At 44.2% G+C, this 288,358-nt stretch overlaps 5 protein-coding genes, 3 long non-coding RNA genes and 1 other non-coding gene across 85 annotated transcripts in view; 3 read left to right on the top strand and 6 right to left on the bottom strand.

The window, feature by feature from the left end:
• slka (STE20-like kinase a) overlaps window positions 1-9,383 on the bottom strand; it is a 22,395-nt gene extending 13,012 nt beyond the window's left edge. For 2 of the 4 annotated variants that reach the window (XM_052079861.1, XM_052079862.1), the window contains exons 1-5: window positions 8,781-9,382; window positions 5,539-5,703; window positions 2,295-2,343; window positions 1,718-1,867; window positions 329-401 (exon numbers count right to left, since the gene is read on the bottom strand). In XM_052079861.1, the coding sequence (XP_051935821.1) occupies window positions 329-401; window positions 1,718-1,867; window positions 2,295-2,343; window positions 5,539-5,703; window positions 8,781-8,930 (587 nt within the window). In that variant the 5' untranslated portion in view covers window positions 8,931-9,382. Of the gene's footprint in view, window positions 1-328; window positions 402-1,717; window positions 1,868-2,294; window positions 2,344-5,538; window positions 5,704-8,780 lie in introns of all 4 variants that reach the window. The other 2 variants (XM_052079860.1, XM_052079863.1) reach the window with 2 other exon arrangements.
• On the top strand, window positions 1,803-53,713 carry LOC127610112 (SH3 and PX domain-containing protein 2A-like). 5 transcript variants are annotated; one of them, XM_052079868.1, is made up of 14 exons: window positions 1,803-1,893; window positions 13,160-13,240; window positions 18,899-18,974; window positions 19,846-19,922; window positions 21,330-21,421; window positions 26,545-26,576; window positions 35,927-36,055; window positions 44,470-44,583; window positions 46,698-46,781; window positions 48,679-48,796; window positions 48,935-49,263; window positions 49,784-49,833; window positions 50,237-50,356; window positions 50,433-53,713. In XM_052079868.1, the coding sequence occupies exons 3-14, from the start codon at window positions 18,899-18,901 to the stop codon at window positions 52,350-52,352; spliced, it is 3,141 nt and encodes a 1,046-aa protein (XP_051935828.1). In that variant the 5' UTR covers window positions 1,803-1,893; window positions 13,160-13,240; the 3' UTR covers window positions 52,353-53,713. The 5 variants fall into 5 exon arrangements, with proteins under 5 accessions (XP_051935828.1, XP_051935825.1, XP_051935824.1 ...); XM_052079865.1 differs by lacking the exon at window positions 1,803-1,893 and adding an exon at window positions 9,879-10,021; XM_052079864.1 differs by lacking the exon at window positions 1,803-1,893 and adding an exon at window positions 10,211-10,541.
• Window positions 38,129-38,201, bottom strand: trnar-ccu (transfer RNA arginine (anticodon CCU)). The gene has a single exon. It is a non-coding gene; the product is annotated as a tRNA-Arg (tRNA).
• A 2,424-nt stretch (window positions 53,714-56,137) lies between the features above and the next one.
• LOC127610121 (E3 ubiquitin-protein ligase NEURL1-like) lies at window positions 56,138-80,274 on the bottom strand. Its single transcript, XM_052079881.1, has 7 exons — window positions 80,021-80,274; window positions 77,586-77,941; window positions 75,799-76,120; window positions 62,250-62,930; window positions 60,525-60,653; window positions 58,900-59,025; window positions 56,138-58,829 (listed from the first exon to the last, which is right to left on the bottom strand). The coding sequence occupies exons 1-7, from the start codon at window positions 80,046-80,048 to the stop codon at window positions 58,594-58,596; spliced, it is 1,878 nt and encodes a 625-aa protein (XP_051935841.1). The 5' UTR covers window positions 80,049-80,274; the 3' UTR covers window positions 56,138-58,593.
• A 42,507-nt stretch (window positions 80,275-122,781) lies between these two features.
• Window positions 122,782-186,357, top strand: sorcs3b (sortilin related VPS10 domain containing receptor 3b). Of its 2 annotated transcripts, XM_052079395.1 has the most exons (28): window positions 122,782-122,872; window positions 123,715-123,776; window positions 148,926-148,993; window positions 153,503-153,602; window positions 154,172-154,330; window positions 154,454-154,527; window positions 155,987-156,051; window positions 157,353-157,471; window positions 161,291-161,380; window positions 162,832-163,011; window positions 164,234-164,380; window positions 167,432-167,534; window positions 169,352-169,428; window positions 169,519-169,610; window positions 170,740-170,847; window positions 171,826-171,943; window positions 172,424-172,557; window positions 173,010-173,123; window positions 173,361-173,532; window positions 177,304-177,490; window positions 178,252-178,385; window positions 178,706-178,829; window positions 179,019-179,131; window positions 179,970-180,104; window positions 180,301-180,400; window positions 181,483-181,588; window positions 181,661-181,821; window positions 184,603-186,357. In XM_052079395.1, exons 2-28 carry the CDS (start codon window positions 123,741-123,743, stop codon window positions 184,665-184,667), a joined length of 3,081 nt encoding a protein of 1,026 aa, XP_051935355.1. In that variant the 5' UTR covers window positions 122,782-122,872; window positions 123,715-123,740; the 3' UTR covers window positions 184,668-186,357. The 2 variants fall into 2 exon arrangements, with proteins under 2 accessions (XP_051935355.1, XP_051935354.1); XM_052079394.1 differs by lacking the exons at window positions 122,782-122,872; window positions 123,715-123,776 and adding an exon at window positions 127,630-128,199.
• A 1,972-nt stretch (window positions 186,358-188,329) lies between these two features.
• On the bottom strand, window positions 188,330-190,476 carry LOC127610607 (uncharacterized). The gene is made up of 2 exons (XR_007964973.1): window positions 189,884-190,476; window positions 188,330-189,367 (listed from the first exon to the last, which is right to left on the bottom strand). It is a non-coding gene; the product is annotated as an uncharacterized LOC127610607 (long non-coding RNA).
• A 1,410-nt stretch (window positions 190,477-191,886) lies between these two features.
• On the bottom strand, window positions 191,887-194,508 carry LOC127610593 (uncharacterized). 41 transcript variants are annotated; one of them, XR_007964915.1, is made up of 6 exons: window positions 194,375-194,508; window positions 193,668-193,717; window positions 193,421-193,495; window positions 193,048-193,293; window positions 192,616-192,747; window positions 192,367-192,494 (listed from the first exon to the last, which is right to left on the bottom strand). It is a non-coding gene; the product is annotated as an uncharacterized LOC127610593 (long non-coding RNA). The 41 variants fall into 41 exon arrangements; XR_007964899.1 differs by lacking the exon at window positions 193,421-193,495 and having other exon boundaries at window positions 193,554-193,717; XR_007964906.1 differs by lacking the exon at window positions 193,421-193,495 and having other exon boundaries at window positions 193,611-193,717.
• On the top strand, window positions 192,439-194,276 carry LOC127610596 (uncharacterized). Of its 29 annotated transcripts, none has more exons than XR_007964945.1 (5): window positions 192,439-192,485; window positions 192,943-193,036; window positions 193,392-193,485; window positions 193,740-193,791; window positions 194,127-194,259. It is a non-coding gene; the product is annotated as an uncharacterized LOC127610596 (long non-coding RNA). The 29 variants fall into 29 exon arrangements; XR_007964946.1 differs by lacking the exons at window positions 192,439-192,485; window positions 193,740-193,791 and adding exons at window positions 192,529-192,604; window positions 193,955-193,968 and having other exon boundaries at window positions 194,127-194,267; XR_007964935.1 differs by lacking the exons at window positions 192,439-192,485; window positions 193,740-193,791 and adding exons at window positions 192,529-192,604; window positions 193,936-193,968 and having other exon boundaries at window positions 194,127-194,267.
• An 8-nt stretch (window positions 194,509-194,516) lies between the features above and the next one.
• Window positions 194,517-242,606, bottom strand: LOC127610556 (VPS10 domain-containing receptor SorCS1-like). The gene is made up of 27 exons (XM_052080814.1): window positions 241,856-242,606; window positions 226,102-226,169; window positions 224,842-224,941; window positions 224,424-224,582; window positions 221,459-221,532; window positions 216,375-216,439; window positions 215,836-215,954; window positions 215,423-215,512; window positions 214,143-214,322; window positions 212,193-212,339; window positions 211,959-212,061; window positions 211,141-211,217; window positions 209,766-209,857; window positions 209,554-209,661; window positions 209,154-209,271; window positions 208,866-208,999; window positions 207,283-207,396; window positions 205,941-206,112; window positions 205,657-205,843; window positions 204,903-205,036; window positions 204,710-204,833; window positions 203,704-203,816; window positions 202,377-202,511; window positions 199,110-199,209; window positions 198,870-198,978; window positions 196,046-196,200; window positions 194,517-195,276 (listed from the first exon to the last, which is right to left on the bottom strand). Exons 1-27 carry the CDS (start codon window positions 242,393-242,395, stop codon window positions 195,218-195,220), a joined length of 3,576 nt encoding a protein of 1,191 aa, XP_051936774.1. The 5' UTR covers window positions 242,396-242,606; the 3' UTR covers window positions 194,517-195,217.
• Between the last annotated feature and the right edge of the window lie 45,752 nt (window positions 242,607-288,358).

Genomic DNA, 288,358 nt, shown 5'->3' with positions numbered 1-288,358 from the left:
TTACGCTAATCAATAATATGAAACCGGATTATTGCTCTATTAATGGGCAAAACTGTAGTTCTAACCAAATAAAAAAGATTCAGGAGCATGGTATGATGATACGGAAATTCTTTTTATAGGGAAAATGACTTGGCACGTGTCTGGGAATTTAACACCAGCCTGTATTTAAAAGCAATGTCATCCAACACTGACGTTTACTCACGGTATTCCTTCAGCCTTTATTTTCCAACAACTTTAGCGATAGCAAGTTGATGCCGTCAAGCCGCTTCAACAATGATCAGACAGAAAGGGGCGAATACCCTTTTTGTATTTGGGCTGAGTGACTCACCAGTACGGCGTTCCGATGAAAGAATCTCTTCTCTGTAACGTCTTTGTATTTTTAGCAGAAACTCCAAAATCCGCTGAAAAGGAGGAAATGAATTCATGAATCTTTTCTCCATTCACTCAGCCACACCGCAATGTCGAAGCTTTTGAGTTCATCGGTGACTCAAGTGACATGTTTTGGAAATCCCTAACACAGCGGCCGTTAATCATCGAGAAGGGATGCTCAAAGCTTCATTCGTCACTTGATACTACAGTTTTCCTCGCCTCGCGTGCATTGCGAAGAAGCAAACGTATATCATTAAACCCCTTGAGACTGCTTGATAATTATTGCTTGCCAGACTCCATTTGCCACCGCGTGACTCATGCAGGAAGGGTGCAATAGGAAAAACATGAAAACATTCGGAATATTATGCAAACAATCTGATGCGCTGTAGGAATTGCACAGAACAGAATGGTCGACTAGTCGACGTTACTACTCCAATGTTGAGAGCGTGAGGTCAACTATTCTCGAATCACGTTTTTGACCTGCTAGAGGCATATAATAACAAAGCCTCCACTCCTCCTGTTATTGTTTAAAATTATAATGCTGAGCTGACAAAATATCTGACAACAGGCGACTAGTCAATGCCGACTCCACGCTCATTCACATGAGTGTCTGCTTGGAAATATCTAAGTCTTACATCCCTAATTATTGCCACCTTTTTGAATGTAAATATCAGTGGCTGCGACTTATTCTTTTTGAGGAAAGATAAAGCGGCGCATGAATGAGTCAATCCGCTTGTGTAAACACAAGCGCTTTGCAGCGTGCGTCTGTCAAAATCGCAAGGCTCAGCTGGGTGCAGCGGCGTTGACGGGGAGTCCCAAAATTGACTTAACTAATTATCCCCTCAAACCTTTAAGTGGCTCGGTAGGAGGCTACTAAGTGGCCACCCGGGACGCGAGGCGGGAAAGACAACAATTAATCTGCTTTTGTTCTCCGCTGCGGCATCTTAAGACTCGAGCTTTGTGGGAAGAGGAGCCGTCCTTTCCAGGATGAATAATCCTTCCCGTTTGGTGACACATGCACACCCACCACGAGGAACATTTACGGTGGAGTAGAGGCACACTGTGGAAAGGGTGTCGCAGGTCTGCCTCGCGGTCAAGAGATCTGAGTTCGAATCCGTGTGGAGCTTGCACGTTCTCCAGTGCTTGCGTGGGTTTTCTTATTGAACTCCGACTTCCTCCCACATCCCTCAAAACATGCATTTTAGGTTCACAGAAGCCTCTAAACTGTCCATAGGTTTGAGTAAGAGTATGAATAGTTGTCTATGGTTCATCCTTTGCCACCTTGCTGTGTCAATTCCACCTGCACGATAGCAGATTTATGATTTGAATTTAAGAAATTTCAGATTACCAAGTTTTACTTCTCCCTCCAGGGAAAGGAGAATGTTGCCAGCCTTCAGGTCTCTGTGGATGATCTTGTTCTCGTGCAGGTAGACCAAAGCCTCCAGGGTCTGCTTGCACACCACACGGATCTGAGGCTCAGTCAGCGGCCTCTCCAGCTCTGCCAAAGAACGCGCATGGCCATCGGTGAGTCATTTTCTTCCACATTACTTTGTGGTTATGTCACGGCGTGCAGTTTGGCAAATGCGTAAGTCAACATCAGCTGAGATGGTAACCCACGGCAACGGGAGGGAACAAAACTCGCTTGTATGGGAGGAAAAGTTTAGTGCAGTCTTGAGTGGCGACACAATCGACGGCAGAGGAGCATTCATGGTTGTTTTCCATTCGGAAAAAAACTCATTCCCACAGAGCAGAGATGCTTTTATTCAAGCGTGAAAATGAGAGGGTGAAACTATTGGCATTAGCGCCACTCCTTGAAACCGGAGCTACGTTAATTAGGCGGTGGCATGAAATGGCCTCTTTAACCAGAGGGAGGTAGGGTGCATTCTGGATGGACTAAAAAGAGTGGAACAGAACTTCAGACTTACCTAGCATGATGGCGTCCACCGCGCCCCCCGCACAGAACTCAATCAGGATCTGCACAGAGGAGAACAATCAAACGTCTTGTGGGACACGCTGAAAACGATGCCTTTTGAAATGAGGTCTTTATTACGCAATGGACAGAATGACCTTTGAAAGGAAAGACATCATCCATTAGACTTTGTCCCGAGGAGCCAATCAATTGGAAAGAATTATCAACGGACGTTTTAGAAGAATCGTTATATCATCTCTAACACGGGGAGTTATTTGAATGCAACCGTTCCTCAGAGCGTAGCGAGGAAGTGTGCTGCGAATGAAATGCCTCGCATCTGACTTTGTTAAATCCCTCATCGAATTCCAAGAGCACTTTTTGTCAAGGGTGAGCCGGAGCCCCGGTTAACTTTGGGCAAGAGGCTCCAGTACAAATGGCCGACTTCCTCTTTCTTGCAATTCAAAATGTCAGAGGCAACCGTTTCATGATGAAACGATAAGATGAAACGATAAGAGCAACCCTGCTTTCTCTGAACATTCTTATTTCTATCAGGGTAAAGAAAACACCTACTAGCAATGCTACTAAAATTTCGTACCGTACACATGATGAAATGCACCCAACAGCCAGTGTGACTTTTGTGCTCTTGCCTGTCCGTTATTGAAGTGTGTGTGTGGTATCGGGTGATGGATAAAAATCAATACAACCTACTACGAAACACTGCTCTCCATTCAGGGATGGACACAAAGCGAGACAGGCAGGTGTTTGTTCTCATTCGACACGATAAAGAGACTTCTGCTTGTAATCTACTTCCCGTCGAGCCTAACAGGCGTAAACATCAGCTAAACGGTTAAATCCCGCATGAACGTCAACTCACCATTGCGTCCCCGACATATTGCGTAAGAATAACGCGTACAACAGCGCACGCAAACGCGGCTACACATTCATCGAGCTGGTTAAAGACCGAGCCCATCGGGACAACCTGCAGTGTAGCTTTGAATTATTTACGGGCACTTTCTCCGAGGTCCGAAAAGCGCTCCATTATCTCAGCGGTGGGATGTGGCCCGTGCTCCAGAGACGGGTCACATGACAACAAGCGCCACGACGTACTTACCCAGGGGCCTCTCGGCCTGTGCCGCACAGCGTGAGATTCGCTGAGTGTGTACAAAAACACACTTTTTTTTTTTTTTTTTTCCAAGATGGCGCCCGAGTAGGCAGCCTTCGGCAAGTGCTCTTCAAGAGCCTTGCTTTTTTGTTCTTTTTTGCTGTTTTTGTCTTTTGTTTTGTCACATGTTGTTTGTTGTTTGATCGTGTGGACCTGATATGGACTGTTTTCAGCGCTTTTTGGCCACGACATTCGTCAAAGGAGCAGTATCTGTGCTTGGTGGTTGCGCCTTCTCGGCAGCACGCCTGTACCAGCACAGATTTTGATTGGGACGAATGTCGGCGCCATTGACTGTCGGTGCTGGACAGACCTGGGGCGCTTGTGTTTTTTGCGCCAGTAATGGGCAGCATTTTTCACAACCCCGATTTGTTCAGTGGCTATGTCAGCGCTGTTGGACAGTTGGCGTCGGTGCGGCTGGATGGATGGCCGCTGAAGTTGCGGATGAGGACAGAGGAGCGTTGGCGAAGAGCACCGATGCGTATTTGGAACCGTGAGTCGCCGCTTGGAATTGAAGTGGATTTCCATGGGACAGGAGAAGTGAACCAATCTCTTTTTTCGTCAATGGATGCTACAGCTTCTTGTTGACTTTGAAACTTAGCTTGTAGCCGACGTGTGCTCATTTTGAGCATGACGTCTCTGATCCACTGGTTAAAGGACACTTTGATTCTCTCCTCTTTCATCTCAAACCGCTTCAAACAACAAAGCGTGTGACGGAAAAGTGGTTAGGACTGCACGACTGTTTGTGTTTTATGTTGTGTGTTGTGTTTATTATTTTACTTTATGTTAACTGTTTTGTAAAGCGCTTTGTTACAGCTGCCGCTGTTGTGAAAGCGCTATATAAATCAGAATGTATTGTATTGTATTGTATTGTAAAAACGGCACAGGGACACTACTCAGCACTCGATGCAACAAATATTAGTTAAGTTTGCACGTCTAACACGATTAGTTGAATTTAAAATAGGAGCTCCTGGAAGGTCGTTCTGTCAAACATTAACAGTCTGTACTCACAATGATTTCAGCAATATTTTTACAATCTTAATTAGGGCTGAGTGCATGATGAATTATAGATTTATTTGAGTTTATCGTGACCATTTTATTTTTTTTTTGCAGCAGCAGCATTTGTAGTTAAAACTGCATTCCCGGTGACACCCACTGCTTTCAGTAACAACATGGTCGCGAACCGACAGCACTTACTTCACAAAAGCATGTTGCCAACTTAGCAGTCAGAGAAGCTATACTGAGCAACTTTTTGATTCCGCTACTAACTATATTAAAGAGGAAAAAAAGCAACTAGCTGGTTTAGCTGCAACTAAAAAAAAACAAAAGCGCAACAATTTTTCAAAAAAGGAGCCTGCCTATTTTGCTGCTGGGAAAAAAATCCATTACTTTCAAGAAATCATAAGATGTCGTTTTAGGTATATGCTTAAGATTGCAATATTCAACACCCAGCATGCATGTTTTTCCCGTATGATGTACTCCTTTTTAAAATAATATAACTGTTGGATAATTAAGTTAGCACAAAATTGACACTTGAACACGCACCTAAATAATCGACATGGCGGTGAACGCGTGATGATAAACTACTTGCCCTTCGCCATTCAAACAGAAACTCTTCAAGTTGTCATAATGATCACGAGGTACAAGAAGGCTTTTCCAAACTGAGTAGCGCTGCCATTAAAAGGATTTCAAAGATCAGAAACAGAACCTCCCACCCATTTTGCCCGGCCAGACTTATCTGTGCAGGAAAAGAAAGGCGGGGACTATTTTTTTTTTTTTTGGGATACTCTCTGTGACTTCTGCTCACACTCTTGGTGGCTCCAGATTTCCTTTTCCTCCTCTTCGGGCGCTTGTTGTTAACTATAGCAGTACGGTACTACAAGGCAGACGCAAAGCATAATGGTGTCACATGTTTTTCACCACTAAATGTAGAGTCAAAGTGGAGAGGTGAAAAAAAAAGTGTTTTAAAGGAGAAATATTCAACTACAATGCAAAAGAGAGGAAAATAGTGGTTTGTGCTAAATTGGCATGTGACTGCTTCCTCCGTCTCCTCGGCTTTGGGTCAACGACAAACAAACACACAAACAAACGCGTTACCTACCCAAAGTTTCCCCTCGTAGTAGAAGGCGTCCAATAGCTTGACAATGTGATGGTGGTCGCAGGAGGCCAGGATGTCAATTTCAACCATGTAGTCCTCCAGTTCGTCCTCCGTCTTTGTGTCGATGACTTTGGCGGCGGCGAGGGTCCCGTTCTGCTTGTTCTGAGCCTGAGGGCAACGATGCGGTTTTGTTATGGGTGTGACACGAAAAGTCCCACAAAACGACGCCCGTGCAGTTATTTCTAGCGAGGCTACTACGCGGTGGTTATCGTGGCGAGACATCCTCAACAAAGAAGCCACATGAAAATAGTGCAATGGTTTGCATTAGTGCTTGAGCGAGGCTGCAAGCGAACTCCATCAGGAGATGTCCTAAAGACTTCTTAATTACACGGGATGGATTTATACTGCAAGCCCAAGTGCCCAATTACGATTTAATGCCTATATCTGATCTGGGCCATTTCCCAGCACGTTTCGAGAGACACATATTCGATATGGATGTGTATACGGTGATGAAATGTCCAATACGTAAATGAAATGAGTTAGCTTGGGCTGACTCTCCCACTCCATTGATTCAAATGAGGGTAACCTCCATTTTTGCTCCACATTTATTGTGTTTAATTGAACAATGGACATGCCTCTCACGTAGCAAGCATATTGTGCTGTCACCCGAACAGCATAAAGTACTATCGAGTCTTTTTTTTTTTTAATACTTGTTTTCGGAAACCAAGAGAAAAAAAACAGGGCGCGTTCAAGAAACAAGATGATTATTTGCATGACTGACAGTAATTTGACGGGCTCTGTGTTTGCTGAAGTTTAGATTAAAATGATGTCAATCTCGTATTTTTCTATCGAATTTTCATCCACATTTGGAAAAAGCCTGATTCTGATCGTCAAAGGTTATCTCGTTCCACAAGTTTGGATCCCTTTATGCTGCTTTGACCCCTGAAGCGAATTGTGCCGCTCGAGTGCAACAAAAAAAAAAAATCTGAATTGCGACACTTGGGCCACACAGTGTGAATCCAGCCATGGGTGTGGCAATTGCTGCAGCAGAAATGACCCGCGGAGTCAACGCGTCAAAACTGTTGTCAGCAAAGCTTATCTGACCTACTCTCAACGAACTTGGCTCACTTCCTCACGCTGCTTTTTTCCTCCCATCAGGCGTGACATTTGGGATTTGGGCTGGGATTTTTGTACATGTCTAGGGAAAATGTCCAATTGCAACTCATTGAGTAGAAAACCAGTAGCAAGGGAGTTGTTTTAAGGCTGGCTTTGAGTCCTGATGCACTCATACCCAACATCGAAGAGTAAAAGGAAAAAACGAGGAGGGAGGGAGTGTTCGAATTGGAACAACTGATCCTATGTTTACAGAGTGCCAACCTGACACACGCCCCATCCCGTTCCCTTTCCGTCAGCACGGCCTGACGTCAGTGTCAATTTTTGTCTCTCATATTTCATACAAAGTGAATCGCACCAATGTGAACGACATGTGCTGTCCGTGACGTGGGCTGCATGTCAAATTCAAAGCCCTTCATGCGTGATGCATGAGAATTGAGGTCTTGGGGAAAACTTTGGCATTCGGTTCGGGGTTTATTAGATTCTTTAATGAAGTTGCCAATATGAAAGAATAACGTCAACAATTCATTACAAAACGGCAAACGATGAAAATGCCTGTTGTTTAACGCAGAAAATAAGTTCCTGAGATATTATAGATTGAAAGTTTTTCAGTGTATCATTTAGTATTGCATTGTTATATTGCCATTATTGTTCCTATTATTCCTATCCCGACAATACTTCACTGCATCTATATTTGGTCCCGAGTGTCTCCAGGTACAAATAGATCAACTTCAGTTTGGATAGAGCCCCATGACAGACTCCTGGCTTTCATCGCAGCCATTTACTCAGCTAATAAGGAACTGCAAACTGGCAAATAGACATCCATGGACAATTAGCTGTATTATTTAATCACGACAGTTGCAGGAAGGAACTCCTGCGTTGACGCCGAAAGGGCCGCAAGGGAGAAAGCCCTCGACATCAGACTACAATAACGCAATAAATAATAAGAGACGAATGATAAATTGCCTTTTCACTGATGCTACAGTGGTTAACTCGCTAACTTCCATGTGGGGAACACGGTTTCATTGTAGCTCTGAAACTATTAATTGGAATAACTAGATTCATTCGATTACACGAAAAAGTTAAAATCCCGACAATAATACTTTTCTTTTTTTCCAAAAAGGATTATACACAGTTGCAAGTTCACAGCATTTTACGGTCATTCATGTAACACAACAGCACACTCGCCAGTGCACTTCAATCACTTTATTGAACAAACTGGAATCATAATAACATGTGCATGACCACAACTGATGGCCAGGGACTTGCCCGACACACTAACCCGATTTGACAAGTCACTCTCAACTCTCATTTGCCGACTCCCACGTCACTCACCGGGCCACCACCTTTTTCAGGCACACGCATTCAACGTCACAAATATTACAGTGTGCAACTTGAGCACACTGACCAGAGTGAACAATGATTGCACTCCACGCTTTGTTGCTTAGTAATAAATTAGTATCACTCAATGATTCGATAATAATAACAATCATTTGAACAATCTGTTTTAAAATATTTGATCACGACAGCCCCATTGAGAAACACTGAACATGAGTGTGAATGACTTTCTGTTTGTGTTTTGCAACACACTGGCGTGGTGGGTCACCAACCCTGGTCCTCAAGGGCCCCTATTCTTGCATATTTTGTATGTTCCCTCCTCCCAACACATCTGCTTCAAATGATTAGCTCATCAGCAAGCTCTGGACAAGCCTCATAATAATCGTGATCTTTTGAATCGGTGTGTTGAAGACGGAAACATAAAGGATGGAGGATAGGGGCCCCCGAGGACCAGAGTTGGTGACCCCTGGTCTAAATGAAGCTCCTGAGTCACTTCTAGATTGTTTCCTTGGCACAAAAATGCCACCAAATGCTTATTTTCCACTGTGTATTTAAGGAATAATTTGGAGGACTACGTTTTAATGTTGATACTCGAGTATTACAATTCTTAAGTCACGTTACTCTTACTCGAGGACAATTTTTTTGACTACTCAGTGGGGGACGTCATCATGGCTGCTGTCATTTTCACGTGTTCTCACTTGACAAGCGTGCGACAGAACAGACCCACAATGGGGTCGCCATGGAGGACGGTTACCTAATAACGTGTCGTAAAGGTGTACGAACAAAAAAAATACCTTGTAGACTTTTCCGAAGGCTCCATCGCCGAGCTCCCCGATTATGTCCCAAATCTCCTCGGGGTTGACGTCTCGGTGGACGTGCTCGTACTGCTTCTTCTTCCTGTCGGGCCCTAGCTTGAAGATCTTTCGAAAATTGAAAAAGGACATTTTTTTTCTGTGTAGGAGGAGAGCGGGTGTTACTACGGTGTTATTGATGCCGCGGTGAAGCTACAAAGCGGGCGAATGTCATTTAAACTGCGGCGGTGCTGTCAATTCCAACTTCCATTCCCGGGCATCTTGGGTCGTCTCGGTCATGGGGAGAGGGAGAAGCCCGAGGCGAGGGGAGCGGAGGCGGCGGAGGTGGAGGAGTTGACCGTTGCGCGAAGGTTCTCCTCCGCTTTGGTGCTGTTTGTCTGAAACGGCTTGAAGGAGAGCAGCACGCCGGTGACGAGCATAGTCATGAAAGTGTCGTCGCGCCTTCATTGAACGTCACCGCGGAAATGGCACACCAAGGCACGGCCCCGCGCCTTCCTCTTTTTCTTCCTCTTCTTCTCCTTCTTCTTCAGCTAGCTGACCGCACACTCAACTTGGAGAGCTAGCGTCAAGTCGGTTTACGTTGGAATTTGCATTTCCGTTTCGCGCATTCACAATAAAGGTATAACTGTTGCATTCGTACGGTTTGTCCTTGTTGTTGAATGTTGATGAATAGGCGGATGTGTTTCCTGCCTAACCCACTCATCTCCAACACGCTTTTTGACCAAGAGGAAGAAAGTTATGATCCTTATTACTTTTGTAGCAACAGTCGTAGCCAATGGAAGCTATAACTAAAGCGACGTTGTAGTGTCTTAAACCTTTTTAACTGACATTGTCAATTGCAGTAGGACCTGGCAAATGCGCTCACATCAAACAGAACCTTAAAAAAACACCAATCTTCTCTCATAATGTTTCATAAGAAGGGAGAATACAGCAAGAGGGATATTCCACCATCCCACCTCAAAATCATCCAGCGAACTGGCTCGTCTCCTCTTTTTAGCTCACTGTACGGGTTTCTGCTTATGGGAAAATATTCAAAACAAATGTCAGTGTGAAGCAGTTCATTGTCAAAAGTTTTCTGGGGTTGCTTCCAAAAATATATACAGTATATCCACGTATACAGTATACTGTACATATTTTTATACCCCACTAAAATGTGCTTTATTGTGTTTTGGCTCCCCCATGCGACAAACCACCGAACTCCCCACCATTTCGTAGCACGTGCGGTGAGTTTGATTTTCTCTTTATCTTTGAAAACTACGTCCACATAGTTTTTGTACCTCTATAAAGTCATTACATCGAGTGTGTTTCGTGTATCTTTTGATCTAGATTCAACATTCGTTGTTCTAGGGCCAGCTGAAGCAAATTGTTGGTGCGTGGGACCGCCCTGCGCACTCACCCTTCCTCCTCTGACTCTTTTTTTTCCCTCGGTGGTCCATCCCCCTCCTTTCGGGGGAGGAGGCCTGTTAATGAAACACCACTTTTATTGCGCTGTCAAGTATCAGAAGCTCCAAGAAGCGGCCGAGAAGCACCATCTTCTCATGGTTGCGAAGACTTTCCCCCTCTACTTAACTTATAAAAGACAACAGTTGACGGTCGTTGTGAAAACTTCTTCGGTCTTTCATGGGCAGACGTTGTGTTTTGAATTCGCGGTGAAACTAAAATTCTGTCGAGATGCAACTCAGGACAGTGCTTGACGTCAATGTTGTGGATGTGCAGAAGAGGAGGAATCCCTCCAAACACTATGTAAGTTGTATGAATACTCCCAATATTAGAGATGTGCTTAGTTTGCCTGTAGCCCGTAAACAAGCTTGGGAATCACAAGAAAAACAAGATGGGAATCATGGGATGCACTTTGTTTGGGGTCATTACAGATTGCATCAAAATTTGTAAAAAACAACTTGCCAAGTACTTCCACAGCATGTGCTACGGTCAGAAAATATTGACTCAACATAATGTATATTTTCGCAAGGAGTTATTTTAATTTTTTGTTATTATATTTTTACTTCAGACATTTGAAGGAGTAATGTTGAATTTTGGATAACATTTGAACTTGTCTCAAGGCAATACATCTGAATGTTATAAGCCATTCACTCTGTATAAGCTAATCAAAACTCTACAAACCCTAAACAAAGAGAAACACCACCCTCCTGTACAGAGTTACTGAACCAATTATTCGACTAGTCGACTTTACTACTCCGCATCGACGTTCAACTTTTTGAGTCGACTAAACGCTAATCCTGTGTTTTTTGTCATCTCATTTTCCAATTGGCCAATTTCGTTGGACAATGGGTATTGTGGAGCAGCGAAATATCCGGCTAATTCAAATATCTGTGCAGATGGTTGTGCATGAGAATGGCGGTTAGCCTCACTAGTTTTAATTCTAAACGCTGCTAGTCTTTAAATTTTTATACTGGCAGGACCACAAGATGGCGGCGGCTCAAAGTAGACCTACATCTTTGTTGCCAAAATGTTCAATCTAATAACGCGGACAACAACTGCTGCCCTAACAAAAACTTTGTCAAAGACGTTTTTTGCTACGCCACACACCAATATCATGACACTCGTGCTGCTTTATGACACTGACATCATTGCATATGGCCGTTTCGATGCTACAAGCGAATGAAAATATTGACCAAACTGGTAACAGGACTATGCCCAAATACAATTAAGACATACATGAAACACAGAAAAGCCCATTTTTTACGAGCTTGACTACAATTTCTCAAATCTTGCAGCACGCTTCTATATATCATATGGAACACAAAATGAGACCAGCTGATTTGTTAAATAGAAACATGCGTACCACTACCTCTAGTTAAACCAACTATAATTAGTACAAAAGGCCATTGGCAGTGTTGTGGGGCACAGAGCGGACTTCAATTCCCACTCAGTGTCTCCTTTACATTTGACTGGCGATTCGTCCATGGCGTTGTGTGCCTTCACGTTAGCATGTTAGCCACCCATGGAAAATACTAAAGGAACAACCCACATCACAGAGCCTCAGCTATGACAGTGTTGGACCGCATGTCACGGCCTTGATATCATTTCACCGACTTAAGTAACAACACATGTCTCAGTGGGACCCCAATAGTCAATTAGTCCAAAGGATGAAATTGGATTAATTAACCTGAGAGTTGGGATCAATTGCCTCATCCATCTCCTGCTGAGTGGGGATCTCCCCAAGGCCACTAAAAGCTGAAGGCACAGACTGACGGTCCCTAGGGAAGGAAGATAGAGGTTTGGGAAGTCCCCTTTGGGGAAGTAGAGGAAGAAAAAAAAATCTCATTATCAATGAGGTAAGCAACTGAAAATGCTTATCCGGTTGGAGGGAGGAAAGAAGCAACCCTTTGTCTTTTGTCCTTCCTCACTGTTCGAATGTAACTTCCTTCCAGGGCCTGACAGGACCATGGCAACTCATCCTTGTTTATGATTCTGCTTGAGCATGATGGAAAAAAAAATTGTAACAGCTGAATTTGTTTTGGGTCATACGGTTAACATCATGAAACCTTATGAATGTATCTTTGCTGCCTATGTACAAAAGTGTCCCTAGCAATGAATACTTGATTGCACATACGGGGGAAAAAAAGTCAATTTTGGCCTCCTTTTATATGAATGAAATATTACGACATTGAACACGCAAAATCTACACACGTCACATATATAACTAGTGAACCCCTGGAAAGCCAGTTCCTCTTCACCGCACACCCTGCGCAATAAACGGAATCGAAGACAGACTTTCTAACTGGTTCTTGCAGATTGTCACCATATGCGTGAATGCTACGTGCCTAAACTCTCGGCGGGCTACCACACGCTCGGGTTGAAACACATTAGGTGAAGCCGTCTGTTTCTGAAAACCTCAAGGAGCTCAGAAATGTCTTTTAGCCCTTTATTGTTCATGCAAATAGAAAAATTAGAATGGGAGAATGTGACTGTGTGACTGATGTCTGCTACACAAATGCTATTCCCAGTGTAGCTTCTGGATGTGTAAACACTTCACTGCTGTCAGTGCTTTGGAGCAATTTCCCCCCCCCCCCACCCCTTTTAGAATTTGAGTTTTGGATCCACAGGAGTCATGCTCGTGCATCTTTATCGTAACAAAATGATTTACAGGCATGCCGCGTTACCTGAAATCCATTGAACCAGGCATTAACCCTGGCAGCTTTCCAATCTGTCAGTGAAGCGCGCCGTCTTTAATGAGTTGAATTGACCTTTGTCGAACTCTTCAAGTTAAGACTGTAGGGAATGCGCTTTTTAAATTTTTTATTTTTGGTCACTCGAGTAAACGCAACTCAAGCGGTGCCGCTGTGGTGTCACTGACAAAAGGGATTTAATGCCAGTCTTGTTTGCGCTTCTCTCACTAGGTGTACCTTATCAACGTGACCTACTCGGACTCCGCGTCTCATGTGATCTACAGGAGATACAGCAAATTCTTTGACCTACAGGTATGTCATAGAAGCAACTCACCAATAAGTCTTTTTTTTTTAATCTTGAGGATTATTTATGTTGTTTTCAGTCCGACCTTTAGATCAATACTTTGTATTCAGATGATGGATGATGTGCAAAGACTGATGGAGCCCCCCCCCCTCCCCTTTGGAAATAAGCCTCTAGATGAAATGCAGTCAACAGCTGTATCATATTCATTCGCGTAAAGGGAGATGAGGGAGGAACAAAACACGTCAAATGGAATGTAGGGTGCAAGGTGGGTGGGGGCTCTTGGGTTGATGGGGACGAAACGGCCAGAAGAAAACAAATGAGATCTCCGAAGCCTCCGAATTTCAGTTCAGTTCGCCACGTTGCAGTTCAAATCAAGTAAATCCTAATCGGGCTCGATATTTACAAAGCTGGTTTAGCACACTTGTAAACAAGAAACGCTTTTGCATCTCGCTTCTGTTCTAATCCACACACAGTTTTTTTTTCCCCATTCACTTCCTTTCTTCCAACCATCCATCCATTTTCCGAATCGCTTGATCCTCACTAGGGTCGCGGGGCGTGCTGGAGGCTATCCCAGCCGTCTTCGGGCAGTAGGCGGGGGACACCCTGAATCAGTTGCCAGCCAATCGCAGGGCACACAGAGACGAACAACCATCCACGCCCACACTCACACCGAGGGACAATTTAGAGCGTCCAATCAGCCTGCCATGCATGTTTTTGGAACGTGGGAGGACACCGGAGCACCCGGAGAAAACCCACGCAGGCCCGGGGAGAACATGCAAACTCCACACAGGAAGGCCGGAGCTGGAATCGAACCCGGTACCTCTGCACTGTGAAGCCGACGTGCTAACCACTGGACTACTGGGCCGCCCTCACTTCCTTTCTTGTATCACGAAAAAAAGTCAGCAGTAGGTCTAGCTTCACCCTTTCTAAATGTACCGAGGCACACCAATGGTGATACTGGCATCCAAACAGCAGATAATTGATCAAATGGATGGGTTAATTTGGCTTTACAATGGAAACCAAATAAAAGGCATACCGTACCTGTCTGAACTGAAGTTTACTGCTTAGAGGATTAAGGAAGGATTAAGCAGCCTAAACAAAGAGTCAAGTTTCCAGTGAAGAATTGGGTTCAGCGGAGTTGGTTTCCACTGTAAAAAAAAAAAACAAACAGCCCATAGACAAACCACAATTTTCCACTATGTGGCACTTTTCTGGCGGGGTACAAATTTACGTTGATCGGGTCAAGTAGTTGTAGCATGAATCTAGATTAGACGCACAAAGGTGACAGAGAGGTCGGTCTTACAATGATAATGGCATGTGAAAACGGTAAAACCTTTAAAAAATTGAGTTGTTTCTGTTTTTGGGCTATGTCAGCACAATTTAGCCCATCTAGAGGTCAGAACTCTCAAGCTAAAACTGAACTGTGAATAGGAACTAAGGTGGAAAACCGTATCTTGATGAGGGTTTTGCAAATGGATCCAAGTAAATGTTTAAAAAGTAAATGTATTTGGATCGAGATGATGTTTTGTGCAACGACCTGACAAAATTAAATTCAGTAAATTCAACCAAAACCCCTTTTCGCGGTACTTGGGCTTTGTGAGTCTATAGTCAAGTCTCGCTTATAGTGGCAACACTTAGGTGTGTCAGAAGAGTTCCAGGACTGGTGCCACAAGATGTATTTCAAAACGACAAGTTTTACCCTTCTATGTGGGCCAGATGATCAACTAGCATCACACGCAACTAATAAATATATTTTTGGAACATGAAAACTTGAACCTTGCTAGCATTAGCACGTTAGCCACTCTGTGTGGCTTTCCTGTGCTAACTAGGAAATTCACAATTGTATACTACTTTACATGTCTTAAACTACTGAATCAAAGCCCCCACCTGTGTTGAATATGTACCTCAAGGTGGACCAACCTTTTTGATAGCCTTTGTGTGTACAGCGGAGGAAAACCCCTTTTGTTCTGTGGTCCCATGCTAATATCCAGGAAACGTGTGTCTGTATTGATGGAAACAAGATTTTCTCCCACGTTTCTGTCAACATTTGTCTACTGTTAAGGTGTTTTTATTTAAAAAATTGTTTATCTGTCAGGATCAGCACTCCACAGCTGTACACGCAAAGTGTGTGGGTAAAGTGCATTTTAATAAAGCGTGTGAAACACACGGGGTAGGGTCGGGGGCTGGGGGAGTGATGACAATATTTTGACCGGCATTGAGCAGGTGCACTTTAGGAAACGGGAAAGCAAATTGGGTGAGGATTAGTAAACTAAAACCAAGAGAAGGGGGATGTAGTTAGGAATAACATGGACTAATTCTTCCGAAAACTGATGTCCTGACGGAAAGAGGCCGTCCCAGTGTTTTGAACCGATCATGTTGCATTCCATCCACTGATGTATCAGAACATTTCTCTTCCCTCAAAACAGAACGTGCGCTTTTGTTAACTAACACCTACCATGCAACTCCAGATGCCGGCTCGGTTTTTGGAGCACAATTGCTTGTTTTATGCTCTCCCGAAGCCGACAGATGCGACATAAAGAGCCAGTTGAGACATGGGCCCGACAAATTTGTAAATGATCTCATCAAAGAACACTCATTTCAGTGGAAAACAAAGAAAGGTCACAGAGTGGACAATTATGAGCAGGCAGTGTTGTCGACGCAATCTTTAAAATCTGTCAAAACAGCCTGGAAAACTAAAAATTAATTTGTGTGGTGAATGTTTTAAATCTCTCCGCTGGTGCACTTAGCATAACTCATACAGTCCCTTTGGGTAACAATCATCATATATTATCCGCCTCTTTCCTTGTTTTCTTTCTTGCTGTTTAGCTTCAATGTGGTTTGCCTTCGCTAATACATGTGCAGACTTACGCACATTAACCTATTTTCATGTCAGAATAGTGCTGAGTACAGATCCTTAACTTTATTTTTTTTTTTACTGTTTTCTTGGAGCGGTCAGTGTGTCAAGCAGAGTTTACCCTCTGAAAGAAGCAGAAGGGAGTTTTCAGACTCCACACCCTGCAGCCTCAGTGGATTGAGCACAAGGGTTTTTGCCGCATTCCACACAAGGATTTGGGAGTGTGCGACCTGGCCCGCTTTTGCCTTTTGGACCGAAACCTCCCCGAAAAGTCTGTTGTTATCGGATTGCGCAATTGAATCCCGATCGGCTGTACCCTGCTCAAATTCTGTCGGATTTAACAAAAAACAGACTGCACGATTAGTGTGGAAAAAAAACAAAACAACCCAGACCTGCTTAGCGTTTGACAAGGCAATTCTTCACAAAGCTTCTGATTGTGAGATTATATCGCTAGATTTATGCAAAAGAAGACGAATCATGTCCGAGAAAGAAGAGGTCACTACACTCTAATCTCTCTGTAGTAAACAAGTGTCTAGGAGACGTCAAAACACGACTCAGAGTTGGAGTCCCTGCCCACATCAACATTCCTCCAAATTCCTCCTGCCTAAGATTCCTCCAAAAAGTTCCATTGTCTCCAGTCCCATGCGGTGTTGTTGCGCCACTGATCCCCAAACACTCGTCCATCTTGGTACTGGGCTGGAGAAATAGAGAAGGAGGAAAAAAAACAACCCAACAATGATTTTCTCAAAATCTGGGGGTTCACTGTGGATCTCGTGTGGATCTTGCTTCCGGTTGGCCTGCTGTTACCACCCAAGCACCTTTCACGCCCGTTATGCGGTGAGACTGAGTGTATCCAGTCATGTCCCATGGGATGATGTCATCACGTCCTATGGATCTCCCCGTAAGGTGTTGAGAGAGCACTCCCTTCGCAGAGGGAGTCGAAGGCTTCGCTTGTCCGACGAAGAAACAGACTTTTTTGGGGGGGGGGGGGAGCTCCACCAAAGTTTTTGCCTTCAAAATCAATGAGGGCTGCAATTTATGAGCGTCGTAACCAAAAGCACGTCAGCATCGTTCTTGTTTCAAATAAAAGCACAAGCTCATCTGATCAACTCTGCCTTGTGTTAAGAATTTCACAGAGTCAAATTAAATTTTCAGCCAAATGCAATATGGTTCCGATTAAACTGAACGCTCCTCAAAGTGACAGGCTCCAAATCAAACACTTACCCCCCTTCACTGGATGAACAACAGGGATTGCCGTGTCCAAAGTAAATGTAATGGCGTAGTTGTTGTTTAACACAGAGATTGAAACAGGAGTTCAGAACATCCAAAGATTCGCTCATCCTTTTCAAAATTGAGAATAAGCTATTGTGTATTGAAATGTCTGCTAGCTTAATGCTAACACATAATGGTAAATCAAATGCTAATGAATAGCATGTGGCAGCTATAATGCTCTCAACAATTGATATTTTGAACAAAAACGGTGCGGTACTCACTGGCAATCCATTCTTTATCCTCTGCGGAAGAATGATTAATATAAACGCAACTTACTGAGTCACTTAAAGTACATTGAAACTGTTTATTTGTCATCATGACTGTATTATACTGCCCCCGGTGGCCAAGTCATGCACAACAGAAGGAGCCACAATAAATTAATAATGATACACAAACGGAAGAGTGCTCATTTGCTTACTAAAATATGCTTTACATTTTTTTGGGGGGGGCTTACATGGGTTCAACGGATTAAACGAAGTGTATTTCCCATTCACTCCAGTGGGTGAAGATGATTTGGGTATTTATGGAACTAAACATAAACATTTTTTAAAAATCTGTTCATGTGGTGACAAACAAAGCACAATTAAAAACAGAACCTCCTTGGTAGCGGTCATTATTTTACAGACGTAGAATCCCCCCCAAAAAAACTGTGCGGTCAAAGAACCTGCTGTTTTGGGTTTACTCGTAAGGACTTTTGAATGGATTTTTGCCCATTCAAACAAGGATGTTTTTTCTGACGCAGCATTTCACTCTGCACTTTTGAACACAAGGACAATAGTCACCGTCTACAAAGGAAACCACATCTCCTACCCACCCGCGTTTGAGCCGAGGATAAAAACTCATTCGGGTTTTGTAAAGGGAGCAGACGAGGGCGCAGGAACCCAAACCACATCAGACCGCGGAAATCTTACCAACAACTCTAAGTCCATAGTGCATACTTTTTTTTTCTGTTTGTCCACCTGGTACTTTTTGACTCTTTCTCCCCTACCTACACTCCTTGTTATTGAATTAGCTTGACGCTCACGGGCCTTTTCTGCTTATCAAAGCACATCTGGAACAAGGCAAAGCAGAATGCACAGATGTGGAAATGTGTCTCTATGGATATTGTATCACTCGGATTTATTTAAAAGAGGAAACTGAAAATTTGTGTTCATTATACAAACTCACGCAAATATGTTGATGCGCCGTCTGGAATGCTCAATTTGGTATGCTGGCCTCTCTGGTCTTTATCTGATGGCTTTTTAAGATACTTAAGTGGTGCATGGTGAAGAGGGGTGTTTTTTTTTTTTTTTGCTAGTTAAAAGTGTGCGTGATGTAACCTTGTCCGCTGCCCCAGAGATCAAAGTGGTTCTTGTGTGTGATGGATGACACAGTAGCTGGGATTCATGTACCATGACAGAGCTCATCTGTAGTAAATTACTGCCAATGACTGACTCCACTTTTGGCTCTTTTTGCCTTGCTGTTGATGTCTTTCATTCTCCCATTGAAGTGTGACAGATTTTGAGGCACTTGTGTGATTGTCTTTCCCTCTTGTTTGCAGATGCGGATTCTTGACCAATTTCCCATTGAAGCAGGACAGAAGGACCCCAAAAAGAGGATCATTCCGTTTTTGCCAGGTGATGAATCAACACAAATTTGACACATTTAGAGATTACATCATAATATGACGCTGTTATGAGATTATTTTGACCAATCTTCCTTACATGGCGCTCTCCGCTCTCCCCCATCAAACGGCGTCATCTTTTCTTCGGATTGCGACACACACGTTCTACTAACTACCGTGACACATACTCTGTTTAGGGTTGGAATCCCGATGACAAATATGAACATCAACATTGATGTTTCAGCCAATGCAATGTTTATTCAGAACAGCTTTGTGAAAGGAGCAAATGGGCGTGTGTGTGAAGTAGTCAGAGGACAGAAGTCCAATGAAGAAAGTTAAAATTTTGTCCCTCCTTGTGAACGGCATGAATTGGACCTATTTAACATGGACGTCATTTTCTATTAATAGAAGAAGGATGTACAGCCTTTTTTTTTTTTAACGACTGCAGCTTATTGTACACTAGAGTGGGCAGTCATTCTGCATTGTTTTGCCCATTACGATCATTCACTCCACCAAACCCCGAGCGTCGCGTTGTCGGCCATGAAGGCAGGAAGCTGGCAAGGCGAAATTGGTCTAATCCGATCACCGTATTTTGAGTCAAAGCAGAAGGGAGCAATGAAGAGATCCTTTGTAAGGCAAGCTCGACTGCTCTATTGTAGGCTTCTATTGAAAACGCCTTCGCTAAAATGTTCGAAAATCAAGAAGCAAACAAGCACCACAAAAACTCGCACTTGGTCAGCAGTTAAGGATTCAGGGGGTTTTATTTTCATCCCAGCACATTTTTTCATAAGCCTCTTTGCAATATGAAAAAAAACCCTAATCACTAAAAAAACTTTCATCTATCACCAAACACCAAAACTGACTGTGTTGTGTTTGTCTTGCAGGTAAGGTCCTGTTTCGCCGAAGCCACATCCGAGATGTAGCCGTCAAAAGGCTGAAGCACTTGGACAACTACTGCAAAGTAAGACAAAGATTGAACGTCTCCTCCTCCGAGCTGTAATTGCCATGTAACACATGTCCTTAGATGTAATTTTATGGCCTGTAAATGCCATCAAATTTTATATTCCAGGTCAGACGGTGACCGTCTCTTCAGTGTCAGTGATGGTCAGGGTGACAGGGGACAAGTTATCTCTTTGAGTGCTTTATTCGTTGTGCGTAAGTGCCGCAAGTCTTTCGGGGGCAGCCTTTCGGCATTTATCTTCCTGTCCCAGGCCTGGACAGGAAAGCGAGCGCTCTATCTGCACCGCTCATTTCCTGTGGCCAGTGTAAATAGGCAGCCTTGAAAGGAAGCCAAGGAAGTGGGGGCATACTCACTCGGAGCAGAATACATTGAAGGAAAGCACAAATGAATCAGCCGAGTCAACACAGCACGCAGTTACCTGACCGTCTCTTCATTCTTAAATCAGAGGGGGTTGGGGGGGGGGGTGCTGGGCAGGTATGTCATTGCTTTTCATTCAAAAAACTACAGTGGCCAAAAAGGCACAATCTTAATGATATCCAGCAAAATATGCTCGTGATTTTCCTTGACACAGACACCACTGCTGTCGCTCTCCATAGAGGGAACTAAACCGTTAAGTACTGTCCCACTCCAGTCCTATAGGTGGCAGTAATGCGCCTTCCCAAATGGGTCTAATATTGGTGGACAGTGTCCAGTAAAGGGGTAATTTAGCATACAATAATATCTGGAATACATAAAAATGTTCAGATTTGTGCACTACATCATACTGACTCCATTCATGGGCTGACGTCTCTGTGGTTTGGACACAGAAATGACATTTTTGGCATTGTAAGTATATAATTAAAGGGACCAAAACAAGATCCCACTGTGAAAATAAAATGTCGTTTAAAAAAAGCCTCACCTATCATAAAATGTGGTTTTCAGTTTCACTCTTCGGATTTCCCCTTCAAGACAACCTTATACAATGACACTGCATCTCATATTTTCCCAGTCAGCTTTTTTCCAGTTTCAACGTCCTGATTTTCCCCATTCAATTTTCTTTCTTTCTTTTTTTTTGTTGTTTTTGACCTAATGGCAGTGTTCTGGCTCCCTAAGTGTCCTGCCCTAATGAAGTTAAGTCAATATTACAGACGGCGTGCCCTTCTCAAATTGCCCTTTCAAATATGGTTTCGATAAGGTTTTGTTTATGGCTCCAGAGCAGCTGGCTGAGACAGCCGATTGTTATTCAATATCATCCCTGCGGGCTTGACTCTGGGCTAAGAACCCCTCTTCCTTCCCCTCCACACCCTCCACCTGGTCTTCTCATCTGACTGACTCTTACTCACTGCCTGTCAAACCTACTTTGGAATACGTGCGACCTTTGATTGTTCAATATGTGCCAAACAGAAGCTTTCTCTCTCCCTCCCGCAGGCTCTGATGAAGCTCCCCACCCACATTTCCCAAAGCGAGGAGGTTCTGAAGTTCTTTGAGACCAAGTCAGAGGACCTCAACCCTCCCACTGAGTGAGTAACTATCACCGTGCGCGATCCATACACTGACTCATGAGCTCTCGTTGTAATGTGTGTGTTGGATCCAGATGAGTGAGACGGCCTTTAATGAAATGTAGCGTCTGGCAGGGGGACATTCGATCCCAGAACAAACGCACTCTGGATCAGCAGTGTCATGGAAACGTGGCAAAGTTCACATCTTGGCACGGTGTCATCATTTGTCATGCTCACTTTGAAGTCGCGCTGGTGACTTGGTGCTAGATCCCAATTGTCAAGTTTGAGGTGTCTAAAGTATGACCTGGGGGCCTTTTGTGGACTGCGGTCCAAATCATACCGGCCCACAGTGAACCCTAAAAATCTGCAAATCATTAATTCCTCTTAAAATGGGTTTGTAATTTAAAGATTGTCAGGTTACTACAGATTGTTCTTCTAAGAGCCACTTCAAAATCCCCAAAACTTGTTGCTGTCTTAACTATCTTAAAAAAACAAAAATTAGCTATAATATATTTTTAAAAACAATATACAATTGCTTGGCGGATTGGTTTTAGCATGCTGAAAAGGTAAAATTGGCCCCCCAAAACCTTTTATTATTCTTTTTATAGGCAAAAGTTTGGACAACCTTATTTGACGTTGTATTCTTATCCTTATATTTATGCATACAGTATTTAAGCTTTGTTTTAGGTAGTCCACAGGCGTGAATTTAAACTCCCCAGACCATGAATGTTGATGCCACAGCGGCTCGGCCGACTCCAGGCGAAAAACCTCTTGAGTCATCGTTCCGTGTCCAGCGGGACCGAAGTCTCATTCGTGTTAATCCCACTTCAAAGTAAGAGCCGGGAAACAGTCCAGCACAGTTTAAACATGGAGGCGGGGGTCTCAAAAGTCATACCACCCAAATGCTGAGGACTGAGGAGAAAAGTTTTATGAGGCCTTTACTTACCATATGCTTTAAAACAGCGATTATGATATCTACACTGCATCTGATCCATACAGTATTATTGGATCCAATGAAATAGTAGTATCAAACTTTTTTCATGAGAAATTTAATATTGTTAGTTTTGAATGACATTGTTGGCTTGAGTTAACTAGATGTACCGTGTCATTGAAGCGGGTTTAGGAAAAAGTCATCATCTCCTGCCATCTAGCGGCAAACACTGGGCCCAAAAATTATGAAATGCTGTGTGGTCAAGATGTCAATAGGGGGAGCCAAATAGCAAGCCTGAGCTCTGTGTGGTTGCTTCTCTACATGAGCACAGAAATCCTACCACCACCTTTGCTCCTGCTGTGTTCTAACAACACCACTGCAACTACTACTACTACTACTACCAACATCACTACTACTCCAAATGACAATGATAGTTACAATGATACACAGTCATTTTGAAATGATCAGCTACATACTGTAAGAATACATTTCCTCAAAATGGCAGTGTTATTTATGCGCCCTAAAAATTTTGTTGTTGTGTAATTTGCCATTTTAGCCTATAATATCGTAATCACTCTATTGTTATGCTTCTCAACGACAATCATACTTCCTTGACTAGCAGTAGTCGTGACTGCTATGCGCTACATTTAATGACTGCTAGTAAATTACACTCCCTCAGTCCCCATGGAGATGATTCTTTCCCCTCTGCATTTTAGCTTTCCGACTAATTTTAGGAACCATGCGCACATCCATCCAGACACTCCGGGACTCGCTCCAGCGCTGATGGAAGTATGCATAATTCCACTAAACGCATGCATATTGTATCTCCATTTCAAACACCGTTTGCCTACTCGGTGGCACTAATAATCTTCTCATCGCAGCTGGAGTTTGCAATGACTTTCAGCTCGTATGTGTGAGGGCTACACTTTACATCTGGACCCTCCGATTTGAGCATATGAGACCCCAGCGTGGATTCTTGGTACTCAGCATGCAAAAAATGAGAAGACCACTGCCCAATGAGTATTTAAAAAATTAGCAGTTCATGTTTTTGCCACAATTTAAGTCAAGCTGATTGACTTTGTTCATTAAACCTGTGGAGTGCCTTTCCTGTATTTTGCAGTGATCCTAATCAAGTCTGATTTCATTTCCTGAATGTGTGAGAGAAAGAGGGTGTTCGCCAGCCACCTGTTCGTTGATGTTTCATACTGGGTCATGGGATTTTAATCCGATCCCAAATGATTTAAAGCTCGAGGCGAGGTATTGGCAAATTTGTGTTTCTATTTGAGTTTAGGATGGAAACAACAGAACTGAGGAATATTGTGGCTTACAAAGGAGTAACCATCTTCATGTGTATCTTTATGTCCCCAGTTGGCCAAGTCACACATTTTATTCAATTATGTCATTGGTATCTGTCTTGACACGTACAATATTATTGGGTGATATTTTTATTTTTATAAGACGCGTTCAAAAAAGACTTTAGCTTTGCTACAGATGAGTCTGTTTAGCCTAATGCACACAATACAAAACTGATTAAATAACATAACAAACAGCATCTGTGTCAGTATTATAACCTTTGAAGCAAGGGATATATTCATACAGTATATAATATATGGTATAATATTCGGTTATTATAATTGCCCACATGGTTTGCTGTACATTCTTTATCCTCTGGGAAGAATAATATGCTTGCAATGCAACAGGTTGCACTGCAGATGTCTTTGTGACCTCAAGCCCACTGAGACGTGCTGTAGACTTCACCGCAGAACACTACACAAATCCCACCACTAACCTTTCTCTGCATTTCTTGTACAGTTTTTGATTGGAGTTCACCAAAGTATCTCCTTTTTAAAGACTCATGTTTCCCTTTACACTCAACTTGCCCCACATGGGAGGTTATTAGTGGTTGCTGTTTGGTCAAACAGACATCATTCCCCCCACGAGTTCGCATTGCCGCTGTCTTTGTTTGTGCATTTGTCTGGGACTTTTAAACAATCAACTTGTCCTATTATAATGACTTCCTGCTCTGTGATGTTGAGCGGTCGAGGGCCGAGCTGCCAGTCCCTCAAGTTGAGGTTAATCCCGGGTCAACCTCGATGTCTGTGCAATGTATACATGCCGCACAGCAGTGATATTCCACGCATTCCATTTCTAGTAGGCCCACCAAACATGACGCACGGGCTCGAATAGTTTTCCGAATACAAGTGCCGGATGAATGATTTAATAATGGATGTGGGTACTGAGCGGTGCGCCTTTTCAGCCACTTACGTGGTAGGCCAAATCTTGAAAGCTTCCTTCTGTGCAATGTGTTCTTAGCTGCAACCGCAATCATGAAGACAAGTCAGTCAGATACCTCCTGTTGGACACCTACCTTTCTATCAACTACAACCAACAGACCTACCTACTTACCTACCTACCGTCCCATCTACCTTGCTTGCCTGCTAGCTAGCAAACTACCTAGCTAACTACCTACCGACCATTAGACCTACCTACGTAGCTACCTAGTTAGCTAGCTAGCTAGCCAGCTACCTCCCTACCTGACTAAACAAACAGCAAGTTTCAGAGAGTTTAATTGCTTTCTGCTGTAAAATCACATGCCAGCAAAAACGGAGATAACCCGTCGGGCAGTTTAATCCTGTTACAGTCCTCCCGCCATAAAGATGATAGCTTGACAGACTTGTTGATTTGCACTACAAGTTGAAACAACAGTTGATTGACTGATACTCCAAACAACCTCAACCTGAGACTAATCAACGTTGCTTTGAGCTAAAACTTTTTTTCATGTGTAATCTCCACATGGCTAATGATTTGGCACGCTTATGAAATCCAAGTGTTGATTGCAACGACGTGCGGCGAGCCAGAGTTTGTATTGTTTTTGTCCTCCTCTTGGGAAGAATATCCTACCCCTCTGTGGTAGAGATCACTAGCTCGCTTCAGAGGTCATCTACTCTACGTCCATCATTTCATGTTTTCACCTCTCATGCGTCATTTCCAATTCTCATCTATGCAGCGAGCCAATGGAAACATTTCTATCCCACAAGCCAATTCAATATTTTGCTGCGGTCCTGTCCTAATATTCAAGAATTCTTTTTAATGAAGCCGGACTGGGCCATTATCTAATGCTCGTCATTTGAAATATCCGGGGATTAGTCCACATGGCCAGAACCAGAGCGGGAGTCGGCCAAAAGTGACTTTATCTTAACTAACACGTGAATCCAGTTCGTATTTGGATGTAACTCAAACAATAAGTGTTGCTTATATCGAACCATGACAATTTCCACCACCCCCTCTCGGTCTTAAAATCTGTTCATTATGTTTTGTATTGAAAGCTAACCGCTTCCGTACCATTTGGTTCAAATATAACATGTTTTGACATTTCACAACAAAATTAAATACCCTACATGTCATGAAAATATAGTTGTCCCGCGCTTTATCGTGGTTCACTTTTTGCGGCTTCAGTGCATCATCGATTTTCGATGGGATTACAATAGAGCCTCCCACAGCTAGTTCGAACAAATTTGAATCCCTGAGTCGACACACCCACTAGTGTAATTTCAATGGCTTTACTGAACTAATTGTGACGGAATACAGTCAACACAAGCACATACTTAAACGGCCTTTCGATGGCCTCAAGTGATAACATTACTGAACACCAGAGTGGCTAACATTTCGCCACACTCATATTCAACGTTACATGATCTCATGGTGTAGATTGTGAGGGTAGCGGCCCCAGGTGGACAGAAATAATACTACCTGCATCTCACACGCATATATTTTGATGTTACTGTACTGTATATGAATGTGGCTTTAAAATAAATATAAAGGTAAAACATATTTTGGTTGCTACTTTGCAGGTTGACAAAAGTCATACAGTGGTCAGACGGTGCATTGACACAGACTTTTGAAATCATAAAATATATTCCACTGACCTGTTAGGATTAGAGAATAGGATTATTGACACCTTGTTGACTGTTGAGACTCTCTACGCACTGTGTGGTCGCCCCCCCGGGCCCCTTTGATATCGCAACAAGTTCTACATGCATTCCCAGTGGGGGTTTGGTCCACTGTGCTTGTGCCAACCACGTTGGGAGCGTCCCACAAATAGATCGAACCGTATTCCCATACTGGATTAATCAAGCTGTGTCAATGCTTGGTGTTACTTTGAGAGCTCCAGCCTGAAAATGACCTTGCCTCTCTTGTGTTGCTTTTTTCCCAGGGATTGCGGGGGCTCTGGCAGACGCAAATCGGGTAAGGATCTGTTTTTAGAAATTCAACCAGTGTCGTCAATCGTCTCATATTTCACACTTTACGTCTCTTTTAAATTTTATGATAACATTTATTCACCGTGGTATTTTTTTTGGGGGGGGGGGCACAGTTGAGCTCTTCTCTGGATACTAGACATGTGAAATTGATGATTAAAAAGTTTATAGCCTTCAATATAAATCATTCAAACCGTAAATTTACCAAAAACGACAATCCTAAAACAATATTCCCTGAGATTGTGGTTCATTATTTGCACTTTTCAGCGGTTTAGTTTTTCCCTCAGAGAACAGCAAAACACAAAAAATAAAAAACGTACACAATTCAATTCTGCGAACATCACAGTCTGAACTTGACTCCAACCCCACATACAAAGATCTTGGTCCCTTCGTAGAGATGTATCACTTCAACATACTTTATCGACACCAGTCACTACTTATCTTTTTTTGCAAAAAAAACAAACAAACTGCGTAACTTCATTTATTGGAAGTTATTTACGGGTACCAGCACAGCTGCACTAAAAGAAAATTTCCACCGTTATATTTTTCCACAGTTTGACATTTCTAATTATACTTTGCAGAAGAAATGCAAGGAAATAAAGCAACACTAATAAAATAAAAACAAAAAAAAGAAGAAAAACACCCTGAGGTTTATTTACTACTTTCCTACCAGCCCTAGACCATCTATTCCAAGAAGAGCACAAAAATCTTTTACAGTATTGGTGAGGATAGGTTTTCACAGGAACAAAAGAATGTGGGAATTTGTGAATCGTGATCTGTGACTAGTTTAGGCTTCACTGTCTTTTGCCTAAGTGATTCATATTTTAACCGACTGACTTGCTATAAGCTAACGATGGGTGGGCGCTGAACAGACCACCTGTTTGTGCCTCGATATTTTTTATGCCCAGGCTGGCAGTGGGAGAGGTGTGTGTGTGTGTGTGTGTGCGTGTGTGTGTGTGCGTGTGAGAAAGAGAAAGGAGAGTGCAAGGGAAGAACGTGTGAGTGACTCAACTGACCATAAGGATACAGGCGTAGGAGGCAGCAATGAAAGTATGCAAAAGCCTTTGGCTAGCAGCTGCGCGAGTGTATTTGTGTCCGTTTGTTGTAACGAGTGTGTCGCCAAGCAATACCGACACACTCTTTGCTAAATGACGTCTCTTTTTGCAATCGTGCACATTTGCGCCGCTTGACCAGATTTGCCAACAAAAAGGAAAAAAAAACCCAACTCTCCTAACCTAAATTTATCATATGTTCCATTGCATTATGCTTTGCGCAACAAGGAATTCCAGCGCCATTGCAAAATGGAAACATCAATGCACTGTGTGTGTGTGTGTGTGTGTTTGTAAAATAACCTACATTCACTCTAAGCAAAGCGGCAGCCCCTGGAAAGTTCATCATCTCGTCCTAATTAGCGTATAGTGAGCTTTGCCGCTTCTAAGATCTCCACGTGTTTATGCGTTTACTGATCTGTAAATCTCCGCTGGACATTGGCGGTTAGCGCAGATGAAACGGTTGACCTCGCTCCTCTACCAGACTGTGGTGAAATTTTGTGCTGGAGCTAGCATCTTTTACGGTTTCCATAATTACATGGTGCCAGTATCCCACTAGACTTTGCAAAGAATGCGAGTGGTTGGGAGGTTGCGGACGAGCGCATCTGAGCGTGTGTGTGTGTGTACATGTGTGCATACCTGGCAAGCGTGAGAATTGTAAACCTCTGCGGTTAATGCACAATCGATCCCTCTGAGATGAGAGAGAAAAGGTGCTGCAAAATGGCACCATGGTACTTTTGTCGCGTAATCGCACAACCGCCATAGCATAGAAATACAATGGGACTTCTGAATTCACAATTCCTTAATTGCAATACTATTAGTTGTTAGCCTGTCTATGGCGTCTAGCAGAGGGAGCTAGCGAACATGTTCATGTTGTTCCAAATTCCTTTGCAACACAGTGATCTCAAATCAAAAAAACACCCTCATGCTACCATCTGCAGGCCATAGTTGTTGTTTTTGTTTTATTTTTTATTTTTTTTAACTTCCTCCAGTTTGACAATGACAGCAGATGTGGCCAAAGCAATCCTCCGCCTACTCCCATTACAACAAAAAAAAGAAAAGATTACAATTCCCCATCTCGATTTCAGTTGATGACGTTTTATGTCAGCCATGCTCAAAGTAAATTCACGCAATGATCATATAATCCGCCAGGAATTAATTATTTAGATTTTTCTTATTGTGTTATTTCAAAACGGGGACCATTGTATCAACCTTTGAGGTTTTATTCTGTGCATGCATTTATTTGCATTTAATCCAATTTATAGTCCATTTTAGATCCACTATAATGAAAAGGGACGGCCCGGTGGTCGAGTGGTTAGCGCGTCGACCTCACAGTGCAGAGATCGTGGGGTTCGATCGCGGCTCTGGCCTTCCTGTGTGCAGTTTGCATGTTTTACCCAGGCTTGCGTGGGTTTTCTCTGGGTACTCCGGTTTCCTCCCACATTCCAAAAAAAAAAAGCTTTCCTTGCCACCTTTGTGAGCATTATCCCGCATCAGCGGTTTCTGATATTTTCGGAGCATTTGACACATTTGGTGCACATGAAGAAAGTGAGAAGTTAGAAGACAGCACAAAATGAGTACGAGAAGAAAAAGCGGCGCAGGGCTCGGGGGGTGTAGTGCATGTGAAAAGCAGATGGAGGGGCGGTTTACGTGGCAAGTGGAAACCATTTCACTGTTGCGCCTGAACCTAAGGGAGTGTGTTTATGTGTGCAGCCTTGCTGTCTTTATTTGAGCTGCAGGCCCCCGGAGGGCTATGTGGCCTGTTTGTGTGTGTGTGTGTGTGCGTGCGCGCGTGTAGTTGCGCTTCTGTCAGTGTTTATGTGTGTACACGTGTGTGTTTGTGCCAAATTTCAGCCGGGGTCAAAAGGGTTAACCGATGCACGGGTGCTCTGTTGGGCCGGTCAGGAGGTGTTTTGTGTTTGCAGATGGATATGACTCGAAATTGGCGCAGGAAATCGTTAAGGGCAAATCTGGTCGGACAACAGTGCAGTGTTTCGCCAGTTTCTTTCTCAATGAAAAGCCATTGAGCAGTGTGCATTTAAACAGACCCCCCCTCGACCCCCTTTTTAAAAACTTTTTCACACACAATGATGAGATTCACAGAACAAGACCGACCCACTGTAGGGGTCAAAGCAGGTTCAAGTTCAGTGCGCATGCAACTAAACGATGCCTCCTATTTAAATTTACTGTACTCTGTTGCATCAAAAAGGAAGCCTAAATGTTTAATTTATAATTCCGCTAAGTGAGATGGCCGTTCTACACCCTCTGAATCAGTGGTGGGCAGCGTATCAAACAAATGCTAACAAACCATGCAAAACACCATAGGCAGGCTAACAAATGGTCATCGGTGTTACGGTGTTATAAGTCTTGAGGCAACATATATTTGACCACAAAACGTGGAGCAACACATGTCGACTGTCAAACTGCTAATACATTGCACTCCCACTATTCATTGTAGATAGGTCCTGGGCCAGTACACGAATAGCAAATACCTGTGTATAATTGATGCCCACTGAAGTACATTAAAAAAAAAAAATTAACAACCCACCAAATCTTCCAAAACATCACATATGCATTTTCCATGAAAAACACTTGTTGGCTCCCCCACAAAAAACACAACAAATATTACTGCAGCTTATTGAGGAGTTCCGACTGCTGGGGATTACCGTAAAAGCGGAAATAGCAGGCCGGCTTCATCCTTTCATTGCTTGTTAGGCCTTCATACAAACAACAATACTTGGAAAAGGGCAGGAAACAGTCTGGCTTTTACAAAAGGGGCTATTGACAAAGTGGTGTTAATGTATTGTTCCTCCACCCCGCCGCCCCCGTCCATTGCCGCTAACTGGCGCTAAGTGACATAAGTAGCTCCATAGAGACTTCTAGTACAACTGGTTATATTGAGAAACAGTAAATGTTTTCTTCCTATTGAGTTTTTTTTTAAATCAAAGGTTACATGACCGAATTACAGATTAATCGAACGAAACAAATCTCTCGATTTACAATCTTGTGAAGGTTTTCTTAACTAAAGAATTGTTCTTGGAAAATGTCAGTGCTCGGCGGGTCTGACCTTTTCCCCCCCACCGAGGGCCACATAGTGATGCCGTGACATGAGTACATCTGCGCTACACCGAACAGCAGCGCGCCGACCTTTGCTAATCTGAGCCAAACAAAGACCTTGCCAAATTTGGCTCCTCGCAAAGAAAAGTTGCTCCGTTGGTGAAGTGCTGCGAGTAATTATTGCAGTTTTTAGCGGTCTTTTTGCGGCGTTGATCGTAGGGTGAGCACGCACGGGTTGGATTGCGTTTGGTCGTCTGGGAGTGCGAGGGTGGAGCGCAGGAAGCATGCGGAACGAGTGAGGCATAAACACAGCGAGAAGTTTATCGAGCCATCTGATGCAAGCCAAGAAGTAAATACTTTTCTTTTCGAGTCGTATTAAAAGAATACTCACAGGGCATGCATATTTAACACACGATTGTTGTCGGGTGATTTTTTTTTAGCTCATTTTAGCAATAAGTATTCATTCATTCATCTTCCGAGCCGCTTGATCCTCACTAGGGTCGCGGGGGGTGCTGGAGCCTATCCCAGCTGTCTTCGGGCAGTAGGCGGGGGACACCCTGAATCGGTTGCCAGCCAATCGCAGGGCACACAGAAACGAACAACCATTCGCACTCACACTCACAACTAGGGACAATTTAGAGTGTTCAATCAGCCTGCCACGCATGTTTTTGGAATGTGGGAGGAAAGCGGAGCACCCGGAGAAAACCCACGCAGGCCCGGGGAGAACATGCAAACTCCACACAGGGAGGCCGGAGCTGGAATCGAACCCGGTACCTCTGCACTGTGAAGCCGACGTGCTAACCACTGGACTACCGGGCCGCCCTAGCAATAAGTAATGGTACTTAAATAATGACTTCCCTCAAATGTATTTCACCTAATGCGCGCTAGCAAGATCTCAATGTAGCCTCATTTCTTTACAACCAAGCATCCTGCCCCAACATTTCTGGCCAAAGAAACGGCCCCATCTCACTAACGCACACATGATGGGAGTCTTGCCAAAAACGAAATGTTACCGGTTCGTCTTATTTATTTATTTTTTGCACCGTACAATCAATTAAAACACAAGAGAAGTGATCAAGTTGCCTAATGACCCTGTGGGGACAGCCACGTCGTAGCCCGGGATTACAGCCATGCCCAGCTGTCCATATGCAGTCGTCCTCACCCCGAATGCCACTTTAATATCGCTTGTCATGAAATAGAGAGCTCAATTTCCAAACTTTTGTTGCCAACCCGAGTTAATTAACCAAGAAATAATTTCCCGTGCGAGAGCCCGTGGGTGTCTCTCCATTAGCCTTTGTCGGCACCGGTGAGCATGAGCAAATACTTGACATTTCCCGCGGTCAAGGCTGTCTCGACAGTGTCTGATTGGCTAGTATTGGTCTCACCGTGAAAGGTTGAGAAGTAATAAAAACACAACAACTTTTTACTTTCATTTACTGACGCCCACATCACTCACCAGGCCAGGCCCCGCCGCACCTTTTAAAGCCATACACATTCATTCATTCATTCATTCATTCATCTTCCTAACCGCTTGATCCTCACTAGGGTCGCGGGGGGCGCTGGAGCCTATCCCAGCTGTCTTCGGGCAGTAGGCGGGGGACACCCTGAATCGGTTGCCAGCCAATCGCAGGGCACACAGAAACGAACAACCATTCGCACTCACACTCACACCTAGGGACAATTTAGAGTGTCCAATTAGCCTGCCATGCATATTTTTGGAATGTGGGAGGAAACCGGAGCACCCGGAGAAAACCCACGCAGGCCCGGGGAGAACATGCAAACTCCACACAGGGAGGGCGGAGCTGGAATCGAACCCGGTACCTCTGCACCGTGAAGCCGACGTGCTAACCACTGGACTACCGGGCCGCCCGCAGCCATACACACTCAGTCACAATTAATACCGTGTGGAACATGAGAATGGTGAACTCATGTAGACGATAATAATACCTCTACCTCATTTGCACTTTTTACTGCTTAATACCGCGAAACCCACTTTTATCGGATTACCCGATGAGTCGAGAAAATTGTCACAAATATGAGTCAAATGGTACAATAATCGATTCTAAAAATATTCAACAGCTCTCGTTTTATTTTGCACAAATGCACGCAACTATATATGTAAACCGACTGCATTTTAAGTGAGTCGTTCCACAGGAAAGCCAACAATGCGTTCCATTTTACGAGCCGTGAAAAGCATTGCGACGTCGGCGTCCTCATTGAGCCGCCGTAATAAGTCATCGGTGAATTGTAAAAACACTTCTGGACTGCTAGCAAAATGGATGCTTTTACTCGCGTCCACTGAATGATAACCACTGCCGTATTATACTTGGAGGAGTTGGAGACAATATACCTCAAATGGAAGTCGTGTTTCTGTCTCCAGTAGTGTGGTTTTCGGCCGAAGTCCGACACAATACAGCATGACGTTTGTGATACCGCAGCAATCCTTCGTCAGACTCTCCGCTAGGATTTGAAAGACGGATAGTGTTGCCCTGACCTTCAGAAATGTTTAGGTTATATGTCAATTTGTAATCTGGGGAAGAAAAAACAACCAGAGTGAAGTATTACTCTCCGGTGTGTTTCAGCACTCTTGTTGCCGGATGATTTCTTTGGTAAAAATGGCAGTTAAATCCAACCTGTCTTCTACTGCCTCATTTGGATTGATATGTTTCTATTTTTCATCCTCATGCTGAAACAGGCTTCCTCCTTCCAGGAACACTTTGTCACGCTTGAAAAAGAAATGCTTCATTTGCTCCCAAGTTCCCCTGCAAATTTATCGGGAAACTGACTTGGAAAAACGTTTGGTGCCGAGGCCAAAACAATCGGAAGTATTGGCAGGTTTGGCATCATTGTGTGGCATCTGGGTGCCATAGAAGTCTGTTGGACTGAGTTGAGGAGTTTGATTCATACAAAAAAAATAATAATTGTGCTTTACCACCATCTTGTGGCATTGTGGTATCAAGGAACTATTCATTCATTCATTCATCTTCCGAGCCGCTTGATCCTCACTAGGGTCGCGGGGGTGTCACGTTGAGCCCGAGGCGATGAGGAATCGCCTCGTGCACAACAGAAAAAAAGAGGTGGATCCCCGGAGAAGCAGACAACGAAAAGATCTTGTGAGAACAAAGGGGTTTTTAATAAAGAACAAAAGGAGCCCGAACAGGGAAAACGGTAACAGAGAACGCTGGTCAAATAAGGACCAGGAAAAAAATAAGGAAGACAACTGAAAACGCTCGCGAAACGATAAAGGGCGAGGAACAACCGAGATAACAATCTGATCACTATAAGAAGTACGCGAATGATTGAGGCCGTAAGGCAATAGGGCAGCGAGAAATAGTCGAACGACGAGAATAGCAAATCGAGAGCAATGGCACGGTAAGGAATTCTCCGGCAGTGAGATGACTGCCGGAGTCGCCTAATAAAGGCACGTAATCAGCCCGAAATAACGGGCAGGTGTGCCGAACAGGTGGCGGGAGAACCCGCCACCTGCTGGCGAGCACGCGACGTGACAGGGGGGTGCTGGAGCCTATCCCAGCTGTCTTCGGGCAGTAGGCAGAGGACACCCTGAATCGATTGCCAGCCAATCGCAGGGCACACAGAAACGAACAACCATTCGCACTCACACTCACACCTAGGGACAATTGTAGAGTGTTCAATCAGCCTGCCACGCATGTTTTTGGAATGTGGGAGGAAACCGGAGCACCCGGAGAAAACCCACGCAGGCAACATGCAAACTGCACACAGGGAGGCCGGAGCTGGAATCGAACCCGGTACCTCTGCACTGTGAAGCCGACGTGCTAACCACTGGGCTACTGGGCCGCCTCAAGGAACTATGTTCAGGTTAGTTGCAGAGCTTAATTTCAAACAAAGTAGAGGCTTTTTCAAAAACCTATGGAGGAGTTTTTTTTTTAATTCGTTTCAAAAGGACTTGGGCCCTGTCCTGCGCGGATCGCAGGAGAACACTGTATTGATATGCAGCAGTTTAGCAGACGGTAAAGAATTCTTCAAAAACAGTCTTTGAGTTGTTTGATACGACTCGCAGTTGAACTTTACTGGTCCCAATCAGTTAACGCGCCTTGCAGTATTTCTCCCCCTTTTATGAAAAGACCTACTTCTTTTGTTGCTGTGTAAATGGATTTTTAAAAGCCCATTCAAGTCAACGCAACCTGGCATCCTTGTAAGGTGACCTCATTAAAATGCGCTCAGCAGAAGCATTTGTTTTTGGATTGGAGTGATTGCGGCATTTGACTCTCGTTCACCTCTGCATCATTTCGTTCCACTAGAACCTATTTGCAAGACTTTTCACGATCAAGCCTTCGTTTCCTAGCGCATGCGCAGCCCTTCATGGGCAGCGGTCGCGGCTCACATTTCCGCCGCATCCTCGCAAATAAGACCCATCTGCGGTCTGCCTCGCAAGTGGGCATTCCGATACTCAGAGTGAACCTGGTGCCGGCGAAGAGATGAATGTGCTCAAGTTATGAAAACAAGCCCGAACTGAGTCACTGCCGGTGTTGACATGGTTAACTCGGCGAGGTAGAGAAAGGAACATTTCCATTGGCTGCGTTGCACGCCGTAGGCCGAGGTCTAGTGTTTCATGGAGACAGAGGGCCATCCCTCCGAGGGCTGTTCCAGCCCCTTCATCTGGTTCTATTTAAGGCTTCTGGTGCCGACTCTTATGATTGGCGTACACAACCCCCCCCTCGCACCCCCCTCAACTCTTCCTCCAAGTTCCAACCCCGACTGAGGAGAAGGAGGCTTTTTAGCAGATGGTTTATTTTTCGAGGGAAGCCATTTCTTTCTCCTTCTCTCAACTGTCCCGCCGCTCCTTAAACACTTCAATGACTCTCGCGGCATCCGATCGGGGCTCCCCTTCCAACTATGTTCATGTTTGTACCTGCGTCTCCTGACCCGGTTTCAGCATTGTTGGACACTGTGGATGAGGCGGTTTCTGCGACACACAATGGATTCTCAACTTTTTTCCGCCTGAGCGTTCCCGTTTTCGGGATGATGATCTCCGTCTAGAGTTTCAGCATCTCCGCTGCCCCTCATGTTGGGCTGGAGGGGGATGCACCTCTATGGCTAGACTCTCAGGAAGATGCACTGAGCCCTGTGAATATTGTGATTGGCTGAGCTCAAGTGACAAAGTGGCCTATGGCACAACGGGTGCCAAGCGGTCGCTCCAGGGGACCTATGGCTGGCAGCTGGCTGACAGCCTGTTTCTTCCCGTCAACTCCAGGTCTGGACGCCTCGGACCCTATGGTCCTGGAACAGTATGTGGTGGTGGCCAGTTATGAGAAGCAGGAGCCTGCGGAAATCAGCCTCCAAGCGGGTGAGGTGGTGGACGTCATCGAGAAGAGCGAGAGCGGTGAGTGATCCGGACAAACGCGCAACATATTAGCTGTGCTCAGCAAGACTCGAGACAACTTTTGCGATGCACTCTTTCCACTGCTTCCTCAAACATTTCCACTCTTCCACAATCCTCGAGCTTCCTGGCTCCTTTTGTCCCACGTCCACCCAGTTTTAGCTCCATCTGGAGGCTCATTCTGGCCTGCAGTCAGCTCTGTTTTTGTCCCACTGTTGGTTCAGGCGTCAGGCCAGCATTCCGCCTCTGGCAAGAGGAATCTCTACCAGGCTTGTATTAATTATTCCGCCGCACTTTAATGGAAATCCAGCAAGACATGCCTGATGTACAAATGCCAGCTGCAACGAGTCCTTAGTCAGCAGTTTAAGCCTTGGAAAATGTTAGTGGACAGGGCCAAGAGTTTGTTTTTTTATTTTTAATTTTTTCGATAGAATCACAAACATTGTCCAGGATGATCTTACAGCAAATTAAATTCAATCACAGACCTTCGAGACAGCAGAATAGCAAAAATGATGATTATTTGTAATGAACACCAGGAGTACCCAACCATATGTTTTTGGTCAAAGCTCTCAATTACAACTAAAGCGGTTTTAAAGCGTGAATGGCAAGATGAGCCCGGGAGGTTTAGGCCCGCAAGGGTTTGACGCTGAGCTTTAATGGTGTGCTGAGACAGTAAAACATTAATGGGACTCATGTGTTCTTCAGAGGCATGCCACAGAAAGAGAGATGGAGGAGGAAAACAGTGACCGGGAAGGGAACGGGACTTGGGTTTCACCACGGGTGTGATTGAAACACCGCGCCGCGCTGGCCTTAAGCGAGGAGAACGTGGCCTGGGATGGCTTTGAAGTGTCACGTGTGGGAGCTTCAGGTTCACATATTTGTTTTCACTCGCTGCTCCGGTAGGATCTGAGCCCGATGGGGGAGCCGCAGCGAGACGTATGCGTTAACATCTACAAGCCCTTTCATCCGGGGCCTCGGAGGAAGTCAAATTCCGTGCCTTTCAGTTGACCGCCGTGTGCCAATGAGCCATGTCGAATGCGACGGACGGCTGACTGCACTTAACTCTCGTTATGATTTGCCAACTTTTGAGATTTGTTCATCCAGTCTGCGGCACTTACCCTGTTCAGGTTCACGATGGAGCAGGAGGCTCGTTACAGCTGAGGCGGGGTACTTCCTGGAATGGTCGTCGTTCCATAGCAGGGGCCCATAAAGAACCATTCACACCTGAAGGCAACTTAGAATCTATAATTAACCTTTCGTTTATCGGAATGCGGTAGGAAAACAAAATACCTCGAGAAAACCAATCCAAACAAAACCCAGAACCTTTGATGGTGTGGACCAGATGCTCCAAAAATACCCCAGCGTACGTTTCCATCTTATTTCACTGATTGGACATGTTCACCAAGCTCCCAGGTTCATGCCTCGCCTCTAGATTTGATTTCCAGATCGTGAAATATCAACAGCTCCTGCGATGGAAGAAGGCTGACGCTGCTTCATTGGGCTACGTGACATCACTCCATATGGCTTTGCCAAAACTAACACAAGCACGTGGCGGAGAGGAATTTCGAGCTCATTTAATTTAGTGTTGATTCCCCCGAGCGGGATAAGTCAAAAAAAAATTTATAATAATAATTTAACGTCTTCTGACATATTGATCTCTTAATTCCAGATGCAAGCCAAGAATCTGCCGATCGGCAGATATTTGCGGTGTTTTCCGATGCGTCCGGGCCAATTTTTTGTCTTGCTGTTGAGTTCACCCAGCTATTTATTATTCTGTCGCTGACTGGGTGTTCACACGTCACTCGCCTTGGATTAAATAATATATGTCATTGGAGAGGCAGGGAATCTAGGTCAGAGCTGTAAGGGAGCCCAGTTTTCTCCACTTTTCGCCGGCCAAGGCGGTATTTTCCGCTGGAAAGGCTGGATGCTGCAGTTTGCTGCAGTTTGCTCCGTAGCCCTTGTTTCAGTGCTGACAGTGTTGAAGATGGAGACAAATCCAATTTTGAAATGATGCCTTTGGAGTCGGTGGTACTGTTGGGAGGCTGTCTCATTAAAAAAACAAAAAAAGCAATTTTCCACCCCAGATGGGACTCGAACCCACAATCCCTGGCTTAGGAGGCCAGTGCCTTATCCATTAGGCCACTGGGGCGCTTTGTAATCCTTTTTTGATAAATTGTCGTACCAAAATCCAAACCCCGTAAATCAGGGCTGATAACCCCTTATAAAAACACAGTGCCTGTTTGCAAAGAAAGGAACAGGCTTTATCGCAGCGGCATTATGGGCCGTGCGAGGAAACTGTGTTTGATAATAATTTTGTCCTCACTCCCTTCGCATGATTACGCATACTTTGTTTTATTTGTCTCGTTGGTGGGAGTTTGGTGGAGGTGGGGATGGGGCTGGGGTCTGCTAGGGGGTTGCTTGTTGAGAGTAGCGCAGGAGAAACGCGTCGAGAAATGGAAAAAGTCGTTTCCTGCCAAAGTTAGTGGTTCAGAGAGGTCGGTTCATTATGGTGGCTTAATGGATCCTCCAGGATGCCTCCCCTCGGTTTACACTCCGTGAGAGATGTTCAACAAAACCAAGCTACCAACCTCGTCGGCGAGTTAAAAAAAGCTCACCATGGAGTGCTTTATTGAAAACTTCCTGGAAATGTTGTACTTACTACAGCCAGTTTGACAATGCCCTCAAGGGTACCCCGAGGCGTGCTGTGCCCGATCCGGTGGAGCAAATCTCTCTCTGGACAAGCCGGTGTTTAATTTGTCTCCATTCCAAGTCTAGATCAGCCCTCATAAATTACAAATCAACTCAAGGAATGCCCCAAGACCCACTGGAACCGCCCTTGTTTTGTATGCATTGTGCCCTCCCCACCCGCTTTAATAAAGAGGGTGGAGTAGCGTAAGTAAAAACATATGAGGAACCAAAAGGTCATTCAGGACAGAAGTCCTTGACTTTACGTTCCTCTGCATCTCACTCAAAGGTTTTGGCAGATCGTAACTGCAGAAAACCTGGAAGGTAAAAAGGCTTTCTTCACCTGCTTTTTGATGTTGAACTGGCTGGCTCACTGCCGAGTGAACCTGCTGGAAATTCTGCAAGATTAAGCCGCGACGGCCCTTGAAACGACATGATGGATGTGCTGGATGTCTGTTCTACTCTCACAGGGTAAAAATATATCCCTACTGCAGTCTCCCGGCGTCTGTCTGCGGGCAGAGGGCAAGATGAGGCTCAACAAGCGCATGTTTGGAAAGTCTTTTGATTTATCCTCTGCGATCCCACACCATTTGCACGTACAGATGGGGTGTCCAGTGAAAGGAAAAGGCGCATGCGAATGGAGTGCGTTTGGAAGGTTTTTGGGCCGCGCCTCAAGCTTATACAACGAAGCCCGGCCTAAATTCTCCGGAACTCGACTTGGGAGAGTTAATGTTGATTGTATTCCCTTATTTGGTATCGCGACAATGGTTGGTGGTGTTGAGCAAGCACATCCCTTCGAAGACCAGGCAAGAAAAGTTTGATGACTCCCTTGCAGCATCGGTTTCTCAACCTGTCCCTGAAAATTAGCCTGCACTTAGCTTCACCAGCAGCGGATGGTCAGTCAGGTTTTCTGGCGCAACCATGGAGTCCAGGTTTTAGGTTACCTGACCGTTACAACAGGAACTGGAAATGGAAGAAAATATTTCAGTTCTCTCTTCTGGGATGAATTTCTGCCGTATTTTGAAGTGTCTGTACATGGGAATCTCTGTTTGTTCTTCCAGGAGAGCATCCCTAAGGGTCACTGGCTAAAGGAGGCTTGGCTTGCAAGCCATTCGAGTTCAGATCCAAGTGTGTCTAAAGAGGTTTAGGGTGTGTAAGGGTTTTCACCGCCCACCCCCCTCCCTGCCGCCAAACTCATCCAGGGCCTCGTTTAAATTGTTCCCATAAGGACGGAAGCATTGAACTGTCCACGATGGCTTAGGGGTAACAAGTCCAATGCATCCGCTGACATAAAGAAGAACAGGTACACAATGGACAATTTGCCGGTCAGGATCGGGGGTTAATTCATTCAAAGATGTGTTCCAGGACTCCCCCTCCCCTGCAACCCATTTATCACCGCTCTGATGGATCGCCATCGATATGTGCCCGAATAGCCATCGTCCTGGGAGGAATTGTCTCTCTTCTGTCCGCTCTTTTTGTTTCAGGCAGAACTGAGACACGGAAGAACCGTCCCACTTTTCAGTTATCTGGAGCAAATTCCAACCTTGTCAGAAAGACGGTGGACTCTGGTCGAGCACATGCACTGCAGAATTTGTCAGTGATAATCAAGACACTGGCAAATGTCACCAAAAGCTGCTTCTGTCTTTCATACGCATGCTTTCAGTCTTGGTCTTTGGAGCTTCACTTTCTTTTTTTTTTGTTCCAGCGGGATTAAAATCTATCTGTGAACCTCCATGACAGACAATCAACATTTTCATGTTTTTTTTTTCAAAGCTGCAGTTCCAGATGGAAGATGCATCAGTCTCCCATTGTCGTTCCTTTCCTGCGCATTCCTTGAGATTTCCATCGGAAGTCTTCGGGGACCAATTGCGAGGCATTAACCTTATCCCGTGTTTTCGAAAGCTCCTGTCGTATTGCTTTTAAGATCCATTTTGCTCAAGAGGTTGTCAGAGTGGTGCGCAAGTAGTCTTAATTATCACAGATTAGGGAGCAAGACGGCGAGTCTGCGCCCGGCCGGTCAGTTAAACCAACATTTCTTTCACACCTTGAAGGGCTGCTGTGTCTTGACATCGGCGGGGCCCCCCCCCTGGTACAAGCGACGCTTCGTTTTCGGACCATGAAGCGAACCTTTCACGGCTCTTGAGGGAGAGAACGCAGCTTCTTAGGTCAACATTCGTTCTTGAAAGTCTTGTTGTGCCATTTTACAGCAACCCCCGACCCCCCCCCCCCCCCGCCCCCCCCCGACCCTGCCAACCTTTCGGTAGACCAGAGGCGCCCAGGTCATTGAAACCCAGTGTTTGATGAAAACTGAAAGTGTGTGTGTTGATACCTCCCTCTCTTGTGTGCGGATACTGGATCTACTGTTAATAAATACAGAAGCTGGAACTGAATGAGGTTCTCTGCTGCTCTACTTGACAATGGTGTCAGATATCTTGCAGGACTGCTGCGCCGATGCATTCCTCATCATTCCACGTCCAGAAAAACTTTGGTTTGTTGCTGAATCAGTGAGAAGTGTTGAGCTTTGTTTTATAGTTATTTGCTCGTGAAAGTTTTCAAGGGGCTCATCATGTCCAATTTCTACACTGTTAGCACACTTGATTAGTTGTGTTTGGGAACACCGTCTCCTTTTTACATATCATCCAGTCCTTTATGGTGAAAAAAAACCAACAATTTGTGTGTATTTGTTTTCCCCGTTGCGTCAATCTGGTGTGGATTACAGTGAAAATGAAGCTCGCGTGGAATTTCCAGATTTCAAGAATCGTATGGAACACAAATAGAGTTGAGTTCTTTGTCAATATCCTTTTTCCGACCTCTTTCTCATAGCTACAATGCATTTAATAGAAATAACTCTAGTGAATGCAGAAAATGCTGTGACAGGCTCCTCCTTCAAAGACATTCTGGGACTATAAAAGTGCAGATGAAGGGCGCATGCTCTACCAAAACAATAAAAAGTATTTTGATGCATTCACCATGCTGACTTGAGCGCTATCGTGCTGCACAGAAATGATTGGTGCAGGTCAGCAATTGGCTGCATTCAGATTATTTATTATTTCTCCCCCAACTTGTTAGCAACACAAGGAGTGGCTGGTAGTGGAAAACACCCATCGAAAAATATAGGAGGGCCCACTAGTGATTGACTTGTGTTGTGATCTTTTGCAAAACAGTCCATGTGCGTTTGCCAAAGATGACATGTGCGTCATCCCACATGTGTAGTGCAATTTTATTTAATTTTTTTTGTCATATGCTTCTTTGCTACTGCACCCCTCAACAGCTTGCTGCGATTCATTTGTATGTACGTTGAGTAGGCTGTGCCTTGAAGTTGAATATTAAGACAATTAGAACAAAAAATATTTTTTTGTCTTAAGATATAACCAGGGGACAACAAATGCTGACCTCAGGTTACAGAAAGAAACAACAGGGGGCCCAAAAAAGAACCCTGTGGACCACCGTAAGACAGAGGGGAAGAGTGGTACTCAAAGCTACCGAGTTTAACAAATTCTGTCTGCCAAATAGGTAACCGAATAACGTGGAGTTGTCAAGAGTATGCCAGTTATCCTACTCGCGTGCAGAAAAAACATCATTAGTAAGACACAATTGTTCGACTAGTGAACACTTGCCATTTTACTAGTGCTCTGAATTGTCTTAGGACCAAGTACGTACTAGCGCATGGACCCTTACGATGGATAGCAATGACACAGAATAAATGCTCAAATGACTTTCCTGCTAGCGTAGCGTTCATGTCCGTTGATCACATCCACATGCATAAGAGAGATGGCAACAACCCGTTACATTGGGGTTTTTCCCAATTCTTCCCATGGTAGAAATAAAGGCCCTCGAAACACAACATTTTGTCAGGAACACGTGCGCTAGAGGTTTGGGCCAGCTGTGATGGCGCACTTCTTATTCTCTTTATGGTTCTCCGAGCAGCTGTCAGGTGCATTGTGTCTTCGTTACCACAACAAACAAGAGACTGGGGTGGCCTACCGCATACGTATAGGATGCTTTTGGTGCCAGCTGCGGGAGCTCATGCAGAGGGCGGTCACGCATGTGGCAAAGGGTGTCGCAAAGTTTTGGGGTTCAGCGAAATTCTTTCCGTCAACCCTTCCCTACACCAAACATCAATTAAGCATACAGTAATTGCTATTCGCTGTGCAATGGAAAGAATCTTAACCAAATTGATTTGCATATTTATTAATCGTCCCTGGCAGATGTGCACTTCTTACACTGACAAGATTGCTGTGAACAGAGAGGAGAGTCAATATTGTCATAAGGTGCTTTTAAGACTTCCTCATTTCACCCGAGAAAAAGTTTAAATTTTCCATTGAGCTTCATTGATTTAAATAGATGTTTTGCTGTTCAAATTAAAAGTTATGAGCTTGCCAACGGGGTGGACATTTTCGGCTAATTTGGTCATTTAATGAGCACACGGTTGACTCAGCAAGAGGAATCAGTTAGCAACTGAGCAATTTTAGGGGCATGTGCAAAATGTTCAGTATGATTAAGAAAATAAAAAAATCATTTGTGGGATAAGACCATGTTAAAAAAATGGTTAACTATCCTTTAGCCACTTTTTACACACACTACCGGTATATAGTACAGAATCCCATACATACTGTTTAATGAAGAGACTCTATTATTGAGGTTTGGTCAGTAATAAGATTTTCATGACGCTGTTACATTTGCATGGCTGAGTGCGATTTTGAGGACACGAAAGACACTTTACAGTAATACTGACCCAGCCGTTTGTTTACACAAGCAGCCAGTGTTGCCAACTTGGTTGCTATATTCAGCGACTTTTCCGACTGCTCCCGTGACGACTGGAAAAGAAAAAAAAGTGACAGCTAAGTTTCATTCCTGTTAAGAAACAGACAACATGAGTGGAATCATTTTCCCATTGCCAAAGACATTGGAACCATTTGTACATTGCAAAAGCGGTCATTTATCAACTTGTTAAAAATCTTTTGACCCGAGGTCAAAATATTTTGCTGTAGTCGCCTTGCTTCACCTATATAACTCTAGACGAGAAAAGAATGTTAGAGCTAGGAATGTTGCATGTGGGGATTTTAGAGACAAGCGCTGTGTGGTATCCGTGAACTCACTTCGCAATAAGCGGCTGTTTGGCAAATATTGAGCAATTAATCAAAACTAAATAAATAAAATAAAGGCCTACGTCTTGTTATTGCCACTCCCACTTCAAGTTTACTGTCAGACTAAAAATTAAACAAAGACGAATTGTACATTCAAAACATCCACACAGGAAAGTCCGATTAGCTTTAAAAAAAGAAATATGGCAATGAACCGCTCACAGTTCACATCCATAGTTGGTGTTTTAGCGGCAACTGATTTTTGAAAATTGCACAGTAAACAGATCATTTTGACAGTACTCGTAGGCATATATTCTTAATGTTATATATATTAAACATTGTAATGTTATACTATCATACTGAGTCACTTACAGTAGTACGGTACTCTTCTTCTGCGTGACTCTGACTGTGTTATACTACCTCCCGGTGGCCAAGGCGAGCTCACAAAAAAAGCCAATGTTTTTATAAAGTGCAGTACTATACAGTGCTGCTCTTATTTTGAGGAAATCCACAAAAACAGCAATAATTTATTGAAATGTATTTTCCAGATCTCCAGATCGTACGCAAAGGTACCCGGAGGTGGGAAAAAAAAAACATTGTAAATGTCTGTCCACGTCCTTCATCTGCTGCATTGATTTATTTTCACAGGCTGGTGGTTTGTCAGCACCTCAGAGGAGCAAGGGTGGGTTCCCGCTACCTATCTCAACTCTCACAGCGGCACACGAGATGACTTGGAGCTCGCCGCCTCAAAAAGCGGGGAAGGTAAGTCATCGCCACCGCACGCACGCCCACCTGAACACGCGAACACTCGGCGCTTTATAGCCACAAACCTCTCCACCTTTGATTGGTGACGAGAAAACCGGGCCTCTGACACTGGCGTCTCTTAACGGCTGCTTTCCATGCCCGCTTGCCATCGTAAGCACGCTTGAACAGAGCGCAGATTCAAGTCTGCGTCAGTGGCGAGGGGGGGGTTCCAGGAGAGAGCAGACCACAGCCCGCTGATGAGCTGTACAGTCGTGCATTGTACACACCAGGATGTTACTCACTCTTTACATGATAGGGAGTGTTTCCATTTTCAGGTAACACTGAATCACGACTGGAGTCATCTCGAATTCCTGTACGTTTACATATCATGTAGCATGCCCTAGCGAACGAGGACGAAACTTTGCCTATGATTTATGCCATTTATTTTGATCATATATATCCATAACCGTGACCTAATCACCGTAAGAGCTGAAACATATTTCACAACACATACAGATAATGAGCAAACGTAGTTCACCTTCGACACTAAATATTTACAAACACAAATGCTCATTGACATAAAATGATTACATAAAACACACATATTGCCTTTTCGGAGGGGCTGGCGGTGTAAAAATTAGCGTTTGGTGTGACTCCGTAACAAACTCTGGCCATATTTAAAATGTCAAATTACCTTTTTTTTTGTCAACCGCGCTAAACATGAAACATTAAACTGGAAATGACAGTGACCACCTGTCAAGAGAAATTTGAATCAAGCAACACTTTCTATCACTAAAATTCACATATTCTAAGCTTGCAACAGTTAGTGACTTAAGCCATTGGCCAAGAATCCATTAATAACAGTTAGAATTATTTTTATTGTTGGAATTTTAAAACCGCTAGCAAGATTTGAATGTAGCCTCACTTCAAAAATCCCTTCCCCCTTCCAATTATGAAAGTGCGTAGTCATGATGCATAGTTACACGGAATGCGATCCAGTTTCTACAAAATACCAGCGCTAGCGCTACGAAGCTAGCATAAGCCTAGCACTACAAACAAGGCAATGTTGCTGTTTTAAAACTAAATGCAGGATTGGAATGTATCCTCACTTCAATAATCCCCCTCCCCCACCCATAATGAAAGTTGACAGTGTTATACTGTCAAGCTTCTAAAAAATGTCAGTGCTAACAATAATCTAGCGTTGGGCTAGCATTCCAAACAAGGCAATGTAAGCCACTTCTGCGATTGGTCACAATAGAGTGTTTCTATATTGCTAACTGCAAGGAAAACCGCGAGTAAGGCCTCACTCAGGCCCAACAATAAGGCACGAAATTCCCATAGACACGCTTCAGGTGCTGTAATACTTTTGCCCATGTAGCAGTCTTGCCCAAGAACACTTTTGGATGGCCTCGCTCAAGAATGCCGCTCGTGTGGCCTTCCATCCACATAATAAGTGGAAAATTCTGCCTTTTCGACTTCTTTTGAAATGAAAGTGAAGCAATTGCAGCAGATTTGCAAAAAAAAGTCTTACGCAGCGTTTTGTTGGAACCAACAACAAACGGGAGTATGGAAATGATTATTAGTCTTCCAAACACATACGGAGATTTTGTAAGAGTGTGGCCAAAAGATGTTTTTGCCACACAATTGCCTTACTGTGCAAAAATGTGACACTGGATTGGACTTTGGTTCACATTTGCTCTATACACAAGAAGGACTTTTATGAACTATAAACCAGCGGGCCACTTCATTGGGTACACCTGTACTTTTAATACACAATGAGCTCTACAAGTGGAATCTACGGGCTCTTTGAGGCTTATGAGGCGTAGTCAGCTGTTCCAGTAATCTGATGCATTTCCCGGGGGCAGCAATGTGTGGCCCAGATGCTGCAACATGACAGGATGAAGAAACCATGCTAACAACTTCCTAATTAAAAGCTGCAGAGAAGATGTCTTTTTTTTTTTTTTTCAACGCGTCCCCCGTAACCCTCCCATCATTTCACCCTTAACCGTCCACCCACCGTCTTCCATGTGCAGCTCATAGCGTGTTGTGTGTTTTTAACACGTGCCGCTTCGCACTCGCTTTCCATGTATGTGCGTGTTCACCGCTGTCTGGTCGACATTTGTGTCCGTCAGTCACTAAGCGCCACAAGGCCCACCTGAAGAGGCTGGACCGGAGATGGACGCTGGGGGGTGTCATCAGCCGGCAGCAGAGCCGAGGTGAAGTGAGACAGATGCTGCAACTTCAATGCCTTTGTTTGTGTGCCGTGTGTGTGCTCCCCGACGTCGCTGTTTGTCTCATGCTGCATCCTGTGTTGACGTCAATCCACCATGACTAACCACTAACTGACCTTCAAATCAGCACTTTATAAGCCCCCCGTTGAGAGAAAGTAACTCTTTCAAATCATGTCCCCTTATTGAAATTCATTGGAATGCCATTAATCTGTCCCAGCCACCCCCTGACCGCCAAAAAAAACACCCAAAAGAAGAATCATCAGTTTGTCATGACATACAGTACATGTATAAACTTAAATAAAATAAATAAAAATAAATGAAATAGCACTTTATTGTTAACAAAAAGTAAAATGGCAATATTGCTCTTCGACCAAAGGAAAATCTGCGAAAGAAAGGGACCATAATTAATTTTATCCTTCCCACATGCTTTAAACAAAACCACACATATTAAATGACACATTTAAAAAATATTCCTTTGTGGCTGTTTTCACTCTCTTGCTCAAGAAATGGGATCATATAACATCACTTTGACTCAATGAAAAGAAGGCAATCGCGGACAGTTTTGGGTTTTTTTTCCCCCTTCAAAAAAGAGGCAACGCTTGTTTGCCAAAAGCTGTTTATTTTACATGCGGATAAAATATATTGTAAATTAAAGGAACTATAGTGTGCCGAACTGTGTTGAAGTGAGGTGTTTTATTTCAACAAAAAGCAGTGCTATGCGGCTATTTTGTGGTCTCGGCTTTAGGTTTATTCTAGCAATTATGTCTGTGGGGAAGCTGCATTAAACTCAGGAGCTTTATGCCGAACAAACAATTAACTGATTGTTACAAAATGTTTTTCTTTTTTTTGTTGAAGTGTTTTTGTTGTATTCCAAGCCTGCCAAATTCTCCCCAAACAGCTCTCGCCCACGCACTGAGAAGCTGTTGCACAACACACAGCGGGATCGGCCTGACGCTGCATTTAAGTGCCGAGTTAGAGCCAGATATTGACTCGTCTCCGGCGTAAATTGCGAACAATCTCGACGCATCAAAAATGGCGTTTAAGGCAATCACAGGCAAGGCCAAGATGGTCAGTCACAATTAGAGGAGCAGTGAGGCCGTTTGGGTTCAGACCAAATTTGTGCTTGGCGCACCGCGCTGGAGTAGAGAGAGCGAGAGCGTTGTTTCCACCCGAGGACTCCAAAGATTGTGCTGACTCCACTCGAATCATCTCGAACAGTAATGGAGGCGAGGCATGTTGTGGTTAACAAAACATCTGATTCAGAGTTTCCCCTCATAGCTCGGCTGGATATTGTATGAGATGGGAAAGGTTTTTTCGGGCCGCTTATACAATAAACAGTGCACAAGGTCAAAAATACATAAATATTCTCTTTCTTTGGATCTTCGTCTCGCATTGAAAAGAAGGGGGGATTGCTATATCGCTTCCCGTCTGCTCCTGGACGACCTTGGGAAAGGGTCACAATCCAATATCCAACACAGACATAAGGAGTCATGTTGGCGTACTAAAATATAAAAAAAATGGAGGGGAGGATTTCTTTTGTCCATTCCCCCCGTTTTTCTTGCAAAACACAATGTTTATCAGTGTTTTCTGAAGACTTTTTAGGGTTAAATTATATTTTTTTCAATACATTTCAATGGGGGTCAATGACACACGGATTTTCTGTTGCAGGCCAGCCTGATCCCCGGGCCCCGCGGGGCCACTGTACTTTCTAAAAATGTGATTTTTTTTTGCCCTATTTAGTTATTTCCCTCGTTTTCTGTAACTATAACAACCTTTCACAAATTTGCAATTTAAGATGGAGATAAAACATCAGAGTATTTTTGGACCACCATTTTTTCCCCTCCATATAAAACCCCAAAATGTTTTGCTGTGCCTTTGACAGAGGAGAAGTATGTCACAGTGCAGCCATACACCAGTCAGGGCAAAGATGAAATAGCCTTTGAGAAAGGAGCAGTTGTGGAAGTGATCCAGAAGAACTTGGAAGGTTGGTGGTTCATCAGGTGAGTCTCACTTCACACGCCTGAAATTCAAATTCAATTTAATTGTATTTATAGAGCACTTTCGAACAGCCATCACTGCATGACAAATGACAAAAAACATGTCGTGTGGAGTTGGACTTGTGTGTGATTGACTCCCAGGTACCAAGATAAGGAGGGCTGGGCTCCAGCTTCCTATCTCAAGAAGATGAAGGAGGACCTTTCCCCCAGAAAAAAGACGGTGACCGGCCCGGTTGAGATCATCGGAAATATCATGGAGATCAGTAACCTGCTCAACAAGAAAGCCCCGGGCGACAAAGACGTCTGCGGCGATGAGGTCACGGAGAGCCCCCATGTGGCTCACAAGGAGATCAGCTTACCGGTTCTGTGTTCGGACTCGGGCCCCGTTGGCACGCCTCAGGACGGCAAAGGCAGAACGGAGCAGGCCTCGCCAGCCGTGGCTCGCGTTGCACCTCACCGAGTGGAAATCGGTCAGCAATCATTCATTTTGAAACTGTTTATCTCTGGGACATTCGTGCATTTAGATTTCAAGTGTTTCATTCATTTTGAAACTGTTTATCTCTGGGACATTTGTGCATTTAGATTTCGAGTGTGTAAACATTTTTAGCCTTCCAAAGTATTCTGAAATGTATTTGCCAAATTTTTTAATTGTACACACAGCGTCCCCGCACCGATCCCTTTGTGTTTCCTGTTAACAAATCCGTCTCCCCCCCGAATTGAGTAAATTTAATTTATCATCTGATAATATACTGTACCTCAATAATCAGCCCCCAACTAACCACTATTGACATCTAGTGTTTGATGGTGGAATTACATGCAATATCATTAGTAATATTTAGAGTTGACCAAATGCCGTTGGAGTGTGATTACTGCAAACTGTTGTTTAAATCCATTCTGCTTTGTGGATTGCTCTTATGTATTCACTATTTGTATGCAGTATTTTTTTCATACTGTGCTTTTTAAAGTATTTGTTCTTTCTCTTTTTCACAGGTTCCCCGGTTCTCAGGCAAAAACCTCCTCCTCGAAGAGATGCAACCCTGGTGGGAGTGCTTTTATAACATAATACTCATTCATTAAGTTATGTGTTCATAAACACGGCTAATTTGGTACGATACAGTCTGATCATGAAAAATACAAATGAGATTCTCCGAAAATGTTTGTTAATGAAGTAAAATAAAAACGAGTGCTTTGATAAGAAACAGGTAACGAACTGAATCTACATTCGTATAAAAACAAACTAAAACTGACTTTATTTAGAGCAAAAAAAGTCCCTAGTTTTGTCAATTATAATCCTGCATGAACGTTTTGGGTTAATTTTACATGTAATTAAAAACAAAGCCACCTGCCACTTTTTGTGTACCGGCGTCTTATTATTTATTGTTCCCCAATCAATGACCAAAGATATTTTACGTTAAAACAGTACTGTATTTCCTTTATCCCCAGGGATTTCCTTTGCCCTCTCCACCGGAGCCACCTACAGTTGAAGCTGAGTATTACACCATTGCCGAATTCCAGTCTTGTATATCTGATGGGATCAGTTTCAACGGAGGCCAAAAAGCAGAGGTAACTGTCATACACAATATGACTTCCTTATTGTTTCTCTTCAGTAACAAAACATTTGTCACATGTTTCATTTTAGGTGATTGAGAAGAATTCTGGAGGCTGGTGGTATGTCCAGATCGGCGAGCGGGAGGGCTGGGCTCCGTGCTCCTACATCGACAAACGCAAAAAACCCAACCTCAATCGTAGAACGAGCACGCTGTGCCGCCCCAAAGTGCCTCCACCGGCGCCGCCTGTCAAGAAACAGGACTCAGTGGATACGGCGCCACCCAGCAGCCCCGGATGCGAGGCTTCAGAGTCTCCCGTGCCTCCCGGAAAGCCCGTGTACGAAGAGCCAGAATATGACGTCCCGGCCATTGGCGACCTGGATCTGGAGTCTGAGTTTGAGTTCCTGAGAGGCGAAGCTTCCTTGGTGGATGCGAAGAATGAGGAAACATCCTCCGAGAAGGGATCCCAGCGGTCCTCCAAACCCTCTCCAGCGTCATCGCTCCACAGTGCCTCTTTTAGGATGTGCGAGTCATTTGAAGACGGCCAAGAGGCAGAGGGCGAGGAAGAGTCCATCTACGAGAACGACGGCTTCCGACCTGTCAAGGAAACACCGGAGAGGCAATGCAGCCGTGACACCAGTTCCTCCAAGGCCAGCGTTTCATCCGAAACTGGCAAGACCCCCAACCCAAAATCAGGAGGATGGAGGTCTGCGGCCAACAAGTTCAAGATCAACTTGAACGGAAGCCAAACGTCAGCCAAAAGGGAGGAGGGGTCCGGATCTAAATCAGCCTCCAACGAGTCAACTCCGGATATGTCCAGACCCAAGAAAGACCAGGAGGAAAGCAAAGCATCCCCCAACGCCAAGTCCTCCTCCAAACCTAAGCCGGTGGTGAGGCCTAAACCACAGCTGTCTAAGGCATCCAGCGGTGAAAAGATGGACATCAGCACATTGAGAAGACAGTTGCGACCCACGGGGCAGCTGAAGAACGGAAGCAAAAGCAAAGGCGAGGACTCCGAAACCGCCTCCGTCATCTCCTCCGAAGACTCCTTCTCGTCTCAGAGCACATCGTCCGAGTTCTCCTCCATCTACTCCAAAGGCAGCCGCGGTGACTCGGACGCGGAAGGCTGCGTCCTCTATCGGACCACCGACCCTTACAAGAAAGTACAAGAGTCGGAGCTGAGCTTTCCTGCCGGGGTAGAGGTGCTAGTCCTGGAGAAACAGGAGAGCGGCTGGTGGTACGTCCGCTGGAACGACTCAGAGGGCTGGGCCCCGACGTACTTCTTGGAGCCCGCACGGCAGCAGGATGACGCAGCTGGTTCGGAATCTGATGGAACGCCATCCAAACCCGGGAGCCTCAGCAAGTCCAATAGTCTGGAGAAGAACGAGCAAAGGGTACAGGCCATGAACAACCTCAATCAGAACCTAAAGAAGGTCATGCCGCCGATCCCCTCCAAACCCCCCGGCGGTCTCTCCAAACCCACCGGCTTGTTCGGGTCACGTAAGCAGAACAGCGGCAAGCAGCAGCAGGTAGTCAGACCCCAATCGGTCTTCATCTCAACCCCCATTAGGGATAACGTGAGCCCTGTCGGTTCCCTCAGGAGAAACGAGTCCCTCAACTCCAGTAACCACCCTCGCGTCAGCCCCACGGTGCGTCGCAACGCCTCATTCGGCACCGTGCCCCGCAGTCTGGCGCCCAACAACATCGCCCTACCCAACCGGAATCCGTCTGGCACCAGCAGCTCGGAGTTCCTGAGTGGCGGCCCCCAGAAGAATGCTCTCCCGGTATCCACCGTGAGGCCCAAGCCCCACATCATCCACAACAACCTCAGAGAGATCTACGTCTCCATCGCCGACTACCATGGCGATGAGGAGACGATGGGCTTCCCGGAGGGAACCAGTCTGGAGGTTCTGGAGCGGAACCCCAATGGCTGGTGGTACTGCAAGGTGCTGGACAGTGGCAAGCCCCGAAAAGGGTGGGTTCCTTCCAATTACCTCGAGAGGAAGCCTTAGCGCGCACGGAGGTGGCAGAACTCTGACCGCATTTTGGAAAGACTACTTACACGGACAATTTGATTTTGGACGAGAAGCCCAGGAAGTTCGTGATGAAGCAAGAGGAGCAAAGCCAAGGAACGACCTAAAAGAGGATCTTGATGCTTCATCGGTGTCCAACCTACCAGAGGTACAGTAATCCCTCGCTATTCACAAGGGACAGAGATCGAGTCGTGCCCCAAATAAAATGTCTAATGTACGCTAACTGATTTTTTTTTTTTTTTTATGTAATGACCAATAGCGATACTACGACAACAAACGAGGGCTGTTATAATATCCTTTTTATTTTTTACCAATGCCAGTATGAGTATTCATCCTCTCTTTGAGAACTCACCGATACTTCAAATACTTCTAACATCTAAAATTCTATTTACGCGATGGTAAAAAAATCGCAGATGATGATTCGCCGATATGTTAATCTGACAAAGTACAGCGCCAACTACTGCCCAGGAGGACTGTGGAAGACGGTAGCTTCCGCTTTAGTGCGCTAATTATGTGCTTTTGTTGCCCTCCTGGCGCACAGTCTTTGTGACTTCAGCTAACGACCCTGGCTAAACATAGCTCCTCCCCAACATATAAAGTTAATCTCTCAGTGGAGATGTATTACTACAACATAGTTCCTTGAGACCAAATGTACTACTTTAGGGATTTAGCGCCATCTTGTGCAATCCTAAAAATAGCGTGAATATCTTAGGCTAGAGTTCCTCCAAAAAACATAACTACAAAGTGAATTAGTGAACCGTGAATATGCGAGGGATTACTGTCATCATTTTTGTAGAACTTTCTAAGCATTTAAAGCTTACTGCATGTTTGATTTCATTATACTGACAAAGCCTTGAGCTGTTCGAACGCAACTTTTTTTTTTTTTTTTGCTGCTAAAATGTTAGTCACATCTTGGTGCTGGCTTCATTGCATGTTTTTATAGCTTTATTTTGTTGTACTGTATGTCACCATTATGTAAAATATTCTAAGCATTTAAATGTCATTTTGTGAGCATCTCTAATAATAACATTTGCTTGTAATAATAAATGATTCCCTTGATGGTTTATCAGAAAACAGAGGCCACCAAAATCTGTATTTATTCTTTTTTTTTTTTTTTTTGGTTCCATGACGATTGACACAATTGTTCACAACCACTTCACCCATCTTCTCCAATCCATCCTGACGTTGAAAAAAAATTTCTGCTGGGCAGTAAATTTGACATTTTTACTTGTAGTCTTAACTTGGATGCTCGTTTTTTTTTTTTTTTTGGACTGTTTACGGTGTGACAAGCAACAATAACTCAAGTGCCAGAAAATGAAAATAAATGCACTTTTTAAACAGCTCTTTGTTTATTTATTTATTTATTTTATTTTTTACTCATCATTCACTTTGAAATGTTGTTCCTATATGCTCAATGGATGGAAGTATCATACCTGAACATTAGCGTTAAATACAGTCCAGTGATTCAAAAAGTTTAGTACGAGTATCACAAGAAATGTGACTATTGATGGGGATTGCATACACTTGAAAAAAATCCATAAAAACAAAACCAAAAAACAACAACCCAGAAACAACAAAGCCCTCCAATATAACTCTCAAATGTTTTTTCAACTGAATGCAATATGCTGCTATAGTTTTGTTACAGAGTTCTTGCAATAATGTTTAATATTATAAATATTTTTTGGAGCATATATATAATTTTAAATTGGCACAGCCATAATAAATAGACAAGTGACAGTCACAGTTGGTTATCCCCCAGTACACTTTCTATCCACTGGAGGGCAGCAGAGCTCAAAGCGTAAAAGCATCCCGAATGAACCCCCTCCTCCTTCAACACTGATGGTGATTAAAAAGCTTAACAGTGACAAGAGGCGATTGGCATTTTGCACTCAAAGGTGAAGTTTGATTACAATTACTTTTCAGTCTGTCGGATATTACTGAGGTGAAAGCTCAAAAGCTTCAACAAATAGCAGCATCTTTCTCAGATCTCAAGTCAGTGTCGTTTCCCAAATCAATACACGCTGTGTGCATTTTTTTTGGAATAGCAATGGGAACTTAAATTGCGTGTCAAGAAGAGATTATCCAAACTCATATGTCATTCGGAGTCCAATAGTCAGCTTTACCCAAGGGTCCTCACAAAATGTTTTCGTGTGTGCGTGTGTGTGTGTGTGAAAAAGTTGTTTTGCCACTTTCACACAAAAGCACGTTTTTGTCACCCTAAGAGGACACTCGGCCACTTGATTCATGTCGCTTCATTCTTGTGGCCTGCAGGCTCGTAAATAACAAAGCAGGGCCTGCTCTACATACATAATATAAACAGTCACTCTGTGACTTACAGCTGTTTACTCTGAGCTCCCCCTCAACCCACCCGCCCCCTTACTGCTCCCCGTCCCTTTTAGTCACATTCTACAGATATACTGTACGCAAATGGGCGTTCTGCAAGTCCTCATATTGAGTGATTGGGCTTGATGTACTGCAGATACGGAGTGCAGGTTGCCATTGTGCCGCCTTATCTGCTTTATTGCCTTCAACGTGTTCCATTAGATTTGTGACAATGGAACTTTTGAAATTGAAGATGCCAAAACTCTTTCAGTCAGTTTTATCTGCTTTTCTTTACAAGTGATGGCTAAATGGAAATACTGTACAACAGGAAGTGGAACTTATTGTGAAGGAGAATACAAGGAAAAAAATATATATCAAGTGTAAAAAAAACAGAATAAAGTAAAATTCTAACAATTCCAAAGAAAACACAAGAATAACACCTACATTTTAACCTGAGAAGTTTTTTTAATCATCCTTTTTAAGAGGGTGAAGTAAAATAATACATTTGAACTTTTATCAGAAAAAAAAGGTTCGATAAGATCAATAGGAAAAATAAAGCCAGCAAATTAGAAAGATAGAATGAGATATATTGAGTTATATTCGAAGTTTAACACAATTCAATTACAAAAAAAAATAAAATCAAACCAAAAGTGAGACATGCTTGGTTGTGTAAACTTTATTCAACAAATAAAACGTCATTGGTTGATTTGACAGAATTCACTCACATACATTGCAAAACCACAGCCCCCGACGTCAAACAGCTTATGAACAAAATAATAAAAATACAAATGCAAATTCAATTATTTTACAAGTGTAATTCTGATTGGAAAAATTAAGTGACATAAACAAAAAAGAGCTGTGACCATTTCACATATTTTAAACTAAGCTAACTAAGCTAAGCTGCCAAGCTAAAACACATTTTTTGACATAAATATATTTTACACTGATATTTAATATGATAACAATTTGACTTATTTGGAAAGCAAGTGTTCACCAAATTAAAAAGAAAAACTAATATATAATTGCTGTCCGTTTTTGTCAGTTAAAAAAATATTTACCAATTTTTTTTTTTTTGCAGGACAGTGACGCTATGCTAGCTTAGCTTAGTTTGCAGCTAAACTAGCCATTTAACATTTTCACTTTCAATCCATTTTCCCTAAAGTGTCATCATTTACATTTAGTATGGCAACAATTTAAATTATTTGCCACCAAATGTTAAAGAAAAAAGAAAAAAAGAACAACAACAAAATGCTGGTTCAGCTTAGCTTGTAGCTAACCTAGCATGTAACATTTTCAATTCTCCCACATATGTCGCCATTTACATTTATTTGTCAACCAAACGTGAAACAATTTAGTGAAAAACATGCTGTCTTAGCTTGAAGCTAACCTAGCATGTAGCTAACCTCCTTCAATCAATTTTCCCCATTTTTGTCCAGCAAATCAGCTTTAATACGTGATGGGTAATACTTTTTCGAGCAGTTTTGTGGCCGTACATCAACATTATAGGAATTCTTCATAGAAGCTTTGACAATAATAAATTAACCTTCAAACTACTACACATCTTACATATCATAATTGTTATTTTTTTTCTGTTGATTTCTTGGATGAAGCAAAATACAAATCTGCACAGTCTCATTCCAGTTTAGGAGTGCATCGAGTGTTTAAAAAGAAATGCATGGATTTCTGAATGGACTCAGCTGTATTAAGTCAAATCTAAAACCCCCAAAAATGAAAATCTCAAAAAGCTGTCCTTGGACACCCTCCCAGCCCCAAATTTCAAATATCCTCGTTGTAATGGCGAAAACAAAGCCACCTGCCACTTTTTGTGTCTGCCCGCCTTCTCCTCTCGACAGTGAGGTGTAAAAGTCCACTTGTCATTCTTTAAAAGCTACTTAACAAAAGCCAGACGTTATTCTTTATTTTTGTGACTCAATTAAAAAGTCGTACACTTCGTGCTTTCACAGCTTGTTTTTAAACGCCGGCAAGGTGACCTTCCTCCACTTCCTAGCTCATTTGCATCCTCCTGGAGCCCACAGCAGCCTTCTCGTACCATCTCAAGTGCACACAAAGCAGGTAGCTACATACTTCACGCCATTTTTTAAAAACCCTTTTACTGCGTATTAGTGCAGTGGCAGCATTCATTATCTGAGCAGTTAATATGTTTTCTAAAAATACAAAAAAAAAAAAGTCATTCAGCGCCGGTTTCAACTAAAGTGACAAAAATGTTCATAGTTAGCCTTAACAAATCATTAAAATCATTTTTGACATTTTTACAAATTCTAAAACTGAATTTTAGAGGTCTCATGCAATCGAAATTAGACACCCTATCCACCTCCCAAAACACCCCAGCCTAAAATCTAATCCCGTGGTGGACATTTTACCACCAAATTTGGCTGAGCTAGCCACGGTACGCTAAAAACATGGTGTCCATTCCAGAGCAATGCTTCACTCGCAAAAAAGCACTGGAACTAAACACAGTAAACAAAGAACAATAGAGGACATTTGACATTTGGCGTCCCTTTTTTGGCAATATCTCCCTCCCTTTTTTTTGGTGCTGGATGCTAGCAAATGCTAGCCAAACGGCAGCAGCGAGCGTGGTAGGCCTAAACACTATTGGACACACGAACCTACATTTTGACGAGGAACATCGAAGTCTCCATGTAACCTCACACTCACACACACACACAACACACCCGCACACACACACACACGCATTACTGACATTTCAAACTTCTACAGGAAGCAAAATCTCCAACGTTCCTTTGCCCCTTTGCTGTACTTGCATTCCACTCTCTGAGTCTCGCTGCTGCTCAACCCGTATTGTTTTGTGTTTTTTGTTATTGTAAAGTGTCCTTGGAGGTCTTGAAAGGCGCTTATAAATAAAATGCATTATTATTATTAGTATTATTATATGTTGATTGTCTCTTTGATTATTGCCTGTGAATTTCTTCATGAATTTACAACCTAAATTTCAAAATGTGTTTGTATGAATTTGTATTCATTTTTTTCCCCAACAGAGCAGGCCTGGCGATCGGCCTCACAGTGCAAAGGTACGGGGTTCGATTCCGGCCCCAGCTTTCCTGTGTGGGGTTTGCATGTTCTCCCCGAGCCCGGGTGGGTTTTCTCCGGGTACTCTGGTTTCCTCCCACATTCCAAAAACATGCATGGCAGGTTAAGGAACACTCTGAATTGTCACTCAGTGTGAGTTTGAGCGCGAATGTTTGTTCGTCTCTGTGTGCCCTGTGATTGGCTGGCAACCAGTTCAGGGTGTCCCCCCGCCTAGTGGCCAGAGACGGGATAGGCTCACACTCCACGACTCTTGTGAGGATGAGAAAATGGATGGATGGATGTTCCCAACTTTCCATTCATTTCAATTCATAGCATTTCTTGTGGCCACCAGCACGTGTATGTAGATGTTAGTTTTTTTTTTTTTTTTGGTCCAATCAAATTAGAGCTTCAGTGTGTTACCATGTCAATGTAATCTGCCCAGGGCCTTCAGAATTCGCATCGCTGGCCCATGTAAGGATGGCATTGCTCTTTTTTAACTCATGCGATTTTGAAATCCCCCCCCCCCCCCCTCACAGGGCCAGAGCGCCGGTGACATCGCCACTCTTCCGACCTCCGATTGGCCGCTCAGAACAAGACCAGCGCCAGAAAACTCATCTGGACATCTTTGGTGAGCGTGATACATCAAATTATAATTAGAGAAATATTGATTATGAACTGCGATATATTCTACTGCGGGATTGCGGGTTTTGTCCAGTCTTGATGGAAACTGAATTGTTCCGAAAAGCAACTCGTGTCCTTACACACAAAAAAAAAACAAGTCCAAACTGCTTGGAAGAAAAACCTGAGTTGATCATGATAATCCAAAGGCGCGACGACACGCTCAGCGATCCTACGAACTGCGGTAGGTCTTGATGATGTCTCGGATGGGCTTCCTGCACATGGGACAGGACGCTTGATCTTGCTTGAGCTTGAGGGCGCACGTGTAGCACAGACACAGGTGGCCGCAGTCGTACAGCGCCGTGTCCGCCGCGCCGTCGCAGCAAATGGCGCAGTCGTCGAAGACTTTTGGGGAGCCGGGGGGCGCAGGAGAGATCGGGCTGGACGGCGAGGCGCTCTCCTCCATTTCTGAACGAGAAGACGATAAAAATGGCGTTTATTGACCGATTGATTAAATTCAAATCGACAGTAGCCAAACCTGTAGGAGGAGGAGAACTGAATTTGTTGTTCCTCGTCGGCGGCAAAACGACGTTGGGCTTGGTGAGGGCGGGCGAGCGTGGACTCAGGATCAACTGGAGTAGTTGGTTTGTGGTGACAGATGAGCCTGACGATGGATAACAGGCATTTGGATCACAACAAAGTCAAAGTCACCATCAAAAAAAAAAAAATAAGATTGATCGCTTTGGTTTTTGACGTCGCCGCTTGGGTTTCTGTCCTACTTAGCAAACCAGGAAGTGCTCGTGAAGAAAAATACAAACAGGAACATTCTATTTCAGCGCTGGATTCACTGCCGGCATTGTCATTTCTATTGTCCTTATGCCCATATATGGTCATCGTCCATGAAGCGACAGAAATCGGGACACACGGGCACTTGATTCAAAGTCGACTCTTTCTGAACCCCCCCCCCCCGCCCCCTCACAAACAAAAGTAGCAGACAATGAGGTCTCACTTGACTTTGTCGTCTCTTATTTGTGCTCCAGCTCAACATCACATCACTGCTTGCTACGAGCTCGGTAAATATTTGACTTGATGTGCAAACAAGTCGGCGGGCGGGGGATCTGGTTTGTGCCTGGCCGCCGGTCGCGCCGCTGTTATCGTCACGTGGAAAACCGGGTCACTATTTCACGAGATTTTAGCCCATTCAGTGCATGGAGCGACTTTTCAAGAATTTTTTGTTTCTTTAAAAAAGAGTGACTACACCAGGCATGTCCAAAGTCTGGTCCGCGGGCCAAATCCGGCCCGCGGTCGAATTTCATCCGGCCCTCGGCCCCTGTCATAAAATCAGTGCCGTCTGGCCCGCAGGTTGGGCGCAATGGAACACGTGTTGCATTGACTGAGGTCTCGTAGACTGGTGAGTGATGTTTCATAGAGTACTGCTTCCCTCTAGTGGCTAAATGAGTAATAGCATTCACTAAATGAGTAATAGCATTTAGACACTAGAGGGCATCACTCACGAGTTAACAAGACATCACTCCGTGTTTATATTGACTGATATGTCATATTTCAAATGATCCTTGCAGTTGTGGATATGTGTATTGCTTGTTCATTTCCCTGTTGTTCGAGTCAAAGGTTTTGTGACTATTGAAAACTCATGGTGATACATTTTATGTTTCAAATCAATCAATTTGCACTCAGGAGACTTCTGTTTAAGAAAAAGCAGTTGCAGGTGATATACCTGTTTCAAATGAACCAAAAGAAATTCTTAAGATTGTTGAAATTAAAATAAAAATGGAAATGTGAAACAGACTGGCTTACTAAAATTTGTTGAACAATATTGTTGTTCAATGTAAAGAATGTCAGCCAAGGTCGGCCCCCCGACATTTTACCACATAAAATCTGGCCCCCTTGGACACCCCTGGACTACACTGTCACTATTGACGCATCGAAGGAACTATTTTGCGCGGCGGCGTTAATGTCATCGGGTGGCGCGAGAAGGCGCTATCCGTTACCACCGTACTTTCGTCTCTCATTCATCGAATATTTATTGCTGGGAAGTGATTTCCGTCTCTAAATATTGACTGTAATTATGACTGCTTGAAGTGGAGGAGACTGTGGCGCTGCCGAAAATGAGAGGGAGAGAAGTGCAGGAGGGTTTGGACAAACCTGTGGCGGAAGACGAATGACTGGAGTTGGGGGGTCCATCGGACGGAATGTTGGCGTTGGATGCGGCGGTGTTGTTCATGGACAACGGGGATCTTTGAGGGGGTTGGACATCCGAGTGCGAAGACAAGCCTGACAACAAGCAACGGGCGAGGATTACAACAGGGCAGGCGAAATGGAGTTGGATGCCTACCGTATGCTTTAGCGATCAATAGTGGTCAACATATTTGAAAAAAAATAAAAATAAAATAAAATTGAGAGTGGCGGCCCGGTAGTCCAGTGGTTAGCACGTCGGCTTCACAGTGCAGAGGTACCGGGTTCGATTCCAGCTCCGGCCTTCCTGTGTTGAGTTTGCATGTTCTCCCCGGGCCTGCGTGGGTTTTCTCCGGGTGCTCCGGTTTCCTCCCACATTCCAAAAACATGCTGATTGAACACTCTAAATTGTCCGTAGGTGTGAGTGTGAATGGTTGTTCGTTTCTGTGTGCCCTGTGATTGGCTGGCAACCGATTCAGGGTGTCCCCCGCCTACTGCCCGAAGACAGCTGGGATAGGCTCCAGCACCCCCCGCGACCCTCGTGAGGATCAAGCGGCTTGGAAGATGAATGAATGAATGAGTATAACATGTTTAGAAAATGTGTGTTGTGTATGTACCTTTAAGAGGCGGGGCGTGGCCTGACTAAAATAAACTCCTCCCCTCACCTCAGCATACTTCCTCGGCACCAAGATGCCACCAGATGGCACCAAAGCGCTACCTTTATATTAGACATGGCTTCGGCCTGAAGAGTGAAATGATACATTTCCGAATAGTAAACAGCGAATGTGCGCGACAGACAACTAGATACGACGCGCTCTCCCAAAAATAAGCTGCGAAGAAAATATCTCCCATAAAACAGACACCAATGGCGGCGAGACGGCGAGAAGGGAGCGCGTGGGAGCGCCGGGGTCCCATCTGTTCCGTTTTGACAGGCTCGGCGACACCCGGCCATGACATAACTGTCACTCGCTTGGTTTGGCGGCCCGTTTCCACGGCAACCGGCGGTTGCCAGGCTCCCTGCACCCCGCCGTGTGGGCGAGCGACGACGCGTCCCGCCCGACCGACCAACCGCCACTCTCCTTCCCACAGCTGGAGTGGGAAAACGTCTCGCAGGGACGAGCCTGAAGAGAGCGGAGGCGGACGAGCCAAGGCGGATGGAAGTGGGAGGGGAGGCGACGTCCCGCCGAGGGGACGCTCGGTGGGCGGACGCCCGCAGCATCACCAAGCGTGGCGCAATTACATTTAATAATGCATCGTGGGCATCGTAAGGAGCTATTATGAGCTAACCCCCTCCTGATAAATAACACTGGTGGCAGCGGGGGGAGCTTGAGATGACAGAAATTACCTCCTAAACGCTGATGAATGACTACAGCGAGACCCCCACCCCCACCCCACCCCCCCATCTTGCACATGGAGAAGCTATTGTGATGTAGCTGAATAATCTTCAGGGAAAAGCAAAACATGCGTCGCGCTCTCCAGGAGTCTTTTTACGACTGTCCTGTGCTAATGCTAATGCTAATGCTAACGCTTTTAGCAATTCAAAGACGTTTTTTTTTTGTTGCTATAAATTACGATGGCTGCATCTGTCAAATAATTTGTTACAGTTTTCGGAAATCTTACCGAATGTTCCACCACTTTGCAAACCGTACCACGGAAAATAGATGGATAGAAACTCGGAATATGTAGCAAACGTACCGAAAATCTTGAGCTGCGTAATGTTTTTGTGGGGCGCGAAGAACATCCAAAGCGGCGTGGAGTTGTCCACGCACAGTTGCACCCCCAGGCTGACGCCGTTGCGGTTCACGACGATCTCGCCGGCGGCGTTCACCTCGAAGCCAAGGATGTCTTCGTCAAACAACTGCGTGGACAAGTCGTCGAAGGCCCAGAATTCCGAGCGGTCCAGCAGCCGCACCAGGTCGGCCGGCAGGTCCTGGGGCCGCAGCGTGGCCGGATCGCAGGCCGTCACGCCGTAACTCAACTCGGCCGACCCCGTCGTCTGCAGCATCACGAAGACGCTTTCGCCGTGATCCGGAGGCCGACTGGTGAAGACCAGCGTCCTGTCCGGGCCCTGATGCTTCCGCATCACCGCCGTGTGAGGGTCCGTCAGGCCCACGTGTTCGCCGTGCACATAGTGAAGCCGCAGCTGGTTGTCCAGGGGTTCCGGGAGCTCGGACCCCCTTACGGACAACCGTAAGTTATGAGAGTTTTGGGGCATGTGGTCAACGGGGCGGTGCCCGTCGTGATCGTCTTCCTCCGAGCCGTCTTCATCCATATCCATATTCACGGGAAGTTGGCGGTGCCGACTCTTTTTTTGGATCTTCACTTGGGGGTCGCTGGAAGTCATCTTTGAGACCTCCGGCGTGAGTGCCTCGCTGTCTGCGGGGGACACAGAAGTACGTTACTATTGTGTTTTTTCTTTCGGCTTGAAACGTTCTGGGAAGACGGGAATGCTTGATATCACTGTTCTAGTACATGTTTTGCAACTTTGATCAGGCAAAAATATGAAATGAGAATCATGACACAGTTTGAAGCTTAACTCCACGTACAAGGAAGCGAATGCATTCGAATGGGCCCTCGGTAGCCTCGGGTCAGCAGCTACGTAACACCGCAAAAGAAGAAAAAGAAAAATATGCAGAAGGGGTTTATGTAACACGCGGGAGAAAAGAAAATATGCACAAAGTCGGCGAATGAGCCTCCCACTCGGTCTCCAGCGTGGTTGTCTTAAGGCTTGTCGATGGATTGGAGCTGGCGGCACATTTTCTGACCGGCAACAGATTGGCTTCCATTTTCAGAACCCATATGCCCCAAATGCTCTCTTACCCAGCGTACATTGTAAATAAAATACAAGACTCCTAATTGAATTTCTGTTGGATTTACCTGGGGCTTTAAAAGGGGCGGGGCTACCACTGACAGGTGACCATTCATTTACCGTTAAAAAAAAAAGTTTCGTTCAACAGGAAATCACTCATGCCGTCCAGCATAACCCCAATGGTAAGCTTCGTTTGTTTTGTCCGCTTGTCTTTATCAAATCTTTTGAATTATCTTGAATATTCAATCGTGCTTGCTTTTTTTGTCTGCTTTGCTTTGTGTCCGTGGCTTTATGTTGGCTGCATCGCTTAATTAACGTCACTTGCTGCTCGCAAGCCAGCGCGAAAACTCGCTGTTTAAACGACGTGGCAAAAGTTATAAAGTTACGACTTGAAATTGCAGTGGTGTCCATGCTTAATTGTGTTTTGTTGGGAGTGTTGTCATATCATGGTTGTCGGACTGCATTGGAAAGTTTGAATGATGATTTTTGCGTTACGGGTGAGTCATGCCGGCGTTTTGCTTCCGGGTTTGAGCGCTGGGATTTGTAGTCCTTTTCGTGTTTGAGCGCTGGGATTTGTAGTCCTGTTTTGTTCGGTTCCACTTGTGTGGTTTCTCACCATGTTTCGACTATGAATATTGACATTTTAAATCATTTTGATTACATTGAAAGCATTACAAGAAATTATGACGACAATGATAATAAATCATGCTAAGATCAATGGGTTGGGATGCAAGTCATGATTGATAATATTATGGTTGATAAAATTATTGTTAAGATGAAGGTATTAAGCTAATGAATTCATGACTGTTATTTCCATTGATTACATTGTGATGCATGAAGATAAGTACATAATTTTTTTGTTGTATGCTTACTTTCCTGCTGTGTGCCTCAATAAACATTACTGACATAATTTAAAATAATGAAAGTATACGTACAAATTTAAATCATGATATAATGACCAAATACTCATTTTGGAATTTTATGTGTACATTTAAATAATTATCATCAAGTCATCAATGCCATGTCTAAATCTTATGTACGACATCAAGATATTAAATATACATGTATGTATAATTATTTATTAGGGTGACTAATTTACGAGTACTTCAAATATTGTTCTAATATAAAATAAAAATATGACATGTACAGTAGAATAAAATAACAAAAGTGTGCTCTTCAATCACAAATGTAAAACCGCAACAGTGACATGGATGCCCAAAGCAGAAAGAGGCAAAACGAAACGACGAAAAGGATCCCTCGTTTAAACTAAGGTGTTTACGTTCAGCCTTCAGATGTTGTGTAATCACTCTTAGAAAGAGTCGCTGGTGTTCTTAGTGTTCACAAAACAAACGTGACTTCACATCAGGGGTTTGTGTGTTCCTCTTTTGTGTGTGACAGCCGGGCTCGGGAATCCATCTTCATGAAGAGACATTCCCCCTGGTCTAATTGTGACCACTTCAAAGTAGCAACTGCACGACAGCGTCGCTCCAAAAGCGAGGGCAGGCGCGCGAGGGCATGCTCGGTGGACACGTTGCGCAATTCCAAAAAATTCCTCAAACTAAAATTAGCCTGATTGGATATTAAGGCCAAGAGATGAGTGGCATGTTGGCGGCTCTCAGCCCCAATCAGACTTTTTTTTTTTTTTTTTTTACTTTCACTTGTGTCAAAATCAAGGCCCGGTGGCCAGATCTGAACCGCAATATCATTTTACGTGACTCATGAGGGCAAATCTCGTGCGGTAAGTTTCTGTTTCAAACAAACTTTCTTCACTTTTAGCAAAACCAAGATATTGCGAGCACGTTTTGTTCCCAATCCGACTTTTAAAATACAAACCAGTTGAATAATGATTTACCGGCTTGGGATTTCAATTTTTCGTGTCGATGTGATTCGGCATTTTTATGGGTTCACACGACGTTTGACACCACTGTTCTGAAGTAACCGTGCTTTGACTCGAGTACAATTTTTGGCTACTCGACCTGTCCATACACCACCCCCCCCCCCCCCACCCGACCCCCACCCGTCACTTTTATCATAAAGAGGCAGCACATCTCCGGCCAGCCGCTGATAAAACTGCTTGAACTCAATTACTTCCTCCGCAAAGAGTGTCCACAACCAAGCCTGGGCGTCTTTATTATTAGCACGCTTATCATCTTGACAGCAACGAGATAACTTCTATCCTCGCCATTAGACTTGGGCATTTTTACGTCTTGTTAAGTCCCGCAAAAGACTCAAAGAGGCAAAGCAAATAAAGGAAATGTGAAATGTTTCGGGCCGCGTGGCATTTAGCGTGCGTGATGCGTCGTTCTGATGTGACCCATGCAGACTTTCGATTAAGAGTCCACCCGCTCACATCTGCAACTGCCAGTCAACAGGGAAAACGGAAGATAAATATTCACAAAATGAATCACGGCAATTTTCTTCCTCACGTTCACCCGGCGCGAAATTCCGATGAGCCACATGGCGAAAGTGACGCGCCTGGTTGACATTTGGGGAAAATTGCAATGTTGGACGTGTCGCAACCGTTTGCCCTCGTTCAAAACGAAAGGAATGTTCCACGCTGTCAAACGGGATAATCTGGATCAGATCCAGATTAGCGACGGTTGCAAAATGGGCTTTGGATCAAGATCATATTTTATGGACGATATTTGTTTTGATTCGTTGTAGCCGTTAAGGTGAGAAACTCGGTCATCCGGGAGGGGCTCAGAGTCGAGCCGCTTCTCCTCCACATCGAGAGGAGCCATATGAGGTGGCTTGGGCATCTGATTCGGATGCCTCCTGAGCGCCTCCCCGGTGAGGTGTTCCGGTCATGTCCCACCGGGAGGAGACCCCGAGGAAGACCCAGGACACGCTGGAGAGACTATGTCACCCAGCTGGCCTGGGAACGTCTCGGGATCCCCCGGGGAGAGCTGGAAGAAGTAGCTAGGGAGAGGGAAGTCTGGGCTTCCCTGCTAAAGCTGTTGCCCCCGCGACCCGGCCCCGGATAAGCGGTAGATGATGGATGGATGGATGGATCATTATCATCCTACAGAAGCACTACGACTTGTTCTTGTCAATAATATTCCTTCTTATCCTCTTTCTCGTTCACTTCCTCTGGTCCATGTGTGGTCCACACCGCTTCAACAAACACAACAGTGACTACTCGTCACCATTTGAAGAGCCGGACTAATCAATTATGACTTATTAATTAAGGCATCCGTGATGCGAACGTACACCGAAGCGGTAGATGATGGATGGATGGATGGATCGTTGTAGCCGTTACTTCGAAAATTGCCGACATGACCGCACGTCGGGAGTCATCGAATTCATCGACTGTAAAAATTGATTAACGTGCATTTGTGCTTCAGTCAATTTCTTTCCTCCTTTCTTGGTTTTTGACACATCCACCAGAGAAAAACGAAAGAGGTGTAACCCCATTTGAATTTTGAGGATTTTTGAGGATTCGTACAAACATGAGTCGGATGAGTATAATATTGAAGGTCATTGATGGACGTCTACAATCCGGTCCGCAAAGATAACCCAACACCGATAGTTCTGCTCAGTTGTGGTGAGGTAGGTCCCGGTCCCATTCATTAGGCACACCTGCACCCGGAACGTAGCGCTGCAATAACACATTCTGCTTTCCGTTTGTCAAAACACTTTTTGTATATCGACAAAGAGTTCCATTGAGTGTCCACTTCATTCTACAAAATGATCCCATGACGCATTGAAAGGAGGTTGAATGGGAAGCGTCGGCATGTGAATGAAGGTGTAGCAGCTGTGCCTTCAAGAGCGGCCCCCACGCATTTAAAAAAAAAAAAAAAAGAGAAAAAAAGCCACGGCAGGTGAAACGCTTAACTGTCGGCCCTGTTCAGAGGTTCAAGTAGGAAACATAATGGTAAATTATATTCGAGGCTGCCTCAAGCTATTGACTGGATAAAGAAGGGTGGGGGGGGGGGGCGGATAGGTGATGAAGTGCACGACTGCAACAAGGATGATAAAGTGGTCTTGGAGCTTCTCAATGTGGTGAGAAAAGCTCGTTTCAAGGAGGAGAACGCATACCAGACGAGGTCAACATTCGTCGAGCTTTTCATATGACGGAAAAGGCAAAAAAGAAATAAACAATGAGTGACTCGCCCTCACCCTTGCCGAACGTTAACAACCACAAACGGGAAGAACCAGTTTCAAGGGGATGGGAAAAAAAAAATGAAGGTAAAAGATGCCAAGCAGGCAGCCAAAAAGTGCCGTCGGGACAATGCGAAAAACCGGCATGGGAGCAAAAGCGCCTACACGGCATCAAATTATGGTTTTTAAAAATCGAGCAACATCCAAATGAATTTATTTGAAATTGTAAATGCAAATGTTGTTTGTACTCAAATCCATTCTGCTGGTGTTGAGAGCCAAAAAGATGAATTGTGTCAATGTCCCAACATTTCTGGGCTCGGCTGCAGTTTCCTTGGCGGAGGTAATAATGCGCTGACAATTTGACCGCTGTTTGTAAAATTTTGACTTGAGCCCAAATGTTGGGGGGCCTGTCAAGCCAATTTCAACCTTCTTATACCAAATATGATTTGGAAAGTTTTTGAGAAGCGCCAACTGTGTCCGGGTACACTTTGTTCTTTGGCCCGGTGCCGTGGGATTTAGGAGCTCAACGGACAGAGCGGTAGGTGGGCCGGGTTGAGAGAAGAACTCACCAAGGCCGTCTGCCTTTAAACGGCGTCCATGTGGGGATTTGCGCTAAGTATGCATGCTTTGGGGGTGGGATCGGGGAGGGGGGATCCAGGACAATGTTGAGTGATGTCATCTGTCATGAGAAAGAGGAGCAGGGGTGGAGCAGAGGGGGTGTTGCCTAAAAAGGGAAGGGGGGCTTATAATGGAAGAGAGCGAGAGGAGGCGCTGGGGAAAAACATGCGATGAGCTTTTGAGGATGGAAATGATTGCACGTGGACTGAAGTGCGGTGCTCCCTCCGGTAGAGTTGTGGGGTGGTGCCACATATTGTGGTCAGAAGTCGGTAAACGCAATCATCTGTGGTCATGAGAAAGTGATTAGCATCTTCCCTGGACAGCAAAGCCCCTCCGATCCAAAAGTGGACAAGCTTCGTTACAATTTCAATGCCGGCTCACCGACAGGCCGCCAGGACCCGTCAAATCCGAGCAGCTGCGTCGCCAGCAGCGTTTATTTTGCTCCGGCGACTCGAGGCCAAACCCTGACGTCGCTTGAAAGAAAAGTCTCGTAAATACATACGGGGCTGGAGACCGTGGTTTATGATGGAGTTCTGTTCCGATGTTGGTAATCTAACGTTTAGTCAGAACGCAACATGGTCATCGATGCTAGCGCAGTTGCTAACATTTTCAACGTACCCCGTTGACGATTTCACAGCTATGACGTTTCACGTCATTCATTTTCCATTTGATGATTTTTGCTTACAACGAACATCTTTATGACGTAAACTTTAGTATCACAACCAGATTTTCCCCACAAAATCGTGAATAGGCCTTTGTTTCAGCTAACCGCGGGAAGCTAACTGCTGCCGCAACCTTGCTTTTGAACAAAATGTACGGCGCGCGATTACCTTCCATTGCTTAGCAACGCTACTGATCGACTGTACATTGTTGTACATTCTGGAATGGAGAGGAAATCTCTCACTTGACGTAGGAACGTTACAGTTGTTTGTTTCATATCTTATAAAAAACGTTTTTCTTCATCTATACGTATTTGTACTTGACACGTTTATACTGTATCACAAATTAATGTTTTTACACCTATAAAGGGCGGCCCGGTAGTCCAGTGGTTAGCACGTCGGCTTCACAGTGCAGAGGTACCGGGTTCGATTCCAGCTCCGGCCTCCATGTGTGGAGTTTGCATGTTCTCCCCGGGCCTGCGTGGGTTTTCTCCGGGTGCTCCGGTTTCCTCCCACATTCCAAAAACATGCGTGGCAGGCTGATTGAACACTCTAAATTGTCCCTAGGTGTGGGTGTGAGTGCGAGTGGTTGTTCGTCTCTGTGTGCCCTGCGATTGGCTGGCAACTGATCCAGGGTGTCCCCCGCCTACTGCCCGAAGACGGCTGGGATAGGCTCCAGCACCCCCCGCGACCCTAGTGAGGATTAAGCGGCTCCGAAAATGGATGGATGGATGGATTTACACCTATAAATGCTCATAGTGTTTTATACGTTGTCGTTGGCGGCCATTTTATAAAAATTGTTTTTCTTCATCTATACGTATTTGTACCTGACACGTTTATACTGTATCACAGGTTCATGTGTTTACATCTATAAATGCTCATAGTGTTTTATACATTGTCGTTGGCGGACATTTTATTGGAAATGGTGACGACAAACTACGGTTATAACGTACAGATTCGTTAAGTCCCTCGAGGTACGTTGCAATGAGGTTGGAGGGAAATAGCTAAATTTTCGGAGTCGCGTGACCAGGTGTTTCGCACCAACGAGTCTACTTCACCCTGTTTGTAGTCACGCCACAACGGGCTATGCAGAGTGACAGCGCCAACTACTGGCCTGGCAGGCGTTATTACAGCATATCCAGTTTTCAATCGATTTTTGCAAGACGCATCGTTGTCTTTTCAAAGGTCTAAAAAAATGCTCCAGATTGAACAAACTCTTCTAATCTAACCATTTCATACATCATAATGTAATATTTGATGCTCTGTGCACTATTAGAGACACGTGGGAGCAGTAGGTAAGCTATGAGAGAAATTCTTTGAGAGTGGCTTTAGCGTGTAAAGCTACATTGTGGTGGGAAAACTTGCTATAAGCTTAGGAGACAATGCATCGAGTCAGAACCAGGAAGGTTTAGCCCAGCCTTGCCTGATTTTTACCCAAAAAGGGTATCAACGTGGACAGTAAGTGCCCTCTTCGGACCCGAGGAGAGCTTAGAAGCTTCGGTGATTTCCTTAAGTGGAGAACATGGGAAAGGCTCATTTAAAAAAAAAAATCTGCCAGATCTAATCAGGGTTGAAATGTCCACTCCCTTGAAAAGAATGATTTTCCACCCCCCTTTCTTTCAATGAGGAAATGCCGTGCTCAGACGCTGAATGTTTACACGACAGAAGAAAAGAACAATGCTTCATTATTTTGTATCATTGGATGAGATCTGAGGAGAAGGGCTTCCTGATTGCACCATATTTTGTCTTTCGGTTTCGCCGATAGCAGTTAGCCTTTGGCTGGAAACACACTCATGATCGATGACTTGGCATGTCGCGGCATGTTCACTTTGCTTTGTTGTTGTTGGGAGGCTTGGGATGCAGCAAAATGGATTGGAAAAAGAGATTTTGTGTTTTTCGGTACTCGACAACAGCCTGCTAAAAAAAGAGGCCCCTTGCATTAATAAAACGTTACACTTTGCATCGACGACAATAAAACTTAGCTTTACTGTACATGGCGCATTTCAAGTGACCTAAAGACACTTAAAAATAAATGCCGGGAGTGCCATTTGCAAAGGAGTGGCTCGCTTTGGTCATTAGCTAATAGCCAGGCGGCTTGACAGTAAAAAGAGGAGCGTAATAGAAGCTTCCGGTTGACATCTGACAGCTAGGCGAGGCTGCGCCGGAGAAATCAAGGGTAGTAAAGTTCTCAATGCAGACAAAGGTCTGGATCGATAAAAACCTGTTTGCGTTATAGTGTTTCTGTTTCCCATATCCTGGTGATTGTCTAAATGTCCCGCGATTGCTTGGCAACCAGCCCGGGGGTGTCCCCCGCCTCAGCGATGGTTCTCCCATTCACCAGCAACCCTAATGAGGACTAGCAGTAATGAAAATGGATGGAAGGGGTGGATGGATTTAGTGGCGGTGGTCTGCCAGTGACGACAGTATTCTCCTAACCTGCTAACAAAATGACCCGAGGTTGTATTCAGTATCTTGTACTCGACCTTTCTATACGTAAAACCTTGTTATCCCCCCCCAAACAAACACGTGACATGCCAAGTAATCCCTTATTGACATGTGAAACAATAAGCAAGCTGACGCCAGTGAACGGAAATAGAAGCCAAGAGCACAGTGTTGTTGGTTTGACCTTGTTTCTGTTTGTGTGCCATGCCGAGGTTACACCGACGCTAACATAAACTAATGCGCAAAAATATTGGAGCTGGGCTCGGATGAAGCGTTGTGTTTCATGGGCTCTCGTAAACTTGTATGCTGAGACCTGTCCATCATAACGGGAGACCGGGACAGATTTATGGACAAAATTTTATAACAGCATTAACCCTTCCATTCATCAAACATTTAAAAGTGATATAAATTTAACAATGCATTTATTGTTGCGGCTGGAGACCTGCACTGCATCACAATTACAAGTTAGTCCAGTTTGTCCCCTTTGTGTGGCTTAAATAAAGGAAACGGAGTACACACGTAGAGTGTCAATCAAAATCTGAAATGTTACAGTACACTGTAGAATCTGAGATGCAGCAGCTATGAATACGATGACGATTGCTAACAGCTGTCTCATGCTAACAGATGCTATACTTATAACAAGATAACAAAACTGAGTGCCCAACACAGATCCGTCAGGAAATGACACCTTTCCGAGCACCTGATAAGATTTATAGAGCTTGCCCCATTGAAACAAAAAGCAACAAAATGCTAACACACTCACAGTAGCAATGCTAGCATAAAGCAAGATGGCAACCCAGTAAGGAAAACATCAAAACGGATCAATCAGGATTTTACACCGTGCCCTGTAAATACTATTTCAATTACCATTTCAAATGTGAATTGATTAAATCCTAACATGCTAATAGTTGCTATTCCAACTTAACAACAGCACCCTGAGAAACCGAAACCCTGTATTCAGGAAATCCTAACAACTGCAATGCTAGCTCATAGCAATGTAGCAAACTGAGTAACCATTGGAGGTTTACTGTACGATAAATGAAAATAAAAGCACACAGCAGGTTATCTCCTCTCTAGTTTCAATATAATGACCGATGTCATCACCTTCACCGTCATCACCAGAGAGCTAACAAAGACACATTTAGATTCTTCTCCGCAGTTCAAGCGAGACGAGTTGATTTCAGCCTCGCGGACCACTGGGCACTGTCTCAGTGATCAAGTGACTCATCCACCTCGAGTCAACAAACCCCCAGCGGAGTTTCTTGCATCCATTAAAAGATGCGCTTGACTTTGGGGCCTTATGTAACTTGGCAGGAATCCATCATGCGTGTACGAAACATTGTGGTCTTCCGAGACCGCTAGACAAACACTCGCAGCCCGACTTAAAGGGATTACCGGTAAATTTTTTTGGGTGTGTGACGACAGGAATGTATAACATTCCCACAAGTGTGCCACTTTAGGGGAATGAAACTGAAAGTAGAATGCGACCTAATTTACTGATCCTTTGCAAACTCTAACTAACAAAAGTGTTTTTCAATACATTGTGAAAACCCACTCATTGCGGGGGAGAAGTTCCAGACCCACACGCTTTAGGTGAAAAGCCACAATAATCAGGGCTCGTATATATTTTTTGATATGTTTTAGCCCTCTCAGACACTTTAAACACATTTCAACAAGCATGAAATGTACAGAAAATACTTATGTGCTAGCCGCTAGGCTACCATGCTAGCTTACGTGGCTAAAACGGTGACTCAAACTGAAAAATCTGGGCAGAAAAGCAGTGGTGGCCCGACAACGTTGCGCTAGTCGACTCACTAAATATGGCGGCGAGGGATTTTTGCCGAAGTGCGGCCAAGAGCATACTTTAAAGGGAGGCTTTAGCGTTCGCTTTTGTGATTCCGCCTCGATGCTCGCACGGGGCGGTTGGTTCTGCACAAAAGGCATACAAGGGATTCTCGCTATTAATTGACATGAGCGAGTAGGTGATGATGTAAGAGATTTCTATCTCCCCGAGGATCAAGTTTGAATTCTCCTCGGCTTCCTTCATTACGCAATGACATATTCGCTTTCAGGCCAGCCCACAGGTTGACTCTTGACTCATGTAGGAGCAGCCACCCGGCTTTCCTTGAACACTACCACTGTAGTCTGCTAGCTTAATTAGAGCATAAATAGGGTAAAGGGGGGACGGGGTGATAGACGACGTATTATTTTGCCATTAGCCCCACTAAATGCATTTTCACCAATAATAGCTGACGTGCAAATAAACGCTTCTCCTCATGGTAAATGCTGACTGATGAGACAGATGTGTCACTGCTGCGTGTAAGTGATTATAACGCTGCAAAAATATTCTGCTAGGATATTACACACGGTGAATTAATTTTATTATGCCATAACTGTTCGTGGATTCATTAAGATTTGCCTATCCAATTATGTCAGTCCAATTAAAAGCATGTATTGCTAAATCATTTTTTAGATCTTTTTAATAGATAAAAAAAAACAACACATTTGCTTTTCTTTGGACCGCGGCAATATATTTGACTTTTGTAGCTGCCAAAAATCATGCCGGTAAAGTTTTTTTTTTAATCAGCAAAATTAATTTTGTTCGTCTTTTGTGAAAAAAGGAGATGCTTGCTTTTCATTGGACCGCAACGTTACTTTGAGATAAAGGGATTAAAAAATATATAAAAAATTTCTTCCCACGACCACGACGATACGTTTGACCTTTACACCTGCTTGTCATTTTCCAAAAAACTTTCAGCATACTTGTGAATAATTGTGTTTGTCTCACGAACCCAGTGCTTAAGTCAACAGATTTAGATCCCAACCTTATTTCATCTCCAATTATTGCACCTTTAATGACACACACTTCAAATGCTTTCCTTTTGTGTGTGTGTGTGTGTTTTTTTTTTCTTGATGGCCGCAGTCCATGAAGCCCGCCCAAAACTAACTCGCCACAATCAGCTGCATTCATCTCCCATCTCAAGCAAAACCAAGGTCATCCAAGCAGGGCCATTCTCCGTACTCGGCAAAGTTCACTCACAGGGCCGCGCTCCATTTGTATCCCCCCCCCCTGAAAACAACTGCCGCAGACGAGGGCCGATTGTCAGATCGCGCTGCCCGCAGCAGGTGGAAAAGCGGGCCCGTTCTCGCTACAGCGTTTGCGTGGACGCCAAAAGCGACACCGCACTTCTGGAGAAAACTTGCTCACATGCAAGTTTGCATGTTCCCCCCCCCCCCCCCCCCCCCCCCCGTGCCATCGTGGGATTTCTCCGGGTACGACATATTTCCTCCCACATTCCAAAAACATGCACAACAGGCTGATTGAACTCTCTGAATTGTCACGTAGGTAGGAATGTGAGCGCGGATGGTTGTTCGTTTTTGTGGGCCCTGCGATTGGCTGGCAACCGGTTCAGGGTGTCCCCCGCCTACTTATTCGTTTCAATTAAAAAACGTCTTGTACATTAAAAAATAAAAAATGAAGCAAGCACTGAGGAGATAAAATTCATCAATAGATTCGATCGAGTTTAATGGCCCCTTTAGCTTCTCTTAACTCATTCACTCCCAAAGACGTTTTTAAACGTCTTTTCAGACTTGGTCCAGAATTGGTTGGTACTGAATGAGTTAATTGTTTTCAATTGGAAATAACAACAAACCAACTCTCATGCACACCAACTCCGAGACTTCAAGGTGCTCTTGGGACGAGCTTGAAACGCATCGTAGCGTAGTCGGCGTATGATGTAAAAGCGACATCATTGACACGGACGCCGTTTGCAAAACTGACCGAGTGGCTGCACGTTCGCATTAGACCTGAGGCACTTGCTTGCATGAAGTCGTATTTAGATCCCTAGAGTGAGACATTCCACAGACTGGATTGTCTTTGAAGTTTAGAAAAAACAACAACTACAAAAAAATCCCTCGCAGACCTGAGTGACATCATCGGTCCTCTCAGCAGTACCAACACACTTGACTTGCCGAGCAGCACCGCAAGGGCCAGTGAACCTCAAGATAGTCGCACTCGGGCGCCAGATAGCACGTGCCGCTCGCTTTCAAGCGCGCGGCGAGAAATAAGGTGAAATGGTTTGAACTCCACCATACGGCAGCCTCTTTCTATTTTTAAAATGCAGTGGCGACAGCCTCGAATTCTGAGATGAGAAGCAGAGATGTTCTCGGAAAGGGTTATAAATACGTACTGGAAGAGTTCGACAATGCAACAGTTGCATCGGTTTTTTTTTTTTTTTAAAGGTTGGGGAGGGGCATAGTTTTTAAAAATTGGACACAGCTGCTCCTTCATAAACGTCATTCTAAAAACCAATTTACGAGAAGTGAATCCGTGAGAAGATGCCGACTGCAGATGACCCGATCGCTGGTTTTCTTTCATCCAGCAACCCCTTTAAAGTTTGGGGAAAAATAAAAAATTAAAAAAAATCCCTTCGGGGAGATTTTCTTGTGAGTCACAAGGGTGGCGTTTACAATCGAACCCCAGCATCTTTTTCCACAGAGCTATTTTTGGTGGGCGCGAGGAAGGTAGGAACAGCTGTTACGAGCCACCAAAAATTCAGGCGTACATGTGTTTCTCGTGGAGAGGAAGAAAAAAAAAATAGGCAAGGTAACTCACCGAGAAACTGGACTCCTTTGGTCTTTCCGTAGACGTCGACGAGAACCCACAACGGCAACAAAGCGTTAACCTTCTTGAATAGCCGTGTAGAGGTGCTTCCGTTGATCCGGTAGTGTACCCGGCCCTTCATGGTGACCCAAAACGAGATGACGGTGTCTCTCTTGAGAAGCTCCTCGGGCAAGGGTTTCGCCCAGAATCCGCTCCTCAAAGCCAGATCCGGACATGAATATCTGGGCAATTTTTTGGGGTCCAAGCAGGACGGGTCTTGGGTAGTAAAACCGATGCGGAGAGCACCCTGCCAGTCCTGGTAGTTTTCTGTGATCTAGTTCGGGGGGTTGGGGGGTGAGGGGGGTGTAGATTAAAGTTTGATGGTCAGAAAGGATGAAATTAAAATGAAATCAGTTAGCGCGCTAAGCTAATTTTAATGAATGCGTTTCAATCTCAACTCGGCGTATGAATTCTCAGCCAAACGTAAACCGGGAATTTCTTTTTTCGGGAGTTTTCCGATTGTACTGCGTTTGCTGTTCAAGGTGACGGCATTCAATCGGTTTTTCGAGACGGACCCGCCGGCCTGATGGCTGGTGCCGAGCCGCCTCTTTGGCCGACACAAATACAAAAGTGAGAAAACGTGAGAGGTGGGGGGGGGGGGTGTGTAGATTAAAGTTTGACGGTCAGAAAGGATGAAACGGAACAACAATTAAAATGAAGTCAGTTAGCGCGCTAAGCTAATTTTAATGTATGCCGTTTGTACTGAGTTTGCTGTTCAAGGTGACGGCATTCAATCGTCTTTTCGAGACGGACCCGTCGGCCTGATGGCTGGTGCCGAGCCGCCTCTTTGGCCGACGCAAATACAAAAGTGAGAAAACGCAAGAGGTGTGGAGGGGGGGGTGTAGATTAAAGTTTGACGGTCAGAAAGGATGAAACGGAACAACAATTAAAATGAAGTCAGTTAGCGCGCTAAGCTAATTTTAATGTATGCCGTTTGTACTGAGTTTGCTGTTCAAGGTGACGGCATTCAATCGTCTTTTCGAGACGGACCCGCCGGCCTGACGGCTGGTGCCGAGCCGCCTCTTTGGGCGACGCAAATACAAAAGTGAGAAAACGCAAGAGGTGGGGGAGGGGGGGGGTAGATTAAAGTTTGACGGTCAGAAAGGATGAAACGGAACAACAATTAAAATGAAGTCAGTTAGCGCGCTAAGCTAATTTTAATGTATGCCGTTTGTACTGAGTTTGCTGTTCAAGGTAACGGCATTCAATCGGCTTTTCGAGACGGAGCCGCCGGCCTCACGGCTGGTGCCGAGCCGCCTCTTTGGCCGACGCAAATACAAAAGTGAGAAAACGCAAGAGGTGGGAGATCCTAAGATGACGGAACAATTGGATGGATGGATGGACTGCAGATGCTTGATGGATGGTAAAATGCCAAGAGTGTGTGACGGATGGAGGGATGATGGATACGTGGACAAATCAATTGATGGAATGCGGGAGTTGATCCGATGAATGGACGACGACGGATGGATGGACGGAAGAATGGAGGGATGATGGGAGGAGCAAGTGGTTGACGCTGGAGAGATGGACGGATGACGGATACGTCGATCGGACAAAATGGCGGGTTACTTATAAATGGACGGAAAGCCAAAAGGACGGATGACGAATGGATGGAGAAATGCTGAGATGATATGGGCTGTTAACGGACGACGCCGGCCAAAGACCACAAAGCTCCTCGTCGCGGCAAACCCGATTTAGCCGACGTGCGTCGCCATAGAAACGCAAAGCAAAATCTGGCTCACCTTCAGCCGGACCACCTCGTTGACCGCCACGCTTCTGTTGCTGAAAGCGACGGCGTTGCAGAAGCTGCCTTTCCTTCTGACCGCCCTCTGCGACTCGTCGATGATGATCTGCGAGCCCTTGGCCGTCGGGTGGAAGAGCAGAGGTGGCTGAGAGGCCGTCGGACGGACGTGCTTGCTGGGATGCCAGTTTATCCGCTGGTATTGGGGGCGGTAGAGCTGCTGCTGCTGGTAGTGGTGGTGGTGGTGCTGCGAGGCGGATGACCGAGCCAGGATGGGAACCGTGCAGTCAGGGGCATGCTTGCGGTGAAGCCCGGTGGACGGAAGAGCCGCGATTGGAACCGGACCATGGAAGTTATCTGGAACACACAATTGTTGTTATTTCAACATCTGCTTGGCGATACGGTGACCCCACTTTAATCGCCGGAGTGGGGGCGGGGGGGGGGGGGGGGGGGGGAACATTCCTGAACACAAACTTGCTTTTCATTGGTCGGCAAATCTGTAGAACTTTCCAAGATGAGCCACAGGTCTTTAATATTGCACTTAATTGATTTTTGTTTGTTTTTCTTCTTATCTTATCTTATCTTAAAATTACAATGACATCATCAGCAGCAGCAGCAGCAGCAATCACCGACTGGCCTAACACACATTTAGGAGAACCCCGAAGCAGGACGGCAAATGTTTTACGTCAAGCTAACGATTTGACGCCCGCACTTGAGCACGCGAGAGGTCTCCCCCCCCCCCCCCCCCTTCCCCCTGGAGAGAAATTGTCAATCAACCCAAGACAGCCGGGATCGATAAATGGTTGCCGCTGTTTCTATTCCGCGGCCCGGTAGTCCAGTGGCTAGCACGTCGGCTTCACAGTGCAGAGGTACCGGGTTCGATTCCGGCTCCGGCCTCCCTGTGTGGAGTTTGCATGTTCTCCCCGGGCCTGCGTGGGTTTTCTCCGGGTGCTCCGGTTTCCTCCCACATTCCAAAAAACATGCATGGCAGGCTGATTGGACACTCTAAATTGTCCCGAGGTGTGATTGTGAGTGCGAATGGTTGTTCGTCTCTGTGTGCCCTGCGATTGGCTGGCAACCGTTTCAGGGTGTCCCCCGCCTACTGCCCGAAGACAGCTGGGATGGGCTCCAGCACCCCCCCGCGACCCTAGTGAGGATCAAGCGGCCCGGAAGATGAATGAATGAATGTTTCTATTCCAAAAGTGTCACGCGAACCCAAAGATGTTTCCTTCCAGTGTGATGACATCAGCTGTAACTTTTCAGTTCACCTTCAAGCGGCCCATCATCACTCCCCTTGCGTACATCACACCGAGCCGACGGTGGACTTAAAAATGACAAACACACACTTTGAGATTGGACCCAAAGTGATTGATGAACCCGAGAGTGGGACAAGAGGATCAATAAAACCCCCTGAGAGGGATTATTGATAAGTGCGGTTTTCGGGTTCCAGCGGGGGGACGAGAGGGCGCCGTCGGTCGGCCGCAAATTTCCAACACAGAACCGTTTATCGCAAGTCGACGCGAACTCGCCTTTGAGGTGACATTTGGCGAGGATGGAATCCGTCCGTTTGTCTGCTCACAGATCTGATTCACAGTGCCGCTTAATCAAGCTAACTTCTGTTCATTTGGTCCACCACTTCATTGTGATCATGTCTCATCTATGGTCGTAATCTTATTGAAAACTTTTCATGGGTCCCAGAACCTGCTGTGCACCCTGTCATGAGAGCTTGAATGCCCCCCCCCCTGATGTTTGACCAGCATTTCATATCGTGTAAATATGTCACTGCCATGCTGCGCCGTTTGTTGTCTATTCTATTGGCTACGTTTCACTCTGCTGTCATCATCCAGGTCGTTATTACAAATGAGAATCTTATTTGAAAGGGAAAAAGCTATTTAAAAAAAAAAATCTCTTTTGTAACTGAAATTGAAAAAGAATTTTTTTTTTAATGTAATGTTTCGACATCACAACTTAAAAAAGTCAGCACGGGCGACGGTAAGCACTTTAATAAATACAATGTCGCTTAGAATATCGCAATTAGTAGGTCACGACAACCAGTACGCCGAACCTGTTTGATTACATCCCATTAATAACAACTATGAACCCTCATAGAAAGCCAAGAAGCAAACATTAAAAAAAATCAGTAAAACAACAAAGACAAGTTTACAAGCACTCCCTTCAATAAAAACAAAAGTCATGACATGTGAAGAAAAAAACAAGTGTATGCTGAAACCATTTCGGAATGTTGATCTTTTGGAGGAAATGCACGAACTTGCATTTCAGGAAAGTTTTATTTGCAAAGCAACCGTCATGTGATAATCCAACGTAGCCTAGAAGAGGTTCAAACTCGCCACAAAGACACCACGGGACAGATAAGAACAATAATACTTATGAAATAGCGATAAATTTGATTTTTTTAAATTTAAGTTTTGGACTTACAATTGTGTCTGGTGATTTGCCCCCCCATGGCTGCTGCTGGATGCAAGGTGCGTTCAGGGTCCTCTCCACTCGGAATTTAGCGGCGCATCCACGACAATGGCTTTCCAACGCGCGTCCTTGAATGCTTCATTCCACCCACGCGCGAGACCGTCTTTTCGACGCGGGCGGACGACGCGTCCTCGAGATGGCTGCTGAGCGAAGTCTGCTCGCTCGTCATACACGCACACTGAAAAAGCTTAAAAGAGACTCGCAAGGAGGAGTGAACACATGCTCCCCGCATACATCATTTGCATAAAAGGTGCGAGTGGAGGTGGAGCCTGGCAGGAAGATCCATTTACAAGCAAGCGCGTCTTAAAATGACTGAAACGACCGACTCAAGTTGAAATGATGCCGTAACTGTGAGGCGAAGGGGGGGGGGGGGGATTGCCTGAACGATTCCGAACCAGCAAAAGTTCCTTCACCCAAATTTAAACACAATACGATGCATTCTGAATCGGTATAATTACACTCAGAAAAAATAAAATAAAATCCCACCTATATCCTGACATTTATTGACTTATTTAATAAGTAAAAAAATGACAGCCGTTGCTAGTTCAGATTTAGCCATGCGTGGTTGACTAAAATCCTTTTCTGTCGGACCTCAAAAGCCCCATCTTGTCAAAAGTTCAAATTTCCAAGTTTTCCCGAATGCGTCACAGTGCTCTCGTTTAACATTTAAAAACCTTTTCATGCTCGACAAGAAACTTCAAAGCCACAGGTGGCACTATGAGCACTGACACTAACACAGTCGTGCATACCAGAATCAAATCTCTTTAAAATAAAAAATAAGCCATCAAAGCAGCCCTAAAACTGAAAAATGTGCAGATAATCCGTGCGGTGGGTATCAGAATGGACACCATCAAAACCTGATGGGTACACTCCGAATAAAAATATATTTGCGTTTTTAAACATGCAACTTGAAAGACTAATGAGTGCAATTACATCAGCAGTGAAACAAAAGGGGCAACGCCTCTCCAGCAAAGCGTATCGCGACACCGCTGCCGTGTCGATTTCCAGCCCGCATTTATCAACGACGGTTATTCGATTATTCAAATGATTAAAACTCGGCAGACCAGTCACTTGTAGAAATGTTGCCATTGCCAACAACAGGAGTGCATATGCAAGGTAGCGTTGTTTTCATGTATTCAGGTCCAACCCCCCCAACCTCCTCCCAATTCTACAACAACAGGTACTGTGAAAATGAAACCACCACCCCAATAATGTCAATATTTCCCAGACACGAGGCTCATATTTCAAGTCGATTTCCATATTTGTCAAGCCTCCGACCTCTCACTCATAAATTTGAACACGCGCCGCGGGCCACTGGCCACGCCTCCCGCAACTGTGGATTATTTCTAGCAAGGGCGCCTGGCGCTGCAGCAGCTGTCATGTGCTGGGAGATGCTTGTGGAGGGTTTATGTGGCACCAATCGCGACAGCTGGGCGTAACGTATGTATGCTCTGTATTTTATTGCCCCCGCCCCATCCTCACCCCACCCAAAAAAAAAAGAAAAACACCACTTAGCTGCTTAAAAAGTCATAAAGCAACACAAGAGCATCAGAGGAGTCTCACCTGAGGTGCCCCAGCAAGACACCGACCCCGTATGGGCACAAGAGTGGCACCAGCAAGCTGACGTGTTAATGAGTCTACTTTCACCAGGAATATTTGCCAAAATTTGCGTTTTTTGGCATGGTGAAGCTCCCAGAAAAGGCGATTCAATCCCAAATAATTTTTGTCAGGGCCTCCATGTGGGACTTGCAACCAGTGGTGTAGCCTGTCAGTGTATTAAGCTATCATACCCAACCACTTTCACTTTTGATTCACGTTTGCTCAGAAGGATTAACATGGTTATGTCAAGGGTTACTTGAGGTCAGAGATTTAATTAGACAGAAATTTAAGGGCGGAAGACATTTTGATTTATGAACATGTTCCATGTGCCATTAGAGGAACTGAAAAATCTTCATTCAGGTTATATTTATTTGTACAATATTGTATTTTTGAGGCGCGTTTTTCAATGGTGACGTTGATTTTACTGTCAGACAGGAAGTTCAAATCGGTCCAAGATCATCACTTCATGCTGACTGTGTTGTTTTTGTTCACCTCACTGCTCGAACAGCATGCCTTTCAAGACAGGTCACTCTTTTGTGTGCACCCTGACAAGGATGAGAACAATTGAGCGCGTACTGTGTGAAAGGTAGCAGGCAATCAACAAATAATATCACAGTTGTTTTTCCCGACGCAATGGTTGAATTGTTTGATCACGTTTAGAAAAAAGCGACATGGGTCATCATGTTGCGCCGTGTTACGATCAAAAGAACGATTTTTCACACCCTGTCTATTTAAAACATAAGTGTCAAACTCAAGGCCCGCGGGGCAGATTCGGCCCGCCGCATTTTTATATGTGGCCCTTGAAAGCAAATAATGCGTGTTAACTTCCATGATGCTTGCTAAAATCTTTATCGAAATGTCAAATTGTCACATGTGATAAATAATGTTGAGATCTTGCTGTAATTTTGTTACCCCGTTTACTCTGACTTGAATAAAAGGCATATTTGACTTATTAGCCATCAATTTGTTCTGTCGAAGTAATGGGACGATGAGACGATCAAACATTTATTTGCTTTCACTGTCGTAACGGCCCAGCGAGGGAAGACTTAACTTCAAAGTGGCGCGCAACATAAAATGAGTTTGACACCCCTGATTTAAAACATGAGATCAAAATAAAGATTTTCCCTTTAAATAGTACATAGTACTATATTACTATTACTATATTACAATAGTAATAGTAGGTACATTGATAAAAACAAAATGGCGCACTTGCTAGTGTGCCTTGTAGAGCTAATTTTAGCCCTAGCTTAAAGCCAAGGAGTCCGAGACAACAAAAACAACAACAAAAACACGTCGAGTCCGTGAACCTCGATGAGTACAAACGCCACAGAAAATGGACCGATAGAATACGATACATTCATCGATCTATCACTGATGTCATTAGCATACCGACTGGCGATAAGCGCTTATGTTTGGGGTCGAAAATCCTTCCACTTCGGCTGTCAGTGTCTCGCCCCACTCACACTCACGTTCACCTATGTGGAATTTAGAGTCAGTTTTGCCCGCCCCCCCCCACCCCCCCAAATAATTTGCTAAACTTCAAATCCAGATTTTTTAAAAACTCTCAGGCGTCGTAAATGCCAATCGCTAGTGCATTCCATGACAGTGACTCAAAACCTTTCGATGGCGCATACCACAAACATGACAACACTTTTGCGCGGCGCGTTACGGCATCGGACAGCTGTTTGCAGTCTCACCCATTGTTAGTGCGCTATTCTAAACTGTTTAGAGCAACCTCGAGCCTGCGAAGCGCGCCGGCGAGACCGAGTCGGAATGTGCGCCGGCGCAGGGCGTAAACAAAGCACGGACTAAGCGTGTTTATAATGAAACGCGACGTTTATCGTCGGTAACCGTTTAAGCGCGGCCATTAAGCTCGGCTGAGATGCATAATTAAAGCGCTCGGCGTAAATTTATTAGGACGCGATGACAACACAGACGCTTCCTGTCTCGCTTCATCAACGTAGCGTGTCGAGATTACGATATACTGCTGGACAGGTTGCTTATTTCACACGCAGCTCGTCCTTTCCTTTTGTGAGGCATCTCTGACTTGATTGGTTTTTAATTCCCTATCGGGAAATGATTTGTTCTCTCGCTGCTGTCTTCCATCGTTTTATTTTTTTTTTTTTTTAAACTAAAGTCTCAGTGCTTAGATGTTACTTCGTTTCCCTCATTGGCGTCGTTCCACTCAAACACAAATCACGAGAATTCTCAAGGCCAAAAAGTCCCCACAACGACAGGTTTACAAGACATTTCAGTACACAAATGGTAAATTTTGGTACGCTGTGTAACTACTGGCAAATGGACCTGGAAAGTGTCCTTCCAAGATCAGGAGATTTATCGTTGTATATCCCCTCACTGGGGTCACAACATTAGGTACACGATGTGATCCGATCCAAGAAATTATTATGGAGGATACCTTTCAAAATTTTTTGTAAATACTGTACTGGTCAAAATTACACTTCAACTACAACGTAAAGAAGTCAGTTTGCAACTTGGATAATTTACCGTTAAAACAACTCGCCACAGATCTACGTTCCAACCCTCATCTATGGTCACGAGCTATGGGTCGTGACCGAAAGAACGAGATCCCGGTTACAAGCGGCCGAAATGAGTTTTCTCCACAGGGTGTCCGGGCTCTCCCTTAGAGATAAGGTGAGAAGCTCGGTCATCCGGGAGGGGCTCAGAGTCGAGCCGCTTCTCCTCCACATCGAGAGGAGCCAGATGAGGTGGCTTGGGCATCTGATTCGGATGCCTCCTGATCGCCTCCCCGGTGAGGTGTTCCGGTCATATCCCACCGGGAGGCGACCCCGAGGAAGACCCAGGACACGCTGGAGAGACTATGTCACCCAGCTTGCCTGGGAACGACTCGGGATCCCCCGCGGAGAGCTGGAAGAAGTGGCTAGGGAGAGGGAAGTCTGGGCTTCCCTGCTAAAGCTGTTGCCCCCGCGATCCGGCCCCGGATAAGCGGTAGATGATGGATGGATGGATGGACAACTCGCCACACAGCAACTAATGTTCAACCACTGGCAACAAAAGTGAAATGATCCAAATTGGGCCCAATTAGCCATTTTGTCTCATCAGTGTTAGACGATTGTGACTCGTTCGTGTTACAAGCGCCCAGGTGTGCTAATTCTGGTGTTAACATACTCTTACTGTTCACTGGAAGTTCATTTGCTTGCTCTACATCGGGGGAGTGGGGGGGGGGGTCCAAATCAGGATAGTTATCAGATATCCGCAAAGCTCGCGGATGATGATCTTATCTACTGAATCAAGCGTGTTGGAGGAGGGAAACATCTAAAACATGTCGAAAGCCTGCCGGATAGAAGATGACTGATAGGAAAGCTCCCAAAAATAGTTTTTAAAAAAAGCTGAATTGGGACGTAGATTATTTGAACCATAGCATTACAGATGACATCAATTCTAATATTATTAGAGCAGTGGTTCTGAACAGCAAATGTGTCCAAACATGGTTTTTTAAAGTTTTTTTTTTTTTTTAAGAATAAAATAGTTACAAATCGTACACACTACCGACAAATAGTTGTGAAATTTTGCCGTTCGGGTCTTTGTTGGAGAACAGCAAGTTGTGCCAAAAGTGACCAACTGAAACATGGAGTAGTACATTCAAAAATTTGCAGGTTCGATTAAATACGTTCGGGCGCAAAAAAAAGACAAACACAGGGAAAAAAAGATAAGATAAGATAAGATAAGATGAGATATCCTTTATTCGTCCCACACTGGGGAAATTTACATTTAAAGAAGCATTTAAAGAAAGTCACTGCCCTGTATTGCTGATTTTTGAACTCGTCAAGATCCAATTTTTACATTGCTGATTTTTTCGCTCTAGCTGGGTTTTGCAAAACTGGATTTGCGTAACCGCTCGTCTATGACAAAAAAACCAAAACAATCGTTTGCTAATTTCATGTAGCCTAGGACAAATTGTAATCCCGCCGCAATGCCATTTCAATTGACTCCCATGTCACTCACCAACCCAGGCTCCACCTTTTAAAGCTGCACACATTCAACGTCACGGATACTACAGAGTAGAACGTGAGGATGACAACCTCAAGGGGACGAAAAAAAAATATGTGGGCCTCACATGCATGCAACCCTTTGACGGACAGCGGTTCCATCTCTGGCGCCTGCAGTTTTTTTTTTGGGTCCTCGGATTGTGCGGGTGTACCACATGTTTTGTCCAGCGGGTGTCATACTTCCCTCTTGACATTCAGCATTAATGACGCTCGGCTGCCGAGTATCAATCGGTGTGTCGCGGAAGCAGATGTGGCGTCGGCGGATGCGAGCGGCGGTCATAGCGAGCTGTCAGCAAGGTGAAGGCCGAGCCGTGACACAGCTGGCCGACAGCTCGCTTCCGCCCGACGCAAATGAGTTTCCTCGGCATCCTCCTGTTGCCTCGCCCGCTTCCACGGTGACGATGACGCCTGCTGCACGCACATCACTGTTAGTTAAACGCGCTTCTGTCGAATGAATGTTGATAGTCGGGCTCGCTCGGGCCTTTTCCATTATCCGTACGATTTGGGACGAGGCTGTGCAGAGCGTCTCGTTCACAATTCTTTTCTTCTTTCTTTTTCCATTGGTTGTGTCAAACAGATGCTCCATCAAAACGCCCGCGTGCTCGGCTGAGCGAGTATGAAAGCCGGCCAAATATATAAGCTGTCATTGTCACCGCCAGGCCTTCTTGAGTGTGTGTGACGTGTGTGTGTGTGTGTTTGTGTGTGTTTTTGGTCGTGTGTCAACAAACCGCTTGGAAAAGTTGGAATTTTTGCTGTTTACTGTCGTAGCCACTGTCCCTGAAAGGGTTAAACTTCTTCCACTTTTTAAAACGCGCTAATGTCCGTCGCTAATGTCCGTCAAGAAAGCAATTCTATATTGTCTCGTTAATTTGATCAGCTTTCTGTTAAAGGTGTTGAGGCCTATAGTTGTTTTTTTTGGGGGGGGTGGGGGGGCAACAGCCCTCTATGTCACAGAATAGATCCAGCCCTGCACTTAAAAACAGCCGAATCCCATCTTCAAATTCAGAACCAAGAAAAGAAAAAAAGTCATAAAGGGACCATTTTTAAGTCACTTGAAGATCATTAATGCAATGTTTTCATAAATCAGCCATATCGTACAAAGTGGAAGAAACTATTTTTGCTTCTAAAATTATCGTTGTTCACTCCAGTGTTTTTTGAAGATAAATATTCTTATTCTTTTAATTGCTATTGTTTTTTTGTATCTTCAAATATAGAGAAAAATTCTAAGGTGCACCCTTCCTTCTGACTTTGCCCCCCTTCTCCATTATTAACTCATATTGTTTGTTATAATTTATTTATTAATTTTTTGCCAAGTTGTGGTCCGCTGAAAAATTGATGACAGGCCGCAAAATGGCCCCCGGGGCGTAGTTTGGACACCATCACTTTAGACCAGGGGTGGGCAATTATTTTTTGCATAGGGCCACATGAGAACCAGAAAATAATATGGAGGGCCGGATCAAAAGGGTGAACTAAATTCAACATAATATTAATTGGATATCTTTATTTAAAAAGCAGTATTTTGCATTTTTTGACACGTTTTTCCGACTTTAAGAGTACATTATTCTGTCGTATCGAACGGGATTTGCTTGACTTGGCGCTACTGCGGGCTTCCGTATCGTCTGCCCCTTCCCCCCAATGCTCTGCAACTTCAAGTAACTGTGCCACCTAGCGTTGAAATGCCTGTCATTACAAGTCTAAATTAAATGAATGCAGTCATTGACATCGAACCATAATTGTGTACCAACCTTCGGCGGGCCGGATTAAAAAGACCAACGGGCCGGATTTGGCCCGCGGGCCGTAGTTTGCCCACCCCATGCTTTAGACGGTACTAATTGAAATCATCATTTCTCCATTGTGCGTTTTTTTGTAATTCTTTCCAAATCCAATTAATGAAAATTTATTGGGTAAAAAGTGTGCAAGAAATTCAGTCAAAAAATAAATGAATAAAACGAGGGCTGTCATTGCCGAGAGAACCTTTTACAGGATAAGAATAAAAAAAGTACCGGTAAATAGAAATACAGATCCGACTTGATGTGACGCATGGAGCACTGGCATTATTATTAATTATTTTTTTGTATTTATTTAACAATGTCTGTAGTTTGTCATAGCTAACAGATGTTTGGTTCATTTTTTTTAACATCCACTTAAGCAACCAAGTCGGATTCCTGACGGTCTCCTTCTACAATATTTGCCCCCCCCCCCGTACTTCATGCTGTATATATACGTTAACTACGGTGTATATTTACATACATACACACACTACATATGAACAGCTGTCTTGTGTGTAGACGTAAATATCCAGCCCGTAAAAGTAGCCAATAAAGAAGACAGATTTGGTGGTTTCAACTCCATTTGGTTGCTGGGTCGGTTTCCATGACAACAGACTGTGACACCTTCGTCATTTCCTTATCTGCATTGCTGGTGATTAAGCTACATTCTTGTTAGCGTGATTTATGAGGAACAAGAAGGAAAAAAAAATCGCTGTATCTGCTCCAGTCACTTGGTTTCAACCGCATGCCTCGTGTTGATTTGAATTGATTTAATCCGAGTGTGTGTTTACATATGAAGATGAAGTCATTTTTTCTTCTTTTTTTTTTTTTTACGTTGGGAGTGAAGACAGATGTGTCGAAGGCGGACATTGTCGTAACTGTGGAGCGCATCGGATTGAACAACATCCCGCACGACCCTTTTGAGTTGCACCCCGACGAACTATTTATTTTAGAAAAATGAATGTCATGTACTTTATATGACCAGTTTAAAAGCTAAAGATGTGTGCGGAAAGATATGAATCACTGGAAATGTACATTGCAACAGATTCAACGTCTCGCTCAGTTAAAAGGGGAAACGCACGGCGAAAGTGGAACAATGTGTGTGGATATTTCGCATGATGTCATCGAAAATCAACAGTGTTCACTTCATCACATTCAGTGAAACAACCCCACGGGGTTTGGGGAATGAAGCGAAAGAACATTTTACGTTGACCTCGGTTACTTTGGATGTGTTTTTTATCATCACCCCCCCCCCCCCCCCCCACCCCATTTTGTTTTTATGATGAATGCAGACCTGAACTAACTTTGAATAGCTGGTTAAAAATGAACCTGGTCAGGCTGAGGTTGGATTAGACAATTGCGGAAGGCTTGTTTTCATTGTAGTGAACCTCATTGCGAGGCAAGGATGGAGACAAAGATTTCGTATTACACAACAGGGGGGCTTTTCGTTGTAGGGGGAAGCAGAAAAGAGGGAACGTTTTTAATACATGTTTTCACACTAGGGGGTATTTTTGTACATGTAGGTTTTGTTGTAGAGGAATTTCATTGTATTTAATGCCACTCATGTACTTGCGTACATACGTGAGAAAAATAGAGGGCAAATGTTGAAAGCGCATTGAAATAAGATTCGAGCATATTTTGTTGGGTTTCACTCTAAACAAATTGGGTTCTTCTTTTGAACAAATTGCTCAAAACGGGGTGGAAAATAAATCAATACAAGTATCATAAACCAGTTAATTGTGCTTAGCAAACTAGCTATGCCACCTCGAAAATGCGTCTTCCTGTCATCTATGTATATTGCGTTGGCACTGTGATTTTAGAGCGTCTCATTGTCAGTGCACATGTTATGAATTAATTTTTTTTCGCTGAGGAAAAAAAAGAGTGAGGTAAAAAAAAAGAATAATCAGACGTGATGACCAGCAAGTGTCGAGGGGCTTTGTCGTTCCAGGGCCGTTTTTTGCAGGTGGGAGGAGTAGTATTTGATTGACAGGTGTGCTTTCAACACATTCTGCAGACTCACAATGTTTGAGAGCAGAGAGAAAGGCTTGATTTCCTATGATTTTTAACACTTCATTTCATATACTTGACATTTTTAATTTTCTGGGGTGTGTCAAATTTTCTATCTATTTATTTTCGCTGAACAGGGACTCGAAAGCTTTGTGGTTCGACTGTATCATGAAAAATAATCTGCAGTAGGATGAAGAAACGAGACAAATAGTCAAGATCATCTAAGACGGTGCTGTGAAAGTGTTAAGAATGAGCCGTGCGGTGTTGTTTAGTGTGGGCGACGCTGAAACTTCACGATCCCAATGTGTTTTTTTTTTTTAATCCCTTCTGGCAAAATGTGAAAATGGTCACTCAGGTGTTGATTTTCAGGTGTGTTTTACTCTGAAATCCAAGTCTGCTCTTCTGACTAATGACATTTTTTTTCCACCCCCCCCCAGCCCCAACTCTCCCCTTGAAGGCAATTAAACAATAGACCCTGTGCTCCTTTTCCTGCCAATATTCAGCAGGCACTTGCCTTCTTTCCACATGTGCACACGCGCACTCAGAGAAGCAGCAATTAGTTTCTTCCTTTTTGCATAGTGCCTTTTGAAATGCATGCAAATGAAGGTAGTGGCAAATTAGCTGCCCCCCCGCCCCCCACTTTCCCCCAACCCCCTTACACCACGCAGGCCCCAAAAGGTGTGGACCTGCAGAACTGTATCTTTTTTTTGTCGGACTAATTCAGTCACGCAGTCAGTCACTTCATTCTCTGGAGGACTACCTTCGAAAGGCGATGCGGGTTTGATTCCGTCAATCCTGTTTTTTGTGTGTGTGTGTGTGCTGAGCGAATGGAATCGGCTTCAGACAATGATTTAGCGCCCTCTAGCGGGAGATGATATGACGACGTCTACAATGCATTCTCATGTGACAGCTTCCGGTGGTTTTATTGAAATTTTACACCCACAAGGAGTTCGAGGGGTGGGTGCGTGAGGGGGGGGGGGGGGGGTGGAGAAAATAACCCAACATGAGGAATCAAATATATTTTTTGAAGCAATATTGGCTTATGGCACACATTTCATCGAAGTCCATCAGAGCCCTGAGGAATCATTAGCCTCCCGTGGTGTGGTTCTTGCTCTGCTGCTTTTTGTCACCCCCCCCCCCCCCCCCCATTCTCCTTCGCCTACCATTTCCTACATCATAAAATACACAAGGGGGCGCTATAAAGCAACGCAGCCATTAGCCAGTTATCGTGGGTAGGGGGGAAATAGAAAAGATAGTATTTGAGTCTCAACAACATTGAAAACAAACGCGCCTGTTTGGTGCACACATTCTCACACACACACGCGCACACACACACACACACCCACACACACGCGCGAATCTCCTCCTTTTCCTCGCCGTCTTTTTCCAATTTGCCCTTGTACCACTTCCACCCCCCCCCCCCCCCCATCCCTTTCCCTTGTCTTTGCCACTCTGTGTTGTGTGGAATATGCTAATCAGCCATAGACCAGCAACTCCCTGGGTGAGGATCACTTATTAAAAGCATAGTTGGGAGGGTTTATGCAAATGGGGCCAAATCAAAGCAAGCGCGACCCCCCCCCCCCTCGGCCCCCACTTTTATATTGCATATGTTCGAATAGCTCATTCCTCATATTGCTTTTTGTTGTTGTTGTTGTTGTTACCTCTTTTCGCCTTCACCTCAAAACTCGGCCCGTGTCGCCAAGGCCTATTTTCAATGCCGGGATTTATCTCTGGCCGTGATGCAAACAGTTTACTCGTCTGCAAAAAGGAAAACTTTCATTTCCTGTCGAGTGGATTGACAGATTTGTTAGCAGGAAAAGATGGATAATATCCGCCGCGGCCGAAGGCTGCCATGAAGTAGTCTGACACAGACACTGATTAAGCCTCTCGAGATCTGAGGGGATTGCGGGTCTTAGTTGGGAGAGGTGGTGGTGGTGGTGGTGTGTGGAGGGAGGGGCGTGGTGGGGGTGGGGGTGGTGAAACATGCATCAAATAATATAAAAAATAAAAAAAAAGAGTGCTGAGGAACAAAAGTGCAAATTGGATTGGGCGGGATGAAAAAAAAAATTCCTGTGGGTAGCTGCCGTTAGCGTGCTGTGCAAACATCATTTGCGCTTATTTGAATCCAGACCATTAGATCGAGGGTTCGCTTTTATTTTCCGGATATTTTTTAGAAGTGTCACTCCTTCCCCAAATCAGCTTTGCTCAAGTATTGTAATGAAGGAATTAATTCGACCTCTTGACACGCGTACAGGTTTATATTTAGACCACTGGAGTGCGCTTGGTCGCCCCCCCCCCCCTCCCCCGTCCCGTAGCTCACCCCCTCGTCTCGCTAATTTGGACCGCGGATGCGAGTCGATCATATTCCATATTTATTTCCACTGTCAAGGAGCGGAGGTCACGCCTCCCTCAGACAAAAGGTGCGCACTCGCCAGTCTTTCTTTTGGGATGTTGAAAATCACCCGGTGGGGTCCACACGCTAGCCCGAGTCCCGCTGAGTCATTTGATCTAAACGACTCAGTGCCTCACTTCAAACCGTGTGTCGGAATTGATTCACCGGAGTGAATTTTCATTCTCACTTAAAAGGTAACAAAACTCGGTTCATGCCTTACACATAATGGCCGATGACCAGTCAGGAATTTTACCGGTACGGCACACTCATGTGACCAGAACTGGATTTCATCAATGGAGGTTTGAGACTTAAAATAACACCACGGGGCACCAAACGTTGAAGTCGGCTGCATAAGAGCAAAAAAAATAAAAATAAAAAATAAAAAATGACATGGGCGGCCCGGTAGCCCAGTGGTTAGCACGTCGACCTCACAGTGCAGAGGTACCGGGTTCAATTCCAGCTCCAGCCTCCCTGTGTGGAGTTTGCATGTTCTCCCCGGGCCTGCGTGGGTTTTCTCCGGGTGCTCTGGTTTCCTCCCACATTCCAAAAAAATGCGTGGCAGGCTGATTGAACACTCTAAAATTCTCCCTAGATGTGAGTGTGAGTGTGAATGGTTGTTCGTCTCTGTGTGCCCTGTGATTGGCTGGCAACCGATTCAGGGTGTCCCCCGCCTACTGCCCGAAGACGGCTGGGATAGGCTCCTGCACCCCCCGCGACCTTAGTGAGGATCAAGCGGTTCGTAAAATGGATGGATGGATGGATGGATGGAAATGTTTATGGTTTCTTCACGAATGGTCAGTGTCAATCAAGTGTGAAAATTGTGTGTGGGTTTTTTTTCCATCTTAAATCGGGTGAGTCGGTAGCAGACATTTTTGACCCTTTGACTCATTTTGCAGAAACAACTTGTATGCAGAAGATAGTTTTATTTATATTTATTTATCATTTGCGCTTTGATGCCACGAATGCAATCTTTGACGAAGACGACCCTTGGAAAGCGGGCAACTCGCTAACGTGTGTACAAAGTAAGAGAAAAGAAAATCCCCCATTAATTTTTTTTTTTTTTAATGTTTGAACGTACACTCCACATTATACTGCATCGTGACGTATTCGACGCGAGGTAAAGCCTCCCCTGGAGGTGATGCCGCGATACAGACATGAAAAATGGATGACGGATAGTTGACACAGGGATGGAAAAATATTGAAATAAGCTTCCAAGTGGCAACCGTGACATGTTTCTGTATTCTCGTGAGGATTTAGTAGGAAAAATCAAACGCAGACTTTCTACATTTATCACAGGGCTATTTTTCTGACGGTCGCTGGATTTATCAAGACGTTTGTGCGCTTGGCAGGAGGGAAAATATTCATATGAGATTTTGGATTGGCTTGGCGGTTGCCAGCCAATCGCGGGACGCACAGAGACGAACCGCCATCCGCGCTCACACCAAGACCGAGGGACAATTTGGAGTGTTCAATCAGCCTGCCGTGTATGTTTTTGGAATGTGGGAGGAAACCGGAGTACCCGGAGAAAAGCCACGCAGGCCCGGGGGGAAGAACATGCAAACTCCACACAGGGAGGCCAGAGCTGGAATTGAACACGGTAGCTCTGCACTGTGAGGTCGACGCGCTAACCACTGGACCACCCGGGGAAAATATTTCTCTTGTTATTAATAAACTTGGAGCTAAAGTTGCCCCCCCAGACTCAAACTCATAATTGAGCTCAACTAGAAGTCACATGCGGTGACATCCCGCTGTCCATCAAGTAACTCGTTCATTCAATATTCAATCCTGAGTAATTTACGCTATACTGACTGTGATTGGAAGAGTGTGTGTGTGTGTGTGTGGGGGGGGGGGGGGGGTTATCCTCATATGCATCCCTATTACTGATATGAGTTTACGCCGCTTAAGTTGATTTTAGGTACGAGTACGCTTGTTTTGAAACACTTCTGATACTCAATTTGAATGAATATCAAGTTTTATAAAGGATCGTCGGAGATAGGCACTCAGAAATAACGACAAGACACTTCTGGCTACCAACACTTTATTGGTCCCACACAGAAATGATAACACAGTTCAAACAAGTTGTATTAAGAACTCTTACCGTATGCCATTAGGGTGGAGAGCCAATACCATCAGCAGAGTGCGCTTCAATACGAGCTGGGCGTCCGTACGCTACCCACAGCAGACTCTACCGAATGATCTCGGTCCTCCTCCTTTTATTCTATAATGTGTGCTAGGGAGGGGGTGAGTGGCCATTCTCACTTCCCCCCCAGCCACATTACTTTTGTTGTGTAACCAAGTGACATATCTTATGAAAACATCCTGTTTTGTACTTTTTCCACATACTATCAGCAGATGTACTTCTGCTTTTAATCATGAGTTTTCGGCAATAACAGGATGTCTCTCAAGAGTTTCAGTAAAAACATGCTATTCAAGCATTTATGCAATAAACAAACTTTAAAAACAATAATCATTAATACAACAATATATATTGATTAATGAAAACATCACTACACTATTTATTATATCAACGCTTCCGCAGCGGATCCTGCCAAAGCGTATGAATGTAGAAAGTTTGGACTTGCCAGTTGGGAATCATTTGCTCAAATTTAAATGCGTAACCCAAGAAAACTCCCCACCGGCACAGTCAAAGAAGCTGTGGGGCACCCCCCCCCCTCCCACACCCTCGCCCCTAATGCAGCACAGAGAAAGGACCTCACGATGGAAAAGCGGGTCCTGGGTCGACATGACGCCTGTAACACCAGCTGGGAGCGAAAAAAAAAAAATTCATTCGCCTCATGGAGAGAGTAATTGTAACGTTAAAATCAATTACAGAAAATATCAAATGATTGCTCGCATCCACCCCCCCAACCTCCCACACCCCCTCAACACAGCTGCCTGCTGTCTTCCCGTCATTCATTCCCCGGCCCAAAACGGAGGTTGCCTCTTCTATTTTAAATACGAAACGAGCGTTCTTCAACGAAGATTACGCGGCAATCTGCGCAAATGAATTAGTTTGATCGTACGCGCGGGCGGAGCATATTGACTGTTTGCCGCGCTCACGCTGATACAGTTATACGCAATCGGGGCTACATTAGTGACAAACGCAGTTCAATAATGTCTCCGTCTGGATGAAAGCAGCCCCCCCGTCCACCCCCCTCACCCCTTCCATAAAACCATCAGAGGGCAATCGATGTGCTTTCATCCCCCAGGACGGAAATTGCACTCATACGGCTGCAACTCTGTGACGTTCACCCCCCCCCCCCCCCACCCCCCACCACCACCTATCCGAAGCCAAATCATTATCATCAAGCTCGCGGGAAAAGAAATCAAAATGTCAGCCCGCTCAGCAATCGCGGAGCAGATGACGATCGCCGCCATTGCTCAAAAACACTTTCATTCTCGGAGCCATCCGGCGGGGCGTCGTCTCCCGCTGCCGACTCTTAACCGTGTTCAAGACGGAGAACGACTCCCGCGCCGGGCACGAGGCATGTTTGAGAACTTTTTAAGGGGAATTATTGAACATACGGAAAAGCCGCTCAGACGTTCCCGCCGTACTCGGAGACACGGGCGTCATGAATAATGGCTGCGTGTTCCCCGAAGGCCTCATTACGTCGGCTACGTGATTACTTGGCGCCAAAGCAAGACGATCGGGAAAACGCGGGTTTCGCCGCCGACGCGGGCGGCTTTTGTTGACATCGTTGTGAAATTCCAGGTTGTTTAGAAATCAGGTGCTCTTCCAATGGCGAAAATAGTTACTCGGAGTTAGAAAGAGCATTCAGTCACCGAGGCGTGACACATTTTCTCCGGGTGTGGAAGCTAATGTTCCGACGAGGAGTTATTCAATGTTAAAAAATATTCGCGGAGATATAGTTTGCGTACTTAACGTTTGGTGCTGACCCACTTTTCGGGCCTCTTTTAATGATTCACTGATCCGGAGTTCTTGATGAATCTTGGCAAACTTCTGCAGGCTGGTAGCAGTCGATTCAGTTTGTTTGCTTTTTTTTTGCATAGCGGTGAATAAAAGAGAAAAGTTTTCTGTTGTTCGGATCGAGCAGGGTGGAGGACCAAGCGGCTTACACAGTAAAACGGACCGAACGGATCCTCAAAGGAGCAACCACAATAAGGCAGCATGTTTAACATCTGTGATGTATTTTTTTTTTTTTTTGGATCAGACCATCTTGTAGCTGTGATCTGATTTTCGAGAAACCACCGCGCCCCAAGAAAAACAACCAATCATCAATAAAATGCGCCCTCGTGCGGTCTCGTTACCTCGGAGCATTTCTGAAGCTTTGGCGGAATATCCACCTTTGGAACTCAGACTACACGCCAAAAAAAAAACAACAAAAAAACATCATAAATATGAAACAGTTTGTTATAATTGACTTTTAGTCCAACATATTTTCTTTTAATCTTTCAGAACGGTTTGATTTTGAAATACTACTCCGGCCTTCCTGTGTGGAGTTTGCATGTTCTTCCCCGTCCCCGCGTGGGTTTTCTCCGGGTACTCCGGTTTCCTCCCACGTTCCAAAAACACCCATGGCAGGTTAATGGAACGCTCTAAATTGTCCCTAGGTGTAAGTGTGAACCCTGCGATTGGCCGAGGACGGCTGGGATAGGCTCCACCCCCCCCCCCCGTTCCAATTTGAACCTGGACCAAGAAGAACATTTTCCAAACATTTTGTCTCGTGTTTTTGGAGACCGTCCTTGTTTGTGTTAATGGCAGAGATGGGCATTCAATCCCCTGGGATGGAACGTCATGCACTGACGGCGGGTTCCATGCGGGAGGCAGACTGGGACGGAAGCGCTTTTAAAAGGTTGGGGGTGGATGAGGATTAATTAATTAATATGTGATATATTAATTAATTTTAAATATATGTTATTAATTATACATCCATCCATTTTCCGAACCGCTTAATCCTCACCAGGGTCGCGGGAGGTGCTGGAGCCTATCCCAGCTGTCTTCGGGCAGCAGGCGGGGGACACCCTGAATTGGTTGCCAGCCAATCACAGGGCACACAGAGACGAACAACCATTCACGCTCACAATCACACCTAGGGACAATTTAGAGTGTTCAATCAGCCTGCCACGCATGTTTTTTGGAATGTGGGAGGAAACCGGAGCACCCGGAGAAAACCCACACAGGCCCGGGGAGAACATGCAAACTCCACACAGGGAGGCCGGAGCTGGAATCGAACCCGGTACCCCTGCACTGTGAAGCCGATGTGCTAACCACTGGACGACAACAACAAGCCCCACCATTTTGTTTTTGTTTTGTTTTGTTTTTTTTTCAAATATATAAATCCATCAGAAGCTGACATATTTAAGTTTGGGGGTAAAAATCCATTGAAAATCCGCTTCGGGGTATGTTGTTGTTTACTTCAATATTTGACACTCTAACATGCCCATCCGCCGTTTTAAATGTCAGAGAATAATCAAAAGCCCAACAGGTCTCCTCCTACTCCTCCTCCTGATAAGCTTGCCACGTGCTTAAAAGCAATTTAAGGTGTACTTTCCCGAAACGGCGGAGTGGCGACAGCCGAGCACGAATCAAATAAAAAAACGCCGCATACATAGAACTGGGAAAACAGACCGCGGGTTTGCGGTTCATCGTCTCGGGGCTCTGAGCGCACGTTGCGCAAATAAGATGATAATTTATTGCCGTGGCTGCGAATTGTTCATACATTCACGCTTTTGATCATCTGGCATTCAGGGTAAGTCGTATGTAAGCCAAGGCCCAGGACGCGTCCTACAAATGTAACTCTGCGTGTTTATCCACCATAGACAAATACAAACAGACGTCGTTGCATCCCTTCCCAGTCACCTGGTGTTACTTATTGTTCGGGTGTCTTTTCGCAGGATTGGCTCTCATCCGAACGCCTCGCACTGCGTAGATCATCGTCAAGAATCCATTTGAACTGTTTAGCTGTTTCAAAAGCTAATTACAAAATCTAAAAAAACCCCGACAACAACCAAACACCACCTCCTCCAAGTTGGCGAAGCACAATTGCTGTGATTGTTCTTGAGCAGCAACTTGTAATTATTAGAGTAAATCTTTTCAGCGTCATCAACTTGAGAGCCACTTACGCAAGGGCTCCGGATATCAACCGTCAATCTAGCGAAATATACGACGATATATTTCGGTTCGAATCACTCCTTTACACCGTGCGGGTATTTGGGATATTAATTTTGTGATCCGAACGCATTACACGCGTCCACAAGGGTGCGGATCTCCTCCTTTGAAAAGTCCGCAGCATTTTGAAGAAGAGAATTTCCAAAGCTTCACTAGAAGGAAGGTTGCAATAAAAGGCTGATAAAATATTCATCGCAGTTAAATCAGAGGAAAGGAAAATGAAAATTAAGATGCTATTTCTCTTTGACACGATTAAGCGCACTTTGGCAACTATTTGAAATGCTGACAATTTTTTTTTTCCCCCCCTCCATTTGGTAATTTGTTTCCACTGTATGAGGAATGGGCGGCCTGGTAGTCCAGTGGTTAGCACGTCGGCTTCACAGTGCATAGGTACCGGGTTCGATTCCAGCTCCGGGTTCGATTCCAGCCCCTCTGTTGGAGGAATTTGCATGTTCTCCCCGGGCCTGCGTGGGTTTTCTCCGGGTGCTCTGGTTTCCTCCCACATTCCAAAAACATGCGTGTCAGGCTGATTGAACACTCTAAATTGTCCCTATGAGTGTGAGTGTGAGTGCGAATGGTTGTTCGTTTCTGTGTGCCCTGCGATTGGCTGGCAACCAATTCAGTGTGTCCCCCGCCTACTGCCCAAAGCCAGCTGGGATAGGCTCCGGCACCCCCCGCGACCCTAGTGAGGATCAAGCGGCTCGGAAGATGAATGAATGAATGTATGAGGAATGCTGCAGTACACATGCCAGGCCAGTAGTTGGCACTGTAGCTTTGATTCAAACAGCACACACACTATTTTTTTTCTTAATGTAGAAACTCATACCGAATGACTGAAATAACTCAACTCATGCTGTTTTCACCGTTGAAATCTGTAAAAAAAATTCGTGAGGAAGAGAGGATGTATGATTGGATGAATCGGCAAGGGTTTATTATACTGTGCCGACTACAAACAAAAGGAAATTCCAGCAGGTGAAATCTTATTACGCTCAAAACACACAAGCTATGCTTTCTAAATCAATCCTGACATGTTTTTGCTTCCGGAACTGAAGTCCCCCCTCCCGCCCCTCGCCCCACTCCCATCCACCGCCTCCCCGCCAAAAGTGAGATGAGCCGTATGAAAAACAACGTGGGCCTCAGCGGACGACCCGGCCGCCGGCGTGAGACGACCAGCGCTGCTCAGCGACCCGAGCAGCAAAGTGGCAAAGCGGAGGAGCAGACGGCGGCGCCGGCGCGGCCCGATCAAACAGCTTGAGGACTAAAAGGCCAAGACGCGGGACACAAATTGACTCGGGGTGCGGGGGAGACCACCGCTCTCCCCAGTCGGCTAACCTTCACAGTTTATAGACTGGCAGGCGTTTTTTTTTTTTTTTTTGGAGGTATGCCACAGTCATTAAAAAGCCAGTCAGCGTTCACATACATTGGTAGTCCGTGTGAGATCGTCGGAAGGCGAGGGTTGGGCTCACCTTTGCAGAGGTAGCAAGAGTACTCAGATTCTGTACTTGAGTAGAAGTAAATCCACATATACTTGTGTTTAAAAAAAAAAGTACACGTTAAAACATGCTTGCACACTTGCACACATCCTTCGAATTAATTCACATTCAAACTCATGTTCAACGGGATTCGGACCTGCCACTATTTTAAATGCCTCTGAGTAACCCCAAATAAAGTTCAGCTGTTCGTTGGTACTTTTCAAAAAGAAACCCGAAGGTGTTGCACTAACACTGACTGGAATTTGGAACTTGTTTATAATTCCTTCCAACTTGTCCAAGATCCAGCAGAAGAAAAACAGCCCCAAAGCATGATGCCACAATCATGCATTGGTCAGGTGTTGTTTTGGTGATGAGCTGTGCTGCGTTTGTACCAAAAACACCTTTTGGAATAAAGGTTTAAAAAAAAAAAAAGAATAGTACCATCCATCCATCCATTTTCCGAACCGCTTGATCCTCACTAGGGTCGCGGGGGGTGCTGGAGCCTATCCCAGCTGTCTTCGGGCAGTAGGCGGAGGACACCCTGAACCGGTTGCCAGCCAATCGCAGGGCACACAGAGACGAACAACCATCCGCGCTCACACTCACACCTAGGGACAATTTAGAGTGTTCAATCAGCCTGCCATGCATGTTTTTGGAATGTGGGAGGAAACCGGAGCACCCGGAGAAAACCCACGCAGGCCCGGGGAGAACATGCAAACTCCACACAGGGAGGCCGGAGCTGGAATCGAACCCAGTACCTCTGCACTGTGAAGCCGACGTGCTAACCACTGGACTACCGGGCCGCCCCAAGAATAGTACCGTAATCATTTTTTTTTCCTGCTATGACAAACACTTGATCGTTTGAATAAGGGTGTGTAGACTTTTGATAGTCACTGTTTATTCAATACCTTTTAACAAATGCAGCCGATTTTAATAACCAACATCTCCGCAGCCTAAACAGTTTCCTTCTTTGACGATTTACTTTGTGTTCACAAGTACACTTTTAAAAAAAGTCAACGAGAGTCCCGGGAAAATAATGTCAAGTATTTTGTACTTTATTACTTCCTGATAGGTTGATCACTTCCCACGAATGCACTTTTGCAACCAACAACCTCCCGCACACTTATTTCACTCCTGATCACTGACTGAACACCCCCTCGCCCCTCACCCGCCCCCCCCTTTTTTTTTTAACTACACAGACACAGGCATTTTATGCACGTGCAGAATATTTACTGCCACTCGGAGAGTCGTGCTTTACATAACATTAAACCGAAGCAATATGGAAACTGCCTAATGGAGACTCATCCGTCTCCTTTTTTCCCACCTCCCCACTATTTTAAGAGCGTGAGAGAGGTCCATGCGCAATTAATCTCATAAATCTAACAAGCTTAAGTATTTTTTTTCTTCATTTTAACGACGCATGATGTGGAATTAATGGTGCACTGCACTTAAAGAAAAAAAAAATGTTTCCGCGTGCCTGCGCTAATTAGCAACGGAGCCATTTGCAATGTAAATAGCGCGCACTCGCGGGCGCCCGCGTTTAAAACGTCAACCGGGGCGAGCGCCACAAAATAAAGCGCTAATGTGCTCACGCAGACATCTAAATAAGACCTGCCGAGAGAACATAATCTTCCCCTGCCATGTTGCCTCGTATATTGTGATGCCTCGCCTTGTTTGTTTTGTCCTCGGCTGGCTGCTTTCAAAAGGGAAATGATGGCGATATTTTCTCGTCAAGCCTAATGACCGCCCATTTGGAAACCTTAAAAGTCTTTTGAGACGGCCACGCGGTGCATTCAGATAAGCTGTGGGCTCGGGCGGGCTTTATTTGTTCAGGACGAAACACTTTTCACGTAACACAAGTGCGAAACAAATGGAGTATTGATAAAGCCTCCGCCAGCGAGCAATGAGGAAAGACATATCGCGCATTTGAAACATTCGTAAGGCTGTGCCGTGATTTTCGTCTCACTCACGCAGCAATCACGGTACACTCCTCACCCTATTTCTTCCATCCATCCATTTTCTGATCCGCTTTATCCTCACAAGGGTTGCGGGGGGGGGGGGGGGGCTGGAGCCTATCCCAGCCATTTTGGTTGCTAGCCAATCGCAGGGCACACGCAGACAAACAACCAGCCGCGCTCACACTCACACCTGCGGACAATTTCGAGTGTTTAATCTGCCTGCCATGCATGTTTTTGGAATGTGGGAGGAAACTGGAGAACCTGGAAAAAACCCACGCAGGCCGTCCTGTGTGCAGTTCGCATGTTCTCCCCGTGCCTGCGTGGGTTTTCTCCGGGTGCTCCGGTATCCTCCCACATTCCAAAAACAAGCATGGCATGTTGATTGAACACTCTAAATGATGTGAGTTTGAGTGCGGGTGGTTGTTCGTCTCTGTGTGACCTACGATTGGCTGGCAACCGGTTCAGGGTGTCCCCCGCCGACTGCCCGAAGACCGCTGGGATAGGCTCCAGCACCCCCACCCCCGCGACCCTTGTGAGGATAAATGGATAGATGGTTGGAATCTGCTGCTACTTGGTTGTTTGCTTATATACTGAGCAGGAGGGCAGACCCTCAAAAGACCCAACTAACTTTGAGTAAGTCATTTTAATGTCAATTTTTCCATAATATGTCTCCATTAAGTCCAAAATATATATCTGAAAACATGCCTCGAAATGACTGTGCAGCCGGCCATGGCATTACAAAGTCCTGATGGCGACCAATCAGCTCGCAGAATGCCACTTGTGCTCTTCCAAGTAGGTTTTGTGTGATTAATCCATTCTGAAGAGAAAAGGAAGCGAGTCATAAGATTAAATGGCTTGTCGACCTCCTGAGCCAACGAGATGGCTTTACTTCCGCGGATGAAACCACTAGAAGTCCAATTTGACAATCCCGTAGCCTAATTGCTACCAGAAAATGGACCAAACTCAACAGAGGATTGCTTTCTGATTATTTTGCGCTCTTTGAGGATAGTGGTGGCGGTACATTTTTTTTTGTTTTCTGTGGCGGCCGGAGAAAAAGACAATGAAGGTAGCAGAACTGTAAGCGCCAAAAAAGAACAATTATGATGCCAAAAAAAAAAGTATTTTTTAAAGAATGTTGTAACCTTTTGAGCGAGAGAAAAAAAAATAGGAACAAATTTGTACAAAAATTGTATTAAAAAAAATATTTCCCTTGAAGTCAGGTTTTTGAACATTATAATAATTACGGTTATACTCATCACATGTATTTTTTTTTTTCAGTGTGGTCTTAATATTTCGAAACGACTCCTGCCTATTGCAATCCAGTAGCACGCCGACACGTCAATGGGGATGAGCAAGTTTGTCGCAGCCGCTTTCGGAGGATGAGAGCAGCCAATCCATTAATTGAACTTGGTGAAGCAATTATGAAATATGCATGTGGAACTTATTGCGTCAGTGGGATAAAAGTCTATTATTGTCCCGCCTGCTGCTTTTAGCATTGACGTTTTTAATTGGTGATTCTTGGAGCTCCTTTTGCGATGGGGTGGCGGCAGCGGAAATACACTGGGAAAGTTTCTAGGACATCTGTGTAAGAACGCTCACGTATAAAAGTGAGCAAACACACACACACACACACACACACACACACACACACACACACAAAAACATGTTTTTAGCACTTCCGAGGACTAATAGCATGTTGATTCAAATTCTCTTCTTGCCCGAAAAGTAAACGCACCTTGCTTTACAACGAGCCTTTGCGACAATGTGACAATTTATGTCTCATAAAGCGGACTTTTTGTCCTCAAAAAGAGGTGAGTCCCCACAACGCGCCTGTGTAAACACTTTAATGTTCCCACTGCATAAGAAATGGCTGCGGCGAGCTCAACGCGAGCAGAGTTATTGAAATGAAGGCGAGCGAGGGAGCTCGGCGACGCCGTTGATTAAACATTAAGGAAGAGATAGAATGCCATTTTACCATTGTGAGTTATCCCGGCCCTTTGTGCTATCATTTCATCTCTGTCCTTGAACTCGAAACGCGTGGCGGTCTGACAGGATGGAAGGAATAATGAGAATGAATTATGGATACGTCGCAACTCGAATTTGTCTTCATTCCAACTTCAGGAAAGTTGAGCTGGAGGACCCGCGAGTTTTGGCGCGCACCTGACAGGAAACCTTACCAAAGTCTGGTCCTTGAGAGCCCCTTATCCAGCCTGGTTTTGACGTTTCCCTGCGCCAACAAAACCTGATTCAAAGCTTGCTGATGAATCAAGTGTTGTCGGAGGAGTGAAACATCGAAAACGGGAAGGATAGCGGCTCTCGTGGACCGGACTTGGACACGCCTGCCTTACCACTTGTTACATGGGCTAACGTGAGCCTCGGTCTCTCGGCCTACACATGAGTTTAGAATCCTACAGGTGATCCTGATCCTGCTCAAAGCTACTCACGTAACTGGTAATCGTGACTGTATTTGGGCATTTTGAACCACCTCCAAACCAAAGTCTATTACAGGCTGCCTCTGAAAGGTGTACCGAAGCGACTATCTTGTGGTGCTAGGGTGTGTTAAGGCGCGATACTGTAGATAGCCGGTGCTAATCACAGGTGGGTAGAGTAGCCAAAAATTGGACACAAGTCAGAGAAAAATCCATTTGGAATAATGGATTACTTGCATCCGGTTCATAACCTAGCAGTAGCGGATCGGTACTTAGGATCTCACGAGTTATCTGCAAATTAGTTGAACGGTTAGCATCCTACGCCGTTCCAACGAGCGGGGAAAAGAAAAACTCAAGCGCTGAAACGGTGAGAAATCGTTTTAGTCCATAAAACAGAGGTCTGGCTGGAATAAGAATCGGTATGTGCCGCTTTGTACCAGATTGAGTCACCATAAGAGCGAAATGAGCTTCCATCCCATTAGCGCCGTGTGTTCAACACCACTTTATTCATACAGCACTTTAAAAACAACAATATCTGCATACAAAGTGCTGTGCTTTATGTCAAAATCAGACATATAAAAATAGACCCAAAAAAACCACCCCCATAAAGACGGTAAAGAAAATAAAACGCCAAGTCTGCTAAGTTCAGGAGAGGTGATGTCGGAAGGGCAACAAATGACATGTTCCATTCAAACAATGATATTTGTGGCCAAAACCTGCACTCAGCGGAACACTGAATTTGATCCTTGTCGAACTGTCTGCTATATACCTTCGTGTGCTGAATAACAACAAACTCTGCTCCTTTGTATCCAACCGATCCACTTTGCTCAAAGCACCGGGTCTTTAGCAAAACCGGCGGAAGCTAATTTCGCTATTATAGCAAATCGATCGGGTGGAGGGTGTACACACAGCAATGCTCATTTCAGCGGAACGGAAAAGAAGCTTCCCTCACTTGATATTTATTATTTTTGGGGTGTAGTTAAAGCTCTCCGTTTTTTTTTCTCTGTCCTTTTGTTTTGAAGGGACAATGAGAATACTACTTTTCCCGTTAGCTTTGAAGGACGCTAACGGAAAAGTATTAGCCAATCGCTCGTAAAATCGGACGTTTGTCACAAACCTGGTGCGTGTAGTCCCGAGGAGTCAATTCAAATGAAAAACCAGTCCTTAAAATAATTTCAGGAAACAAAATTTGCCATATATGCATATGTATTCGCCTACCCGGCTTAACCTTTTCGTTGTTGTTGTTTCTGTTTGTTTGTTCGTTCTGCTGGCTCATTTCAATGTTCTATTTTACAACCGTGATCCCGCTCTCGCAATCAGACTCTTCGCCGTGCAGCTACATACTTATGCTTTTTTGATGCTTTTTTTTTTTTTTATGGGTGCATTTTCATTTCTGCCAGACAGTAAAAAGAGCAGGGTGCAAGATGAAGAATCTGCAGGAGAAGCGGCGGCAGCATACATACACAGAGAGGACACCAGAGCGCTGTCCTATTGATCGCTATTATCTTAAATTCATCCGGGTGGCCATGCTAGTTACCATATATGCTAATCCGAGGTCAAGCGTGTCTTTTCCTATCCATATGAATGATGTCAAAACTGCAAGCCGGATGCACTTGGAATAATGCCGAAGAGAAGACTCTATGCTGGAACTTCAAACTGGGGGGGGGAAAAAAATCTATTTTCCTTCATTTAAAGTAAATGTAAAATAATTATAGTTCAGTTGTATTTAACTTTTTAGTACTATACAATTAATCTTTCATCTAAAGTGATTTTATAGAGTGGTTTGTGCACAATAACTGCCGAGCATGTCTGTGATCCCCATGTAGAAATACCGATGCATTCATATACAAGGTAAACTTCCCCAAACGGCAAGTCTTGTCTCTCGATGTATCTGAATATCGTATGCGCTGCTGTTTTGGCGTAGCCACAGCTGAACTGCGCTCAGAAGTCATTAGCCTTTGCTTTCCTCTTTGTCTTCAGCGGATGACTCACCTGGTGACCCGTGGCGGCGGAGAGAGACGGCAACTATATGAGGTAATGCATGTTATTTTCTCAAGTAGTGATTAGCTACCATTAGCTATCATTTTAGAGATGCAGATGACTGAGCATATACTAGATGTAAGGAAAGGGATGCGATGCGGCAGATGTTCGAAAGTCATTTCGTGCCAGTCGTTTTTTTCAAATTTGGAGAACTGATGCCAGCCATTTTTTTTTGGTGACCATTTTGACTCATTTTTGAAGGCTTACCGAAAATTTAGTTCTGTCACTATATAGACAAGGAGATTTATTTTTTTTGCATTTGTAATACCTCAAATATGTAAACAATGCTTATTATATATTCATTCATTCATTCATCTTCCGTACCGCTTGATCCTCACTAGGGTCGCGGGGGGTGCTGGAGCCCATCCCAGCCGTCTCCGGGCAGTAGGCGGGGGACACCCTGAATCGGTTGCCAGCCAATCGCAGGGCACACATAGACGAACAACCATCCACGCTCACACTCACACGTAGGGACAATTTAGAGTGTTCAATCAGCCTGCCATGCCTATTTTTGGAATGTGGGAGGAAACCGGAGCACCCGGAGAAAACCCACGCAGGCCCGGGGAGAACATGCAAACTCCACACAGGGAGGCCGTAGCTGGAATCGAACCCGGTACCTCTGCACTGTGAAGCCGATGTGCTAACCACTGGGCTACCGGGCCGCCGCTTATTATATAACCGACCACAAAAAGTGCACTTTGGTTGCAAAATAACTTTGTATGAACTTTTCATGAACGTTGAACTTTATCCAAGTTCTGTTCTCACCACCACACTGCTTTCGCACATCACCTTGCCACATGGATCAACTAACTGTACACACACACACACACACACACACAATGCAGGGACCAAGATCTCATCAAAGCCCCTCCTCCCATCTTGTGGTGATTTATCATTCTGGAAACATTCCTAAAGCCTTCATACTGACTAAGGATCTGCGCTAAGACCTTTATTAAATAAATAAAAAATAAAAAAATCTAAATGTAATTTTATGTTTTGGCATTAAATGAGTTCATTGACTTTTCTCTTTTCTTTTGACATGTATGAATAAGATGAATATCTTGAACATCTTTTCACTATGAAAGACGCTTACTACGGGATGTCAATTAACGGTTTTCTTTTTTTTTTTAAAACCCACTTGTATTGTATACAATCAGGCGGTGTGTCTCTCCATGCATGTTTGTGCAGGCTACCACTGAAGAAGCAGCATCACCCCCACGACCCCACACACACACATACAATATGGATCTTAATTAGCATAAGTGGCAACGGTTTGACCTTCCAAATTCCAGAATGAGCATTAGTGTCGAGATTAAAATGTCTGCTGGTGTATTATATTTATTTGCGAGTGCCGTTTAAATTTACCCTGATGATGTGGAATACGTTTTACAAATTAAATGCTGGAGGTCATGTAAAAAAAAAAAAAAATACTTTGCGAATGATGTGTGCTTCCATGAAGGAATTAATATGTTTAATTTGTCGTTTCATATCGACAGTAGTATTGAACTGTACACAGGGACATTTTTTTAAAAAATCAGGTTTAAAAGTATTTCTCTGTCACATTAAGAATGCAATACGCTACAAACCGCAGGTATTATTTATCAATGACACAAAACTCAATTGTTCTTTGCGGGTGAGTCATATCCAGTTTGATTGACATACGCCTGGCAGACATAAAGCACGGAGCCCAAAAACACGATTCAAAAATCTTAATTGTAGAAATTTGATGTCCTATTCTCCACGCTGCTTTTCACCACATATCGTTTTCTCTGTAGTTCCCAAAATAACTTCCACCTGTGACCCTGTCATCTGTGCATCATTAGATATTCCGTTCATGTTTATTCGATCATGCCGAGCGCCACGCCAGGCGTTAAGTTTTCAAATCAACACCACGGCGACATCTTCGCATAACTCCTGACGCCGTCATTCACGCGACCGTGTTTTAATTCGCTCGTGCATAGGAAGCGCCCGCGGCTTGATGAAGTTTGCCCTCAACCTCAATTAAAAGCATAATCATGCCAATAGAACAAACACAAGTCCTCGATTATATCAAGGCAGGATTTAATAGACTCCCAGCATGGGTGGGAGTGGTGGCTCAGTGTAATTTGTTACAAGACATGGAAGAAAGGGGGAGGAGGGAGGGGGGTGGTATAAGGGGGGAGAAAAGAAAAATGGCTCTGACTCAGATGCTTTTTATTTCTTGTGCTCCCACCGAGCGCCTCCCCTGTCCCCTGAGGTGTTGTTTGACCACTGTAATCACCCCCAGTGTGTGATCTTACAAGCGTGTCATATAAATGGCGGGCGGCGTTTGTTTGTTGGGTTTTTTTTTCTTCTTTTTTTTTCCCCCTATCCATAATATATCAGGGATCTACAGTAAATCCTTCAGACGTGTGCAGGAGAGCGATTGAGGGGGGTGGGGGGGGGGCGCGAAGGGGGATTTGGATCGGGGTGACTTGCTAATGGTGGAAGGAATAAAAGCTCTGAACAATGGGGAAGGAGTGGACACACACACACACACATGCACACACACACACACACACACACACACACACATACACACACACACATATCTATAGAAGTTAAGAGTAAAGGAGGCTGTGCATTGTGCACTGTGGCCTGCTCGCCTGAGAAGTGGTCATGAGAGAGTTTGGAGCTTAGGGGCGGGACTTAAGGTCGAGTTGATAGGCCCCTACTCGGTGCTATTTTCGAGTTATCCGCTGTGCCGATCTGACTCCAAGGTCGTCTTAAACCACATTCGGCTCTTCTTTCTCGCCAAACATTTATCATCTTTGTTCTTCCAGAAGCACCTGAGAGTGCTTTCTACCTGAGCGGCCACATGTGCTGACTTCCTGTTGCGGATATAACGGCGATGAGAAGCTGCTCACCAGAATGCAAATGAATACGAAAGCCGGTCAGAGAATGTACAATTGATTTGGTACTTATTGAGAAGTCTCCTAAACCAATGGCCTAATGGGGTTATTGTTGATTGTATTGATTGGCCAGGATGTAGGTAGCAAAGCTACCAAGCTCACCATTATGCTGATAGCAGTTGTTGTACCGTATTTTCTGCACTATAAGGCGCACCTAAAAGCATTCCATTTTCTCAAAATTCGACAGCGTGTCTTACAATTTGATGCGCCTTACATATATATATAATCATATACAGTATATATATATATGTATGGATATATACATATATATATACATATCCAGTAGGATATTACATATCCAGTGGTTAGCACGTCGGCTTCACAGTGCAGAGGTACCGGGTTCGATTCCAGCTCCGGCCTCCCTGTGTGGAGTTTGCATGTTCTCCCCGGGCCTGCGTGGGTTTTCTCCGGGTGCTCCGGTTTCCTCCCACATTCCAAAAACATGCGAGGCAGGTTGATTGAACACTCTAAATTGTCCCTAGGTGTGAGTGTGAGTGCGAATGGGTGTTTGTTTCTGTGTGCCCTGCGATTGGCTGGCAATCAATTCAGGGTGTCCCCCGCCTACTGCCCGAAGACAGCTGGGATAGGCTCCAGCACCCCCCGCGACCCTAGTGAGGATCAAGCGGCTTGGAAGGTGAATATATATATATATATAAAATGTGGATCAATATTCTGATTTCTTGGACGTACTGTTTTAAATGTTCTGTAAAGCGCTTTGTTACAGCTGCAGCGGTCAATAAAGCTGTATTGTATTGGCTTCCCTTTAGCACAGCTCCATCTAGTTGATCCATAACGCAACCTCAGCCACTACTGTAAATTAGATTTGATGCGCCTTATAATGCGGTGCAACCGCTATATGAAAACTGTTTAAAAAAAGAGGCCATTCATTTGAAAGTGTGCCTTATTCTCTGAAGGGCGGGAAATACGGTAATCGGTGCGATGTAGCTTTTTGTCTGTAGCTTTTGTTCCACCGAGCAGCGTCAGGAGCACCAACATCTCCTCACTTCAACGGGCGCATACCAGCGCCAAGTTGTTCTGCACTCGAGCAATCAGGACGGCGGATTAAACCTCGGTCACCTGTGAAAGGAACAAAATGAACATTTTCGAAAGGAAGGTTTTGTGTTTTTTGTTTTTGAAAAGGAGAGACAAGAAAGTCAAAGTGCTGCCCATGCGTGTGATCCGCGTACCAGGCTAGTCGAGGTTTCAATTTGGATACAAGTAATGCGGCGGCGCCGGATGCAGTAGCTGTTTTTTTTTTTGTACAGATACAGCAATTTTTTTTGTATCCCCGTCATGAAAATAAGAAGACAAAAAAAATGTACAAGAAATCTTAAGCTCGTCTGTTGAGTTAAGTTAGAGAACGTTATTGATGTCAGTTTGATGGTACATTTTCACATTCTGGGAAAAGATTTGCCGCCAATCATCAAGCAATTATAGTTGTTATCTTGGAAAAAAAAAATTCAAGAAGGCACATTGAAAGTAAACCAAACCAAACAAACCAAACGAAAGGAAAAAAGGATGATTCACCTTCGACAGCATCAGATTCGAGTTAGATGAGTGGACAGCTTATCATGTTATCAGGTTACAGGGTTTGATTTTCACAACCATAAACTGAAAGTCCAGTCAACAAGTCACACACAAAAGAAAACTAAACAAACCGACGCAGTTGAACAATCAAACAAAACCAAAGTAACGGCGATTTGCGTATCAGTCGTCATTGTTTTCTAGTCCAAAGAATAAACTCAAACGTGTACGGCGCATTTTAGCATCCCGGTTTTGCCGTGTGCATGGCTGAATATTTGACAGGATAGTAATAATTGTTTACAAGCCGGCCGTCTTGAAAAAAAGAAAGGGGGAAAAAAAATATGATGGATTATTGCTGTGGCTTTATAGCCACTACGTCACGACATCAATGAAACATTGATGTCGTGTTTTTTTTTTTTTCACAGACCTTAATAAAAGTAATTAAAAAAATACACAGAATGCGGTGTGACTCGCAGCTTTTGACTTTCATTTTAACGTGTGTTTGTGCCCGCGCGTTTTGCAGCTTCATTTGACGCATAAGCTGTGGCTAAAAGGTTTTTTTAAAAAAATAAATAAAAATTGGTCCTTGCGTTGAACTGGCGGCGCACAAACAGGTGCCCCTTTCGAGATTGCGCCGAGCAGAAATGAACTATTTTGCAAACGCTCGCCGCGCTGCTTTCCTCTGACTTTGTTCAGAGTTTACGGAAAGTGCAAACGCGCGCTGTCGCCACTGAAAAGTCAAACCCTTGCAAATTCAACCAAAACGTCGGGGAAAAAGTCCCACAGAATCAGAGAGGTGGAACTCCATGACGCCGTGAGAAAGGAAAGAATTGCATCGTGCTTTTTCTTTCGGTTTTTTTTTAACCCTTTCATGCATCCTGTAACCCGATAACATGATCAGCCGTCCACTGTCGTGACTGCCGTCCCCGAAAGGGTTAAAATTGTTTTGACCAGGAAGCAGAATTAGACTGAATGAAGCTTCTTGAACTATTGCACATAAATTAAAGAAATTCAGTACCTATTCCGCCACATCTGATAGAGTCAATTTGCTCACAGCTGGCAGGTCTGTTTCTTTGTGGCCCGGTCCCAAATGGGTCGAGGCCCGGTACCGGTCCGCGGACCGGTAGTTGGGGACCATTGACTTAGAGGTTAATTCGGCACAAAAAAAAATCAAAAGGTGGCTTCGCATTGCCAATCTTGAAATAGCATGCTTGGTTATAAATTCATTCATTCATTCAGTCATCTTCTGAGCCGCTTGATCCTCACTAGCGTCGCGGGGGGTGCTGGAGCCCATCCCAGCCGTCTCCGGGCAGTAGGCGGGGGACACCCAGGATCAGTTGCCAGCCAATCGCAGGGCACACAGAGACGAACAACCATCCACGCTCACAATCACACCTAGGGACAATTTAGAGTGTTCAATCAGCCTGCCACGCATGTTTTTTGGAATGTGGGAGGAAACCGGAGCACCCGGAGAAAACCCACGCAGGCCCGGGGAGAACATGCAAACTCCACACAGGGAGGCCGCAGCTGGAATCGAACCCGGTACCTCTGCACTGTGAAGCTGACGTGCTAACCACTGGACTACCGGGCCGCCTTGGTTATAAATCAGTTCCTTAATTAACACCCAAATATTATTCACAACAATCCGGTTCACTGTTTATTGATGGTGACCGTTTGAAATCGGAGAAAAAGATTTTAATCCGCAATTTTCTTTGCTAAGATGCCTGAGCTTTATTACCCCACGTTACGTAAAATAAAGCGAGAAAGGGCATTTTACCTGCTCTTTTTTTTTCTTTCTTATACTACAGTTTCCACTCCATTTTTCTCAACCTCCCAAAAGAAAATGTGAGCGAGTGACAGCCCCTGCAGACCGTGTGCGGAAGGGGAGAATGAGCGCGAGCGAACTGAAAGGGAAGTGTGATGGAGGGATGATGGATCGTGTGCTCGCACTGGAAAGCTGTCACAAGTGTCCTCAGCAGGTGTAAATATGTCACACACACACACACTCACACACACACACATACACACACATACATGCACAAAGGCCCAGACAGTAGTTCCCACCCAAGTGTGCCACTTTTCCATCTCGCTGTGCGAAAAGAGCTCTGAAGAGGCGGGGCTATTTCTTTCAAAGTATTCCGAAAGGGACTCAGGAAGGGAGAGAGCTCAGAATGAAGTCTTAGCTTCACCCTTTCACTTCCCATCAGATCCACAGTGAGGAGGAGGAGTGACCGGGATGACATTTCCTCTTTGATCTCTCGATAACTCCGCAAGCTCCCTTCGCCACTTTTCCCCGACTGGAGCGAACGTCTGCGAAAAACGCGAGTCATTCAGAACGCTATGAAACTTTTCATATTATAAGCCACGCGTCGAGTCGCAACTTTAAATTTTTATTTTATTTTATAGTTTGTTTAGCGGCAAATGTCTGAATGATTAATTGTGCGACGTCAACCTCTCACTTTGCAGGCAAATTAAATGTGATCCTTCATTAACTCGTGACGTTTCAATTCCAAACAGCCATGATGGAGGCATTGAGCCATTTTGCAATATAGAATCGGAAAGCTCCATCCAAGGAGCGTGTGTGTGTGTGCACACGTGTAAGAATTTAGCTGCAGTTTGTGTCAGAAGTAACGCAGGAACATTTTGAGGTTTCATGGGGGGCGGGGATTGGAACTGCCATTATTAGTGTCATCATAATGTGCAGTGAAAAGAATTTTGGGGCAATCTGAATTTTTGGCATGTGAATTGAATGAGCGGAATGTTTTATTTTTTTCAAATGGAAACCCCTCCAATGTGAAGCTGTTTTGTTGAATATATCGTTGAGATTGAAAAGTGTGATTTTTTTTTGTGGGTATTTTAATATTGAAATTGTAGAACTTTTTGGTCAATCGTAATTTCACGTTGAAAGTCATTGCCAATGTGAATTGAATGAGCTGGAAAGTTAAAATTAGAAATGGAAGCGACAGCTGTCACTGTCAATGAGAGTGAAAGGGAATTTTTGATGGGAACTTATTTGGGGAAAATTTTTGGTTTGCATTTTTGGTACCGGTAAGTCAAAACTCGTGGCATGCAAATATAATTCGCGGAATGTTTTATAATTTTAAGCGCAAAGGATTTTAATCTGTTTTGTCGAATTTGTCATTTGGAATGAAAAATAGGATTTTTTTGGTGGGTACTTTAATTGGTGAAAATGTAGGGGTTTTTTTGGTGAATGGTAAATTATGTCACGTTGAAAATTGTTCCCATGGTAAATTAAATGAGCTGAATGTTTAGAATTCTAACTGGGAGCAATGTGAATCCGTTTTTTTTTCTCATATAGGGGAATGAATGTGTCAGTTTAAACCAAACATTAAAAAAAGAGCATTTTTCTAGTTCACGATGAGCGATTTTAATACTGCAATTACACTAACTCCAATTGCACCGAGCAGTGTTTTTGTCCACTTGCGGAACCACTTTTCCAGGAATATTAGCTTGCTGCAGCTCTCTTCAAAAGTGCTCATTGGAAGTCCTTCAGTCTGCATTAATGGATTTTGCCGGCACAGAAAACACTGCCAACGTCCTACATTGTATCCCTGGAAAATTGACAGGTAACGCAAACAGTTAGCGGGGGAGCGCCATTATCATTCATCTGGAAAGTGTAGTAAGTTCGATTACTACTCCGGCCTTTTCCAAACTGCGAGAGTAAGAATTCTTGGGACCTGGGGGAACTCCGTTACAGCTTCGGATGCGGGTGACTATTCCGTTTGTAGATCCTTGCCATGCATCTTATTTGAGTGGCTGAAAATAGAGGCGGCTTTATATTCAGGATGAAGGCTTTGCCTCTCCATTAGGAGGACCCGCATCATGAGCGAGCGCCTCATGTGTCCTTGGAGGGAGCTGAATGCCAGACGCAACCCGCAGCTCCTCTCCAAATGAGACGGCCCGACTTCACAGGACTAATGGCGCATTTTGTAAAGTCGCCGTAAAAGTCACAAGTACATTACACCGGGGGAGGAGATGCCCTTGTGGGGGGGTCAACGTTTTAGTATGAGAAGTACACCAGACTATTTTGTCAAAGATGTCAGGTGCAGCACCAGCTGGACAAAAGATACATTTACTGTTGGTAAAGTGTAACAACCTATTCATAGCTACTGCCCGAAGATTGACACGTGAGGGAGAGTGTGTAAGAGAGAGAGAAAGAGAGAGATGTAGATTGCATAACATGTTTAGCCATTGGCTACTGTTTTTTTTTTGCGGTCCAATTACTTCCAGGATGCCAATGTTATCTTAGTGGAATTTTGAGTTGTATGACATCAGAGGGTGTCATCACTTCAAAATCTCACATACATTACCTTTCAAAACCTCAGAACAAACATCCGCTAAGATGTTTTCCATACTGCAGCTTTGCTATCATGCAATTACATCTGAGTGATGAATGCGCGACTCAGAGCCGGGGTAGCTCGAGCTTGGGCGGTGAACAACATTCGCTCTTGTTCTCACTCCACTCGTGCATATCTCAGAAATTGGGAATGGCTTTCCCGTTTCTACCCCCCTCCCCGCCCCCCAATTGTGCCCAGTCAGCGCGTGTCGTTGGACAATACCTCTTCATATAACATCATGATGATTTGAAACTCTACATCATGCAAATTTTTTTTCAATCAAATATAAGCCCCTCTTTTTTTTTTTTTTTTTTAAACATCTTCCCCTTCACTGCCCCCCGGCTGTCCTAAAAGCCTACTTGGATTTGGAGCCATCTCCAACTTCAAAAGGGGTAAGACGGAAGAAGGAGTGGCGATACATCAGGTGGGAGAAGGAGTATGTGGAAATGGACTTGAAAGGAGATAGACCAAAGTGTGTGGGAAGGGGGGAGGGGGTAAAAGGGCAGCAGGAGGGGCGCGATCACCTGAAAAGTGAGGGAGCGGGGATCATGTCACCTTTGGAGCCCTTTCAAAGTGCTCAATTAGACATTTCAGAAAAAGAGACTGCAGAGAATTTGGGGCAATGTATTGATTTTTTTTTCTCTCTCTCTTTCAGCATGTGAGGGAAGCCACGAGGAATTCCACTGAAAAATCCGAGGTAACCCAAACGCCAATGACAGGACCAAATCCATAATGGTGGAGGCGTTTCTCTTCCCTCGCTGTTGTCAGCATAAAATATCTCAGGCCAGTAAAGTGATACGACCATTACTTGTTTATGGTGCCGGGTAAAGGGAAGGAAGCACTCTTTTCAAATCGCTTTTCATTCCCGACACGTACACTTTGGCCTTTTAATTTTCCATGTTACCCTATAATAAATCTGCTAAACATCATTCTAAGGCTAACAGGGGAAGAGGGCGGATATGTCCGTGTCATGCGGTTTGTTAATCTAATCTACGGCTATTGTTACTTACCATGCAGCCCATACTGGAACTCGCATGCATATATTACTCCCACATTACGGCCCGACATTCTAAACAGTGGCGATGCCCTCAAGACAGAACGTAGCGATGCAAGACGACGTCTCAATTGTTGCCCTGCCTTAACAATAAGTCAACTTGTCGATTCAGTCCATGTGGAACAGTGAAAGCAACAGCCGTAACAGTAGACACAGCAGATTCTAATAAGGTAGGCATTAATGCTCAGACTGACAATGACGGAATGAGATGTTAATTGAACGAGAGGTTCATGGCAATTTTGTGGCTGCACTTATTTAAAAAAAAAATGGCACGGGTAGCATACGAAAGGCTAACTCCGGACAGCAGATCAGCCACAGATATAATGTACACTACATTCCAACATTAGACAATATTTATTGCGTAAATGTATGCCCCTACTTGAAAATATAACCTCTGTCGTAGAGGTACTAGCACTTTTGTCTTTGCAAATAAAGTTGGCCAATTTTGTGGTTGTAATGATTTAAAAAAAAAAAACATAGCTAGCATACGAAATGCTAACTATGTACCGGTACAGCACAGCAGATCAACCTCAGATATAATGTACACTACATTTGAAAATTAGCCTATATTTATTCCATAAATGTATAGCACCACTTGAAAATAAACCACTCTAGTGGAGGTACTAGCGCTGTTGTCTTTTCAAATAAAGTTGTTGACCAATTTTGTGGTTGTACTCATAAAAACAATGACACGGCTAGCATACGAAAGGCTAACTATATACCGGTACAGCACAGCAGCTCAACCACAGATATAATGTACACTACATTCGAAAATTAGCCTATATTTATTCCATAAATGTATAGCACCACTTGAAAATAAACCACTCTAGTGGAGGTACTAGCGCTGTTGTCTTTGCAAATAAAGTTGTTGACCAATTTTGTGGTTGTACTCATAAAAACAATGACACGGCTAGCATACGAAAGGCTAACTATGTACCGGTACAGCACAGCAGCTCAACCACAGATATAATGTACACTACATTCGAAAATTAGCCTATATTTATTCCAGAAAAGTATAGCACCACTTGAAAATAAACCACTCTAGTGGAGGTACTAGCGCTGTTGTCTTTGCAAATAAAGTTGTTGACCAATTTTGTGGTTGTACTCATAAAAAAAATGACACGGCTAGCATACGAAAGGCTAACTATGTACCGGTACAGCACAGCAGCTCAACCACAGATATAATGTACACTACATTCCAACATTAAACAATATTTATTCCATAAATGTATAGCACCACTTGAAAATAAACCACTCTAGTGGAGGTACTAGCGCTGTTGTCTTTGCAAATAAAGTTGTTGACCAATTTTGTGGTTGTACTCATAAAAACAATGACACGGCTAGCATACGAAAGGCTAACTATGTACCGGTACAGCACAGAAGCTCAACCACAGATATAATGTACACTACATTCCAACATTAGACAATATTTATTGCATAAATGTGTGTCCCTACTTGAAAATATCTATAACATCTGTAGTGGAGGTACTAGCGCTGTTGTCTTTGCAAATAAAGTTATTGACCCAAAGTCATCCTCGTGGCTGCATTGTTTCACCTCAACAGTGTCCTCTAAATTTCACTCGCCAATATTCTAATGGTATTATGCTCAAATCTCCGGTTGCTTTCATGACACTTAAGCATCCCTTTACCAATTCAACACTGGCTTTATCTGCCTGACAATGGCAGACTCCATTCAGGGGAGAAAATAGGCGCTAACATGTCTTCTCCCTTGAGGGGAAGGAAAGAAAAAGGCTCCCTCCACAGTTAGCGGAATTACGCTAACAAATTGGATACGGTTCAAGTGAGATTAAAGGTTCATTTACAGTATACAAGTCAAACTAACCTTTGCATAACAATCGCTTGTGCACGTGTGCGTGCGTGCGTGTGTGTGTCCCCACTTTAACAGTTGGATGCGGGGGATCATTTCCCAAAGTGGGTCAGAAAATGTACAGGGCGTTTGAAAGCTGATGGCGTTTGCTCTCCAGCGACGATACATAAACATGTTCATTAAGACTTGATGTAGCCGCTTTATGATTATTTCATTGTACCAGTTGGTGTCAATATCTGGCCAGGACGAGGTGGAACCTCCTCTTATAAAACACGTTGGCTTGGAACTCAACTCCAACTGATTGGTAGAGCGCCTCACAGTACCACCGTGGCTGAAACCAAATGCTAAATGAAAATCAAACTTCATTTGAAATACAGTATATGAAAAGAATAAATCATATATTATTTTTTAATACAAATAAAATTGGTCGGTGACATGGGAGTCACACTGATAATGGTCGTGATAAGTCTACGAATCGGATCATATGTTAATCACTAGCATATTGCGCCAACAAAGCGGACGCTCTTTTCTTATATAACCGTCATTAGCTTACAGCTTAAATTCTTGAACGTACCGTGCTAAAGAAAGCCTCATTAAACATTTGGGGGGTATTTTTATGTTTTTGTTGAACCTTTCTTCATCCAAAACGTGAGTTTAATATTTAGCGACTCCATAATCCATAGTAGACGCTACAATGCAACATGTTTCCCTCTTCTATCGCCGCCATGCTACCAATTTTGTCCAAGTCCCGACATGCATTCTCTCACCTTTGCCAATCACCGCGGATGCTAACACCACTAGCACTACCAGGGTCAATACCTGAGCTGTGGGATTGTTCTTGTCAAAATGTAATTGCTAGCTGTACTATTCCTTCCAGACGGTACGTGAAGTGGATGATAAGTGGATCATAACAGTAAACAATTGAAGACCAAAGGGGGGGAAAAAAGCATCTTTCCCTACATGCTTTGATGTTTTATCCGGCTCTGTAGGTTTGGAGTCAGGTGAGGTAAGAAAATACAGTATTATTGTTACTGATACATGTCAAATTCTAATAACCACTATGTTTCATAAATGGGAAAGAAAATGGTCAAGCGAGCCACAAAGTAAATGTTTGCGCTAACACTGCAAGTATAGTATGCTAGCTGATGTTTTGGTTGGTACGACAGTTGTGTAACTATTCATTCTTTACATTTTATTCACATTTATCGATATGGAGCATTTTGTATGCTACGGAGACTGAATTCCCACATGGAATATACTGTATTACATTAAGTCAAGAACCGGAAGTGTAACTGCCTCACTTTTCAGTTAGTGTATACCATTTCAGAACGACTGATATGCTTCAGACTGTTCAACTGTATTGATTTTCCTCAAAAAGAAAATATTTTAGCTGCTAAGGTTATTTTAATGGTTGACATGAGATTGTTTATTTGTGATTGACTGAATTTTTCACTTCTCGGAGAATTTACTGCCTTCCCTTTGTAGGTGAAGATTTCATTTTCCACAAAAGATATAAGCAGAACTGCAAACCAGTACACATGCCCACTTTTGACACATCGTCAAGTCAACTTGTAAAACCTCAAAATCATAACTTTGCTGTTTTTCATAAATCTGACCTTCTTTTGGGAGAAGGATTCCCCCCCCCCCCGCCAAAAAAAAAAGTCATGAAAACTCCTGCGTATTATGCTGACATCTCTCATAACAGCTGTTCAAATCGTGACGCTCGATGTGACCTTACCCGAAAATATTGGTTGTTTTCCGAATTGTACGCCTCCGGGGGGTAGCGCCAGTGTCCGTTAAAATCCCATGTGCATATGGGCTCATGTCCTAAAAAAAATCCTTCACGATAATTAAGTTCAAATGTTGGCGGCCCGGTAGTCCAGTGGTTAGCATGTCGGCTTCGCACTGCAGAGGTACCGTGTTCGATTCCAGCTCCGGCCTCCCTGTATGGAGTTTGCATGTTCTCCCCGGGCCTGCGTGGGTTTTCTCCGGGTGCTCCGGTTTCCTCCCACATTCCAAAAACATGCGTGGCAGGCTGATTGAACACTCTAAATTGTCCCTAGGTGTGAGTGTGAGTGCGAATGGTTGTTCGTTTCTGTGTGCCCTGCGATTGGCTGGCAACCAATTCAGGGTGTCCCCCGCCTACTGCCCGAAGACAGCTGGGATAGGCTCCAGCACCCCCCGCGACCCTAGTGAGGATCAAGCGGCTCGGAAGATGAATGAATGAATGAATGAATGTTGCATAATGACTCACTGAGTGACAGCCCCTCCCCTCACGTATGACTTTTTTTTTGAAGTGATATGCTGAATCCCCCAAATCGCGGCAATTACTTTCACATAAGCTCAGATAGCTACCGCGGCCAAACTATAAAAATCAGTTCCAAGTTGCCGTAAATTAACAGCAATATTCCGAAGAGTTCATATCATAAAGAAGAGGAAATAAGCTCACCCGAGTATTTGTGATGGGATGCGACAAGCGGGAGATGAGTTTGCGGTCAAAGCCGGTGTGTTGTGTTATTGTCTCGCCGGCAAAAGGACACGGACGCTGTACGCGGTAACACGCACGGAGGCCCAAATGAGGAAGGTTGTACCAGAGTGGCAAACTAGCCTAAAGTACTACTCCCACAAAGGTTGTAAAAACACAATTTTTCCAGTTGCCATTTTGTCATTTGCAATAACAAAAAGGCCATTTCTACTTTTTTTTTTTCTTTTCAAGAGCGTGGGTACAACCATAGAGGCAAGTGCACCTCGCTGTTCATCCCCCCCCCACATGCGAGCGGGTGCTGTCTGGGTGATGGCCATTATGGCTCGTGCTAGTGCCTCCACCGGGATCACTGAAGTGTTGGAACTAACAAGCTTGGGAAGGCAGACAGCAGATGCACAAATGGGATTTTTTGTCCAGAAAGCTTTTTGAGTTTGCTTCACCAGAGACACAGGCGGGAGAGGAGGGCTGCTTGAGTTATGCGCCACCAGAATGAGATGATTGCATCTGATAATCTTGCTAATGATCTACACAGGAGAGAGAGGGGTGCATCAAGAAAAAAAAAAAAAAAAAAGGAGAGCGAACCACACCGCCGCATCCTCGACTCAGCCCGATGCTCTTTCATTCTTTTCCCGCGCAAGCAAGCTGTGCGATATTCCTTGTTATCAACATCAATCCATCAGCAGATATCTCGCAATTCCCAAACACACTTTTATAACTTTCATACACAAGCACAGTCAGTACATTCTCTCTCTCTCTCACCCTCTCTTTCCTCCAAAGTTGAATTCATGTTCTGAAGACATGATTCTGAGCAGATCAGGTCAGCACGGGATGGTTCAGAACCCTGATTTGGCTTCGTTCCACCACGGGGTCAGTCATGACTCAATAATTTTTGTATTGACCCTCATACTTTGTCCCTTTGTGTTTGTTGTGGACTTTTTTGAGCATTTTTGGCCACGAAATTCATCAAGGGGGAGACTCTGTGCTTGGTGGTTGCACCTTCTCTGCATCATGGCTATACCAGCACTGTTTTTGACTGTCGTTGTTGGACAGTCCCAGGGCGCTTGTGTCTTGCGCCTGTAATGGGCAGCATTTTTCACAGCCCCGCTTTGTTCAGCGGAGAGATCGGTGCTGTTGAACGGTCTGCGGCTGGATGGACGTAAGGCTTGAGGAGCCGACGATGAGAAGAAAGGAGCGTTAGCGCGGAGCGCCGATGCGGATTTGGAACTGGGAGTCGCGGCTTGGAGTTTGAAGCGGATTACGTGGGACAGGAGAAGTGAACTAATCTCTTTTCGTCAATGGATGCTACAGCTTCGTTTTTGCTTTCAAAACTTAGCTTGTAGCAGACGTGTGCACATTTTCACCTCTGATCCACTGGTGAAAGGACACTTTGATCCTCTCCTCTTTCATCTATAACTGCTTCAGACAACAAAGTATATGCAGAAAATTGGTGAAGATTGCACGACTGTCTGTGTCCTATGTGTTGTGTTTTTTTTTGTTATTTTGACTTCAAAATGGCGCCGCGAGAGTGGCTGCCTTTCCAGCAGCTCCTATATTTTGTTGTTCTACTTCTTCCTTTCATAACTTTGCTGCTGTGAATTGGGAATTTCTCCATTGCGAGACTAATAAAGGGTTTCTTATCTTATCTTATCTTATCTTATCTTATACGTTGAAAGTCGAATCCAAGTCGATAAATCACCGGTGATTTTTTTTTTGGTCCCCAACCATTTCTGCACCATGGGCTGGTTTCCCTGTAAAGACATATTTCAGCGGACCGGCACTGAAACAATTATAATTATAAGTTGAAATACAACTTGTAATTGAGGTGAATGTAGTTGTTGCAATTAGTGGCAGATTTTTTTTCCTGTTTCTGTTTCACTGGTTAAGCTTTTAGCTTCCGGCCATCCAGTACGTGCAGCCATCCGGGTTGCAACTGATATCGGGCGAAAGGTAGATGTCACCTTGGACTGCCCAAAAAAAGAAAAAAAAAAGAATACGCACCAGGCCCTGAATTTCTTAACCCTTTCATGCACCAATAACGACAACCTCTAACCTGATAATATTGATAAGCTGTCCACAGTAAGTCACCACTGTCCCTAAAAAGGTTTCAAGACAATCACCTCATTTCACACATGAGACCAAATCTGTACCGGTTAAAATGCCCCCGCCCGACGATCGTTCTCAACTGGCGACAATAGACACAAACTGAACTGACGTGAGCCACGTTGTCGTCTCAAAACACATTTTAGGGTAAGACACTGATGGAGGAGGCTCCATTTCCCTTTGCCAGCTCGCTTACGGTTTGATTTGGGAGCAAGCCACTTCATCTTTGCGGCATAATGAATAAACAGAGAGCGATCAGTCCAATTACCCCCTCATTGGCGAGGCGTTCCAGCGAGGGATGGCCTGCGGAGAGAGTGAGTTGTCTGCCGTTGTGGCTGAGCTGCATCAGGGGCACCTGCTGCCCCGCAACCTTCGCTTTGTATGAATCTCACTTTGTCTGTACAGGAAGAGACTCTCGTTTAAAAAAATAAAAATAAAAAAAATGGTGACCAAGATATGATCCCAGTGGGAAGGACAAGAGCGGACAGCACTTTCTCTGTCGTCTACGAGATTAAAAGGTCACGACCTTGTGTCAGCGCATCGGCTTGTTTTTGTACTTGCAGATTTCAAGGACAGTGAATGCTCTTTTTTTTTTTTTTTTTTTTCTTCCCCCACCGACAAAGGCTGTTCTTCCTGCTCAGAAGATTCTTGCTTTTTGCAAGTGAGAGTTCATCCACAGAGCAGCACAATGCAGCCTTGGAGTAAGTGAATGTAATTAAGATTTTTACAATACACCAGGGCAGCACAGTGGTCGACTGGTAAGCACAGGGCGGAGGTGCAGGGTTCGATTCCGGCTCCGGCCTTCCTGTGTGGAGTTTGCATGTTCTCCCCCATGCTTGCGTTGGTTTTCTCCGGGTACTCCGATTTCCTCCCACATTCTAAAAACATGCACGGCAGGTTACTCTAAATTGACCCGAAATGTGGGTATGAGTGCCCCCATGCTTGCGTGGGTTTTCTCCGGGTACTCCGATTTCCTCCCACATTCTAAAAACATGCACGGCAGGTTACTCTAAATTGACCCTAAATGTGGGTATGAGTGCCCCCATGCTTGCGTTGGTTTTCTCCGGGTACTCCGATTTCCTCCCACATTCTAAAAACATGCACGGCAGGTTACTCTAAATTGACCCAAAATGTGGGTATGAGTGCCCCCATGCTTGCGTTGGTTTTCTCCGGGTACTCCGATTTCCTCCCATATTCTAAAAACATGCACGGCAGGTTACTCTAAATTGACCCGAAATGTGGGTATGAGTGCCCCCATGTTTGCGTTGGTTTTCTCCGGGTACTCCGATTTTCTCCCACATTCTAAAAACATGCACGGCAGGTTACTCTAAATTGACCTGAAATGTGGGTATGAGTGCCCCCATGCTTGCGTTGGTTTTCTCCGGGTACTCCGATTTCCTCCCACATTCTAAAAACATGCACGGCAGGTTACTCTAAATTGACCCTAAATGTGGGTGTGAGTGCAGAGGGGCTTAACTGAAGCAACACAGATTTCTGATGATATTATATAATCTCGTACTAATTTCCTGTTTTATTGTCACAGTGAATGAAGAAACTTATTGAACAAGAATGACCCGACCTCTTTGGAATCACTTGACTTCTCAGGTAGGCAAACGTGTTGTTAACATGTTTTTTCAAAGTCATACATAGTAAACCAGAATTCATATATATATTTTTAAAAAAGGCGTTAACAACTCCCCAACACTTGGTACAGCCCTTAGACACCGTCTGATTGGTGGACGCACACCTGGTGATGAGAAAAGCAGGAAGTGACGCGTCTCCATCTCCGTTTGACTGCAAGTGGACTTTGTCAGGTAATTAACATTGATCCTTTTATTTCAATCACATTTTTCACAACTGTTGCGAGGAACATAAAGACAACAATTAAAATAACAGGACAGAAGGAAATGCGGTATTCATTTTGAATTGAAATATCCAAAGCTCATTTGCACAGTGGCATTTAGCATGCAAGAGTGTACCCTTTTGTGGTGCACGTGTAGCTGTTAGTAGTGGAGAGAGAGAGAGCGAGGCAAGATTGACGTCTCAGTATGAGGACGCCGGGTTCATAGATGACCAATTTACATGAGCTTCTTGTTTGTCTTCTGCCTCCTGGACTGTTTATCTGCAGGGAGCAATCTACTAATATCTGGATTGAGCTCTTGTACAGGATCTCATTAGATTGTGCTGTACTTAATGAAGTGCCCCGTGAGTGGGGAATGTGCTCTGGTCATTTGATGCACCTGACCTCAGTCACATAAATTGGTTTCATCACCACTTGTCGCAGCAGGATGCTTGGCTGTAGCTTTCGGGCATGACGTAATGTTGACTTTTCACGTCTCCATGTAAATAACTTGCTTTTACATGGCAAGTTATTCACTGCCGTGAAACAAGAATGCACTTGTTATCCTTGAAGCGCACGCGTGCGTCTCTCGTGGGTGGCTGATGCAAACTTGTTTTTTTTTTTTTTTTCCCCATTTCCATAAAATGATACGCTTATTGCTGTGAGGGGACTCATCTCTTTCAGGATGCTTTTGGTTCCATTACATGTGTCAGAATTTTGAAAAGACTCTCATTGCTTCCATACAGTTGTCGCAAGCGGCCGTCGGGCTAAATTGAATCACTGTTGTGTCAAAGGCAAAAGCTTAAGCGGGGATGCAGTGTTGTTCGAAGCGGAGCGTTATCAGCTTTCATCGATATGTTCCACAATTGACAAGTATGATTCGCCAGGGTACACACAAACCAATTTTTACAAACTTAATTCGTGTTTGAAGTAGGCCAATCCATTTTTTTAGATGACGAGCACAAACACATTTATAGTAGTACCAACTTTGACATGTAGGAGGCAGCGTTGGCGTTATATGCGGCAATCGTAGCAGGTAGCAGTCGCCGTCACCGGAGCAGTGGAAATAACTACAACTAATTGGATTGTACTCTATCTTAAAGATACAAGTCAGTTAAAAAAATATTAATAAAATAAAATAAAAAGAGAGCGAAAGAAAATGGGAATGATGCATCCCATTCTGATGTCATGGTCGGACTGAGAGTTAACGCTCAATCGTGAGCTAGATTTCCACAAAGACGTATTTAACGTCCATCCATCCATCCCGACGTGCGGTCATGTCGGCAATTTTCGAAGTAACGGCTACAACGATCCATCCATCCATCCATCATCTACCGCTTATCCGTCGCCGGGTCGCGGGGGCAACAGCTTTAGCAGGGAAGCCCAGACTTCCCTCTCCCTAGCCACTTCTTCCAGCTCTCCCGGGGGGATCCCGAGTCGTTCCCAGGCAAGCTGGGTGACATAGTCTCTCCAGCATGTCCTGGGTCTTCCTCTGGGTCTCCTCCCGGTGGGACATGACCGGAACACCTCACCGGGGAGGCGCTCAGGAGGCATCCGAATCAGATGCCCAAGCCACCTCATCTGGCTCCTCTCGATGTGGAGGAGAAGCGGCTCGACTCGGAGCCCCTCCCGGATGACTGAGCTTCTCACCTTATCTCTAAGGGAGAGCCCGGACACCCTGCGGAGAAAACTCATTTCGGCCGCTTGTATCCGGGATCTCGTTCTTTCGGTCACGACCCATAGCTCGTGACCATAGGTGAGGGTTGGGACGTAGATCGACCGGTAAATTGAGAGCTTCGCCCTTTGGCTCAGCTCCTTCTTCACCACGACAGACCGATACAACGTCCGCATCACAGCAGACGCTGCACCGATCCGCCTGTCGATCTCCCGCTCCCTCCTACCCCCACTCGTGAACAAGACCCCAAGATACTTGAACTCCTCCACTTGGGGTAAGATCTCCTCCCCGACCCGGAGGGGGCACTCCACCCTTTTCCGACTGAGGACCATGGTTTCAGATATGGAGGTGCTGATTTTCATCCCAACCGCTTCACACTCGGCTGCGAAACGCTCCAGTGAGAGTTGGAGAGCCCCGTTTGAAGGAGCCAACAGCACCACATCATCTGCAAAAAGCAGGGATGCAATACTGAGGCCCCCAAAACGGACGCCCTCAACAAATGTATTTAACGTCTACATCTCCTCCATTTTCTCCAATATTCATGCCAGCACTGCGCCAAAATAGCACTCTGAAATCACTCTCCCAGCCTCCTTCCTATTGGATGCACTTTCCAACATCACCCGCACCACTGCTGTTAAATAAAACGTATTCTTCAGCACTACCTCAAATTATGCCCGATTTTAACGTAAGCTACTTCGCTTCTGCGATGAAGTGCGGCCCGGCTCGCGCAAGCGAAACAATCGGTGTTTTTTTTTTACAGTCTTTGTGGGCACTCGTGTTAGTCTTCTCAATTATTTAAAAAAAATCACCCTGGTCGCCATGGTAATGGAAACCACTAACTCGACGCCATCAGGATAGCTGGCGGCTGTTTTGATCTGTAGGGCAATTACGCAAGTCTACTTTAAGTCATCCTTTGTAAATTGAGTCGGGGAAGATTGAAAAAGAATAATTGTGCTCATATTAAAAATAAAATAAAATAAAACAGGGCGGCCCGGTAGTCCAGTGGTTAGCGCGTCGGCTTCACAGTGCAGAGGTACCGGGTTCGATTCCAGCTCCGGCCTCCCTGTGTGGAGTTTGCATGTTCTCCCCGGGCCTGCGTGGGTTTTCTCCGGGTGCTCCGGTTTCCTCCCACATTCCAAAAACATGCATGGCAGGCTGATTGGACGCTCTACAATTGTCCCTAGGTGTGAGTGTGAGTGCGAATGGTTGTTCGTTTCTGTGTGCCCTGCGATTGGCTGGCAACCGATTCAGGGTGTCCCCCGCCTACTGCCCGGAGACAGCTGGGATAGGCTCCAGCACCCCCCGCGACCCTAGTGAGGATCAAGCGGCTCGGAAGATGAATGAATGAATGAATAATTGTGCTCATATTAAAAAAATAAAATAAAATGAAATAAAACAGTTGGGATACTTGATGCTTTGCACAGTGGCACCAGGAGTCACACACAAGACAGATCATAGGACTTCAAAGCTCTTGTTTCTGGGGACGTTACGAGTCCGGGGGGCTTTTCCTAGTGCCGGCTTAATCCATTTAAATAAAAAGTAGATAAATCTAACCAAGAACGCGGGTGGAAAAGTACACAGCTGTGCGCGCTTCAAGCCGTAGCATTGTCGTCTCGCAATTTTTGCATCCAATTGTTTTTTTTTTTGGGGGGGGGGTGGATTTTCGTGACTGCTTCAAATGATCTTGTCACCACAATGACAATGGAACCATTTCAGCAATCATGTGGTGCGTTTTGCCTCCTCACACATCCCCTCCCCATGTCGCGTCCAAGCAAGCGTGCGGTGATGCGGCACCGAGGCTTGCTGCGGGGCGCTTTCACTCTTCCCTCCACCAGCGCGCCCGCTTGACGCACAGCAGCACCTCCCCAACCGTTCCATCACTTTGTTCCAAGTCCTGGATTACGCACAGTGGTTCACTCCCACCCTCCACAGCCCCCCCGACCCCCGCCGATTGGCTCTTTTTTTTTCTTCCTCCTCTCACGCGCACAAATGCAACCGTGAATATTTGACAAGTTGCGATCGAGACTCCCCGGGTGGAAGAATCGAGCACAATGGGACTATGGCGTTGTGGTACTTTTTCTCTTTCGTTCGCCCTGCTCCTGCACGTCTTTCACGCCAAGTTTGGGGTGCGAGCGGGAATAAGTTTTACAGCGGACAGGCGGTTTTACCGTTTGGAGTCTCGCGTTGGCCGCGACGAAGCGTACTCGGGAGTCTCGATTCAACTTTTGGACGACAACTCCGAGCCAAAGTGGCGTGAAAAGACGCGGGTCGGGACCGAGGCACCGAAAACGGAGCCGATTGAAGGAAAGGCGTTTTCTGAGAGAAAACGTGTGCTTCGAAGGAGCGTCCGAGGGGCTCCCAGCTACAGAACCGAATATCGGCGCGCGGGCGAGGAAGCCAAAGGTGCTCACCCGAGGCAAAGTGATCCGCACCTGGACACTTCCACTTTCGCTCTGTCGGGAGATTCTGCACACAACCAGGCGATGGTTCACTGGTCCGGACACAACAGCAGCGTGAGTCCCCCCTGCCCCTACGCATTTAACATTCTAACCTTATTATCCACATTGGATTTTTACGCACGGACGGTCTCTGTGCGTAAAAGGCGCATTCGGCTCCAAATATCGCAACGTTTCTGTCCAATAACATCTCGAAACGAGCAACACGTGTTGTTTCTTTGCGCAATATGCACCATCGAGTGCATCTGCTCGTAAAAAGCGGTGCTAAATGTGTGCGCGACTGCGCGTAAAGGGAACTGCGGTTTCGCAGCCAAAACTGCCGTAGCCGTCATCTTCTATTCCAACGTAAAGCGACTTTAAAACGTCCATTTAAAACCCCGCTGGAGAATTTATGACAGCAGAGCTTATGGGATGGCAGGTGTTTGGGAGGCAATCGCACTCTTATCAATTATGCATGGAAACAATCAAGCGGCATCTCTCACTGTAACTCCAATCAAGATGAGAAAGTTTGACCTTTGGGGCCGAATTCATCTGAGGCGACACGCGAGTGTCACTTAGTTGACCCTTAGTCCCCACCCTTGGCAACGGCATGTCGTTGTGTAGATTTGTGGTAATCCCGCAGAAAGATTTTAAAACGGTATCCTTGCGCAAATTGGAAGCAGCTCGTCTGCTTTTTTTGTTGTTGTTGTTGTTTCCCCCCCTCAGGTAAGCGCCAAAGCTCAGTGGGCACAATTGTGTGTGGCAGCAACATGAATCAGGGCCACAACTGAATATATTGGTGTCCTAGAAATGGTAAAAATAACCCAATATTATCCCCCCCAAAATGCAAATATGACTTCACAGGATTGAGATACTGTTGTTGTATTCACTTTTGAGGTTGACGTCCTTTTTATGTTCCTCTTGATGCATTATTTACCCGTCAATAAATCCTTAAAATGCACCTGAGATGATCTGATTTGTGGGCGATGCGGTGAAATATGCGTTGCTGCCATGAGACGTCTTGAGCAAAGATGGCCTTTTTGTACTGTGGGACACTGTTCACTGGATCATCACTGATGGGCTTGTCAGTCTTCCCGCACATCATTTTAGATTTATACACTCGGAACCCTTCCCGCAGTCCCAAAAGTGCTCCCGAGGCTGCAGTGAGAAAATTGATGGCATTTTATGACTAGATGTTGGAGCTCGGGCAACGTCCGATGTAAATGACTGATAATAGTTCCAATCTAAGAGGCGGGGTGTGGAGGAAAATGACTTCATTGCGGTGGTCCGTGCTCTAGTTTGGAGTTTGCCTCAGATGTGAGAAAAGATGTGATCGCTCACAGCGGGCGGGATGACAATGTAATGGAGAAAGAGGCGCAGATTTGATGCCAATCGGTGTTCCGATCGCTCTGAAACATGAAAGCACCTTTTAATTACATTGATTCAGGCTTGATTGGGAGAACTGATCACAAAGTCCCCCCCCCCGTGACTTCACGCCTAACTGCTCGTACGGCGACTCAAGTCAAGTTCCGTTTCTTGTACACTAATGGACTCCATTGCGGCAATTATGGGACCGCAAGGTAACTCTTGAGACCTTTTGCCGGTCAAAAAATGGCACATGTTCATAAGACGAGTGTCAAGGATACACAAGCAAGATGAATCGTTTTTAGAGCTCTTGGATTCTGTAATATGATCTACTTGTAGACCACCAGTTTGTGCAAAGGCACACTTGGAATTGTTTATGTATAATCGGCTGTTGGCGGAGTAAGTGGATTTCACAGAATTTAAAGAAATTGTTTGTCCCAAAACTCACTTTGGAATATTTGAAAAACTGGTGCATTCGTTTGACTGTCATTATCTATCTTAGCATGACGTACAAAAAAAGTTTCCATGGCTAAAGTTGAACAGGAAGTCTGTAATTTTGCCTTGAAGCAGCCAAATTGTGTGACTGTGTTTGTTTTGTTTTATCTGTACACTGAAAAAAAGTGTTGAATTGACTCCGTTTTATCTCAAGTGGTTGCATGAAACAAAATCCTCTGGATCCAGGTAATTTTCGAAAAGTAGATTAGTCATCTAATTGAAAAATGTCCAGATGATTTTATGTTTTGCAACCACATGACGAAATAAAGTTGAGTAAATTCAACCTTCTTTTTACGTTATGTTTAAATTGTCTTTTTTCCTTTTGTCACGAGTGTACTTAGAATAACAGTTGTTCCTATGTTTTTACATGCTTAAAATAATTTTGAGGAGTTGATTTTTTTCCTGGTAGTGTTTACATTCCAACTGCAATTCCTCAGGAAAATATATGCCAATGAATCATTATTTATATAAGGATGGATGATCTCATCTTTATTTAAAAAAAAAAGAAGAAACAATTCCCATGCATCAATTTTGTTTAGCACTTTTCTTCATTAGGCTTGACACAGCCAAACCTTATCCTGCGTGGAGTTCGGCGACTAGTTTTCATAAACAAATGATCTTCGGCCACTAGTTTAGTTATCATTCGTCATTTTTAAATTTATTTTATGAATTCCTGATGAACGACATATCAACATCGCAGGTTTAATAGCTGTCTATCTATTTAGCTAGCTAAATAGCTAGCTAGCTAGCAAGCTAACTCGTAAGCTATCTATCTGTCTTGTAAGCTAGTTTATCTATCTATCTATCTATCTATCTATCTATCTATCTATCTATCTATCTATCTATCTATCTATCTATCTATCTATCTATCTATCTATCTATCTATCTATCTATCTATCTATCTATCTATCTATCTATCTATCTATCTATCTATCTATCTATCTATCTATCTATCTATCTATCTATCTATCTATCTATCTATCTATCTATCTATCTATCTATCTATCTATCTATCTATCTATCTATCTATCTATCTATCTATCTATCTATCTATCTCTACCTATCATATTTTATGAGAACTTTAAAAAATGTTTTAAAACAAAATTCTTTCTTTTTCAATTAGTCAAGGCTACATTCAATATAGTCACATGTTGCCCATTCCCGATAAATCATGTGGCCATCCCTTTTGTGTGTATGTATGCTGACAACATGGTCTGGAGATTTATATCATGACGTGTGCTCCTGTGCGCCATTAGTTGTGTCAAAAATAAATAAAAGGCGCCACTTGGCTGCAGATGTCTTGCTGCGCAAATCAATATTTCAATCATCTGCCTCGCGCCGATGCTCAGGAGCTATGATATGACCGCGTGGATTTTTTATTTTATTTTTTTTAAAGCACATGAGCGCATGTGGCTTTTGAGGGACCTTGCTGACCCTCCTCATCGAACCCCCTCCAGGCCTCCACTTCACACCGGGTGAGGGTCAGGTGATCAACATGTTATTGGCATGTGAGTAAATTGCTGGTCCCAATGGGACTTGGACGCCGTTCCGCCTGGAAAGACAGCCGAGCAAAGTGAGAACGCAGTGATGCAGATAAGAAGCGAGCCTTATTGATAGCCCTGCCCTCTCCCTTGCTTTTGTTGCCGCAATTATACTTTTATGTTGCACGAAAGATCGTCCACATATCTTTGAGACGGAGAGTCTTTATTTGCCGCATGCAGCTAAATGTCTCGTTTTGTCCAAAGGTGATGCGAGTCGAAGCAATCTGTCAGCTCTGACGTCCCCCTTGCCTCGAATCTCCCGGGAGTCCAGATGAGATGTTTTCAGGTGGTGGCGACGTGAGCATACCAAATCAGAGCGAGGCCATTTTTTTTCTTGTCTATAATCACATTCCTATGAACAGACAATAAAAGAAGGTGTGGAAATGGCAACGTTACTGGAGGACACGTGTGTTTAAAGCCACTTCGTTAGAGAAGTCGGCCCATTCCATTTAACACGGCAAACCTTGCATGGTGACTCTTTGATCCGTAAAAATCAAATGGAAGGCGCTCCCAATTCACACCAGGCGTTGATGAGGAGTGCATTGAATCGCCATTGTGTTCAGTCCAGTTTTTCTTCTCACTGGATATCAACTGTATTTCTTCGCTATTAATTCAGTTGTCGCACACTTTTACATGGCCTTGACGTCAACCCAAATTGCTTGAAAAAAATATATAAAGGGAACACTTGGACTTGGACTTGCATTGTGCTGTTTTAATATTCCCTTCAATTTTTTTTTGGGGGGGGGGAGCAGTAGATTTCGGATCCTGAATAGTTGATAGAAATCAGTGAGGAGTGCTTTTAGTATTTCAACATTCCACCCCTGTGGCATCCTGTGTTAGAAAATTGCCTTTGTGATTGTCATCATCACGGGGGTGTACCTCAGTATCTCACTTCATATCCGACAACGTGAGCTACACCTGCACAAGCTAATGAGATCCGACACGAGCTGAAAATAAAGAGCCTTTCTTCTTTCAGAGTGAACAATGCACAGTTTGTAGACTGTGTAAGAGAAGCACTCGTTTAACAAAATGCAGAAGGCATGTGACACAACGCATTTAACAAACAGTGGCAGTCGGACAGATATAATTAATTTGGATTCCTCAAGAAAACTGCTGCAAGCTGTTTCCTACCACTCTCAGCTGACATTTACTCTCAAATTAAACTTAAAACAAAGAGAATTATAATATTTAAAACAACCATAAAGCCGCTGCAACCTAAATGCAAACGCACAATGGGGAAACTCCATAGACAAGCAGGCTAACAATAACAGCGTCGTTACGAGAGCGGTGTGCAAATTAGCCACAAAATACGAACGTCGAATCAGAATTTGAGAGGTTGAGAGGTTTTTGGTTCGAATCTCAGGACTCTAAATGGTTCCATAATGAAAAAAAAGGAAGGCTGCAGCCAGGATTCAAACCCAGATCCTCACAGCTGGAATGCAGACATGCTAACCACGAACCCACCATGTGCTCGCATGGTAAAATAAGAACTAAAAATAATTATCAGCGCTTTACTGTCTAATCCCAGAGAAGTATATTTGACTTTCGAATGGTTCTCACCGATTCAGGAGCTGAGGGTCATTCACGAGTCTCATCATTTGCATTATCTGTGCAGCTGCCCGTTGCTATTTGCAGAGATAACGGTCAAGTCGGTCGGTCCGTGATTGAAAACTCATCATAAGCACAAAAAGGAAGTTCCGCCCCCAAAAATATTTGAGAAAAAAAAATCTTGAAAACAAAATTATGAACAGCTGACTCTGTGACTGCCAAAGTTGTGAGTATTCAGGGGTTCGTTCTATTTCTACTTTTTTTAAAATACGAAAAGACTTGAACGCGACATGTAGTTTTAAAATGAATGGATCTTCATTTTAGAATAAATAATGATGAAATTTATTTACGCAGGAATTTAAAACTCACGAAGGGCTAACTGAATGTGAATGAATGCGCTCTTAATCAATGGCATCACTTGCTGAACTTATCAAAGACTTAGCCATGCATCGCCCCCTGCTGGCTGGCTGACTACTGGTTGACAAAGCATCTGATTATTTGCAGCAAGTCCCGCGCTTTAAAAGTGTAAAAAGATCACCAACAATCATATTCATTAAATCTCAGCTGACAAAATCGTGCTCACGATTACAAATGTATTTAATGTCCATCCGTACTCTCCATGTGTTTTCCTCGTCCTTTTTTTTTTTTTTTTGTGGTCCTGAGACATTTCAGTTCTTCCTCCTCTGGGTGTCACCACGTCACACGTGCTCATTAATCCAGCTCGTCATGGATCCTTGAGGGGCCTCGCTGCCCACTGATGTGATTGTAAATCGCTGATGGAAACAGCGTCCCCGAGTTGGAGGGACGCTGCAGGTGTCCGCAGACCAACAAGGTGCCACCAGAGCGGCCACCGTTTTTGTGCGACTCCTCAGACAAATGGCTGCGGTTTACCTTGAAGGTGCTGGCTTCAGGTTTAAGTTGACCTTCTTTTGACCCGACGCCCCTTGAGAAATAATTCAAAGAATTACCATTTTATTATGCTCCTCAAAGCGCAGTCACTCGAGCTCCTTTTTTTTCATGAATCTTTCGTGCTCTGGGAATGCGTGCATGTATCACGTCAGCGTTGTCTGCACTCAGACTGTAGTTTTTAGCCCAAAGTGCATATCAGGGTCTACCTTCAATTTAATGCTCACTGCTTGATTTGCTTCTGCCTCCGTGAGCACGCACCCGCCCACAACTTCCACGCTTATGCTTCAATTAATTAATCAAAGCCACAAAAAGTGGGCATGGGAGCCCATTTGACAGGTTTGCATGTGATTAATTAGTTTAATAACGATTGCGGGGTGGTCGGCGGTAACTCTGTGATTAGGTTGCGAAAACAAATTTATGCGTTATTTTGATTGGGGAAGCTTGCGAGTTTGAAAATCACATCCGGAGATGACTTCATTAACGCTTGATGAGGGCTTCGCTGCTGTGCTGACTTTACACTGGAGGGGGGTGAGGGGGGCATTCCACTTTAATGACGGTAGTGAATTTTGGGGGACTTTATGACCCATGTACATTTCAATGGACTGCATACAAATAGCAACACTCTTTGGAGGGGCTCCAACCGCAACCCCCCACCCACCCCCACCAACTATCTTTAAAGATAGTTTTACCCCTCCCACATGCTTTAAACACCTCTAAACTTATTAAAACACACTTTCTAATGCCTGCTTTTGTGATCACTTTACTGAAAAGTGACACCTAAGACAAGAGAATTTAGCTCGGTATATTTAAAAAAAAGAAATCCACAGAAAAATGTTCTTTTTGATCTGTCAAACTTGACTGTCCAGTGGTTAGCACGTCGGCTTCACAGTGCAGAGGTACCGGGTTCGATTCCAACTCCGGCCTCCCTGTGTGGAGTTTGCATGTTCTCCCCGGGCCTGCGTGGGTTTTCTCCGGGTGCTCCGGTTTCCTCCCACATTCCAAAAATATGCATGGCAGGCTGATTGAACACTCTAAAAATTGTCCCTAGGTGTGAGTGTGAGTGTGAGCGTGGATGGTTGTTCGTCTCTGTGTGCCCTGTGATTGGCTGGCAACCAATTCAGGGTGTCCCCCGCCTACTGCCCGAAGACAACTGGGATAGGCTCCTGCACCCCCCGCGACCCTAGTGAGGATCAAGCGGCTCGGAAGATGAATGAATGAATGAACTTGACTGTACCAGAGCGGCAAGCCACCTTTAAACATTACGGCAGATGCAAATCACACACTGACAGTCACTTGGGCTGAATTAACACTGCAAGTGTTAATGATGCAATGATTCAAAACAGAATCTTTTTTTTTTTTTTTGCTCTCAAAACTCAAAACTCCGATGTGCGTCAAATCTGAATGGGAATATCCTCTGATCTGAATTGGGGCTTTTTCGAAATGCTCGCATATATAGTACTCCGTCCATGTGAGCTTGATGTCACTGACGTATTCACAAACCTGTTTGCCGAAAAAAACAAAAACAAAAACAAAACACATGAAAAAAAAAACAAGATCTGAGCAAATCCGTGGCAAGTTAAAGAGGGGCTAAATATGCTACATTAGAGAGGCATGGCGCTCATTCAAAAGGAAAAATAATTGCAGATTTTGGCCACCGGAGGTCATTTCAATCAAACCAACATAAGGCTGTGTCGTTTTTGGGTTACACAGTTCCCCCTTAATATTGCGGTTAGTCGTTAGTGCATATTGCTGATTTTTTTAATGGCTTTTCAGTGTAAAGTGGACAGTTGTAAATACAATGGAAAACAAATTATAATTTTAACCCCCCCCCCCCCAAAAAAAAGTTTGAAAAAAAACAGGGATACACCTCCATAAGCCGTTTTTATGGAAAGCAGGAGTGAGCCCCCTTCCCCCCCTCAAAAAAAAAAACCCAAAACAAAAACCACAAAAACAAAATAATAAAAAAAAAATAGAAAAAACTTGGGTAAAAAAAAAAATTAAAAACAGTGAATAGATGAATTTACAGGCGCCAACCCCCAAGTATGCCAGGGTCCACGGTACAGTCAGGTCTGAATTTAAAATTTCGGACTTTCAGTGTGCCACGACATGCCAGTCAGCAGTCAGGTCTACCGGAAAGGATGCAGTGTGATTCAGATGCCAGAAGGCGAGGCAGAGAAGGTCCCTAACTAATCTCCAGTCATATTTGTTGTTCGCACAGCAGAGAGTGAACATACGCCTGTGAGTTTTGTCGTCAGATGTTTGCATGTGTTGCCGCTAATTTGATGTTAGCATGAGCTAGTGGACTTTTGTTATGACATGTTTTGGTTGAATATTTTGCTATAAACGTGCAAAATCGGGGCGATCTGATGTGCCACATAAGGCTGCGGCGAAATCAACGATGATGATGATGATGATGGAGAGCTTCCAAGCATACAGTGACACATAAACAAACAAATAAAGTTCACTCAATCGCTTTTCTTGGTGCAAATCCTTTAAAATGACAGGCTGCTTTTACTTTGAAAAGCAAAAAAGTTCGAGCCCAAACGAGCGTTCCGAAAAGAGGGAATGAATATGGATCCAAGGTTATTGAGACATGGAGACAAATTGTAAATCAAAACCTTTGTTGGCGAACAACATGACAGACGCATTAGCCTGATGAACGATTATTGGGGTAAATGCCAGCCTTCATCAAAGCGGGATGCGACACGAATAAGCTTTATTTAAATACCGCAACATATCAAACTGTATTGAACTTCACGCATCATTAAAAGTTTTGGCGTGCAGTGAAACCGCCGAAGATTAACGGAGTCCAACTCGTTCTCAATTCAATGTCATTTCATCACGTAAAAAGGCAATTAATGTGTTGTGGATTCAAACTGTCGCACTCTTAAAACATTGATTTAACAATATTTTGGGAACATTTTAGCAGTCCTGTTTGGGCTAATTAGCTGTTGTACAATTATGTTTCATTATGAAATAAAAAAAAAGTACTCTGCTTTTTGAAGGCTCCTGATATGAATGTGGAATATTTTTTGTGCCACACATCATTTTGAGGTTTTCTACAAAGTGCTCATCTGGTCATTTTCATGCTAGCCATAATGCTAAAAGCTACATGCTATTAAGGTTAGCATAGGTTGCGAAAATACCTTATTGCATGGAAATTGGTATTTCATTCAGCAAAGTGCTTCTCTAGTCATTTTCATGCTAGTAACTAGCCATAATGCTAAAAGCTACATGCTATTAAGGTTAGCATAGGTTGCGAAAAGTCCTTATTGCATGGAAATTGGTGTTTCATTCTGCAAAGTGCTTCTCTGGTCATTTTCATGCTAGTAACTAGCCATAATGCTAAAAGCTACATGCTATTAAGGTTAGCATAGGTTGCGAAAAGACCTTATTGCATGGAATTTGGTATTTCATTCAGCAAAGTGCTTCTCTAGTCATTTTCATGCTAGTAACTAGCCATAATGCTAAAAGCTACTTGCTATTTACGTTAGCATCTGTTGTGAAAAGAGGCAAATTCTGACAGATCACTTTGGTTCCACACCAAATTTGTTCCACTGCGTGTCATGAAATAATAAAACGTCGGATTGTACATCTGTACAATATTAATACTTGAACCGGGTGTTTCAGCGTCACGTGCACTTTGCAGTGATTTGTTGTTCCTGAAAGTGTCTGTTTTGTCGGCTTGCCACGTTCATTTGTAGATTTGTGCAATTATGATTAGTGTGCACCACTATAAAGGTTATTATGTTTCTTTAATCCATCCGCCATCGAGATTAGTTTATCATCCATCTTTTATTTGTAGCTTCCTCTCACTCTTATTTATTTATTATTATTTTTTTAAACATATTTTAAAATAAATCAACCTGGCCTTTTAATGAGTCGCCGTTCTACTGTATTATGCTCCTATTAAATTTGGATGAGAACCCACACACACTTGACTGATGAAATGCATCCCGGCTGATATGATTCGATTTGCATGAAATGTTAAACTGATAGGTAAAAAGACTTTGACTCACAAATTCGGGTCTGCTGATTAAAGTATGCTTGTCGTCCTCAAAATGAAACAAAAATTTACTTTATTTTTCACACTCAAATGTCAGGGAGAAAGTTCTTCCCTTGATAATCGGACCCTCAAGACTCTTGTTTTAGTAGTTTGGCTGCAGACTGATGCAACGGCGCGCTTCTCTGCACTTGTACACATGTAATTAGCCAAATGACACGCAACGGTGAAAGTAACAAAATAAATTATGAGGGTGGGAGGGGGGGAGAAGTAGGTCAGCGTTTCTCAAAACAATTGCAACCCCATCGCAACCCCCCTTTGAATTATAAAGTAATGTGAACGCCGCCCTTGTGAACTACTAAAACACTTACAAGCGCCAACACTGTCTAGCCTAAATGAGATTCCAACTTCACGTTGGTTATCCTTTTTTAGACTCAAGCCAGTTTTCTGATCCAAATAGGCAAGCCAGAGAAAAACACAAAACAAAGTCAATTTGGCTTCCGCTCAGAGCCACTTCGAAGTCTCTGTGAAAAGTTTTGTCTGCGTTCCATTGAATGGCTCCAAAATGCTAAACAGTTTTGTACCTAGAAATAGAAATAATCCTTTGTAACGCCTCAGTCGGGAAAGGTGAAATAATGAGTCGCTGCGTCATCTCGAGTCGGAGACCCAATCGAAACTGCGACCGGGTATCTTCAGAACATAGGAGTCATTCCTTCTCTTAAAGTCCAACTGAGTGTCAACAATTGGAGAAGACCTTTTTGTATACCGATATTCTGTTTCGGATCCCTAGAGAGTGGCTACGTACTGCTTGGCTAATGCTGAGGAAAGATTTTGTTAGCTCGATGATTACGAGTAGCTGCACTTAAAGCCTCAAGAATGCCAACTACGAGGCACACATGAGCCCTGATAAGACCGCATGAATTGAGGGGGTAAAATTGAGTCCTAGACGGCTTTTTGTTTTTGACGATGATTTCCAAAAAAATGTCTGTACGTTGTTTCTAACGTGTCAGATTTTTGACATAACTCGAGTGGTGTTTTGTTATTGGACTTCTGTGCTCGTCACCTAGAGCCGCTTCTCCTCCACATCGAGAGGAGCCAGATGAGGTGGCTCGGGCATCTAATTAGGATGCCTCCTGGACGCCTCCCTGGTGAGGTGTTCCGGGCATGTCCCGCTGGCAGGAGACCCCGAGGACGACCCAGGACACGCTGGAGAGACTATGTCACCCAGCTGGCATGGGAACGCCTCGGGATCCGCCAGGACGAGCTCGAAGAAGTGGCTGGGGAGAGGGAAGTCTGGGCTTCCCTCCTAAAGCTGCTGCCCCCGTGACCCGACCCCGGATAAGCGGTGGAAAATGGATGGATGGATGAATGGATGGACGGTTTTCAAGTATGACCTCCAAAAGCTGACGCAATACGGATTTTACAATTTATAGCTATGACGGTTCCAAAAATAGTTCCACCTGTTACCTACCCTAACCCTTAATTCATAAATATGAGTAAATCTCTTGCTATCATAGATGCAAAGGCTGTCAATTGATGGTAATCTGTGCGTCCTGCAAAAATCAACGCAGCTCTGCTTACCTTGTGGCTTTTATGTAGTGTGTCAGTTGAAAGTGCTCCTGCATCTTCACCTAGCCTCACCTTCAAGTCTCAGGCGAAATTCAGTGTTTCGGCCATTATGATGTAAATTAGCCGCAATGCTAAGAGCGGGTCACCCTATCTATGTGTCATCTTTTCTTTTTATTACATTTTTTTTTGGGCGAGATGCATTCAAACGATGCCGGTAGAGAAGAAGGCCGATTAGCCTCGCTCGAGTCATTCCCGCTGTTTTCCAAAATAGCTGTGCCTTCTTTGTCAAGTGACATCAAAGGTTTTCGTTTCACAAGTCGATAGGAGCTCCGGCTTTTGTCCTCTTTAATGGTTTTGCCTTCAAATTTGTTTGCACTTTTTTTTAAATGTCGTAAAAGCCACTCAAAGATTGACGTGCGTCCATTAAACCTGATTCATGGCTCTTCGTCCAGCCGCCTACTTTTGGAGAAGGAGGTAGTAGCGTCGCAATCACATTGTTTAATGGTAGACGGCGGTTTTATTGTCTGTTTTTTTTGTTTGTTTGTTTGTTTTTTGGCGGCGTTGGATTGCCACAATGGAGCTGTATTTGAAGTAAAAGCCCCCCACAGTGGGACCATTTCATTAATTTTACCCCCCCCCCCCCCCCTCCCTTGCTCCTCAACATAATGGACTGAATTGATTGCCGAAACCTCTCAAGCTCAAAACCCCTGCGCTCAGGAAATCACGGGGATGAGCAAACGCAGCGCCCGGCAGATGACACGCCGTCTCCCGGGACACGTGTAAGGCTTCATTTGATGAAAAAAAAACAAAACAAAACAAAACAACAACAACAAAAAAACTGCCTCACCGGTGTGTCTTCACCTAGGAAAAGTACAAACAATCAATTTGGTCCAGTTAGCCTCCCTTCGATCATGCTATTTTCCTTCAAGGGTGTTTGTTTTGCAGTGGTTGGGGGGCTCGTTCGGCACGGCGTTGTTCGATTCTTCCTGACGTTGGCAGAGCATCTCGAGTTCCTCTGTCAAGGTTTCATGAAATCTATGCAAATGGGTTGAATTTGGAACGTCGCGTGACTTCCTGTGATGTTCTCCACGTGTGGAAAAACTATGTTAATGAGTTTACTCATGATAGCCGGCGGTTGTCGAAATGACTTAGCGCTCCTCGCGACGGAACTACTTGAGGAAACAAAAGGCGCTCCGAGACGAAATGAAAGGTAACGCGACGAGGTGAGCGACGATTCCCTGCCAGCTTGTCGCGTCTGATAATGGACGCAAACGCATTCCGGCTCTGCGGGCATCTGAATTATTTAGATAACGTCTGTTTTTCTTATGATGTATTTTATCCTTAATCGATTCGCTGCTCTCGTCAGAGCAGTAATGATGGAGAGCTGAAGACTGGCATCAGAATAAGTTAAGTTGGGAGTGCAGTGCCTTGATCACCGAAGGAAATTAGGAACTTCCTGACCTGGTCGAGCGGCTGACGCTAACATGGAGTGCGCGCGTAACGATAATCCGGCGTCATTTGATTAAATCCCTCCGAGCAAAATCGGCAAAAGCCTGGTTAGGGGATTTCTTTTCAAGATGGTGAGCAACTATTCTGTGGGGAAATAATCTGGGCCAACGATGGGAAAACAAGAGGTTGTATTCTCTTCCGCTAATCAGCAGCTTTGGCTAGACTTCCCTGCCCCCTAGCCACTTCATCCAACTTTTCCGGGGTGAGATCATGGGTGTTCGCTGGAGACATGGCGTGTCCTCGGTCGTCACTGAGGCCTCCTCCCGATGGGACGTACCCAAGGAGACACCCTAACCAAATGCCCGAGCCAGATGGCACCTCCCTGGCTCCTCTCGGTACAGCGCAGCTATAGCTCTACTCCGAGCCCCTCCCTGATGACAAAGCGTCACACCCGAACAAAAGCTGCTCTGTCTTCAGGATGGTGAGCAACTATTCTGTGGGGAAATAATCTGGGCCAACGATGGGAAAACAAGAGGTTGTATTCTCTTCCGCTAATCAGCAGCTTTGGCTAGACTTCCCTGCCCACCCCAGCCACTTCATCCAACTTTTCCGCAGTGTTCGCTGGCCAGCCGGGAGACATAGCGTGTCCTCGGTCGTCACTGAGGCCTCCTCCCGATGGGACGTACCCAAGGAGACACCCTAACCAAATGCCCGAGCCAGATGGCACCTCCCTGGCTCCTCTCGGTACAGCGCAGCTATAGCTCTACTCCGAACACCTCCCTGATGACAAAGCGTCACACCCGAACAAAAGCTGCTCTGTCTTGAGTTGTTCAACATATCTACATTCAAAGCTGGACTTCTGATTTTGTCTCATATAAATCTATTTGTATCTGTCATGATTTGGTTTGGGACCAACAGGGGGCACTGTAGGGCTCCCGCTGCAGCTGCACACCTGTTGGTCATTAGGTAATTAGTGCTTTAAAAGGACTCCCAGCCCGACCACTCATTGTCGGGTCATTGTTGCTGTTTGCTCTTGGCTACCGTCATGTTTGTTTGTTGCCGTTTGTTTGCTGCTGTCAGGTTTGTTTCGGTCATGTTTTGGTCACGGTTCTGTTTTAGCTTCAGTTGTGATTTTTGTTTTCCTACTTTGGACTATGTTTGTTTTGGATTTAGTTTTCTCTGTTTTAATACACTTCTTCAAATACATCCTGCTCCTCCATCCTGCCTGCTTTTTGGGGTCCACCGACACCTTGCTACGTGACAGTATCTGATTTTCAAAGAAAACCGCGCCGTTGCGTGCTTTGTTTTCCTCTCCTCCTTGGACTTGTGAACGTATAGTAGCTCAAATCCTTATAGAGGGCAAAAAAAAAAAAGTCTTCTTGTGGTTCCTTTGTGGTTTCTAGCTTGCCTGCATCTCGGAGCTGCTGCGATGGCTCGAGACGCACGTTTGGTTCCTGTCATGTTTAATTCAGTCCGGTTTTTACCGCCTTAACTAACCTGAAGTCAGCTGACAAGCGAAGGGGACTTTGGTTTGGTTGAAGCTCGCTACGTTTGCCCGTTGATACCTTGAGAGTGACTTGTTAGTCGTCCGTTTTTTTTTTGAGGAGGCAACAAGCTGAAGGTTCCTCCCCAGAGATTCTCACCTGGAATGTTTATTCTTCGCCGTCATATCCGGTACTGTACTCAAGCTGTTGATTATTCATGAGAATGTAAATGCCGTGAACAGTCGCAGGCGCCATTAAGGGTAAATAAGTTGCGCTTGCGTGTTTTGATTGCAAAGAAGCTTGCATCAGTCATTCATATCAACACAGGTGGGGGTTGTGGGGGTGCAGGTGGGCGTCCCCTGGAAATTAATTTAGAACCTTGAGTTGTTGCCTCCGGTTCGGTTGGAGAAAAAAAAAGTGGCATCGCTCGCCATCCTCGGAGAAAAGGGGCAAAAAGCAAAGCACCCTCTCATTTTTTTTCGTCGACTGACCAATTAGCAAGAAATGATACTTGAAAGGAGGTGCTTCATGAAGCTTTACTTTGAGGGTGAGTGAGAGAGTAACAGATTTCATGTCGGAAAGCGCACCAACAGTTTATTGATGGCAAGCAGTTTGTACAAAATGAATCGCAGCTAAATTGCAGGCCGTGGGGGGCGGGGGGCGGGGGGGGGGGGCGAAGTGGCGTTGAGATGCCGCTCACGTCCCATTGAAAGCACTTTAAATTTTTCTGTTTTGAATCAAAGAAAAAAAATGGATTGATGCTGGATGTTCTTTTTTTTTCTTCTTTTTTTCTGTCCCGCTGACAAAAAAAAAAAAAGATTTGATTTGGTCCAGCAGTCATTGTGCCTCCATGCCGGGATGTTTATGTAAGATCGCTCGGTTGAGTGCCTGCGACATGCTTGTTGCCATGGAGGCTTGCAGCCCGCGGGGGTCAAAGTGCACATGACTTTGACAGTCCTTTCATGTTTTTTTTTTCCCCTCCTCTGTGTGTGTGTGTGTGTGTGTGTGTGGATTCCTCATTGGAATTGTGATGAAAGCGGGAAAAGCCGGCAAAGACAGAGAAAAGAAGCAGACCAGAATAGACGATTTGGATAAACGGATGACTTAAAACCAACTCCTTGGAGGGTGCATGTGAAGCCCATCTGAAGAAATGATTGGTTGACTTTCCCGGGGCAAAAGCTCCCTTTGCGCACATCAATAAAACATAAACATGAATAAATACGCTGCTTTTGCCCTCGCGGCGTTCTTACTTAATTTCACGTTTGCAAGTGAGCAACGAAGACTCATGGAAACGCCATTTTTACCTTGAAGCCTTTAGAATTCTACCGGCAGCCATTTTGGGCCATTTTATTTACATAAAAAGCCAGGCGGGGACACACACACACACAAACGCACATGTAGCATTTTGCCACTAATTCGGCTACATTTGTCGTGTTATTTTGTCGCACTCGCGATGTGGCCCACAACCATTTGCATATATATTCGAGGCTCCCTATTGAACGCATCCACGCTTACAGAGGCTATCAATAACAAGTGAAGTGAAGACGTGGGAACAGTCGGCAGCGCATGTACTCTTGATGTATCCACTCAGGGACAAATCACGCAAACAAGTCATCTGCCTCACTAGTCTGTCGGTCTCCCGAGGTAGCTCTGTGCTGACCCAATTCGAAGGGGTCGCCTCCTGTTAATGAGCCAGAAGCGCAAGCGAGATGGCAGCGGGGAGGGCTGAAAGATTTTGGAAAAGTAATTCAAGCGTGCCTGCGATTGCGATTTAATATTCCCTCTTCCCGTATCTATATATATATTGCGCGTCGTCCCGCACGCGGTCTGTCCTTCCGTCTGTCCCTTTTCAAAATGTACCTACTTCACAGCGCCGCTGCGCGCCGCCACTGCGCCGCCACTGCGCCGCCACTGCGCCGCTCAGGCAGTGGCTCACTACGATCGCGCGGGCATCTTAGCGAAAAAATGTTGTCTACCCACAAGCATTGCAATGAAATTGTTAGTTATTTAGTAGAGCTAAACATCTCTTTATTTTCGCGATAAGCAATGAAGATGAACAAAAAGTTGAACCAAGCAACAACACTTTTGTGGGCCGAAGGCCCACCTTACCAGCCTTCCGCAGGAACTAGCTGATGAGCCGCCCGGAGGGCGGCAAACCAGCTAGTAGGTTATAACAAACGCGAGCCATAAATTAATCGGTTGCTGTAATCCGATTTATGACGCACAAAGGTTTTGCTTTTAAGAGTAGGCTTAGGCAAAAATAAAGGCAAATGAAGCATGACTCAATTTGAACGATGGGCGATTTATTCATTCATTCATTCATCTTCCGAGCCGCTTGATCCTCATTAGGGTCGCGAGGGGCGCTGGAGCCTATCCCAGCTGTCTTGGGGCAGTAGGCGGGGGACACCCTGAATCGGTTGCCAGCCAATCGCAGGGCACACAGAAACGAACAACCATCCGCACTCACACTCACACCTAGGGACAATTTAGAGTGTTCAATCAGCCTGCCATGCATGTTTTGGGAATGTGGGAGGAAACCGGAGCACCCGGAGAGAACCCACGCAGGCCCGGGGAGAACATGCAAACTCCACACAGGGAGGCCGGAGCTGGAATCGAACCCGGTACCTCTGCACTGTGAAGCCGACGTGCTAACCACTGTACTACCGGGCCGCCCGGGCGATTTATCGCCTTCAAATTAAGAGTTGGGAATTTACGAAAAGCTGACTTGCGCTGTGGGTGGTAGCGATGACAACTTCACAAAATTAAAAAAAATAAGTGAAATTCTGTGAATTCATGTTGCTATAAATATGCAAACAAATGTATGGCAACTATTTATGTTTCATGGGCTACACTTCTGAACTCATATAGACAGAATCTAAAAAAAATGATATATACTGTACATATTAAACATTCATTCATTCATTCATTCATCTTCCGAGCCGCTTGATCCTCACTAGGGTCGCGGGGGGTGCTGGAGCCTATCCCAGCCGTCTTCGGGCATTAGGCGGGGGACACCCTGAATCGGTTGCCAGCCAATCGCAGGGCACACAGAGACGAACAACCATCCACGCTCACACTCACACCTAGGGACAATTTAGAGCGTCCAATCAGCCTGCCAAGCATGTTTTTGGAATGTGGGAGGAAACCGGAGCACCCGGAGAAAACCCACGCAGGCCCGGGGAGAACATGCAAACTCCACACAGGGAGGCCGGAGCTGGAATCGAACCCGGTACCTCTGCATATTAAACATTTTAATCGATTTTTTGGGATGGTGTATGGATTTCCCACACCCAAGCAATTATTTTTTTTGGGGGGGGTGACTCTCAGGGCTGAGGGGGGCAATTCCACGCGCTCATGTTTATTGGCAATTTTTCTGCGCATTTACAATACTATGTTTTTGGTTGCCATTTTTTTCTGAATATTTTTGGCCAAATTGCAATCTTTTAATTGGAGGGGGGGGGGGAATGGTTCGGACAAGCTATTTTTATTTTCTTCAAGGCAACTTTCGATGAAATCCCCGTAATCCAAAGCAATGAACTCTACCGTAAACCCGCCAATTAATTTGTTGGCATCCTTTTGCCGCTCCCGGATCAAATCGGTTTCCGCATTCACTTCAGCTGGCCGCAGCGAAGAGACAAACGATCGACGGAGCTTTCCTCCTCGTATCGCTTTTCTCAAAGTGAGCATTTAGGCCTGACATCACAACCGTTTAACCAAATCTTTTACACCAAATTGATTCAGACTCCAGCCCTCGGACCTGGCAGACACGAAACAGTTAGTTATGCTAATGCATATCTGTCTTAGTGATTGGTTAATTAACCCGTAATGTGGCTCGTCCTGGCCGAGCGCACGGGCTGCGTTTGAAGGCTGCGTGGCGGGTCAATTGGGTTTTCCACATCTTCAAAGACGTCTTAAAGACACGTCTTTTGTTCCGCCAAATGTGCCGCCGCTTTTTTTTTTCCAGCTTTAATCAGTCGTTCGGCAGGTCCCGCAAGGTTAATGTGTTTAAACTAACTGTAATTGAGCTTGTGACCCATCTTCCAGGCTTTATGAAATTTAGTCGGGATATGCCATATTTCTCTTCCTCGATTGTTATTCCAACTCCCTCCTTCCCTCCAGCCTCTTTGTTCACCCCCCACTCCCACACACCCACCCCCACCCCTCACGGCCTCCACTACTTCCTAAGCTGAGTTATGATCATTCCCATGGGGCGGTTTTTTATAATACAATTGGAGTGACAATAATGTGTTTGCAAACCATTTCACTTGGCCCTCTGTGCATTGGCAGCCCTTTTATGGGCCACAATTCCGACTCCCTAGAAACGCATTGTCCAGAGAACATGGACATACTGGACGGCCTCCAATTAGCCAAATGCATCCCGTTCGGCTAACAGACAAAAGTGTGTGTGTGAGAAAGCAACATTTTCAGTGTTCACTGAGCAATTACGTTTTGTGCAGACTTTTTTTCCTGCTGTCATTCCAAATGAGGGACACACACACACACACACACACACACACACACACACAGACGTCTGGCAGAGATTCTGCGAAGGTGCCAGCAAGCTGACGTTGAGTCACAACATGAGCGTGCCTTGCCTTGTCATTGGGATCCACTTGGAAATGACACTCATTAGGAACGGCGTGTGGTAGGTTTAGCTGGCGTAGGTAGCACTATTACCTTAATACAATTTTTTAAAAATAAGGTTAAAAAAATAATAACTTCAAAATGTTGTCCTTTTTTTCATTCATTCATTCATCTTCCGAGCCGCTTGATCCTCACTAGGGTCGCGGGGGGTGCTGGAGCTTATCCCAGCCGTCTTCGGGCATTAGGCGGGGGACACCCTGAATCGGTCGCCAGCCAATCGCAGGGCACACAGAAACGAACAACCATTCGCACTCACACTCACACCTAGGGACAATTTAGAGTGTTCAATCAGCCTGCCATGCATGTTTTTGGAACATGGGAGGAAACCGGAGCACCCGGAGAAAACCCACGCAGGCCCGGGGAGAACATGCAAACTCCACACAGGGAGGCCGGAGCTGGAATCGAACCCGGTACCTCCGCACTGTGAAGCCGACGTGCTAACCACTGGACTACCGGGCCGCTTACCTTATCATTCATTCATTCATTCATTCATTCATCTTCCGAGCCGCTTGATCCTCACTAGGGTCGCGGGGGGTGCTGGAGCCTATCCCAGCAGTCTTCGGGCAGTAGGCGGGGGACACCCTGAATCAGTTGCCAGCCAATCGCAGGGCACACAGAAACGAACAACCATTCGCACTCACACTCACACCTAGGGACAATTTAGAGTGTCCAATCAGCCTGCCAAGCATGTTTTTGGAACATGGGAGGAAACCGGAGCACCCGGAGAAAACCCACACAGGCCCGGGGAGGACATGCAAACTCCACACAGGGAGGCCGGAGCTGGAATCGAACCCAGTACCTCTGCACTGTGAAGCCGACGTGCTAACCACTGGACTACCGGGCCGCCCACTATTATCTTAATACATTTTTTTAAACTAAGGTTAAAAAAATAATAACTTCAAAATGTATTTTTTTTTTTTTTTTTTTTTTTGTATTCGTCAAATGACACCAGCTTCAACCACCCTTCCATTGAAGTGATGGAAAAGGAGACCGGCCCTCACCATTGCATTTGAGGCCCTGTTGTTGATCGAGACAAGCACACATCTACAAAATGAAAACACTCGCAAGGATCATGGAGCAAACGCTAACGCGCAGATTAACCGAGTGGTAAACTGATTCCGGGCTTCTTGGTGTCACTTGTTCCGACACAAATGCACTACTGTGCTACTATGTGGCTGCGACTTTCGGCTTTACGGAACATTGAACATAAAATAACCATACGGCAGCGGAACACGTAACATAAATCATTGTCAGTAATGCCATCGTAACAACTATTCCCTCATGCGCCGTGTTTCTGAGAAGCAGTTACGGATGAAAGAGAAGAGAATCAAAGTCTCCTTCCACTACTGGTTCAGAGATGTCTTACTTTGTTCCAGCTGCAGCTGTTGTGAAGGCGCCATCCAAATAAAGACGCTTTGTATTGTCTTCAAAACACTTCATGGAAAACGGTTTATTTCTTGACATTCACTTTTATTGTGTTTTTATATTTACATTTTACAATACTGCGCATTGTTTTCTTTCCTAAAACATGGAAAAGATTGCGATATTCTGATGTCTGGAACGGAATAATGGCATTTGAATTCATTTCAATGGAGTGAATTGCTTTCATGTGAGAGTCATAAGAATGACCTAGAAATTGCCAATTTGAACCAAACTGGCGGATTTCTTTTTTTTTTTTTTCCCCTTGAAATATTTTTGTGGGTTTAAATCAGATGCTTACCAAATGTCGTTTTGCCCGACTAATAAAACCATGTAAGCGAAAACACACTCAGACTTCCCTCTGCTCTCACGTTGCAGGTGATCCTCATCCTGACAAAGCTGTACGACTTCAACCTGGGCGCCGTTACCGAAAGTTCTCTGTGGAGGTACGTTGCTTTGAATCACATCGATGCACAGCGAGGCGACTGGCGCCGCCTCGAATTCGATAAACGTGTAAAAGCACCGCTAAGGAAAATATATTCATAGTTGGCTGCGCCATCTGGCGTGACTTATAGCGTGCGCGCGTTCTCGCCAGAGGATTAAAAAAAATGAAGATACATTGGAAGCCCGTGTGACGTATGTTTTAATAAAGCACCCACTGTGACGCCGAACGATTCTCGGCGGTGTGCGGAAGATTTTTTCAGATGTCTTTACATGACTTTTTACTTTTGCTCCTCTCATTTTGTCCAACTAGGAATGTTACTTTTTTCAAGGAAAGTAAAGTCAAGCGCGGTGATCTTGACTGATTGAGGCCTTGGGGTGGGGTGGGGGGGGGGGGGGTGGACAGTGACGTGTAGAAATGTTAACCTGGGAACATTAACCATGACAGTCAGAGTCCCCATCCATGTCCTAATTTCGGAGAATTGTTTGATGTTGTCGACTGCATGAATGATTCGTAAAAAAAAAGAAGCCAGCTGCCGGTGTTCAAAAATTCAGCAACTAATCAGAAAACAAACAAACACCAGTATGTTGTTATCATGAGCTAGTTTAGCATTTTTGGTGTTAGCACAGCTTGGGGGACACATTGTTTTGCGGGGAGTTTTGATTTGTTGTTGTGCCAAGTTAGCAAAACATGTAAAAGAATGAAAAAAGAAGTTGTGTATAATTGACATGTAAAAATGCATTTTTAGTTTTGCTTTTCTACTTGGGACAATTTTCTGCGCTATTTTTTTTTTTTACTTAAGGGGCCCTTTTTTCATGCCCAGTGCAAGTCTTGTACAACTGCTCACTTTCTTTTGGGCGTTTGCACTGTTGTGGGGGTGAACATAGACAGCGTTTCCCCCCCCAAAAAAATCAGTACAGAAGAAATCCACATTCGAAATAGTCGACGTATAAACAGACTCCCTGAAGTCTATGCAGGAGATTGAAGTTTACAAAGTATGTCCATAAGGATAATCCACTAGCGGTTGAAGTACAGTTGACACTTGGAGACCGCCGTATAAAATACTATTACATCCAAATTATTGAAAAATAACATGTTAATACAAAATAAAAATATTTGATGTAAACGGCAATTGATGAATACTTTTAATGGCCAGGTTGGGCCAGTATCTGTAATGGTGGCCTGACAGTGCCATCGATCCCAGGGCCATCGGGCCACCATTCATGTCGGACCCTGCCGGCAGTTCTACTTTTAACAGTCTTTTTAAAAAAAAATTCACAAGTATCAGTACTTGCCACCTCCACCTACCCGAGCCCTGATAGACACTTAGTCCGCTCTGCAGTCTAGGCAATAAACTACTTGAAGTATTGTGAGCTGTCAGGAGTCGTAAGCGTCCAAAAAAATAAACGGGGGTGCGCGTGGAGACCGAAAAGTAGCAGATGGATGGCAGCATTTTTTGTCCATTTGCACATTCACTTTGCTGGCGGGACTGACGAAAAAAAAAGAAGTCTGCTCAACAGTGTGACCGCCTTGTCTTCTCCTACCAGCACCTCTCACACGTCTCAACACAAAAGAAAAAAATATTTTGAGTCATGCAAGCGCAACGCTGCTGGTGTTCAATGACAGTTCAATTATAAAATGAGTTGCTCTAAACACCGAGGTTTTGGATTGTGAATAGAAAATGGTGGAAAATCAAATCGCAACAACAACAACAAAACATGTCTCAATATTCGGGCAAACAAAAGCCAGCAAACTATTTTATTTTATCTGGAAGCCATGCACTCACCGGCCACATCATTAGGTACACCCACACAAACAAAGATGATGATAGTTAGGATTCATTGATTACAATGCAAATGGTTTGGAATTTAATCCTGTTGTCATTCATACACATAGGTGTGGGGGAGGCCCTGGCATACATTGTCTGTGAATATCAAGTTTCTAAACATCTGTGATGACAAACAGGTCTGTGGATGGTGGCCTTGGAGCGCTTCAGCACAGCTTTTGAGTCGCAGATAAAGATTGGGGGTTCGGCTCGATTATAGTGGAGAGAAATGCCAACATGTTGGAAGCCGGGCAAGTTCAGGGACTTCACATTTGAAGAGAGTATGTACAAGATGTTGCAAAAGTTCATCTGAGGAACTGGCAAGGATAACCGGTTTTGCTTGAAAGGAGACATCTTTTAAGTCTATTCTCACATTACAGTCAGGTTTTAGTTTTTTTTGCGTAAAACGTGGTTTGCATTGATTTCATTCCTATAATGTAAGAAAGCTTTTATTTGTCCCACACTGGAGAAATTTGCTATTCATTTATAATGCCCTTTGCTGGAAAAGCAGAAGGCATTTTGTGTCTTAGAGTTTGATAGCAATGAGTAATGGACATGTGTTCAATGCAGTTTTTTTTTAAGCGTTTGTCAAGAAACGGAATACCCTATCGAACATTCATTCATTCATTCATCTTCCGTACCGCTTGATCCTCACTAGGGTCGCGGGGGGTGCTGGAGCCCATCCCAGCCGTCTCCGGGCAGTAGGCGGGGGACACCCTGAATCGGTTGCCAGCCAATCGTAGGGCACACATAGACGAACAACCATCCACGCTCACACTCACACCTAGGGACAATTTAGAGTGTTCAATCAGCGTGCCACGCATGTTTTTTTTGGAATGCGGGAGGAAACCGGAGCACCCGGAGAAAACCCACGCAGGCCCGGGGAGAACATGCAAACTCCACACAGGGAGGCCGGAGCTGGAATCGAACCTGGTACCTCTGCACTGTGAAGCCGACGTGCTAACCACTGGACTACCGGGCCGCCCCTATCGAACATTTGGGGGGAAAAAAAATTGATAAGGCATTCATTTCATAGTGCGATTGTGAGCGTGAATCGTTTGTCTGTGTGTGTGCCCTGCGATTGGCTGGCGACCAGTCCAGGGTGTACCCCGCCTACTGCCCGTAGACAGCTAGGATTTGGCTCCAGCATGCCCGTGACTCTCGCTAGGATAAGCGGACCAGATTGCGTACGGACAGATAGATGGCACATTGCTCTAGTGGATCAAAATGGTATTACACTACATACCGAATGGGCGCCATCTTGTTCACAGATGGCGCCCGATGGTTGTTTAGCCATCCCAAGTGTTTCCCTCTTAAGCCACCTTCTTGTCAGAAGTAATTAAGTCACCACTATAGTCATTCCAATTTGGTGTGCGCGCCTGTCAGGCTCATCAATAAGAATTCATTTCATCAAGGATCATACCAGAGAACTAAATTCAGCCTTCTAACATGCGCGCCCCCCTCCTCACTCCTCACCTTCTCACAGTCTGAGGAGAACTCATTTCACTGTGAAACACATCAGTCCGTCAAGTTTCAAATGAATATCGGTTTCACCAGAGGCGCTGCAAAGATTTACGCTTGACTTCACGCCTTTTTGAGTACCTCGTCGAGAGTAGAGGAAGTCTTCCATCATGGAGGGGACTGGGTCACAACGCCGTACCCCTAAGAAAATGACTGCGCACCTCAGGCGCTTTGTGCCGGTATTAGAAAAAAACACACACGCATAGATGTTATGAAAAAGAAGTGAGCATGCGTCGATTTCTGTGATAAGAACGTCAATGATTGATGGTCCACAATAGCTGGCAGCCAGTCGCCGGCGATATCCGTGATGTTTGGATCGATGTGGCGACTCGCACCAGTCCTCCTGTGTTTTTCAAACGACTGCTTCTTTTCTGCGAAATCAACTTTGCTGTGCAATAACCTCACAGATTTTTTTTTTGCCCAGCCATTCCGATGTGGCAGCTGAAAGCAGCACTTAGGCTGCACAAATGTGTTTAGGGGATAAGTCTTTGAAAACAATGTCAACAGCAAATGGGACGCTTCAGATTCATGCGCGGGCAACGATAGCAGACATTGCTCGGATATCTATCCAATTATGTAGTGAAATTATATTTGCGGGCGCTCAGGTAGAACGGATGGTGCGGATTCAAGGGGGTGGCGGGGGAGGCGGGCGGGGATTTATGAGGATTGGGATGACAAGCGCATTTACCCTTGTCATGGACGCGTGCACATGGAAGGGACATGGAGAAGTGACAGCAGCATGTGACCGAACTAAGCCCGAGAAATTATTTGTCAGGTTTCGCATGCAATACTTTAATTATGTCACCAATGAAATGCAAGAAATCCAATTCCAGGTTGTTTAATGCCACTCGCGTTTGAAGTTTAGCGTCAAGTTATATACAAAACAAAGAAAATGACGAAAACAACTTCATCGGTTAACCTTTAGAAAGTTCATTTAGCTTCATTGCTGACAAACAATGCAAAAAACGCCAGAGACAGGCTAACAGGCTAACATCATCAGTGTCATGATGTGATGTTTTAAGTAGCCGAAATGTAAAGACAAGGGGTGGCGCAACACATGTAGACAGACAATACGACAACGCGTTTACACTTTACAGGATTTTTTATTGTTGTTGTTGTTTATGTAACCCCAGCATGTATGTGTGTGTGTGTTTTTATTTAATGCAGGTCCAGCGACTATGGGAGCACCTACACAAAGCTCAATGACAAAGTGGGCTCAAGGACCGTGCTGAGTTACCTTTACGTGTGCCCCACCAACAAACGGAAGGTCATCTCGTCCTCTCTTGTGATATTATAATAGAAAATATCATTTCATGAATTATTATAAATAGTTTGACTTATTCAAAGTACTGGCACGCGATTTGTGGCCTTTGTTTTATCGTGTTTTCTGAAAACATTCAAAAAGGTCTCAAAAAGGGGGGGGGTGGGGGGGTTGTTTTTCTCGTTTTCCGAAAAAGACTGAAGCAAAAAAATCATACAAAATAACGGATACTCAGCTTTGGGAAAATTGGAACTAAACCTGTCTTTATTTAAAAGGTAACTTAAAAATCGATAGCCTAGCTTACTAAACATCGCGTAATGGTAGTTTTCTTGATACCAGTGTCGTCCAGATCATGGTAATCCGTAAAGGTTGAGTCTGGCAACTAGGCTCTTGGTGTTATTTTTTTGTTTTATTTCCTGTTTAAGAAAAATTTAGAAGAAAAATAAACTTGGGCAATCATGCTATCAGGCTAACAAAAAGACCTGAGCGGAGTTAGCCCACTCTACTTCTCAGCGGCTCAACTGCCAGCGAGACGACTGCGACTCTCATACGCCGTCCCTCCTCTCTCCTCTCAGATAATGATGCTGAGCGACCCGGAGGTGGAGAGCGCCGTTCTGATCAGCTCGGACGAGGGGGCGAGCTTCGAGAAGCATCCTATTAGCTTCAACGTTCTCAGCCTCCTCTTCCACCCGGCTCAGGAGAACTGGATCCTGGCCTACAGCCATGACGGCAAGGTAGATTTTTAAGCGCAGCAGCGCTAGCGAAATTGCTCGGATTGTCGTGCGGATGCCTTGATTGCGGTGGGGGCTGCTGGCTATGTACCTACCGCTGTTATTACCGTTGCTATTATCTTGCAGCTGTACAGCTCCATGGACTTTGGGAAGAGATGGCAGCTCGTGCACGACAACGTGATGCCGGGTCGATTCTACTGGTACGATCACGCATGCGTGCGCGGACACGCACGTGTAGGTGTAATTAGACCGACAATGAAGTAAATCTAAAAAAAAAAAAAGAAAAAAAAGGGCCTTTTCATTCCACAAATATGATTTTTTTTCTGTATTCTCCCGAAACTGTGTACTTTTCTTTCTTCCTCAAGTGACTTTACTTCCCCAAATTGACAGTTTTGTTTGGAAAAATATCTAATTAATTTTGAAAATATAGGGGGGGGGTTGCTCAGTATTTTATTTATTTATTTATTTATTTATTTTTGTATCCAACTTCATTCCATAACTAAAATTTCAAAAACCTTTTGTTGAAAAAAAAAGTCAAAATGCCATTTTTCTCCATAGTATGACTTTATGGCTTTGATATAAAATAAATATTTACATATAAAATATTGGCGGCCCGGTAGTCCAGTGGTTAGCACGTCGGCTTCACAGTGCAGAGGTACCGGGTTCGATTCCAGCTGCGGCCTCCCTGTGTGGAGTTTGCATGTTCTCCCCGGGCCTGCGTGGGTTTTCTCCGGGTGCTCCGGTTTCCTCCCACATTCCAAAAACATGCGTGGCAGGCTGATTGAACACTCTAAATTGTCCCTAGGTGTGAGTGTGAGTGCGAATGATTGTTCGTCTCTGTGTGCCCTGCGATTGGCTGGCAACCGATTCAGGGTGTCCCCCGCCTACTGCCCGGAGACAGCTGGGATAGGCTCCAGCACCCCCCGCGACCTTAGTGAGGATCAAGCGGTTCGGAAGATGAATGAATGAATGAATATAAAATATTTTCACTTAAAATTTCATAACTTTAATCTAAAAGTCTATCATTTATTTCCTTGGAAATAGACAACTTTATTCCAATAAGATTACAAATTTCACCATGAAAATAACATATTTTTCTTGTAAAATGACACCTTAGATTTCGGAACTAAATGAAATCAGTTTTTTTGTTTTGTTTTGTTTTTTGGTGCAAAACATAACGTGAAACTAGGATCTATGTTGGCCTCTGTACAGATTAAATGGACGTAGCATTTTTTTCTGGCCCATCGCTTGAGTGCAAACATTTTCTTCAAGATGAAAATTTGCCAGGGTCTATTGATAAGAGCCCATTGATTCCCTTTTGTTCCTTATTTATTTAATGTTTTTTTTAACACACGCTGCTCAATTCAAAGTCCCTCGTTTGAGTGGCAATTCACCTCATGCACATGATCGCTACTTCACAGTAATAAGTCACAAGTAAAGAATAGCGCGTGTTTTTGTTGCAGTCGTTTTGAAGCCGCTACATTCTGTGCTTTTGTCACCTGCTGTTTATTCCCCCTCGTTTTTCTCCTGCTTTTGGTGAATCGCAACGAAATAGGCGCTCATTTCGCCGTTTGGGGAAAAAAACAAAATAAACATGCTGTTATGGGCTTTGTGATTGCGCAATTACAAGACTCTCTATCTTCTCTTCCTTCCCGCCAGGGCTGTAATGGGCTTGGACAGAGAGTCGGACGCGGTCCACATCGAGACGCGGGTCGCCAAAGGCCGTGAGTGACCCCCCCCACCCCCACCCCCCACACTCCTTTGCCTTTTATTCAAAGAGCGAGGGCGCAAGCCGCTCTCCCTGAAGTGCAGTAAAGCAGAATAGGTCCAGCTGACCAAAAACTGCGAGGGGAGGGGGAGGGGGTGAGAGACTTTTAGGGCGTTGATGAATGTTTCTTCTACTTAAAGCGTCCCCCGCGTGTCGCCCTTTCAAAGCCGCATGGCGCTCTAATGCGCAGTCGGTGCAATCGCGAGCTTTGTGTTCATTAGTGGGCGGGCGATGCTCACAAGCCACATGTGGCTTTAATGTTTGTTGTGTGAGACATCGCGACGTTGTTCACGCTGCTGAGCTTTTAATTAGCATCCAGCGCTGAACCCAAACAGCAATCTCGAGAGTATTCTCAGTGTTTTACTTCTGTCTCGCGCACAGAGTCGGAAGCTAACGGCCAATCGGATCGATCACTCGTCACCGTCTGCCGACGCCATTTTGCATAATGCCAAGAAATGGTTTGTTCGTTCAAATCGTAACAGACAATCTCCGGATTGTTCACAATCCTAAATGTTGTTTTTTGAATTCATCGTCTGCACGACAGAATGACGTTTTTCAAAATCTTAACCGAGGCGTTGGAGCCGGCGAGCCGAGCTCACCTTGGGCCCTCTCGTAGCTCCGCCCCTGCCTATACTCCTGCCATCCCCACCCCCCTGCACGCTGGTCACGCAATTACTTTCCCTGAAGACAAAAAAAAAAATTGCAAACGCTATTTATCACTGGGCGGCCCGGTAGTCCAGTGGTTAGCGCGTCGGCTTCACAGTGCAGAGGTACCGGGTTCGATTCCAGCTCCGGCCTCCCTGTGTGGAGTTTGCATGTTCTCCCCGGGCCTGCGTGGGTTTTCTCCGGGTGCTCCGGTTTCCTCCCACATTCCAAAAACATGCGTGGCAGGCTGATTGAACACTCTAAATTGTCCCTAGGTGTGAGTGTGAGCGTGGATGGTTGTTCGTCTATGTGTGCCCTGCGATTGGCTGGCAACCGATTCAGGGTGTCCCCCGCCTACTGCCCCGGAGACAGCTGGGATAGGCTCCAGCACCCCCCGCGACCCTAGTGAGGATCAAGCGGTACGGAAGATGAATGAATGAATGAATGAATGAATATTTATCGCTGCCCAAAGGTGTGTACATCGGCATTTTTAAAGATGCGATGAGCTACAAGCGCATTTTCCTTGGCGTCTCCAGTGCATACAAGCGCAACTTTAGGCTTAAACGTTGGTAATTTACTCCGGATTGATTTCCTTTGCCGTCCCCTTCCCAGGTGCTCAGTACGTGAAGTGCAGAGCCCAGCGCTGCACGGAGGCCAACAGGCAGTACCTCTTCCCGGGACACGTGGACACCAATTCGCTGGTCGTGCAGGATGAATACGTTTTCACTCAGGTCTGCGTGGCGATAAATTACTTTGTCCTTTTTATTGCACTCGGAGGTCATCTTTGCTCCCTTAGTCCCCCACCCCCCATTACCCCCCCCCCCCCTTCTTGTTTTTCTGTTCGCTCTACATGCAATTCTTGCTTTTCCATCAAATCCTCATAATGGCTTCCTGAAACACACCTGTTCCCCGATGTGCGTTTTGATTATTTTTCAACACATCATCAAAGCAGAGAGCATGTTTCCACACACACACACACACACACAAAAAGTATTTGCGACCGGAGAAAGAAGGTGGAAAATGAGGTGTGAATAAAGCGCGCCATTCACTTAACGTTTGACTCCAATTAGACGGCAGCCGTCAAGGCCGTTATTAGAATTAAATTTTCCAAATGACCTCCGCTCTCATTGATTTCCACCCACTGCTGAAGCGCTCTCTTGTTTGTAGCCTTGATGCATTCAGTCACGCGTGTTGTGCTGAAGTGACTTCCCAGCACAATAAGAATCCAGTTTTTGTATCTTTTAGGGACATTTCCCCCCCCCCCCCCCCTCCCGCTCTCATTGAGCCTTTTTTCAAGACCTTGTAAAGTGATTTTTTTCCCATCAATATTGAATTCAAGTTTAAAAACAATGGCTTAAATAAAGTGTGAAAATATGACGAAATGTTTGTAAGACTGATTGGTGGGGCGTTGTCTGGCTAAAACAGCGCCATGTGACGCACACCAATTTTTGGGAGGGATCGAAATGTGTCTTTAAAGCCAATATTTTTAATATCTTTTCTGATTTGCCCAACCAGCACACCATAAACTTTATGTCGTTCTCCTCGAAACCAGATGACTGCCGCAGTACCCAAGATTGACCTGTGAGAGGCAGCATGGTGCCAGAGGGCATCAAAATTGCTGTGTTTTGTGCACCGCTTTTCTAATGAAGTGCTGCCTCCACGAGTGAAAATACAATTTTAGTTAAGACTGCTGGGCACTTTTTTTTCATTTCTAGAAAAACGGCCTAAATTGCTTTTTATCATCGCGCTCTTCCTTTTTTTTCCCCATGTCGACCATTTGTTGACTTTGTTTTTCATTTTTTTAACGTTTAACGTTTAACGTCCATTGGTTAAATTAATTGGCTAAGTGCTGTATTTAGCAAGTCACTGTTTATTCACCATTACGAGATGTTTATTTTGTAAAGAATTGAATATACTGTAATTGTATCATATTGTATTTTTTTTAATCGCGCCATTGATGTAATCTCTTAATTTAAGACGATGTGGCAGCGACAACGCCTGTACCGACAGTGACCCAGTTTCACTTCATTCGCAGACTCGATTGGCACGTCTGCATCCATAAGACCGAAAATAAATAAATAACTATACGACGGCCAGTTTCAGAAACGCTCATTCAATAAAATTGCATTTAGCCGTGATGAGATTGCAAACACGACGCCGCATGTGGCGGGCACCCGCCGACGACTTTCCGGTGACTTTCATTGCCGGGGGGGGCTGTGGGGGAGGGGCGGGGGGTCAGTTGGATTTAACTTGACAAAGAGTAATGAGGTTATCGATTGGGGCTACAACGAAATAAGCAGTCTTCAACACCTGCACACTCCCGCGGGAAGAGAAGGACCGGTCGACTGCAACATCCTCAAAAATGGGGCCTTCGAAAAAGGCAACTCATTGATTTTCGATAGATTATTCCATTAGAGCGCTAATGTAGTGTGTAGGGGGGACAAACACCATCCTTCTAGTTGATTGGAAAATAAGCAAGCGGGTTGGCGTTGGCCTGTGCCTCTAAGTGGATGGGAAAGTGCGAGTGCATTAAGGTCCTCCAGACGCGCCGTTGATAAAGTCAACATCATTTCCAACGCCTCTTATCTCGGTACTAATTGAGATAATGACGAGCGTTTTTGTTGTGCTTGCGATTCGGGCATGCTCTCCACACGGCGCGGAGTGTTTTGGAGAGGCGGTCATGAATTGAGAAATAAATACAGTACACCTCCTCCAGGAGACGCCTTCCATACGGCGTCCTTGTTTTGCGGCGTCTCTCGGGTGCCTGTAGGAAAAAAACGAAAAAGCCTCACGTCCCATTTCAACTTTTTTTTTTTTCTCAAACAGCCTCCATAGAAATAAATACAAAGTCGTGTTCATGTTATGTCAGGTTACCCAGTGAAGACATGAATAGCGCTGCTGTCAAAAGTTTAGCGACGCGACGGTTGCCCCAGTTGTTATTGACACGTTGAAAGCATCGGCGTCGTATTTAGCCGTTGGAGCGAGTGCTCCCTCTCCTTCCGCCACTCCAACTGTCAAAACTGCAAGTCTCTCCCCGGCTCAAAGGCACATTTTCTGAACCCTCGTTGCGCTCTTTCCGCGGGGTTTGTCACTTTCCGCTAGCAAAGCCACGGAGGCGTCCTCACGTTGCACTCTCGCCTTTGTTACGCTCTCTACGGCTTCCTGTGGGGGAAATATTGACAATTTTATTCCTCCCATAGGGCTGTACTACACTCTGAGGTTCAACAGACAAGAAAAAAATTGCTTAAACACGATTAAACATATATTATGCTTTTTTTGCCCCCCCAAACCCCCAAAATATGAGTTTCCCTATTTCTTAAAGATCCTCTGAATTGAAAATTACTTCCAAAAACACCACAGAAAACAATGTTCTGAACAATCCTGCCAAATTAAAAAAAAAGAAAAATAGCTCATTTAAAAAAAAAAAAAAAAAAAAGGGGCGGCCCGGTAGTCCAGTGGTTAGCACGTCGGCTTCACAGTGCAGAGGTACCGGGTTCGATTCCAGCTCCGGCCTCCCTGTGTGGAGTTTGCATGTTCTCCCCGGGCCTGCGTGGGTTTTCTCCGGGTGCTCCGGTTTCCTCCCACATTCCAAAAACATGCGTGGCAGGCTGATTGGACGCTCTAAATTGTCCCTAGGTGTGAGTGTGGGCGTGGATGGTTGTTCGTCTCTGTGTGCCCTGCGATTGGCTGGCAACCGATTCAGGGTGTCCCCTGCCTACTGCCCGAAGACAGCTGGGATAGGCTCCAGCACCCCCCGCGACCCTAGTGAGGATCTAGCGGCTTGGAAGATGAATGAATGAGCTCATTAAAAAATGAATTTTCAAAATCACAAAATAAAAAAATCAAGTCCACTCAATGAGCTGAAACCACGCCCCCATTCAACTGTCAACCGTCAAAAATTGGGAAAATGGTTGTTATCTCGTGGTTATCTCTTCCTTTCGCCAACACATAACTACATGTTTGGGCCTCGACATTATATCCACTTAAAGCCTGGTGGCTGGAAAATATCACGTCATCATTGCCGGGCTATTCCGAGCGATAACAACTAGGCACTCTAAAGCGAACTCGGCATCCTGCAGCCTTTGTCTAAATAATAGCAATCAAGTCAGACTTAAAAAAAAAAAAAAGAGAGAGAAAAATTCTGGTTTTCTCCACTCTTCCACCTTTCTCTGCATGTCAGGTGTGCACTCGCGAACTACGACGGGGCCCTCTAAATCTGCCACGCCAGCCGACTATCCCAAGGCGAGATGTATTTTCGCCGGGGCAGGCAGAGCAGCCTGCAATCGTGTCAGATAATCACTTACGCATCCGGAAGGCGCTACTCATGCTGTGGCCATATTTTAGCCACGCCCAAAACCCAATTTTTGTATCACCATTTCCCAAGAAGCTGTTGGATCTTTTTTCACTCTCAATTCCTACGCCACATTTTGTGACACTACCCAAGGTCCTTTTTGAATTGAGAAACACTCTTCCACTCATGCGGGAACGGGTGAGTTTTGATTTCATGGTGTGATGAACTCATTTTTTTTTTTTTGCTTTTCATGACCAAGGTAACCAAGTCGGGCCGAGCCAGCTACTTTGTGTCCTACATGAGAGAAGCGTTCAAGCGCATGCAGTTACCCAAGTATTGTCTGCCCAAGGTAAGTGTCAACAAGCATTTTCTGTATATTATATATTCTGGACATCTGCTCGAATCATCTTTTGGGTTCAATGTCCACCTAATTCTTCTAAAATTAATTTGAGGCTTGAGCAAAAAAAAAACCAAACTACCCTATAAGCATAGATCAAATGAAGATCTAGCTGAACTTTTACAACGACATCAAAAATGTTTCTTTTCCATTAGTGCTACGTGCACAGAAGGATGAATATATTTGATTTTATTTATTTTTATTTAAAGTGCCATTACCAGAATGTGATTTCAAGTTGCATTTTGCGCTGACAATATTCAAAAAGCACAAACTGTTACCTTCAAGGGGCTACGTTTGAGCTTTTAAGGGATGTTTTGTCAGCTCGAGCTCTTTCGCTGTCTTTAAAGCAGATTTCTACGACATACCAAAACAATAGAAATGTTTAAATATCTTAAAGTAAACAGACTTGTGAGTTCATATATGGGAAAGAAATAACGTAAAATAGGCGGCCCGGTAGTCCAGTGGTTAGCACGTGGGCTTCACAGTGCAGAGGTACCGGGTTCGATTCCAGCTCCGGCCTCCCTGTGTGGAGTTTGCATGTTCTCCCCGGGCCTGCGTGGGTTTTCTCCGGGTGCTCCGGTTTCCTCCCACATTCCAAAAACATGCGTGGCAGGCTGATTGAACGCTCTGAATTGTGAGTGTGTATGGTTGTTCGTTTCTGTGTGCCCTGCGATTGGCTGGCAACCGATTCAGAGTGTCCCCCGCCTACTGCCCGGAGACAGCTGGGATTGGCTCCAGCACCCCCCGCGACCCTAGTGAGGATCAAGCGGTTCGGAAGATGAATGAATGAATGAATGAATGAAAGTAAACAGACTTGCGAGTTCATATATGGGAAAGAAATAACGTAAAATACGCAGTTGTGTACATAAGAGTGCAACCTCCGTTACGATGAGATGCCACAGATGAGGGCTTTGGATCCCCCCCCCCCAAAAAAATAACACATTTGAACAACTAGCGCCTGATTAAAAAACAGCCAGTAGATACGACGATTTTGAGGGTCTGCGCTTTCCACGTTGCTAAGCTAATGTCTCTGCTTTTTATTACCTTTGATGGGATGGCCAACACGGCCACTACAGAGTCACGTTTTGGGTTTTTGTTTTTTTGTCTAGACAGAAACATGTGGCCACTCTGTCTGTTGAGGTCGGCCAATTCGGAAAGTAATAAACGTTTGAAAGGTAGCATACAAAAGGAGCATTTCGAGTGAAATGGACTCTGTTGGCGGGTGCGGGGTCTCCCGGTTGTGCGTCCGCTGACTCACATCCCGCTGTATTTTCATTTTGTAATCAGTCTCCATGACAACATTGAATCCCCTTCCCTAGTTCAAATGTATCAATTGGGATATGATTGTGCTAATGCAGCTAATGCTAAGATGTGTGCCGTCACCCTGTGGCCTCGTCGTCCAGGACATGCATATCATCAGCACAGATGAGAAGCAGGTGCTTGCCGCCGTCCAGGAATGGAACCAGAACCACACCTACAGCCTCTACATCTCCGACTCGCCCGGTGTCTACTTCACTCTCTCGCTGGAAAACCTCAGGACCACCAGGGGACCCACTGGTAACCTGCTGGTCGACTTCTACACGGTAGTGACTTTGCCTGCTTATTTCTTTCCCTATCCCGGAATACGAGAACCGCTACTTTCATTTTAATATCATTATTTTACACTGGCGTGACATGCAGTTGGGATTTAATGTCTTTAACGTACATAATCCACTTTTTTTAATACAAAAACTATGACGCCACGCTCAGACATTGTGATATCGGTACTTACGCACTACTCGTTTGTCATTGATTTCCTGCCGGCACAATTGCGGGAATAAATGCGACCGTCTCAAAAAAAAAAAAAAAAGGAAAAAAAGAAAAAATAAAGAAAAAAGATGAAGAGCGGTGTGTTGTTCTTTTACACCAGTCGATAAAGTTGGCTAGAAAAAGGGTAACTTGTCAAAGACAAGACAATGGTTTTGTTGTTTGCTCCTTAAGTCATTCACTCCCAAAGACAGATTTCAATATCTTTTCAGACGCCACACAATCAATCCCAAGTACTTCTTTATATATTCTTTTTCCAATTCTTTTCAAGACTGAGTCTGAAAATGGCTGGTCCTAAAATCTTAAGTCATACGCAGAGACTAATGGTATGCAGTTATTGAGGACTCAGAACACAACATAATAGGATGTTCCTCGTGTCAGCATTCGTGTTTATTTTTATGTTTTGAAAATACCGCAGTTTTCATGCGGGTCATATCATTATTTATCCGTCACACCTTCAAGGCCGTTCCCTGAAACTATTGTCTGACGTTAAACCGATCCGTGGGACAAAAAAGGTTGGGGACTGCTCACGTAAAGGATAATAGCTCTGATACACAGATTTCAAACTCAAGGCCCGGGGGCCAGATCTGGCCCGCCACATCATTTGTTGTGGCCCGCATGTCAACTTCCATGATGCTCTAAAATCTTGACCAACATTTTAAATTCTCTGATGTAATAAATAAGAGACATATTGCCAGCATTGTCTTGTTACCAAGCCTCTCATTACAGTAATTTAAGCAATAGTTGAATAATCCATTGACTTTTTTATATGGGTTCAGTCATAACGGCTCTCCAAGGGAAACCGTAACTAACATGTGGCCCACCACAAAAACAGGTTTGACACCCCTGCTCTCATATGTAAACCTAAAAATTTTTTTTAAAAATAAATAAAAATTAACTCAATTCACTCACATGATGGATGTCTTCTTTTGCATTGGAACATGTGATTTTAAAAACGTATCTTGAAATGCGAGAGCATGATGTTGTGTGGCTGGCCAGGTGGAGGGCATCAACGGCATGTATCTGGCCAACAAGCTGGTGGACCACCGCGTCAAGACCTTCATCACCTTCAACAAAGGACAAACCTGGGCCCTGCTGCCGGCGCCCGCCGCCGACGCGGCCGGGAGCAACATCCACTGCGTTCGGGTGAGCCGACGGACGTACACACCCGTCTACGGCGGGCGGCGGCTCGCCATGCGTATTCATGCGACGCACGTTTCGACCTCATCGGCCTCGCTTTGGAATGCTCTTTGATTTACGGCCCAAATTTGCACAAAGGCCGGCCGCGGGCACTTTGCCTTCGCCGTTGCCAGCCTCCCTACATGACAAACGGGGAGTCTCGGGCACTGGAATAGTTTTATTATCCGTGTAAGTCACGCCGTGTCATTAGGTGTAGTTTCAGTGGGGGGCAGACTTTCCATTAACCTGCGTGACTTCAATTCACCAAATGTAGCCGAGCCAGGCTAATGAATGTTAGATTACACTGAATTATATTACGTAGATGTGTTGTCAGTGAGTCAGCAGGTGAGATTTGCAACTTATTTCCTCACTATATGTCAGACTCCGGTTATTAAAATCGGATTGCCTTTCCTTTCCCGTGCGATGTTCAACAGTTCGGTCATGAGCTATGGTGGATCTAAAAAAAATAAATAAATGTTGGCTTGTTTTCATACCCCACTTGCTGGGTAGCCGTGGGTTCTGAGCTGATTGGGTTACTTTTGACCCCCAGGTTGGGTTAATTTTCTTGACCAAGTAGATTGGATTGAAGGATGCTCTCAATAAACACGTGGGTCAAAAAGGGACAGACTCAACTTTTTGGGTTATTTATGGAAATGGAAATATTGATGCGGCCCAGTGGTCGAGTGGCTCGCGCGTCGACCTCACAGTGCAGAGGTACCGGGTTCGATCCCATCTCTGGCTTTCCTGTGTGGAGTGTGCATGTTCTCCTCGTGCCTGTGTGGGTTTTCTCCAAGTACTCTGGTGTCCTCCCACATTCCAAAAACATGAATGGCGGGTTAATGGGGCACTCCAAATTGTTCCAAAGTGTGATTGTTAGCGCAAATTGTTGTTTGTCTATGTGTGCCTTTCGATTGACTGGCAGCCAGTTTAGGGTGTTCCCCGAGTACTGCCCGAAAACGGCTTGGATAGGCTCCAGCACGACTGCAACCCCCGTGAGGATAAGCCAATAATTTTCTGAGAGGGGACAGACAAAGAGAAACGCCCTCTGATAACAACAATGTAACGGTGACAACAATGTTACAACCGTATTATTGGGCGTAGTCTCAGTATTTCTATGTTTGACACATACACAAAACACACTGTATTATTGGGCGCAGCCAGGCATGGTAAAACATACGCCAGCTTGAATATATGGCATGCATGCACGCACGCTACAACCACGTTTTTAAAAAGGCAACGGAAGCAAAACTGAGTTCGGTTGTACTTTATTTAGCCATTTTACAATGTACCCACGTTTTTTTCTTCACCTCTTACACGCTCACTCGTCACTCATTGGCGACTGGTACCTGCTAGGGGCGTGCCTTGAGCGTCCTCTTATACGCCCACCCTTCACTCATTGGCGACTGATACCTGCTAGGGGCGTGCCTAAAGCGTCCACTTACACGCCCACACTTCACTCATTGGCGACTGGTACCTGCTCGGACGTGCCAATAAAGTCCTATTACACGCCCACCCTTCACTCATTGGCGGACTTCCGCATGCCTGTCGTCACTCACTCCGCCTTTTCTCTATATAAACAGCGTGTCGGCCAGAAGGGCTCTCAGTCATGCTTTGAAACTCGGCTCATACATATTACACTCTGCATTAGAAGGCGTCCTGTCCATTTTGGAGAAATTTTGAGACTTTTATTAAAAGTCTTTTAATGGCGCCCTGTCGTCGTGAAAATACGGTAATTGTATCCCACCTCGAGAACCCAACAAATCAATATTTTGTGTGTGCGCACAGAAGACGGAAAAAAGGTTCTTTTTCAATTGACCTTTTTGCTCATTAGCTTAGCGTCATTAGCTTAGTTAGCGCCACAGCCCATTAGTCGCATAATGTTAGCATTTTGTATAACAGGGTGCTATTATTTGACCGCTAATTTTGACTTCAAAATGGCGCCGCGAGAGTGGCTGCCTTTCCAGTAGCCCCTATATTTGGTTGTTCTACTTCTTCCTTTCATAACTTTGCTGCTGTGAATTGGGAATTTCTCCATTGCGAGACTAATAAAGGTTTACTTATCTTAATGATGCCAAATTGCATATTATAGCACACGCGAAGCTGGGCGACTTGTATGTTTCTAAACAATTCAACAGATCCAGCAGCTGACTGATCCAGTTCCTTTATAACGTACCTTATTTTCATAAAAAAAATCATATATATATATAATATACTCTATATATATAATATATTATTTTCAAAATTCTAAAATGTACCATCAATGCCAGAGCAATCTTTGCCCTCTGTACTTAATTGTGATCTCTTTTGGCCTGAAAGAGCAGTCAAAAGGTTGTAAACAACTTTAAAAATTAAGATATCCTTTATTTTTCACACACTGGGGAAATTTACAGCCTACAGCAGCAAGAATGTGGGTAGAAAGAAGAAAAAACAATTACTTTGCTTCTGTACAGTAATTATGTTAACACAAAAAAATGGCAAAAGCAATCTGCATTACAAAGGAGTTTTCCGTGTCAAAGATATGTTTCACGCACCACAAAAAAAAATAAATCTGAGCTATAGCTGTGCCGCGGTTGGTTACATATGTTGCGCGCATCATCCGCGACGTGCCATACTGCATCTCCCCCTGGGCTTTATTTCACATTCGTACTGACCTCTGACCCCTCCCTCGCTCCCTTGCGCACCGCCTACCTCAACCTTGGTGGTCTTATTGGTGTTCTCCAATGTGCTGCAAAAGGAGTGGAAATGATTTTCCATTACCAAGCGTCTCATCCTCGGAGACTTTAATTACACGCTTCTTTGCGTAAGAAAAAAAGAAAGAAAAATTAAATACCTTCTATTTCCTCTTTCTTTTCTGGGAAACAACGAATGCGTCATTTGTTTCTTCCTTGGAAAATGGGAGCACTTTTCTCTCGTGATGAAGGCACGGCCGCTTCCGATTGATTCCGGAATAAATGACACATAATTACATCCGTATGTGATGTAATGCTATTTTTTAAAATGTATTCCTTTTGTCGACAGCCTTTCTGTTCGCTGCATCTCCACCTCGAGATGTCTGAGAATCCCTACATGTCCGGACCCATCACCAGCAAAAAGTCCGTCCCAGGCATCATCGTTGCGACAGGTGTGCTCTTTTGTCATTGTCATTAATTGATTTGGAACATGTTATGATGATGTATAACATCCACTTTTTGTTGCTATTTGCGAATATCTGCAAATAATTGGGGTCCATTGGAAATGAATTGAGGAAAAAGACACTTTTTAAAATCCCAAACATATTCCACCGCCAAGAAACATGAAAAAAAACAAAAAACGGCACCCCCCCCCCCAAAAAAATTAAGGGAAAATTGGGAAAATGAATCCATTTGCATCGGGTTCACCGTATTATCCATGTGCTGTCAAAAATCAATAACCTGTGAGTATTTTATTTAACCTCGTCTCCCCACTTTCCCAATAAAATCATAAAACTGTCAAAGATCGAAGGGTCAAATGATTTATAGCTGCAATGAATTCATTATGAATAAATAAATAAAAAACACAGCTGACAAATAAAATGGACGCCAAGAAGGCATTTTTTAATTCCTCAGTCTTGAAATAGAACAGGGAGATTCCTTACATTCCTGCGAATTTTAGCTATGGATGACATTTGACATCACTTGAACTGATCTTTGATCTTTGCAAATAATACTCTTCAGCCTTGGACAAACGTGTGATTGATGCTACACCGCTACCCACCCACTTTGCCATTATAACACTAAAACTGCCAATGGTCAAATGGGAGAAATGATTCATAACTGTGATTTAAAAAAAAAGCATGTGTAACAAATAAAACAAACAAACAACCAAACGGAAGATACAAAAGGTTGTAACATTTACACCATGGTAAGTCGTTCAAATAATATACTGTTCATCTGATTGGAAAAGTCAAAGACATGTCAATCTGCCAACAATTACAAGTAGATTTTCGTTCACCATCTGTCCTGGCACAAGTGGCTCCTTGGGGGAGTTTCGGTTTTAACTCTCATAAAGCAATTGGGGTTGTTATTTTTTTGGTTTTTGTTTAAAAAGTGATTTATAGAAGTAAGTCACGTTTGACTGAAGTAGAACGGGTGAATTCTTGGTCTGGAATCGAACCCGGTACCTCTGCCCTCTGAGGTCGACGCGCTAACCACTCGAGCACCGGCCTTCCGATGACTCAATATTGTAATGCAAAACTTAACAGAGATGGAAAGTTGATATAACGTCCTGGTTATATTCCCACAGCTTGACCATGTCCTCCTTTCCGTGCTATTTTTAAAAATGCAAATTTTGCGCGCGTTAAGCACACACGTGCACATTTGCCCTACGCAGCCCACCAGAGGCCAAGGTGCACACAACAGAAGCAGCGCGTATACTGTACCTTCAGGGCAAGTGGAATAAGATTATTGAATGTGTATGAGAAGAAACGACAACTCAACTCAACTTTATTTATCTATAGGGCACTTTAAAAAAAAAAAGCACAGCTGGAACACAAAATAATCACGATCCAACATAAAACACAATAAATGGTAATGATAATAATGATGATAATTCTAAATACTTGGTGTTATTTTGCGATGCATTTTCACTTAAGTTTTATATACAATGAGTTTTATTTGAGTCTGAATGAATTGAAATGAATGAAATTTTTCTTCCAATTTTCCTCCATTTAAAACTGTAAATGTTCAAACTGTGCAGAATGTGACAATGGCTTCCAATATTGGTCAATATACTTTACACACCGCCTCCTTTTGCCTTCAAGCTTAACAGTTGACATGAAGTTCCATTAATGGGTCTTCTGTTGGCGAATGACAAAGATTCACCAAATAATTCCACATTTTATCAGTTGATGCTGCATTTAGTATCTTGTGTCTTCTTCCTGTGTGAAATTACCATTCCCTCCCCCGAACCCCTTTCAACTAGGCAATATTGGAACGGAATTGTCCTCCACCAACCATGGCATGTTCATAACGTCCGATGCAGGAAATAGCTGGCGTCAGGTGGGCGTGCGCACCCGAATGCGCGTCTCGTTGAAAGAATAAATGTTTTGTCTTGTCGCATGACGGTTGCTTTCCCTTCTTCGTGTGTAGATATTTGATGAAGAACACAACATTTGGTTCCTGGACAACGGAGGAGCTTTGCTGGCGGTGCTGCGCGCGCCCACGCCGATTCGACACTTGTGGTGCGTACAGCGATAACGCCGCAGTACGATCGAAACGCCGGCATTGACTTTCTATTTTGTTTGTCCTACATATTACTCCAAATCCACCAAAATATTTTTTGGGGGCCTGCCCATGTTGTAGAATGACCGGTAAAAGTCCCAGTGTAAGCGCAAACCAAGACATGAGTGCCATCTAGTGGTGAATGGTGATATTGTAACTTAATTTTTTCCCCCCCTCATTTACCGCCAGTTTTTCACGGAAAATGTTTAATGATAATCAACATTTTTGGGGGATTTGTTTAAAAAAATAAAAAATAAAAACATCCAGCGACGCGGTTGCGTGTCAAACTGATCTTGCACTTCACAAGTCGTTCTAGTTGCATACAGATATCAACTGGTGTGCACTTTTGCCTCACGATTGTGCAGTTCTCCAACTAAAATAGCAAAGCTGTTCGACCAGTGCAAAAACTCATCGGACAGTTGTTCTACCAGTGCGGTTCAGGCGCTCTATTTGTGTGCCTCATTGTCTTAGGAACGACAACAAATCATGTTCTAGTGCACAGACCTGAAGCTATTGAATATCGAATAAATGCTTTCCAGTTGGCTGCTCCTTAACTGTCCAAATTATTTCCAGCAGCGACGAGTCGGTTGCAGGCAGCCGCCCGCGCTGGCATTTGCGATGCCCTAGGTGCTTTTATGGAAATCTGACGTACAGCAAGGTGGAAACGGAAGGGCTGAGAACAACCTCCTCAGTCGCTCACGTAGCGGCTACTTTGTAACGCCGTTTTGCTTTGGCGTCCTCGCGCTCGCCAGCCACCCCGCCGCCCCCCTCGTCCGCCCCTCCCCCTCATCAAAAGTGATAAAGCTGCTCATGAGGTGATTTCCACAGCGGCCCAAATCTATTTCCAGTGCTCCAACCCGAGCCATCTCGCTCTTTGCGGGCGTTTTATGACTTCTATGCGGGAGTCACATTTATCTTTTAGTTTTTTGGCTGTCCCGAAACGTTCTCACCTTGGGTAGCATCCGAAGTGCTTAATTTGTGCTATATAAAACAAACGCAACAAAGGGGGCTGATCATGTTACACGTCACGCTCTTTTCTCTTGTTTGATGATCTACTCGTAAACGTGTCACTCTATTGTCATCGTGAAGGATCAGCCTGGATGAAGGCAAGAAGTGGGACCGTCACACGTTCTCCCTGACGCCTTTCTACGTGGACGGAGTCCTGATGGAGTCGGAATCGGACAATCACATTATCACGTGAGCAGGGGGAAGTTTTGTCAGATGGGAACTAAGAATCAGAGGGCAAGACATGGCCTTCACACCAACCTCAATTTATCTATTGCGGGCTCGAGCTTACTTGATTTTCACCGATGAATGTTTTAGCACTCCTAATTTTTACTACCAAAACAGGATTACTCAACCTAACTATTTTCACTCTTTATGGACTAAAATAAAATAAAATTTAGGCAACATGAGCGTGGCTCCCACACAGTGAGTTGAAAAGTATTACAACACTTCTTGGACAATTAAGCATTTGAGAGTGTTCATAGATTTGTTCCTCAACCACTTTTAAATATTTCAAATCATGAGTAATGCTTAAGAAATAACAGACAATTAATTAAATGTGTGTGAAAGACCAATAAAGTAACAATATATGAAGTTGAACATTTTGGAATTCTGCCCGACAGCGATGATTTGCAACATGTACTGTATGTCGGCGCAAATAAGATAAAGTAACAATTTTTTGGGACATATTTAATAGTGAGTCGATGGTTGAAGCATAATGCACTGTTTTACTTTCTCGTATTTTTAACATTTCATCCAGAACAGTAACTTGGATGTACGAATAGGACGTGTGCAACAGCCCGCCTTTTGTATTACCAAAAGGGACTGTTTTATGACCTCGTTTTATTTCAGATTTAAAACGGAGTCATGATTTGATTGAACGATTCATTAAAAAAAAAGTGCTTAGACGTAAACTTGTCTCCCAGGCTTATTGTCTGCCTGACTTCTTATGGGGCAGTGGAGCCCCGTGAAGTCTGCCTAGCAACAAAGCAGCCATGAGAGCAGGAAAAACAATCAGAGCGGTTCTGGTCATCTATGCGTACAACGCACACAAAACTCCTGAGACTCTTTTGGCACGCTTGACTCAAAGCATGCTCAAATGCATTTTGAACAATTTTCAAGCAATTCTTCACAAAAGGATTTTTTTTTTTTTTGCGCATGATCCCTTAGTTTCTTTGGACACTTCAGCCATCGGTCCGAGTGGCAGCTGATGAAAATCGACTACAAGGGCCTGTTCAGTCAGAGATGCATGGACGGAGATTATCAGACGTGGACTCTGCACAACAAGGTAACGGGAAGACATCTATTTTCGACGTTTTTTTGTTTGTTTCTTTGTTTGTTTTTTATAAAAGTTCAGTAGGAGAAGGTAATTCAGTGAAGAACGGCAAGATTGAGAGACAATACAAAAAAGAAAACAAAATACATGACCGCTCCCACAGTGTCGCAGCCCTCCCTCTTGGAAATCCACCGGAATGCGCTCATCTGCAAAACGACCAACATTGGGTCTTACCCGCCCCAACGCAAGATTTACACTGGCCACTAAAATGCATTTTAAAAAACACTTTTGAAAGTCTTCTTTGTTTTTTCACCTTCACAGTTTCCAAATAAAATTGCAGTTGGAATATTTTCTGAATCCCCAATTTACCTGTCAACTATGACCAAAAAGAAAAAAAAAATCTATTGATGCCACAGAATGTCTTTCTGTTTTTTTTTGTGTGCCACACCTTTTTTTTTTGTTTTTTTGCTGTGTTTGTGTTTTCATTCAAAGGGTGAGCTGTGCGTGATGGGCGAGAAGCAGATTTTCATGAAGCGCAGGCCCGGAAACCCCTGCATGCTGTCCCAGGACTATTCTAGGATCTATTCATCCGAGCCATGCCAATGCACCGCCTACGACTTTGAATGGTGACTACCGCTAAACACTTCCAAATGTTCCAAACGCTAATTGCTCCGCTGACATGTTTACAAAGAGACTCTGTTATCAAGTGGACATTTAATTAAAGACGCGGAACCGTTTGCATGCATTAATACAGTATCGGGTTCCGAGAGTAGCAAATACGACTGCGTTCTTTGAATCTAATTATAGTGAGGACTTTTCATCCGCTGCGATTTGCAAAAAGCGTATCTGAATTCAATTAATAATGGATTGCTCAATTAATTTTAAATGTCTGTCAGATATTCTGTTTGATCACGCTTGTCTGACAATCTTGTCGCTATTTATGGCAGTAAAATATGCCGCCATGGAACAGTTATAAAAGCTTCCTTGTGAAGTTTGGATGATTTGGTAGCCTGGTGGATCTGAGAAAAGTCCCTGTGTTTTATTTTTTGTTTTGTTTTGTTTTTGTGTGTGCGTGCAGCGACTACGGTTGGGAACGTCGCAGCGATGGGAAGTGCTCCCCTGCTTTTTGGTTTGATCCCAATGGGGTGGCCAAAAGTTGCAGCGCGGGCCAGAGTTTCCTCAACAGCACCGGGTAAGTCGAGAACTTTGGTTGGAATACTTAGCAGGGGCAAAAATGTGCAAAAAAAAAGTGTTCCTGGTGAATTACCAAATGTTAACTACTCGGTTATTTTATGTCGTTGTTTTAGTAGCACATGTAGTTGTGCTACTAGCATGTCTCATTTGGTCGATGAGTGTGCAATGGTTAAAAAAAATGCATAAAAAAAGTGGTCATGGATTGGGCACAAGTTTATCATCTTTGCTTTCTTAGGTATCGCAAGGTTTTGTCCAATAATTGCAAAGAGGTCGGGACGAACGTGTACTCGCCCAGGCGCCAGGGATGTCGCCCTACACCGCCCCGAGGCCTCCGCTTGACCACCGGCGGCGGCGAGCTCAGTGCCCTCGTCGGAAGCAACGTGACGTTCGTGGTGCATCTGCAAGACGTAAGTCGCTGTTTGCTGACTAAATTCCTTTCACATCTATTCTACTACTCGGTATTTAATCTAACCTAGCAGCTAATCATCAACCGTTTGTAAAAATATTACTAAATACTGTATACGATTCCGTTGCAGAAAATAATCCTGTAATAATTACTGGGTTTCGACAATTTTTTTTTTTAAAGAAAATGATGCAAAAGAACCTCAACCTCTTTCTGAGGCCTTAGGTGCCCGACAAGGTGCCTGACATAAAATACAAGAGGTACAAACAAAGCCGTAATAGAATTGAAAGTTTTGTATTGAAAGAGAATTTACACAATGACAACAATCACCTCTTCCGAAGAATCCCACATTTTTCAAAATGCCAGAAATCAATCACCTGCAGCGGCGCAACATGCATCTGTTGCTGCAATGCAGAATCCCAGCCAAGGGGGCGCCAGAAGTTGCGTGTTGACGCGTGAACTGTAGAAAGCTGCGGTGACGTGTTGGGTGTTGTCTCATGTTTGCCGTGTTTGTCAAGTGTGTTGACACGTTCTAATTGCCGTGCGCAAGCTAATTAGTATCTGTGATTAGCATCGCTAATTAGCCATAGGCACACTGTGGCTTGGAACGAGGTGTTTTGAGTTAATCAGGTCAAGTCAGAGCCGCTATTGAAAGCTAGCGTAACTTGTGTAGCTAGTATAAAGTGGCATCTCAAAATACGCACGAAGGTTGCTCAGCCGTTTAATAGCTTCACGCGTGTTTGGACTGATGTCGGGTTGCTGTTATTTGATTCGCCATACGTGCCCACTTACAACTCTTAAATGTTCACACGAAGAAGATGAATGCTGTCACGTTTGCGCACTCCGGAATCCATGTTGTCTTCATCAAGAGATGGAAAAGTTCAGTCTCTTGCAGCAAATAGAGGATGGTTGCAAATGAGAGCCAAAGGCAACTGGCAGTAATTATCTCGGTGAAGGTCGGCGTGGATTGATGAGGCGTAATCAAAGTAAAGAAACCTCCCCCCCCCCTCCTGTACACTTGGTAACGGCATGCGGGTTTGTCTTTTATGAATAAACATTAGATATTTTTGAACTAACAAATTGAATTTTGTCTGAAAGTAAATGTTAGGGCCAAAGCTTGCGAGATGAAATGTCTTTGTTTCCTCCTCAATTCTTTCAGCCCCTGAAACCAGTATCACTGATCCACGTGAAATTTGGTGGTCTTGTCCATCATGAATAGAACCACAAAAAAACATGGCGGTTCAGCGTCTTTTTGTCCATTTGAATCATGTTCACTGGACGGACGGTAAAAGTTAAATTGTGTGGAATCAAAGCTTCAAAGCAACTTTCACTTTTAGTCGTCATGCCAATTATGAAAAGAACCACAAAAAAAAATTTCAAACACATGTTTGAAAAAAATACCGGAAGTTCTATATTTGGTTGCTAGCAAATAGAAATACCAATCGACAATGCTCCTTGTGGATGTTTTCATTTTGTATTGGTGTGTTTAACTCTCTCATTCAATTTTGTGGGCATCTCTGAAACTGGTGCTGGATGCACATTATTTCTCAATATCCAGGGGGAGTGACTGAGAGAGAGAGAGAGAGTTGTTTGTGATCGGAAATCCAAAGCTGCATACATCAGGGTTCAACTTTTTGTGAGCTAGCTCGTGGATACCCCCCCCCCCCTTCACAATATAATTAACAGAGTGCCGAAACTGTCATGGAACTATTGCTTATATGACTACCGCTAATGATTAATGAGTGGTGGTGGTGGTGTTGGCAAGTCTTTTGTGTGGCCTCTAGTGGAAAAGCATCTGGCAGCAGCCCACGTGTTCTTGCGACTGCGTCCAGCGTCTTTTGATTTTTATTTCATATACCTTTTTGGGGGTGGGGGTGGGGGTGGGGGGGGTGTTTTCCTTGCAGCATGACTCCGCTGATTATTTATTTATTTATTGGGCTTGTTTGTTTCTGTTCAATGTGCAAACACTACCAAGATGTTTGTGTGTGTTTGAGCCTTTTCCTAAGAACTAGTGAAGAGTTTGTCCCTAGAAACTTTGTTGACGGGGAGCTCTGTGTGAATTTTCCAGAATAACTAGGACAGCGCCTTGGGATGAAGACTGTTTTTGTTTTTTGTTTTTAATATAAATAAAGGGAATATTATTATAGGGCTCAAGCATCAGGCAGTGCCAAGGTCTTCTGACCAATGATTGACCTTTTTTAAGGGTCTAAAAACGTAACCGTTATTGAAATTATGTCCATGCTAGTGAACATTTGGGGAGTAATATTGTACCCCCCAGAAAGCTCTATTTAGGTGGGGCTTGTCTGTCATATCAGGATGTGTGGGGAAATCTACAGGACCCATGCACAAAATTCACCGGAAAGATGGCTATTTTAGTTTAGATTTTATGTTATTTTTTTGGCATCCGAAAAATGACCAAAATTCAGAACGAACAACATCAAAAGAGCCAAGGTATGAAATTGCAGAGGACGTCGGCCATTTTGGTTTGAAGCAGCCATTTTGGCAAACCTCAGGGCTCATACTTTGACAAATTCCTCCTCGGCATTTCAGCCAAAGAGAGCTCCAAATAGAAGCAGGTCGACTTGACAGATGATTGACGCTCAACTGCCAAGCCCTTCCGCCCGTGCCATCGAATGTGGGCTGAGCACGGCGGCAAAGTTGGATTCTCATTTCTTGGATTCACCATGAAACAAACCCATTCAATCGAGACCCTCCAGGACGTGAGAATAAACTACTGCTGAACAATTCAGCAAATTCAAATCAACATTTTCAGATCTTAAAGGCTATGATTTAAAAAAAATGATTATAAAATAATTAAAAATCTGCTTCACTTCGGTCAGTCAGCTTTGTTTGTGTAGAATATTGTGATGTTCATGCTGAACGCTTCAAAGACTGCAAATTAAAATGTTTAGTACATTAACGACTCAAATTGAATTCGATTTTTAAAAAAGGAGTCTGTTATATCATTTTTGTGATTTATTTCTTGATTTTTATTTATTTTATTTTTTTATGATCTGCGATTGTTTATCGGAATAAAAGTTAACATGTTGCTTGTGTTTGCCCAAAATAATTGGGAAGATAAACTGGGGGGGCGGGGGGGGGGGGGGGAATTGAATCGCAAGAAATCACAATTCGATTCCATTTCCAAATCATTCATCCCCAAAAGAAATTAGACCCAGTTTTACCAATGGACAGAAAAATTGGGTGGATGTCTTAGAGAACCGTGCATGAAGTTGAATAAGCAGCCATTTGGGCCAACTCCAAGGTTTGTAGTACGCTTGGGTAAGAAAAATAAATAAACCCAACTCAGACTCTGGAATTTGCCCAAATGAGCCAAAACTGGAAGCAGGTACAGTGTAGCAGACAGATGGGTGTCACTCGGTTGTCAAGATTTTGTCTTGGATCGCATTGAATCAGATTTCATTTGATCAGGTGGTTGGAGGGTCTGTTCAGTTATACTTGCAGCGTTAATTACCTCCGATACTTTGAGGGGTAAACATGGAAAATATTCCCATGCCTCCGGTCATTTCATCTTAAAAGACTCCAGCGGATAACAACGCCCATCACCTTGAAATACTTGCAAAACATTTTTTTTTAAACATCACAAGTTGCATTTTCTCACTCGATAGCCTGTCATTGTCTGTGCGTAACCGGCCACAAAGCCTTCGTGACACACCCGATGGGTCGGCTCAGGCCGAGCACTTTAGCGGCGCGCCGCGTGGACGTGCTCCATTACAAGGCTGACAGGTGTTGTTTCCCCACCCGTCGTCCACAGGGAGACTCGCTGAGGACCAGCGTCCAACTCGACTTCGGCGACGGCATCCGAATCACTTACTCCAACCTGAGCCGGGCCGACGACGGCATCCAGCACGCCTATCGAGCCACGGGGATTTACCGCGTGACGGCGGCGGCCGAGAACAGTCTGGGATCCGACAGCTGTGTGCTCTATCTGCACATCATCAGTACGCCAAGACCAAATACTCACACATTGTCTCATCTGATTTTTATTTATTCATGGGGTCTTTCAGGACTCGGCACGTAGCCGCAGTGCGCCGTGAGATGGTAGTCGTAGGTTTGGGATCCACAGCGGAATGAGAGATGTCAATTTAAGGCTGCTGGGAGGAAAGATCTTAGTGCTCTTTAAGCAAGGCACTAAATCCCCAGAACTTCTGCACATCAACATTTACAACAACAAAAAAAAGAACATAGAAAATGCTGATTTGACTCAACGTCAAGTTAAAACTATTTAAATCCTGTCAGCCAAATTATACATATACGGTACATTGAAAGAATTGTTGCACCTTCCAAAAAATAATTTCCCAAAAGTATTTGAATTTTTATCAAAAGTTTTCTCACTAAAATGGCAACAAAAAAAAGATGAAAAAAAGCCATTGTGTGCTTCTTCGACCAATTTTTGCTTTTTTTGTTCATCTAAATGTGTTTTTGTAAATCTTTTGTCTTTATGTGTACATTTCTATTCTGTTTTTTAAGCTCTTGTAAAGTGTCTGAGTATGATAAAAAGTGCTTTCAAATAATTTTTATTATTATTTTGATTATTACCTGTATATAAATTGCATTAATCCAAATAGTCAGAGTAGGTAAAAATCTGGGGAAACAATCGTACAACGGTAAAATTGGCTAACAAAAAAAAAGTTAATTTTTGTCGCTGAAACGTTTCCAAATAAAGTAAATAATACATTTCGCTTGTGGGTTGCTACCGCAGGTCAAGTGGAACGCGTGTACCTCTCGGTGCCTCTTGTGGCCGTCAGGGGGAAGGAGACCAATCTGACGGTGGTGGTTTGGCCCAGTCACATCAGGACGTTGACCTTCTTCTGGTGGATCGCCAACAGCACCGAGGTGACAAGCTCCTCATCGTCCTCCTTCGGCAAATTCAATCAGGCGTGGCCACTGTTTATCCCTCCTCTCTTTGGCGCCGGCACGCCGTGAATCTTTTAAGAGGTCATGTTTGCGAGGGCATGCATTATTCTCTTTCTTTTTCAACACTATTATGGTGCTGGATGTTTTGAAAAAAAAAAAGTTGACCAAAAAAAAAACTTGCCTTGATAAAAAAAAAATCTCCCCCTATATGTGGAGGTGGGCATCGCCACCCTTGGCCACCACGTAGCTCCGCCCCTGTATGTATAAAGTCTCTTTCTGTTCTCTCGTTTTTAACGCAGCCGATTGTCACGCTGGATGGGAGTATCTCGTACACGTTTCAGAAGGAAGGAACAAATAAGGTCACGGTCCAGGTGGCTTCTGGGAGCGCGGTGATGCAGGATTCCAGGGATATAACAGTGAAAGGTTAGCGTGCAACTTTAATTGGTGACATGAATATGCAACATGTGGACCATGCTCGCCGACGTGGACGAAATGTCACGGCGAGCAAACATGGAAAATCTTGACGCCAATTAAGCCCGACTTTGGGGAAATGAGCTCAATGGCGGTTTATTAAAAAAAGAAAAAGCCTTACTTTTTGTTTTTGTTTGCCAGAGTTTTTCAGGTCGCTGCTGTTGTCCTTTTCGCCGACGCTTGACGAGCACAATCCTGACATCCCCGAGTGGCGGGAGGACATAGGCCGCGTGGTGCAGACAGCCCTGTCACGGGTACGTCAACTCCCAACCGCAAGTCGCCGGACAACCCGCACCTCTCTGGGTCATTACTCTTTCATACCGGTGTGCGCTGCCGCTGCAGCGCTCGTCATGTTTTATGGGCCGTGACGGAGATCTTGCCTTTTCTTTCTTTCTTTCTAACTTTGTGCGATGACAGCAAGCAGACATCGCAATGGCCGGCGCTGTAAAGTTAAGTTGTAAAGTTGAGTATTAAGCCCTACTGTGGTCGGTTTTTCCACTTTAAAGTAGTAACGAGTGAAGCTGATGAAAGAAAAATGCAGAATCGAGCGTCTGAATCGGAACGAGACGTTTCGGCAGAAAACAAGGGTATCTTCCTACTCCCTTGAACATAATAACTGTGTTGAATGATGACTGATTTCTCTTTCCTTTTTACTATATTATTTACTTGATTTTCTGTCAAATTATTACTGTATATGTTTTATGTTCAATAAACAAACCGAACCAATCTTCTCATGTTTACAAATGCCGCTAAGCAGAGACTGAGGGGAGCAAGAAAGCAACACGGTTCTTCAATGGGTGGATGGGGCTTGACGTGTTTGCTGCCGAAACGGTCTGCACAAACTACCAAAATGCTGTTGGGAGGTGCCAAGAAAAAGTGACGTTTTGGAACTACCACTAAAAAAAAAAAAAACAAGCAAAATACATTTTATTGACTATTGAGGGTAGCAAAAACAAACCACCATGACAACTGTAATCGTCCACCGGATGCTAGACTCTAGTTTGCTGTCCAATGGGCTGAAATTTCAGATTTGGGGATTATTCTGTGAGCTAAAAAGTCTGTATTTCATCCTGGTTCGTGTTTTGCTGTCAGGTTTCCGGTGTTCCCGCCAGTCAGCTGCTGGTGTCGTTGTACCCTGGACTCCCGACCACGGCGGAGCTCTTCATCCTGCCCGATGTGATCACACCAAATGAGCACAAAAGGCAAACGCGGGAGGAACTGCAGATGGTAAGAAGAAGAATGCTTTCTTCCATGTGTCATGTAAAAAATATAAATGTGTATACGTGTCTATATATTTATATGTAGACTTTTTTTTTTTTTAATTATGTGGATTGAGCAAAACTACAAGTGTCTGGAATGCATCGCTGTGATAAACAGTGGCTAACTGACTTTTTTTTATTTTTTTACACCCCCCCCCCAACAGATATCTGACGTTTTCGTCGCCCTCCTCAACCAAGGCCGCGTCCACTTTGAGCTGAAGGTTGACACTCGCATCGGCGTCCACGTCACTCAGCAAACTCTGGGTAGGCGGCTCTCTGATTGCACTTTCACATGCGTGACTTTCAGCTGACACGACGGAGTTGCTTTCAGTGAGACTGCACACCACGGCTCACCTCTCATCAAAGCGGTCGATCGATGACATGATCAACGGCACGGCGTTGGAGACCGCTGGGGTCGTGTCATCGTTAGCATATGGCCAAAGCGCTTCGGAGGGGTGGGGGGGTGGACGGGTGTCCTACGTGACTTTATCCCTTTTCGTCCGCCGATGGATCTGTCTTTGTTTGTGTCGCCGTACAAAGGCCTGCATCGCCTTTTAAGATGATCTCGAAAAGGTCACGCTTCCTTAAGGAGGGGGTGGGGGGGGGGGACTTTGAATACTGCTTCTCAGCATTTAAAAAGCCATGACAGTGCAAAATGGGCTTGGACACAAGCGACCCCCAGGGAGAGCCTGCGTACATCCTCGATGTTCCTTTTGCACCCCCGAGGAGGTCAAATAATGCCTCGGAGTGACAGATAAATTCATGTATTCATTTTTGATTGTTCGGTTCTTCATTTAAAACACAATCAATCTCATGCTCGAGTTGTCAAGTTGTTGCTGCATCTTTAAACAATGGTGGAATCATCGATTTTACTGCTTCGCAGCAAGCAGCAAAATGAATTGAGACCAAGTCTGCTGCCCGAATGGGCTGCGGAAGATATCGAAACACAAAAGAAAACCAGAAAAAAACTATTTTGTGAATATTTGGCTCCACACGGTAATGATAAATTAGGCCTTTAGCTAGTGATTTTAGTATAGCTAGTTTATTTTGCTGCAAGTGACGATGATAATTTAGGCCTAGCTAATTTCTGGCCAAAATGGGCTGCAGATGAGACAAAGTGAGTTTTTTTTTTTTTTCGTTTGTTCATTTAGTTTTTTTTCCTCCCTACAGGAAGTTAATTGTGAAGATGAACAACGTGGTTGAATTGTTGATTTATTTATTTTTCCTACCCGCTATACTCTGGCACACGCATTTAAAAAAAAAACATTTACAAATGAATCAATCGTGAATTTATATTATTATACACAATTTCTTAATTAAGATGGTTTTTTTAATTCTTATTTTAGCGCCACTGGTGGATTCGACCGCCCTTCACAGCGGGTCAGCCATGTTGGTGCTGATCTCGGTGGTGTTTGTGGGTTTAGCGGCATTCTTTATCTACAAGTTCAAAAGGTGAGGAACCCCCCGCAAAAAATTTAGGATTTTTTTTTCACCTCATCTTCTTTCCCTATCTGTCCCATGAAGGAAAATCCCTTGGATCCACGTGGAGACGGAGGACAGTCGTGAGAAGGAACCCGAGGTGATCAGCACGGTCAGTCAGAAGGACGACATGTCCAAGGTCAACCTCGCCGACTTTCCCTCAGAGAAGGACTTCATGGAAAAGGAGCTGGACGCCAGGAAACGAGGTGAGCTTCTTTCCTCCCTTTTTAATTTTTTTTTTCTTTAATGCCGTCACTTGACAAATGGCAGCTTGGACGCCAACATGACAGCGTGAAATGGAGTGCGAGCTCACTCGGCGTCCACGCCCTCAACTGCACCTGCTCACGTTCAAGCAGGGCTGCTCAGATTTATGAAATTTTAATCCGAACAGCAATGAAACACCCGAGTAACCCACCGGTGGAATGTATTTATTTATAAAGTATATTTTAAAAACATTTTGACGTAAATATTCATGACGTATTTAATCTAAATAAAGTCAACCAAGGAATTCTCAATTCTGACGTGAACCGCCTACACCACAGGTGCCAAACTCGAGGGCCGCGGTCCAGATCTGGCCCGCCAGGTCATTTTATGTGGCCCGCGAAAACAAATCATATGTGTCAACTTGCTAAAATCTGTACCGAAATTTCAAATTGTCATGTGTAATAAATAACGTTGAGATTTTGCAACCGTTTTGTTACCCGGTTTAGACTCACTTGAACAATAATTGAACAAACTATTAAAATTGATTTCAAAACTAGAAATCTAGTAATGAGTTTGACACCCCTGGCCTACACTAACAACATAAAAAGTCGACACACCCCTGTTCAAAGGCCTGGTCTTTGTAACATGACAAAAAAAAGGAGAGAAGCAAATAGTTTCAAAACTTATCCATCTACACTGAATCAAAAATACAAAAAAAAAAAATTTGAAATAGGTGATGTGATTGACACAACTTATAGCTGTGATGCGACTGTGTTCAGAATTAATAACATTCAAAAATGAGGGAAGTGTGAGTAACCGAAACCAAATATATGTATATTTCTGAAAGTAGCCATTTTTACAGACATAATTATAACCCTCTGAGTACTGCGGTTGCTACAGCTTATCTTATGTTATCAGGTTACTGGGTGCATGAAAGGGTTAATATTGCTTCACATAGCTAAAATACAGTCATGCCCACAAATAAAATTTTTTTTTACAATTAATGCAAGACAAGAATCAATCAAATGACATCAAAATAAACAATGATGACAAATGACAAAAAAATAAAAGAGAAAGGAAGCTGGAGTGCTCTCATCGCTGGGGCAATCATGCTAAACACTAGTCCACCACACTGCCCATAAATGAGATCCAAAAAAAAATTCTCAGACAATAACGCTTACTTTTGATTGACAGAGGAATTCATTTCATTCCTCTCACATGACACAAAGGCCGCAGACTTTTTTTTTTTTCTTGACACGTTTTCTTCCTCTCTTGCTGCTTCTTTCTTTCCAAGTGGTCGCTAGTGTGAAACAAGCGACGGTTGTTGCCGATTTTCTTCCCTCAAGCTCGCAGGATGAAAGTCATTTACCTTTTTTTTTTTGCCACCATCACATCCCTCAAGTGTCACTTGGAGTCTTCTTTTGAGATGAAAGTGTTTCCAATCAGGTGTGCCAAAAGCGTCAAATCCATCATCGGCTCTTGCCGTTGGAGGGTCGCCCCTTGGATTACATGTGGATTAATAGCTCAGACATTAAAAAGCCGTTGCTTCAATTGCTTCCGTCCATGAAAAACGGATTTGGGTTCCTTCACCAAAAAATAAATAAAAAAAAGTACTGTACAATTAAATTAATGACATAATAAAGGCTATTAACAATGTTTTAAAAAAACGAATAAAAAACAAACAGAAAAATACTGTTTACAAATGTGCAGGAAAATAATGAAGACAAGTTTTGCAATGTATTAAAAAAGTAGTGAAACCCTTTTTTTTTTTTTAAATATCCAGACAACTAAATAAGTCAATGAATAAAATAAAATGACAAGTATACACCAATGAAAAACCACAGAAAATATGCTAAAAAAAACACTGTAAAATGAAAAAAAAATTTTTTTAAACCCAGTAAAAATACAATTTAGAAATATGTAAAGATGAAAAGAAAAAAAATAGAACTTCAAATAAGATGAAGGTAAAAATTTGTACACAATTCTAAAATGGGAAAATTCAACAATAAAAAATATAATAAGACAACACCCGACTTCAATATTACAAATCAATAGTGCATTTTTCAAAATAAAATTCTCACTGCGCATTGAATATAATCTTAAACTATGAGTTTTGCGCTCCCGCCCCCCAAAAAAGAATAATACATTTCTGTGATGGGTGAAAGGGAAATGTAGTCATCGTGTAACCAACATATAAACGGCAAATCTCCCTCCTACACTTCGCCTCCCGCTACATAATCAAGTTCTTGCATTTTGTAACTTCCTGGATGAGCTTGAGCGAAGCCAAGGTGTTTCCAACTCGGAGATGAATCCATTAACCTTCTCCTAAAGGTTGCAATGAAGATTTGACAATTTTTTAATCTCTGCGCAGTAGAGTAATCAGTTCGGAGCGACGATTGCTCAATAACACTGCCTAATAACTACAACTTGTTTGTCTGGGGCTCTATTAAAAAAAATAAAAAGAAAAAGGCGATTTTTTTGGTTACCAATCAGCAGCTAACCACTTGAGAATCACCACATTGGTTTTCTCGTTTTAGATCTTCAGCGAGGTCAAAATCCAAAATGGAACGTGGCCCCCAAAAAAATCTTTTCGCAACAAATCATGGTGTGGACTTCTCAGATCTCCAATCGTGTCAATCTGCCTGCATGGAGGATGACATGATGATGAAAAATCAAAACAACCCCCACCCCCCAAAAAAGACATCCATTCGTCCATCCAATTTGAACCGTCAGCTTCCCTCTGCCATAACTGCTGCGTAATGATTTGCCTTCTTGCTTTCCAGCGTCACTGGGGAGGAATATGGATCGAATTGTCACCAGGGAATATCCAAACTGTACAAACGTCTAAAGACACGCACACTGTTACCCAGTAAGTACACAATGTCGCCGTTTCAATTGTGCTGCGATGGTTGGCTTTGTTAGCTTCTCTTTTTCAGAATAGTTCTTTCATGCTGATGGTCGCTCTCGTTTCCTGAGTCATGTTTTCACGCTCCAGAGTTGAGTAGCTACTTTACAATACTTTCAGAAAAATGCGGATTGGTTTGCCAAGCTAGACTGTAAGGAAGTGTTTCAGGGAAACATGAGGGATTTCGTAGGAAATGGTGTGGAAAAATAAAATAAAATCTCACTCTCGATTGGGTGTTAAACTGGACGACTGCACAAACATGGCAAAATGAAAACCTTTATTGGGCCAAAAAAAGCACACGGCAGTGAACCCGTTACTTGCGTTTGATAGAAACCATATAAAAATATTTATTTTTGAAAATATGTAGTTTTGCCCTCCCTGCCCATATGCAGTCACCAGATTTCAAGTTGTGAAATATGTCTGGATTTTCAAAAAGTTCTACGCACCTGCTGCCACTCGCTGTCAAGAAACACCACTTTGAGATGCTACGATAGCTAACTCGGTTCTCCAATGAAGACTAAAAATGCTCTGTCACTCCCAGTTGAAGTTTAACCGGCATATGAATCACAAGAGAATCAAACATTGTCAATTTGAAGCACCGACACTTTCAAACAAATCATCAATTTGTGTCTAGCGATACGCTGCTAGCTTAAAGCTAACACCACAGAGATGAGCTATACCATTAAAATGTTGATTACTTTTCTGTCAACTATTCCATTCCTCATGCCTAAACCTGCATATGAATGTCAACGGTGCTCTCTCTTTTCGACTTTCTTTTTTGAGCAGATACATTTTGTCCATCTGAGCACTCTGCCATTTTGACACGATCCCGCTCAAGTTGACGTCAAAGTGTCGCAAACGTCACGGCTCGCCTGGTTTCATGGCTTCGTTCGCAATGCGAGCCCGAGGGCACTTTTGACATCAATTTCAGTGTAAACGGAGTATTAACTCACATGGAGTAGCAACGCGTACACAGTGCTGACAATAATAAGCACATACAGTATTCTGTCTGCTCTGTGGGAACAACAAAGCGTAAAACTGCACCAAAGTCCACAACTTCATAATCTGTCTTGCTTGTTTAAAAAAAAAAAAATCGAGGTTCACTGTACTTGAAAAACCAAAAGCCCAAAGTGTGCTCCGTTTTCTACTAAGTATGTCTCTGTCGCCCTTTTGTCCGAATTCCTACTAAAACTCTCATGAGAGCGGCCCGCGAAAGGTGAACAGCCATTTTGTAACTTGACACGTGTACATAAAATCAAGAGAAGGAAATGGACAGCTTGATGGCTTCATTTGAACTCATTGTCTTAATGTCTCACCAATCGACTTCTGTCCGTCCACATTTTGACACGCGCATGCCCTAATCAACTGTAAAAATGAAAAAAAAAATTGAAAAAAAATATAATATATTAGGGTGAGCAATTGTTCTCTGTCATAGTGAGTTTAAAGCTTTCTTGGCACACGAAATAAACAAAAATGAAACGCCTTGTTCTATAGTCCACTTGTGCGATGACCGAGCAGTGAGCATGATCTCTTAGTACTACACATGGCTTTTTTTTTGTGTGTGTGTTTGTCGTTTTTCTTACTGTGAGTACATTTTGAAACTGGTTCAGAATAAATGTATTTTTGTATGTCACTGTTTTATTCCCCCTCTATTGTGCAGCTGATGAGAGCTGTTCGGCTCTCTAACTCTTTGGTCAGTATGTCTTAATGAGATGATATGATGACCCACCAAAAAAAAAGAGTTTGGGGTTAAAGTTGACCATTAACAGGTCTGAAATCTGTTTGCAACAAACCAAATCAATGTCACGGTATTCAGGGGAGATTTCAGAATGTGTAAATACTGTATATTATCATGAGACGGCAAGATGACCACCAAAATGAGTTTTTGGTTCACCAATCAATTTGCTACAAACCACATCAAGTCATACCTCAAATTAAAGGTCTCTATGGGATATTTTTGAATGTGTGATTATTTTGGAAGCATCCTCACTGGATGGCGTGATAACCCCAAAAAACATCTTTTTTTCTGGTTTTGTTAATAGTTTTTAAAAGTCATGAAAATGTTAAAAGGATTCAAGGTAACTTTCTAGCATAATATAGAACTTGAATGAATTTACTGAATACTTTTCATATGTCGATAGTAAGTACAGTTATTTGGGAGATTTATTTTGTGAAAATGTTGAAACGGAATCCTTAAAAAAAGCAAATAAGACAAATCCAAAGCTATACAGAGGATATAAAAAGTCTACGCCGCCCAGTTCAAATGTCGCGTTTTTGCAACATGACTCACCTTTTCCGCCATAATGGGATTTATAAATTGTCGGACTCCATTGGATTATTAAAAAATATATATACAGTACATTTTCATGATAAAATCTAGACGGAAACAACTATAGTATTGTGATTGCATAATTGTGCACACCCACTTATAATTTGTGTTTGGGGCTGTCTTTTGAAAGAACCAATCATATTCAAGCTCTTTAAATAGCAGTCAGCACTCACCTGCCACCATTGAAAGTGCTTCTCATTGCGCCCAAATACATTTACTTTGTTCTAGTAGGCTTTTCCTGCCTGACATTTGCTTTTGCTTACCAGCAGAAGCCTGACATTTTTGTACTGAATACTGTTCATATTTCCTTCTACTCTCTCTAAGGCTCAACTTCTAGCTGAAGAAAGGCAGAAGTAAACTTTTTTAAAAATTCTCTCTTAAAAGTATATTTTCACAGACTTTGACCACTTTCTCATGTAATTTCCGTCTCAAAGGGTCCGAATAATTTGATGTATATTTGACAGCTTACACTCAAAAGTGAGCTCCATCCCCTTCCTACCGAAGCGATTCCCAAGGGACTATTTGAAGAGTTCTCATCAAATCATCTCCACACGTCAAAAAAGGCCGAATTAACTTCCAACCCCCCCCCAATCGACCCGCAGCCTTTTTTTTCGTTTTGCCGCTCTCAACATCTCACACCGATCATCACTCCTGTTTGCCACGTGCACCTTGGGAACCTTCTCGCAGGGCACCCTTTGCTCTTCTCTCTCGCTAACTGCTCAGAGATGTGCTGGCAAAGTCCTCGTCGAATTGAATGGCGGCAACAATCACTAATGGATGCTCTGCCGCCATAATGTCGCACTCGATGAAAGAAAAGACGCTCATCAATTCCGCATTGTGGCGCCCGGTGTTTGCTGCGGGGTTATTGTGCGCGGGTACATTACTCATTCGAGGTGCGACTCCCAGACTTTCTCCCCCGCTTTCTTCCAGGGGCAAGGGGATAATTAATTTGTCGCACAGCGGGAAAGTCGCTGGAAGTGGCCCATTTGATACCCGCCGCTACGTTGCTGCTAATTGTGCTTAGATGTCGTCGGACCGCCGCGGAACTTTTTGGTGAGAGCGGAAGCAAAGTCAAAGTCTCCTAAGCTGTAGAAACATTTAAAGTTGCATTGTGTTGGTTTTTTTTCTTGCATCTGTCAGTTGTGCGCTGTGAATTTTGGCAACTGCAGAGCTAATGCAAAGCCTACACAAAAACATATTTTCACTTCTGGAGGCAGCACTTCCTCCCCGAGCGGCCACATCCACTTGTGCTCATTCCAAACCCCAAAACAAAGCCTTTCTGAGGTTTTGACTTTATTCTGCAAAAAAATCGGCACCAACAACCCACTCAATAATCACATCACTTCAACTGAATGAGCCACTGAGAAATAAACATACTTCAATTTACATGATTTTTTTTTTCAATGTATAAAAAAATGTACAAAGCAGCAGGGAACCAAACATCATGCAAGAAAGTCCACAAGTCTTCACGTGAAAGAATACAAGCAGAAAATTCTTCAGTGATGGCATTCAGCCCGCGCCGAGCGCATTTTATCTCAAGTTCTCAAGGCTCGACCGCAGGATAAGAAGATCCCCCCCCCCCACCAAAAAAAAGCGCATTCATCCATTTGTCTTTACTGACACAGAACGCTGACGACACTAAAAAACTGAGGGGGGGGGGGGGGGGAATCTTGAATGCCAGCATTTATCCAAGCCAACCACGCCCGGCCGCCGTGTAGGCCGAGCTGGCTTGACAAGATATATGTCGTCTCCGATGCTCTCGCGGCCAGGCGGGCGGACAACCCCACAACCTTTTCCGCCGACCTTGAGTCTACGGCGGTTTTCTTGGCATGGATGCAAACTGAAGAAGAGTTTAAGATGTCCACATTTCCAGGTTGGTATGTTACCGTTATTTTTTTCCGATGGATCCTTTTAGCGCCACAACGAATACTTGGGACTGTGGGGTTGGGGAACCATGGCGCCCCCCTATGGTTGCAAAGTGTCATTTATGCCTGCTTTTGGTAAAACAAGAAATCCTCCACAATAAAAGTGTCAAACTCATCATTTCATGTGGCCTGCGGAATCAAAGGTTGCTACTTTATTTCTTGCTGAATGGATTTCTGTTTTACATTATGGTAGGTTGCCTCGTGGTCGACTGGTTAGTGCGCTGGCTTCCTAGTGCAGAGGAGCAGGGTTCAATTCTGGCTCGGGGCAAAATTGACCATGTATAGTAAGGCGTTTTTAGCTGAAAAAAACGACCATGTATAGTAAGGCGTTTTTAGCCGAAAAAAAACGACCATGTATAGTAAGGCGTTTTTAGCCGAAAAAAAACGACCTATAGTAAGCCGTTTTTAGCCGGAAAAAAACGACCATGTATAGTAAGGCGTTTTTAGCCGAAAAAAACGACCATGTATAGTAAGGCGTTTTTAGCCGAAAAAATTGACCATGTATAGTAAGCCGTTTTTAGCCGAAAAAAACAACCTATAGTAAGCCGTTTTTAGCCGGAAAAAAACGACCATGTAGAGTAAGGCGTTTTTAGCCGAAAAAAAACGACCATGTATACTAAGGCGTTTTTAGGCGAAAAAAACGACCATGTATAGTAAGGCTTTTTTAGCCGAAAAAAACGACCATGTATAGTAAGCCGTTTTTAGCCGAAAAAAACAACCTATAGTAAGCCGTTTTTAGCCGGAAAAAAACCACCATGTATAGTAAGGCGTTTTTAGCCGAAAAAAAAAACGACCATGTATAGTAAGCCGTTTTTAGCCGAAAAAAACAACCTATAGTAAGCCTTTTTTAGCCGGAAAAAAACCACCATGTATAGTAAGGCGTTTTTAGCCGAAAAAAAAACGACCATGTATAGTAAGGCGTTTTTAGCCGAAAAAAAACGACCATGTATACTAAGGCGTTTTTAGGCGAAAAAAACGACCATGTATAGGAAGGTGTTTTTAGCCGAAAAAAATTGACCATGTATAGTAAGCCGTTTTTAGCCGAAAAAAAACCGACCATGTATAGTAAGGCGTTTTTAGCCGAAAAAATTGACCATGTATAGTAAGGCGTTTTTAGCCGAAAAAAACAACCTATAGTAAGCCGTTTTTAGCCGGAAAAAAACGACCATGTATAGTAAGGCGTTTTTAGCTGAAAAAAACCGACCATGTATAGTAAGGCGTTTTTAGCCGGAAAAAAAACGACCATGTATAGTAAGGCGTTTTTAGCCGAAAAAATTGACCATGTATAGTAAGCAGTTTTTAGCCGAAAAAAAAAACCTATAGTAAGCCGTTTTTAGCCGGAAAAAAACGACCATGTATAGTAAGGCGTTTTTAGCTGAAAAAAACCGACCATGTATAGTAAGGCGTTTTTAGCCGAAAAAAAAACGACCATGTATAGTAAGGCGTTTTTAGCCGAAAAAATTGACCATGTATAGTAAGCCGTTTTTAGCCGAAAAAAACAACCTATAGTAAGCCGTTTTTAGCCGAAAAAAACAACCTATAGTAAGCCGTTTTTAGCCGAAAAAAACGACCATGTATAGTAAGGCGTTTTTAGCCGAAAAAAATTGACCACGTATAGTAAGGCGTTTTTAGCCGGAAAAAAACGACCATGTATAGTACGCCGTTTTTGGCCGAAAAAAAACGACCATGTATAGTAAGGCGTTTTTAGCCGAAAAAAACGACCATGTATAGTAAGGCGTTTTTAGCCGAAAAAATTGACCATGTATAGTAAGGCGTTTTTAGCCGAAAAAAAACGACCATGTATAGTAAGGCGTTTTTAGCCGGAAAAAAACGACCATGTATAGTACGCCGTTTTTGGCCGAAAAAAAACGACCATGTATAGTAAGGCGTTTTTAGCCGAAAAAAACAACCATGTATAGTAAGGCATTTTTAGCCGAAAAAAAACGACCACGCCTTACTATATCGTTTTATTTGCTGTTTGTGCTCATTTAGAAATGCCCTACAATGCCACAAGCTGACGCAAAATCTCAATATAATAAAAAGTAGTGGTTTGGTGTCAAGGGGGGGGGGGGGCTGTGATTACCAAAACTGATATTTTTATATGTGTGGGTGTGTGCGTACGTGTCTTCAAATGTTAAATCTCACTTCATCATAGTTAAGATTGTAATTTCTATGGCCTGAGCACAAAAGGTCTTTTTTAACATGAGTAGGCTTAAAATATGTTTTAAAAAAAAAAGAGTCAATAGGTATAATGGGGGGTCAACTGTATTATGACCAAATATTCCCCGCCCGCACGTACTGTTCGGCTTTTGAGAAACGCCGAATTTTCTCCCAAAGTGAGTGAGTTCAAGGTAATGCAAACACAAGAAAGCGTGTCGTCAAACGAAAGTAATTCGCAATCATCATAAAAACTGTCACCGGAGCCATTTGTGCTGCAAATGTATGTTGCACTTCAGCTGTCTTCAAACAAAGGCTTTTCCTCCATCGGATAAATGACAAATTTCCTTGTTTGCGTGTCACGTTGGCTGTAAAACAATCTATTTGTGCAGCGCTAGTTTTTTTTTTCCCCCCCCTCCAAGACGTGCACGTCAAGTTTGCCGTCCGCTCAACTGGGCGGATGTCTTATCCGCATGCATCTTTTTTTGTTGGCCGTCGGCCGCAAAGACGGCGGCGGTGGAACGCACAGATACTCACGCAGGTGGCGGCCATCCTTCCTTCGCTGGATTTTGACAGCCTTCATTTGATGCCGATGAGATTTGGCCCATTGCGGCCTGCTGAATCAATCCGGTTGCCGTTGCTGTCTTGGGAGTGGCAATAAGGTGCTTTCCACGACAAAGTCAACAAAAGTCGAAACAACGTACAGGTATTTGGAGTCATGTCCTCCCAAAGCATCGGAACAGCGAGGACAATTCCTTTACATTCCTTGCCACGGTGTACTAGCTGTGTTATTTTTTTGAAGTGCAATGCTACAAATTTTGAGCAATGGGCGCTACCAATAACTACAAATAATTCCTTCATGATTAGCAAGATAATTTGACACGAGCATCGATTGCACATGTCAAACAACTTCTTGAAGATGGACTTTCAGATGAGGGTTGAAAACCAAGGTACGGATTTTAAAGTTGGGTTTCAAATCATAGTTTTGATTGATGGATGTGTTGGTTTGATTGAGGTTTATGGGTTCAAGCTAAGTTTGGGGTTTTAAACACGAGTTAGGGTTTCAAATTCAACCAAAACCTTCAAACTAGGGATAGGGTTTCAAACTAGGGGTTGGGTTCCAAATTAAGGTTCGGGTTACAAACGAGGGTTTGGGTTTCAAATTAGGGGTAGGGTTTGAAACTTGGGTTAGGGTTTCAAATTAGGCTTAGGGTTTTAAATTAGGGTTAGGGTTTCAAACTAGTGTTAGGGTTTCAAACTAGGGTTAGGGTTTCAAACTAGGGTTAGGGTCTCAAATGAGGGTAAGGGTCAGGGTTTCAAATTAGGGTTAGGGTTTCAAACTAGGGTTAGGTTTTCAAACTAGGGTTAGGGTCAGGGTTTCAAATTAGGGTTAGGGATTCAAACTAGGGTTAGGGTTTTAAATTAGGGTTAGGGTTTCAAACTAGTGTTAGGGTTTCAAATTAGGGTCAGTGTTTCAAACTAGGGTTAGGGTTTCAAATTAGGGTCAGGGTTTCAAATTAGGGTTAGGGATTGAAACTAGTGTTAGGGTTTCAAACTAGGGTTAGGGTTTCAAACTAGGGTTAGGGTTTCAAATTAGGGTTAGGGTTTCAAACTATGATTTGGGTTTCAAATTAGGGTTATAGGGTTTCAAACTAGGGTTAGGGTTTCAAATTAGGGTTAGGGTCTCAAATTAGGGTTAGGGTTTCAAACTAGGGTTAGGGTCTCAAATGAGGGTAAGGGTCAGGGTTTCAAATTAGGGTTAGGGTTTCAAACTAGGGTTAGGGTTTCAAACTAGGGTTAGGGTCAGGGTTTCAAATTAGGGTTAGGGATTCAAACTAGGGTTAGGGTTTTAAATTAGGGTTAGGGTTTCAAACTAGTGTTAGGGTTTCAAATTAGGGTCAGTGTTTCAAACTAGGGTTAGGGTTTCAAATTAGGGTCAGGGTTTCAAATTAGGGTTAGGGATTGAAACTAGTGTTAGGGTTTCAAACTAGGGTTAGGGTTTCAAACTAGGGTTAGGGTTTCAAATTAGGGTTAGGGTTTCAAATTAGGGTTAGGGTTTCAAACTATGATTTGGGTTTCAAATTAGGGTTAGGGTTTCAAATTAGGGTCAGGGTTTCAAACTAGGGTTAGGGTCTCAAATTAGGGTTAGGGTTTCAAACTAGGGTTAGGGTCTCAAATGAGGGTAAGGGTCAGGGTTTCAAATTAGGGTTAGGGTTTCAAACTAGGGTTAGGGTTTCAAACTAGGGTTAGGGTCAGGGTTTCAAATTAGGGTTAGGGATTCAAACTAGGGTTAGGGTTTTAAATTAGGGTTAGGGTTTCAAACTAGTGTTAGGGTTTCAAATTAGGGTCAGTGTTTCAAACTAGGGTTAGGGTTTCAAATTAGGGTCTGGGTTTCAAATTAGGGTTAGGGATTGAAACTAGTGTTAGGGTTTCAAACTAGGGTTAGGGTTTCAAATTAGGGTTAGGGTTTCAAACTATGATTTGGGTTTCAAATTAGGGTTAGGGTTTCAAATTAGGGTCAGGGTTTCAAACTAGGGTTAGGGTCTCAAATTAGGGTTAGGGTTTCAAACTAGGGTTAGGGTCTCAAATGAGGGTAAGGGTCAGGGTTTCAAATTAGGGTTAGGGTTTCAAACTAGGGTTAGGGTTTCAAACTAGGGTTAGGGTCAGGGTTTCAAATTAGGGTTAGGGATTCAAACTAGGGTTAGGGTTTCAAATTAGGGTCAGTGTTTCAAACTAGGGTTAGGGTTTCAAATTAGGGTCTGGGTTTCAAATTAGGGTTAGGGATTGAAACTAGTGTTAGGGTTTCAAACTAGGGTTAGGGTTTCAAATTAGGGTTAGGGTTTTAAACTATGATTTGGGTTTCAAATTAGGGTTAGGGTTTCAAATTAGGGTCAGGGTTTCAAACTAGGGTTAGGGTCTCAAATTAGGGTTAGGGTCAGGGTTTCAAATTAGGGTTAGGGATTCAAACTAGTGTTAGGGTTTGAAACTAAGGTTAGGGTTTGAAACTAGGATTTGGATTTCAAATTAGGGTTTGGGTTTCAAATTAGGGTTAGGGTTTCAAACTAGGGTCTGGGTTTCAAATTAGGGTTGGGGTTCAAACTAGGGTTAGGGTTTCAAATTAGGGTTACAGTTTCAAACTAGGGTTAGGGTTTCAAATTAGGGTTAGGGTCTCAAATGAGGGTAAGGGTCAGGGTTTCAAATTAGGGTTAGGGTTTCAAACTAGGGTTAGGTTTTCAAACTAGGGTTAGGGTCAGGGTTTCAAATTAGGGTTAGGGTTTCAAACTAGGGGTTGAGACAAGAGTTAAGATTTCAAACAAAAGGTTTTCAAATCTTGTTCGGGTTTCAAGGTTGGGTTTTAATATCGTGTTAGGATTTCAAAGTAGAGTTAGTTCTGTTGGGTTTTCAAAATAGGGTTTGAAGCCAAAAAGTCTAAATTTGACTTGCAGCAGCCTGGCTAAGCAACATGCCACCCTGGCAGCCATATTGGATCAAATCAGGAGCCACTCAAAGCCATGATGTTATTGGCTGACGAAGGTGGAAATTAGTCCCCTATGGCACCCAATATGTTGTATGATAGCATTAGTCACCAGTGCATACATCTTTTAATTTATTTCGTGAATAAAAAACGCGAGTAATATGATAAAAGTTGGCATTTTGGTCTGCATTTTCTGTGCCTTGGTGTCTGTGTGTGTGTGTGTGTGTGTGTGTTGGGGTGGGGGTGAAGGGGGTCTACAGCGAGAATAAAAGGAATTAGTCCCGCTGTTCCACTCCTTTTTCGAGAAGTGTCCGTGAGGCAGGCGTTTTTGCTTCCGTTCCGAACACACTGTACACTATTTACATAAAAAGATCAAGGTTCTTGCAAAAAAATACTCTCCAGTCAAAAAAGGAGTCCCATTCGGAGAGGCCGGTGCGTATAAATCTGTACAGTCTCCTCGGAGGGAATAGGCGGGCGCGTCTCAGCCAGCAGCCCGCGCCGTCTTCTGCATGGGTAGCAAAACACTCGAGAGCATTCATCGTGACCGCGCTGCAAGTAAGTGCCAGGGAAGATGTATTGCTTTGGCGTGCCTCATGGACGCTCGACATTAAAACACGTGGGGCGCTTCATCAGACAGCTTGATGTCTGCGTGCGATGGCAGGTAGCCTGGCGAGGGACAAGAGAGGACAGAGACAGGAGGAGTTTTATGTTCCCATTTGCATAAGGAGCTTCTTGTTTTTTTTGTTGTTGTTGTTGTTTTTGTTTCTTAATCGCGCTCGTGTGCGCATTCATCTTTGATGGGTCAACCGCTAAGCTACGGCGGCGGCTCCACGTAAATCAAGCCGGGGCGGCGAGGTGGTTCCTTGATGAAAATGCTTTCAAGCCTCTTCGCCGCGTTTCCCCGTGCGCTAATTATTTTATCGGGATGAATAACTCACATCGCCCCCCCCCCCCCCAAGCGCCTCTTCACTTTACCTGCAGGCGCTTACACGCTGGCAGACACCATAAACTACTCCTTGAGTAAAGTATTCAAGTAAAAGAACACACCGAGGAAATGTGTCTTTCGACAGTTTGATCATGTGGTGAAGTTGTTTTATTATTTTTTTGAAAAGCACAAACGCAGGGAATATTACCTTCAACTTTCAAATGGCTTCCGCGTTTATTGAAAGGTTAAGTTATGCGCGCGTGTAAGGAGCGAGGCCATTAAGCGCGAGCGACGCCAAGGTGTTTTCTCTCTCCTAATGATGCTATGACGGCATCAGCACCGCATTTAATCATGTGCCGCGCCCGCTCTGATGAAGCTCGCCTTGAAATCCTTTCATCGTCTCTTTTGCCCTCCTTTTTTTGTACTTTTACGAGTCATGTCTCAGCGCCGATGCCCAAGCCCGGCAAATAGCTTCTTGTTTGTGATGTCGTCCAGAATGACAAAACGCACCTGCGCTCTTTGAATCCAGCTGTACATCCACGCGATCCAGTGAGGTCAGGCCGTCCGCCTCGGCTTTCGCGTCCGCCATGGAGGTGACTGTGGGCACGACCTCTTGCTCTTTGTCAGGCTGCTCCGCCGTGTACGTCTTGAGGCCTGGGATCTTCCTGAGGGGGTCAAAAGGGGACACGTTATGGGAAATGGAATTTTTAAAAAGGTAAGCCCGCGCCGGTTGAGTGATGTGGAAGAGCGTAGACGAGGAAATGCAATGGGTCCGGCTGTTGACTGGCTAAAGCATTAGCCGCTACGCGCGCGACAGGGTCAGTGGAGGCGCTATGATATGAAACAAGCTAGCAATCTGGACTTGTCAAAGCACAACAGTACTGAGACGTTGAATAGTTGCGCATCCAAAGTTTCCAAAGTCAAATTAACTTCACCTCGGAAAGGTTAAAGTCCATACTCGGCTCATCCTGAAATGTCACCCGAAAGCGAGAGGGGCTCCTTTAAAAAAATGATAGGATCTGGGGGCAAGTTAATGGAGGGCTGCCATCAAGTGCACGGCGCTAATGCTTCCACTAAACATAATGCGTGGCACTCTATTTTTAAGGACGCTGGAGGATTGCTTGAAAGCGGGGGAACTGGGGCACTTTGCGTTCCACCGGGCATCGCACTTGCACTTTTGCATTGTTCACCTCCGTCTTCAATCAATTTTTCATCCCCTCCGCGGCACACCACCGTTGTGCCTCGAACTTTTTTTTTTCTTTTGCATTCACACTCTCCCTTTGCATTTTTGTTCACATTTTCGGTAGTAGAAGTTTGACAGTAATGAGGTGTCATATTTCCTCAAATGACGGCCGCCCTTTTATAGATTGCGTGCGGTTTTCAGTCACCGCGTGCCTCATCCACTCCCACAAAGAGAAGACTTCCTTTTCCAGTTTCTTTTCTGGTCAGGAAAAAAAACAACAACAAAAATAGAAATTATCTTCGTTAATAAACGCAACTGTTCATTGTACAGTACTTATACGCTGTTTTTGTGCTCTGGCCATAGCCCCGTCTAACTGTAGAGTAGTTGTGCTCTTGTGGAAGATAAACAATTCTAAACTTTTCTTTGGGGGGGTGACAAGCTATGCAACAAAATAACAAAATGATGCAGCACTTCAAATCACCCAGGAATAAATCAATTCGCTATGACACGGTGAATCGAATGGCCATGACATGTGGCGTCCCTCAAGGGTCAATCGTTGGACTCTTTTTGTTCACATGTGGGGTCCCTCAAGGGTCAATCGTTGGACTCTTTTTGTTCAGTCTGTACTGTTAAATTCTATACATTCCATGAAGTCGAAAAAGCAAATTCCGCCAGTCCAGACGTGAGTCACTGTGCGACGCAAATGTGGCGGTGCAGGCTATTTACTGTACAGCCCTGAGTTTACACCACACATTGTCGGAGGACTTATCTCGTCACCCTTTACTGCCATTGCTGACGGGCGACGCCTCACCTTGCGGCGGCCGTGTTTAGCATTTCCTAAAGGTCAAACCTCACATTGTCACGCAGATGAATATTGATAACTGCGCAGCTCTGACATCCATTTGGCACTCGGGGCGGGGGAGAATTGATTAGGCTGTCATTGGCTGTAATATTGCGTAGATTGAGACAGAGGGGAATTGTCTTATTCCTGCAGCTATTATTGTGTCGCCCGTGTCCATAACTCAGAGATATGTGGCGGCGAAATACTTGTGGGAAGTTTTGACGGAGTTCAGCAGAGAGGTGCGTGTCGCCAGGTTGTGGGACGAATTTAAATGAGGCAACTATGACAAAATGTCCACGCACGCGGGACCTTGCAATAAGATTTCTTGAAAGACTCACTGTGTGGGTGATTCCACTGATCCGGTGCCAATTTTTTTTCTGTTTGGGTGGTAAAAACAACAAAACAAAAACAAACAACAAAAAAACACAGAGAGGTGGCAGAAATTGCATCTCAAAATGTTTGATATTTAAAAATAAATAAATACCATTTTGAAATGGAATTGATGCCCCTTTCGGTCAGTTCTGCCTTGGAAAAGAGGTCAGGTCAAATAAAATCAAAATAAAAAATCATCTATGACTTGGTGGGTTAAAATCTCAGTTTAGTTCTTGTTAATTTGATTTATTTTTTAAGTCACTGTGATGTGCTGAACAGGACACGCTGTTAGCATGCATGCTATGAGGCTACAGTTGACGTATTTGCTAATGCTATGCTAAAAACACACTTCTGTTACTTTGACTCAGACGATGAATTTCAGTCCAAAAAGTGATTCATTCGACATTAAAATAACCTTAAATATAATAAGCTGCAGGGCGGCCCGGTAGTCCAGTGGTTAGCACGTCGGCTTCACAGTGCAGAGGTACCGGGTTCGATTCCAGCTCCGGCCTCCCTGTGTGGAGTTTGCATGTTCTCACCGGGCCTGCGTGGGTTTTCTCCGGGTGCTCCGGTTTCCTCCCACATTCCAAAAACATGCGTGGCAGGCTGATTGAACACTCTAAATTGTCCCTAGGTGTGAGTGCGAATGGTTGTTTGTTTCTGTGTGCCCTGCGATTGGCTGGCAACCGATTCAGGGTGTCCCCCGCCTACTGCCCGGAGACGGCTGGGATGGGCTCCAGCACCCCCCGCGACCCTAGTGAGGATCAAGCGGTACGGAAGATGAATGAATGAATGAATATAATAAGCTGCTTTATTTAAAATGCCCCATCACTGTTACGTATTTATCCTTGATTGATTCGCCGAGTCAAAAATGTCCTGAAAACGAGGCATTTTTGTGCAACTTTGCTGGTGTGTCGTCGGTGTTGCACGTACGGTACCTTTTGAATTTGTACACGGCAAAGACAACCAGACCCATCAGAGCCACGGACACCAGCATGATAATCGCAGTGCTGCTGTGGCTGCTATCGCTGCCGTCCACCAGAGGAGCTTAGGAGAAGAAGACCGAGAGCCCAAATGGAAATGAACAACAAAGGACACACATGAATTCAATCCAACCCGTGCGGTCACCCGAATTGAACCCGCGTGCTCCCCTCCCGTGGGTGTGCAAGCGCGCTCACCTGGCGACAGTCTGCTGGCGTAGACGTTCACCTGCACTCCCGCCTTGAGTGTGAACTGGACGAGGTCCTGGTTTAGAGCACTTAGCAGCACCTGCGAGAGCTGCGACGAAGGAGGAGGCAGGATTGGCGGGCAAACGGTTAGCGGCAATGCTCGCGCCGACGCCATCAATATTTCAGCCTTAGTCATTTTCCTTCAGACGCTTGAATTATGAATTTTTCTTCTCCGTCTAAAGCGGAGCAAATGTGGCACGGGAGGGGCGGGGGGGGGGGGGAGACGGGGGATGAAAAAAAACCAACAAAAACAAAAAACAAACAAGCTAGGAGTCGGCACGCTTTTGATGCTGATGGAAGCCCTGTCAGGTAAAGGGCGTTTTGCTTTGGTGAGTCGGTGACATTTGAAAATAAATAGATATTCATTTATTTTTGTTTTTTTGGGGGGTCGTGACAGATGCGCTTTGTCTTTTAGAACACATTTAAAAGCTCAGTCAAGAAGTTAAATATAAAAGATGAACTAATGCTGTCAACACCGACCTACACTCACAAAGGTAAATTCTGATATTTGTTGCATTCATTTCATCCCAGACGGTCTATTTGTTTCTTTTCGGAGCATTTCTCTTGGCTCCACTGCTTCCATGAGTTTTTTTTGTTTTGTTTTGTTTGTTTGTTTTTGTCCAATCAGATTTTAGCCTATTTGTGTTGCTATGTCAGTCAATGTCATCTGTCCATCATCTTCTCAGGACAGAGGTGGGTAGCGTAACCACAAATTCTGCGTTATCGAAAATTTGCTGAGGGCGGCCCGGTAGTCCAGTGGTTAGCACGTCGGCTTCACAGTGCAGAGGTACCGGGTTCGATTCCAGCTCCGGCCTCCCTGTGTGGAGTTTGCATGTTCTCCTGCGTGGGTTTTCTCCGGGTGCTCCGGTTTCCTCCCACATTCCAAAAACATGCGTGGCAGGCTGATTGAACACTCTAAATTGTCCCTAGGTGTGAGTGTGAGCGCGGATGGTTGTTCGTCTATGTGTGCCCTGCGATTGGCTGGCAACCGATTCAGGGTGTCCCCTGCCTACTGCCCGAAGACAGCTGGGATAGGGCTCCAGCACCCCCCGCGACCCTTCTGAGGATCAAGCGGTTCGGAAGATGAATGAATGAATGAATGTGTTGCTACGTCAATGTCATCTGTCCATCATCTTCTCAGGACAGAGGTGGGTAGCGTAACCACAAATTCTGCGTTATTGAAAATTTGCTGGGGCTCTACTGAGCCATTTCTGAACAATCTTCCAAGAAAGTAATAACATGTTGCTTATTTTGGCAGGCCTGAATGAATATTGATTCGTAAAAGGATGCACGTGGCACCGTCGTGTGCTATTACATTGCATATTTGTACAGTATTGATCCTTTCTGTAGTTGCGACGTGTCTGCAATGGTATTCCGAGGTGGATTTAGTCCCCCACTGAAGGTCCAGGTACTAAACGCATGACCCGCCGCTCTTTAAGTAGCCTACACGAGGCTATCGCAGAAGAAAAGGGGCCCATCTCAGTTGTCAGCTCATAGCTCAATAAATCCACCGCACTCCCTCTAAAATCTTTCCACTGGTTGAAATTAAAGCGCTCGACGCAGTATGAATAATGACTTTTTGTTCTAGTGGCATATCAGGGCCAGTAAATCTATTACACATTTTAATAAGCCTGCTGCACACGTGCACTCCAAACATATGTGTGTGTTTGTGCGTTTTGTCAAGGGCGGGGCTCAGTGAACTGAAGATTTATTACCCTATTGTCCGGGTGCTTCTGCCAGGTAATCAGACAGGCTTACGATAAATACATCACTTTAATTCCCAATCCAGGCCTCCTGCCCCAGTTTGCCTCCTCGGTTGCTGCCAATTATACGACGCATCAATGTAATTAAATACCTATTAACTTTGTTCAAGACTGAGCGTGAGCCTCAACAGTCGTGTTCGCTCGGGCCACACCGAGGTCTCAACAGCTTGCGGCTTAAAAAAATTAGCTTGTGTTGCTATTTTAATGATCGCTTTCACAACAGGGGACGACGTCTGGATAAGATTAGGAATCGCGGTGCTTCATTCTATGCGGCGCTTGTCCTGATTGGGGTCACGGGTTACGCGGAGCCCATCCCCCGCAGATTTTGGGGCGAGATGCTGGGTATGCCCTGGACTGGCTGCCGGCCTGTCACAGAGCACAACCATTCATACTCACATTCTCACCGATGGACAATTTGGAACTTTCATTGAGCCACAGCTGAGATTTGAACCCAGCACCAACTGTGACATAGATTTAATGACCACAAGTCCATATTCTAGTTATTATTTTAGCAAACTGCAGTTGAAAATGACACCAACAAAAAAAAGTCTAAGATCATGTACACGACACCCCCCCTGTATATGCTCTACTGTAGTGGTCAGAAAAAAGTGGTTGTTCTATGTGGGACGACATTGCCCTCTAGTGTTAAGATGGTGCTTTACACTAAAATGGATAATATTAGGAAAATATTGTCCTGCAGTCCCAAAGTTATCTGGGAGAGGTTCCAAATCACCGGTGACTTCACCCTACGTTGGAGGGGGGGGAATAAGTGTCAAGTCAACCTATTGGAGGGGAAAGATAAATTCCTAAATGTTTGAAGTTGTTCTGTTGTGAAAGTTGGCTTCCTCACTGTTCATCACAAAGACGTTTTCATGAATAAATACATTTCAAGATTAAAGTAAAAACAACACAGCAAAAAGTAATGAAAGCCTCTTTGGTGATTTTCAACTCTTTTTTTAGGGGGGGGCTTCGATTATGAATGGATTAATGAACATGTACCTTCAAGTTTGCTTGATGCCGCTAATTAAGCGCATTGTGGGTGCAAGGTACAAGTAGCAATGCAGACGATCCGGATCCAAATTGAGTTTCTATGTTTAGAAGCAAACTCTCACAGAGCATTATTTATAAAAATCACTTCTTTTTTTTTTTGGAAGCCTCCACACTCGAGTTTTTCACAGAAACACTGCGAGCACAGACGTGTGAAATGTAAAACAGCATAACGCTGATCAGTGAGAAATTCGCCTGCTTGATTTCTTCACCTCGTCAAACACATTCTGACTTTGCGAGAGGCTGCCCGAAAGGTGAAAATAAACAGGTAGGAAATAAGATCTTAAAAATCTGACATATGGAGTTGAAGCAACGGCACAGATTTGGGCTTTTGAAAGTGCCGTTTAACGGATGTGTACCTGCTCGAACGCAACTTGATGCTCATGCGCCTTAAGGAGCAACGTACCTGTTCCAGATGTTGCCGCTTTTCACCCGCGGCGCCGCCGCCGCGCCCCTTGTTGGGAACGATGAAGATTTCGGCCGTGGTAGGCAGACCGGGGAGCACGCTGATCAGCAGCTGATCCTCGCTGATCCCGGTGACCTTCCATTACAACGACAACAATTTGAAGAGACTCATCCAAATACGATTACAAGTATGAAAAAAAAAGAACACGACTGGCAGCTTTCTGCTTTATATCTTTTGCCAAAGCAGTATTCACTGTCAAGTCACGAGCGCATTTATGTTGTAAGCGGAGGTCGGCTGTCCAAGTATTCACGGTCTGACAAGACAGAAGGTCAAAGTGAATGTTTTATCCACGGGGATATATTTAGAGCCCGCTATCCAGGTCTTTTACATAACCCCGCTGCCTTTTGGACGTCGACTCCTGTAACGAGCCGCATCGAAGGCCCTGCTGCTCGTTTGCCATGTCGAGAGCGAACGGAGAGTGCCGGATGAAAATTCACTTTTGTGTCGCTTTTAAAAGGCCATGGTGGCAATAACTGTGCCTTTGGAATTATGCCGACCTTGATGTTCTTGGCTGGATTTACACCGTCACGGGCAATTTTTTTATTTTTATTTTTTGCCCCGACACAATTTTGGACATGCGTCATGAAGCCGTGTTATGAAGCAGTGTCATGAAGCAGTATGTGGATATTCTCAGGTTGGAATTACAAATGTGGACAAAAATCTGGTATGTATTGTAAAATTCCTGCCATGAAACCGCAACTATTCCCTTCATTTTATCGCGTTTCTCTTGGCTGCTTTGCTTACTGCTCTATATGGAAGTTCCATTTTTTTCCCGTCCTATAGGAAGTCAGCCTCTCTTTGTCGCTTATGTGCCCGGTGGCCAGAATCGGTTGTGCTGCGCTATATTAGCAAATGCACTATTCCTTGAAGCAATCAGATTTCCAATTTGCCCCCACGGGATTAATGCGGTGGCCCTCGATGATGTCAGCATTTTTTCTGCAACCTGTACATATTTAATCGTCTCTGGTGAATATGGTGTACTTCATTTAAAAGTGTACATTTTTGTCATGTCAATAGTAAGCAGCGTCAAATGCTGCAAAGCTGTTGTATGGTGTTTTTGTATAGTGCTGATGAATTAGACAACTGTGATATTAAGAGATGGATTAATTTGGTCCCCAATGAAAGCCTTCTGCCCACAGACCCGCAAACACACAGATCGGTTACTCCCTAACAATGTCAGCGTTGCTATTGAAATACACTGAATTGTGTACACACCCACGTCGGCGCAAACAGCACCAAAAAAAAAAGTGTTTGTGGGATTCCTGACCTGAACCACAGAGCGCCTCACCACCCTCCCGATGTCTGTCCGCCACTCAGCAAGATCGGGATTGGCATCATCCAGATTAGAGGAAAAAGCCAGAATATGTGACTGGAAATAATCTGGAAAGCGAGGCAATCACATATTCGTTTTAGTTATTTCACCGTGAATCATCATTTCAATCACTGAAGTATGGAACACAAAACCAACTGTGATGATCAGTTTAATAGGGTATGTGGTTAGCTGTGGCTAATTGAAGACTCTAAATACATTCCAATCTAGACGGTTTTAAAGATTTAACTATTATGACAAAGGCACATAAATTATCTCACAGCGAGAGAAATGAAACGGGATTCAACATATCACGACTCAGTGGCCAATAAATGAGTATAATAAAAGAAATGTGCCAGGGATTTGCTAACGGGAGCACAAGTTAAAAAAAGTACAGTGATGAAGATCAAAGCAATGTATAAAATGATTTTTTAAAAAAGCAGACATATGTAGAGATGTTTTAACAAGAAAAAAAATTGCACTCTACCCGACTGTACTTTACTCAAGTAATATGATTTTAGAGAATGCGGGAAAAAAATCAAAAATTAACAGTTTGTTTCATGCTTCAATGCCCATCGGCATTGAGCTTTTTGTGTTGGGCACGCCTTGGCCACAAGGGGGCAGTGTAAGACAGATGCACAGAATACACATTGAAGAGTTTCACAACTGTCTCCATGAGATGCAGTAATATATATATATATATTTTTTGTTTGTTTGTTTTTTTGCAGAGGGTAAAGAACAAATGCTGAATATACGCCTGTGAATATTCTTATGTTATGTGTACATGTATTGCTGCCCTGTTTGTCTTCAAATATCCATAGTTAAAGAGACCAGTCCGGGGTTTCGTCCCTTTCTTGACTACCAGCTGACTGGTGACCTTGAACATACTGCAAGTAGTAGAGATATTTTCCCTATCACCATGACGTGAAAAATAAATAAATAAATAAAACATTAAGGCGTTTACCGTAAACCGCCACCGTCATGTGGTCCTGCTGGACCGTGTTCCCGACTGAAGCCTGCACAGTGACCATGTGACTTCCTTCCCGGGTGAATGTGAAGGACGTCCCTCCAACCAGGCTGAGCAAAGGCTGAAAGGCCAACGAGGAAGGGTGTGAAATGTTAATTGGGCAACGAGGAGAAGTTAGTGTAAATCTCACCTCTGTTTTGTTGTCAAACCACCAGTAGTACGTGACCGTGCCCACGTTGACGGGCCGCAGTGCCGTCGTGAAGTTTACGGCTTTGTTCTTGACGGCCACGGACGGACCGGAGAGCTGCACCTGCTCCAGCAAACCTTTGAGCGGGGAAACACAAGATGAGGATCCCAAATAAGAACTTCAGGTGGTCAATTTGCAACATGAATATTGCGTTTCAGGGAGCTGTGGCACAGACTTGGGTTGGAAAGACTATAGTGACATTTCTAGCTTGAATGTGATTCATTACCAATTGGGAATAACGTTTGGACTCTCTTTTCAGCAGAAAAAAAAATTGTATATTTTTCCATTCTTCACCAATCGGCATTACAAAATGGCTAAGTATCATGAAAATGGCAACAAAAAAAAAAACGGAGAAAAAGGGCTTTTTGTAAAAGCATGCATTTCAATCACGTGAGGCACCACTGCCACCTACTGGTCGCTTTTTTACATGATTTACAATGCAAACGACTTATTCTCGTTCACATATTGCATCGGACCCTCCTCTTCTCTATGACCTCAAAAAAAAAAAGACTTCGACGTACAAGTACGTCCTTGGTAGGCGGGGCCTAATTTTAAAAAGACGTACAAGTCCGTCTTGGGGAATGAAAGAGTTAAGAACCTCATTCAAAACGGCACTATCAGTTACCTAGCCCAAGGATGAGGCCACTACATGATACAGAATCCCTGCCATCACGATGAAACGATGCTTGTGACTTACAAGTGACGTGGAGGTACAGAGTCACCCGATCAAATCCTAGAAAGTTGCTCGCGATGGCAGAAACTTTGTAGATGCCGACTTTGCCGTAGACGTGCTTGACCCCGTCCTCGATGGAGCTGATGTTCACGTAGGATATGGCGGTGCCGTCGCCAAAATCCACCGTGATGCTCGTCGTCGAGCCGAGGCCCTTCAAACCGGGCAAAGGAAGACAAATATTCATTTCCGCCAGAAGCGACGCCATGGGACGCTCGCCGCTCGCGACTTGTCGAGAAGTCGGCCGGCACCTCTTCGAGAAAGACCAAGAAGGTGACGTTCTTATCGAGCGTGGCTACCAGTGTGCCCTCGCTGGTGAAGAGCTGCAGGCCCTTGGGGACTTGACTGGGACACTTCTGTCGCCTGGGGCTGTACTTTGGCAGAGTCCCCGCGGTGCAGTTGTTAGATAAAGCTCGGCGGTATCTGCGATCGAAGCCAGTGAGGACACGAGTGAAAAATGGTTTCCAACACGGAAAGCAATCAGTCAGGCTAAGGGGCATCCTAGTGATATGCGGTCGGTATAATAGTGCTAAAACAATCAAGCTTACCCGAAAAAAAATGACCATTAGCCATGAGGCTAACCATTACTCGAAAGCACTGGTCGCCATCTTGGTGTCCGAAGACAGCAGGTGCCCCCCCCCCAACCCCCACCCCCGGGACAACATAAGAACCCGCTGGCCTGTTCTAAAAATAGCTCACGATTAATGGGACATTAGAATAATTTTCTGCATAAAGCAGTGGTCTCCAACCTGCGGGTCGCGGACCGGCACCGGTCCGTGGGTCATTTGGTACTGGTCCGCACAGAAAGAATGAATAACGTACCCTACTTCCGTTTTATTTATTTCGGAATCTGAAAGATGTTTTAATTTGAAAAATTACCGGATTCTCTCTTAAATCAGTCTACATTATGTCACTTTTGACGCAGGGTTGTGCTTCTCGGTCACGTGATGGGTTCCCACTAAAATGAAACCTAGGAGCGAGCAAAATTTGTAAAAAAAAGAAGGCAACATTTAATATTATTCGGTATCAGGAGTCCTATTTCAAATACGGCTTTATTTCAACGGGGAGGTTCCCACGCACCAAGTTCACTCTACATAATAAATGGCAATGATGAGTCGTAATTTTCATGCTCTTTGTATTTGCGTTGTATCTTATTTTGAAGGCATGTTGCGGCCACATAGGACCTTCCTCGTGTCATGATTCACGTTTGTTATTATTATGTTTCGAAAATACCACCGTTTTCATGCGGGTCACATCGTATTATTTTGTTGTATTTATCCGTCACACCTGAAAATATTGTCTGACATTAAATCGGTCCATGGGGCAAAAAAGGGTTGGGGACCGCCGGTATCGGGGATCCGTTGAAAACCCATGCAGAGAGTTCTAGAAAGAAATTTCCGCAGGTTGACATTGATCCGTGTCCTACATGGTTCACCCCCTAAGCATTATCCTATTCTTGAGCCCCTCCATAAAGATTTCATTCTTGCTTGGAAATTCACATTCAGAAGATGGGAGGAAAGCCCTCTTTCCCATCTGTGCTTCCTTGTATATACTCCGTGTTTGACGTGACAGTGAAATGACGTGACGGTGTACCCTGTGGAATTGAGGAAGCTGTCCCCGTTGATGCAATCTCTGGATGTGGCCGACGGAACAAACCAGAACGATGGCGTGCAGCTCCCATCGACCTGCCTCTCAAATCCATAGTCGCTGTTACATGTGGAACACAAGAGACGTGCCGGGTGTGAGCAAAGCTTCCATGCGCCGCATTCGAAAGTCGTTGGATAAGCAAGATAAAACTGAATTTGTGGCCTCTGACTTTACTTTAGCTTTAATGCTTCAATGACAAAACTTGGGACCAGTGCACTCTTTAAAAACACACACACAACACACACAATTATGACTTTGCCGAGCCAGAGAAAAATTTCAGGCTCTCGGCATCGCAGAATTTGATAAAGCGTTATTAAGAATTCTTTAGCAAGCACGCCGGCGCTCTCGATCAAAGAGATAAAAGCAAGTACAAGACAATCTTGAAAGAGGGAAACACTTGACGCGCGACAACCTGTCATGTGAATTTGATTTAAAATGTTACAAGGAATAGCTCCTAATTAAGTCTTGTCCATGAGCCAGTTTGAAACGACGCACAGGAGAGGCGACAATCTACTGCTGTCAAACGAGCTCCTTGTATCTCTTAAAACGATCTCCTTGAAATGTTCGCCGGTGATTCCTCCTCTTTTCCGAGGCTGATTACACGCTTCCTCGTCGCTGACTGCCACTCACCGTTATGCTCGATTTTTGTTCTTAGCAAAAAATAAATAAAACAAGAAGACTGAACAACAAATTCTACAAAAAGTGGGCCACATTGTAGTTACGGTTTCCCCGAGCGGGCCATTACGAATTTCGTGAAATCATATAAATGTTTGACCACCTCCACGTATGACATATACGATGCACAACAAATTGGTGGATAACTAGTTTTAATATCAGAAGTCAAGAATAATGGTTAAGTTCAGCCATTGTTGACGTTAATGTAATAATTTCATAAGGAGATCATGCTTGCAATATCTCTATGTAATGATGGATTACATATGACAATTTGAAATTTTTGGTGCAGAGGTCAGCATGCATCGTGGTAAAGTTGACATGCTTGACTTGCTCTCGCGGGCCACACAAAATGATATGGCGGGCCAAATCTGGCCCCCGGGCCTCGAGTTTGACACGCGTGCTTTGGAATGATTTGGACAGCACATTTCGTGGCAGAATGCCGTACCTGGTTTACGTCAAAGTGGAAACTGTATCAAGACTGAGCTTCAATGAGAAAGGGGGGGGGGGGGCAAAGTCATATCAATGCATATTGAACTTTTTTTTTTTTAATTAGTAGCCCGGTCATAACCGCCCTTTCAAAGTCTCCTTTTGTATTTGTCCCCAGACTGCTGCCCGTTGCGCAACAGCCGACCCTGAATTCTCCGACTTCCGAGTCGTATCGTGAATCGTGTTCTGATGGGGTCTGTCGAAGCGTTCCGCGGATGAAACGAGAGGCTTGACTACTAAGTGAAAAGTTTTCAAAGGCTTTTTTTTCCCCGTTATTACATGTTGCAGTGAAGTGAAAGTGTGTTTTCTATTGAAACGATGCTGCAAAGGAGAAAAGAGGAGGAGGGTGGGGGGGGGGGGGGACTCACCACTCAAAATCGGCCTCTGTGCACGGACAGGATTCTGACATCTGAGAGATGTACTGTTCTCTGGCCTTGACACATCGAGCGTTTACTCGCAGTTTCTGGAAGATTCTCTTCATTCCCATGATGCACACTTCTCCCTGCAATGAATAATGGATCATAACCATCTCACAGGCTTCTTCTTCTTCTCTTCGTGTCTTTGTCTTCTTCCCCCAGCTAGCTTTTCATAGCGAGACCGAATCAAAAGGAAGCACATCGCCTCGCGACGGCTCACAAGCCCGAAGATGGACTCACCTCATTGTCCAACTGCCACGTCACGTAATCTTCCGAAGTGCAGCGGTGTTGAAAAATGGAGCGGAAGTCAATTTTGACGAGTTGCCACTCGGATCGGTGACTGAAGTGACCGAAGATTCTGCTCGTGACAAGTCAAAAGGAGGAGAGGGAGGGGGAATTAGGTCAGAACTTTCGGTGCACTCAAGATAAAAAAAATATTACTTGCTCCAACAGACTGGCTTTAATCAATCGCAGGCAGCTGGGGGGGTGGGGTTGGGGGGGAGACATATCTAGGGCAAAATTAAACACGTTCAAAGCCGCTTGGAATGGAAAAAAAAAAGTCTTCAAAGGCTGATATGTCATTGTGACTCAATTAACCGTGCGGCAACACGCCAATTAGTTTCTTTTTTACATCTCTTACGTCATGATGAGGGTGTCCTCTCCGGGCTCCCCCAGCACCCCGTCGACATAGAGCGGCGAGGAGGTGAAGCTAAATTTGTCCCAGTTTCTGCCCTCATCAAAACTCAGCCTACGGGGTAGGAGGGAAAAAATGAAGAGAGAGCCAAAGATGGATCACAAACAGCCCGGCCAACAAAGAGACAAACGTCTCTCGCGTGAACATTGATATCCTACCAGATATGTCTAATAGGCAGAGGTGTGTGTCGGATAGCCACCAGAGATCCTCCTTGATTCAGGAAAAATACGCTGTACTCTTCCTGAAAAACCTACACACACACACATACACGGCAGGCGGCTTTATTTTAGATGATTGTTTTTTTGACTTCGTGCAGCAGCTGGCGAAGGCGTAACAAACAGCCGTACATGAAACAAACGAAACAAACAAGATGCAGACTCGTCCTCGGTTGTTTGAACTAACGAGAGCATCAAGATGGGTTGACTTAACAGAGACTCTGGCCCATGGCAAAAAAAAATAAAAATGTGTGTTTTATTTGCTGGCTTTTGAAAACTCTGTATTCTTTTTTTAGGGAAATGAGAATAGAACAACTGAGGGCTTGCATTCGACTTTACTTTCAATACTGTCAGTTATGTTTGGGGATCAGACGTCTTTTATTCGCACCCGCAACATGAGTCATTCTTGGTGATGCATTTTGTATACACTCGCGGCCGCATTATCGTGGCAGTCAATACAAAAGGAAAATTCACGGATGAGGCCTCACACTAACCCGCTCCATTGATGAGTAGACTGTCGCTGGGCAAAAAAAAAAAAGCTTCGGAATTGAGCACTGCCCATTTTACTCAAATGGGGCTCATTATGTTGACTTCTTCAATAGGCGTTTCCAAAATAAGAGGACTATTTTCATTTTCCCAAAATGGCTGACGTCCTGCTAGGCGTTTCCAAAATAAGAGGCCTATTTTCATTTTCCCAAAATGGCCGACGCGCTGCTCAATTTTGGCGATTGGTCCATGAGACATTTTTTTGTGCATCCTCCAAATTTCATGTTGAATGGTAAAAGTGGAGTTGAGGGCAATTTTTTTTCCTAACTTTCCCCACGGCGCTACTGAATGGATTTTGAAAGGTTTTAGAACACATTTCCCCCAACGTCGAGGGTGTGCCGCACTTGTGTTCTTGTTGCAAGCATTAGAAATAAAATGGAGGAGGGGGGGGGGGGGGGATCTGTGTTAGCAACTACTAAAATCCAAATATATTTCATAAAACATGATTACAAAATCAACTTTGTGCTGCCCTATGTGATAAGCCCTCATGAAATATTTAGTTTGTATATTTATTATTTATCTTGTAGTGGTGTAATAAACTGCAATGCGTCGTACTTTGTTTTTCTGAACGTTTGGTTACCAAGTTAAGCTACTCGATAGGGTCAAAATAGTCGAAGCAGCTCGGAGTAGGATGCTCACAAATACCTCGGTGACAACCTGTAGTTCGCCCAACATTTCGCGTCATTATCTGGAAGATGGTATTTGTCGCTGATGAAGGTGTCAAGATGACTTTTTCAATAATACTTACGAGGGAATACTCATCATAATGTACCTCTCTCCACGTATTGCCGGCGTCTGATGTGATGAAAATGCTGACATTAGTGGTGGTAAGTTCTGGTCCGACGACTCCTGCAAATCAAAAACAAAATCAGAAGAAATATATGATACACAAGACGTTTCCAAAATGAGAGGACCATCATTTTCCCAAAATGGCCGACGTCCTGCTCAATTTTGGCGATTGGTCCATGAGACATTTTTTTGTCTCATGGACCAATTGCAGTTCTATTTTTATTCGAAATTCAGCTCTGTTGGCCAGGACGCATCAACCCTTAAATGTCTCCACGTTCATTTTTTTATTTTTTATTTTTTTACCAGTAATGTACAACGCAACTGACACGGGAGTCACAATTTCACACACACAGAAAGTCACACAGAATTTAAAGTTAACCTTTGTCACAAAAACAAAATAAAAAAAAGTCACCGATATATGCTCTGTATTGTTTGCACAAATTTGATTGTTGACATGGTCGCCGGCAAAGGGCTAGCTAGCATCAGCATTAGCATCTTGCGTCTTTGCGCTAATCTCAAACCTTCACTGAGATTGAGAATGGGGAGGCTGTTGCTATCTGAACTTGTTGACACCCAAATTTTATTGCTACAATAATTCTCAATCGCCAAGGTGCGGTGCCTAAACAGATCCAGTAGATGAAGCTACGGTGAAAAAAGATTACACCGCATTCTACGCAAAACATTAAAACTGATCAAAATGAACAAAGCCCCTCTCACAACTAATCAAAACAAACTGTATCCGAGTAACAAAAAAAAATCCAGACGAACTCAAAAACGAACTTCAGCAAATAATACCCTCACCCGATGCAATGATAACTCCAGGCGCTGTATCTTTGCTGACGATGTTTCCAGAGGTGTAAGGGTTCTCCGAAACGTGAAGATGCAGATGTAACGAGCAGTACGGCTATACAGGAAAAATGCACACATGAACACGCCGACGGCAAATCACGCTCTTAAGTTTGTCCGTTGTTTTGTTGAGCGGATTTACAAGGAGCAGAATTCTGCTGGCAGCCAACGATAGCATCCCACACTTACTTGCTCACAGTCGACCCGTTTGCCTTGGAGATCCGTCGACGGGGCCCGCAGGAGCCGCCAGTCTCTTCCTTTGTTATACGTGATATAAGTTTTCACTTGGTTCTCGACAACTTTATTTGACAGAAACACCCCTTTAATCCCGGCAACCTGCAGAAGATGAAACGCAAGAGCGGCGGGGTGAAAAGAAAGAATACGGGGAAGAAAAATAAGGGTGTAGGGGCGGGGGAGGATAAAAACAAGCATACATTATTCAAACGAAAGCAAAGCCGCAGCTCAAGTTTGTAGAGAAAGACATGTCAGAATTCGATGAGATGTTTTCCTGACAGGGAGCACTATTTTGCACCATCTGTAGGACCGTGCAGAATCAAAACAACATCTGGCATAGCCCTGAGATAATCAGACGTTTTTGTTTTTATTATTTTCACGTGCAAAGAGATGGCGACTGGCATTATAGACGAAAGTTGTCCGGGGCGCCAAATTGGGCCCACCCCTTATTTTATGTGGCGTTTACTTCATGTTTCACGTTTGACTCTGTTGCGCAATTTTTAATTGTCGTCAAATCTCGATAAATCCGTTAGTGAGACTTCTTCATCCACCTCGCAAGTGTGCCATATCAAGATGCTGATTTAGAGATCTTTGCGAACAATATTTGAAAGAAATGGGCTTTTGGTACGCACAGAAAAAAAGGAAAAAAATCCAAGATGAAAAATGGGAGTGAAAACGAAACTTGCATTCAGATTTCATATTCACATTCATCAACTTGACGGATTTATTTGTTAACATCGACATGGTTTCACAGTCATAACGCCCTTCGAAGGGAAACCATAACTACAATCCAGCCTGTGATACAAATGAGTTTGACAACCTTGCACTGGAGCGTCGACACTTTTTTTTTTTTTTTTGCTGTTTAACACTCTCATGCTGCTGAGTCACAGCAGCTAAATGATTTGCAAGGCGGAGTGTTCCATGAATGACGCTGGTGATGCCCATCCGAGCCGTTGTTGGAATGCAAACAAGCATTAATCAGGACTCCTACACACACATCCAGTCCGCAGTCATGTGCGACCTCACTCTGTCAACACGCATCCTGGGAAAATGCCGATTGCAAACCTGCCGGCTACAAGTGCTGCCGCTACTGCTGGTGCCTGCTCGCTTTCACAAACCGACTTTTCTCCTTATATAAGAGAAACCTGGCACAGTAAAAAAAAAAAACTTGCAATGCGTCAGCATCTGTTCCATTATTGCCGTACCGGCGCAGAATAAGAAAAGATGCTTGTGATTCCGGTGGATGCTTGTCAAAGGCAGACTTTTTGTTTGTTGACACTTCAACCGGAATGTATTTTAGGAAAGTAATTTTTTTTCTCCTCCTGTTGTTTGCCTCCCGTACTGGGATAACGAAGAGAGTTTGTTTTTTTCTTTTGGATAAACTGAGTCCCAGCTAATCGCCTTGGCCACATGGGGGCAGTATAATACAAACATAGAGATGTATTTATATAAATTGATCGATTGATTGTTTGATGCGGCACGGTCGACTGGTTGGCACGTTAGCCTCACAGTGCCGAGGTTCAATTTCACCTCCGGCCTTCTTATGTGGAGTTTGCATGTTCTCCCTCTGCCAGCGTGGCTTTTCTCCGGGTATCCCGGTTTTGTCCCACATTTGAAAAACATGCATGGAAAGCTCTAAACCGTCCCTAGGCTGGTTGTTCGTTCATGCGTGCCCTCCGATTGGCTGCAAGCAGTTGAAGGTGTGCCCCGCCTACTGCCCGAAGACACGCCCGTGACACTTGTGAGGACACGCACATTAGAAAATGCATGGATGAGTCCACGATTGATTGATTGACAGATACATGGGAATGGTCACCGCTCTTATAACCGCAGAAATATGAATTGTTCTTCGCAGAGGATAAAGAATACATGACGGTGAGTATTCCCATATCATGTGCCGCCCACCTCGTAAAGGTCGATCATGATGTTGCCTTCCGGCCCTCCGCTGCTCACCACGTCCTCCAGCATCAGCGTGAAGAAGAGACCCCTGGACTCGGACATGTACAGGTTGTACGAGTCATTCTGGTGCCAGTCTTGAATGGCTGCCACCACCTGGTTGTCATCGGTGCTGATAATCTGCAAATCCTAAATGGAGGTGGAGGTTGCTAAGTAACAAGGCCCCAGTGTCAAAAGAGGAGGCACAATGTTAATGGCACACGATTGTGATTTCTCACTTGATAACTGGCGGTAATTGAGAATAACAACGTCCAGTGAGGCGCATCCTCCAGTTTGTGACCAAGATGGATGAATATGTGCAATACGAGATTGCAAATCACTCTTGACCCGACACCCCCCAAGCACCCACCCTCTTAATGCACAACATTATTTTGCACTAAATGATATCAGAACACAGCGCTAATGCAAATTAGCTTTTCTGCTTCAAAAGACTCCGCTGGAGATGAGGGGGCGCGCTCACGCGTAATTTAGTTTTGAGAATTAGGAGTACATGGTATGACTTAGCCACTACAAAAAGTATATTGGATCGCATGACCTTTTTCAGAACCAGTCCAACAGTTTTTTATCTTTATTTTGTCGCATATCTTTAGACTGCACCAGTTATGCGGCTGGGGATTTTTCATCCAATCAGAATCCAGCCTCTCGGTGTTGCCATGTCAATCTAATCTCTCCCGAGACTTGAGAATCCGTAATGCGAATCAATTTAATTTACATTATAGTAAATTAGCAAAGGGAGGCTACTCTTGAACCAATCCGATTTCAAACTCATTCTCCCAATGCTAGCAAGCACTCCATCGATGATATTGGCATTTTGCTTGACATACTTTGTAAATATCGTAGTTTGCCTATTGGTAAATTCGTCTCTGTACGTTTTTTTTATTTTATTTTACCCATTTTGGATAAGCCGGGATGTAAAACCAGTCGAGGTGTTGACACAGAAGTAATGCCGGGTTGAGCTATCGACTAATCTGCCCTTCATGTGTCTTGTCTAAGCTAGCACTGTTCTTGTTTTTACGGCAAGGGAGGTTGGAGTGTTCGGGGGGGGGGGGGGGGGGGGCATCCATGTTGAGAACCGGAACCCGTAGACAAGAAACCTCAACGGATTTGGCAGATCAAGCCCAGATCCTTTGTAGTCTCGTCTCGGCGTTAGCGCAAACATCAAAGCATCCTGATACACACTAAGTCCGGGAATGGTTCAACACTCCAGACACTGCTTCATGTCGTCTTACTTTTGGCAGAGTGTACTTTGGAAGCTTGACCGGGTAGAAGGAGTGTCTTCTGTAGGACACGTAATGGACGGACTGGCCTCCTGTTGGCACCTAGAAAAACAACGCAGGTAGTCACACGTGAGCGACGTGTCGGAAGTACTAGCTTAAGTGCTCACGACGCGTGTCAAACAAGTCACGCTGCGCTAAGACGCCGGACGATTAGAACCCAGAGCTTGAACACACAACACTGTGATTTCTCCATCTCGCCTCAACTCCCACCCACCTCCCCCTTGCGGGATAATGGCCCCCCTTTTACTTAATGAGAAACACGAGTGTGCATTAAGACACAATTGAACGCGACGCTTTTTACGGCTTTTAATCGACTTTTAATGAAGCCAGACCTTGCAATAAAATAAAATAAAAAAAAACCCCACCTGGATGAAAACATATTCATCCTGCACCACCAGGGAGTTGGGGATGATAAACCCGGGGAAAGGCTTGCCCTTGTTTCCCTCTGAGCAATTTTGAAGTTTGCAAGTGATGTACTGCGACCCTGTGGGCAAAGCCAGACAAGAGAGCTAAAAATACAACAAAGGGGGAGGAAAGACAAAAAAGAAAACAAACAAGCTCGTGTGGGCTAACGATGAAGGTTTTAGCTGCGCTCATTGCCGGATTTCAAAACTGCTGAATTTTAGGGGGCGAGCGAGATGGGCTCGTGAGCTGTCCAGGCTTGTTAGCGTCAGCCCGACGAGCCGTCTCCGGGGACGCGACATTAACACACTGGGCTTCAGAGGACCGCCCTTTCTCTCAGCGCCGCGGCCCAGGAAAGAGCCAAGTGGCCGTCTGGCCTTTGAAAAATGAATTAATAAAGCTAATTGCGAGCCGAGAGCGAATATTTCCGTCAAGGGAGCCAGCGTAAGATTTCAAGGAATTGAAAATGAAAGTTAAGAGAGACGCTGGCCCGAGTACTGACGTCCGTCAGAGACGTTGATCTCCAGGTGGATCATTCCTTGCTCTTTGTCCAAGCCCAACCTGGACCTGAAACAGAACGAAAAACAACAAGTTTGTGCCAACACAGCTCAAAGACTACTTCAACCCCCCCGCCCACGACAAGAGGAGACGCATCATGTACACGAAGAAGACGATCACGTTCACGATCAAGCGTCCTCCTCCGCCTGCCGCCTCGTAACACTTAATGACTAATTCAAAAAGAGGCTGAGAGCTTTCGCTGCCAGATGCGGCTCATCTCTGAGGCAAGTAAGCTGAGTGACGACAAATCCATGAGGGAAGTAGCGCCAGATGGGGAACAATGCAATATAGACAAGACGCTTTGCCGTCGCAACCGAGAGCTCTCTTCAAGTGACCAGAAAGCGAAAGCCGATCAATTTTCTGGAGCTTCAATTTTTTTTGGGGTCACACGAGATTAATATGAAAAAATAATCAGATTTTAACTTCAATGTATACCATCCATCCATCCATCATCTACCGCTTATCCGGGGCCGGGTCGCGGGGGCAACAGCTTTAGCAGGGAAGCCCAGACTTCCCTCTCCCTAGCTACTTCGTCCAGCTCTCCCCGGGGGATCCCGAGGCGTTCCCAGGCCAGCTGGGTGACATAGTCTCTCCAGCGTGTCCTGGGTCTTCCTCGGGGTCTCCTCCTGGTGGGACATGACCGGAACACCTCACCGGGGAGGCGCTCAGGAGGCATCCGAATCAGATGCCCAAGCCACCTCATCTGGCTCCTCTCGATGTGGAGGATGTATACAGTATAGTGTAGTACAGTATAATGTATACAGTTTATATATATATATATATATATATATATATATATATATATATATATATAAAACAAATAATTTATATATAAATATGTATATAATGTATACAATTGGAGACAAGGCGTTCAAAGCGCCGACACATTACTTTGAAAAACTCATACTTATAAGTGTTGTGTACTTTTTAACCAAAAGTCAGACTGAAACCCTCATTAAAAACCCGAACATGAAATCCTAGGCTTGGCCGGAACCCTTAACTTTGAAAACTGTCTTGAAACCTTACTTTAAAAGCAAATCAGTGTATCACTGATGGTTATCATAAATGAGTTGAGCAAATAAATGAACCGCACAAAAATTCTTGAAAAGAGGCTGCCCTCTCCACCCCCCCCCCCCCCAAAAAAAAACAGTAGGGGTTGGCTCACCCAAAAAAACAAAAAACAAATAGAATCAAATACAAATATTACAAATGGAATTTATTGTCATTACGCATGCGTGAGTACGGAGCAACAAAATAAAATTTTTAAAAAATTAAAAAACGACCAACAGGATAAAAAAAGAATGGAGAACCCTGACGGATGACCTTGATGACCCCCTCTTGGATGAAAAAAAAAAAAAAAACATAAGGGGGAGGGGAATAATACTTTGCTCCAAAAATTTCCCAAACTTTGCTCCAATAAGGGAGGGGCACAGTGTGTGACTGGAAGAAACCCCCGGCAACAGTCACATGAATAAGAGACATAAACGACAACAATTCAAATAAGGGGGGGGGGGGCTATCGGGCCGTGACTGCAACCTCTCAAGGCAAGGCAAAAATAAATAAAAAAGCGGCCCGGTAGTCCAGTGGTTAGCACGTCGGCTTCACAGTGCAGAGGTACCGGGTTCGATTCCAGCTCCGGCCTTCCTGTGTGGAGTTTGCATGTTCTCCCCGGGCCTGCGTGGGTTTTCTCCGGGTGCTCCGGTTTCCTCCCACATTCCAAAAATATGCATGGCAGGCTGATTGAACACTCTAAATTGTCCCTAGGTGTGAGTGTGAGCGTGGATGGTTGTTCGTCTCTGTGTGCCCTGCGATAGGCTGGCAACCGATTCAGGGTGTCCCCCGCCTACTGCCCGGAGACTGCTGGGATGGGCTCCAGCACCCCCCGTGACCCTAGTGAGGATCAAGCGGTATGGAAGATGAATGAATGAATGAATGAAAATTAAATCCTCAAATAGTTCAATCTATGGACCCCCGGGATGGGGGGGGGGGGGGGGGGGCTCACCCCATTATGCAGTCGTTGAAGGCAGGATAATTTTAGACCAATAAGATTGAGTGGCTGTACCTAATGTAGTGTCCAGGGCCTCTCCCGATATGAATCAAACATCCGGTGGCTGTAATAATAATGCATTATTGTATTATGGATCATACGCGTATAATAATCTGCCAGAGTTGGAAAAATAATGCCCCGTAACAGCTATGCGATCCATATTTAGCCGTCATGTTTTGACGATTCTCTGCGATAACGAGCGTCCTTGCGGGAGCACTAATACAAGCGGCTCGTCGATAAAAGTGACTGACGTGTGACCTGAAGTGCGCTTTATGGCCAAGGTGTATTTAGTCATTGCGCGTGGCTTTCGGAAGGAGATTTTTCACACCGGCGCTAATGCGGTGACCACTTGTTGTATTAATAGCGTCTGTTTTGACACGGGGCCGGCTTCTTCTCATTTTCCATCGCGCGCGTGCGCTCGCGACGACTTCAATATAACGAGCCGGCGTCCTGCCTCCCTCAGCACTCTGTAATTGCTTGCCAACTCCATCTCCTTTAATGGACTTTCTGTCCAATACTTCATCCTATTCTATCAGCAAACAGCGCCCCAGGCCCCCCCCACCGTTTGCTCCGAGATGGAACCCCGGCCATGTTAAACTGCCCCCAGGCCCATAACTAACACACACACACACACACACACACCTGCATCTACTGCATGTTAAAATGTTCTTGTAAATCATATTTGTTGGGTCAGGGCTCGGGGAGTGTGTGTGTGTGTGGGGGAGGGGGGGCAGGATGCAGCAGTGTAATTCCTTCGTAGGGACATCAATGTTAAAAGGAATTTATGGGAATGTTCCCATTGAATTTATTTCCTGAGGAGAAATCAAATGGAACAGAAAAAACGAGGCTCTTCATCAAGCGCGGCTTCAGGAAGAGCAACAAATATCGTGAAACGCCATTTTGGGGACTCTGACATTTTTTAACGAACTTAGGGTTGAAACTCGGACATGAAAACCTCATTTGAAAGCCAAACCTTGACTTTAAATCATTTCTAAAAATACAAACTCTGGCTTAAAACGTTACTTCAAAAAACGTAAAGCCCTTATTTGAGACCCCACCCCTCCCTTAAAGCCCTGTTTAAAAAACAAAACAAAACACAGTCTGGCTTGAAACTAACTTTGGAAACTCTAAGCCCTAAACTTAAAAATTTGAAGCCTTACACCTGACATTTACCCCTCATTTGAAACCCCAACCTTGGCTTGAATTCCTTATTTGAAACACGAACCCTGTCTTGTAACCCTACTTTGGAACCCAAACTCTGGTGTGAAATCCAACTTGAACTCCTAATTTAAAACCCTAATCTTGGCTTGAATCCTTAATTAGAAACCCTACCTAGAACTTAACGCCCTTATTTGAGACCCCACCCCTCCCTTAAAGCCCTGTTTAAAAAAACAAAACAAAACACAGTCTGGCTTGAAACTAACCTTGGAAACCCTAAGCCCTAAACTTAAAAATTTGAAGCCTTAACCCTGAGATTTACCCCTCGTTTGAAACCCCAACCTTGGCTTGAATTCCTTATTTGAAACACAAACCCTGTCTTGTACCCCTACTTTGGAACCCAAACTCTGGTGTGAAATCCAAGTTGAACCCCTAATTTAAAACCCTAACCTTGGCTTGAATCCTTAATTAGAAACCCTACCCATAACTTAACACCCTTCTTTGGAACCTCAACCCTCACTTAAAACATTGGCCGTGGCTAGAAACCCTAATTTCCAATCATGAATGCTGCTTTCAAATCCCACTTTGAAATCAAACGGTGGCTTCAAACCTAACTTTAAAACCCTAACGTTGACTCCCTAAACCCTAACTTGAAACCCTCAACTAAAACCCAGTCCTTTGCTTTATAATTCAAATCGAGACTCGAAACCCTAATTTCAAACCCCCATTTGAATGACGCAAACCAAAGACCCCTGTTGACTTCATGAAGCTGCAAATGGACAATCAAACATCCACGCCGCACTTCAAGGTAAGGCTTTGAAGAGAGTTGTCGGGCGGGAGGCAAACAATTTGCGCCCGTCTGCATTTAACACGCCGACGTCTTTTGGCTTAGCTGGGAGTCGTCAGCTCTTCCCTCTCGATGGTTCTCAAATCAACAACAATAAAAAGGCGTTTTCAATCAAATATTGATCAGGGCCCTTTTAATCTGGGTATTTACATTGATAAAAGGCTCCGACCGACGCGTGCAAACAACGCCTCGGGTCAGGAATGAATATTCACCAGCGATCAAACCCAAAACGCGGCACGGGCGATGTATTGATGTGATTATTCGATATTTCATGAGTTGAATGCCTTCACGTTATCAAATATTAACCTTCATGTGTAAACTCGATGCCTCGTACATTATGCAACAACAAGCAAATAAAAAATTTAATAATACATAAATTACCAAAACAAGTTTGTCCTCCCTAAACTTCTTCGCAGTGCCGGCCATAATCATATCTTGTCGTATTTCCCACCGGTTTTTAAAAATCAATGTTGTACTTTTTCCAGATAAATGTCAACCGATGAACAGACATTGATCGATTTGGAGGGGATGTGATGCTTCAGCGTGAGTCATCCCACATTTACGGACCACACTGTCCGACAAGAGAAAGCATTAAAATGTCTCTGCTGTTTGAGAAAACGCTTTTTGTTGCACGTTGCTTTGAAACCATGACATTCAATTGTTGATTCCCGTCTCCTCCTCTGTACTAAAAGACTTTCTCTTAACTTGAGCGACTCCAAAATGCCACACAATCAATCAAGGCTGACAGCATCTCATTCTTCTTCTTTATAGCAGATAAACAGGTGGAAGTGCTTCGACGTGAAGTCTGCCATCTAGTGGTCAATGGTGTTATTACAATGTAAAAAATATTTTCCACAACGTTGCCCATCCCTGACCTAAACCAAACCCTCCGTACGCAAATAAAGCTCCCTTTTTTTGGGGGGGGGGGGGGGGGGTTGCATTGTATGCATTTCCGTGCGCCTATTTGTTGACTCACCAGTAGAATCTGTTGGGGACAACGTTGTCGTGCACAAGCTGCCACTTCCTGCCAAATTCCACGGAGACGTACAGCTGGAAAGAAGAAAATTCAAAGATCACATTCAAGGGAGGATTGCGATCGAATAAAAATTTTCCGGAGTCTTTATTTTGGGAAGTGCTGTGAGAGGATGAACTATGCCGTTAGTGCAAATTTAATGCTAAAGATGAAATGCTCCGCAGACAGGCGGCGCTTTTTGATATGCAAATTCACTTCTGTATTTAAGTACTACACTGACTCAGCGGCATTCGTGCTTATTAATTGGCAAGAGGGAATACATTATCATTTTTATATATTTTTTGCCATTGTAAACTTTTTTTTTTCGCCTCCATGCCGAGACACAAGAAAATAGTTTTCTGGTTCTACATTTGCATACACACGGTTCTATTTTTAGGAAGCGTTCTTTTTTAAATTCCGAGGTCAGCAATAGTGTAATGGTACACACAGCCAACATTGACAACCACGCCGACATTATCTTTTTTTTTCCCCCATTAAAATGAATGGCAAATACATTCCGACCTTCCGTATCCGGGTCACGGCACCAATTGAAAAGTTTTGAGGAAACGCTAACTGGTTTACCTTTAATGCTTGCAATATTATGCTAACAGTAACTATACCAACAGTAACATAGTAAAACTAGTTTTCTATGCTATTACTAATTTATTATACTTATTCTACAAATATATTGCTAATGCTATATTTTATATTGCACTTATATTGAACTGTGTACAGTTCTATTTTGTGCAATGAAACACAGGGGTCAACGTTGATTCATTTTTCATCGTATGCCGCCGCCCCACAAGGGCAAATAATGTTTCTTCACTCGTTTAAAAGAGATCCTAAGTGAAGTGAACATGTGCTTGGAAAATTACGGGTCTGACACTTACCATGTGGTTACATCATCATGATGACGCTAAGGGGACACATCTAATTGGTTCATTTGCCATGCGGCTCAGATGAAGGTCAGACGGTTTTCTGGCTAAACACGAAAGTTAACCACAGGGAGTGTGAAAGCACCCGTTTAACGATTCAGACAGTTAGGCTGTGAGCGCCAAAAGGCTCTGAGGAGGATTCACATCATCTTTGACTCATCTCGGCACTTGCAACTTTTAAAAAGACAAGACAATCGATAAATGGAAAATGAAATCAATCCAAGAGTAATCGCGCCGCGGGAGTGATGAAAGAAAGGCCGAAATTGGGCTTTACAAAGACATACGGAATGACCGCGGGGCAAACTTGTCGAGTGCATCTTTATTGGGGCGGTGGATGGTTTGTCCACGAGGCTTTCATCTCCTCACCGCACCATTTATCTCACTTCTCACACCTCGCCTGCTTAGCTCTATCGATATCAAGTGCCGCAATAGCCGGCTGGGGGGGGGGGGCCGAAATTTGATGTCTGCGGCGTTGAGCGGAGCAGACAGCGGGCTTCTCGCCAACTAATGAAGGGTGTGCGCGTGCGTGCCTTTGTGTGCGCGCGCCCGCATCAATACCTCACAACGCCGTTTGCAAGGTCACAGTTTGGTCACCTCGCCCACGTTGGTGTTGTCTGTTATGTCGCCAGTTGGTGACCCTTTAAGCACCAAGAGCTGACTTGAGATCCACGTGGGGGGGTTTATCAATGGACATAAAGTGAATTTTGACATTGCTGCTTTATTTCTCTTCAAGTACCATGTGCCGAAAGGTGTGTGTATCCTGATATTTGCTGGCATTAGCATTAGCATTAGGCTAATCAACAAAAAGGCTAAGCTTTGTATCCATCCATCCATTTTCTGATCTGCTTATCCTCACAAGGGTCGCGGGGTATGACGGAGTCTCTCCCAGCCGTCTTTGGGCAGTAGGCGGGGGACACCCTGAACCGGTTGCCAATCACAAGACACGCATAGACGAACAACCATCTGCGCTCACTCTCACACCGAGGGACAATTTGTAGTGTACAATCAGGCTGCCCCCGGTAGTCCAGTGGTTAGCATGTCGGCTTCACAGTGCAGAGGTACCGGGTTCGATTCCAGCTCCGGCCTCCCTGTGTGGAGTTTGCATGTTCTCCCCGGGCCTGCGTGGGTTTTCTCCGGGTGCTCCGGTTTCCTCCCGCATTCCAAAAAAACATGCATGGCAGGCTGATTGGACGCTCTAAATTGTCCCTAGGTGTGAGTGTGAGTGTGAATGGTTGTTCGTTTCTGTGTGCCCTGCGATTGGCTGGCAACTGGGCCTGCGTGGGTTTTCTCCGGGTGCTCCGGTTTCCTCCCACATTCCAAAAACATGCGTGGCAGGCTGATTGAACACTCTAAATTGTCCCTAGGTGTGAGTGTGAGAGCGAATGGTTGTTCGTTTCTGTGTGCCCTGCGATTGGCTGGCAACCGATTCAGGGTGTCCCCCGCCTACTGCCCGGAGACGGCTGGGATGGGCTCGAGCACCCCCCGCGACCCTAGTGAGGATCAAGCGGTACGGAAGATGAATGAATGAATGAATGAATGAATCAGCCTGCCATGCATATTTTATGAATGTGGAGTACCCGGAGAAAACCCACACAGATAGGCCAGAGCTGGAATCGAACCCGGTACCTCTGCACTGTGAAGTCGACACGATAACCACTCGACCGCCCTGCTGAGCTTTGTAATTTTCATTTTTTTTTAAAAATGCACAATGTGTAACTGTTTTGGTTTCATTCGACAATATACTTCAACTTGAAGTGGCAATGCCTCTATTTTTTTTTCCAGGTCACTCATATGTCAAGGCCCCACCGTCTCTCTGCTCTCCTCGCAGGATGTACAATCTGACTGAAGTCTCACGTGGCACCAACGAGTGCACGATCAGCATCACCTTTTGCTTCTATCCAGCGATTGTGTTAACTCTGCTTTTTTTTTTTTTTACACACCCACCCCCTCACCCCCCTGCCGTTTCGACGGCATCTGACAGCTTTGGGTGTTACCTTTTGGTCGTGGCTGTAAGCCAGGATCCAGTCCTCCTGCTCGGGGTGGAAAAGAAGACTGAGGATATCAAAGGCTAAGCTGTGTTTCTGATAGGACGCCCCCTCGTCAAGGCTAATGAGCAGGCTGCTCTCCACCTCCGGGTCGGTCAGTAGCATGATCTGAAATGAGAGGAGAAAGACGACGGCGGGGGATCAGCGGCCCAACCTGACAGCAACCGCGCCGGAGGGCTCGGTTGTGCTCACGCAGTGTGCTGTTCTCACTCGCGCATATACACACGCTCATGCCGCAGCCTCCCGCGGGGCTGTTTTCCAGTGAAAATGATAGCAGCTCACGCGCGGTGCTGATGAGCCCTGACAGGCGGGATTTTTTTTTGGGGGGGGGGGCTTTTCTCTCTTCCCGGAGAGCGGCAAAACTTACCTTGCGCTTGTTGTTGGGACTGACGTACAAGTAGCTCAGGATGGTCTTGGGCCCCGCTTTCTCATTAAGTTTCTCGTACGTGCTGCCGTAATCGGTGGATCTAAAATTCAATTAAGAGGGTACGATGAAGGGGGAGAGAGCGGAGCAACACCTAGCGGTTCGGATGCTGATGCTATCATTAAGCATGTCAGGCAGGCGGAAAATTGCAACAGCAGAATTCGGCAAGCAATTTGCTAGATGAATGGATATTTCTCTAATTATCAAAATAAACAAGAATATCCCGTGTAGCATGCACAGTGAGGGGATGAGTTCTCGTGATTATTACTATTATTGCCGTTGAGGCTTGGTGGCCACATTTTTGTACTTGACTTTAAAATCTAAAATGGTCTGCTTTATTTATATAAACTATATATAAAGTTGATTAAAGAGTGTTTAACACTCAAAATTATTTTTTTTATATTCTTTAAAAAAATTAAAGAAATTGAGAAAAAAAAAAGCTAAAATGCGAATCCGCAGCAAGGTTATTCAAATTAATGACAATTATTGAAATAATGGAAAGTACAATGAAAAAAAAAGCATTTGCATGGACAAAGTCAACGAAAAGCAAAACTGCTTTTCAAGAAACGACACCAACTGAGACGACATTTGATGTTTATAAAAAAAAAAAAAACAAAGTCACGAATAATGATGAAAATGTCCTTTGCTTTTGTCTTGGTCAATTCAAATCATACAAGAGCTTTCGGCTGTTTTATTTTGATATTGCTGTACCACTGCATAACTCCATATTAAAAAAAAACAACAACAAAAAAAAACTAAAATTAAAACTAAAGCTAAATGAATATGAAGCCCTTTTGCAAAAAAAAAAAAAACTAAAATTAAAACTAAAGCTAAATGAATATGAAGCCCTTTTGCAAAAAAAAAAAATAAATCCAAAAACTAAAAGAAACTAAATGAAATGAAACAAAAAAAAAAAACAAACGAAATAAAATAATAACTGCAATGAAAAAAAAATCCAAAACAATTATAACCTCAATCGGTGGGTAGTGGACCACGAGCACGCTCCGGCCGACTGTGCTGACGACCATTTCTTGGTAACTTTAGCTCATCAGCATGGGTTGTTTTTACCCCTTGTTGGAACAAAGTCTTAACCGCGTTAAAACCTCAACCGCCATTTCACCCAAAGTGGGTTTCTTCTAGTCAGTTTTAAGAGCGACACATTTCTCAATGCTTCTCTGTCTAAAACCCATTTTCGGGTCTTACCTCCACAAAGAACTCTCCGTCACTCTGCCTGAGCTGAAGTCGTAGTATTTGGTCAACATGAGGATCACCTAGAACAACACAGCACACATACAGTATTTAAATTTACGCGGATTCCCACTTTGAAGCTATTCTTCTGAAATCAAAATAGACACGCTTCAATGTCATATATTCACGTTGCCGGCGCCACGGCGCCATAATTCAGCTGGCGCAGACAGTAGGCCTCGTAAATATCAGGGACATCTTTTCTAGTAGGGCATCATAAAACCTGTCACGGGATGCACAAGCCTTTACTTTATAGCCACGTAAAGCTGTCTGTTCCCTTGTTCATTACTTACGGTGTTAATGTGAAAAAAAATGGCAACGCGCGGACGTTTCTTTTGTCCGCGCGGCCGAAGGAGGAACGGGCTTCAAAAGTAGGTGTGATTTTGAACACTGTGACTTGAGAAAGAGTTTGCTTTCCCTCCGCGAGTCATTAGCGAGCCCGAAGAGTGACGCGGGAGGCAGTGCGTCAAAGCGCTGCCCTTCACCTTTTCGTACAAATTAACGTCTCTCGAGCGGCGGCGCGTCTCGCACCGAGCAATCATAAAAATCTGCTGATGGCTTCACTCTCCTGGGTTAGCTTCCATTGTGTTGCTTTTTTTTTTCTTCTTCTTTCTGATTATCAAGTGTTACGACTGTTTGGAGGGTGTGTGATGTCCCACTCGAGACCAATGACTCATCGTGTAATGAAATAAGGGGGCTAACTCTTTTTATTTACTTAACCAAGCTCAACTTTTACAGAAATCATCTCTGGAAAGTATAGAGGCACTTGACGCCAGTCTTTATTTATTCATTCCCCAAAATAGCATGCATGCAGATAGATTTTAAAATGTATATCTCAAGCAATGTGTTTGCACTCGCTCCTGTTGGGGTTTTTTTCTGCACTTTATTTACACATTTATTGTCTATAACGTGACTTGCAGTGGCACCTTGACTTACTTTATTTGGTGCATGACTACATTTGTCACTCATTTGTATTTTAAATAAAGAAAAGAAAAATGAAGTGACATGCTATTAATTGGTTCGGCCGCCAAAAAAAAAAAAAAAAACAGCACCAAGATCTTAAAATGATATGCTAACGTAGAAAAAGAGCACTGCAGTGCTGAATGCGTGTCTTGAAGGGAAGCGGCCAAGTGAATGACATCTGGAACGTGGCTTGTTTGTCTTCATGCAAATTATTTTCTTTATTAATAAAATGGTTGGCGTTTTGGTGTTGAGGGGCTGGAAGAGATTAATTAAAGTCCTTTCACTGAATTTCACTAGTTTGGGGTGCGTGGGGGTGGGGGGTGGTGGATGATGGGGTAAATGAGTAAATTGAGTTTGAACGTGGAAAACACTCGTCCTACTACTTTTATGATACAATTTGTATATTCCTGAATTGATGCTGCACACTAAATAATGCCCGATTGTTTTCCTCACCCACTCAATAAGTTGTTTTGAATTTTGAGCAAATTGGGTCACTTTCACACAATGTTGTGTTAATTACACTGATCAAAAGCTAATTTTAATCAGCGATGGCTTTATAAGTCCCTAAATGTATTTTTGATGCTGGTTATTATTATTATTTTTTTTTTAAAGTTTGACCGATAAAAACCTTGCGCAATACGGATTTCACCATGCGTTGTAATTTATAGCTATGACGTGTCCGGAAAAAACAAACAAACATTCCACCTGTTATTGAACTGAACTCTTAATTCATAAATATTACTCAATAAATTACATGTGATATTTTTTTAATATTGTTATTATTTTTATGAAAAACTGATCTGCTAGAGGAAAAAAAATGAGGGTGGATTAGGAATCAATGGGAAAAATATATCATGTAAAAATTAATAAATTTTAAAAAAAGGTAAGAATTTGTTGACAAGTGTTATTTTAACCAGGCAGATTGGGTTGAACTTTGGATTTGACCTGAAACCGGACCCCGTTTTGGACAGTTTTGCTGTGTACGTAAGTTGAAGTAACATTCTTCGAGAATTCTTTGAATGCGAGGGGTAACATTCTAAACGGTCTCACGACGAGACCCTTTGAGCCATACGCTGATTCCAAACCTGGATTAAAATGACTGAGTCGCATCAGGAAAGACATCCGCTGTAGAAAATCTTGACCCAACATCCTGGGTCCAATCCTCAACCCAATGCGCTGGATGTAAATAATTCAGCATCCTTTTGGGCCTTGCCCTTGGGTTAGCTATTTCACTCAATTTTCGTTACTTTTAACCCAGTGGCTTTGAGAATGTTTAAATCAAAAGTCGAATTATTTATATCACACAAAAATCACAAGCTCAAGAAACGGTTCGATTTCAAGCAATGAAAACTCAAGCCTGGATCCTTTCCAAGCTTGGAGTGACACATCAAAAACAGTAGGAACACAGTTCCAATAAAATGCCCTTTACGTCCTCCCAATGTTGCTCCCTGATGGACAAAACACACTCGTTGGAAATTAAAAAAAAAAAACGTCACACCCGAGGACGAATCGTTTGAACGCCCTCCCGCGCCGTCCTCAGTGTGTCGGTTATTTTTCTGCATTCATTTGGGCCCAATTCAGCTAAATGTCACTTGCATGCGTCATATGCGGAAACTTTCAAGGGGTGTGTGGGGGTGGGGGTGGGGGGGTGGGGGGGGAATGTTAAACACATCCGCGCCTCGATGCATTATTCACTTTGTAGATGTTTGCGAGAGAAGCAGGTGTTTGAAGCCGCTCGACACACACACACAACATCGTGAAATCACACAACAGGCATGACGCACATGTCTTATTTATAAGCGCATCAGGCTCCCCCCCGCCCCCCACCTCCTCCACCTTTGCCTTGCAACAAAAGGTGTCATATAGTCATGTGGCGACCCTGTGACTGCGCCAGCCGTTCAAGTGCGCTATCATCAACATATCCGGCGGATTACTCAACATCCAAGAGCAAGCAAATAGATTGTGCGCTCTAATCCTTTGTAAAAGCTTAAACCTTGGAGGTAAACTGGACTGGGACGACTGCAGTCATTATGCAGGAATGAATAGCGGCTTAATAGAGGTTTTAAAGGGATTAGGCTGGAGAGATGACTGGCGCCAAATGAAGGTGTTGAACGAGCCACGTACGGTTATCAATAAAGCAAACGGCTGGGGTGGCCGGGGGGGGGGGGGGGGGGGTGTTTTGCTGAGGAACAAGGGGTAGCGGCGGGCTGTGGGGGGGTCTCGCTTCTCTTGGTCGAATATGAAGCCCTTGTGACAAATGAAAGCAACGACGGTTAAAATTCATGACAACTCCCAGGCCGCCGCTGAGCCCGCTCTTATCAGCCATTGCCTTGAATGGAGTCGGCTCATCAATAAAACTGTCGTCGCGTTTGGCGAGTGAAATTAAACAGACGGATGACACCATGAGAGCAATCAGAGCGGGGCATTGATGACGGGAATATTAAGACAAATATTTATCAGGGCCACGCGTGTTGGATGTCGGCACGTCGGCGAACTCTGCTCCGCATCCCGCGTAATATATTTTGCGATGAACGAGTACTGCGAACCAAAGTCGATGGGGAAACATCCTTGAGTGGGAGACAATAGCAATACACAAATCGATTTTACACATCCTTAACTGCAGACTACTACTCGTTCCAAAAATAGATCCAAATCGCATCCCTCTAGCGCAGTAGTCAGCAACTTCGGTACCCGAGGTTCCGTCCGGCGAGTATCTTTCATGTTTAGTTGTTTCCCTCCTCCATCATTTGAATCAGGTGTGCTGGTCGGGGTGCTTTGAGACTATATTTAAAATTGTCACGTCACGTACCCGCTAGCAGATGGCGGGCTTTTCCCTCCGCCAACTGCACACCTGTCCGTAATTTCGGGCTGATTATCCTCCTTTATTAAGAGGCTCCGGCAGTCCACTCACTGCCGGAGAATTCCATGCCGTGCCATTGTTCTCTCGCGCTATTTTCCTCGATTGTTAACTACTCGTTGCCTTTTTGCCTTGCGGCCATCACTCTTGTTATTCGCGTTGCCTCTAAATTGTATATCTCTAGATTACCTAATCAGTACTTCCTCGCACTTTGTTTTTTAGCGAGCGTTCTCGGTTGTTTTTCCTTATTTCCTGGTCCTTATTTGACCAGCGCTTTTTGTTACCGTTTTCCCTGTCGGGCTCTTTCTGTTAAGTCATTAAAGACTCTTTGTTTTCTCTGACAAGATCTTTCCGTGTCTGCTTAACTGGGAATCCACCCCTTTATTTTTGTTCTGTACGAGGCGATCTGTTCATCGCCTCGGGCAGAACGTGACAAAAATGATAAGAAGAAGAATTCAATCAATGATTTGATCCGGACAGATCGAATGACATCCAACGCAAACTTCCACGGGGCTCACAATCTGCCAGCCAGCAACCTCGATCACATACGCTAAAATGGCATTACATTATCTGCGCCACAACTTAGACCTGCTTTTATTTGGGAAAAGGGCAATGGACTGTCCCTTATAAAGCGCTTTTCTACTTCAGGTACTAAACGCGCTTGACGCTTACCTGATTCACCTACTGATGATGCACCAACAGGAGCAACTGGGGGTACCGTATCAAATGTCACGTCTATTTTCTGTCACAAGATTGTCAGATGCGCCAGGGGCTTGTGATAGCGAACACCCAGGGAGGCGCAGCACGGTCTGCCAAATTCCCAAACACAGTAAACATGAAAATGAAGATTCGGCAGTTTTTGACAGCGTATGTGCGTCTACCAACAAAATAAAGCCCTTTAAGTTTGTTCTTCGTACAAGGTATAAAAAGTTGGAGACGCTCGGGATCCACAGGGATTATTGCCCCTCAGAAGACAATCGTGCAAGATCCGGCTATAAAACCGCAGACCATATTGACAAACGGTGAAGTGCTGGAATATCAATTATCGAGCCTGGACAGACTTTGACAAGATCAATCCTGTATTGACCCGTAGTTAACGCAAGCCAGCTTTGTTTAATTAAATTTTTGAAGTTTTGATGCGATTATGATTAAACTTAGTGATTACCGGAACACATTAAACACCAAAACAGATCAAAAGATCATCCTGTGGGGTAATGCGAAGACATATACAGCCTGTAGGAATGTCAACGTTGCAGTAAACGCCATTTTAAAGAATGTGAACATCAATGATACAGCGGGGCGGGGCCACATCATCTATGAGGTTGAAACTCGAATCAAATGCTCACATTCAAGGGCACAAGATTGCAATCGCTGACAGTGAAAGTATAATCCCATAATTATCGCTCGGAAAATGAACACCGGTGGCAGGAACACGCTTCCTTGTGCACTTTAATAACAGCTGAGTGGAACATTGGAGACTTTTGTTGACGACATGATCACATCCACTCGTTAGGAAAGGGCGACATTTTCGAAGCGGTGTTGTGTTAGCGTGCGTTCTTTTGATCTCACCCGCGCTACTCTGTTCTTTTCTTTTTTTTGTTTGTCAGCAGGTCAGTGCGAGCATGAATTATGAAGCCACTTCTCAATGTCGCAATGTGGAAAATAAACTATTGATACCGCAATAAAAAGCTGATGCGGGGGAGAGGCTCTCACAGTGACTCCCCAAACATGCAAAGAGGTTTCGTAATCAAGTTGTAAATTACAATTAAGCGCAAGACATTTTTATTGATATTTTTTATGTGCAATATATCTTCTGCATTGGAGCCTTCCGCCATCTGTGTGTGTTTTTTTTTGTTTTGTTTTGTTTTGTTATACAGGGTTCTCGAACTTGTTTTAACACTTAAAAAAAAATAGCACTTGAACTTGATTATTCAAATTTCCCCAGTGTGTGACAAATAAAGGATATCTTATTAAAACTTTGAGCTTGTGGAATTGTAGAACTGCCACGACAGTATTTATGCTAAAGTTAGCATGTCAAAGGCACCTGCCAATATCTGTTAGCATTAAGCTAGCGGACCATTACGGAGGCAAGTTGTTTTAAAGATACAAAATGTCATTCTCGTTGTTGAAGAATGGTTCACTATTTGTCCAACTGCTAATCGTTGTGAGGTGAGCACACTGCTGAAAACATTCCGGGTGAACTTTGTCTTTTTGTTTCGTGTAGCTAAAATGCAGTATAGGAGAGATTTTGATACAACATCAAACGGCAATTTTATTTTTTTAATCCCTTCAACATTGTGATTGCGATTTAACATACGATTCTGTTTTCAAGATTCTCTTTCAAAGTAAATTTGTTAACTTTTGAAATAAACCCTTGCAGTCTTTCAAGCGTTCACGACGAAAACTTCAGACGATTCTACCAAATGAGTGTAGCGGAAACATAAGCCATCAGTAAATCAGAAGTTGCTTTACAACATGAAGGCAAAAAAAAGGAAACTCCCCCAACCCCCCAAAAAAATCTGTGGTTTGTACTTCAATTTTCGGAAACATATGATCTGCATTTCTTAAAGCGCTGAACTTCTGTAGAAACGAACGAAATATCTAAATATATAAGCATTGGAAAAAAAATAAAGCCTACCGGCCGAACAAATTCGAACTGATTTTAAAAAAAAAAACAATTGCATAAATTGCTCTTTGAAAATTGCATTCTACAACATTGCGATGTCATTTTGAATTTGCTGAATTAATTCAGCCATACCTTATTAGCTTTAGGTTTGGAGATCTCAAACTGTCCATCTGGCATAGTGTTTTGGGTTATCTGGCTGGCTCTTTCATCATTCTTTGAATTGGCAAACAAAACGTTTTTTGTAGACTTTTGGCTTCCTTTTACTTGGTGTTAAACCCACATGTTGTTCTTGTTTTTTTAGTCGATGGCAAAAGTAAATGAATTGACTTCACTGTTCCAATACTTGTGGAGGGGAGGCGTGTCTCACAAACCACACACAGTGGGTTGCCCACAAACACGATAATAAGCAGCAAGACAAGAAGTCCACACGCTACTACAGCTGCCTGTGACTGATAGTCTGGCTTCAGTGGGCGAACGAAGCGAGGGCAGCATCCCCGAACGCAAACATGCTTGAGAAGTCACCCGAAACTGCTTGCTGCTCTCGCCTCCAAATGAGGACCTCGGCGAGTTGATGAAGGAACCCGCTGAGTGTGGAGACTTTATCCTGCTCGAGAGAGGCTTGATCAGTTCAGGCCAGATTAGACAGCCAAACCGTCGAGCGCTGCCCACTGTGCATACTAAAAAAAAAAAAAAAACATGTTTGGAGGGAGCGGATTTGGTTAAGGCGCTGATGAACGTCATTACCGCAGTTTGAAGTAAATCTATCCGAAAGGTAAGCTTTCGGTCACCTGGCTGCTCCATTTGGCAAGCACAGATGGAAAAGCTACCCTGCAGTTTCCAAGGTAACGAACAAAATTGTGCATTTATAAATCAGTATACCACCAAATTTGTTTTTGAGTCTATATATATATATATATATTTTTTTTTTTTTTTAAATTACTTATTTGCAAAAAAAAACAAAAAAACAAGTTTCTTTGCTAAGCTAACTTTATCAGCTACCTGCAGTGGCAAAGCAGATTATTTCATTTCTCTCCCCTAGATGGCAGAAAGTAGGAATGATCAGTGTAAGCAGCTGGTCGATTATTTTAAATGATATTAAAAATTGTCTGTTACACATTAAAACATAAAGACAAAGAGATTTGAACATTATTATTCATTCATTCATCTTCCGTACCGCTTGATCCTCACTAGGGTGGCGGGGGGTGCTGGAGCCCAACCCAGCCGTCTCCGGGCAGTAGGCGGGGGACACCCTGAATCGGTTGCCAGCCAATCGCAGGGCACACAGAGACGAACAACCATCTACGCTCACACTCACACCTAGGGACAATTTAGAGTGTTCAATCAGCCTGCCATGCATATTTTTGGAATGCGGGAGGAAACCAGAGCACCCGGAGAAAACCCACGCAGGCCCGGGGAGAACATGCAAACTCCACACAGGGAGGCCGGAGCTGGAATCGAACCCGGTACCTCTGCACTGTGAAGCCGACGTGCTAACCACTGGACTACCGGGCGGCTGAACATTATTATATATTTATCAAATGATTTGGCTGATTAATCGGTTCATCGGATTTTTATTCTGCCAAATAGAGTAAAAAAATCCATATTGGCACACCAGAAGGAGCAGCACAATGTCCACTGAGTTCAACAAAAAAAATTGGCCAAAAATTTTACATTCTTTTATAAAATCTCTTAAATTCTATTCAATTGTATGTTTGCATTAAGTACAATATTCTAGATTCCTATTTGCATTACTGAAAAACACATTCCAAATATATACTGTGTACATACATATATATATATATATATTTTTTTTGTGTGGTTGGAATGGATTCATGGCATTTAACATCAACTTGCGGACATTTGTACAATTGTATGTTCAGGCACCACTGTAGGGCGAGTTGGCTCAAATAAATGTTGGGGAGCACTGAACTATTGCGTCTTATTCAAATCAGTCATGTACCCAAAAACAAGAATTTGATTCCGACAGAGCAGAGTGCAGCACTGCAGCACAACGTTGATACCTGATTATACATCACGCTAGTCAAATCATCCTAACCTGATTTAATGGAATTTTTCTGCTGAGCTTTCAGCGTAGAAGCGAGAGACCCCTTGAGGGGAACACAGCTTGCCAATAAACAACACACGCCGCAGGACGGCGAGGCACTCGGGAATTTCGCCGCAGGAAGGCGCGGTGGCTTTGCCGCGCCGAACTCGGCCGACCGCTGCTTTTTCCGAAAAGGCCCTTTCATTTGATACAAAGCAGATACTCGTCGAGCAAAGCCTATCTTTTATTCTCCCGTTGTCTTTGTCGCAGTGGCGGGGTTAGATTACCTGCCTTTGTGAAGTCAATGAATTGTACTAGTTCCGTTTTGGTGCCTTTGATGCGAAACCCTGCTGGAAGCCTCTCCAGCCTGTCCATCACAAAAGACACCTTGCGGGGGCCGTCCGCACCGCGCGCGAGCAACATACGCGTGAGCTTCCACTCATCTGATGGATCTGCTCTGGGTTCTGAAGGCGGCAAGCATGAAATAGTAAGAAGTTGATTAAGAATTAACTGGAGGGAACCTATGGATCATCTCCCCCCTAAAGGCGCTTAGAGATAAACGGGCTCGCCTGGTGATGTTGCGGCGCTGCTTTTAGCATGCTGGGATATGACAATTAATTGGCTAACGAGAAAAAAAAACGACAGTTTTTTTTTTCCCTTGCAAGCACAGTTCCGTACAATATCACTGCAAAGATTCTTGGCACACCGCTGAGACATTTTTATTAGCCCCCTAGCACTTTATTGTGCTCTAAATCTACTTAACAGTGCATATGTTTAGCACTAATCATATTCCGCACGTAGTATTTTTCTTTGTCTAAGGCACGGAGCCCGCCTGTATAACATTGTCACTGTATCTATAAAGCTTTATACGCATTGCTGTCTCAGGCAGGCGCCGCAAAGGGAGCAGAAATAACTTAAGGCACAGAGCCTTGATTCATTTCAAGGCTCGGCGTCTATTTTACATTCCGTTACATTGCCAGTGAATTTGTTTGCCGAAAATTCAATCTGGTTTTGCACAGCACTTCCATACTATTATTATTATTATGGTTGTTATATGGTTGTATAGTTTTTTTGCCAGTCAACAAAAAAAAATGGTAGCCAACTCTATTGTGAAGAAGAAAGAGTGGGAAAAAAACTAAAAGTCCAGTGAATCAATGCTGTAAAATGACCATGAAGTTGGCAATTATGGTTTGGAATAAGCCAGTTTGAGGTCAGTTCAGCCATTTTATTTCAACTCCTCCACAAGGGTGTTGATTCAATCGCTATCAATTTTGAGCTTGGTGTACTAGACAGATGGGGGGACGCTACATTAAGAAACCTTTTGAGTTTTTGCCACAGCGAGCGTGGGCAGAACAGGTGTCGAAAGCTGATGATTGAACAGGAACATCACATTTATCATTCATCCATTTTCCAAACCGCTTGATCCTCACTAGGGTCGCGTGGGGTACTGGAGCCTATCCCAGCCGTCTTCGGGCAGTAGGCGGGGGCACCCTGAATCAGTTGCCAGCCAATCGCAGGGCACACAGAGACGAACAACCATTCACGCCCACACTCACACCTAGGGACAATTTAGAGCGTCCAATCAGCCTGCCGTGCATGTTTTTGGAATGTGGGAGGAAACCGTAGCACCCGGAGAAAAGCCACGCAGGCCCGGGGAGAACACGCAAACTCCACACAGGGAGGCCGGAGCTGGAATCGAACCCGGTACCTCTGCACTGTGAAGCCGACGTGCTAACCACTGGACTACCGGGCCGCCCCACTTTTATCATATTAAAGATTATTAATGTTGCGGCTGTTATTTTCAGTGGTAAGAAATGGCAGAGTACTAAAATTCCACCACTTGCACATAAGTCGAATTTTCAGGCATCTGCTCATTCGTATTTCATTTTTCTGAAGACTGTTGATCTTTATTTTTTTCTTTCATTCGAACACAAACATCTGTACTCGTACTCCTCGTTTGGGCGGGGTGTCGCTGCTAGCTAGCTAACAGAACACTGTGGTAGCCGAAATGGGCTAAATTTTGCCTGGCGTTTTGTAAAGAACTGATCCAAGGAGGTTGGCTTTTGTCGTCTTTTAACAATCCTTCGAAAATGTCAACGTCAACATAGTGAGCGACGTTTACGTAAATCTATCAGAACGAGCACGCCGCATCTACGCGTAGACACATACAGCTAAGCAACTATACGTATGTTGCCAGCTGCGAGCTAACTTTTGGTATCTTGAAATTTCTTTCGGAACAACAGGCAATACATTCCTGTTGAGGCGTTTCCTAACTTGAAAATGTTTATATGAAGAAACGTTCGTTAAGTAGAGGTACCACCGTATAATGTCGTTGGAACAAATCCGTCAACTGCCTTTCAAACTAGCAAAGGCTTCCCAAACGTTTTACTGCAAACGTGCGGCAGAATCCTCTTCCTCCTCTTGTAAAGTGTCACTCTCCTACGTGTCAGGCCTCATTACTTTCCAAGTTGGCTTCCCGGGATGATGTAAGACTAAAGTTCACGCGCCGCCATACATCATCCAACCCAGCTGATTGGTTTTCGACGTCCTCTCAAGCATGTTCTTGAAGAGTCAAAGGTTGGCTACGTGCGCAGGGTTTAGCATTGGGCTAAACCGCTGCATGACATTTGCATCCGCTCTGGAACCCCCCCCCCCCCCCCCTTCCGCCGACCATTGAAGTGATCATTTATCCTCGTTGGACAATAGCTTTGCTGCGGCGCCATGTGAATCGATCGCTTAACATTTGGCATTTGACTGATTCAAAGTCAAGATATGATGTGTTTTGGAGGTCTTTAGCCCGTTCGGCCCATTGAAATGCTGAACTTTCAGACTGAATCAAATCCAAAAAAAATAAATACATGTACGTACCAGATAATGTACTACACCACTAAATCCGGGGTAAAGAAAAGGTCTGCTCACCCAAGAATTTGCTACTAACAACATTTCAATACACTTTAGCGGCAGTTCAAATTCCAGACTGCCAATAGGTGAAAATCTGAGATATAGAGACACAAAACTATTTATATTTCACCCCGCACGCTTGCCATAAACATATTCAAATATATTTTAAACATTTGCATACAACTTGTACCTTTAAGAGGCGGGGCCTGGTGGGATAGCGTGTGACATCAGCGAGTCTGCCTGCGAGTGTCTGGGTGAGAGCTGTGGCTGACAGCAGCGCCTCGCGAGTGTCCTCTTTCCCATTAAAAAAAAAAGCATTACAGGACTGTAAAAACTCATCAGAAATAAAATTGCCTCAACCGAATGTGATGCAGTGGCAGAGCACTGCGTGTGCAATGAACTGCATCCAATTTATTGAGAAAAGCGAGTGACAATGTTGGGATTAAGTTCTTGCATTTAGATGTTGTATCAAAAAGGTGGTGGTGTTAAAAGAATCATACAAAGTAAGTGTTATCGCTTACAAAAAAAAAACTTATGGAGGGCTGGTGAAAAGTAAAAATGTGTGGGCGACTTTGTAGCTTTTGATGATGAAAACGGCAACAAACTTGACTATCAGACCAAATTTCACTGGTGGGAAATGGCCTGAAAGGCATTAAAAATGCAGCTGGTTGGCACAAAAAAAAAAAATGATTAGGCTACTCAGACGTGTTAGTGTTACACTTTGTGACGCTCCATCCATCACGTAACAAGAAGACAAGCCGCGACGAGAAGGAAGCTGGCGAGACGGGTTAAAAACAGACCGTTTAAAATTCAGCGCATTAATTGAGGAGCAGAACTGGACCTGAATGTTTAAGGCGGGGAGATGAAGGCAACTTATTAAAATCTGGCCAAAGGTTTCTCCGGGGCTGCTCGGGGGCAAGAAAAAAAAGACGGGGGGGGTGGGGGGGAGGTTAAACCGCGTGATAAGTGAGCCAAAAGATGGATAAACCCATCAAAGTATGCCGACATAAAAGTTTCTAAGAAGCCACAAGCTTCTGGGATCAGCTCAATATTGAGATGGATAAGAATCACCCTTTTGGCAAGAGAAGCAATGAAATGCGCTGCTGCTGGTAAATCATTTCAGCTTAAGGCCCAGCCAGAACACCACCTCTGCACCCCCCCCCCTCCCCCCCGCCCCCCATTAAACTTACATTTCACTTTCTGAATAAAGAAACCACTCAAACTCCTCTTCTAAGTATTCGGCGGGGCTCACTTGTGAAACCTCGAGGCATGTTGTTTGATTAGCGCGGCGACTCTGAACGCATCGGGCGCGACTAAATGGAAACATTGGACGCGACGCCCCGACCGAGAAACCAGATAAGATGTGCACACGCAACACTACGTTGAAATGATGAGGAAAATTAAAAATCAAGAGCAACGATCCTTTCAGCGAGGTGAAAATTGCACTTGCACACACACAAATAGCATTTTAATACACGGGCAACAAAGCTAGCACGACTGCAATTCCCAGATACTGCGCGCGCTAATGAGATCCAATACATGAGTTGTATCAAACATTCCGTCTTGGGAGACTGTTAGACAGAATCACTTTCAAGAAATAAAAAGAAGACGCTAACGAACACGGTCCTGTGATTAAATGACAATGCGCGTTTGCTATCAGCTTTTTTTATTCTCAATGCTAACAATGTGAAATTCCATCGAGGAGCTGACGGGTATTAGCTTAGATTTTACGGCAAAAGTAAACCTTCGTACTGAGCAGCAACACGTACAAACAGAGCATAGCAGAATACCCACGGAGAACAACAAGTGTCACTAGAGCTTAGTTGGGGACTGTCCCTGCCTCTTAATTATGCTACATCTAACTGCAGTCCGGTGGACTGAATCACTCGAAATTCAGACAGTGAGCCAGGTTCACGTTCCCGATCAAGCCAAACCCGTGATAATGCAACTTTATTTATATCCATCCATCCATCCATTTTCTGAACCGCTTAATCCTCACTAGGGTCGCGGGGGGTGCTGGAGCCTATCCCAGCCGTCTACGGGCAGTAGGCGGGGGACATCCAGGATCAGTTGCCAGCCAATCGCAGGGCACACAGAGACGAACAACCATCCACGCTCACAATCACACCTAGGGACAATTTAGAGCGTCCAATCAGCCTGCCATGCATGTTTTTGGAATGTATGGAGGAAACCGGAGCACCCGGAGAAAACCCACGCAGGCCCGGGGAGAACATGCAAACTCCACACAGGGAGGCCGGAGCTGGAATCGAACCAGGTACCTCTGCACTGTGAAGCCGACGTGCTAACCACTGGACTACCGGGCCGCCTCCAAAGCACTTTAAAAAGCAATTGGCCACAAGTGGAGTTATGGGCTCCCTCCTATGAGCTCCAGTTAGGAGGCGAGCAGCAGCATTTTGGAGCAACTGGACAAACTAGAGGGAGGACCGCCCGAATACAAAATCGGTGTGGGGGTGCTGACTGAAAATTTAACGATGACAAACAAAGGCAACGTGCAAATGCAGTTGGTCATGCAACAACGCATTTCGTAAATTTGGGAAGAGGGGGTAACGGGGGGGGGGGGGGGGGGGCGATTGGGCCTGTCACGCAGTGTGTCATAAGTACATTTGTTAAGACAAGGCAAGGAAGGGAGCTTTCATTTTATCTCAAGCATTTCATACACATGGTAACTCAATGTGCTCCACAAAAACAAAAGTACATTTAAGAATAATAGGGACACGATAAAAAGAATCATTTTTAACTTCAGTTCTGTTGGCAGCTTATTCCATTTGCATGCAGCATCACAACTAAATGCCGTTTCACCACGTTTGCTTCGAACTCTGGGTCCCACTTACTGATCTGAGTACATTTCATTTGTATTTAACTTTGAAGACCATTTGAGTCTTTGAGAGAGGCTTTGTTTTTGTATTTCGGTGCAATTTTCATTGATCTTTTATGTGTATGACACTATGAATAAAACCATTGTCTATTTTTTAATGGATACTTAGGCCTACTAAAATTGTATCCATTCATGTTGGTCATTTTGGTGGTACTTGTGTAAAAAGTTTGAGAAACATTGATTTGGATCATGGAACTCCCTCCAACTCGATTGCACTTTTAAACCAACCTGGTGTGTCCTGTATAGTGAGGTCATGTCAGATGTAAGCGAGCAAGACTCCTTAAAACTAATTCATGCATCTTTCAAGAGGCCTCGATAACCTCGTGCCCTTCTCACCAGTCCACACGAAAAGTCTATTAAGGGGGTTACCAGGACCTGCTGCCCCGGATTTTGCTGCTTGGTTTCCTGACAAAAGACAGACAAAGAAAAAAAAAAAAGAAGCAGCAGGAGCAACAGCAGCATATTCCGCTGAGCCTGAATGTCACACACAACCCTTTATCTATCGAAATGATTTGAACTGAGCCCCCCTGCTGGTACGGAAATCTCCAAAGAGGCTACTCGGCAGCTTTTTGCGCCATCAACATCACTGGCTCGCTCTCAAGTGGCCTGTTGAATTATTAAAAGCACATAATCACACGGACCGAATGGAACTAACCGAGTTACCGAAGGGCGCTTCAATGAGGGGAATTAACGCTCGGGGGCCACATCATTAGGTACACCTGCAATCACTCAGTTTGATGGATGCTGTCAGAGAGGCACTCGCTGCATGTTTATGAGTCGCGGTTTGCACTTAGGGACTGTTTGCGAGATTTTGGATCTTTTGTTGAGCTGGCAGAGTGATGCAGTGCAGTTACACAACATTGAAACCGCAATAATAACTTTTTAAAAAATTATTATTATAAACAGCTGGGAAAAAAGGGGCACTGTTGTCTTTGTACAGATTGTTTTTTGTAAGTATTGTCAATAAATATGAAGTAAATGCATTTCATGCATGCATTGCATTTCGTGCGTGTTAGATGTGAGTGGGAAATTGAACAAAAATGATTTGCGCTTGTCAAATCATGTTTCTTTGTGGATATTTCGACGCCGGTGACGTGTCGTGATAAGCAGAACAATGTCATGCTGTTAGATGGCTATTAACCGAAGTTGGTTATCAGTTTTTACGGGTGTTGTGCCTCATGTAACAAATGCGCCTTGGCTCAATCAAGGTGATGAGAAACAAGAGATACAAAAAGGAGGGGGCACGTGCTGACATTTGATATCCAGTAACGTCTGAAACGTTTCATTCGTCTTAACGCAACCATGCATGCTTCTTTCTGAAAAAGTGTCAAGGCAAGCCAAAAGTGACCCCCCTCCCCTCCCCCACATTGCGTCAAAACACGTCCGTGCGTAAATCCCGAGCGCGTCTCGAACGGAGGCACTCACGCTGCTGTTCTGGCCGGACCAGTGCACCATCGCCTGGTTGTGCGCGGTGTCCCCGGCCAGGGCGAAGGTGGAGCTGGCCAACTGGACCTCCAACGAAGCTACGTGCGCGTCCTCGCCTCCCACATCGGCCCAAGTCTCTGCGCCCCTCGCGCTTCTCCTCCGCCGGTTTTCATCCGCTGTTGAATCCACATCATCCCCGTTTTCCTCGCTGTCCACGTCGTTTTGGTTGTCAGGCGGCGAAAGTTTTACTTGATAGTCCCACGCATTTTCTTGGGGGCAACATGCGTCTTCTTGCCGCGCGGGTGGTGCTTCGACTTTGGGTGAACTTCCCGCGATCGCAGCGGTGACTTCGGTAGATCCGACAAAGTCCCCGACTGGAAGCGCTCCAAAATGCGCCAAATCCTGCGCCAGGAGCTCCCGATGGGGGGGCGCGCTGATGTGCGCCAAACGACCCGAGAGACTGCACCTTATGTCCGGCGCGCAAGTTGAGATGGAGGAGGAGAAAAACAGTAAAAGGCAAAAAGCGTATCGCGGCGCCATGCTAAAACGGTGTTAGAAAGGCTTCATTTTTGTTGAGGTGGGGGGTAAGGTGGGCGACAGTGGTGCGTTTGTGTTTCATCCACCCGGTGGAGTGGAGCCGGTGAATGTGCGGAGGGGCGGTGCGGGCGGCTCGTGTTCCCCCCTCCTGATGAGAGAGAGAGGAGGAGCTGGAGGTTGGATTCTGCACCAGCCAGGGTGATTTTTTTATTAGATATATTTTTTTTAACAGAGGTGGCAAAAGTATTCACGCTGTACGGAAGTAGAAGCATCGATACTTGTGTGACAAAAACCTTATAAGTACCGATTCAACTTTAGTGAAGGAAAAAAAACTGCTGTTGTGACTTTGAGAGCTTGTCCACAAGTCAAAATTAATGTTAATCTTAATTATATGCAATGCCGGTTTCGTTTTCACTTTTATTAGCGTTGGCTCAAGGTTTTTTATAAAAATGTGTTCTCCGAACTTCGATAAAATTTGAGTTGATGCTGAATAGCTAATAAGTGCAAAATGAAAAAAAAAAGTATATATATGTATATATACTGTGCTGCCTTGAGATACGAATTTAATTTGTTGCATGACCACACTTGGGGAATGGAAATGCCATTTGGCCCTTCCAACACCCGGCGCTAAAAAAAAAAAAAAAAAAGAAAAAGAGAGCAGAATGTGTTTTAATTCGGAAACTAGCACTTCATGATTTTGTTCTTGATTGAACACATTGTAGTAATACAATGTAAAAATGAATTCATAGCGATCCCTTCCGGTGTGTGCAAGATGGCCACCAGATGGCAGTATAATAACATCATGAAGACAAAAGTAACGAGGACTTTCCCAACTACTGTGTGACTCGGTAAACAGCTGTAAGACTAGTCACTCTTCGCAGAGGATAAAGCATATATGCCTGCAAATGTCATATTGTCTGCCTACACCGTTTAAGATCAAAATGAGCGTTTAATGCGTTTATGACTATTGAATGTTAACATTCAGCTCGCATAAACCAAATTAGTCACAGTATGTGCTGTGTGTCTTCCCACAACTGGTCTTAAAAGTGGTCCCTCACTTAGTGTAGGGGCTTATTAACGATCTGCTTGGGATCAAGAGAATCCCAGAATGACCTCATGTGTGACATCTTCATCATTATCATCACACAAAGTAATTAAAGATCTTCAATCAATCAACCGATCTTCCCTTGAGACGTTTGAGGTAATATCACCAAGCCACCCACAGTTGTCACCTTTATGGATGATGCCTGCTGAGTTTTTTTTTTTGTTTTGTTTTGTTTTCCATTAGTACAAGTCTCCAGAAATCAATTACCGTCGATTATGCCACCCAGGTAATGACTTCAGGCCATGGACACAAAAACAACCGTTATTTTTAGACACTGACAGCACAGTGAAATACTCTGCCAGCCATTCAGTCTGTTGGACAGCAGCCCCCCACAGCCACCCCACCCCCACACCCCCGCATACGTGCAGCTCACCACTGACAAATTCACCAATTCCAAATGTTTCTATCCCACAAGCTATTAAGCAAAAAAAAAAAAAAAAACGTGTTTTGTGTGCATCCGCAGAAGCCACAGGATGCTGTCAAACCTTGTTAAAATAGAAAAGCAGTAAAGAAAGGAAGTATGTTGGAGTGATGCATCGCGACTGAGAAGACAAGCTTTGTTGTGGGAGGAGCTCAATTTAGCCTGGGTTGTTAGTGGAAGGCACGGCTTCAAAATAAAATGTTATCTGTAAATCATTTTTTTTTCTTTTTGCTACAGTGGATGTTTTTAAGATGAATTTGAAATTATGTTAAATGGTTTTGGGATCATTTTGGTATATATTTTGGAATGATTCATTAAATGATCAAATGAAGTTATTTTGGTACTTGAATCAGTCGGTTTTATTTAATGCAAGTATCGGCAGAACAGAGTGTGAGGAATTTTGCCACTTCTGCATTCTACTTTGTATCTTCTTGACATCTGGTTCAAGTGTGGAATTAAGGAGTAAATCCATTAGCTCCCTGTTCCTCCCTAGATGATATTGTACCTTTCCCGATTGGAAATAGCTGGCGGGTGTTACTTTAGATCAGAGATTCTCAACCGTTGTCACAAATCTAAACAGACTTTGCAAAAACCTTTGAAAAGACATGCAGATTATAGGTTCTATTTTTAAATGGTGTTTGAAATTAATTTGGCTACACCACCCCAAAAAATATTTCTTGCTAATGACATTTTGCAAGCCAAAAGACGAGTGTGTACGGAGGAAACTAAGTGACAACATTTCCTGTTGCTTCCCGAACAGACTCCATGTGGGAAAGTCTCTCTATTCATTCATTCATTCATTCATTCATTCATTCATTCATTCATTCATTCATTCATTCATTCTCTGATCTGCTTATCCTCACAAAGGTCGCGGGGGGGTGCTAGAGCCTATCCCAATGCTGACTTCGAGCAGTAGGTGGGGGACACCCTGAACCGGTTGCCAGCCAATCGCAGGGCACACAGAGACGAACAACCATTCGCACTCACACTCACACCTAGGGACAATTTAGAGTGTTCAATCAGCCTGCCACGCATGTTTTTGGAATGTGGGAGGAAACCGGAGCACCCAGAGAAAACCCACGCAGGCCCGGTTGCCAGCCAATCGCAGGGCACACAGAAACGAACAACCATTCGCACTCACACTCACAACTAGGGACAATTTAGAACGTCCAATCAGCCTGCCATGCATGTTTTTGGAATGTGGGAGGAAACCGGAGCACCCGGAGAAAACCCACGCAGGCCCGGTTGCCAGCCAATCGCAGGGCACACAGAGACGAACAACCATTCGCACTCACACTCACACCCAGGGACAATTTAGAGTGTTCAATCAGCCTGCCATGCATATTTTTGGAATGTGGGAGCACCCGCAGAAAACCCACGCAGGCCCGGGCAGAACATGCAAACTCCACACAGGAGGTGGGATTGAACCTCTGCACTGTGAGGTCGATGCGCTAACCACTGGACCACGGGACCGCAGTCTCTATATTGTACCGGGAAAAAAAAAAAAAAAAAACAGAACACACACACACATTTTGACCACCAGTCTGCAAAGGTTGGGGTCCCGACTCACCAGTTGAGAATCCCGACTTTAAGTTAGCGTGTCACCATGTTGCTTCGGAGTGCATCAGACAGTCTGCGAACGGATTGGGTCACCCCTTACGCGTTGTTACTTTTACAATTTTCGCCTCATCTGTAAAGCACTTGCTTGGTTTTACGCCGAGCAATCAGGTTATTATCCGCCATCAAATAACGAGAAGTCCACAGGTGAGCATTATTTATTCATTGAGCTCGCCCCCGACGTTGCTGTGTAAAAAGGTGTCGGCGCTACGGTGGAAGATAATTGGGACGTCATTATGGCTAAACAATATACCCGCCGGGGCGCGTGCTGTCCTATTTCTCTACTTTGGGCACGGTTCCAGACACCTAATGGTAAAACATTAGGAGAAGTGTGGCCCCTTTGCATCTGGTGATTAGATTCTATCTCTGGGCAACGGCGACGTCGGTTCGAGGATGCCGTTGACTGGTGAGCGATGCCGAAGAGACTCCTGATATTGAGCCGCGTTCTCCTCATGGCTGATCGCGATCCGCGTTCGGGGGTCAACAGCACAGAGACGGCTTTCATCGGCAGCCATTAGCGATGCAGCGAGCGCGAGCTGTCTCAATCTGTTTCAGTTAGCCCGCGTCAGACAAGGGGAAACCAGTCCATAATGCAGATTGATGGCCGACTTGGAATTTCAATCACGGAGAACACTAAGCTAAAAAGCCGGAGTCTTGACTGTAATGCGGCGCCGGGTCATTAAAATGGAGATCGTGGCATGCAGGAAATAATGACTTTTCACGTGTGTCTTTACTCTGCGCCGGGTCACGATGACTTTCTGTCTCGCCTGTCGTGGGAGCTTAGACATGGATGGTTGTGCACATGCTGGGCGTGTGTGACCTGTTTTGATGATTTGACTCACTATCTTAACTCAATTTCATTTATTTATTATTCATTCATTCATCTTCCGAGCCGCTTGATCCTCACTAGGGTCGCGGGGGGTTCTGGAGCCTATCCCAGCCGTCTTCAGGCAGTAGGCAGGGGACACCCCGAATCGGTTGCCAGCCAATCGCAGGGCACACAGAGACGAACAACCATTCACACTCACACCTAGGGACAATTTAGAGTGTTCAATCAGCCTGCCATGCATATTTTTGGAATGTGGGAGGAAACCGGAGCACCCGGAGAAAACCCACGCAGGCCCGGGGAGAACATGCAAACTCCACACAGGGAGGCCGGAGCTGGAATCGAACCCGGTACCTCTGCACTGTGAAGCCGACGTGCTAACCACTGGACTACCGGGCCGCCCCATTTATTTATTACGCACCTTTAAAAAAAAGAGATAAAAAAAACACAACTGCAGCTGAATCTAAGTGTTGTAGGAAAATAAAAGTTGAACGTAAATAATAATTATGATGATTAGCATCATTAAAATTATTCATTTAATCAGCCGATATTTGTTTTTTTTTAAATCAGCAAAATTGGTCTGAATTTTTTTTGCAGATTTTTGACGTTTTTTTTTTTTATTTTTTTTTTTTAATGTTGCTCTTTTACACATAAGCCAAAGATAATGAAAAACTAACACCACCCACCCCCTAAAATTGCCTTTTCTTTGGGCGGGGGACAAAGTACATTCGACCAGCGCATACTCCCGGTTAGGATTCATCGATATGCAGATTTTTTTTTTCCTCCCTGTTTTTTTTTTCTTTTTACTTTAGAGATTGGTAAACCCTGTTTTTTTCTGAACCGAGTCGCAGTCGTACGTACACTTGCAGCAGTCGTATTTCAATATTTCGTTTTTATATCTCATCCAATCCTTCAAAGGAAATTCAACGTACATTCAATTTATGCGCTTTATAGTGTTTCCATGGTCCTCATTATGTATTTATTTATTAATTTAAATTGTTTTATTGAACCACTTACGACCCACATTGTGGTTAACCTTGACTTTTTAAAGACGACGGTAAATCGACGAGCCTCATCTGCATGCATTTGTGAAGTACTTAAGATGCAAAATTTTGATCGACGTGAAGATGAGAAAACTGCAAAGACAATCTGACGGCACTCAATATTTCCCTTTAAAAAATTTCTGCAATTTATTTATTAATTTTTCCCCCCTCTCAGAGAAATTCGGAGTGATTCTTACGACCTCCACTCCACAATTTTTAACGACGCGAAATGACATAACCCTGCAGGGACCGCCGGAAGACCGCATGGGTGGAAAAGATAAAGCAAGCGGAGTTATGACAGTAACACAGGGAATTTAAGTTTTGTCATTACGACGTCAAATGATTAAATATGTAATCAAGCGGGTACAACCTCTTTGGGTGGTGATTTAGCGTTCTGTCTGTCTCGCGGTCGCATTGGGGGGATGAAGAAGCTCAAGCAGACTTTTAGAGGCGCGGCGCGCACATTAAAGAGAAAAAGAAAAAAAAATCAAACAGCCACCGCAGGAGCTGTTTCCGTTTATTTATTTATTTGTTTGTTTGTTTGTTTGTTTATTTAATTCTGGCATATTTTTTTTTCTCGACTCACCGCGGCAAGGTGACAGATTTCATGACTGATGCCTGCAGCACATTTGTGTGCGCAACATGGCAGCGGCGGAATCCTTGTCTCTCTCCAAAGACAAGATTGCCGTTTTGCCGCCTGTCACACACGCTGAATACAAACCGCGTGCTGGCTCCCACAGCTCGCTTCTCTGATGGCGAAACTTGTGAGCGGATGCTTTTTGGTGGTGAAGAAAAAAAAACAAAAAAACAAAAGGATGCAAAGAAAGCAAAGGAGCATTTCATCGTATGGAGCTCGCTCTGTATTTGTTGATGAAGTAAGATGGGGAGTTCAGGAAGAAAAGGAAGTCCTAATTACTCCTGAGTGTTTGTGTGTGTGTGTGTGTGTGTGTGTGTGTGTAGAATCTGAAAAGGGATCAAAAGTGCTTTGGACATTAGTCATGAGCTGTGCATTGTGTCACCCTTGTGACACGTCTAAAAAAAAAAAGTCTGCTTGCCTTCAGCTTGCAGCCGCCCATACATAACAAAAGCCACATATTGAATGAAGCCATCGCGCATTCGTCTTTGCCGCAGCCGGGGAGGACGTCTTTTCAGGGGGCTTCTTTGTGTTTGTCTTTCGCCGTTAACATGAAGGCCAAGTGGTTAATTGATGGACGGTTTGGTATTCGTCAATGTCAGCAGAAGGTGTCTGTGAGAATGACCTATTTGACCAAAAAAGACGAAATTAAATGAAGTGCAAATCTGTGAGCCTGCTGAGAGTGTGGACGACGACAGGGTGGACATTTTCCGGTAATGTTCGCATTTAATGAGGACACGGTGGAGCTTTTTGACAGCAACATGATTTCGTTAACGAGCTGAGTCGAATTTTTCCATATCCATTCATGTATGTCTTTTTATAAAGACCTCAGTTATTATTTTTTTTACTGGTCATTTATTTTTTTGCTCAGATTTCATGATGACCGAGTGAGTCGCGTGAGAACACCAAAGGCGCTTTATAGTGATATTGTCCCATGAACAGTTCAATTTATTATTAATACACTTGTATAGCTGATAAAAAAAATGTTACCTAAAGGAGACAGTCTGCAATTATGTCATCATTTAAAAAAGCTCCCAGATGTCCGACCTTAACATGCTGTTGCCGGAATCACTCATCGATCACTCACTTTGTTATGAGGGAGCAGTTTTGTCTTATGCAAATGAGCCACTGCTCACCCCTCCCTAACACATACAAGTACTTTGGGGCCAACAACTTTTGTTACCAAGACAACCACGACTACTCAAGACGGTAACAGGGAAGAATTATATTTTCACCCGTGAAGGCGGCACTTCATCACCAAACTGCCAAATTACAATGGTCAAGATGAATGAATGAATGAATGAATGAATGAATGAATGAATGAATGAATATGTGTGGAGTGGTTAGCATATTTGCACATCCAGTTTTGAGGGTGCAGGTTCGACTTGGGGGCTTAAGCCTTCCTGTGTGGAATTAGCATGTTCTCCACGTGCTTGTGTGACATGTATGTAAATGAGCAAATTAAGGACTTTGAAGGACTGAAAAAAAAAGGCAAAGGAGGTGTCCAAGCACTAAGTCAAAGAGTCAGTTACACACTTGTGGAAAGCCTAATGAGTTCAATCATGCTATTGAGCCTGAGTGAAATGCAATCAAGGAAGCAGGTTAAAGCCTCACGCACTGGCCAAATGTTGCTGGCTGCTGAATTCGTTTAGTACAGCAAATCTTTGACTTTCGCACCAGAATGTTGAATTAAGTGAGTTTAAAATAATAATAATAATAAATAAAAAAGGAGGAAATATATTGAGGGGCGGTCCGGTAGTCCAGTGGTTAGCACGTCGGCTTCACAGTGCAGTCAAACCTTGTTAAAATAGAAAAGCAGTAAAGAAAGGAAGTATGTTGGAGTGATGCATCTCGACTGAGAAGACAAGCTTCGTTGTGGGAGGAGCTCAATTTAGCCTGGGTTGTTAGTGGAAGGCACGGCTTCAAAATAAAATGTTATCTGTAAATCTTTTTTTTTTTCTTTTTGCTACAGTGGATGTTTTTAAGATGAATTTGAAATTATGTTAAATGGTTTTGGGATCATTGTGGTATATTTTTTGGAATGATTCATTAAATGATCAAATGAGGGCGGCCCGGTAGCCTAGTGGTTAGCACGTCGACTTCACAGTGCTGAGGTACCGGGTTCAATTCCAGCTCCGGCCTCCCTGTGTGGAGTTTGCATGTTCTCCCCTGGCCTGCGTGGGTTTTCTCCGGGTGCTCCGGTTTCCTCCCACATTCCAAAAATATGCATGGCAGGCTGATTGAACACTCTAAATTGTCCCTGGGTGTGAGTGTGAGCGTGGATGGTTGTTCGTCTCTGTGTGCCCTGCGATTGGCTGGCAACCGATTCAGGGTGTCCCCCGCCTACTGCCCCGGAGACAGCTGGAATAGGCTCCAGCACCCCCGCGACCCTAGTGAGGATCAAGCGGTTAGGAAGATGGATGAATGGATGAATGAATGAATAGATTTTTTTGGTTAGCTTTGGCTGCATATATTCTGCGTGGTTCTTAGCAAACCAATATTGACCTACTTGGCAGTACAAAAGGAACGAGAACAGAGAACAAAAGGGAATGACTTCAGCACTGTTCTTGGTGTTAAGCGTTCCAACGCGAAAGGATCACTTCACAATTAGAATCCTATTTAATTTGATTCATTTTTGCATTGTTGCCCAAAGTATTGAGAATTCAACCTCCAGTTGAGCTCTCAGTCCAGCAGCTGCGTGTTATTACAATGCAATCCATCTTCATTCAAAATTACGGGCTCTTGACGTGCATTCAATTTTAGATCAAGCGGTGTGCAAACTTTTGTGCTCAGTAGCCAAAATGGACAGATGGGCCACGTCATTCGTGGATGAGGAAAAAAAGTTCTATCTGCAAAACAGGTTTAAAAAAATATGACTTCCAATGAATTATTAAATTATCATACATTTTTAAAAATATAAATATATATGGGTCATACAACTGAATCAGTGCCATTCGAGTCCAAAAGGAAATAACATGTATGAAATAATGAACTGTAAAATACTTTTGACACTTTTAACAACCACATTTAAGCACATTTGTGAGCACATTTTCCGACATGCTGATCTCGAATGTGTGTTTGCATGTATAGTCTCATCACTCTAATGAAAATAGTTGTATTTATTTTAAAAATACGTATTTCTGATAAATCCCTGTCATGCAAGAAGTTTTACTTCAATTAAAAAATTATGTTAAAAAAAATACAATAACAGCTTGAGGCACTGATTGATGGAATGACCAATTTGTAAAATTGGTCATTTTACGTACGTGTTTTAGTTGCCATAATTCAAGTAATTACTTAGAATGTACATAATATACAACAGATGTCTCTTCCTTTGTCAGAATGTTGCCGCAAAATATGAAATTGCTATAATTTTGCCACATTTGAGCCCATGATTGATTTTGAGAGTTGAGTAATGACAGAAAATGATGGCTTTTTTCATGCCTGATATACTTTTGTAAGCACTCACCGAGGCTTGCTTGCCTTTGTTTGGATTTGTCTTTGGACTTCAAAACATGAGGATGTTTAAATATAATAATAATGATGATTTGGAAAACTCTTCAACTGATGCTGAAGTTAATGAAAGTTGCTTTTAAAGGCTGCAATGGAAATTCAATAAACACCAAAACCTTGACCAGATCAAATTTGTCTTCGCAACCCTCCAAAAAAAAACCCAAAACAAAATCCAAAAGAGTAATTAATATATCACAGATTGCATGTAACCCAACAACCCTTTTCACAACTAAATCTTTTTGCAAAATATTTCCTGAGGGATGAGTTTGAGTGTGAAGAAGAAAATCAAATTTTAAATGGAAAAGTCCCAGAGAAGGATGAAAATAATTTCTTATCAATATTTTATCATTTAAAAGGACCTTTGTTGACTCCAAAACCCCCAGGGAGCCTGCTGACCATGCCATCGGATTATTTATTCTTTTTTTTTTTTTTTTAAATTTAACCCATCTATTTTGCCATTTCTCTTCAGACTTATTTTAATTTGAATGTGACAGACAACATCCATTGCGCAATGACTGGAATAGCTGAAAACAAGCGAAAATATCAGAAAAGAACCAGATGGACGTCGTATATGGATGAATGCACTAGATTTGTGTAGCATGGTGTCGCGTATGTGCACCAGGTCAATTTCAGTCAAATTAGTTTCTACTTGCTCTATAAATACTGTTGACTTGACTTGACTAAACTTGCTACTTCAAAGTGTGAGAACTTTTCCAACCTCTGGTAGTTTGTTATCTAGGGCAACGTTTTGGCGCACGGTGTCAAAACGTGTCATTTTGTACATTTTGGCGTTAGTTGGAATCAAACAAATGAGATGGCGTGTTTGGTGGGGAAGGTGAGGCACTTGTCAGAGGTGTTGAGTCACCTCCAGGTAAAATCCGGCTAGTTTGTTTCATCACGCATCCCGTTGGCATGCTAAGCTAAGCGAGCAACGGCTCCGTGGGAGAGGCTGAATATTAAGCATTACATGAAATTTTAGCGCTGGCTCGAAAACCCTAATTTTCAATCCCATTTTGAAACAGCAAACCCCATATCTGTAAGCGCAATCTAGGCTGAAAACTGAAGCGCTCATCTTGGCTTGAAACTGTCATTAGAAACCTCAAAAATGACTTGAAAAATTTTGTTTTTGATAGCCATTTTAGGATTTTTTATAATAATAGATATACCAGTAGTTACATTTTGGGGTCATTTCTGTATATGACAATTTTGCTCTAATTTCAGCTGAGCAAAACTCTGCACATCATCATTTTGACAAAATGCTACCAGGTTAAGAAAATAGTGTTGCCTTAATGATCAAAAAATGAAAACAAACTCATATTTTGATAGCTTATCAACCAGACAACTGGTGCCCACACCATGTATTGAAGATTTCTGCTCATTCTTCCTCAGCAATGGGCAAAATGATCATGTTTCTCTTGTACCGTATAGCCCCTCCAAGTTTTAGTCACTGAAACATGGGTCAAAATGACAACGCATTCCACTTGCTGACTGCATATTCTATTCATAATACAAGACACGAATAAGATAATAAAATGGCATTAGCGCAACAAAGCTGACTTCAACCTGAAGCTAGCAATCATTGCTAGCTAGCTACTGTATAGTCCCTCTAAGGTTTAGTCACTGAAACATGGGTCAAAATGACAACGCATTCCAATTGCTGACTGCATATTCTATTCATAATACAAGACACGAATAAGATAATAAAATGGCATTAGCGCAACAAAGCTGACTTCAACCTGAAGCTAGCAATCATTGCTAGCTAGCTACTGTATAGTCCCTCTAAGGTTTAGTCACTGAAACATGGGTCAAAATGACAACGCATTCCAATTGCTGACTGCATATTCTATTCATAATACAAGACACGAATAAGATAATAAAATGGCATTAGCGCAACAAAGCTGACTTCAACCTGAAGCTAGCAATCATTGCTAGCTAGCTACTGTATAGTCCCTCTCAGGTTTAGTCACTGAAACATGGGTCAAAATGACAACGCATTCCAATTGCTGACTGCATATTCTATTCATAATACAAGACACGAATAAGATAATAAAATGGTATTAGCGCAAAAAAGCTGACTTCAACCTGAAGCTAGCAAACGCTGCCAGTCAGCTTCAGGCTAGTTTATTTGGAAAGTTTAGACCTAACCACTTCAGTTTATTTCTTTACACTCTGTTTTAATATTTTTCTAATTGACGATTGCACGGCTTGAAAACACGAGCAGGAATTCCAGTCATTTTTTAATCAGGTAAAAATGATCAACTAGCTTGGTCACAGTATGACTTGAAGTCAAGGTGAAGTCAGGGTTCCACAGCATCCTGTAATAACGATCGCTTGGGGGAAAGCTAAGAATGATGCAATGCCTTTTTCTGTCGCATGTTAACTTCGGATTACGCCGCGCATGTTTCCCCATGCGAAGCAGTCCGATACCCCGTTTCCCCTCCTCCATTGCCTTTTGGCTTAATTAGCCAGGGTGTGAATAAGGGAAGGTCATTTGGGTAATTTAGCCAGCTCAAAAGAAACTTCCAGATCACACACTGCAGGTGTGAAGCGGCCAGCGCTAATGAGGTCAGCGCAGCCTTTCCCTCGACGAGCGGAAAGGCCACGCGTGGCGAAACTTAAAAACACGGAACTTTCTCCACAATAACAAGAACGCCGAGAGGTGGAGGGGAGTGCTGCCGAGGGCTGCAAATTCCTCCCCGGCGCATCAAGAATTCACAAAGTGCACTTGCTCATCCTGCGGAGGACCCCCCCTCTTATTTTCAAGAATGTCACTTTTGAGTCGTGCGAACGAGCCAGAGAGACATCCTTTCAGACATCAATTATTAACCAAAGCTTCTATCACAACTTCACGCAGATCAAAACAGAAATCTTGTAAGATACTAGAGGGCATTTCATATATTTAGTGCTGCCAGAGAGACATCAACAGGAGACAGTAAGGTTAGCCGTTTGAAATGTGACGCCGAGCTTGCGAGTCTTTGTAATTTCCCTGACAGGTACACGACGTGGCAGACGAGCACTGTAGGCTATGGGAGTCTATCTTTGTAGCTCTCCATCACAGGCAAAAGGATGCTGCGCACCACCACCACAGAATAAGGTTCCTGTGAGAATGAATATTTTATGATAACGCTACCAGGCTACCATCGGTAGCGTCGCATTTGCATTCCGAAACTGCCTGTTGTGCAGAAAATGAATCGTCAAAACTTTAGGAGGACATTATGTAACATCCTCCCACCCACCAAAATAAAACATCTGTTAAAATGAAATAAAATTAAATCAAGTCAACGCGTCCTCGGGTGATAACCTCAAGACCGGCTGACTCATTTGAGTTATATTTAGATGTCGGCGCCCCGTGCTTTGTTTCATTGTGCTGCGAGATGATGCAAGGTGATAACGAGACTCTTCCTCTCTGTGTGGGTGCGTCGAAAGTCAGGAGACGCACGCTTCCCGCTGACACAAAAAAAAAAAAAGACAGAAAGATCTATTTTTAGAAAATTCAGGCAACTTTATCTGATTTTTCTTGTCAGCTTCTCGCAGATAGTTGAGACATCTCAAGGTTCTGATCTTGTTCTGCCTTGAGCACTGCCGCATGCAGACAATTCCGCCAGATTTCTCAATTCTCAATCATGCTTTTGGGGTGGGTGCTTTTTTTTATGTTATGTATTCTAAAACATGAGCCAAAAGAAGAATGTGACAAGACAGGAAGAGGAATACATAAGGCAAGATTATGACGTTAATCGTTTTAAAAGCAGTCTAAAGTTTGATCCCAATGCTTTTGCTCAAATATGTGTCGTTAATGCTTTTTCCAAGAACCTTGTCATTATCCTTATGCTAATAAAACATAAATATGTTTTTTTTAAATGCCATTCTCGCTTGAAGTTTGCTGTCAAACTAAACATAAAACAAAGTACACGTTGAGTATTTAAAACAACCACAAAGCTTTGCCTTCGGAAACTCTCTTTAGCTTAATGCTAACAAACAATGTCAAACACCATGACCAGGCTAATGAATAGCAACAATACTCACATGCTTATATTTTTGATGCTTTGCAAAAAAAAAAAAAGACTATTACAGCATCTTACCGTGTCAGTTATGAAACTCTTTTTCAAGTGTGACTCTGCCTTATACTGCCCCCAAGTGGCAAAGACGTGCACACCAAAAGGAGCTGCCCAATGTCCATTGAAGTCAAGTTAAAAATGTGGCAAAAACTGATTCTTTAACTAATTATTTACATTTCTTTGTATCATCACTGTTTGTTTTTTTAGTAAAGTACAACAGTATGGAGTACTATTTTTCTGATCGAAAAAAAAACACAAGTTCCCATAAATGGGTATGTCTCTTATTGCAAATTGTTTTTGGACCACATTTTGAGAAGTCCTGTTCAAGGGGTAAATTAAGACTTTAAAAAATTAAAAAGCGTAAAAATTAAAGCTTGACAAAATCTCACCAGGCTTCAACCTGATGTGTAAAAAAGGGGAGCTGCACAAATGCACCTTTATCAGAGCCGTAGTACTGGACGCTTCTTTTTTTTCTCCGTTTTCTTTTTCAGTTGCCAGTTCTTCTACTCAGTATCGATTCTTACCCGGTGGAAAATGTCAGGTTATCTTGAGTTATGAACTTAGCAGCAAACAATATATTCCGAAAGGGTAGAGGTTATTGCCAAGATGTAAAAGTCAAGCGCCAAGATTCCCCTCAAGGTACTGCGGTGTACATTCTTGAAAGTGCAACGCTATGCAGAGTCCATTTTTGTTCCTCAACACCATCGGAAATGTTGCCCAAGTAGTAGCCAATAAAAAAAAAAGCAGGCAAAGTTTTCCTCAAGTGCGAGAATGTACAGAAGACTGCACCGACTGCCTTTGGATAAGATTTGCACTCATGCTCAGCGCCGTCTATTTTAACAATGTCATACACAGTCACGGTCACCGATGTGAAAAGCCTTGCCAGTAAATCTGTGACTGTTTGAAAGTCAAATGCAGAAATAACTCCGCCATGTCTATATTCGCGAGCCCCTCAGGGAATGCGTCGCGCTCATCCGGTGACACAAACCTACTGGACCCACAAGAGTTCCTCGGTAGTGATTTACATTTTCTATCAGGTTCCTTGGTTCACCGCCAGCCGGCATATGTGAGTGGGGTTGGGGGCTGGGGGGGCTGTGCTCCCACTGATATGCGATAGCTGATAGAAACCATCGGCTCCGTGTGAGGCTGACAATATTGAGAGCTCATTAGCCGGAGAGACCTGTGCGCATTGTTGCTCCAGTGCAGAGTCAGCGAGAGTGCCACTCATCACACGTCGCAATCTAAACTCCTGCACATCTGCTCCGGCAGCTTCAAGGTGACCTCGCGCACTCACAAACGCACATGTAAAGCTACGCATTTTTCTAAATGTGAGGGAGCTCACAAATTACAGGAGGAAAAAAAATAGCTATGTATTTTCCCTCTTGACATGAATTGAAATTATTCATTCATTCATTCATCTTCCGAGCCGCTTGATCCTCACTAGGGTCGCGGGGGGTGCTGGAGCCTATCCCAGCTGTCTTCGGGCAGTAGGCGGGGGACACCCTGAATCGGTTGCCAGCCAATCGCAGGGCACACAGAAACGAACAACCATTCGCACTCACACTCACACCTAGCGACAATTCAGAGTGTTCAATCAGCCTGCCAGGCATGTTTTTGGAATGTGGGAGGAAACCGGAGCACCCGGAGAAAACCCACGCAGGCCCGGGGAGAACATGCAAACTCCACACAGGGAGGCCGGAGCTGGAATCGAACCCGGTACCTCTGCACTGTGAAGCCGACGTGCTAACCACTGGACTACCGGGCCGCCTGAATTGAAATTACATGAATGGATTCTAACCCGAGCGGGCTGGTGGGTGGTCCAGTGGTGAGCACATGACCTGAAAATGGATTACGAATGAAAGCTGGGGCATCACATTCACTCGAATTGTACGAGTGAAGCTACAACTGAAGGTGGCACGGTGCACGACGACTGGTTACCAAGTCTGCCTCACATTGCAGAGGCCGTGGGTTCAAATCCAGGCTCTGGCCTTATTGGCTGGGAACCAGTTCAGGGTGTACCCCACCTACTCCAGTAACTCACAAAGATTTTTAAAAAAATGTAGATTTATGGGTTTCAAAAGTGGCCACGATAGAGCCAAAAAGGGGATAACATAAACAAGTGTTATTGATCATTTTAAAGAGCTGCAGTTGCAAATTACAAAACCCCGGAAAAGTTTCATTCCATTTGTATGAACACAGTTTCAAAGGGGGTCCACGCAAATGTCCAGCTTCGAGCCCTGACACTCAACTTCAACGGCGGGTGGTTTGTGCGTGCGTCCTTGCCATTTCATTCCCGTTGTCTCGCCCAAGTTTCGATTCTCTGTCCACTTATCAACCCTCTGTGATACGTCTGACTCCATCTAACCATTACCGCACACGGCGCCTGTTTACTAATTTCTTGACCGCGCAGCTCGTTATATACCGTCGACGGATTCAATGAAGAGTTGACCTGCATTGCGACAGTTTTTCTCATGCATATTTTGATCGGTAATAATGCCAAGAAAGCTAGCATTATGCAGGCGGCTGTCATGAGTAGCATACGGGTGGGGGGGGGGGGGGGGGGGGCGGTGGGGGTAAAGGGAAATGTAACAAATCAATTGGCTGGCCCAGACGGAGGGCAGGTCTCTAATGAGAACGTGTCAGTGCACATTCTCTAGACAGACACGTTTTATGTGGCCACATTATCACCGCGCACACGGAGCCCCAGCTGAAAAGAAAAACAGGCAGAGTGGGGTGGGGTGGGGTGGGGGGAGCTGAAAAGCGGAGAATAGCCAAGAAGGCCGTTTATTGACTGCATCAGCATAAAAGAAGTACACTTTCATGTACGGCGACTGCAATTTCAAAAGACAAAATGAATCAATGGGGCTCGGTGGAGCAGCTTTCATGAAAACGGCATTGACAGGGAGCATTTTTTTTTTCAGTAGAGGCCATCATTTGCAATGACTCTTTTGATTTGCTCGGGACTCATTTTCTTCTAAACTCACCAGATGCTAATGCTGTCACCATGACATTGCCTTCACATACTTTTCCATGACTTAAAATTTCTATTGTCTATGAATGCCCTCTGCAAGCTCCTCCTCTTCTTCTGAATGTTTAGTTGATTACAGTGGCCATAAAGCGCCGGCACATGCCAATTGTTCAAATGCCAGGGTTTTGTTATGTATGATGTTACTACAAAAATGTTAGGAAAAGCCTACTAGAACATCTGAACTTTATTTACGGTCAATCACGGGCCCTCCCCTCGTTGTCGGTAGCGTACCGTCTCATTTAACATGAGGGAATGTGATACAACAGAGCCAAATCCTCAGTTATAAGAGGGTGTGCACACTTGTGCAACCACATTACCTCTTACTTCCCTAGTCTTAAAGATTTCATGTTTTTTAGTTGAGTTGCACAGTTGAGAGGTCACATCGATAGAGAACAAAGTCTTAAAATATTATCATAAATAATCTCATTTTTCTATATGATAAAAAATGAGCGGGTCAACGGGGGTGTGTCTAAACTTTTTATATCCACGTCTGCCTACTCAATGCATCAGTTTGAATATTCCGCTTCTCAGTGAGAAATCTGCCACACAACATGAGACAAAGAAAATTAAAACTTAAAAAATTCCAGATCCAATTTGTCACTTTAGAGACGATATCGATATTGGCCGATACCAATATTGATACAATACGATATCATCACAGCGCATATAAACTTTTATTAATTAATTAGCACTTTGGAATGTTAAAGTAAGCCTTTCGACTATTGATATTACTTAAACAGGGAACAAAAGTCAACAATCGTGAGTCCAAAGCATGAAAAAAACGGACACATTTATTATTACCCATCATGTCACTTAACCTTTAACCTTAAACATAACAATACTCCACAAATGAATACATTGAATGCAAAGGCATACCCCGCATCAGGATCGCCCCGAGTGGCGGTTTATACTCTACCGAGTATCATTCCCGTTATCATGGTATCCCTGTTCTAAATAATTCTTTCTCTTCACGCACACAATTCAAAGCGAGTGTGGATTTGTTGCGGGGGGGGGGGGGGGGGTATTATCTGCCAGCAGAGTTCTCAGGGGGTGCGCACATCACGATGATATCCCCTTTGATGCCCGACGTCATCCTATGCTTCGTATGGAACAGAATCCTGCACAAACAATCCCTTCAGGTCAGCTTTCATTACTGTAAACGGAATTCCCGGAGTTTGGCAACACCTTGTCAGAAGTCTGCTAATTGGGAAGAGTATGACTATTCCGTGAGATGATGAAAACAAAAAAAAAATGTAGATACAGAGATAAATAAAATATGACAAGAGGAACACAGTGTGAGGTGTCGACGTGCGGCACTCGTCTGTCATGCCAAAAGCTTCACCGCCGCTCTTCGGAGAGCCGCGTCAAGAAAAGCTGGTGTTTTATCAGAGGTGTGAGAAAACGCAAGAGCTGTCAAGCATATTACAAATGTATTTATTTCGGCAGAAACTATTGCGCGTTGGTTGCATTGTGACGCCAGCAGGCTATTTCTGGAGGCATTAGTATGCAGTGTAAATGCGCACGACGAGGCACTCGCTGACACTTTGACTCGCATGCAAGCCAAAAAAAAAAAAAAAAGCTGTCATGATTGAGGGGATGAAGGCACCGTACGCCACGCGGGAAAAAGCGCACTTGATGCTCAGAATATTTTCGATGTGACAGAATTTTGGAAACGTGGTTGCCATGTAGTCGGCTCGGCTCCAGAGGGGGAGGGGCGTAAGAGATTTGGGGACTTTGTGGACTAGCCTAAAATGTTCGTCTTTTTCGGAATTTGTAGCTACTTTTGTAACAGTAGTATTTTCATCTTCAAAATGGTCTTACTTTATCGTCATGATGTGGTTTATTTCCTATTTTCGTGACAACAAAATTTTCCTCACGACTACCGTCGTAGATTTTTCAGAATTGGTGACATTACTTTAGTAATAATTGTATTTTCTCCCTCGTGATGTTCTAATTTCAATTTCATAAAAGTTACGACATTTTTTTGGAATTTACCACATCGTTTGTGACATCGCTACATTTTTCTCATATAGTTAGCGTCATAAATGTTTTTTTTTTGTGCGCGTGTAATTTCTGAGTAGTACGTCATATTTTATTCCTCCAAAAAAATTCAGATTTTAGCCTCACAAAGCGACAACTTTGCTCATTTACAGCTTTAATTTGATGACATAATGCTACAAATTATTTCGTAATTTAAGACTCTCATTGTAACATTTTTCTCATAACACTATTCCAATAAATCTCTTTGGAATTTCATTCCATTTGTCTTCATAATTGTATGATTTTATTCTCCTAAATTATGACTCTTGCCTCGTAACGGGTTATTATTTTACCCTACGAACGCTACACTTCATTCTTATTCTACTGCAACTTGAATACTCATAACTTTAAATCAGAGTCTGTGAATTTTACAGCCCCAACATCGATAACACTTTATAATTGATTGAATGAATAAATGAGGACATTTTCTCAAAAGCCATTCTGGTACGAGGTGCATTAAAGTAGACTTGTGAGACAAATTTAGAGCAAAATCTTATTTCTTGCCCTTCTAAATGCAAATAGGAGGCACGGTATGTAAAAAAAAAACAAACGGAAAAAAAACAATATTGATTTTGTAAACTTCCATATCAAGGCAAGGTTTGAAACTCTGAATATGAAAAGTACTAATTACAGCTATCACGTCTCTGTTTTCTATTTTGAAACGTTGTGAAACTTTTATGGGTGGTATCCTTTTTTTTTTTTGATTCGAGCCTTCTCTGTGGCACACTTTTCATATGTTATAAATAAAATATGATGTTCACACGGGCGTGCTTAAGCAACAAAAAGAACCGATGTCTGAGTTGTTCAACAATGATTTCCAGCAGATCTTTTTTGTAAGTAACGGTGGGGAAGGGAAAAAAAAAAAAAAAGATGACACAAACAAAACTCACTGTCACATTCAAAGCGAGCTGTTCCCTTTTCGACGATCACGCCATCTCCCCGCATAACCCCTTCTCCCTCCACACCCACTGCGTCAATCACTCGCCAGTTAAGTTTTCTGACAGCCGCAAGCTTAAAGTGCATTGTGATATGCAGGGAAATTGATTCATGTCATATTAAGCGGGCCGGCCCGACTCTGCTGTGGTTGTTTTGATGAAGCCATTTTAAACGCGGGGGAAGCCATTAAGTTATCTCATATATCTATTGGTAGCGACGACCGAAGTCACACACACACACACACACAGATACACACACACACCGCATGTCACGAAAGAGGGAATAACAACGCTTTAATGAGGCTCGCTCGATGCCCATTAAATGTCAAATTATCGAGTCACGCATGGCCTGTTTTGACACGACTGACTTAATGCGGAAAGGAAGAGATAACCATTAACCGCGGCTTACTAAGAAGTTCTGACAGGAACATAATAGGAAATGTACGCTGATCAAAAGCACTGAGACATACGGTTTTGTGCTTAATCAAACAGAAGTTGGACTAGATGCCCTGGGTGCCCCTGAATCATACAGGAATATATATTCATTCATTCATTCATTCATTCATTCATTCATTCATCTTCCGAGCCGCTTGATCCTCACTAGGGTCGCGGGGGGGGGGGTGCTGGAGCCCATCCCAGCCGTCTCCGGGCAGTAGGCGGGGGACACCCTGAATCGGTTGCCAGCCAATCGCAGGGCACACATAGACGAACAACCATTCGCACTCACACTCACACCTAGGGACAATTCAGAGTGTTCAATCAGCCTGCCATGCATATTTTTTTGGAATGTGGGAGGAAACCGGAGCACCCGAAGAAAACCCACGCAGGCCCGGGGAGAACATGCAAACTCCACACAGGGAGGCCGGAGCTGGAATCGAACCCGGTACCTCTGCACTGTGAAGCCGACGTGCTAACCACTGGACTACCGGGCCGCCTGGAGTATATATACGAAGATATATTTTCTGCTTTTTACAATTCTTATTTGTATTGATGTGATATATGTGACACACTTTTGTCAAAACGACAACAAGGCTCAAGAAATATCACAAACATCCATGCATCTCGTGGCATTGTGCCGGCGAGGAACTTGGTTGAAGTTAGTCGAGGCGCTTCATTTAGACAAAAGTAGGGCTGGGCTGATAGCGTGCGGCATTTCGGCACCAAGGTTGTATGCCGAGGTGAGCTGAGGAGCTTCATTTAGTAGAAATAGTTCCGTACCACCATTTTATTTTTAATCTTAAGCCAATTGGGAACATTGCTGGAGCGTCAATTAGTCACAGAATTTTTTGGGGGGTCTATGAAAAGCACACTGCACACTATCACATTATTATTTGAGCTATTATTAGCTTGTTTTGAGCGTCGAGGCCGCGTCCCCTGTTGGGCAAACGGCGACTATGACTTTTCTTTCCAGAGTGTCTTGTGGTGGGACCACCGAAAAAGAAAAATGGCAGAATTGCATTTTCACTTGTGAATTCAGCACTTCATCCCAAAGCTGTAAAGTGACATTTGGCAAAAAGTGCGCCGATCGGTCTATCGGCCCACAGTGGGCACATACGCACAGCCGTGCGGCGGCGATATGACGTCGTCAAAATTTATAACGGCTTGTTCAGAGAAATAATTTTAGAAGCTTACTTGGGTTGTTTTCACTCCAGAAGCTCTCCACTATTTGTAAGCCATTAAAAGGTCATTTTTCCATCATGTGTCCCCCCCCCCCCTTCGATTCTCGTTAATCATAAGGCATGGTGGATAATTGTATGCTTCAAACTTTGCGGGACCCATTTGGGGAAGGCCCTTATCTTTTTCAGCATGACGCAGCGCAAACCATGAAGGCATGCTTGGATGAACCTAGCCTGGAAGAACTCGACTTAACAACCCCTTCAAACGCTCCGGGGACAAACAGAGTTTGTGAGCCAGGGCGTCTCTTATGGATGAAAAGTCTTGTAGAAAGTCTTTGCAAAAGAGTGGAAGCCGTTCTGTAATTTAATGTGGTCGATACAGTGTTGCCTCTTTGGCATTAGCAGTGCGAGCTATTGTTGCAATCAAGTGGAAAGTGCTCAAATGTCGGCTCTTGCTACATTGTAGCATCTTCCTCAAGCCTATTGAAGGTCATCGCTTCCCGCCTGAAAGTGGCACGGCGCCTGAAAACCGCACTTCCACACTATAGGGAAAATGGATGGGAGAGTATTATCTCAGGATGGAGTTGACCTTTCTACCTGGTATCAAAAGTTAAATAGGCGGCAGCGTCTGCGGAAGTTGGCGGAGTGCCTCGCGAATCCCAAACAGCCAGCCGGTTTTGAGTCCGAATACGCTTGCCGGCGTTATGCCAAGTGGCAAATGTTAGGGTAGCTTTAAAAGGCGTGCATTCAAACATCACAATTAGGTTTGTATCATTCATTCATTCATTCATTCATTTATCTTCCGAGCCGCTTGATCCTCACTAGGGTCGCGGGGGGTGCTGGAGCCTATCCCAGCTGTCTTCGGGCAGTAGGCGGGTTGACACCCTGAATCGGTTGCCAGCCAATCGCAGGGCACACAGAAACGAACAACCATTCACACTCACACTCACACCTAGGGACAATTTAGAGTGTTCAATCAGCCTGCCACGCATGTTTTTGGAATGTGGGTGGAAACCGGAGCACCCGGAGAAAAGCCACGCAGGCCCGGGGAGAACATGCAAACTCCACACAGGGAGGCCGGAGCTGGAATCGAACCCGGTACCTCTGCACTGTGAAGCCGACGTGCTAACCACTGGACTACCGGGCCGCCCGGTTTGTATCATATCATCCAAAATAAAGTGACATCACCACAGAATGAGACTGAAATCAAGCAATCACAGTGAACAAAGGGCAACGAGAGAAGCCGCTTGGTTCAGTTCCCCCCCCCCTCAGTGATGGGGTGAACGTGAGTGCGAATATTTATCTGTCTCGACACCTTGATTGACTGGATGCCAGTCCAGCGTGTACAGGGTGAATTCACAGATTTTCGTGCTTTCTTTGGAACAGGTTAGTCTCTGAAAGACTCGCCTATAGACAGTGACTGTGCTGAAACACCCTCTGGTGCCACAAGATATTGTCTGTTGTTTACCGCTACACATTTTGAGTGAGACGAGCTTGATGTGTTGGAGAGGAGCTACTTTCATGCACAATTTCAGCATGAACAATGCACTAAATAAAATACAGGTAGGGTTGACAAAAAAAAAAAAAAAGACTAGCTCGGAATCAGAATCTCTTTATTGTCGTTGTGCCACAGGGTACAGCGAAATGGAACAGGGAATGACCAACTGCCTTTTACAGCACATTAGGGAGGAGGAGGGTAAAAAAAAAACAACAATGCCAGACTGAGCGACTGTCAGGGGAGCACAGTATGGATTTGAAAAAAACTAAACAAAAAAACAAACAAACCAGTAACAGTAAACAAGCATACACGGCACACAGGGAGCGTCACATTCCAGCCCATCCAGCAGAGGGCAGGCTTGGAAGCCAATTGGGATGCCACCACATGCCATTCTACAGGTGCACCATAATAGGAAGGAAGGGAGAGGAATTGGTTGTGGGGAGCCGATGATTCGGTTTAGAAGCATTGCACATGAAAAAAAATCATAAAAATTAAATCTAGAAACATTTTTTAAAACAATTCTTAAAGGTTCACTGGGAATGTGCTGAACCTGAAAGTGAAATATAACTGAACTGTACTTCTTTAGCGCAACACGAGCCTGAATACCGCAATAAGATTGCGTATTTTAAAAGAAAAGTACGTGTCATGTTTCGCCAAAATACCCCAAGGATCAAGATTTACAGCACGCTTTTTTGTCTGCATGTTCGTGCGTCGCTGAAATGAGCCTTTTCAAGGGAACTCACCTGGCTCATGAATACGAGCCACCGCTCATCCCATCTTCTCTACCGCCGGGCCGACGCGGAGTTTGCCATTTAAAATTTGTTGCAAAACCTTGCGAACTAAACCACAGTCACGCCATCACACATTGGACGGCTTTTCCTTTCCGCTTGGAACCTTACGAAACAAAGCCACCGTCGTGCAGTTCATCAGCACATCGCATGAGAAGCCATGTTCAATCGAGCAACAAAGCGAGTGCCTTTTGTATTTTGGTCTGCTTTTTGTGGCTTTGCCCCGCTTACACTCCATTCCAAAAAGAGAAGCGGCCTCAAACGGGAGAGTTGATGATTTGAGCAAACTCACGTCAAGAGTGGAAAGACTCCAACGGCGTCCTGGTGTGATGTTAGATATTGTTTAGGCCGCATCGCTGGGGTCCTGTTGTTTTACTATTAACAGTCATGGTAACTTACTTTTAAGACTTTAGGAGAAAATAGAATCACGCTGGCAATGTGCTACTGTCATTGAAGTGTAGCCGGTTTTATTGTTTTCCTCGCCATCAATACAGTATCTAGCCATCTATCTGTCTTAACGAGATCCGTGTCCCACTGGTGCACCACTGCGAATTGGACCGCATGTGTGATTTTAATTCTCTCAGTGGAGCGACACAACCCAGCTCATTAAAAGGCTGTGTGTCAGTTGAAGATAGGGCGTGCGGGGGGGGAATCGATGGTTACAACAATGTAATACATATAGTGTGGGCATTTCGGTCAGCCATGGCATGATGTATTCATTAACGTGATTGAAGTTGGTCCACAGTTCAAAACCCAAGGCGGCAGGCAAACATGAACCAAAGCCCAGATAGAGAAGTCATGAACTGAATTATTTCATTTAATCGGGTTACTCTCCGATAATGACGATGACATCCAACGGGTTGGTTATATTTCATGAACCACCAGATAACAAGATGTCCGCATGCAACCGTTATGAAGGTGAATTATGGAAAAAGATCTATCGGAGCTTTGCTCCTTACATCTGTCCTTTCCCCCGGAGGGGGGGGAAAAAAGAGGCACAATGGGGTAGCGTGTAGAAAGGCTGAAGTAATCTGCTTTTTCAGTGGCTCACCGAGTTGTTTGAAACGTACAACTGGGCATGAAGCAACACATATTGTGAATACAGTCAACTCCTACATTTTTGTGCCGTGAATAGTGAAAAAAAAATGCCAACCACAGCGCCAAAAAGGTTTCTACTTGCCTATAGTCATAGTTTAACCTCGGGATGCACAGTATATGCGGTAGATGATTTAGTCTTGAATTGGACTCTGTGGATCAATCGCGATAATGCCCGTTGAAGATGTCATCGTGTCTCGGTGTTAAAATTCAGGCGTGTCTGACTTCATAGTTGGAGGGGCTGCCAGCTGTACGTGCATCCACGTCAGACCTGCTTGACCGACTGCTATGGAACTATCGCGAGCTTGCTAGCTTGCTAGATAGCTTGCTCTGCCTCAGCTACAAATCGCGGGAGGCTAGCTAACGTGGTAAACACGACGCGCACACAGTGCTGAGCTGCTCCTCTAATGTACCTATCCTTGCCTGTATGGTGGGGCGGGGTTGGGGTGGGGGGGCGGGTTGAACTACACGTGAAGCGCTTCGTTAATCCATAAAAAGACAATAGGAGAACAAGAAGAACCCAAGCTAACCGCTAAGCTAGCATAAAATGAAGAGTAACTGGCTGGCTCGAAGCGCATTATAGTCAAGCGCAGGGGTGCCCAAACTTTTTGGATCGAAGATCTACTTTTTGATCTACCCTTACAGGCGCGCGCACACACACACACACACACACACACAAATTTAAGATTTACCTGCTTTATTTTATTTTTTAAATATTTTTTTAAGTGAAAATGAGACTGATTAGTGTGCAGTGTATATTAACACAAAAAATATATTACTAACATGTACAAAGACACACAAATGGTTGTTTGTTTTTTTTCTTCTCGACACTCCTCGGATCTACCGGTAGATCAGGATCGACCTAATGGGCACCCCTGGTCAAGCATAATCAACTACGAATAGTAAATGAGCAGGTAAATTAAAACCCCACAGCTGTAGAAGTCAATGAGTCCCCAACGCCCGCAAAGAAAAACAAACAGTTTAGGTGAGTTTATCAGCAAATATGCTCGACTTCAAGACCCCATCCCACGACCTTATAGGCAAGACAGCGAGCCAGGGAGAGAGCCGTGAAAATGCCAGCTTCGATGGCGAGTGTGAAAGAGGCTAATAAAGCTTTGACTGCAGTTCCAGGCTATATGCTGTCTGGTTCTAATAAAACTGCTGCACCGCTGCTCGCCTCTTTGGCTCCAGCAATTCTTTTACAATACAGCTTTACCATTACTCTGTAAGCGCCTGCGTCAAAGTGCATTTTATTTCAATATTGGAAAAATGTTTGAATCAGACTTGAATAGGAAATAAACCTCCAAATAAGCGATGCTGAATAGTTTCACGTAATTGAATCATTCAGTCAACAACAGAAAAGGATTATTAAGACCTCGTATTCATCTCCTGGTGAGTGTGCGCTGGGCAGAGGAGTCGAAAGGAAAAATGTGAAACCGTCAGCTGTGAGCAAAGTTAGCGTTGCAAGTTTGAATTGAGCAGCCTCGACTCACACGATCAATTGACGGTCTCTCGCGCACCACGTTATGTAACTTGCGCTCGCCTTGATTTCGTACAGTAGCCGTCAACCAGTCAGTCTGCATTGAATGACAAATGCCGCACGTCGTCTCAGCCATCAGAGCTCCAGCAAAAAAAAAAAAATGCGGCAAAAAAAAAGCCCCCAAAACTGCTCTGACTGTAGTTCGATGGAGGGACCCCCTCAATGTCCGGCACCTAGCACGCATTGACCTCTTCACTGGAGAGTAGCTACCACATCTAGGCTGCAAAGTGAAAATAAATGTCTTCTAAATTTAAGACATCTCAATGGAGAGTGCCTGCGCCAAACAACATTTTGATTGAAAAAAAAACAAGAATCCAAATCTTGAATGTTATGGATTCATCCGCTGAATGCGTGGCAGCCACGCCCGACTCAACTATCACCTGTCAATCAAAGACCATTTTTCAAACCTGAAAAATGGATGCTACATTTTTCTCGCATATTTCTTATGCCTCTACATAAATACATGCTTGAGCAGTGAAAATACATCCACTTCAATCCCCGGTGGCTGGAGTACATCCCATTATGTCAACGCGGTGGCTTTTCCACGGCGCAACAACGAGGCGCTCACAAGCGACCACGCCAGCACAAAGCCCGGACCACGTGCGGATTGTCTAGTCTGACTCCCCCGCACATGATGATAATCCTATATAGAGAATCTTCAAATTCCACTGTACAGTATTTCAAATCCAAAACTGTCACGCCAGAAGAGAATTAAAGCCTTAGAAAAATCTCAACAAAGAAAAAATTTTTTTGAAAAAGGCGCTTCCTCTTTTATGGTGAAAACTGGTGTCCTAATTGTAACTGGTCAGTGACATTTTAGATCCTGAGCTTGTTTGAAAAGTTTGGCAGGGTGGAAAAGGGAGGGAGGGGGGGGGAGCAGTGCCATTTTAACAAGGCTGTTTAAATGTTGATGAGGAGTCTGACTCATCATCAAAAAAACATGTCCGATCATGCAAATAGGAATCCGAGCATTCAATTCGGAATATTTCCGATAATGAACAAAAAATGCTCCTGAAAGGTAGATGAAAGAATTGCGCTCGGTCAGGAGAACAAAAAGGTGAAATTCTATTCATAGGTGATATGTTATTTCAAAGTAGCTCCAATCTCTCAAGAGCGACCAACCCAACCCCCCCTCCACCCCCACTCCCCTCCCATCACCGTCTCGGCCATTAAAAGTCACGGAAAGTAACTTTTAATGGCATGTTCTCTTGTTATTTTACTGGAAATAAATACGAGATGATTAGATATTAAAACGCAATCCTAAAAAGTATCCATTGACCTAGAAAGTAAGTTTCTCCTCCACATGTTTAAAATTGTATCAAAGCGTCTGCCGAGGACAACATCCTCAGCCCAGTGGGCAGCCTTGAAAGAGCGCTCATGTTGAAGCATCAGTGGAATGTTACCTCTGCATTACAATCAAAGTATGAAACGTATTCAAGTCCAGTGGAAAAATATTTCAAGTTGTGACAGACATGAAGAATTTCGTCCAAATTTAAGAGGCGGCATCTGCCATTCAGCCACTTTATGCAAAGTACACATCCGGTTTCAGGCCTCCAAAGTATTTCGCCAATTGACCACACGACATGTTAATTGGCCGAACAAATGAAGCAGGCAAAGGCCAGATATCGAGTTGGCATTTGGCAGCTGTTTCGACCGGAGCTACCAATCTGAACTCCAGGTGAAGCAGATTGTCGATCGCCTGAAAACAACAACAATCTCAAAGTTAACAAGAGGTAACAGAAAAAAAGAGAAAAAAAAAAACATTTCAAAGAACGAGACCGGCAGTCAAAAAGGACCCCAGAAACTAATCGAATGAATGCCATTTACAAAAAAAAAAAAAAAAAAGAGGATGCGTCAAATGCATCAGACTTTGACAAGATAAAACAAGGATGAATCATAGCTGAATGATGGGATTTAAAAAAACGACGGGAAAAGAAAAAAAGCTCACAATCCAAATCGTGCCAAATGTAACATTGGTGTAGGAAGCAGAAATTGCTCATTTTTGTGGATTCTCCCGCTGACTTAAACGCTTTTTCTCGTCCGCGCTTTAAAGGCTCTAGTAAGCCACTTTAAAGCCTGTAAGATGTGACGTTTATTGGCGGAGAATATTTTTTTTTTCATGTACAACTGCAAGAAGCAATTCCAAACAGCGGGAAAATGAATTTCAAAATAAAAGAAGGCCGCGATTAAAAGAAAAGATTTTAGACTTTTTTGGGGGGGGGCGGGAGAAAGAAAAAAAAATCTACAAAAATGGCCCTGGTTCATTAAAGATCAACACATGCAGGTTCCCACGAATTAGCACAACAAAAAATAATTGTAATGGCATCATAAGAAGAAGTTTTATATTTGATTATTTGTTTCACGGGCGGCCCGGTAGTCCAGTGGTTAGCACGTCGGCTTCACAGTGCAGAGGTACCGGGTTCGGTTCCAGCTCCCGCCTCCCTGTGTAGAGTTTGCATGTTCTCCCCGGGCCTGCATGGCTTTTCTCCGGGTGCTCCGGTTTCCTCCCACATTCCAAAAACATGCATGGCAGGCTGATTGGACACTCTAAATTGTCCCTAGGTGTGAGTGTGAGCGTGGATGGTTGTTCGTCTCTGTGTGCCCTGCGATTGGCTGGCAACTGATTCAGGGTGTCCCCCGCCTACTGCCTGAAGACGGCTGGGATAGGCTCCAGCAACCCCCGCGACCCTCGTGAGGATCAAGCGGTATGGAAGAGGAATGTTTCACTCGGGTTTCTACACTCGTCAGTCGAAATATATATCTACGTGAAACCAAAACAATTGTCGGCAAATTGATGCGAACCCTTGGGAACGGCGGATTTCAAACACGTTAGCCACACGCTACCAAGCTAGAGGGGGCATCGGATTCTTTCGCCAGGTAAAACCGAGATGAAATTGCAGCACATTGATGGGATTGGACAGAAGCATGCGGGGCGAGAGGAACGGCTCACGATCCAAAGCATACCGCATCATAGGGTGAAGACGGCGGCGAAAAAAAAAAAATGACAATGAAAAAGCGACGTTGTTATTTTTCCTTATCATAGTGAAGTGAAGCTTTCTCAACTCGACTGAGACACCGCCTCAGATATCCACCTACACCTTTTGTTCTTCGGGTAATTACGTTTTGGAGACACCTCAGGAGATACTCGTTGCTCCTCAAACAGTGCGCCTGCTTTCACTTACAATGCAGGAGATGTTTGTGCAACTGTGCCGCTTGAAGGTCGTCTCTCACGTGTCACGCGAGTAATGAAATGAGGAGGTTTTTTTTTTTTTTTTTTTGGGAGGGGGCGCAGAGTTCAGATGCGGGCTAACGCAGAGCACCAAAGTTAGAAAAAGTGCCTGGAGTTCTCCTGAGGAAATCTGTCAAAGCCGTTTGGGAATGTCCCAGCGGATGAGGAGTAATTGTTTAAAATAAAGAGAGGGGGCTATTTTTGTCTCTCTAATGGCAGTGCAGCAGAAAATGAGTCGATATCCGCAACAAGCATTTGTACAATTTCAGCAGTGGGATCATAACGCTGGAGCACACAGGTGATGAATCCCATTTTGGTTGGGTGCTTTCCTGTACGAAGCTTACTCAAGTGTCTGAGACCTACGTAATACTCTTTGAGAGTGCTTTGAGAGGATTTTTGTTCGGAACTCGCTCGAAAATTACATGCCACGTGAACATCACGTTGAGAATCAAGCAAAATGGGTGCCTTTCTAGAAATCGTCCATATTATTTTTGTCATTTTGTGCTAGTTCAAAGGAAGGATTTTGCATTATTTTAAGAAACTAAATGTGCATTTTCAATCCAAACATAAAATGTGTCGTCCGTCTGGTATCGATGCGTTGATGTGTGCCATCGTGAGTGATGTCAGGAGCTCAGACTCCAGCTTGGTCTGGCCGTGGACCATGTTGTATTTGTGAGAAACTATTTAAACTCAAGATTGGGACATTCGCTACACTTTAGCATAGTTAGCATGCTATTTACATTTGTTGATGTTACTTTGGTGGCGAACGCTGTTCATCATGCTCCGTGCAAGTGTTGTCATTTTGTATTTGAAACTATAATGGTCAGTTTCAAATCAAATTTCTGACATTAGCTACACTGTAGCAATAGTTAGCATGCTATTTACATTTGTTGACGTTACTTTGGTGGCTAACACTCGTAATCATGCTCCTTGCATTCATTCATTCATTCATCTTCCGAGCCGCTTGATCCTCACTAGGGTCGCGGGGGGTGCTGGAGCCTATCCCAGCTGTCTTCGGGCAGTCGGCGGGGGACACCCCGAATCGGTTGCCAGCCAATCGCAGGGCACACAGAGACGAACAACCATTCGCACTAACACTCACAACTAGGGACAATTTAGAGTGTTCAATCAGCCTGCCACACATGTTTTTGGAATGTGGGAGGAAACCGGAGCACCCGGAGAAAACCCACGCAGGCCCGGGGAGAACATGCAAACTCCACATAGGGAGGCCGGAGCTGGAATCCAACCCGGTACCTCTGCACTGTGAAGCCGACGTGCTAACCACTGGACTATCCGGTACCTTGCATGTGTTGTCATTTTGTATTTAAAACTATGAAGGTCACTTTCAAATCAAATTTCTGACATCAGCTACACTGTAGCAATAGTTAGCATGCTATTTACATTTGTTGACGTTACTTTGGTGGCTAACACTCGTAATCATGCTCCTTGCATGTGTTGTCATTTTGTATTTATTCATAACTATGAAGGTCAGTTTCAAACTCAAGTTTCTGACATCCACGACACTGTAAACATAACATGCCATTTACAATGTTTTTGTTACTTTGGTGGCTAACCCTGTTACAGTATTTTTTTTGTCGTTGTATTTCCATGATCTTTCCGTAATAGGATGTTGAATGCTACTCTTATGTAAAAATCTTTTTCAAACCGACTCAACAGGGGTTACTTTTCAATTTGACTGCATTGAAATAAGCCTCCCCACGCGCTTCCATTTCCTGAGAAATAAATCAAGATTTTATGAAACATATGCCAAGCGCATACTTGACACTTATCAATTCACCTGCTTTTCCCAAGGAGGTGGTAGAAAGTACAAATGACATTTCAATCAGAGCTCCCAGTTTCTTACAGTTTACGACGCCATGTTTATTTTGAATGAGTTCAGTTGAGAATCATCATGAAATGTCGGCACGCGTTAGTGACTTTTGATCCCTTTCAAACCTAACATCAACCTATTCTTTTCCGGTAGCATTTTTTGTCCAAATATTTTAGCATTATTAAAGTATACTGTACTTGTACTCTGCAGTATACTTTATCGGTTGGCAATTAACATCTCACCTGCAGAGAATGAAGTTGGAGGGGAAAAAAAATGAGTCACTTGGCTCAAACTGGCACATTTACATTACCCTTGCTGAATGTGCATCGTCCCCTGTAAAGACCAATAAAGTTCTTAACATTAAAACTTTAATATATACTCCATTTCTTTTATACCAATAGGATCTTAGAATCATCCATATTTAATCTTGTTCATCTCCTGTCTGTTTATATCACTGCCATTAACATCAAATATGCATGACGCATATTTCTACAGCCCATCCCAAATTATGGCAAAACTACCTAATAGGGTTGTTTGACATTATTAAGCAGGGCACAGGTTACCCGAGACCCGCCGCATACTGAACGACGTGGCCAAAAGCAAATTAACTTGACAATTGGAAGGGGAAAAAAAAATGCAGTCAGACGTGCCTTGCCTGTGTTCCTCCGGTGCGACAGCTAAACTGAGACAAAGCAACAGTGGCATCAAACTCGGAGCGTAGTAACTTCCTTGTCAAAGTAAACTCCGTTGCATCGAAAGGTGCATGTTCACTGTCGAACTAAAAAATAAAAAAATCTTCTTTCACTGCACGGTGTTAAAACAGCCCGACCGCGTTAAAAACAACTCGAACGACGGATATTTGCACTCGCAAAGGTATGAGTGACTAAAAATCAAATTCCTCATTTAATCATTTAAGCAGCTCCATTTAATGGTCTGTACCAGAAAAACAGAGAAAGGAAAGAAAAAGAGACCCATCGCGGTCCAACTGCCAAGAGCAAAGGAGATATCAGAGGAAATGAAGATGCGCGTATTGACAGCCCAATCCATCTGAGCAGTGCTCCGAGACCATTCTCAAAAGATTCCAGCTCCGGCAAATCATTTCCAAACTGATAGTCTTCAACATGACAGCATCGCCGTCTACAAGTAGGTGCCCATCAAAACTATCAGCCAGAAGCACCAGAGAAATAAATCCATACACCTCATCTCTCGAGTGCTGCAAGATCTCTCTTGTAGCATCTGGGACAAATTTGCATGCGTCTCCAATCAGACGACAATCGAATAGCCATGGGATGGTTGCTAAAAAGGAAGCATCTGCTTTCAAAAAGGAACGGAGCAAGGATGTTTGAGCTTGAGTATACAAAGAGTCGAAACCTTCTAAAAATCTCTGGACTGAAAGTCCCCCCCCCCCAAAAAAACACCATATTTGGAGGAAAGCCAAGAATATGAAGAACTGAACCTTCTCAGGTGGATCAAGAAATTCTTGACCAGATTTCTCCCGCCATCGGTCAGAGTGTTAAAAGTGCGATAGACTTGCATTGATCACAGTTACGGCTATCTGCCAAATGACACGACTTAATCGACTCCCGACTCGACACCGTGGAAGAGGGAAAATGTGCTTTCTGATGAGATGGCAGCGCCGCCATTTTCACCCGCACGGATGCCACTTCAACCCCCCTAGAAATGCCACTCTCTGTGAGCCCAATCATGGACTTTCCTAACACACGTGGCATCCACCCTCAAAACACCTCTCGAGACGACACGCAAGACTGAGCATGAGACAAAGTTTGACTGAGAGTCTTGCCAGGAGGTGTTTTCAGACAGAACACATGCGGAAGGGAGGGGGGGCGGGGGGGGGGGGGGGGCTTCACCTGGAGCCTGATGCACTCATGGAGCACTGCGGGGTGATGGATGTTAATCATTATCCGTGCAAGTTCCTCATCCATCCTGATGCCCCTTGGAAAGTACGCACCCCCCCACCCCACCCCCTGACGTTGGAGTGTTCTGATCCAAACGGACAGCCAGCGCTCGGGCTTGTTGAGGTTAAGTGGCCGAAAATACAATCCATCTATCTATATATATATTGCGCGTCGTCCCGCACGCGGTCTGTCCTTCCGTCTGTCCCTTTTCAAAACGTACCTACTTCACCGCGCCGCTGCGCGCCGCCACTGCGCCGCCACTGCGCCGCTCGGGCAGTGGCTCACTACGATCGCACGGGCATCTTAGCGAAAAAATGTTGTCTACCCACAAGCATTGCAATAAAATTGTTAGTTATTTAGTAGAGCTAAACATCTCTTTATCTTCGCGATAAGCAATGAAGATGAACAAAAAGTTGAACCAAGCAACAACACTTTTGTGGGCCGAGGGCCCACCTTACCAGCCTTCCGCAGGAACTAGCTGATGAGCCGCCCGGAGGGCGGCGAACCAGCTAGTGGGTTATAAGTGCCAAAAGCAAAGACGGTCTGTGAAAAAAAAAAAGCTATCTGGAACCTCGATGTGATTGTTTGTGGGTCACACACACGGAAGACAGATTCATCCCGTGATGATAAAATGGTCAGTAGAAAGTTGCTTTCGTGTCTTCTACCTTATCTCAGGCCTTTGTCGGCAAAGTAGACAACAATTCCCGATTGCCAATTCTAAACTAACGAAAGCCATACTACAAGCAACTGGACACTAAATGTTAAGAAAACCACAATCTACCATGACAGTCGTCTCAGGTTTTAAGCGAGTTCAGAGATCAGATCCTCGTATATAGACCAGCGAGTTGTGGAGGGTAGTTAAAAAAAAAAAAAAAAACGCATTGAATTCGCTCGTCACTAATGGATCCAGCGTAACGTTTGTCCATCGCAACTTTTAACTGGTTTTCCTCTCAGCTAATTAGCGATTAGCAGAGTGCGGACGCACTTTGGCAGTTTTGGAGTTTCGGCCGACGTGCCAGTAAATTGCATCGCGCCTGAGGGAGCACCGTGAGCACACCTGTCGTCATCCAGCTGGACTTTATTTTGCAACGCCACTTTCCTTTCACCGGGGTGAGAGCAGTGGATGGGGAGATTCGATAAAAAGGGAGACTGATTAACATTTGGATTCAATATAAATGTGTCAGTTGGCGGCGTCGATGCCAAAAGCCACCGAGAGAACCGCGCAGGAATTGCAAGCGGCGAAGGCTTTCGGAATACAGAAGAGCGCGCCCGCCCGCCCGCCCGCCGCCGCAAGGGAGAATCTCTGATTTATTTACAAGCGGCCCGGGCTGAGCGCTCAGGAGCGGCAGCGGAAGGTGCACGCTTGCGTCTGTGCCAAAAAACACGAAAAGAAACAACTGGCATCGTGACAAGAGGCAGCTCATTTGTCCTACACCATCTGTGCCAGCAGCTATTAGATAATCCGCCTTGAGGTGGCGCAGTGTGCACCATGTGAGGCCTTCCTCGCAGTTTTATGATTGCTTAACGTATCGGTTTTGACGCCATTGCGTCTGACAAGGCGCTGGCAAGTCCAAATGCTTCCAAAAGTGCTGGAGGAATACGACTTTTCATTTTTGCTGGTTATTATGTTGTCACGACGAAAATCTCATTTTTACAGAACAGCAGCATCTCTTCGTTGAGAAATCTTTAGAGCCACAATAAACTCGCCCTAACCTGCCCCCGGGTCATTTATTTATTTATTTGACATGAACAATTTGATATTTATCAATTATTTTCTCCGTCACCTTCATCGAACCTTCATTAACTCCAGTCTGTGGGCATTTTTAAGCAATATTTTAACATTCTGAAATGTCATCCGAGTCTAAAATAAGCCATTGACTAAACGAAAATAATTGGCAAAATTGCCTTGACGTAACCGAAAAGGAACACGAAGGCATTTGCGATATTATCTGCTCGGCAAAATTCATTTGTGGAAGTTCATGATGGTTGACTTACCCGTAATTTATTCTTTATAATGTTTGTATAGGGCAGCGGTGAGCACGTCGGCCCCACGGTGCGGCGGTGCACGGTTCGATTCCGGCTCCGGCCTTCCTGTGTGGAGTTTGAATATTCGCCCCGTGCCTGTGTGGGTTTTCTCCGGGTACTCCGGTTTCCTCCCACATTCCAGAAACATGCGCGGCGGGTTGATATGCTCCCGCATGCCCGCGACCCTTGTGAGGATCAGCGGATTAGAAAATGGATGGATGTACAGTATAGAGCAGAACGGTGTACTGGTGGTTAGCACGCTTGCCTCACAGTCCTGAGCTTTGGGGCTTGAATCTCGGGTTCAGCTTTCATGTACATGTTGCCGTACCTGCGCCTGCGCGGGTTTTGTTGAGTTAACTAAAGATTCTAAATTGCCCCAAGGTGTGGATCTCTCAAGCCAAAAAGCCAACTGGGATCGGCTCCTGCTCCTGTTACAATAAATTCAATTTACAGTTTTCTCCCAAGGTTTTGGTTGAACTCCAAATCGTACAACTTTTGGGACAGTTAAGACTGCACTGTGCTTCAAAAGTGTCGTCCTCCGATTGGCGAGCCGACAGACAACTCCTATATTTAATTTACACTTCTCAGGGTCGCTTCATGTAGTATGCATCTCAACGTCGGGCGAAAGGCGCGGAGGAGTTGCCGTCTCATCTTTGTGCCATCTGTTCCATCAGCGCACTTAACCAGGATGCTTCCTTGTAGGCAATTTGTGTGTGCATGTCGCTACTTTTCTCCGCGACCTAAAGACGATCCCGGGCACAGAACGTGTTTATATTTAAATTCATGAATCAAGTACATCCGGAAGGGGATTTTAAAATCTATTTGGTAGCGGCAGAGCTGCTGTGAACCCAAATCCTCAACCTGTCAAAAGTTCTGATAGGAAAAAACATTGGAAAGGAAAAAAAAAAAGCAGATACTTTCTCTGACCGCCCCCCTTGTTATTTATTTTTTTTTTCGACAAAGATGTTGAATTTCGCCGACTTTCCAGTTGTCTTTGACCCGTTTTGTAGCACATATATTCAACTACAACGGCAATCGGACTTGGTTATTCACACTGCATTCTTTTTATTTTCTTTTTATTTTGTTTGTTGTTTTATTTTGAAATTTGATGCTGTCCCACGTGGCATCATTCATAATCGTGATTTGAAGTTTTTTACCACAAATGGGGGGTCGGCTTCCCAAAAAGATGAATTCATTTGCTTAAAACATAATTATCCATGGGCGGCCCGGTAGTCCAGTGGTTAGCACGTCGGCTTCACAGTGCAGAGGTACCGGGTTCGATTCCAGCTCCGGCCTCCCTGTGTGGAGTTTGCATGCTCTCCCCGGGCCTGTGTGGGTTTTCTCCGGGTGCTCCGGTTTCCTCCCACATTCCAAAAACATGCGTGGCAGGCTGATTGATTGAACACTCTAAATTGTCCCTTGTTGTGAGTGTGAGTGCGAATGGTTGTTCGTTTCTGTGTGCCCTGCGATTGGCTGGCAACCGGTTCAGGGTGTCCCCCGCCTACTGCCCGAAGTCGGCTGGGATAGGCTCCAGCACCCCCCGCGACCCTAGTGAGGATCAAGCGGCTCGGAAGATGAATGAATGAATAATTATCCATCGAAATTTAGTGAGCTCCTCGATTGCCAAAGTTTTCCACAAATGTTGTGAAGCAAAAAGCAACCCACAAAAATCCAAGCTCACCTATCTGGCTGAGATTTGAAATGAAAATCTCTTTTTTTTTTTTTTTTTTTTTGCAGGGTGGAACACGCTTCGAATCAAAACTCTGACCAACTCGTACCTTTAATTCCGCCCACCCCTACCAAAGTCAACCCAGCAGCAGTCAGTCGCTGACAAGTCATCACTGAAAAGAACATGATTTGTCCAAATCTGATACATGGAATCGGATGGGGCTTGGAGGTGCCCGCCAAGAGAGTGACACTTCCCCCACACAACTCCTTATTTTCTTGATGTTTCCAGATAGCTGCCTCTGCCTCAGCGCCATGAAATGAACTCGAAGCCAGCACAGGAAGCGTTTGAAGCAGCCGTTGACGAGGGAACAAGGGAGGAGTCTTGTCATGCCACTAGATGGCAGTATTGAGCAGCAGAAGTCAAACTACCGCTCAGGTCCTGAACATGAACAACCGGATGGGATGGGAACATGTCAGTGAGGATGTGCACGAAGAGGAAGAAATCCGAGCTTCTCATGCGCATGGCTGTTTATTTTAATAACATAATGTCCTCTTGCGACTGTAACCTTTGACCTTGACCGGGTGAGCCGGGCTTTAGAGAGGATGTCCGCGAATGACGGGCGTGGCCGTCCGCGACTGCAGAACACTCAGGAAATGAATGTTTTATCAGTCTGTGCAAAGACGTCAACAACAGCAGATGAGTGAGATGGTGGTGGAAGGGGCCTGGGGGTGGGGGGGCTAAATGTAACTCATTAGTGGGCTCCCACAAGCAGATTTCAACATGCACGCACTACAAGCACTTTTTTTTACGTCTGCCTCACAGTACTGAGGCTCGGGGTTCGAATCTCACGAGAGGAAAAACAGTTCCCGAAAATGGCACAACAAACATGGCTGGCGCACTCGTTTGCTTGCATTTAGCATCACGACAACGTCGCACGTTGTGCAGATGCTTCAAGTGTTCCGCTGGTTGAGATGAGAATCAGAACAGCCTGTTCTGCTCACAGGAGAATGTGTGGGAGGGAGGCGATAGCGAGCAGGCTGTCCCTCTTCTTCCGCAGCAAAATGGAGATGCATTCCGCTATTTTTCGCCATTAAATATCGACACGGAAAGCTACATCTCGAGCTTGAAAAGTACATTTACCAAAATGTTTTCGATCACGGGTAATTTGGGGGATGTGTGAGCAGAAATGGATGCCCCCCCCCCCCCCCCACACTCACACTCTCCAATCTGCAGAGGCTCTTGTGACAAGTTTACTTGGCTTGCTGTGAGAAAAGGCAGCCGCCGTCACAGAAGAGCTGAGGGAGTGCAGGAACATGACAGGCGCCGCCGCAATTGGCGCTCATCAGCGGGAGCCCTGTGACCCTCATCAAAAGCGATCATGTAAACAGCCATCTCCTGACCGGCAGGAATTGTGGGAACCTTGGCCGTGAAGCGCTCTCCTTCTACTAGAGTTGCGGAACCATGGCATCCTGAATTCATTGTAACACAACACGGGGAGGGTTTGTTGGATTGGGAGTGATTTTTTTTGGGGGGGGGGGCTGATTGAATCCCACCCCTTTCACGTTGGAATATACGAAATCATCAATACTCTCCAAAATTGCGATGTAACAGCACAGAACTGGGCCACGAATGTCATCTGGAGAATTTCAGAATCAATGTTTATCTCATAAACTGAGAAAAACGTGACCTTTTTTTCATGAATAAATACACAATTACATTGAATAAGCAAATGTACCCACCAGAGATGCTAACTATGAGTTGCATTAATATGTGCTGATCTCTGTAGACAGCTTTGGCTAGTCAAACTTGACCGAAACAAGTTCTGCGCTTATCAACCAATCAGAGGACGGGAAAACGCTGACATCATCAAGGGGCCAAAGCAGTGGCCTTGTAGGGATAACATTTAAAATCTAACTGGTTAAATAAATAGTTCCTTTACCAAAGATAGTTCAGGTTATATTAGCCGGCACTACTATTTGTGTTGCCGGGCAGATTGGCTTGACATGGCGACACAGAGAGGCTGCAATCTGATTGGACAATTCGGAGATAGTGGTGAAAATGGCACGGTTTTGGTTTTTACGTCCTTCGGCAACAAAACTCAAATCAATTGAGATGGCTCCAGCTCAACTTTGAGTCACATGCACCCAACAGTACCAATACGTGATGCTAGGGGGCTACATGTTAGCATTGCGTACAACAGAAGTGTTTCTCACAAAGTTGAATTTATCTTAATTTATAGGATAAACGTAGACCGGAAAACATTTTCATCCTTGTGATAAATTTCAGCAAACGTCTGATTTTTGAATGTCTTGAAAAGATTATCCTGTGGTGAGGATTTTTTTTTTAATTGTCAATGTTAAACCAGTTCAATATTTACGATCAAAAACCTCAGGGTGTCATCTACGTTCTGTTAGTCATCTCGAGTACACCACGAGCTTGTAGTCACACGCATATATTCTTCTCGTCAGGTTTAAAAATCACTTTGGATGTTCAAATTCAGCTTGCGCGTACAGCAAAAACACAATTAAGAGGATGGCCATGAAGAACAATAGAGACGCATCTCGATGAGCCTTCAAGTTGTAATAGAATTTATGCAGCGTTGTCTTATTATTGGCCTTCGGATGCAGTCTCCGGAGGATGCAAAAAGTCAAAAGAAATGTGGTTGTCTTGAACTGGATCAAAGCAGTGCTATACTGGACGCAGTTTGCCAAAAAGCTGCATTTTTCCATGGCTGGAGACAGCTTTGCAATTGCGTAAAAACATTATCGGCCTTCTAATGCCGCCTCGTAATTGGGACGCGGCAAAGGATAAAAAGTCATGTGCTTGGTAGATTGGATGCGCATTAAAATGTGAAGCTTTCTTCTTGGGCACGAGCAAAGACATAATAATAATATAATTGATATTAATGCGATGGAAGCACAGCAGGAAGGACACTTTTGTTTGTTTTTCCAAGCGCGTTGCTCTGTTCAACAACTTATTATTTGCACCAACAACTTATCAATTGACAACATCCAGTGGGAGACATTATCGCTCAATGATTTCGTTTTTAGTTATTTTCATAGCTTGTTGCTCTGTGCTTTTTTTTTTTATCCTTGACTCTTGATTCCATATCCCGCAGCATGTTTTTTTGTTTTGTTTCAAAGCATATAGATGTTTATGACTTCATGGTAAACATTATCGCACGTAGCTTCCTTTTTTTTTTTTTTGCACCTGCGATTCCAGCTGCAGAGGCCTCCAAACAGCTGCTTTCTATTAATGTCACCCTCCAGAAACATTACCCCAAACACGCATTTGTTGACTTACGTTGTGGGACCGGGGCCGAGCGGGATTTCATAATGTGTGTGCCTGCAGTGTGAGTGAGAGAGAGAGATTTTTATTTTTTTTTAACGACCTGAACATTTCAAAAGACTCTTCCTGGCACATTTGCACTCTGAACGCTTAATTCTTAAACGACTCATTTTTATGTTAGATGGAATTTTATCACTCAGCCAATCGCCACCTCCCCCCACTTCATGAATTTGATGATCAATGGCTTCTTTGACGGCGAGCAAATTAAACCTCAATTGCTCATGTCAGCTTTTAGCATAAAAAAGCGCTAACGCCGTCGCAAAAGGGGAAACGTTCGAATAATGTGAACGTGTGAACATGAATACCAAGGGCAGGCTTTGGTTAGCCAGACATGTACAACATAATTACAGCGAACCGCGCACACTCACACGCAGCTGGATCACCGCAGCATGGAAACCATCCAAACACAACCGCAGCTCAGACTGCAGCCAACTCCCTTTTCTTAAATCAACAATGCCCGCCTTTTTCCACAAAACTGCAAAGTGTGCTTATGTGTGTGTGTGTGTGTTTGTTTCGGTGATGTGTAGTTCTCCGCCCAAAAGGCACAGACCCAACTGTAACAATGTAAATTGTTTCAGGTTCAAAGTGGCCTCTGTAGCTGCCGCACGCCTCCGCCGTGCCAGTGCACATTTTTAGAAAGTCTCACACACACACATGCACACACACATAGAATACATTAGCAGGAACTTATCAAAATAGTAGCATTCTTTTGTACCAAGAAAAAAAAAACCCAAAAACTTGGTGCAACAACTTTTCTGGCGTCATCCAACTTTCCCGACAAGGTCGCTTCACAGGCTTTGAGTTTGGCTTCACGCTGACGCGCCACTTACAATTAGAAGACTCCCCGAAAGCAACTGAAGGGAAGAAGTTGCGATGCAGCGGCGACGTCCCGCCCGCACGTCGCAGCTTTTACTTGTTTTTTTTTTTTTTTTAAGATGTCTGCATCCAGCTGTGTGTGTTTACATCACTTTCATCCTCCGAATCGCAAAACACCCGGCGAGTCGTACTCACAAGTGAAATGAGCTCTGCGTGAGCTTGTCCAGATGTTACGAGGCAGCTGCTACAAGAACGACGATCACTGCAGAAAATTGCTCGGAATGACAAACAAGTTTGACGTTTATCATACGTTAGCTGGAAGGCTCGACTTGATGACGGCGTACCCGAGTTGCCACACAGAACAAATTAGGAGAGGCACGGAAAAAAGAGTGCCTCAGTCTCTAGCCACACACTACTCCATGTACAAATAAATACGGCGAAGTTCAGTCGCTACCTAGCAGAACTCATGGCGATCTTATTATTCTGTTATTTGAGGAAAATCTCGGCTATTCACCGTTTTGCGATGAAAGTGTGTCTTTAGCGCCATCTGGTGGAATCTGTGTTTGGTTGAATTCACCGAGGGTGTTTTTTTTCCCCCCACCTGTTTGAAACCCGATGCATCTGCTGAGAGCACGCGTCGTCGTCGACTTTGCCGTTACAATTTGCCTGTACTCTCTCACGTTCGTTCTCATGTGTAAATGACAATACGCGAGGTTGATGACTTCATCGTGAATTGTGGAAAGTGCACGTATTTGTTTGCCTTGTCGCTATGTGCTAGCGTGTTATAAAAGCCGGTAATGTCGATGAGCCTCATGCGAAAGGTGGTCTGTTTGTCTTTAATCATTTACATACATATACAGTTATTTATGTAACATGGATTCGACAGCGCGTGCATGCAAGAAGCTTGGTGTTGATGTTTTATGATCCTTACATCCATATATAATTACAACTGCCTTTTGGATGTGGGGTGGGGGGGGACTTTCGCTCTTTTATTGCAGGGTTTGGTCGCAATCTAACACAAACGACTGTGGTTCACCAAATGTCAAAGTTGTAAAGTCATGTGACACAGCATCCTTACATCCAGCCTTAAAACCAAGAAACATACCAAACCATGATTTCTGGCATACCTTCTCACCTCCGATACCGAAGGGCGGGGAGGGGGGGGGGGGGGGGGGTGCCGAACTGCTCTGCAAAATCATCCAAGGTAACCTATTGTCATTACTGGACACCCCCCCCCCCCCCCCCCCCCCGAGAACGTAAGATGTGATCTTGTCCTTTCACGTATGCACCGCGAGCAACCTACTTGGCTTCAAATGAGAGAGCTTGCTAACCCTGGTTGCCATGACTACCCTGCTGATGGAGATCTTAGACAAAGCTTCCCTGTTTTTTCATCCCTTTGACCCGCGGCTCTTTCCGAGAATGGATTCGTGAAAGGCCCCTCTGTGCGCAGACTCGGGAGGGGGGGGGGGGGCTGTCCAAAGCCCTTGGGCCCCTTACCTTGACAATCGACCAGATATGAAATTTGATGTTGAGGGCCTGCCAACTCAAACCACTTTTGTTATTTCTACCTGATCGCACGTACTGAGGCGACTGTAATATCGAGTTTGGATTGTCAAGACTGTTTCGATCGGATCTGAATAGGTGGGCTTCAAGAAAATTGCTTCTGGGGCCTCCTCTGATTGTACTTTGATGTTTTGAATTACTGTATATGTATAACTGGTAGGATCTCATGGGATTTCTAACAAGATGATGTCATAAAATACTCTGCAACCATCTAAAAACCTCCGCTCAGTTGGTCATATATATATATATTTTTTTTAACAGCCAAAAACTGAGCTGGCACTGACCAATGAAAGCAGATCCGAATGCAAAAGGCCCATTTCCACCAAATGGTAACTTCTAGGGCCCAGTCCTAGCTGCGGATGGCTGGAACAAGCCAGTTCAACTCACCATGGGACGGTTGCATTTCGCAAACCCTCATGATGGGAAAATGACATTCAAATTTGCTTCTTGTACCAGTTGTTGCATTTTTGAGTCCTTTCAATGACACTCTCTGCTCAATATTGGGCTCAAAGTACGCTGACTTACCTCTTCTTGAACCCCTTTATTTAAACCAACAGGTCCGTCGAGATGAGTCACAAAAAATTAAAATAAATACAACCAGTTCCTGGGCGGCCCGGTAGTCCAGTGGTTAGCACGTCGGCTTCACAGTGCAGAGGTACCGGGTTCGATTCCAGCTCTGGCCTCCCTGTGTGGAGTTTGCATGTTCTCCCCGGGCCTGCGTGGGTTTTCTCCGGGTGCTCCGGTTTCCTCCCACATTCCAAAAATATGCATGGCAGGCTGATTGAACACTCTAAATTGTCCCTAGGTGTGAGTGTGAGCGCGGATGGTTGTTCGTCTATGTGTGCCCTGCGATTGGCTGGCAACCGATTCAGGGTGTCCCCCGCCTACTGCCCGGAGATGGCTGGGATGGGCTCCAGCACCCCCCGGGACCCTAGTGAGGATCAAGCGGTACGGAAGATGAATGAATGAATGAACCAGTTCCTGAAGCATATCTGAAGCTTCATTTTCCCAGCACCAGTAAACATTCTCGATGTGCAACAGTGGGACAAAGTTCATGGTTCGTTGCGTACGTGGCCGTGGTTCAGTTCGCCTTCAGTACGGAAAGGGAAGATAATCGAAAACATCAAAGTGCTATGAACAACGCTCATATAAAAATGTATTTTTTTCCAAATGAAGGATGCAGAACGCAGCCTGAATTCTTACCCCACCACTACGCATGCCATTTATTTGGACATACTGATATGACGCAGTGAAGACTCAACAAGTGACTTTACAAGTTTAGCATTTCGCTAGTCGGGATGGCCGCTAGCCAGAAGCTGAGCTGCCTTGTATTTGTTTGCAGAGGAGCTGTGTGGCCGCACATCCTGTCCCTTACCTTATCCTAAATATGCTCTGTGCGGAAACTCTGTAAAAATCTGAATACATGTGTTCCAAATTGTGGTTAACAATTGACGTCCACATTGCAACAACAACAAAAAAATGGAAATCTTGAGAAATGCTACTTTCATACAAGGTGCAACAAACATATCAAAGTACATGAAAAACATTGTGACTCAATAGAAGGTTTCCAAAAGGTCAATGCACACGTTTGAATAACAAAAATGCATGAAAATTCAGCCACGGTTCAACTGACTCAATTGTAATTGAAAACCAAAATGAAAGAAAAAAAAAAGCTTCAAGTGTGATCCAAGAACACGGCACGACAATCCTTCTCATGACTGCAAAACACAGATTTTCTTCAGCCGTCAGTGTAAAATCTCATTTACTGCACAAATAGATCTCATCTCTCCAGGGAGTAACTCGGGTGGACTGACTCTGCCCTAGATCAACAGCGTGGATAAAGGATGCATGATTGCGCAGGCCTTTAGCGTCTGCTTGTCTTTATTTGGAGGTCATTTCCAGCGGTAGTTTTGCGACAAGGCAAAGCGCTGGCTCAGACGCCGATATCTGATTTCCGTGCTCATCGGTCAGAAAAAAAGACGCGGACGACCTCGCTCGAAAACTTCAAAATAGTCAGCATGAATGTGCGGGCGTCTGGGTGGGAGGATGTTCTACATCCGCGCGTGCGTGTGTGTGCGCGCGCTTGGGGAGGGGGAGGAGGGGGGTGGGTCAAGCTCGGACGTGCTTTCAGTCGGTGGGAACTCCGCCAGAAGGGAGCGAGTCAAGTTATCTGAATTTTGGGGTTGGGAGGGGTGGGGAGGGGAGGGGGGGTCACGTCACTCCGGAGGGGAGCGAGGGGATCTGCTTTTCATTACATCAAGCCATATGTCTTTGTATCTGCTCCACCCACTACACTCTTGCTTGCCAGAATTGTGAGTCGGTGACACAATCCTTCGATCTGCCATTCCCACAAATCGCTGTGCTGCTGCTGAGAAAGTTCTCAGAGTTGCATTTGAATATTTAAAAGAAAGAAAAAAAAAAGAAGGAAAAAAAAATCTCCGCAGTGGTTGACCAGCAAAGCAGAAAAGACCTGGAAAATGTCCGTGAGGAGGCCTGATCTTTGTCTAATGCCCCCCCCCCCCCCCGTTTACACGCAAAAGTGCTTTTTTAATTATTTTTTTTTTTTTTGGCCTTCATTGCTGGATCATCTGAAGAATTCCATCAAAGTACTGCATTTGATGAACTAGTGCGCGAGTAGTGAATAATGTTTGCCCGTTACGTTCGCTGATTACACCCCGACAACATGAATTATTCATGCTTGGCTATCCTCTTTTGAGAGGCATGATGATTTGTTTCAATCATGTCGTATTGAAACTTGCTTTACACATCATAAGTGATCAGTCAAGTTCATCCGAAATAAGGAATGTAATTAACAACGTCTTCCATTGCTGATGAATGATTATTTGCTCCGGTGACTTGTTTTTGTTCGTCAAACACTCAGTGTGAGAAATGTGTCAGGTGATTTCTGCAGGTAGTCTTAAGCGTCGAGACAGAAGTCAATCACACTTTTTTCATCCTCGGTTTTATTCCTATTTTTCCTAATAGCAAGTCGCGAACAGTGATGCCGGTAATGCATTTGATATCATATTCATTTTTGATATGAATAACTAATCGCATTACTCTCAGTGGAATAATCTGACCACAGTTACTTTGCAAAGTCACATTCCACGACCGCAAAGCATTTAATAATGTTGACAAGCAGCCCACAGAACTGTCACTGACACTTAATTCAAGTTTTTACTGCCTCCTGGGAGCAGCGACGGGTAATATTTGATTTTACTTGAATGGGACAGTGTTCTCTCATGTGTTTATGTGGGACAAAACTAATAACTAACAAATAAAACAAAGATTTTCCCCATTCCAAGATAACGACACACAGCAAACAACTCGACGTTATATTTTCTAGCTTCGAAAACACTTTTTCAAGGCAACTGCGGCAATGGCATTAATAGACACCCAAATCAATGAAATACATTTCCATTATTCCAAACTTTTGCTGCATAGAATGAAGACAAAGTTGAATGTAACTTTACCAAGCTGCTGTCTTGCATCGACATGCTTTTCACGCTGAGAAGTTGGCACCAGATCCAAAATGGAGCTGTGGTAGAAAAAAAACAACTTTATTTCAAGACAAATTCACATCAGGTGAAATATTTGTGTTAATAAACTCCCACAAATTATCTACCAACTCTCCCTGTCCTTTCTCTGTGGTATGCCAAAAATAGTGAACATTAGCAGACACCAAGTTTGTTCACTGGGTTTAAGCAGTATACAGCAGCAACATGCATGAATGTATTCCAATACTTTAAATATGAATCCAAAATCTGTTAGTCAAAAAATAATTTGCCTGGTTGATGCACATCAATAGGATAGAA

This window comes from Hippocampus zosterae, chromosome 11 (assembly GCF_025434085.1).
Source record: "Hippocampus zosterae strain Florida chromosome 11, ASM2543408v3, whole genome shotgun sequence".
In the NCBI taxonomy this organism is placed as follows: domain Eukaryota; kingdom Metazoa; phylum Chordata; class Actinopteri; order Syngnathiformes; family Syngnathidae; genus Hippocampus; species Hippocampus zosterae.
This window is presented reverse-complemented; position numbering and strand designations above follow the sequence as displayed.

What these genes read in the sequence shown, in the direction of transcription:
- LOC127610112 (XM_052079865.1), top strand. Translation starts at nt 9,950, where the DNA reads ATGTGCTTTATTGTGTTTTGGCTCCCCCATGCGACAAACCACCGAACT. An exon ending in GATCATTCCGTTTTTGCCAG is followed by an intron (nt 18,975 to 19,845) that starts GTGATGAATCAA and finishes TTTGTCTTGCAG; the next exon opens with GTAAGGTCCTGTTTCGCCGA. An exon ending in GACCTCAACCCTCCCACTGA is followed by an intron (nt 21,422 to 26,544) that starts GTGAGTAACTAT and finishes CTTTTTTCCCAG; the next exon opens with GGATTGCGGGGGCTCTGGCA.
- LOC127610121 (XM_052079881.1), bottom strand. Translation starts at nt 80,048, where the DNA reads ATGGGGGGGCAAATCACCAGACACAATT. An exon ending in ACGAGGTGGTCCGGCTGAAG is followed by an intron (nt 76,121 to 77,585) that starts GTGAGCCAGATT and finishes CCCCCGAACTAG; the next exon opens with ATCACAGAAAACTACCAGGA. An exon ending in TCATTCGTCTTCCGCCACAG is followed by an intron (nt 59,026 to 60,524) that starts GTTTGTCCAAAC and finishes ATCCATCGTCAG; the next exon opens with GCTCATCTGTCACCACAAAC.
- sorcs3b (XM_052079394.1), top strand. Translation starts at nt 127,738, where the DNA reads ATGGGACTATGGCGTTGTGGTACTTTTTCTCTTTCGTTCGCCCTGCTC. An exon ending in ATGCCGGGTCGATTCTACTG is followed by an intron (nt 154,528 to 155,986) that starts GTACGATCACGC and finishes CCTTCCCGCCAG; the next exon opens with GGCTGTAATGGGCTTGGACA. An exon ending in CAGGGATATAACAGTGAAAG is followed by an intron (nt 178,830 to 179,018) that starts GTTAGCGTGCAA and finishes TTTGTTTGCCAG; the next exon opens with AGTTTTTCAGGTCGCTGCTG.
- LOC127610556 (XM_052080814.1), bottom strand. Translation starts at nt 242,395, where the DNA reads ATGGCGCCGCGATACGCTTTTTGCCTTTTACTGTTTTTCTCCTCCTCC. An exon ending in ACGGAGAGTTCTTTGTGGAG is followed by an intron (nt 224,942 to 226,101) that starts GTAAGACCCGAA and finishes ATTGAATTTTAG; the next exon opens with ATCCACCGATTACGGCAGCA. An exon ending in GATCAACGTCTCTGACGGAC is followed by an intron (nt 215,955 to 216,374) that starts GTCAGTACTCGG and finishes CTTTGCCCACAG; the next exon opens with GGTCGCAGTACATCACTTGC.